Below are 288,358 nucleotides of genomic sequence, written 5' to 3'. Positions count from 1 at the left end.
TCTGGGACAGAAGTTCAATAAGCAGATTTAACCTAAATCAGTTAAGTCTGATACTACATCCATCCAGGTTTATCTTAAATTGGTTTTGGCCATTTTGAAAGTGTTTTATGTGCACTGAACTTCTGTTGTGTCACAGATTTGAACCCGTTTCTGATCACTTATACCGGTTTATGTGCAATTTCTGCCTAGCCAACACATCTAAGCAGATCACTCAGCACTTTCATCCACTGTTCTCTTGAGACTAGTCGCTGATTGGCAACAGACTATTAGCAATGTTCCCTTTCCTTGAATACTAGTTGAATATCCAGTTTCTCTGTAAGCAAGAGGGCTACTAATGTGTACTCAGTATTATTATAAAAAGTACACCAGACCTGGCTCTTTAGCCTGGCTCCTGGCCCTTTAACCAGACCTAGCTCTTTAGCCAGCAAGGGAGTTTGTAAGCTGATCTTTTAATCCTTAGCGTCTCCTTGAGGATTGTTGCCATAATGCAACAAGGATATACAAAAATGCATGATCAGTAATGGAAAAGTACCAAGAAATTATTTCTAAATGATCAAACATGCCCTGATGCAACAGTCAAAGTGACAGAGCAACACTGATGATGAAACAGAATAGATGGCCTGATCCTCAGTAGCATAACTAAGAGGGGGTAACATGAGCAACAGGCCTGGGTGCTACCTTTATGGGGGGTGCACAAAAACAGATGTTGCTGTAGTGGTGGCTTATCGTGCTCCGGCAGTTATCACAGCAGGAGCCAGTGCTGCTGCAGGTGCAGAGCTGTGCCAATTCTAATTTCATCAGCACTCAAACTATTAGGAAATAGGATTTTGTGAGAGTATCTTAGGCTCCCTTTGGTAACATAATATTCAGCTATAGCTCAAGTGGCAGACTACATCTTCTGAAAGCAGAATAGACAGTTAAAGCACAATTTAAATGCAATGCTAAATAATGTCTCTTCCTGTTCAAACACTTAAGCAATCTAGTCTAAGAATCTACTTCCAATATCACACAGAATATTATTAGTCAGTCCTCAACTTACTGCATCTCGACTTACAGTGATTTGCACTTGCGGCGCTCCATTTACACCCATGTTATTACTTATGGTGCTGGATCCTTGTACTTACAACGTGATGGCAACTCAGGCAGTGTACAAACATACATATGTCACCCAGTCAGTCTGCTTCCTGATGTGCTCCAGCACGTAAGTTTCTTGGATTCTTTGGATTCTTCCGATTCTTAGTGCATGTTAAACTTTTTTATATATTCAGTCCTTAAAAATGCCTGATAAAAGGAAAAGACAGTGCTCTAGTGATGGTGACAGGTGCTGCACCCAGCCACTCAGCACAGGCTCAAAGGGCTAGAACTGCTGCCTGGGGGCACAGGGCTCCTGGTTTTGACTCCAGGCGGGGCAGGACAGGTCATGGGAATCACTCCCAGGGTGGGCGGGTCCCACCTGCACCCTGGTGGCTCCAGTGTTTAGGGTTATTTCGATAAAAAGTTGGGCATCAGGCCCTTGGTCAGGAATGTAACCCCCTATTATAACATTGCTTCTATGGGAAAATCAGATTCGACTTACATCTTTTTGACTTACAGTGCCTTTTTCAGGAAAGTAACCCGCCATAAGTGCAAGGACTGCCTATATAGTATTTAGTTGAAGATCTCAATAAGGCATATTTAGACATTTTCTTGACTGCTCTGGTTTTCAAGTTTACACCGTAGTAAGATTTATTTCAATAGGAAGCATATTTTAATACTCATTCTTTGCATCACAACTCATGAATGCAGATAACTGTCTCAGGAACAGAGAAAACATCTGCCAGTGGTGTGACAAGTGTGGGTGAGAGAGAAATGTACACCTAAAATTCATCAGTGCCAAACAACCAGGAGAAAGATTGTGATATAGGAATCCTCCCAAATCAAACCAAAAACAAGCCAGTCTATTCCCTAAGGAATGAGCCGGTGTCAGAGAAAGAACCCTTAAAAAAGGAAAAAGTCTTTTGAAAAATTAACCTTAGAGTAACGTTGTATGATATCCTTGTGTGTGCTCTATATTTTATATGCCAACCTCCCCAAAAAGGCTCAGACCGGCTTACAATAACAGACCCATAAAAACAAATAAAATAATAAAACAAGAATAAAGTGATTCCCCAAAGAATACCCCAGAGCTTAACCTCACACACTAAAATCCTTCCCCACATAAAAAAGGTCTTACATTGACTCCAAAAGATGATCAGGCTTGGGCTCTGGCAGACCTCAAGGGGGAGGAAGTTCCAGAACTAATGAATAATAACTAGAACGACCTCCCACGTATTTTGACTAGGTGAACTTGGCGCACAGATGGTACTTGCAGGAGATTTTTGTTGGCTGACCCTAGGGTTTGTAATGAAGTATTAAGAAAGGAGGCAGTCTCTTAGGTATGTAGGACCCAGGACATGAGCAGTGAAGTAAAAGCAAGAGCCACAGGGACAAGACATTTACAAGTTTATTTCATTGCAATTAAGCAGAAGAGTCTCTGCCACAAAAAAAACTCTCGTGCTGGGCTCTGCAAGGGGGATTTTTGGAAAACTGTTATAGCTTCCTTATTCTGTGCTCCAGTTGGTACTTGAGAAGAGAGAAACTGAGAAAGTGTGCATTGTACATAGTGCTTCAGCCTTTTCTGTACTCAGTCCAGCACATCTCAGGTTCCCATGTTGTAGAGAAACAGGCAAAGATGCAGCAGAAAGGGAATGGAAGAGGACTGAAAATCAGCCCCAGAAACTAGATAAGCTCCCTAGTGAGAAGTGGTTAACAAACCCTTGTGAATGGGTAAGTACTGAAAGATAAACTTTTAAAAGCTTGAGGTAGCTATTTCCCTTACTATTGAATTTATAACATTCTATCTCCAGACCAGCCTAATTCTTATATGTATACATATATATCATACCCTTATTTGGCAAACATACTTAATTATCTACATTTATATGCCTATCATTTGTCAGGTAAGGTTACTCTAATAAGGACATGACAACATGACAGTAGTCTGGACTTTCAATGTATAGGTTCTTCAAATGGATACCAACGACTTCATTTCAGCTATGTAGCAATAGGGCACATGCTAATCATAGCTATGCAAAAAGAGACATCCCGGTTTATGAAGGATTTTGAAAGTTGGTCTCATTCCAAATGAACAAAAAACATTGTTTCAAGTTGATCAAAATGTTTTCTATTTAAACTTATTTTTATATGTATGTCCCACTATAACAAGGCATTTGAAAATACAAAGTTGTTTTAAAATGAAATGCAGTAATGTTTCATTTTCAGATGTTGGCAATCTGGTTTTTTCCAGTTCTTTTACGGAACAAAATTTTGTACCTGATTTCACAATGTGTTTTGATTTCAACAGAGCTGCTTATTTCAGTGCTATTCCAGTGATGTTTTCCTGAATCTTGATGGCGCTAATGTATTAGCCAAAAATAAAAACTGAGCCAAAACCTTAACAGCATATCAATTAAAGTTTCTTCAGGCAAATTTGCTGGAATATCTCTGCTTTTTAAATTTGGGAATATAATTAAAGGGAAGCAGTGCACAAAGAAAACAAGGTCTCTTTGTGTTGTCAGAAACTGTATGGTTAGAATATTTTTAGATTTTTCTATAAATACTGATGATTTGTAAAATGGCACTAATTTGAAAAGTCCTTTCACTTCCAGAAAAAGAATAACTGTCTGTAAGTACCATAAAAGAGCATTTAAAAAATCATCTTTCATACCAGCCTTTTTTAACAGCAGCTAAAATCCCCTTCTTTCAGGCCTAAAGTCTAATATGAGCATCCAAACAACAGTTTAGATTTCCTATTAATATCCCTTGATTGAAAGTTGGATTCCACAGCATTCTGAAGTGAGAGCTATTTACTTCCTAATATCCATGGCTTCAGTCCTGTTACTCAGATAGAGTCAAGCCCCTGTAGTCCCATATTCACTTCAGTATGGCTCACCATGGCCCTAGAGCCATGTATATATGGATCTAAGCACATGATTAACTACTGCTTCCTGGCATTTTAAGGAAGTCGTAAATAACAATAGGTATAAGGCAATTCAAGTGGTCTTTATTCTATTTTGTGATGCTCCTTTTATTTTACGTGGTCGGGTCTGATTGCCACTTCCAGTGCTACAGGGCTGAATTTTGATAGAAGTGCAAAGATGGGTCCTAATTAAAAGGTTTCTATGTTTCCAAAAAGTATGTCTCGTAATGCTAAACTAACACTTCTATAAAAGATGATACAGGAGTCTAGCTTTGAGGCATTTCTCTTTCGTGCACAGTAAGGCCAGATACAGCCATTACACTTTTACTGGTATAAGCAATCAGAACCCAGCCTATAACCAATTAGAGAAAAGAAGCTTGGCACATATAGACTGGTTTTAAAATGACAGAAACTGGCCTAAGATTTCCTCACCTCACCAAAAGGTGAATGTGTGCCTGTTTGCTACCAATCTAAAGTACTCTGTATACAGAAAACCATGTAATTTAGATCAATTCTGCCTTAGACTTTTAGAAAGTCCATACCTAGCCTAGAATTACACAGTAGAAATATTTGTCTATCAAGTTTACATTAATGGAAAAACCACTGTATTGCACCCAGGAAGGGGATGTGCTGTTGCTTCACCATTGGGATTTAATATACTAACTATCATGATTCACAACCTAAATAAAAAAATATGCTGAAGAAGCAGCTAGAGGTCCCTTCTCTGAATTAACTTAGGTGCAAAGTTCCATTAAGCCTTGTAGTTTAGTATAATTTTATCTGTAATAATTCTACAAGAGAAGAAAAATATGTTTTAAAAATATATTGTGGCAAACGCCTGAAAAAAGTCCTTTTATCAAGAAATAACAATTCAGAAGAATAAGATTAGAAGTCTTGGGGCTTTTGTATTTCTTCTTTTCTTTCTGTTTTATTTGCCAAGCTATGCCGTTTAAAGATGCTTACAACTATATACTTCATTAATAGGAAGACACTTATTAATCTTAATCATACTGAATATACTGAAAGCATGTTTCCTCAGACTAACAAATGACATAACAGCAAAGGACACATTGAAAAATAACAATGCATGCATATAAAAATTTGCTTGCACTGAAAAGCAATAAAGAAGGGATTTTCATGACCAGTATGTGCATTTTAATAAAATAAGAGAAAAGCAAACAGAAAAAGGGACATGTCACTTGAAATTGGAGTCTACAATTTGCACGATTCAGAAGTAGCATTCTTTACTGAACCTTTTCAGGATTGGTCTTAGAAAATACCCAAATATTTCTAGAAAGAAAAAGGAAACTCATATTTAGTCCTTTTTCAGACTAAGTTATATTCACATACACATACCAGATAAACATACAAACAGACAAACACACATACACGCACGCACACATGCATGCACGCATGCACACACACACCTCACTTCATGAAAAAACATACACAGTTCATTATATGAGACAGCAAAGAAGTGAAACATTACTTTAAACTAAAATCAAATTTAACTTGATATCTGTTTTCAGACTCACAATTCTATACTAGAAAGGGATTGTTCTTCTACCCTACAAGTACCATCACAGAATACTCCATCTTAATCAGAATAATGTCTCTCTTACCTGCAGCAGTTATAGAAACTATACCTAACAATGCTGGATTACATTGTCATTAGACAGACAATCTCACAAACCTGCCAAAGCATTGAAATCATTATTATATACCAAAATTGTGTAATTACATCATATATTATTTCTAACATAAACTATTATTTAGCTAGCATTCTGTCTAATAAGTAGGGCTGTGTGAAGTTTCAGGTGCGGATTCAATTCGGAGGAGATTTGGCCTGATTTGGTGGCTGAATCTCTGAATCTGAATCGAATCAGGAGACCAATTAAAAGGTCCAAATCGGTTTAAAGCTCTCTGAATTGATTTGGAAAAGATTCAGAGAGCTTTAGCGATTCAGAAACTCCCTGCTCACTGCACTGGGGAGGGGACCATGGGGGGGACTCCTGCCAGGCTCCATCCCCTGCCTGCTCCCTCACCCCCCTCCGGCACTCCCCCAACACCCACCCACTCTCCCAGCCCTGCCCCATGACTGCCCCGCCTGCCCCAGCTCTTGACTCTTTAACAAATAAGGGAAAAAGAAGCCTGAACTCACTGCCTGCTATAGTTGCCTCAGAGTGTGCCATTGCTACTTGTCCCCAGGGAACCAAACATCCACGCTCATCTGGATATTACCATTGTGTATAAAACTAAGCACACATGGATCTAAATAAATCTCAGTCCAAGTCAGGAGCCAATTTGGCATAAGACTGATAACTAAGTTCATAAAACTGATATCTAAGCAAAATACAGATATTAGGACTAGGTATAAACATTATACTTATAGTGTGTGGTGGAGCACCTTTGGGGGTGCTCACCACTCAAGGGCTTTCACAGGGTCTTAGGGGAGCCTGCTTTGACAGAGCAGCAAGGGGAACATCCCCCAGAAACTATTCTAAGGTGGGGAGCACCTCTGGTTTCTGCCACTTTAAGAGCCTGAAGAGTCAACTGGCATATGTGGCTCAGCTCTCATGAGCAGCCATTTTAACATCCAGTACAGCACAGCTGGAGGCAGCACTTTGCTGCCTGGCACCAGGGAAACTACATCTCCCGGTGGAGCTACTGCTCTGATAACACTAGGAGGTAAAGGCAAGGGCATACAGGGATGGTTAGGATGCTCTTGGTCCTGGGCATGACCTAAAACTGCATCCTGCCGGGGATGGGTGGCCTGGTGGGGCTGTTTATGTAATTCAGAGCAGCTGGGTGAGCTACCCAGTGAGGACTAGAGGCGGAGTCACTCCAGTGTTCTGCTAACCACCCAGCACTCACTTGGATGAGGGTCGCAGGAGAGGCCCAAGAGGCCAAGCACTTGCTGGCTGGAGAGTACAGGGAAACAAGTCCCTGGACCCTCCAGGTGAGGGCAGGCTAACTGTGGCCCCAGGAAAAGGAAGGGTGGTATGAGAGTGGTCCTGGAAAGGAGCTGTATGAGAAAGGTGGGCAGCATGCCCAGAGGCAGGTGAGAGACTAGCACTGTGGCTAGTCAGGGAGTCCCCACTATTACCACATACCATAGGTGCAGTAGAACTCAGCTTATGCTTGGCTGCCAAAGAAATGAGGCTCAGGCTAGAAGCCAGGGGGCACTGGAGCAGCCCTCTCTTACCTTTGATAGTGCTGAACTGAGGGAGGCATGTTCAGACCCTGGCAGGATGCTCTGGTTAGGGAAGGGTTCCCCGCACTCCTGACCAGCCCAGCAGAGAATTGATAACACGGTATTTATCACCCCTAACTCAGTGTTTATCACCCCATTAAGGAAACAACAGAGGGACATTACTGACTACCTGTTGATTCAGCCTTTGTCCCATCTGCCACAGCACCAACTGTAGCCAGCATGTTGTCTGCTAGCTAATGCTGTGTGTCTGTGTAAGGCAAAGGGTATGGTAGAATCAATTCTTAGAGGGAAGGAGATGGAGCAGAAGCCAGGCAGATGCCTGCAGTCTCTGCTGGAGCTGCAGCCAGGGAGCAGAGAGGAGAAGCCAGCCCTGCTGTGGAGCAGAGAGCCCTGCCCAACCCAGAGGGCATGCTGGAATCCTGGGGGAGTCTGATTTAACTTAAACCAGCAAGAGGTCTAGGAAAGACATTGTATAAACTGGTTTGACCCAAATTAGTTAAATCTGATACTACATTCAACCAGGTTTATCTCAAACCAGTTTCAAACATTTTCAAACTGGTTTATGTGCACTGAACATCTGTTCTGTTACAGATTTAAACCAGATTCTGATCATTTAAACCGGTTTATGTCCCTACCCCTTGTGAGGTCCCTTCCAGCCCCTAACTCTTATGAATCTATGAATCATTTCTGTTAAGCGGGCAGCAATATCTGGCCCATTTTCTACAACACTTCCCCTAATCAAAAGCATCCTTCAGCACACTGTCCACCAGATCAAACTGAAGACAGAGATATGACATTCATCAAGGAACTGGATTTCCTGAAGGGGCCAGGGTAAGGGGAAGATCTAGGGAAGAGAAATACAGAATCTGTTTTAAAAAGAACCTGGTCAGGGATAGGGTGGGATGGTGAATACATATTCACTCACTTTGCATGCCAAAAGCATTGGGTAACACTTTATTTCCTTCAAGAAGAAGCCAAAGTTTCATAGAATCATAGAATCATAGAAGTAGGGTTGGAAGGGACCCTGTAGATATTCAAGTCCGACCCCCCGCCTGGGCAGGAGAAAAAACTGGGCTCAAATGATCCCAGCTAGGTAGGCATCAAGCCTCCTCTTAAAGACCCCCAGGGTAGGAGCCAGCACCACTTCCCTTGGAAGGTGGTTCCAGATCCTAGCCGCCCTAACTGTGAAGTAGTTCTTACGGATGTCTAATCTAAACCTACTCTCCAATAACTTGTGACCATTATTTCTTGTTATGCCAGGGGGCACTAGGAGAAACAAGGTCTCTCCCAAACCCTTCTGGTCCCCCCTAGTGAGTTTATAGACAGTCACCAGGTCTCCCCTCAGCCTTCTCTTGTGAGAAGTTTCTGAGTTTCTGTGTATGAGACTGCTCCCAAATAACTATTCCACTTACTGAAGATATTAAAATGTTCTATTTGACACAAAAATGTTCTATTTACATAAGGGTAACTTCATTTGCAAGACAAGATAGAGAGAGAGATCTTGCAAAGAAGGGAACCCTGATTTAACTATTTAGAGTTTATTCAGTTTGAAAATGGATACATTTGGTGTCCACAAAATGGCAGGAGTTTGGGACAGTTCTAATATAGTCTGCACAGGTGCCATATAAGCTTTTCCACTTTTCTCTACCAACATAACTTAATCCTGTCCTAGTTCCTCTGGACTGAAATTGTAAGTCATGCCACATGAAAAAAAATAAGCCAGGATGCTGCTACATTATTTTACTCTAGTATCCAATTAAACCAAAATCTGATGGAGCTCCCCAGAGATGAAAGGCTCTTCAATTAACTTACTGTACCAATGAGCTCCATTTTTTATTTCCTGTAATTCAAATAATGAAAATTAGAAATCTGGTGACAACTGTTACATTGTAAATATTCTAACCAAAAAATAGATGCACTATATTAATTGTGGGACTGTTACATTGCAATGGGCAGGATGGGGATGTGCCAGGTGAGACTGGTCCACCCGATCCAGTGCATGGGACTGGTTCCAGTGCGTTATCTCAGCCCTACATGCTAGATTGGGCCCCAGTGCTGGACCCAACCCCAGCCCCATTTGCTGGATTGGGCCCTGTGCCAGTTTGAACCTGTTGCCCCAGATCTGTGCATAGGAACATGTCATCTGGACTGCAGGGCTTGGAAATTTGGCAGCAGGGGAATGATGGCAGTGTTAATTGCCAGTGCTCCCCCACCACCAAATGTCTGAACCTGTGAGGAGCTCCACAATCCAAAGACACTGCTCTGTAGGCCAGATCTGGCCTGCAAGCCAGAATTGTGCACCACTGATCTAGTTGCAATATGTCCTATTAAAGTGTTTTGAGCCACAAAATAAAACATCCATCCTATTTATAACAGGATTCACATCCCCACAATTAATTATTTTCAAAAGAAATCAAGATAAGGAAATAGGGACATTTTCATCACGTCATGTTACAATTTCCTTGAACATGAAAAGAAAACCATGATTTGCATGTTATAAAATTATTTTAATAACCCCATTGCCCTTGATGGGGATGTTATACTGAATCATCAAGCACTATTAAAAATAGTAAGGAATCCAGTGATACTGAGACTTGGAATGCCATTCAGAAAACTGTAGGTATACTTCCATGTTCTTCTCTGCACTGATAATACACTTGAAGAAAATATACTTCAACAAAATGGAGGTAGTGTTAAGATTGTTTTTTTCCTCTGAGGTAGTTTGCTGGGGGGGCAGTTTTAATTTACAGAATGAATCCCACTGAAGGTTCCCCCAAAGAGGTTGAAAAATGCATGTCCTGATTCACTGACTATTGGGGATGGTAGTTATGTGCTATCTTGCTTCTTTTGCAGGTGTGCAGTTTCCACTACTTTTGCAGATAATTCACCTTCCACTACATAATAGGCCACAATTAAAGCAATTCCTTCAAGTCAGTTTCTGTTAGAAGAGCTCTTCTGGCTAAAATAAAAATGGTGAAAGCCATACATGACTCACCCAACCTAACAGAAAGATGTTGCTGATTGTGAACAGCCTAGTTGTTATCAATTCACAATTTTACTTGTATGTTACCTGTAATAATGAAGGATACTATAGATGCTTCAAGTCGTGACATTTTAATTCCCAAGGTGTGAGGCGACATGTTCTACAGACCAGTAGAGCAATGACAGTGATAACAATCCAAGGAAGCCCCATGCAGTCCTTCTACACCGGGTATTTTTCAGCTGCTATGTGCTACCTTGATACCTGGAAATGAATTAAAGCCAGATTAGAACTAAATGAAATTTTTTAAAAATAATTTATTTACTGAAAAAATACAATTTTGAGATTGCCAAAACTATTTGTAAATTTGCCAAATAATTCCAGATAACCAAAAATAACAAAACGTTTTGAAAATGTTGAAACTGTTCTGACATTTTCCAAGTGTTTATATTACAGGTATGGTATGTAAAATAAGGAAAGGAAAGGAAAGGAAAGGAAAGGAAAGGAAAGAGGAATTAGTTTCATAGATTAATCTGAATAACTCAGTGCTTAGATGACTTGCCCAGGACTTGGAAGGTAGTGGTTCAGATCCACCCATATCCTGATTCAGAGCAGGGATATGAGCTAAAATCTCCCACCTCTTTGGATAGGCTGCTGAGTGGGCTGAGGAGGGTCTCACCCTGTCCCAGCCTCTACTTGGCCCATCCCCCCAAGGACAGTGTAGTGAAGGGGAGAGGGTACTTACCAGACCCTCTCCAGTGGGGCAGGGTCCCTTAAATCCCAGGTAGGTTCCCCCCTAGCCCAGGAACAGCAAAACCCTGATGGCAGGCCCACTGTGCATGCGCACAGTTTAAAAGGGCCCACCAACAGCAAAAAAAACCAGTCAGGCTCCGGGAGTGGTGAGAGACATGGGTGAAAGCCTGCTGCATCCCTGCTGTCCTGAAGCCCCCCAGCAACCCCCAGCAGCCACGGAGCACCCTGCCAACCCCCAGTACAGCCAGAGATAGGCAGGGCCCATGGTGGGAGGGGGCACAGACAGTGGGAGGAGGCAGCTGAGTGGGCCGAGGAGGGTCTCGCCCTGCCCTGCCCCGCCCTCGCCCCTACTTGGCCCAGCCCCCTATTCAACCAGAGCCTCACAAACAGGCCATGCAAACAGGCACACTTGTCTGCTCAGCACATCAGTTAGCACATAGTTTGTGCAGGACAGTGAGTGAGAGGGCCCAAGGCCCTGCCTGTGAGCCCCCTTGGGTAGGCATACCCAAATGTAGCCAGCCTACTAGCAGCATGCCACAGATGGGCACATGCCACACCCCGAGGGTCCCCTCAGGGTCTGCGCCCCCTCCCCGGCTCCTCAGAGGCCTCTGCCCAGATGGAGACCATGGTTCCAGGCTCCACATAGATGGAGCCCCTGGCTCTCAACTGCGGAGGCTGCCTGTCACTTTTTCAGGCTCTGGGACCCGGGAGCATGGCCACCTCCCCTTGTGAGGTCTGCTCCCTTTTGGGGTCTCTGGTGCGCCAGCTGGAGGAGCTCCAGGCTGCAGTCCAGAGACTGCGTGCCATCAGGGACTGTGAGCAGCAAATTGACTCCTACTGCAAGGCCCTTCTCCCCAGGAGATGGAGGGTAGACCACGGTCTCCCTCCAGGACAAGGGAGGACTCAGGGACCTCCCATTCTGGCCAGCTAATGGGTTGGACCAAGATGGTCAAGGTCCCCAAGGCCCACCGCACCAAGGTCCCTGCCCCACTGGAGCTTTGCACCAAGTATGAACCTCTTGCAGCCCCAACAGAGCCTGCTAAGGTGCCAGCTCCTGCAGGCAACACAGGCTGTACTGTAGCTACCGCCCCCACTCTCTCCAAGACCAAACACAAAGTGTTTTTGCATGGGAGACTCCATCCTGAGGGGGGCTGAAGGGATAATCTGCTGCCCCAAACCTTTAGCTCAGGAAGTTTTCTGCTTCCCAGAAGCCCATATCTGAGACATTGTGGAGAAGATCCTAAGCTCTTCAAGCCCACTGACCACTACCCTATGCTCCTTATCCATGTGGGTACCAATGACACAGCTCAGAGCACTCCCAGCCAGGTCATGAAGTGCTACAGGGTCTTGGGAGCAGGGCTAAAGGTGTTGGGGGTGCAGGCGGTGTTTTCTTTGATCCTCCCAGTCTTGGGCTACAGGATGAAGAGGGAGAGGAGGATCCAGGTAGTAAACCAAAGACTACTGTACTGGTGTCATCAGGAAGGCTTTGGCTTCCATGATCACAGTCCGTTCTTTGGTGAGAGAGGCAGCAAGGCTGCTGGGAAGGGACGGCCTCCACCTCTCTCTGCTTGGGAGGAGGCTCTTCTCAGCCAGACTGGCTGACCTGCTCCACGGGGCTTCAAACAAAGCCCACCGGGGGATGGGAGGACTACCACCACTGCTGGCCCACTGATCAACCCTTGCAAACCCAGCAAGCCAAGGCACTTAAGGGAGCCCACCCCTGCCCCAGCCCTGAAATAATCTGTAGGTAAGGCAAGGGCCCCCAAAAGGACACTGGTTTGTCTGTACACAAACACCAGGAGCTTGGGGAACAAACAGGAGAAACTTGTTCTCCTGCTTAACACAAATAATTATGATGTCATAGAGATAATCGAGACCTGGTGGGACTCCACCCATGACTGGACCATGGGTATAGACTACTATACCCTGTACAGGAGAGATCAAGTGGACAAAAGGGGTAGGGGTGTAGCTCTCTATGTCAAGGAGAGCTATGCATCCCTGCAAGCCGATATTGGTGACCAGGGTGGATGACTGGAGACCCTCTGGGTTAAAATCCATGGGGAACACAGCTCAGGGGACACAATTGTGGGAGTCTATTACAGACCTCCCACCCAAAGTCAAGAGCTTGACCAGGAGTTTGCCAGGGAATTGGCTGAGGCCACATGCTCCCAGTCCATGGTTGTGATGGGAGACTTCAGCTACCCAGACATCTCATGGGAAGAGCGCTCAGCTAAATTTGAGTGGTCACAAAGCTTCCTCTTGTGCATGGATAACCTCTATATGGCACAAGAAGTCTATGGGCCAAAGACAGGTAAACCACTGCTCATCCTGGTGCTGGCAACTGGGGATATCCTAATCAGCAACCTAACAATTGATGGGAAGCTGGGTGACAGCGACCACAAGCTAATCACCTTCACCATCTGCTATAAAGCTGGCAAGTCAGTCAGCAATACTGAAGTCCTCAACTTCAGGAAAGCTGACTTTGACAAGCTCAGGAGGCTTGTTAGTGAAGCCCTAAGGGACCATGACCCCAGGGGGAGGGGAGTTCAGGAAGAGTGATTGCTCCTTAGGGGAGTGTAACAGCAGTAACGCGCTGGAGCCTTTCTGTTGGTGGCTCTGCCTTCTTGTCTTGGGCTAACCGCCTGCTTACTCACCTGCCACACTTTGATCTTAATTGATTGAGTGATGTAATTAGTGGGAGGCTGCCCACTTTATATGCCCGGTGTCAGGGGGCGCTATCTGTGGCTCCTTTTTCCTCCCCTACGCTGCAGCCCAAGCCTTGCAGATGGTACTTGACATGGTTTTCCCTGTGCCTTGGCCCTCTTCTTTACTTCTGGGGCCCCCCCACTGCTCCCTCTCGCTCCGGGGCTCCTCTCTGCCCGCTCTCGCTCCTGGGTTCCTCTCTGCACCCTAGTTCCGGGGATCCTCACTGCCCCCTCGCTCCGGGGATCCTCACTGCCCCTCTTGCTCCGGGGCTTCTTACTGCTCCCTCTTGCTCTGGGGCTTCTCACTGCCCTCTAGCTCCAGGGCTAGGGTCAATGCACCCCCAAACAATGCTGCACCCTCTCCGGCACCAGGAAACTCCACGCTACCATGGCGTCCCTATGAGGCCTCCTCCACCCCTAATAGCCTCACCCGGTCCTCCGGTCAAAACCATAAACACAAAACATGAAGCCCCTAGGCTATAACATAAAAATTAACCACCTGGTCAAAACCAACATTCCAGCCCTAGTGGAAAAAATACTCCCACTTATGGCAGCAACCCAGGGAGACTCATGCAGTTGATCTCCTTTCTCACTGCCCTGACCGAGCTCCACCATCCTTGGCTGCCAGAGGGGAACTGCCCTCCTGGCCTCATGCCTGGGTTTAAGAAGGGCCGAGCCCTGCCCCTTCCTGTCAGCTGTCTCCCTTGGTTGCCCTAGCAACCAGCACCTGTGCTGCCCTAGTGAATGACAGCTGAGCCTCCCCCTTCTGACCACTAGGGGTCTCCCCTGAGCCATTTCTGCTTTTAGGCACAGGGCACCCGAGTGCTCTGTGACAGGGAGCAATCATTGATGCACAAGCTAATGCTATTCCATCTCAGAGGAAAGGCAGCAAAAGGGCACAGCAGCCCCCTTGACTCTCTAGGGAACTAGCGAACCTCCTGCGGCTAAAAAGAAAGACCTACAAAGGATGAAGGATAGGATTCACCCCCAAGGAGGAATATTCTGCACTGCTCCATACCTACAGGGAGCAAACCAGGAAAGCCAAGGCTGCAACTGAACTCCAACTAGCTTTGAGCATTAAGAACAATAAAAAGTCCTTTTTCAGATATGTGGGGAGCTGGAGAAAAAACTAGGGCAACTTTGGACCCCTGCTAAACCAGATGGGACAACTGACAACCAACACCCAGGAAAAAGCCAAGCTACTAAATGGGTACTTTGTGTCAGTCTTTCATCAGCCCAGTGGAACCCGCCTGCCCATTATGGGACAGGGAGGCCCAGGTGAGGGAGATTCCTTGCCTTCCATCAATACTGACCTTGTGAAGGAACACCTTGAGAGGCTGGACACCTTCAAGTCAGTCAGCCCTGGCAATCTACACCCAGGGTACTCATGGAGCTGGCTAGCATCATAGCCCAGCCCCTGGCATGGATCTTTGAGAACTCCTAACGCTCTGGTGAAGTGCCCAAAGATAGGAAGAAGGCCAATGTGGTGCCTGTCTTCAAGAAAGGGAGGAAAGTGGATATGGAAAACTACAGGCCCATCAGCCTGACCCCTATCCCAGGGAAGGTCTCAGAAAAGATTATCAAAGAGGCATTCTTAACAGGCTGGCCAATGGCAACATCCTGAGGGATAATCAGCATAGGTTTGTTGCGGGTAGGTCTTGCTTGTCCAATCTCATTTCCTTCTATGACCAGGTGACCTATCACCTGGACAAGGGAGAGGAGATTGATGTCATATATCTTGACTTCAAAAAAGCCTTCAATCTGGTATCCCATGATCACCTTTTGGTGAAACTGGTCAACTGCGGCTTCGGGTCCACCATGATCCACTGGCTGGGGAACTGGCTCCGTGGTCAGACCCAGAAGGTGGTGGTTGATGGAAGTCAATCATCATGTTGCTCTGTGATCAGTTGGGTCCCCCAGGGCTCTGTCCGATGACACCAAACTCTGCGGTAAAGTGTCCACACCTGAGGACAGGAGGGCAATCCAGGCTGACCTAGACAGGCTCAGCAAATGAACGGATGAGAACCTGATGGTGTTTAACACCGAAAAATGCAAGGTACTCCACCTTGGGAAGAAAAGCCTGCAGCATCCTTATCGGCTCAGCAGTGCTACGCTGGCTAGTACTACAGATGAAAGGGACTTTGGGGTCATCATTGACCATAAGATGAACATGAGCCTTCAATGTGACACTGCGGCTAGTAAAGTGAGCAAAATACTGGCTTGCTTCCATAGATACTTCTCAAGCAAATCCTGGGACATCATTCTCCCATTGTACTCAGCCTTGGTGAGGCCGCAGCTGGAGTACTGCGTCCAGTTCTGGGCTCCACAATTCAAAAAGTCTGTGGAGAAGCTTGAGAGAGTCCAGAGAAGAGCCACATGCATGATCAGAGGTCAGGAAAACAGACCTTACGACGACAGGCTGAGAGCTGTGGGACTCTTCAGTCTGGAAAAGTGCAAGCTCGGGCAATGTGATGGCCACCTATAAGTTTATCAGGGGTGTTCACCAGGATCTGGGGGAACGTTTGTTCACCAGAGCACCTCAAGGGATGACAAGTTCGAATGGTTATAAACTCCTGCAAGACCATTTCAGGCTGGACATAAGGAAAAATTTCTTTACTGTCCAAGCCCCCAAGGTCTGGAATAGTCTGCTATTGGAGGTGGTTCAAGCACCTACTTTGAATGCCTTCAACATTTGGATGTTTATCTTGCTGGGATCCTGTGCACCCAGCTGACTTCTTGTCCCTGGGGCAGGGGGCTGGACTCGATGATCTTCCGAAGTCCCTTCCAGCCCTAATGTCTATGAAATCTGTAGAGTCTTAACTTGTAGGCTATGCAGTCAATAAGGCCTGCCAGCCTTCCCCATTTCTCAATAAATAATTACATAATCCTTTCAGAGGGGAAAAGTAGAGAAGTGAAAGTCAACAACACCCACCCTAAAAAATTCTCTAGTTTGTGGTTACAGAATTCTCCCGAGACATAGGATATCTTGGTTCAAATCCCTGATCTGAGTTAGTGTGGATTTGACCCAATATCTTAACGCACTTTCAAGTACCCTCAGACAGAGAAAGGAATTCTCACCTTTCTCAATGATAATCAGAGCCACTAGGGAAAATACAATTTTCTCTGATTTTGTAAAAAACAGCCCTGTGGTATCCTTGAGCCCCTCTCCCTCCCACCCCCCTTTTATTTCCAGTGCACAAAAAGACAATGCTTTGCTTCATGTCAAATAAAAAATTATGGCTCATTTTAATGAAAAAATGTTTTTTAATTATTTCAGAGTAGAGTCAACCATGTATGTATGTTTCAGCTGAGCTGCCAGAGCAAAAGAATCTGGATTTGGGGGGTGAAAATAATTATCATATTTCACGGTGTATCAGCCGGGTTTTGAAGCCCAATTTTTGTGTCTTAAAAATCAAACCCAACTTATACACCATGCCATGTCAAAAACAATTGGAGACAGGGCTGGGCTTGGCACTCAGCTGCTGCAGCCCCATTCGCTGTCAGTAGCACTGCCTGGGCCTCAGCAGCACCACTCACAGGAGATAGGGCTGTACCAGCCGAGCACTGAGCCCGGCTCTGCTTGCAGGGGATGAGGCCATGCCAGCCAAGTGCAAAGCCCAGCCCCGTCCCCTGTGAGTGGTGCCAGGCTTGGCATTCAGCAATACCACTCAGAGCAGACAGGGACAGGCTTGGCAGTCAGCTGGAATGGCCCTATCCACTACAAACCTGGCACCACTCAGAGGGGACAGGGATGGGGATGGGGATGGGGATGGGCTCAGCTGGACTCGACACTCAGCTGATATGGCTTTATCCCCTGCAAGCAGTGCCAGCAACACCGCTCACAGGGGATGAAGCCAAGCCCCGCTCCATCCCTGTCCCCATCCCCATTCCCATCCCCTGCAAGCAGCGCTGGGTTTGCCACCACTCACAGGGGATGGGAACAGGGCCCAGGCTGGGCTCAGTGCTCAGCTGGGGACACACAATTCTCAGGGGATGGGGATGGGCTCAGCACTTTGTTGGTGTGGGCCCATCCCCCGTGAGCAGTGCTGGCAGCACCGCTCACAGCTGGTGGGTCCACGCCAGCTGAGCACCAAGCCTTGCCCCAACTTATACACCATGCATATGAAAATCCCTACCTTTCAAAATCAGAAAGCCAGGGGATGACCTATACACTGTGTCAACTTATACATGATAAAACATGGTATAGAACAAGATAGTTTCAGCAAGATGTGGTGTCATATTAAAGTCAACTGGATTATTTACTTACTAAAAATTGACATATACTTAAGAATCCTGCTAAATCATGCCTACCTAAGTGGGAAAAATAAGTTCATTTTCAGACCACTGTAAGAAGCCATTTGTAAAAAAAATCTGGATAGGAAGGGAACTCATACTTTGTCCTTTTCTTAAGAAAGAAAACCATTTACAATTAATAGCTACAATAGCTTTTTTTTAATGACTTGCTATGAAAAGGCAGATATGCTAATTGCACATTTTCTCAAGATAGAAAATATATAATACAGTCAGTCATTCACAGACAAAAAACTGATTTACATGAGAAATAATTTCTTTAAATAGAACTTGTCAAGAAATTGTAAATTCGACTTGGATATTTCGTAAAATTAAGCCTTTACAAATGCTACACCTTACAATATATAGTGTTCTTGAAGTTGTGAGGAACCTCCAAAAGCAATGCCTCCCAAACAATAGCTGCTATTTCAGGCAAATACCAAGACTTTTTCATTCAGAATCCACTTCAGAAAGTATAGAATAAAAATGATGTATTCCAAGGAAAGCATAAGGCTCTTACTGCACACATTAGTAAACTAAACCTAACACTAAACTAAATCTAAAAGCCTTGGGACAACAGATATTTGCATTAAGCAAAGAAACAATACACAGCTAATATGGCTGTTTAGAAGCTGCTGGAAGCTCAGGCTGGACTAGAAGCTGGCGATCCATAGAACTGCAGTTAGAGACAGAAGAGTTTCCTCAAGCTATCTGGACACTTACTTGTCAATGCATGCCAGCTGCTTAATGAACAATTGCCCATTTTAACGGTGGGATGAGGAGGAGAGGGTCGAGTTCAATCTAATATTAAACAACTTAAAGGAAGTAAATTCTACCGTCTTAAATAAAAATGACAGTCTATCACTTAACTATGCAGTACATATATGTCTTGTTCCTGTTTGTTCCAATAAATCAACCTTATCAATTTCAGAATCACTTGTTTCCATAGTCCAAACTTTGTAAAAACCTCATTCTTTTATAACCTTTCTGGTTTTAAATCTATATTCTTAGTATTGATTAGTGTAGTTCCCTGGAATTGGCTCCACTGCACTGGAATTTTATACAGCATCGAATTTTGTTTACACTGGAGCCAACACAAACTACTGTTTCCCTGACTTCATCCTGTACAAATGACACCTGCAGCCCAACATCCCATTGGGCCACATATTGCCATATGGCAATTGTTGGGTATGATCACTCATAAGTCTTTAACCATTACTGTTTCCTTTCTTCTCATTCAGTAGAAAGTTCTTATAATTTTGTTGACATTAAATGTTAGCTCACAATTTCCAAGTTGACAGTTATTATATTTTACTCATAAAAGACTATGTCCTATTTTAATTATTCCTCTGCCCTCAGGGGTATTTGCCCATCTTCATAATTTGATTTTATCTTCGTATTTCATTATATGCTGCTCACTCCCTCTTGCAGATTATTAGCAAAGGTATTAAATAAGAATGGACCTTATATTCAAACCTACGTTGACACCTCCAAACTTGGAGCACTGCCATTTGTAAACAGCCTTCGCTTATAGTTCTTCAGCACATTTTGAACCCACCCAGTTCAGATTCAAACCAATTTCACAAATCTTAAAACCAGAAAGAACCATTCAGATTTGATGATCTGATTACTTGCATATCAAAGGTCACTAAATTTCATTATTTCTGCACTGCACAATAACATGTGCTTGGCTTAAATATATTTTCCAGAAAAACATAAAAAACCAGTCATTTCCACTGATTGACTTGCTCCAAATGTGTAATTACCCTGATTATTAAAAATTGATGCCTAATTTCTAATTTGAATTTGTTTGGGTTCTACTTCTGGAAAGAGCTTATTTATGCCAAATTAGAAAGCGCTGAGCACTTCAGTATCAGGAATTCTTCTAATTAAGGTATATAGTAGTATGCTGCTTTAAGGTCACCTATCCATCTTTTCCTGGATGAGCTAAATAGATTGAACTCTGCAAGCCTTTCACAGTAAGACATTTTCTCCAGCCTTTTTTGTTTATTTATTTGTAGCCTGGGTGTACAAGGGTTTGTACTCCTCTCTCCAACTGAGGGAATTATTGGCAAGGCATTGTGCTGTGGAAGGACACAGCAGCCCATGGCTGCCTCCGTCCCCTATAGAGTCAGGCCCAGTCAATCAATTACCTAACTATATACAAATGTATTATTACAACAAAACCATTAAAGGGTAAGGACATAGATTATATATATGTACAAATTTACAAAACAATAAACCCTATACCAGATAGATAGATAGATATACCCAATTATTATTAAAAAATACAAGTGAATGATAAAACAACCCAGAACAAAGGATATTGATCAGGCAACCTTTTACTCCATAAATATGCAAACTATTACTTCAACTTTTTCACATAAACTATAAGGCACAGTCTACAAATATAACAAGCAATCCTTAAACTACCTGGGTGCCCTCCAGGGCAGGGGCCCCACTCCCAAGGTATCGCTACAGGAAAGGAGGTGGGGGAAAAGAAAAAAAGAGGGAGACTCCAAAGGCTCTACCAATCAGAACAACAAAATCTCAAGTCTGGGACTCAGCCCAAACTCCAAAAGGTAAGCCTGCTACATATTTATTTATGGTCTCTTTCATGCCCCTCTCTCTATGATTTCAAACTCTCTTTAAAATGGATACATGAGCTGTCCAGGCCAGGTCCTGGTCTCTAATGCTGTAATGAGTGAAAATCACCTCCCACTGCTACTGACTAGTTAATACAACCAAGTAGTGCATTATACCCCTATGCTTCCAGTTGCATTGTGGAGGTCTATTTCATGGCAATGGAAAATTAATAAACTCATGAGGACACAATTTTAATTTCCACAGCCAGAATCAGTGGGTCTGCAAATCAAAAGTCTACCATCTTGATTAGCAAGGAGGGTCCAGAGAAAAGGAACTTTGCAACCAGGGAACTGGGGATACCTCCTGACACTATGTTGGAGAAATAGCCAGTGTCCAGGAGACAACTCATGTGGCATTTGTTTCAGATGGTTCTGACCAAACACTTTTCTGTGACAGCAATGAGGTTACCCATCCTGAGAAAATAGTGAACTTCAACAAAGGGACTTGATATGTGAGTTAAATGAGAGAGGGACTTTTTCCTTGACTGTTAAAGGAGGCTGTCAGAATAATACGATGGTCAAAGATGAGTCTGATTTCAGATGTAATATTCTCCTTTTCTCTGCAGCTAAGCTAAAGGATCCTATCTTTCTGGGATTTGCAAAGCATGAAGGTCAGGTATATTGCATTTCTCTTACTTTACTGCCATTTCCTCTATTTTTTTAAGTGTTTTTCATTAGTCTACTGTTGAATTAGTTATTTCATACAGACTGAGAACATCTACACAAGATGCTTAACTGTGCAGTAGCATAGTTTTCTGTGTAGTGAGAATGCACATTTACACATACACACGCTTACTAAGCAGTAAAACCCCCTAATTGCAGTAAAAACCCCTCAGCCTGCCTGTACCCTTGCGCCACTACCTAGCACTGCAGTGTCATGCCCCTGCCAGGTCCGCACCATTCAGACCTTCAGGCTGCTGCAAGCCACTGGAGGCTCCAGCCACACCTGCCAGCCCCCAATCCCAGCTTCAGGCAGCTTCTGACTGCCAGGACCAGCTCCATCTGCCTACAGCCTACCCCCAGCAGCCTGCCCAGAGCCTGCAAGTGTTGTGGGGCATTGCTTCTTGTGGTTGTCAGTCCCACACCAGGCTCTTCCACTAGGGCCTGCAGGCAGCTGCCCAGGCATGGCAGCACAGGGAAAGCCACATGGAGGCCCAGAGAGCAAGCGTGGGACTCCTGATGGTGACATGCTCACTCACACCCATGACCATGACCATGCCCACCACCTGGGGCCCCAGCTGGTTGCAGGAGGAGACTGGTGACCTTGAGGCACTGCGGGATGAGGTGGAGGTGCAGCACCAGTTCAAGCAGGGTGGATGCTCCAATGCCCACGTCTATGAGGTGCTATCAGCCCAGATGCAGAAGTGTGGGCACAACCAGTTAACTCACAGTTAGGTGGGCACAGGTCTCTCATGCTGAGGAATGCATCAAAGCTGGCAGTGATGTCCTCCTTGGCAATGGGGGGCAGGGATGTGTAATACAGCCACAGGTAGTCTTCTGGGTAGCAGTGAAGGTCATGGTACAGCTTGGGCTTGGCACCTGTGCTGTCATAGCTCAGGGTCCCATGCCTGGTATGCAGGTGCACCCAGGGCACCATGGCCATCAGCACCAACAGGGCATGGTGGGCTTGGCACCCCTCGGTCCACACAAACAGCTCCTAATACACTGCCCAGGGAACATGGAGCAGGGGCATGCTTGGGACACAGTGGCAAAGTTGAGGGGAAGGGAGTGAGTAAATACAGGGGGATTGGCCAGTGGCCACCTGGGCCTAGGCCTGCCTGCCCACTTTACCATGGTTGCTGGGCACTCATGCATGCCTGACCCCAGGGTCTGCAGCTGCATGCGAGAGAAAAGCTGCAGTTGGCATCTAGGATGCAGCCTCAGGGTTGCCACTGCCCACAGCCGGGGCCCTGCAGATGTGCTGCCTCTGCCAGAGGAGGACCCTGGACAGTACCCTCCTCCTGGACCTCCTGGTCATGGTATCAGAGGACCAGCTGGCAGACTCTTAGGCCTGGTGGGTGGAGGACATGGCCCGCCAGGACAGGTGGCAGGTGGAGGACATCATCCATGAGGACGTGTGGGACTGGTGCAATGAGGTGCAGGACTGGGAGGACAGGGAGTTCAAGGTGCAGCTCCCGGCCCTGGAGTGCAAGCAGTTAGAGGCCCTTTGAGAGCAGAACACCATCCTTGCCCAGGCAGTGCAGGTCATGAACAATGACTGCCTGGTTCTGCATACCAAGAGGGATGCCGGTAGCTGCAGCCAGATCCTGGAGCTCCCCCTTGTGGTGGCAGGGGCACATGACAGGGCCCCAGGAAGCAGATTGGCAGCAAATCTGCACCCACTTCCCTGCATGTGTAGATGCCTGCCTGGCACCATTTACTAGTGAATTATTTACTCACAAGCAAACTGGTACCTCAGCAAATACACATGTAAAGGTGACCTCATTTTTCAGAGATACCAAGGAGTAAAGGTGTTCTCAGTTACCATGCTGTCAAATAGGCAGAGGTGCTCACTTCTGAAAAAAAAGTATAATGCAAAAAAGCATCGTAAACAAGCAAGAGGGAGAAACTGGAAGACCAAGAAAGAGATGGGCATAATCAGAACTGCATAGTTAATAACCATACTATATATTATTATAGTATATTATGTAGTGAGAATAATTTTATATCTTTCTTGTGCCCTTCTAGTTCACGGTACTTAGAGAATATATTAAAAAATTCTCAAAGGACTGATACAGAAAACAAAGAACAAGAAAAAATGGATGTAAAAAGACAATAAAAATTCTGTGAGGTACAAAAAGAATTTAGAGGAGACGGAACATGGAAAATAAACTGCAAATTATGAAAACAGTAATATATACTGGTTCTGTCCTCAAATACCAGTTTATTTTAGAACAGTTTGTCTACCATGTTTCCTTTTTGTTTTGAACTGCATTTCTGCCATTTTAAGTGTACTAGATACAAGATTAATTTGATTCAGTGACCTGCATTCCCAATGGCACAAAGACTCTGTCAGGGACAGAGACAATGCTAGGAGCAAAAATTCAATTTGCGATAGGACAACTTGGACTGCATGAAAAGAAATATCTATTTCTTTGTCCTTTTCTCAGCATAGGGCACATGTATCATGCTGACTTCATAAACAAGAGACTGGAGACTCCTTTGTACTCAGTTTTGGCCAACTGTTTCCAGGTGTGCTCCACAGGACAATGTGCATGGCTTTGACATTAAAACCAGCAGACGTCTACATAAAGCATACTGTACAAACACTTTCATTCTCTCTTTTGCCACCATGACTTGCCTTTTCTGCTGCAGGTCCAAATCAGGTTGTTGCCAGGAAGAGAATCAGTTGTGCCTGGAGTTGCTAACTTAAGTCCAGCTCACTGAGTCTCAAATTCAGCTGTAAACAGTGAAATCTTCTACACTAACCATACTAGACGTTATGGAAAATAAGACTACATATTCTCACCAGAATTCTCTAGAATCAGCTTTTTAACCAATTAAATCACAATGACTAAAAGATACTTACAGGATCAGAACATCAGTCCCAGTCTGGCAACTTAAAACACGGTAGATTTGGTTCCCTAGAGTTCATTACACATACCTTTCTATCCCATCATTCTGGGGTAGATTGAATACCACTGTTGATATAGATATAGGGCAGTCACATCTCCACCCTAATCAGAGCTTGGTGTGGTCAGTAAGAACAAAGGAAAGAAAGGTGGGCCAAAACATTGCTCTGAAGTAGTGACTGTTGGCTACCACAAGGGTCTATGAGGACTTGTAGCAATCCGGCCGCATTTTAGAGCAGCCCTAATTTGTTTCAGGCAGAACTAAAGAAGAATGTAGTCAATGGTGAAACAATTAAGACTTTTACTTTTTTCAAGCCAGTCAGTGCAGCACTGTTAATGAGAATTCAGTCAGTTATGGCATAAGATATCCCTTAGTATTGTGAGGTTAAGAAAAGGGGCCAGATTGGTTCAAAGACCCTGGCACACTTCTGGGGAAGCAGTGGATGACATAATAGATCACATATGTATTTTCAGTCCTCAGTACATTGATAAAGTAACAGCTATTCTGGACAAGATGCCAGGGATCTCTCTGCTAGGTGTTGTTTTATTCTTATAACATTTCCAAATCAAATAAAATAGAAACTGTAGTTATCCCATGTAGAACTAGATACAATTTCCACCTCTTTCTGCACATATATTTTTGAGGACAGTTCAGGAAACAAGTTTGCTTTGTGACCAATGTAAATCAAACAAAGGATCTATGGTGTACTACATGCAATCATATTTGTCAGGGATTCAAAATGTAGCCTACTAAAACAATGTCATTTCTCACTTTCTGTATCAGTAGACTATGCCTTAGGTTGTTTGTTCATGTGCAGAGACTATCAGCTACTGAGTGCTTATTGGGCTTCTACAACATTGGGTAGATCAATTTTCATCTCATCAGGGACCAGAAAGAGAAACAAGCTTAAACTACATAAAATCTGCATCCTTCAGGGGAAAAGCCAGGCAATAATTGTTTAAGTTCAGCAAACCTATTCTTCTATGCACATGACCTTTGTACTCTGCAGCTTCACAGCCAAAGGAATTTCCTGCAAAATATATCCCTTGGCACAGAGATACTCCAGAATCTAAACGTTTACAGCTTTCATATTTATTTTTCTAGTTCTCAGAATTCTGAAGGTTACCTGCAAAATGTAAATATAAACTGATGTTTATATTTCTGAGACCATAAAGAGGCTGGAATATGGAATAATCTGCCCCATTTATCTCAGGAAGACATTATCTTTAGGTTTAACTATCAGCAATATTAAACTGCTTCTCTGTTGATGCTTGTGATAGGCTCACACCTGACACAGGTATAGTACTGCTTCATGGTGGCCACCACCATGCCTAAGCAAGGCTTGCTGTTCCACTGGCCTCCTGCTGGTGCACTCCAAGCCTGCAGGCATGCCAGCTCAGCACACAATGTCTGGAGGCCCCCAAGCTAGGGTTCTTCCTTAGTTGGCCCCCACAGGCCCCACCTAAGCTAAGTGCTTCTGCATGACCCTCTGCACCTGTGGTGGGATCCCAATGCATCCAGACTAAGCTGCTCACTGGCCACATCAGGAGGGCTGCATCCAAATAAGCCACACACTGGCCACACCAGATGGGCTGGTTTCCAGCTGGGTCCCTGGTGCTCTGGCAGTGGGTGAAGCATCCAGTGCTTTCTTGGGTGTTTCAGACACAAGGAAAGCAACTGAGTTTTGTCCAGCAGCAAGGTGAGCATTCAGGCTTTTCCCGGATACCTTGGCACTGGGACATGCACGCACTGCTTCCTCGAGCATGCTGGCTTCAGAGGAAGGTGTTGAGTTCCTTCTGGCAGTGGGGAGAGCATCCAGATCTGCTTCCAGTGCTCTAGTGTGCTCCCCTACCACCTCTGTCTCCAGGCCCGCTTTTAGCCCCTTGCCTCTGGGCCCTGGACCAATTGGCTGAGCTCCCTAAGTCGCTGCAGCATCAGCTGGCTTAATTGAAGGCCAACCACCTGGGCTGTGATGCGGAGGTGAGTCAGGCAGGGGCCTGTTACAATGCTTTCAGTAAAAACATCCATCTAAAGTTCTTGACCACAATCCCAAAGTGCTTCCCCAATTCCCAAGGCACCAAAGGTTCAACTATGCATTTCATATGGGCACAAAATCTAGTTTCTGTCCTGCCCTCTATCTTGTCAGTACAAAAATCTGGGCCATGTTGAGAAATACCTGCAAATACATTATAAAATAAATGAAGGCCAGATATGCAATAGTGAGACACATTCATCTCTGGAATTAATTTTAAAATGAAAAATGAGGGCTTGTTAAATGAAATTGCTGTAGCATTTCCTGTACATATGAGTCAGCTCAAATACCTAGATGGAGAGATACAGATAGATAAATCTAGCAATAGAACTTAAGTCCATCTTGCTAAATATGTTGGATATGATTTATGAGCAGACCATTACATAGCTACCCATGCTGGGATTCCTTCTACCTTTCTCTAATGTATTTGGTGTTGGCAATTCTTAGGGACCAGTTACCATAGAGAGACTCTGGAATCAGATTCAGAATGGCAATTCCCACCACCATGATACTTCCAGGGGTGAGAGATTTTGACAAAGTGCTTCATTCATTATCCCTATTTTAGATATAAAAGAAGTGGACTTTTTCAAGGTCACTGAGAGGATCTGAGCAGTGCCATGCAGAGATACCCTGAGCAGGATCTGCACATGCTGGCTAAAGAAGCAGCAGCAGCAGCACAGGTATGTTAGTGTAGCCCTGAGTCTGGGCCAACTAGATCTACTGAGAAGCAGGGTTTATTACCGTGGGTGAAGTGTTAAGTTTGCATGAGTATACTGCTTTCAGGACTTCAGCTAATACTGGGTGTCTCTGTATGTTATGGCGTCCTTTGACAATATGCGACATGGCATATATTTTGCCCCCGCTACAGTCTGAATTGTTGCAAAGACTCCAATGGTGGAGGTTGGGTATGCACAGACCTTGCCGTGTCCAGAACCTATTCAGGAAGGCCCACTGATGGTGTGGTTGAAGACAGGTGGGAAGACTGTAGGATCTGTGATAAGGAACTTGTTTGGTGGTAATGCTGACTTCCATTCCTCGCACCAGAGGGTCTCTGACATGCAGTCCTGTTGTGGCAGTTTGGACCACAGTGGGTAGCATGATAGTAGATGTGCAGCGGGTTGATTTAAGAGATCATCGTACAGCAGTGGGCTTGGATTAGCATAGATTTCCATTAACTTGCTAGCTGTAACTTCCCATTGCATATGAGGGGAACAATGTTGCTCAGAACTGGGAGTCATGGTAGAGGGGTTGGTCAAAGAGTTCCCAAGATGATGCATATTGTTGAACCTATCTGCACATCAGTGAGTTTGGTATGTGATGACTGGTACCAGACTGGTGCACACATCTTGTATTCTGCCACAGAATACAAGATGGCAAGAGCTGACATCCCTAGGGTTGAGGTTCTTTTGCCCCACAATGACCCAACCAGCTTGCTAAGGAGGTTGTTGCATGTCTTAACTTTCATTGCTGTCTTTTTCAAGTATACATGGTAGCTCAATGTCTGGTCTCGCATCACACTCAGGTAGATGGGCTGTGCTCCATGCCTCAGCCTCTGATCATTCATGTAGATGTTCAGCTTCTGGGCAGCGTTGGCATTGTGTAAGTGGAAAATGCTGGAAATTGTCTTTCCACAGGAAGAAAGAACCACAGACACTGCACATGGCCACTGAGGAGGCTGTTGCATGACTTGTCAGTTACATATGCACACATGCTGACTGATTAATTGCCTCCTTATACAATATGGGCAAGACATCAGCTATCCAGTAGCAGAAATGGGAATGCAACCCAAGACATCTGTTTCCCAGTCCAATGCCTCATTTATTAGTACATGTTGCCTCCCAGAATTTAAGCCAAGTTACTTAAGAAACATAAGGGTAGATCAGAGCACAAAATGTCTTGCTTTCTGGCATCTTTGCCCAGGGTGCAAAAACTTGGTAGAAAAATAAGATCTGTCTTGCTCCAAAAGGACTATTTATGTTAAGAAGTTAACACCCTGATGCAGAAACTACTATAATAGCCCTCATTCTTTCCCTAAAGACTTACCATTTTAAAAAGCACATCTGCCTCCCCAGCAATTTTGCAAATTTAAAGCAGTGAAATACATACAAAGATCAAAATAAAAACCTACTGGGAGATTCCTTGAATAGAAAATAGAATTTCACAAGCTTCTACTAAGGCTCAGATTTCTCTTTCTTTTCCCTCAAGACTCCTCTTTCTGTATCACAGAGAGAAACTTCTTTTTAGACAACTTACATGGCCCTCTCATGGTACCTCCTCTTCTGTCTCCTTTCTTGTGGTATATCACAAACTGTTTAATTTTTCTATGTTTCTAATCCCTTTGAAATTCCCTAAATGACTCCCCTTAAAACATAAAACACATTTCTCATCAGCAAGACTTACATATAGGTGGAATTTTTATGCCAGCCAATTTTCTAAATTGTTCCAAGCATTTTAGAGAAACTCTGCCTTGGACAGAAGTACAACATAGGAGGAAATTCATGGAGACTATTTCATTCAAAAATAGATTTATGGGAAGTCAAACTTACAGAGAAAGCTGTGATGCACTGTTCTTTGATTTATGATCATAATCTGACTGCTGGAAGTTACACAAATTGTTCTTGAGGAGACTGCATAAGATGATTCAAGAAATTGCCCTAATTCAAAAAACTGATGAACAAAAAAAGAAAAATTCTTCTTGTTGAGAGAGAGTTCAACCCAGTTCCTCCTCCTAGATTTGGACTGTTTCCCAGTATACCAAGTTGTTTCACCTCAGGGATATAGTTTTAGGTTGAGTCAGTGGCTTCAACAGAAGTTGGATGAGGCCCTAGAACAGTATAATAAATGTAGGGGCAGAGTTAAGGCTACTTAGACGTGGATCACTTTTCATCCTAACACCTCATTAATGGAGATGTAGGAAGTTTTGTTCCTAAATATGTTAATGCTAAAACACTGAAGAAGGCCAAGCTGATACAAATTAGCAGAACTGATTATCTCTTTTTTTGGGAAGTGGATCATTAGGAAAGAAGGGTGATTTGCCTTTCCCCCTCTCACCTCCCCCATCCTTTTCTTTTTAATACCAACATCTGCTGGGAGGGCTTTTGAGAAGTATTGTGCATAGTAAGCAACAGACATTGAAAGGATCTGTGACCAGTTTAACCTTTGTATTTCTAATGACTTTGAAGTTGTACTACTATAGCATCTTCCTAAAGCTTGTCTGTCTCTTCATTTAAATGAAAACACCTTGCCACTGCCTGCTGTCACTACAAATGAACCACTGGCAATGCCTGGAAGCACTTCAGTGCTTTATAAACTTCCATATAATTGGTGCCCATGTAAAAACTGGATTCTGTCCAACACAAACGTTTTCTCTTTCTCATTCCTTAAATTTCCGCATAGAATTTTCCGCGGGTCACATTTTCTTCAGCAGTCCAGGAATGTCACTTTGCTTATTAAATCATAGGATTAAAATTTGCCCTACATGCACCTCTTACTAAAAATGACAAGAGCTGTGCCCACTACTGCATGCCAATCATTACAATAGTTGGTGCAACTTGAGTAATTTGGCAGCTCAAATACAGATTGTGTTTAGCGTACATAGGCTATTTATTCCAATAGGTGATGTGTAGGGGCTGGGGGCATGTCTAGAGTTTATACTGGTAGCATTGATAATAACCAACTTATACATCAAGAGAAAAAAATTTTGAAATTTTCTGCCCACAATATAAATCATTGTTTTCCATTAGGTAATAGTAGCTAATTAGCATTCAGTCTGTTAAAGCCACCTTTTTAAATCATACTTAGTGACTCATTGCATCTGATGGATGTAGCTTATTGCATTTAATTGTGTTTTGAATGTTGAGTTACATTTTACAACCATTTTATCATACAAAATCTGAACTGATATTTTGAAAAAAAAGAGAAATGTCCTTGTGCTGTTTTTCTAGCAATAAAATCTCTATTCATAAAATTAAAGAAAAACATCAAAACTAATACTTTTGTGCTCACTAAGTTCGGGGTGAAAGAGAAGAAGTGAATTAATGTGGCATAAAATGGTTACTGAGAATCTTCAGACCAGAGGCACATAGATTTTTAAAGTACTGTCCGGTGCTTTGATGCAAGACAATACTTTGTTTGATGTTAAAACTAAACTGGTGTAGAGTGTAAAACAGAGCTTAAAGGGGAATGTATTGGGAAGATATTGCCTGTCTCTTGAAAGTCTGATGGTTTAGAAAATATTAAGCTTCAATGAGAGTGCTGAAAGCTTTTTTACATTCTTCTGAATCTAACATGAATATTGGTCTCTGTTGGAATTTTCTACAGAGTCCATCTTTGCAGTATTCAATTGCTTCCTAGCCTGTCTGGTTATTTTCCTAAAAGGACTTCCTGGAGCTTTCTGCTCTTCTCCCTTCCATAGGTGTAAGAGGCACTGCATATTGGTGGCTGCCACTTTTGAAGAGTGCAGCTTTGTTGGTTGATTATAACCATGATCAAATCTATGGACCTAATCCTCAACTGGTAAAAAGTTTAATAACTTTATTAACAGCTAATCTTGGGCCACTGATTTTTCTTAAATCCATTTTAAAATGTCAAGCTCTTGCTCCCACATGAAAACAGAGTTTTAAAATTATTCTGTATAATATTGTGAAATGTGGTATTATCCTAAGTGGAGCTTTCCTCCATTGTTCATTCTGCACTGTCCCATTGAAACAAAACTTGCAGTTTAAGTGGTAAAGTTGCACCCATGCTTATTCAAAACTCCTCACACCAACATTCAGTGCAGATTGTTCTGAATGCATTAGTACTTAAAGTGTATTATTTTAACTTCTACCTTTTTCGTGGTTTAAAACAAAGCTGCATTTGAATAGGATTATTCTAGTCCTGAAATAATCTTTCCCCAATTAACTTATCAACTGCAAGCCACAAGCCACTTTGGTCCAGCAGGTATTCTGCTAACCTGTAATACTTCCCTTCTCAAAGTATAAACCCTCCATCTCCTTTCACACGTGTTCTTACAATGACCTTGTGCTGTGTCCCTTTTGTTACCTTCTCTCTTTCCTGCGTCTGCACTCTCTTCATACCTACTGTATCATGGCTTAAGAGACATCTCATTTGATTGATTTTTGACACAACGCTGTTTCACTCTTCTCACTACGGGAAAAACTGACTTGCTATTCCCCTGAATTTGCTATACGATTTACAACAGATGACAAAAAGTAGGTCAATTTATTATCAGCTTCAGGCACCAGGGATCATTCCAGTTTTTGCAAAGGACTTGTTTTTGTTTATTTTTATATTCCCACACCCATTCCTCTCCTGATGACCTACAAAACACCTCCAGGCAGCAAGGAGAAGGACAAAATAATTTTCCAAGCCTATTTATGTCCAAAGAAAGTTTTCTAGGATGATGAACATTAAAAATAAGGAAAATGAGGGGAAATTCTTCAATGGTTATGAAATGTAAAAGAATAAACTGAGTGCAAGCTGGAAAGTTTTCGGGCGCAAGATATCTTATCTTAAGGTGTCCAAACTTTGTAATGGTTTTAGTAAGTGTTTATGTGAAATTTAAGCATATTTCAAGTGCACTGTAAGTCACATGAAGATTAAACAATTCTAACAGTTCAAATTATCTTCTGTTATAAATTAAAACCAGTGGAAGACGAACTGTTATTTGAAATACTAATTCCACCAATTCCCTTAAACTCTTTATTTTGAGAACTGCCTAAAAATGAGACTTACAGTCCCTGATATTTTTAAAACCATGCAAGAAAGATCCACATCAGCCCATCCATTAAGGTGGTCTCCAGTGTGAGAAGTAGAACCAAGAACTTTTGTGGCTAGGATCAGCCCAGAGGATAGACCCAGAGCTCCCTATAAGGCTCTTCAGGTAGAGGCACAACTGCTGACACAAAATTCAGAATTTGAAGTGCAGCCATGATCAGAAGTAGGAAAACCCCTGCTGACAAGCAGAAGAACTGAAAAGTAATTCAAGTGATCAGATTTTAGCTCAGTAATGAGGAGTACATAGCTGTAATACCACTTACTGAAGTGAACTCATTATCATGATGATATATTGTTATCCATATACATGTTTATTAAAAGCAACCTTTTAACTCTGAGAAAACAAATCTCATTCAAAGACAAGGAGGAGATTTAACGCTGCCTACATATGCTTCGCTATAAACACTCCAAATGAGAACTGCTCTCTTCAATTTCTATAAACCCCAATTTTGAAACTTACTTACGGGCAAAGGAGCATGTCTATGAAATCAGAACACAGCAAGAACCTGCGGCAGGTGGTATTTCACACACAACCCAGATCAGCCAATTCCGAAAATTATTTCAATGGAGAAATCTAAAAAGTCCAAGGGGCATCCTAGCACTCATTCATCAGGCAGACAGATACTCAGCTGGAGAAACCCAGCTGAAGGAAAGGGAAGGGAACCTACTAAAAATAAAAGAAAAAAACAAGTCTCTTGTAAGTAGCACTATAAAAAAGACAGTGCAGCTTGAAATTTGAACGGAGATATGCTTATCAATGCTTATCATGAACATAACCAACAAGAAATGCATGGACCACATTGCACAATAGTCATGTTTTCTACTTCTGCATGATACTCCTGCCTTCTGCCTCTGACCACCTTGATTACCTTCTTTTATTTTGCCCTTGCTTCTGTCAGCATTGTTTCTATTAGCCTCGAATACTTTTAATTTAAATCTGCAGAGTTCAATCTCTAAACACCAAGCACCGTGTATATTATTTACATTATGCAATTTTCCAGTAACAAAACTTAAAATTTTCCTTTCTTATAAATTTTTATTGACTTTGAAAGTCAGCAGGTCGGGGAATGCCACCAGAAAAAAAATCAATGAAAAATAATGTTTGATGTCTAGAAGTGACTAAAATGCTCATACGAGTGTGAAAGCAAAATGATTTAGAATGTTTCACAGAAAGACATAGTACAACTCTTAGAAAAACTGAAGAAACGTTAGACAAATTTAAATAAACAGTTGAAAATAAGCAACCAAAGTCTAAAAACATACTAAGAAAAAATGATATCTGCGTGTGTAGAGAAATGGGGACCCTAAACTGAAGCGGTGGGTTTTAAAAATGATTAAACCCCCATGTCATGCACACACCCCACTGGCTTACCTGCCTCTCTGGCAGGGAGGGGAGGGAGAGCTGCCAGTGAATGTAGTGGTCCCTGGGCTGCAGGGAGGTTGGGGGGGTGCTTTCCTCTGTGGCAGCACCCACCCACAGGCACCCGGCTCGGGTGGTCCCGGGGGGCACTGCAGCCACAGAAGGAAGCACCAGGCCCCTGCACAGCTCAGGCAGGCAGGCAGGCTCCAGGGGAGAGAAAAAGAGAAAAAAAAAAAGATCAGGCTCAAAGCTTTTCTTTGGTGGAGCTGCTTTTCCGGGCTGCTGTCAGGCTGCATGGAGGGCTTCCTTCAGAGCTGTGGAGCTGCATGAAGTCCAGTGCTTCACACCGCAGCTGTACGGACAGCAAACTAAAATTCCTCAAAGGAGTTTTAATTTGCTGCACACTGAGTCATTTAAGGCACATTACACCGCTGAATTTCCTACAACAGCTGGAATTAATGTGCAACATGCCACCAACGCATGCAAACACTGACATCATTAAAGTGGTGTAAAAGCATTTAGCCCTCTTTCAAGTGTTGTGCACACATGCCACTCATTTCGTGTACACAGACCAAGATTACCATATCACTGATAATAGCTAGGCAGAAAGGTAGTTGTGATTAGTCTTAGAATTGCTATTACTACAGTGTGGACATGGATGTCTGTCCTTCTTTTTGGCTTTAAGGAAAAATGTTTTTTGCGTGCACTCATTTGTACAGAGCAATCTAGGTCATTTTACATCAGCAATCTGTCCTTTTCATTATTTACCATTTCCCTTATCCTTGGGTACACGTGTGTAATTAATTTATGTTTTGTTTTGGGTCACTTGAATAAAATTATTAAATAGCATAGGTGAAACAACTAATCCTTATAGGATCCCACTGGAAATACATATACCGCATAATGATTTCCTGTTTACAATGATATCCGTCACCCAATATTTAATCTGTTTAATGTTTGCCATTCTAATTTTGTATCATTCTAATTTCTTAATCAAATGTTGTGCATCAAGTCAAATATTGTACAGCTGTCTAACATACACATTATTACCTTTATCAGCTCAATGTATGTCATCAAAAGGTACTTTGAAAGGATTTATTTTCCATAAACCAATGCTTATTAGCATTAACCATATTACTCACTAATTCTCTGTTAATCTAGTCACAGTTTGCCTGCGATTGATGTCAGGTTGATAAGCCTATAATTATTCTTGTCGACCCAATTGCCATTTGGAAATATTAGTACATTACCTATTTTTCTACTCCCTGGGAATTTCTCTGTTGTCCAAAGACTTAAGAAAAATCATCACTAATAGTGCTGAGTACTCTGCATAAGTTCTAAAACTTCTTGGATACAAGTTATCCAGACTTCCTGAGTCAGGAACAACTAATTTTAGTAGCCACTTCTTAACATCCCTCTGAGTTGCCTTTGGAACTGAAAATATTCCATCGTCATTGCTATGTGATGTAAATATACCATCAATCCCCAGCCACTCACACCAAATCCTGAAAATAAGTTAGTAGAGCCACTTGGCTCCTAAGCATGAATCCCAGGCTGTCCATCTTTGGTGTGCTTATGGGCATACATTCAGCACAGCTCCACGGCAACTACCTTGCAGGCAGAGTGGGAGTCAATAGACAGACTGTCCTTTATGGGGACACTCCTAGACACAGCACAAAAGTGATATGGACATGCTCTAACATACTCTTATAATTCCTGGACTCTTTTGGTCACAGAGATCTCCTGGTGTCTCTTTGCCACTTTAAAATTGATTACAAGTCTTAGTTTCTTAGCAACAACTTCCCTTGCATTATATTTGTCTATCCCTTCCACTCTAAACAAGTTGTGTTAGCCAGCATGGCCTTCTTTATCAAATGTAAGGTTCTAGTAAAATTATCTAAAATGGCTCCAGTTATCAATGACATTTTTTCTGTTTAAGTGCTTTTTCCCAGGTGATGTGGTTCACAGTTCTTTCATCTATATATGAACTTGTCCCTTTAGGCTAGGGACAGAAGTTACACATAAACTGGTTTAAGTGATCAGGAACTAGTTCAAACTTGTAATACAACAGAAGTTTGGTGCACTTAAGCTGCTTTCAAAATGGCCAAAACTGGTTTAAGATAAACCAAGTTGGATGTAGTATCAGACTGAACTGATTTAAGTCAAACTGGTTTATGGAACATTTGTCCCAGACCCCTCCTGGTTCAAGTTAGCTTACAGTCCCCTCACATCCCCCAGGACGCTTTGTAGCCCGGGGCTGTTGTGTTTGCTGTAGTGGAGCAGGGTTAGCCCCACTCCTCTGCTCCCTAACCAGAGCACTATCACTGCTTTGACTGGCTAAGAAAGAGCTGGAGGGTTTAGCCAGTCAGAGCAGTGATAGTGCTCTGACTAGGGAGCAGAGGAGTGGGACTAACCCTGCTCCACTCCCTGCTCCCCCTCCCTCTGCCTCAGTGTTCTGGCTCAGGACAGGGCCTGGCCATGGCCCCCACTCTCCACTGGAGCAGGGAGCAAGGAAAAGTCTGGCAGGGGCTACTCCCACCCCCCTTCCCCCCTGGCAGATTCTGGCTGTGGTCAGTGTGGGCCTGTGTGGATGTTTACATCTCCTCCCTCCCCTCCCCATCATACTCAGTGGGCTGGCTGGGGCTTGGCCAGGCCCTCTCTCTTTGCCAGAGCTGAGGGGTGGGGGGAAGCCTTAGAGGGATTCTCTGCCAGCTTCCTTCCGTTCTCTTCTCTCAGCATGCTCTAGCACCCCCCAGCTTCTGGTCTGGGCCACTGCAGGTGTGTGGCTGCATTTCCAGAATCAAAAGTGAATGGCTGTTCATTTGCTTCTTGGTTCAATCTATGCAATTTAAACTAACCTGCAAAGATTGAATCAATTTAGCCTCGGGCTTTTTGACTGTCTGCACTTAGCCTTAAAGCATCAATTGTATGTATTACAGGTTAATGTTTTGTTACATTTGCACATAAATACTGTGAAAGCTGGCTAGAATTATTTAGTGTTGGATAGAAAATGAAATCCCTTTCTCTGAAGAAAATCAGATTTCCATAATTTTTCTTCATCCCATGTGACCACCAAAGTCAGAATCTTGACGATTTTCATGGGAAAAGATTGAGAAAGTCACATTTGGGGAGCTAAAGTAGAATTGTTTCAGTTTGCAAGTATCCCTTTCAAAGACTTTTCAGAACCTTTGAACTTGGGAGGCATCATTTTGATTTCCCAGGTAGGAAAACAAAATTTTTCAGAAAAAAAAAAAAAATTAGGAAAAGGTATTTCCATTAAAATTTTTCCAGTCTGTTTTTTTGGTAACCAAAGCAGCGATCGGTTGCTCTTTGTCTGTTAAAATAAGCTTTCATATAAAATGTGCCCCAAAAAAGGGCACAGCAGCCCCCTTTGCTCTCCAGAGTACTGGTGGATTCCTGCATTTTAAAAGGAAGACATACAAAGGATGGAAGCCTGCAACCACCACCAAGAAGGAATACTCTGCTCTGGTCCTGACCTGCAGAGAGCAAACCAGGAAAGCCAAGGCTGTGATGGAACTCCAGCTAGCTACAAATATCAAGAAAAATAAAAAGTCCTTTTTTGGATATGTGGGGAGCCGGAGGAAAAGCAAGGGCAACATTGGACCCCTGCTGAAACCAGATGGGGCAACTGACAACCAACGCCCAGGAAAAAGCGAACTTGCTAAATGGGTACTTTCCATGAGTTTTTCACCAGTCCAATGGGAGGACCCTGCCCACTAGGGATCAAGGATGCCCAGGTGAGGAAGATTCCTTGCCCTCCATCGAAGCTCACCTTGTGACAGGCTGGATACTTTCAAGTCAGCCAGCCCTGATGGGTTACACCCAAGAGTACTCAGGGAGCTGGCAAGCATCATAGGTCAGCCCTGGCATGGATCTTTGAGAGCTCTTGGTGCTCTGGTGAAGTGCCCAATGATTGGAAGAGGGCCAATGTCATGTCTATCTTCAAGAAAGGGAGGAAAGTAGATCCAGCAAACTACAGGCCCATCAGCCTGACCTGTATCCTGGGGAAGGTCTTGGACAAGATTATCAAAAAGGCCATCCTTAACAGACCAGCTGATGGCAATATCCTGAGGGATAACTAGCATGGGTTTGTTGTGGGTAGGTCTTGCTTGACCAATCTCATTTCCTTTTATGACCAGGTGACTTATCACCTGGACAAGGGGGAAAAGATGTCACAGCCCAGCTGGGCACTTTGAGTATATCAATTTAGTCACTTGGTTGTTTGGTTCGGGATCGAGGAGGCAGAATTGGGAGTAAAACAATGGCAAATTTATTATAGCTTACACACACACAACAGTTAACAGAAAGATAAATGCAATAAGCAGATAATGCAGTATTAAAGAGCTAATAGTAAATAATAATAGATAATAACAACAGATAAATAGATTAATCTGTCGCAGGCCAGCTGGGCACTGCGAGGGTATCAGCCCCTGGGCTGTTTAAAACAACAAATAGACAGACATGGGTTGGCAACTTATCAATAGTCCCTCAATGCCTGGTGTGCGCCAGGTGATTCTAGTGAAGTCAGGTGTCCCCAATCGACGCTGTCCGAAGGATGACCGGGGAAGGTACCTTAATCAGGATCCAATCCTCACTCACACCAGGAGTCCGGAGTCCAGGATTAGAACAGCAATTTCCATCCTGTTCCCTCCTTCCTGTTAGTCACCTGATGCACACACTTTTTATACTTAGTCTTATGCTAATTTGCTGGCCTCAGGGCCATTTACAATTTTGTTTTATAGCTATTACCCTATGGAATTAAAAGGTGTTAAAATTATTATAAAAGGTTACTACCCAGACTTGGGTTTATCCAATGAGCAAATTGCAACACAGCATCTTCAGGTTTAAAATTAACATTACTCTGCCTAAATCCAGCCCTTTTAGAAGTCTCTGACTACTAAATTCTGAGTAAGAAAAGACAGTTAGGTCAGCTAATTTTACAGCTATAGCTTTGTCTTTGAGGCCTAGTCAGTTTTACAGAGAGTTACAGGTTACATTTGCAGGTTACAAAAATACAAGCTTTATATTAGACAAAAGTTCCAAATGCCTCCAAGAAGCATATATTTATTGCTTATTAATTTCTTTGGTGCTGGCTGTCACAAAGAGATTGCCGTTGTATATCTTGACTTTAAAAAAGCCTTCGATCTGGTATCCCATGATCACCTCTTGGCTAAACTTGCTAACTGTGGCCTTGACCTCACCATGATCCACTGGCTGGGGAATTGTCTCCATTGTAGGACCCAGAGGGTGGTGGTCAACAGGAGCCAATTGTCTCGGTGCACTGTGACCAGTGGGTCCCTCAAGGGTCTCTCCTAGGGCTTATAGTATTTAACATCTTCATCAATGATGTGGACACTGGTGTCAGAAGTGGACTGGCCAAGTTCACCGATGATACCAAATTTTGGGGTAGAGCATCCATGCCTTAGGACAGGAGGACGACCCAGGCTGACCTTGACAAGCTCATGAAATGGCTGGATGGGAACCTGATGGTGTTTAACACTGAAAAATGCAAGGTTCTCCACCTTGAGAGGAAAAATCTGCAGCATCTTATAGGCTCAGCAGTGCTATGTTCGTTAGCAGTACAGATAAAAGGGACTTGGGGAGTCACGGTTGACCACAAGATGAACATGAACCTTCAGTGTGATGCTGTGGCTAGTTAAACAAGCAAAACACTGGCTTGCATCCATAGATGCTTCTCAAGCAGATCCCAGGACGTCATTTTCCCCTTATACTCGGCCTTGGTGAGGCCGCAGCTGGAGTACTGCGTCCAGTTTTGCGCTCCACAATTCAAAAAGGATGTGGAGAAGCTTGAGAGGGTGCAGAGGAGAGCCACACACATGATCAGAGGTCAGGAAAACAGATCTTATGAGGATAGGCTGATAGTCATGGGACTCTTAAGCCTGGAAAAGCATAGGCTCAGGGGTAAACTGGTGGCCACCTGTCAGGGGCTCTCATCAGGATCTGGGGGAACGTCTCTTCACCAGAGCGCCCCAAGGGATGACAAGATCGAATGGTCACAAACTCCACCACAACCGATTCAGGCTGGATATAAGAAAGAACTTCTTCACTGTCTGAGCCCCAAAAGGTTGGAATAAACTGCCACTGGAGGCGGTTCAAGCAACCACTTTAAATGCCTTTAAGACACATTTAGATGCTTATCTTGCCTGGGGCTGGGGGCTGGACTTAATGATCCTCCGGGGTCCCTTCCAGCCCAAATGTCTATGAAATCTATGAAAGATTCCTCTATGACAAATACAATACCTTGAGTCAAGATTTCCATGATAATGGACTTGCCTTACACTCTAACTTCATCCTGTTTTCCACAGTGATTTGGAAGTCTACTTCACATTGTAGTTCATCTGATAGAGCTCTGATTCATAGAATATTTCCCTTCTGCTCATAGCACTGGAGTTGTACAGAAACTGGAAGTTCTATTTTGCAAAGGACTTTACTTTGTTGTTGTTCTGGTTCAGAAAATAAAAGTAAAAATCTAGTTAAGAAAATCTCCCCAAAATTATTTTGGATCAGTCAAAATATTTTGCTTATTTTGCGCACTGAAACTGAATTTATGTTTCTTGGGGCATATCCATTTGATTTCAAGTTTAAAAATTATAAATACAGTACATAAACATATTAACATGCAAAGTACTGGATTTACTTGAATGTAAGAAAACCCTGAATATAAGACAACTCTCCCAGTAATTATATTACATGAAAATTTTATAGATTTGCTGTAACTTTCTACATATAGAACCTAATTATTTGAAGGTTTGCCTTGAATTAGTCCCACTCCCACTACTACAACAGGAAAAATAAATCTTGGTGGTCAGGTAATGTCCTTGCCCTCTGCACCCCCAACTTCTTCCCTAGGTAGCCCCTTCCCTTCCTACTTATAGTTTCATAGTTTCATAGTAGCTAGAGTCGGAAGGGACCTAGGAAGATCATCTAGTCCGACCCCCTGCCTTGGCAGGAAAAAGCACCGGGGTCAGATGACCCCGGCAAGGTGCTGATCTAACTTCCTTTTAAAAATCCCTAGGCTAGGAGCCTGCACCACTTCCCCTGGAAGCCGGTTCCAGGCCCTAGCCGCCCTGACTGTGAAGTAGCGCCTCCTAATATCTAATCTAAACCTACCCTCCGCCAGCTTGTGACCGTTATTCCTGGTCACTCCTGGCAGCGCACAGGGGAACAGGGACTCCCCCAATACCTGCTGATCCCCCCTGACCAGTTTGTAGCAGGCCACAAGGTCCCCCCTTAACCTTCTCTTGTGGAGGCTAAACAGGTTCAGGTCCCGTAGCCTCTCCTCATAAGGCCTGCCCTGCTGACCCCTGATCATACGAGTGGCCCTCCTCTGGACTCTTTCCATATCGTCCACGTCCCTCTTGAAGTGTGGCGCCCAGAACTGGACGCAGTACTCCAGCTGCAGCCTGACCAGTGCCGCATAGAGGGGGAGGATCACCTCCCTGGACCTGCTCGAGATGCATCTGTGGATGCATGACAGGGTACGGTTGGCCTTCTTGACTGCCTCCCCACACTGCCAGCCCATGTTCATTGTGGAGTCAATGACGACTCCAAGATCCTTTTCCGTCTCTGTGCTGGCAAGAGGGGAGTTCCCCAACCTGTAAGTGTGGTGCCGGTTCTTCCTCCCCATGTGCAACACTTTGCACTTATCAGTGTTAAACCCCATCCTATTCTCATCCGCCCACCGTTGCAACCTGTCAAGGTCAGCTTGTAGCCTATTGCACCCTTCTAGTGCACCCACATCCCCCCACATCTTAGTGTCATCAGCAAACTTGAACAGGGTGCTTTCTACCCCCTCATCCGAGTCACTGATGAAGATGTTGAACAGTGCGGGCCCGAGGACCGAGCCCTGCGGAACCCCACTGCCCACGTCCTTCCAGGTCGAGAAGAACCCATCCACTACCACCCTCTGGGTGCGGCCCTCCAACCAGTTGGCGACCCATTTGACCGTGTGGGCATCGACACCACAGTCTCCCAGCTTTTTGATGAGGACAGGGTGAGAGACAGTGTTGAAAGCCTTCCGGAAGTCCAGAAAGACTACATCCACAGCAACCCCTGCGTCTAATGATTTGGTGACCTGATCGTAAAAGGCCACCAGGTTGGTCTGACAAGACCTGCCACTGATGAACCCATGTTGGTTGCCCCTGAGCATGCATTGCCCCGCAAGGCCCTCCTGGATGTGTGCCAGGATAATTCTTTCAAAGAGCTTACCCGGGATTGAGGTAAGACTAATTGGCCTGTAATTTCCCGGGTCCTCTTTTTTTCCCTTTTTGAAGATAGGGACCACATTGGCCCTCTTCCAGTCCTCCAGCACCACACCAGGGCACCACGAGTGCTCATAGAGCCACGCCAGGGGTCCCGCAATGACCTCGGCCAGTTCCTGTAGAACCCTAGGGTGAAGATCGTCCAGACCAGAGGACTTGAACATGTCCAGCCTCTCCAGAAGTACCCTAACTAACTCCTCGCTAACCCCTGGCCCAGGCATGTCTCTCCCGGGGCCCGAGGGGGGCCCAGCAGGGAGGTGGCTGAACTGGTCCCTACTTAGGAAGACAGAGGCAAAGAAATCGTTAAATATGTTAGCTTTGTCATCTGGCATGACGACTAAGTTGCCCATCGTGTCCTGCAGGGGCCCCACATTACCCGGGACCCTCTTTTTACCCCCTATGTATTTGAAGAAGGACTTCTTATTGTCCTTAATCCGGGAAGCTAGTCCTATCTCCATCTCTGCCTTGGCCTTCCTGACTGCCCCCCTACATCCTCGGGCGACTGTAACATAGTCCTTCTTGGTGATGACCCCATCCCTCCATTGGGTGTATGCCTCCCTTTTAGCAAGGAGACATTCCCGGATGCTCCTAGTGAGCCATGGGGGTTTATGTGCCCTCCTGCTCCCTTTGACCCTTGTTGGGATTACCTCCCTTTGGGCATGGAGGATCGTCTCCTTAAGGAGCAACCACTCCCCTTCGACATCTGGCTCACTTCCCCTCTGGGTCCTCAGCGCTTCCCCAACGATCCTCCTTAGCTTGTTGAAGTCAGCCCTCCTAAAGTCTAGGCCTGTTGCCTTGCTGCAGCCCTTTGCCACCTTACACTGGATGGTGAATTCCAGCAAGTGATGATCACTGTCTCCCAGGTGGCCCATCACCCGCAGCCCCCTCACCAGGTCATCACCCGTGGCCAGCACCAGGTCCAACAAGGCGTCTCCCCTGGTGGGACTGTGCACCTCCTGGGTTAGATGCAGGTCCTGCACTCTGGCTAAGAACCGACATGAGCGATCAGACTTAGCTGACTGCTCTTCCCAGCAGATGACTGGGAAGTTCAGGTCCCCCATGATGACCACATCCTTAGCCCTCACTGCCTCTGTGAGCTGACCTAAGAATTCCTGGTCGAGCTCTTCTCCCTGGTTGGGAGGTCTATAGTAGACTCCCACCGTTAAGTCTCTATCCCCTGGACTGCCTTTTACTCTAACCCAGAGCACCTCAGAGTGCCCCCGCTCTACCCCCTTGCTAATTGACGAGGAAGTATATTCCTCCTTGATGTAGAGTGCTACTCCTCCACCTTTCCTTCCTATCCTGTCCCTCCTGTATAGCCTATAGCCCTTGAAACTCACCGCCCAGTCATGAGATGAGTCCCACCACGTTTCTGTGATCCCTACTATGTCAGGGCTGGTGACAGCTAGGAGGAGGGCGAGTTCCTCCTGCTTCTTCCCCATACTTCGAGCATTCGTGTAGAGGCATTTGAGGCCTCCAACGGTTGTGCCCACTGACCCCCTAGTCTCAGCAATGCCCCGTCCCCCATCACTTACCTGTTTCTCCCTTTTGACCATTGGTCTGGGCTCGCTGGCTGTTGCTGGGCCTGGTAGTTCATCGTCTCCTCCGCCCTCATCTTCCCCCTCCCCCAACGAGCTAGTTTAAAGCCCGCTGAAGGAGGTTCACCAACCTGGAAGAGAACACACACTTACCTTTAGGGGAAAGGTGGAGCCCATCCCATCCCAGCATGTCTCTCATCACGATGTGCCGGTCATGGCTGAGGAAGCCAAAGCCCGCCTCGAAGCACCATTCCTGTAGCCTCCAGTTGGTCTCCGCTATGCACATCTCGTGGCATCTGCCTCGACCGCTCACTGGCAGGATGGAAGAGAAGACCGCCTGTGTGCCCATCTCCCTCAGCACACCTCCCAGAGCATGGTAGTCCTCCATCAGGCGATCAGGGGCTCTCCTGGCCGCATCGTTAGTACCCACATGGACAAGGACTTACTGTCAGACTTTTCTCTCCCTGAGAACATGGAAGTAAGGGCCAAATTTGAAAACACTGGGTACATCTACATGCTCATTAATGCACCATAATTACAATGCATTGAGTTGGTACCTATGATAACAGGTACTGACTTAATGCGCCATAAGTGCAAGGTGTTGCACATGGGGAGGAAGAACCGGCACCACACTTACAGGTTGGGGAACTCCCCTCTTGCCAGCACGGAGACGGAAAAGGATCTTGGAGTCGTCATTGACTCCACGATGAACATGGGCCGGCAGTGTGGGGAGGCAGTCAAGAAGGCCAACCGTATCCTGTCATGCATCCACAGATGCATCTCGAGCAGGTCCAGGGAGGTGATCCTCCCCCTCTATGCGGCACTGGTCAGGCCGCAGCTGGAGTACTGCGTCCAGTTCTGGGCGCCACACTTCAAGAGGGACGTGGACGATATGGAAAGACTCCAGAAGAGGGCCACTCGTACGATCAGGGGTCAGCACGGCAGGCCTTATGAGGAGAGGCTACGGGACCTGAACCTGTTTAGCCTCCACAAGAGAAGGTTAAGGGGGGACCTTGTGGCCTGCTACAAACTGGTCAGGGGGGATCAGCAGGTATTGGGGGAGTCCCTGTTCCCCCGTGCGCTGCCAGGAGTGACCAGGAATAACGGTCACAAGCTGGCGGAGGGTAGGTTTAGATTAGATATTAGGAGGCGCTACTTCACAGTCAGGGCGGCTAGGGCCTGGAACCGGCTTCCAGGGGAAGTGGTGCAGGCTCCTAGCCTAGGGATTTTTAAAAGGAAGTTAGATCAGCACCTTGCCGGGGTCATCTGACCCCAGTGCTTTTTCCTGCCAAGGCAGGGGGTCGGACTAGATGATCTACCTAGGTCCCTTCCGACTCTAGCTACTATGAAACTATGAAACTATAATTGGTGTTACTGCCATTAGCGCAGATTAATGCTTTTTGTGTGATACTTAGTGTCCATTGGACTAATCTACTGTGCATTAGCATTGTTTTTGCCAGCCACACTAAAGCACAATAAAATTATTCCAGTGGGTATTAAGTGTCTTGCATAGACATGCCCACTGATCTTGAAATTCTAAGTTACCCATAGGCTTAATTCATCCAGAATTGATTCATTTTACCTTTTTTTGAAACTGCTACAAGTTTTAGCACAGGTACTTTAGCATAGGCAGTGGGGGCTGTGCCATGGGGGTGAGCAGAGGACCCACAACTCCCACACAGTCTCCAGTTCCCCATACTCAACCCCCTGACAATCCAGCCACAAACCCCCCACCCCCCACCCATGAACACCTCTATAATCCACCCACAAAACACCCCCCAACCACATACCCACCTACAAACCCTACACCCCTAAAAACCCCTGCACAAGCCCCCCAAGCCCCTAAACTCACCCCTACACTCACCCACAAACCCACAACCCTCACCCACAAACCCCATAGAAACCCCACACTCACCCCCATACTCCTTCCCCCCAAACCCTCCCCCAACAAATCTCACACCCTTGCATGCCCAGCAGCCAGATGGGACCTGATGGCAGGAGCTGCAGCTGCAGGGACAACTGCTGTATTGCAGTCCTGCCCCATGCCCACACCAGTGCTGTGGCCCAAGCCTGGAGGGGGGTCACTCCTGGTCCCAGGAACCACGTGCAGGGTGTGATGGACTGGGGGGAGGGGTGAAGGTGTGCAGGGGAGCAGGGGTGTGTGTGAGAGAAAGAGATGGGAGTCAGGGATGGGGGAGCACTCTAGGCATGAGAGTCCACCAGAGCCAGGCTTAGGGTCCCCCTGCCCTCCTAGAGCAACCTGTGCAGGCAGAGGCTGGCCTGGAAGGGAAGGGGCTTGTCCAGCCCAGTCTCTGAGCCCCGGTCAAGGGCTTCCCAGGAATTACATGGGGATCGCTGAGGCCTGGGCACAGGCACAGAGGGCAGAACAGAAAGGACTGGCACTGCTCAGAGACACAGTGGGTGGGACAGCTGCAGATGGACCCATGTCCCGGTGCTGGGATGGAGCTGCTGCTCTGAGGAGCTAGTGGGAGACAGGCAGAAGTTGTGGGTCAAAAGTGAGGATCCCTGGTGGGGTTGTGGATTGAGAGGGAGGATCAGAACACTGACATCCCAGTGATGCTCAGTGCCCCACATCCTGGTGAGTGAAGGGGGCAGGGGCAGCTCTTTTTTTCCTATGATAAAAAACTAAAAGTAAATGCCAAAGTGTATAGATATTTAGAATTATTTTATTATGATGATAGAGGCACTGGTAGGCTTCCAAATTGCTTTAAAATTATAACTATATAAATAAAGCAGTGTCCAACTGATCTTTCTATACATAGTACCATTTCATTTTAATTACAGAAGAATGAGGATTTGGGGTATTTTAAAGACAGATTTTTTTTTTAAATCAGAGAATCTGCAATTTTTAAACAGGGGACACCAGGCTCCCTGCTGGTGAGGCAAGGGGCAGGACCCTGGCAGAGGAGGCTGCCCACGGCCAGCACTGGGGACCTAGCTGGAGGGCAGATGAGGTGACTGACCTCCTGGTCATTTGGGGACAGGAGGATGTATTTTGACAGGTCAATGTGGCCCACCACAATAAGCACATATTCCGGGCCATAGCTGCTCAGATGGCAGAGCACAGGCACCAGAAGTCATGACAGCAATACCTCATGAAGGCCAACTGCACAGCCACAGCCCACTGGAAGCTGACCTAGAGGTGCAGGAGGCTCTGCTACAGTGCCCATACCAAAGCCCAGGTGGCCATATGGTCCCCATCCACATCTGGCAAATGCACAGCCATGAGGCCACAGGTCCAAGGGGGCGGATGCTGTCACAAGTGACAGTAGTTCACAGCCAGACAACACCCCCTCACTGCCACACCTCTGCAGTAGGTAGAAGATGCAGGGGCCACTCTAAGTTAGGGCTGTTTCAGCAGTCCAGCTGGCACAAGGGGCTAGCGTCATCAGATACCAACTGGCTGGGCCTCAGAAACTCCTGTCTATTTGTAACACTCATACCATGGGCCCTAAGGCCCACCTGGCAAACTGGTAACCCCATGTGGGGCTAATGAATGAGTGATACAACTAAATTCTTGGAACAACTAATGAAAAAACAGTATAGAAGTGTTGTGTGGGTCAAAGGGTCAACATGTGAAAATAAGTGCACCTGGGGAGACATGAAGCAGAGCACCCTGGGCTGCACCCACCAGTCCTCCAAGAAGCTGGTGGACACCACCTAGTGGTACTCTGCTCAGAAACATGCATGGATGAATGACAGGAAAACAGTCCTGCAGTCCCCAAACACCTTTCCAGCCAGAGTCTCCTTTCCAGTCATATACAGTGCCCACTTGGCCAGGGCCAGGAGAAGGTTGACCAAGAGGTCCTGGGATTTGGTGGGGCCATGGATCGGGTGCCCCAAAATAAAAAGGTTGGGAGTGAAGTTCAACCAGAACCTCAGGAGTCAGTTCTGGAGGCGGAGGTGGAGGTGGAGGTGGAGGGGCTGCAGCCTGGCGCACTCGAGGGTCATCATCATCATAGAATCATCATAGAAGTAGGGTCAGAAGGGACCTTATAGATCTTCAAGTCTGACCCCCATCCAGGGCAGGAGAAAAAACTGGGATCAAATGATGCCAGCTAGGTAGGCCTCAAGCCTCCTCTTAAAGACCCCCAGGGTAGAAGCCAGCACCACTTCCCTTGGAAGTTGGTTCCAGATCCTAGCCGCCCTAACTGTGAAGTAGTTCTTACGGATGTCTAATCTAAACCTACTCTCCAACGACTTGTGGCCGTTATTCCTTATTATGCCAGGGGGCACTAGGGGAAACAGTGTCTCCCCCAAACCCTTCTGGTCCCCCCTAGTGAGTTATAGACTGTCACCAGGTCCCCCCTCAGCCTTCTCATGTGAAGGCTGAACAGGTTCAGGTCCTGCAGTCTCTCGTTGTAGGGTTTGCCCTGTAGTCCCCGGATCATGTGTGTGGCCCTCCTGTGGACCCTTTCAATGTTGTCCACATCCCTCCTAAAGTGGGGTGCACAGAACTGGACACAGTACTCCAGCTGTGGCCTGACCAGTGTTGCATAGAGAGGGAGGATCACCTCCTTGGCCCTGCTTGAGATGTACCTGTGGATGCACGGCAAGATCAACCGTGACCTCGCATTGTCAGCCCATGTTCATCTTGAAGTCAATAATGACTCCAAGATCCCTCTCTGCCTCTGTGCTCTCAAGAAGGGAGTCTCCTATCTTGTAAGTGTGCTGCTGGTTACTACTGCCCAAGTGCAGCACCCTGCACTTGTCAGTGTTGAAGTGCATCCTGTTTTTGCTAGCCCACCCCTATAACCTATCCAAGTCTTGCTGCAGTCTTTCCCTACTAGTGTGCTCACCTCACCCCAAATTTTGGTATCATCAGTGAATTTAAACATGGTGCTTTTCACCCTGTCATCCAAATCACTGATAAAGAGATTGAACAGTGCAGGCCCAAGGACCAAGCCCTGGGGGACTCTGCTGCCCACTTCTCCCCAGGTCAAATATGACCCATCCACCACCACCCTCTAAGTATGACCCTTCAGCCAATCTGCAATCCATCTGACTGTGTAGGCATCAATGCCACAGTCACCCAATTTCTTAATGAGGATGGGGTAGGAGACAGTGTCAAAGGCCTTGCTGAAGTCCAGAAAGTCTACATCCACAGCAACACCTGCATCCAAGGCTTTTGTGACCTGATCATAAAAGGCAATCAGGTTGGGGTAACATGACCTGCCCCTAATGAAACCATGCTGGTTGCCCTTAAGCATCATCTCTGAGGCCAGCCCATCACAGATGTGCTCCATGATGATCTTCTCAAAGAGTTTCCCTAGGATTGAGTTAAGACTGATAGGCCTATAGTTGCCTGGGTCCTCCCTCCTCCCTTTTTTAAAGATGGGGACCACGTTAGCTACCTTCCAATCATCCAGCACCTGGTCTGAGCACCACGAGCACTCGTAAAGCCATGCCAAGCGCCCTGCAATAACCCCTGTTAGCTCCCTCAACACCATGGGGTGGAGAGCATCTGGACCCACTGATTTGAACACATCCAGCCCCTCCAGAAGCTCTCTAACCCGGTCTTCCCCAACCTGAGGTCTGGAGACATTCCCCTCAAGTCCGTCTTGCGTCATGGTGGGGAAGTCCCGGTCCCTGCCCAAGAAAACAGGGACCGGGATGTCATGTGCGGCAGGGTCTCCCTCTGCCTGCAGGTGTCTGTGAAGCTTGCCGCATATACACCCATGGCGATGGCTCCATGAAGGAGCCACCAGCTGAGGTTCACAGTGGCTCATAGTTTGAGGGTACAGACTCAGCCACTGGGGTGCCTCTGCCACGCCCTCACCAAGCAGGTCCCGCCACTTTGTGTCTGGGTGGGACATTAGGGCAGCATGATGGATCATGCAGCATACAAGTGAGTAGAGGTGCTGGCGATGGAGGATGGAAAAGTGGACCGGTCTGGTGTCCTCCAGCTGGTTCAGGTAGTGCAGTGGGAAGCGAGGTATTGGCCTCATGACAAACTCCAGTGGGCTGGAAGACACGGGGAGGTAGGGACTGCCACCACGCAAGACCTGATTTTTAAAGGCAAGGGTGTTGGGAGGTAGACCAGATTTCATCTCCTGGATCAGAAGGCCAGTGCAGTGGGGTCCACCCACTCCTGTCTATCATAGTCCAGGAGGTCTCCAATATGGGTGACACCAACCAGGACCAACCTCTGTCACAACTGGGGCTCCTCTGTTGTCAGCACCTCCAGATGGGGGTTCCAGGGGAGGGGCTCGATGAGCAGGTCAGTGCCCTGGGAAAGTGTCACAGGGGACCTGGAGGCAGAGATCAGCCTCCAGGCTTGGAGGAGGTCCTGGTAGAACTCTGGCAGCCCTCACAGGTCCTGCAGGGAGAAGCCTCAAAAGCCAAGGAGCTGCCAGTCATATAAGAGCCCCCAGAAGTGGCAGAGGAAGGCATGCCCCAGGTGGCCCCATAATGCGTGGCTACTGACATCGTATAGCAGTTGCTGCAGGGCCTGAAGGTAGAATGTCAGGACCTGACTGCGCAGGCAAACTAAGCCCTGGCCACTCTCCCTCAAGCAGAGGCTCAGGACCTCTTCAGTGACCCAGTGCAGCCCTGGCCAGAAAAACTCCAGTGCCCGTCATAGTTTCATAGTTGGTAGGGTCGGAAGGGACCTGAGAAGATCATCAAGTCTGACCCCCTGCCATGGCAGGAAAGAGTATTGCGGTCAAATGACCCCAGCAAGGTGTTCATCTAGTCTCTTCTTAAAAGACCTCCAGGGTAGGAGCCAGCACCACTTCTCTTGGAAGTTGGTTCCAGATCCTAGCCGCCCTGACCTTGAAGTAGCGTCTCCTGATGTCTAGTCTGAATCTACCCTCTGCCAGCTTGTGACCATTATTTCTAGTCACTCCTGGTAATCCTTGGGGGAACAGGGACTCCCCCAGTGCCTGCTGGTCCCCTCTGACTAGTTTGTAACAGGCCACTAGATTCCCCTCAACCTTCTCTTGTGGAGATCATGCGAATGGCCCTCCTCTGGACCCTCTCCTTGTTGTCCACATCCTTTTTGAAGTGCGGCACCCAGAACTGGACGCAGTACTCCAGCTGTGGCCTGAACAGTGTCAAATAGAGCAGGAGGATTACCTCCTTGGACCTGCTCAAGATGCATCTGTGGATGCATGACAAGGTATGGTTGGCCTTCCTGACTGCTTCCCCACACTGCCAGCCCATGTTCATCTTGGCATCAATAGTGACTCCAAGATCCTTTTCTGCCTCTTCACTGATGAGAAGGGAGTTCCCCAGCCTATAGTTATGCTGCTGGTTTTTCTTCCCCAAGTGCATCACCTTGCACTTGTCAGTGTTGAAACCCATCCTGTTCTCACCCACCCACCCCTATAACCTGTCTAGGTCTGATTGCAGCCTATTCTTCCCTTCTAGCAGCCAGGGTGCAAGGAGCCTCTAGCTGGTCGCAGTTGCCCATGCTGACCTGCTGGAGTCCCTCCCACAGGGTCCAACAGGCTTTGTTGTCAGTCAGATCCAGGGAGAAGAGCTCTTCGTAGAAGGCTCATGCACGGCAGTGCATCTCACCTGGATCCATCACCCACCAGAAGGCAGCTGCTGTCACCCACCAGAAGGCAGGTGATGTACTTCTTGGCCCCCCACCTCCTCTCCAGGGAAAAGGAGCTGGGTGCATGAGTGGACAAATGCACTGCAGGTGCTGTGGTCGTCTAGAGCACAAAGCTCTTCCCGTTTCTCCCAACACTCTCTGCACAGGGACAGGTTGGTTGGGTCAGTGGCCAGGCACCTCTCCAGGTTCAGCACTTCCTGCTCAAGCTGCTCCTGGACTGCCTCCCTCTGTCAAGTGTGCCCCCAAGTGTAGCTGCAGCAAAAAAGCTGGATGCACACCTTCCCCACATCCCACCATCTCAGAGTTGAGGGGAAAGCTGCCCAGTGCTCTCACCAGGCCAGCCAGCACTCCTGGAAGGCCTGCCTGAAGTCCACATCCTCCAGAAGACTGGCACTGAAATGGCAGTAGGCCGACCCCAGACACCCAGGCCCCAGCATGGCCTGGGCCCAGACAAAGTGGTAATCACTGAAAGGGGTCAGATGGATGCTAGGGGAGTGGGCCCAGGCAAAGTGTGGCAAAGAGATATAAACCCAGTCCAACTGGGAGTGACATGCCTGCTCCTCCCTCACCCTCACATATGTGAGAGCAGGGGGGTCGGTAGGGTGACAGGCACACCAGATGTCCACCAAGGAGTAGTCCATCAGGATCTCCCCAAGGATGCCCACAGTGGCCTGGTTCCACTCCCTGCCCGTCCGATCTTGTGAATCTAGGGTGATGTTAAAGTTCCCGCCGAGGACCAGGCACTCACAAGGGTTGAGGGTGCCTGGTAGAAGAAATCCACCAACTCTGGGTTCCTTGTAGGAGCAGCATACACATTAAGAAGGCTCAGGACCAGCCCCTGCACCTGGACCTAGAGGTGCAGGGAGCCTGACACCACCTCAACATCCTGGAGAACCTATGGCTGCAGGCCTGGGTAGAACAGGGTGGTCACCCCACAAGAGGTAGCCAAGAGTTGACTAAAAAAGATCCTGCCTCCCCAGTCCAGCCACCAATTTGTAGCAAAACCCCTAGTTTTTCTTTTGTAATACGTGTGTGTGTGTGTGTGTGTGTGTGTGTATATATATATATATATATATATATATATATATATATATGACAGGTATGCATACCCTTCCCTTCCCCTATTATTTCTGGCTTTTCTTTCTCTCCCTCTCTATTCCCTATAGACAAGCATAAGCAAGCTCGGACTTAGGACAAGCTTTAACATTTTTATTTTGGTAGCAAGTTTTTGCTTTTGGATATCCACTGTCTTATATTGTATTATTATTAGGTTTGTATTAATTCTTACTGTTGTATATTGTATTATTATCATTTTTGTATTGATTTTTATTGTTTCATATGGATATTGTATGGTTTAGGCCTGTGTTTGTAAGTGAACCAAAGTAATGTCAAATTTCCATTTTGTATGTCAAGTCTCCATCTTGTGTCCTCTGCCCAGGCATCCCCTGTGTCACAACTGTATGAGTTACGTACCCCTCCCATGTAAATTGGTTCCCAGATGAATGAGAGTGACTGGGAATGATTGAAATACAATGGTAGCAGGCTTCTATTGAATGGCCTGTAATGACTGAGCCATCACCTCGCATTGATTCATCCAGGAACTATGGACCTCACCCGGGAACAGACAAGAACCCAGTATTTGAAAAACAAAAGAACCAGCAACTCTACCATTGTACCCCACCATTACAGACACCTGAAATTGCACATCCCTGCATGGAGCACACATGCTCAGTACACCAGGGGCTGACCCTTGTCTGGACATGCCTCCTGTCACTAGGGTCACACAAGGTCTGCCGCCCTCTCCATCTGAACCAGCACCATGCCACACCACCTATCGACCCAGAGGCCCTGCCGGCGACCCCCCTCTGGACAACCCCTACTGGACAAGGACCCGGTGTGTGTGTGTGTGTGTGTGTGAACCGATAACTTCATGGAGCTGTGTAGTGTGCTGTCTGTGTAATAAAACTGTTATTTGGACCCCTAAATTGGGTTTTGCTTTACTGTGGTTTGGCTCTGCTCCAATCTGTGCTCCTCGGCCCTCTAACTTCTGTCTCATTTCTCCCTCTCCTGTTTCTGGCTCACTGCCACCTGCAACACCTGTCCTGACCTCCTCTCTGCCTCCAAACCCCGTTTCTTTGCTATTGTTGTCTCCACTGCTTTTTCCTTTTCCCCTGAGCAACCAGGTTTCTGCTTCAGTTTCTTTCCTAGCTGTCTCCTCCCTACCACCACTTATCTGCTGCCCCCCCAATATCTTAGCTGTCTGCCTCAGTGTCCAGCCCCAGCCTATCTTAAGTAAACGCAAGCCTCAGTTCCTCAGCCAGCTTCTCTGTAATCGACTGGTTCTAATCCTGGTTCTGGTAGCTTTCATTCCCTACACTTTAACTCTCTTTCTCTCACCTGAACCTTCCCCCAAGTATCCCAGGTACCCCAAGAACACATATACACACTGTACCATCCAAGTTAGGAACTTACCTGTGTGTGTGTATGGCATTGTGTGCATGATATATGAATTAGTGATCTGTGTCTAACTTTGGGGTGTATAGTGTATGTGCTTCAATTGGTGATAGGTATGCATGTGCCTAGGCTGGTTTGGATGTGTATGTGCCTGAGCTGGTTGTGTGTGTGTGTGTGTGTGTGTATGCACCTCATTTATTTGTGTGTTTGTATACGTGCAATTGTGTCACACCCTCCTGTCTAACAGTGCAATATTGAGATCCTAAGAGTTGGCCTGACCCCATAGGGCAACATATTAGGCTCATCAGCTGAAGTCGTCAGGGTCTCCTGAAAGAATACCACAGGGTACCCCCCACTCCTGAAGGAAGGAGAACACCCAGCATCTCCAGAGACACTTCCTGCAGCAATGGATGTTGAGGGTCACAATTGTCAACAACCTCATGGCTGGGGGGTGGACTAGATGGTTCATCAAGGGCCTTGCACATCTCAGTGCCCAGTGTGGGGCCTGCTGGCTCACACAATGCCCTGCCATGAGCACAGAGGCCATCTACAAAGCTACAGGCTTGCCTATAAATCCAGGCACTGCAGCTCCTGTGCCCCTTGCCTTCCCCCACCAGTGCCCTCGCAGTGGTGAGGATGCTGCAAAGTCTCCCCACTGGTCCAAGGCGAGCTGCACTTTGCTAGCTCATGGTCAAGAAAAGCAAGTAGCTTGCCCCTGGGGACCACTGGAACCAAGAGGTCCACAGGCTCCACAGAGTCTGCCAGTTCTCAGGCATTCTTCTCCTGGCCCTAGGGTTTAGTGGGCTCTTTAGTTTTTGCCCCCCCCTCCCCTTCCACCAATACCCTGGATTCTGGCTGGGATTAGAAGACATCTGCAACACCTTGGGATGGGGGTGGAGGTTAAGGTGGGAGTGGGGCTGCCTCAAAAGTTGACAGGGTAGGGCTGGAACCAGGGTAGGAACTGTGTGCATGGGGTTCCCAATAGAATCAGCCTGTTGATATGGGGACCCTACGTCAACCCCCTCTAGTGTAGGACCATTGGGCAGGCTAGTAGTGGGGTTTGACTGGGAGGGGGGAGGAAGAGACCCATCAGGCATCAGGATGACATTGCTGTTTGCCTTGGGGTCCCTGGAGATGGGATCTCCCTCTTCAAGGCTCACTGGGATAAGCTCCAGGACCCCTGTCTGCCCCAGATCATTTGTGGGGGTGGGGAGCTCCACTGCTGGGCCTTCCATTGGGTCAGCCTTTGCCTCAGCCCCAGTGCCCGTGGTCTCAGGGGATAGGCCTTGGCTAGTGGATTGAGGGGATTGTTCCATGGGCTCCTTCTCAGTGCTGTCCAGCAGCCACAGAACCTCCTCCATGGGGATCACCTGTTTGATCTTTCCCAGGGTTGGGGTGTCAGGCACAGCTGTGGAGGCTCCCAGAAGCTGGGTCGCTCCCTCCCTCCATGTGGTGGTCTTTGAAGGGTGGGGGGAATCCTCCATGTCAAAGTACTGCAGCTGTGCCTTGGCCTTCCCTTTGGCTTTGCACCCAGAGGGGACCTGCACCCACTCAGCCATGGGGTGGTCCTCAGGTGAACAGGCTATGAAAAGGCCCTAGGGGGCCCTGCTTCCTCTCTCCCCTTGGCTGCTGCTGCCCTCCCTGAGCTCACAGGGGGACCCAATGATGTGGCTGGGGTGCCAAGGGAGCCTGAGGGAGGATGGGCACCCCTTTTACCAGTGGGACCTGTGGATGCATATACACACACACACACACACACACACACACACACACACAGCATATAGAAAATCCTCACTGGGGCCCCCTGAAAAGGAATCATAAGGTAGCCCTTGACCTCCAGCCACATTCCTGCTGCTAGCTGGATCATGATCTGATGATGAGAAGAGCACACATGGTGGAGGCCAGGGTCTCAGCACCCCAGCGAGAGAGCCACCACTGGGGAGATAACTCTCTCCAGGGTTTGGAGATGGGGGAGCAGGGCCCAACTGGTGATATAAAGCGGGACAGAGCTCCTTTCCTCCCCTTACACCGCAGCCCAAGCCTCGCAGATGTACCTGATGTTGTTTGGGTCTATTCCACTCTCGCAACCTGCACCCCATCGACACTTGACTTGCCTCACAGCCTGCGCCTCACCAGTGCCCTGGCTCATCTTTTGTAACCTGTGCCACAAAGATGCTCTGGCTTCTCTCTCACAACTGTGCCCCTCTGGCACTCGTCAATCACTGTCCCTTTGCCTTGGGGCTTCCCACACTGCCCCCTCTCTGGGGCTCAGGTGGCCATAGCCGTACCTGGCCCCAAATCTCCTCCTTGGGGTCTCGAACCCCCTTCAAGGCTCAGGCAGCCTCAGCCTTACCTAGCCTCCAATTCTTTGCTCACTTTTTCAGGACTGGGGTCAGTGTACCCCCAAATGCTGCGCCCTCTCTGGCACTGGGATCCCCATGCTACCATGGAGCCCCTATGAGGCCTCCTCCAACACCTAATAGCCTCACCCAGTCCTCCAGTCAAAACAACAAACACAAAGCCCCTGGGCTATAACGTAAAAAGCTAATCCGTCCAGCCAAACAACATTCAATCCCTACTGGGAAATACTCTAACTGCAGCAGCGCCCAGGGGATGCTCACGCAGTCAAGGTTGTCCCCTCTGTCTGCACTAGCCAAGCTCCTCCTTCCTTGGTCACCAGAGGTGAACTGCCCTCCTAGCCTCCTGCCTGGGTTTATATGGGCCAGGCCCTGCCACTTCCTGTCAGCTGGCTCCCCAGAGGTTGTCCTGGCAACCAGCACCTGTTACTCTGGCTGCCCTGGCAACTGGCAGCTGGGCCTCCCCCATCTTGCCACTAGGAGTCTCTCCCAAGCTGTTTTCTGCTCTCAGGTGCAAGGCACCTGAGTGCTCTGTGATACCCTTTTATAGTCACATACAAGGACACCTAATTAAATATATCCTTTGGAGAGTTGCATTCACTGAGAGAACTGTTTTTCTGACCAGCTTTACAAAGCATGCCAACCAAAATGGGACACAAGTGGGCTTATAATACATGTCGTAGTCTAGAATACATATGTCTACCTCCCACACTGTGCAAACCATTAAGTCACAAACCAATTAGTATTTTGGCAATGACTGCAATACAGGCAATTTTTTCCTCTTTATTGGTATCATCTATTACATTAACAAGCAGAAGGCATCCTGTAAATGAAATTGAGCTCTAGGGTTTGTCTTTACTTGAAAGCTTATCGTGAGTGTGTGGAAGCTGAATTTGCCATTTCATTTTCTATTAGCCATCTGTTTCATTTAATTTGTGGCTAAGTTTATGGGACCTAAAGCATGCCTATATAGAAAACTGAGCCAGGCAACACCATCTTCAAACATGCTGTAATACTCCTTAAATGCTGCCTCCTGAGTTAGAAGCAAGGTAGCTGCATCTGCATGGTGCCATAGAACTGCTGAGTTACAGCACCCTTGAGCTTGCTGTCATGCTAAATAGCATGGCTGTAGCATGACATGGCTATAGTTACACTGCTTCCAGTTTAGGAGACACTTCATGTGGAACTGTACAGCATGTGTGAGGACACCACTGCAGTACAGTATATAGCCTTAGCCTGCTAAAGTTAGAAGGCTTGCTTTTAATGTTCATCCAGTGCAAAGATCCCACAACTCAAGCACTATATGCAACATTCTAGAATGCCCAGAGACATTTCTCTCCAGACCTCAGTCGTAGAAAAAATGTACTTATCTCAGTTGTAGCTGTGCCTGAACATAACATCTATGCATTAATCTCTTTGCATAGTCAAGACATTCTGTAGTTAATATATCCAAGACAATTGTCGTTTTGCAAGGCTGGACCTAGAGCTATTATCTGCCTTTAATGAAAGACAATATAAATTAGGACATTTTGTATGGTGAGCCTTTAGTTTAGCACCATGCCCTTATAAATAAAATGTAGCTATTATTTCATCTTTGTTCCAGAAGTGTTTTTCAAAATGGCTTAACAAAGAGTAGTAAAGATTTTTCAAATAATAAGTTAGAGCTAGTGTAGTCCCCAGGTTTTGATCTGTACAATTGAGTTAAACTAAGAAGGACCTAGAAATCCTAAACTTTTGACCTCTCAGCCTACTTAAGACTTAACAGCACATGCAGTTGCTGCTCCAGCTTCGGCACAAAAAGTGGAATGATTGACAGACGAATGTTTCTAACAGGATCAAAGATGACTGATGACAAGCAAGGTAAATGTTGCACCTGGAGTGAGTGACAGGTCCTGTTGGCAGGAGAGAACGATTGGACAAGAGTTGTTACCACCTTGGTGCAATTGGAGTGTGTCAATGAGTTGATGACACATGTCTTTCAAAAAGCTGGATGCACACCTTCCCCACATCCCGCCATCTCAGAGTTCAGGGGAAAGCTGCCCAGTGCTCTCACCAGGCCAGTCAGAACTCCCGGAAGGCCTGCCTGAAGAAAACAATGCAGATGGCTGTGTCTGCCTATCTGTGTTCATGTGCCTGTCCCACAGCATATGTTTGGAATCCGTGTGGTATTGGTAAAGGATCTGTGTGGTGTGCTGTCTGTATCTCTCTATGTCTATGGATGCCTATTAGGCTAGGAACAGACATTCAAAAAGCCTGAGCCTGAATTGATTCGATCTTTGCACATTAGTCTAACCTGGCTAGGCTGAATCAGTTTGTAACTGTACTGACATCCCAGAAATGCAGGCAAATGCCTGCAGTGGATCAGACTAGAAGCCAGTGGGCACTAGAGCAGCCCTCCATTCCTTTCCACAATACTGAACTGAGTGGGGTGTGGCCAGGACCCAGCAGGATGCTCTGTTTAGGGAGAGATCCTCCCCCCACACACAGTTTTGACTAGCCCAGCAAGGAATTAATAGCACAATGTTTATCACCCCATTAAGAAAACAACAGAGGGACATTACCAGCTACCTGTTGATTCTGCCTTTGTGCTCTCTCCCACAGCACGGACCATAGCCAGCATGTGGCCTGCTATCTAATATTGAGAGGTGTCTGTGTAAGGCAGAGAGGACTGCTTAGTCTGAAGTGGGGAGAAGAGGTGTGGGGAGCAGGGGGAAGTTGGGCAAATGCCTGCAGTCTCTGCTGAGCTCCAGCCAGGGAGCAGAGGGAAAGAGCTAGCTCTGCTGAGGAAAAGAACTCTGCCCAGCCCAGAGAGCATGCCAGGATGCTGGGGGGGAGTTTGGTTTAACTTAAACCAGCAAGTTTAATGGGACAGACATTGCATAAACCAGTCTGATGCAAATCAGTTAAGTCTGATTCTACATTCAACTAGGCTTATCTCAAACTGGTTTCAGCCATTTTGAAACTGGTTTATGTGCACTGAGCATCTGTTCTGTTACAGGTTTAAACCAGCTTCTGATCACTGAAACCAGTTTACGTATAATGTCTGTCCCTAGCCTCAGAGTCTGTCTGCCTCTGTGGTTGGATCTGTGAGTGAGAGTTTCTGTGTACCCTGTTTGTATCTTGTCTCTGTCACTTGTGACAGTCCGGGTGGGTGAGAGAGAAAACTATCAGTGTATGTGGTGCTGAGTCTGGACTGATCTAGTTCTCACTCACCTGCACCTTTGGATTGCACACCCTGGTAACTCTGGACTTTGAGTGTTGGCTAAGAAAGATTGATCTTGTAAATATGTTGTTTGTTTGCCTTATTGTACCCTATTTGTTCTTCCCTGTATTTTTCCACTATTCTACCCATCCCTAATTCAATAAACCCTGCTCAATTTTAACCAGCCATTATGCCTTTCTTCTATACTTGCACTGTCCAGACTTTTTAACAATGACATCATCAGTTTTAACCCTTCCTGCCCCTCTCTTTGTTCCTAATAAGGGTACTAATTAGCACTTGTTAGGTCAGCTTGAACACTAGCTGCTGATTCTAGGTTTTAGCATTTGTGTTATGTGTTTGAATGCAAATGATCTACACATCAGTGGTGACATGTAGGGGTGCACAGGTTGCATGTGCACCCTCTGAGAGCACTGTTGCACCCCCTGTCAGGCCACATTCCCTGTTTAACCAGCAGGCAGAGGGGCAAACCACACATCAATCTTTATTGCCCCAGCCTCATGAAGATTCATCCTTCTCAAGCAAAGATGGCCGCATCCAGTGGGGGGCAGGAGGGGAGAAGAGAGAAAAGAAGTGGGAAAGAAAGAGGGAGAGGGTAAAAGAGAAAAGGAGAAAAGAGAGAAAGGAGTGGGGTGGAGGCTAGGCCATGTGGGTACGTAGGTGACTTATAAGCCTGATCTGCCTTGAACAATCTGCTGCAGCAAGGGTAGGAAAGCTATGAGAACTGCGTACAAGAGGTTTTCACTTTCTTACTCATGCATTACTTCATTGCTTCTGCCATGCATTACTGGTCGAAGGCCAGTGGTCTGTTCTGGATTGATGACCTGCAGGGTGAATGATTGTGAGCAATTTGCTCCCATGACTTCGGGTCATTGCTGAAACTCTTTAGGGACACCTTTACAAGGACACCTTAAAAGCTTCTTTGGTGTGCTGTGAGAATATACTCCATTTGACAGTTCGCTGTAGAAGATTTCCCTCAGAAAGTTAGTGTCAGGCATTCTTGAAAGGTGGCTGGCCCATCTTAACTGTACCAGTTTCAGTAGAGTGTGAATACTGGGGAGAGCTGATCTTCCAAGCACCTTGGTGTCTGTAATCTTGGCCTGCCACTTGATGTTTACTATCTTTCACAGACAGCACAGGCAGAAGTGGTTTAGTTCTGACATGAAGCTGGTAGACAGTCCAGGTTTTGCAGGCATGAAGGAGAGTCGAGAGAATGATGGCTTTTCCCCAGCCTCATAATTACACATGGAATCACTAAAACCAAACTCAGCCTGTAGAATATCAGAAGTTGCTTCTGTTCAACTGGAGCTCACTTAGCTGTCTTGGAAAGGGTACCTAAGCTCTGAGTGACCTAAATTTTATGAACAGAAAGGATGTCTGAACAGATCATTGGGAATTAGATTCTCAATCATGATCCAGCAGTCAGGAAAAAGGCTTGAACTTTTTAAAGGGAGGAAGGGAAAGAGAAGACCAAAGATCTGCTAGAACATTTTGCGGTGCTTCTGCTGTTTCTACCTTCTCCCCCACCCCAACAAGTTATTTAACACAGTCTACCTCCAGTTTTCTCTTTCATGTTGCTTTGCTGCATTTGTCTCTTTATGCCACTTCCTTTTTCCCTGACTGCTAGTGCTACTTTTTCAACCTGCCTCTGAGAGCAGTAGCAATGTTCATTGCACTCCTGCCAGGTGGCAGGACTTCTTACACTACACTTCAAATATGCAGGATCATAAAGATGGTTCCACACAGCAGGTGCCTCCTGGAATTGATTCCTGCACACCTCAATATTGAGCCACCAGAAAAGCTTGATACAATCACACTAAGAATGTTTCTAAGCAAAAGACGCTTCTACTGGTGGAGCTTCTTGCCCAGTTTGGTTTGTAGTGAAGGCACAAGTTTGATCATTCATTCCTATTTTCAAGCCCTGAGCACAAGGACAAAGACAGTTTGTAGTCAATCAAAAACCCATAAATTCTCTTTAATAAGAGATGGCCATCAGATCCCTTAAAAAACAAAAACAACCCACAAAACCAAAAACAGATAAACAAAAACTCTTGCCCTTCTACTTGTGAAGAAAATCTTGAAAATGTGAATGTGGGTGAGGGGGCTTTAAGCCCTACCAATATGCACTACAGCCTGGGGATCGATTCGGAGCTTTCAGTCTTATGGGTAAATCCCAGGACTGCTGAAGCTAACCAGAAAACTCCAATGATTAAAACAGGGCCAAGATTTGAGCCATATTTTCCACATGTACAAAGCCTGTGGCACATGATCTCTCAAAGGCAAGGCACTGGTGACTGTGTCACTTTGTGTCTTGCATACCTTATATCTATCTATATAACTACTGTATTTGTATATGTATCTGTGGTCTCCAACCTCCCTTACCTCACTTGCCTTGCAAGTTTCATAGTTCTCTTTTGTTTCATAGACATTAGGGCTGGAAGGGACCTCGGGAGATCATCGAGTCCAGCCCCCTGCCCAAAGGGCAGGAAGTCAGCTGGGGTCACAGGATCCCAGCAAGATAAGCATCCAATTTGCTCTTGAAGGTGTTCAATGTAGGTGCTTGAACAACCTCCGCTGGCAGACTGTTCCAGACCTTGGGGGCTCGGACAGTAAAGAAATTCTTCCTTATGTCCAGTGTGTGTGTGGGGGGGAGGGTCGGCAGCGTTGACCGCTGTGTGTCGCTGTTCCTCCTCCCCCCACTCGGGGACCGTCTCCTGCTCGCAGCAGTCGTTCCCTGACTCTCACGCGCCATTGACTCGCCTGCCACAACTTTGATGGTTCTGGTTCAGTTCCAACTGTACGGCGCGTGTTTGTCCAGAACTGGGACTTGCTGCGTGTGCGGGGTCCCGCGTCGCTGAGGGCTTCTCCTCCCCTACACCCTCACCCAGGCCTCCAATAGCGTGACCACCTGCCTAGGCTGGCCACGTCACAATGCCAGTCCGAGCTTCTGCTTAGTAGAAGCAAATTATCTTGACCGTCACCTTCAGGGATTCCCCCATGAGGGTGAGTCCGCCTCCTCCCCGCCGGCGTGCCAACGTCACCCTGGGTAATCCGGGGTTAAGACCCCCGCTTTGTTCCCTTCCGGGCACTCCTCTGCCCTGATTAGGAATTCTCGGGGCACTGCCACCCCACGCTGCTGGAGCACTGGCAGTGCTCCCCTCCTACAGTTTATACGGTAGCCGGCCATCTGCCGGCGCCAGCCGCTCCCAGCGGCCTCAAGCAGTCCGGAGCCACGTCCAGCCGACTCTCTCGACTCACCAACCCTGCTGGGGCTTGCCCTTGCCCCAGAAGGTCCTACAGCCTCTGCGGGCGGCTCGCCTCCGCCTCCACCTCCGCCTCCGGGGGCTCTCTCCGGCGGCAGCTTCTCCGTCCCATCTTTCCGGTCCTGCTGCCCCCTCGTCTGGCTCTGGTGCCTCTTTTATGCGGCTGCCGTCCATTCCGGGCCTTCTCTCTTCCGGGGCCCTGAAAGAGGTCAGTTTCCGCCCGGCGTGTTGAGTCTGCGTCCGGTGGGCATGCCCGATGACACCGGGACTGGACAACTCCGAGCCCCCGTGCTCCTTACCTCCCTCACATCCAGCCTGAAACGGTCTTGCAGGAGTTTGTGACCATTCGACCTCGTCATCCCTTGGGGCGCTCTGGTGAACAAACGTTCCCCCAGATCCTGGTGGTCACCCTTGATAAACTTATAGGTGGCCATCAGATCACCCCTGAGCCTGCGCTTTTCCAGGCTAAAGAGTCCCATGGCTCTCAGCCTGTCATCGTAAGATCTGTTTTCCTGACCTCTGATCATGCACGTGGCTCTCCTCTGGACTCTCTCAAGCTTCTCCATATCCTTTTTGAATTGTGGAGCCCAAAACTGGACGCAGTACTCCAGCTGCGGCCTCACCAAGGCCGAGTACAAGGGGAGAAAGACGTCCTGGGATTTGCTCGAGAAGCATCTATGGATGCAAGCCAGCGTTTTGGTCGTTTTACTAGCCGCAGCATCGCATTGCAGGCTCATGTTCATCTTGTGGTCAATGATGACCCCCAAGTCTCTTTCTTCTGTAGTGCTATCCAACGTAGCACTGCCGAGCCTATAAGGAAGCTGCAGGTTTTTCCTCCCAAGGTGGAGAACCTTGCATTTATTGGTGTTAAACACCATGAGGTTCTCGTCCACCCATTTGCTGAGCTTGTCCAGGTCAGCCTGTATCACCCGCCTATCTTCTGGCATGGATGCTTTGCCCCAAAGTTTGGTGTCATCGGCGAACTTGGCCAGTCCACTCCTGACTCCAATGTCTACATCGTTAATGAAGATGTTGAACAGGATGAGTCCCAGGACAGAGCCTTGAGGGACCCCACTGGTCACAGGGCAACACGATGAGTGACTGCCATCAATTACAACCCTCTGGGTCCAACCACGGAGCCAGTTTCCCAGCCAGCGGATCGTGGTGGAGCCAAGGCCACAACTGGCCAGTTCAGTGTCACTGTTCAGTCACTCCCACCTGCTGGGGCCTCAGCTATCTCAACCACAACCACTTTTCTCTTGTTTGGCCTTTAGACTAGGCCTACTTTGCCTAGCCCCAGTCTTGTCTACTTTGATTCTGGCCCCCTGGCCCTGTTCCCATCTTGCTCTGGCACTGGGACCCCTGGCCCTGTCTCTACCCTGCTTAGGATCTCCTCCACCCTTGATATTTCCAATTCAAACCACCAGCTTAAACTAGAAAAAAAAGAGCAAGCCTTCTGGCTCTAATGAAAATTTAGTCCCCATACTAGGCCCCCAACATAAACCCTAGCTCACTGGCTGTGTCACAAGACTTCCTTCTGCCCTGGGTTTTATTCTTCTGTGGGCCATCAGCCACTTACAGGCAGTCCCCAGGGTAGATCAGCTGTCTACCAGGAACTCCTCTACACTCTCCTTTCCTGACCAAAAGCTCTTCCCTCTGCCATCAGCAAGGCCAGAATGCCCACCTTGCCCAGGCCCTAGGCTTATATGCCTCCCAACCAGCATATGGTCTCCATGGCAACTTACAGCTGCTGCTCTAGCAGTGCCCATGCTGCACAGGCCTGGCTCTGCCCTATTGTCTTATTGTAGAACAACTAATTCTTCAATAGGCACTTATAGCCTTTGGCTCCTAGCTGTCTATTCTCTTACAGCCAGCTGATTCTGGGCAGTGTTCCCTTGACTGGTTGCAGGTGTGCCCCTTTGCCTTAATGGACAGCTCTTGGATTAGGCGGCAGGGTTTCCTTGCCACCTTCCTCTTGCAGCTAGCCTCTGTCCAGCTGGCTGGGCTCTATCTGCTACAGTTTCTCTCTCTCAAAGTAACAGAAGCCTTAGGCTTCCTGTTACAGTTTTTATATTTCATTTTAAAAATATCAAATATGACATCGCCAAAGATAAATTAACTATAATTCTGCAGAACCGCTTGTCTGACCTCAAAAAGCTTCTTTTGTACTAGACGTGACATAGTAGCAAGGGAGGGTATCAGAACTAAGCAGAGGCCACTAATCTATCATTCCATTCCTAAAATGGAAAGAAAGCTACATTGAAAATACATTTTGTGCCAATGTCCCTCTAAATCTTCTTGTCTCAAGAATTCAAAACATAAACTGCAGTAATGGAGCAATTAATTTATTGTGTACTTAATGTCATTAAGAACTTTCAATGGCTTTGTCAGATGCCCTGTAAATCACTGCTCTTAAAATATCAGTCTATAACACTGAAAAGTTAGTGGCGCTAACAAAGTTTCAATTATAACTTATATATGTAAGTGGCTTGTTTTCCCTGCAATGTTCTCTTCTACAATATGAAAGAACATGCTCACAAAAGTCAAATTTATGATCAATCAAATATTGCATCTGACATTTTTAAACTATTAGTCTGGTGGCAAGGCTATTGTAAAAAAATTACTGCTACATTTTTATTTACAGTAAAAGTCAACAAGTTGGCTGTTCTCATAAGAGAATGGCTACTTTTAAAATAGTTTTTAGATGATGTAATGAAATGTGTATTATGAGAAGCCTGATGTTGTTGAAAACTGCAGTTATGTCTGTCAGGACAAATCACACGTCCTCATCATCATCATCCCAAAAATGCACTTTTGCCTCTAATGCCACAAAGTCAACATCTCTGAGTTGAGCTTGGAACTGCCTCTAAAGAAGACTACTTGACAATAGCCCACACTTGTAAAACCAGATTAGGCAAGCCAATGCAGAAACTGAACTAAAACTAGCTATAAGAATCAAGGACCATAAGAAGTCCTTCTTTAGCTACATAGGGAGTAAAAGGAAAACAAATGGGAGTGTGGGGCCACTGCTCAATACCTCAGGATACCTGGTCACTACCACTCAGGAAAAAACAGAACTCCTAAATGACTGCTTTGCCTCGGTCTTTCACAAGATGAAGGGGAACAACATGCTAGGTAGGGTACAGAACAAGCACGGTGGGATTGACACCATTCCCACCACTGCCATAGAACTGGTGTACAATCAATTAATTAGATGTATATAAATCAGTAAAATCAGGTGAACTCCACCCAAGAGTGCTCCAAGAGTTGGCCTAAGTAATAGCAGAGCCCCTGGCAAAGATCTTTCAAAAATCACGGGCCTCTGGAGAAATCCCAGAGGACTGGAAGAGGGCCAATGTTGTGCCCATCTTAAAGAAGAGGAAGTGTGAAGACCCAGAAAACTACAAGCCAATTAGCTTAACTTCTATTCCAGGGAAAATCCTAGAAACATTCATCAAAGAGGCTATATGTGACAAACTTGCAGAAGGCATGATACTGAATGACAGCCAGCATGGCTTCATCACAGGCAGATCTTGTCTGACCAAACTCATTTCTTTCTATGCTCAGGTGACTCATCACCTGGACAAGAGAAAAGCGGTTGACATCATATATGACTTCCAAAAAACCTTTGACCTGGTATCCCATGAGGTACTGATCAGAAAACTGGAAGATATAAAGATCACCTGTGGACCCATCAAGTGGGTGCAAAACTGGTTTCAGAGTCCAAATGAATGGATTGGTGTCGTCCTGGCAAGATGTGGGCAGTGGTGTACCCCAGGGGTCAGTACTTGGCCAAATGCTGTTCAATATCTTTCAGTGACCTAGATGAGGGGGTAAAAAGTCCATTGGCCAAGTTTGCAGATGACACTAAGATATGGGGTTGTGCGGACACACCCGTAGATTAGGTCTGCTTGTATCGGCAGCCTGACAAGCTGGCATGTTGGGCAGAATGGAACCAGATGAGGTTCAACATAGAAAAATGCAATGTGCTGCATCTGGGAAGAACCCCCAGCACACCTACAGGCTGGGCATCGCTAACTTGACCAGCACTGCAAATGAAAGGGATCTGGGGGTTATATAGACCCCAGCATGAATATGAGCTGGCAGTGCAATGCAGTAACTGTTACGGCCTATAAATCTCTGGCATACATCAACTGATGCATCTCCAGTAAATCCAAAGAAGTGATTCTCCTGCTTTACTCAACATCGGTGTGGCTGCAGCTGGAGTATTGTGTCCAGTTCTGGGTACCGCACTTCAACAAAGACGTGCTAAAGCTCAAGAGGGTCCAGAGAAGGGCCACCTGTATGATCAGGGACTTGAATGGCAAGCCGTATGAGGAGGCTGAGGGATCTCGGACTCTTCACACTAAAGAAAAGAAGGCTGAGAGGGGACCTGATTGTGGCTTACCACTATATCAGAGGCGTACATCAGGGGCTCGGTGAACAACTGTTCACCAGGGCGCCCTGGGGTAAAACTAGAAACAGCGGCCACAAACTCCTGGAAGATAGTTTCAAGCTGAACATTAGGAAAAACTTCTTCACAACCAGGGTGTTCAGACTGTGGAACAAGCTCCCCCCAGAGGTGGTGCAATCATCTACCCTAGAGGTCTTCAGGAGAAGACTGGACGGTCACCTGGCTGGGGACATCTGACCCCAGATGTCTTTCTTGCTTATGCAGGGGGCTGGACCCGATGATCCTTTGGAGTTCCTTCCAGCCCTATGATTCTATGAGTCTTCTGGCTGGAAATGCTTTGTTCAAAGTGTAGTTCTTCAAGGTTAGCTTCAGACTTCAAGATTCTGAACAATTGGCCATTTGATCATAAAGGGTTCTGTTTTCAACCTCCTGCATGCATCTTACTCCCATTGCCATTGGAAGGTTGAAATGGTCTTCATTAAATCAGATTTTAATTTTTATTTTATTTGTATTTCATTCTTAAAAATCATATCCCTTTTCTTGCCAGCAATGGACCCAGAACTATGTGATGTGAGGTCCTGGACATCTGGAAAAGGGCAAATATAGTGCCCAATTTAAAAAAAAAAAAAGGAAAAGAGCGTCCAGAGAACCAGAGAATTACAAACCAATCAGTGTAATCTCAATATCAAGAAAGATTGTGGAGTAAATCATCAAGAAGTCTAAGTACCCAGGGGATTTCTAAGTACCTAGAAAAAAACCAAATGATGTGAAATAGCTAATATTGACTTGCCAAGAAGAAGTCAGGCATGAACAACCTGATTTCCTCCTAAAATGAGGCAATGAGCTCTGTGAATGGGAGAAGAGCGGATGTGACATACCTCAAATTTAGCAAGGCTTTTGATACTATTTCCCATGACATTCTTATCACTAAGCTAAAGAAAGAGTCTAAATGAAACTACAGTAAGATGGATACAAAACTCATCAAGGTTGAAGAGGTTACAAAACTCAAGGTTATCAATAAGTTCACTGTCTAATTATGGGGAGGAGGGGAGTATCAAGTGGGTTTTCCTGGGGTATGTCTTGGGTCCAATACTGTTCAGCAGGAATCCTGTTTTTTTTAATTTAAAAAAATCCCCAATTTTTGGTTTAAAAAAGTAACCCCAAATCCAAAAATTGGAGATTTTTTTAAATGGGAGAAAACCAGAATCCCAGCTTTTCAGTATCTTTATTAATGACTTTGAGGTTGGAATTGAATGCACAACAAACATATTTGCAGATGATACCCAGGTGGGTGGAGCTGCAATTATGAAGAATAGGATTAGGATTCAGAATGATCTTGGGAAATGGGAAAAATGGCCTGAAATGAATTGGATAAAATTCAGTAAGGACAAGTATAAAGTCATATGGTTATGATGAAACAACACAATGCACAAATTTAAGTTTGGGACTAACTAACTTGGCTTCAGTAAAAGATCTGGAGAGTATAGTTAACTGCATCCTGAACAGGAATCAACAGTATGCTGGAAAAAAAATCTTGTTAGAAAAAAATAGCATACTTATATATTGATCTGTATTAGCAGGAGTATTGTCTGTGAATCAAAGGAAGTGACTGTTCCACTTTGTGCAAATCTCTGACTTGAGGCCTTACCAGGTGTACAGTATCCAATTTCAGGCTGCAGACTAGAAGAAAGACATTTGGAGAGAGTGGTGCAAAAAGCAGTAAAAATCATTAGAGGCCTAGGATATGTGACTTGCTAAGAAAGGTAGGAAAAACTGGGATTACTTAGTCTGGAGAAGGAGGGAGAACTTGCCAACAGTTTTCAAATATGTGATGTGGTTATAAAGAGGATGATGATAGATTATGTTCTGTAACCAGAGGGGACACAGGTGTTGAATTACAACTAAAGGAATTTAGGTTGTGTATTAGGAAGAACTTTCTAACTATGAAGGTAGTTGAGCACTAAAACAGAGTACCTAGAGAGGTTTAAAATATAGACTTTATAAACTTGCAAGTACAGTGGAGTCATATCTTATGCAGGGGTTATGTGCTGAAGTCAGCACGTAAGGCGAAAATTGCGTATAGTTGAAATCGCCCTTCCTGCCACACTCCTCGTCCCTCTTGTCCTCCATTGTGTCGTCCCGCCAGGGCAGCCAGCTGAGTGTGAGTGAGCTGCCACCCCCCCAGCCATGCCGGCGCATGCAGGCGTGTGCAGGCAGTACCACGCGGTGCCGCACTACGTGCCGTGCCCCGACCGGCACCTGGTGGCCAGTCCCAGCAACCAAGCGCGTATACCTGAATTCGCATAAATTAAATATGCGTAAAATGTGCCTCAACATTACATCTTTTTTTGACATTTTACCCTTGCACCTGCCTGCACTGGCAATGTATAAGGGCTGCACACAGGTGCACATGCACCCTCTGAGCTTGGCTGTATACCCCCTGCAAAAAGGCACTGCTGACACTGCTGGCAGCACCTGTAGGCAGTCGCTGCTTGCCCTCCCTCCTTGCCACCAACACCGCCAGCAGTGTCTGCGGGCAGTCCCCAGTTGCTGCTGGCCACCACCGACGCTGCTGGTGGCATTTGTAGGTAGTTACCAACAGCTGGTCAGTGCTCGTCACACACCCCCACCACCACCACCACCGACAGCACTGTAGCCACCTGCAGGAGCTCACCACTTGCTCCCACGACACTCCCACTGCTGAGAGTGCTGTTGCCACCTGCGGGAGCTCACTGTGCCCCCTCAGCCTCCCAGGGCACATGGCGTTCATGCCCCCCTGGCTTCATGAAGTCATTACTGAGTGCCCGGCTTGGGTTTCCCTCTGACACCCTCGCTAGTTGCTCATCACCTCTCCAGGGAATCCTCCAATATTCTCCCACCACGTCTAGGTGTAATGTTAACAAGTAGGAGTTTCCCTCTAGGATGGGACTTGCTGGGAGATGTCACTTGCTCCACCTCCCCTACAACCCTTCCATATGCCAACCAGTTGGATTCAGTTGGGTGTTAGCTAGTCTGACCTCTTCAGGTGCCAGGCCTCAGGGCATGACCCTGATCTTGTTTCCCAATGTTGTATACTCAAGCAAAGTGTCTAGCTTGCCAGTTGCTTGCTACATGTGAGGCCTTTGTTTTCAACCCCATTACTGAGGGCTGAGTTATGCCTGTCTGTCCTGTCCCTGACTGGGGCCCTGGAGTCTATATGACACCAGCCCAGTCCATCAGACCACCAGGATTCCTGATAAGGTCAGTGGCAAGATCCTGCCTGCTCAGAGGTGACACCCTGGACCCAGCTGGAGGTGGCTGACCTCCTGGCCAATTGGGACCAAGGGGACATGCTTTCACAGTTCAAAGAAGGCCACCATGCTGGGAAGTTTATTTGGTCGACAGCTGCCCAGATGGCCAGGCAGGGGCACACATGGCAGTAGTGCCGCACAAAGGCCAACCCTGCAGCCACAGCCCACTGGCAGCTGGCCCAGAGGGGCAGATGCCTCTACTGGCTGTGTAGTCCCCATCCGGGTCTGGCAGGTGTGCAGCAGGTCACAGCCAGGCAGCAGTCCTCACTGCCAGACTGCTGCAGTGGGTAAAGGATGCAGGGAACTCTCAGGGCTGCTTCAGCAGTCCAGCTGGCACAAGGAGTAGTGTCCCCAGGCACAAATTGGCTCGGCGCAGAAGCTCCTGATAGCGAGTAGCCCTGAGCTACTTGACAAGGCAGCTTTTTGTACTGATGGGGCCAGGACAGGGCAGCTTTTTATACTGCTGAGGACAGCACAGGTGCTGGGCCCAGGCTCTAGCTTCCCCTGGCTACAGATCCAGGAGGAGCTGGGCAGGGTTATTTCACCCTAAGTGGCACAATTTGCCCCACATCAAAGTGCATGTCCAGGCACATGCACTAAAGCAAAAAGCCCCGGCTCAAATTTGCACCACTTCTATGTGAGCTGCTGCGCCCTCTGTGTCTAAGTAACCACTGTTAGCATTTTCTGTCCATAATTCCTAGATCCTTTTAGGAACCACTTGTGTTTCTGTGCACATCATTGCAACAGTGCTGGCAATAAGTCTGGAAGAACAATTAAAAAAACCCGATATAATACATTAAAGTGATGCTCATTCATTTATACAGAACCTCCAGAGGACTAGCAAATGGCAGCACAAGTCTGAGTCTTTCAGTTAAAATTTGTCATTGTTTGTTTACTAGTAATAGATTCAGATGTCCTATTTTAGTGGTATTCTCTCTGTATCTTTGGTGCCTACACAGACAAAATATATTGCCAATAACAGATGTCAAAACAGGTAGGGTGCGTGCACATATGCAGGCACTTGCACTTGCAGCAGCTCAGAAAGAAGTGGCACAAATCTGAGCTGGGGCTTTTTGCTTCAGCACATGTACCCAGACGTGCATTTTGGTGTGGGGCAAATTGTGCCACTTGGGGCAAAATAATCCTGCCTGGTTCCTCCCAGATCTGCAGGCAGGAGTGATCAGGGGAGCTGGGGAGCAATTGGGTGCTGGGGAGCAAGTGAGGGCTGGGGCTGGGCAGGGGAGTGATTGTGGGGCTGGGGGAGTGAGTGGGGGGGTTGGGGAGCAATCAGGGGCTGGGGGAGTGAGCAGGGGCTGGGCATGGGAGTGACCAGAGGAGTGATTGGGAGCTGGGGCTGGGTGGGGGAGCGATTGTGGGGCTGGGGGAGTGAGTGGAAGGGTTGGGATGGCATGTTCCCCCCTCTCCTCTAGCCCCCCTACCCTCTACTTACCTGTCATGGAGCCTGGGTCCAGGTCCCTGCAGCCTGCACCGCTGTTTCCCCTGCACGGGCAGGCAGCATGCTTCAGCATCGGGGCAAGGGCCAGCCATAGAGATGTTCTGGCTAGTTACCAGAGCGGCTCTGTGGAAGACCGGAGTCTACAGTTGCCACGGACCATGTGCTGCCCTGCTTCCCCCTCCCCTGGGTATTTTTGTTACCTGGATCTCCAGAAATAAAATTTTGCCCTCCCACTGTATATTTGTGTTCTTTGTGTTTTTACATTTTTGTGTTCCCGGCATGTGTCTTGCAGCATCTCAAAGGAGTTTGAGATGCTGCAAGAGGCCCATGCACACTCATTTGTACACATCCGTAGACCTGAACCAATATGAATACCATTTAGGTGGAAATATGGACAGGAATCCATGGTTCATCACCAAATGGTAAACCTTGGTTGTAATCTGATTAGAGATTCACCCAACCCTTCACACAAGGTTACCTATTTGAACTCAACATAAGAGTTAGGCCAAAAACACCTAATCTCTGAAAGGTAAAACAGTTGGATAAGTAACACTTCTCCTCACACTGACCCATATGAGCATTACAGAAAGAATATACTCAAATTCTTAAATAATTCATACACAGCAAGCGGGTTCAAGTTCCTCTTCAGTGTCACAACCATCTTTTAGACCCTCTTTTCTTCAAAGCATATGTTGTGGCCAAAATGACAATCTATTTATCCACTGTGTTCTCTTTTCAAGTATCAAGAATAAATATCATTACATTGCATCTTTACATTATTAGACAAATACATACATTTTTATCATTAAATGAGGTTAAAAGAATGTGTTGCGACAATTATTCAATGTATACTCTAAACTGTATAAGTCTTGGAGTTGCATTCATTTCGTCTCCAGTATTGACATCTGTGTAAATTATGAAAAAAAACATAAACAATGCTGATTTAGTTAGTCTGTGAGGTACAAATATATAGTAAATGTCAGTATGGATGAACTCATTGATTATATGCACTGATTTCTATTTAATGTCTTCTGTCATAGCCCTGAATATTTGTAATAGCCTTAAGTTTTCACTTAAATTTATCTCAAGTTATTTATAGCTAATCACTTCTTAACAAATCCTGCTTGATTATGATGCATAAACATGGGAACACAGAGAAGGGCACCTAATCCTATAAATGATATCATGGTATGAATTTATAGTAAGCAAACAAACAAACAAAACCTGGAATAAATAGCAAGCTGGTACAGTCTCTTGCAATATTTTTGTTACAGACTTTCTTTTGGTATTGTGTAGACTCACTCTATGTAAACTGTGGAAGGAAAAAGGCTTCAATATCTTGTGTCTATTAAGCAACATACCTGCTGGTGACTCCTCCTGAAAATATACAAACACTACAACCTTTCAGAATAAGTATTTTGCACACACGTTGTAGAGTTTTATGGCAAAACAGATGCTCTTCCCACAAACTCATGGCTGTCACACAGCTTAAGTCTGTGTGTGCTGTATCATAGGACTCACAAGGGCATATGGTCTCAAGGGCTTATCCTGATGGATAAATATTGTCTAAAACTCATAGACTGTCTTAAGGCAGACAAGGTTCTTTGGGTGAATCTGATATCTTTTATTAGACAAAATGTTAAAGCTAAACAAAATGTAAATAACATACCTAGGATAGAGGAAAACAAGGAAAGTACACAGATCAGAATAAAGTTGAGGCTTTTTCTAATAGACAAGGAAAGGGTGCAAAGATTGCTTAGAATAAAGACCAAATGTTGGTCTAATAAAAGACCAAATGTTGGTCTAATAAAAGATATCACCCAAAGAACCTTGTCTGTCTATGTCCTTAGACCAACACGGCTACAACCTACACTCCTGTAGACTCTCTTAATGCTATCACCTGGGTGGCCAAGACAGTTTGTCACCTTGAAACTTGGGACTGGGAAACCTTTCAGTCTAAGGCAGAATTTTTGAAGCAGTGTTATTTGCTTAACTCTGATTTTACTGAAGTCAGTGGCAAATTGCTTCTTGATTTGGTGGGGACAGATTTCAGCCAAAATCAAATCTGCTTCTGAAATTCATCACTGTGGGGAGAATGTACCTTGAACCCATTTGCTACATTGTACAGAGGCTCATATTACACAAAACTGAGCAATTAAAACTCAGATTTTGCATGAAGCAAAACTGTCAGGGTCCTTGACTTTTAGCAATTGCTGAACACCACTTGAAAAAAAAGTAAAATAAACAAAGAAGATACCCAGGGTGGAATAACAAAAAGGTTAAAGCTGCAGGAGAGTTGAAACTCTCCAGGAATGTGGAAGATAAATGGAGATGGTTTAAACAGCACTTCTCTTTCTAGCTGCAAGCAAAGGGTGCCAGCAAAAAGTAAGATGACCAGAAAGTAGTTTTATGTCTGACAACAGCTAGTTTTGAATCACTTGATGTTTTAATAGTTTTCAGTTAAGTCAGACGGAGAAGGCTTATCATGGAACTAACTTACAGAAATTTGAGGATTATTGCAATCCACTTAAAAATGGAACATTAATGATACTGTTTTTAAACACAGTTTAACAAAGCAAAAACATAAAAGACACTATGAATTTCTAAAGCTGCAGAGGAAAATTGTTATTTAGGGGAACTAACTGAATATCTAATAAGAGATCAGATTGTGACCGAGGTCTGGAAGCAAACACTCAGAAAAAGGCTACTGGAAGACTCAGAATTAAGCCTTGATAAAACCATTAGCATTTAAAAGATAAAAGAAAATAGTCCAGGCTAAAGCTTACGAAGGGTGAGAAGTGTTTGTATGGTTTGGACGTTACGAAAATCCAAACTACTATAAAAAGAGGCCTAAGGCACAGAGGAAAGGAAAGCTCAAAATCACAGTCCACAACAACAATGCATGAAATTGGACGTGCTGTGACAAGAACAAGACAAGACAATTCCCGGCATTTGGAAAAAGATGCAAGAACTGCAATTGATTATATCAGTTTGCCAGCACAAGTCAGCCCTTTCAGGGTGCACAGCCCAGGCAGAGAAGATAGAAACAGCACCATTATCTCAGAGGAATTCTTCATAGAAGCAGTAGGCAATGTGATAGCAAAAATGAAATTCTGATCAACCTAAAGCAACACTCCAACCCCACAAAAGCAAATAGGACATTTATTAGGTTTTTTGTTGGACACGTGCACAAGCCAACATGACTTCAGAAACAGTGGGTTCATCTACACGTGCATTTACTCCAGCCTAGATTTACTGTGGTATAAACTAAGCTGGGGTAAGGGATTTTAGGGTAGGTATCTAAATATGTGGGGATTAAGGAGCAGATTTGCTCCCAGTTCCCTGCAACCTTGCAATGGGTCCCTGCTGCCACTGGTACTATCCCAGGAGCTGGCAGGAAGCACCAGGCCAGGAGACAGTTGTCTCCTGAACCCCAAGGATGCTGCCTGCTGCTGGGACAGGGACAAGTATGGGGCCAAGGCCAGTAGGGTCCACATGCAGTGCTGGTCCCACTGCAGACAGATTATGGTCAGGGGCCACATGGTGCCTGGGTGAGTGGGGTGGGGGGCAGGCAGGAGGTCTGGCTGCCAGGGGACCCATCGCAAATACAGAGGCAGGGGGCCTTGGACACAGCAGGCTGAAGCCCATGCTCACTGGGAGTTTGCCACTGGGTGGCGGGCAGTCACTGACGTAGGCTTCTGGAGCTGTTGGATGAGGTCAAGGACAGGAAACACACCAGGACCTGCACCTGGTGCTTCAGGGCCCCCCACCCTCCCACAGAAGAGTTGTTGTTGCCAGGCCACAGTGGAGGCTCTGGCAGGCCACCTGTCCCAGAGAACATGGTGCAGCTTTGTCCAGGCTCCCAGGGAGCAAGGATGCAGTTCAGCTGCTGTATAAAGGGCATGGTCCTGAGGGCAGCACCAGAGCAGCAGTTGTGGTCAGTAATGTGGGTCCATTGTGCCTGCAGGGCCTTGACCTTTATCTGGCACTGCCATGCTGACTGCTGGTGCCCATGCTAATGCATGCAGCCTGCCAGGGCCTCATAGATATGGAGACTAATCCCAGGCAAACTGGCTCTGCACCTTGGCATTGTTCCACAGTGCAATCAAGTCTGCGGTCTCTCCCTGGGACCAGGTGGAGCACGAGAATGCTGTGTGTGGTGTCAGGGAGGATGCCATCATGGCTCCTTCAACAGCCCTCGGGCGCTCTGCCTAAGACGCTGGGTGCTGCTGGGCCTGGGCACATGCCTGCAGCACAGAAGCACAGCGCATAACAGGCAGCCAGGGTCCATGAACCTGCTGCAGCCAGCACGCAGACACTGCTGCAAGATCTGATGGCCAGAGACAAACACAGGCCCTGGGGTCTTTAAAGGCCAGGCTGGGGCAAGCAAAGAGCCATCCCAGTCCTGGGGCTGGAGAAACTGAGCCCTGTACCTTTGGGACAAGCCTGAGGGTGGCCACCTGGTGGTGGGGCTGACTGGAAGCAAACCACATAGTAAACGAATTTACTGCACAGTAACTGCCTGTGCCTGTAGATGATGATGCTTTACTGCACAGAAAAGCATCTCATGTATTTGTGCCCATGGTGGACAACAATTTTCAGCTTATGGAAGATGGCCCATAGCAGGAAGACAGTGGATGGTGGAGTGTAATAGACAATAGTTTTAAGGTAATTACTTACAAATATAATAAAATACAAATTCTATTAAAAAGGAGAGACAATAAAGCTATTTGTAATCTAGTTGCATCCTTTACTAAAGCTGATAGATCAGCTAAGTCTCCTAATATACCAAAGAGAAAATATGAGACAACAATGAAGACACTTCTGCACCGTCCCTTGTCACAGCTGGGTGAGATACTTGCTGAAATGTCACAGCTACAAAGTCCTTAAATGAGGCATCCTACACATCTAGTACAAAGATGCAATTTTCTTAAGGCTAAAAAGAATGAAACTAAGATTTACCAAGACATCAAGTATTATTAGAAATCAGCAAAAGTAATCTCTTTGGATGTAATGTAGACACTTCTGCAGAAGACGTGGTATTTTATATCCAACATCTCAGTTCCAGAGTGCTTTAGAGAAGTGGAGCCAGCAGAGTGATATATAATCTAGGTAAAATCCAGGTAAAGTAGGGCCTTACTTTAGAAACAAGGATAGGGGAATAGCAGAAAAATGCTGCCAGAAGATGCTATTAGGTGGGATTCTGGGCTAGTCTCAGATCATTCCCACAAAGGTAGAGGCAGGATGGGATCTAGTGATTATTTGGAAGCGAGAAACAATTTCACTCCTGATCTCTTGCAGAAATGTAAAACGTTAATGGAAGCCTAACACCAAACTTGTTCCACCCACATTGAACATGGAGAAGAACTGGATAATAAGCAGCAGACCTTTATTTCTCCGCAACAAAAGGGTTTTATTTTCAAACTGCATTCTCAGAGTCTGCCATAAAGGGAAGCTTGCAGCATGTGGGGTTGCTAGGCAACTTACTGTTTCTCTAAACAGGTGAAAACTCACTAGCAAGTCTTTTATTTTGTAACATCTCTGAGGCAAGGAATAAACCAAGAATTAGTTTAAGCATAATAGCCATATAAATGGATTTGTTTTGTATATTTGGCTACCAATGTTTGTATATTTCATTTGTTTTCATACAGACACAAACATTGTGTGTGTGTAAATATATTTAAGTAAAATAAAAATAAGTGTTTTAAAGATCTAGTGCAGCATATTCATTTTTGCATTGGAAGCTGTTCGTGCTTTTTCTTAAAGAATATCTTTATCAAGTCTGTAAATTTAGTACTGACATATAATATTTTTGATAAAATTTGGCAAGAAAAATTCTACAAATAATTCAAAATATTTTGTTTCAAAATCATAGGGGGAAATTCATTCTCTCGTGCTTATTTTCTCCCTTTCCCCTTTTTTCTTCTCTATAGGGAAAAATATTTTAAAAAGAGAAATTTTTTCTTTTTCTTTCAACCAAAGCATAATGGGCACATTTTAAACATTCAGATTTACAAATTTATAATTATAAAACCATAACTTCCTTGACAATTTCAAACAAATCTCAGCATGGATTTGCAGCATCTCTGCCCTAGTTCTTTGACTTCCTAGAGCCACATTAAAGTCACCTCTGACCTAGCTGAACATAGAAGGGGCTGGCTTTCTTCACCACTAGATCTGGTAATATTAGTCTGGGATATCCATCCTGTAGCAGCAATGAAATTGTGGCAGGGAGAATTGCCTCTCCATTTAACAAGAGTGTATCTCCTTGGGTGAATTGGGCAGGCTCCTAAACCCTCCCACATATACTTTTTTCTTCCAGATATAACACCTCTTTTTGTTTTGGCCCCTCACTGCAGTGGGTCTGAGAGTTAACATCCCATTGCAGTTCTTAATATAGTTTATACTTCTCAGAGCTATTTTTTCAAGCTGTCTGCAGACTCAGACTCATTTATCTGCCACAGTTTTGTAGGTCAAAGTTTTGTTTTTCATGGTAATCACAAGGGCTCAGAACTATTTTAAATTAAGGATGTGACTTTTATGTAATCACAAGTCTTTAAGCCTAGCAGCCTTAGACATTGTCAGAAATACTGCTCTTATCCTGCTGTATCACCACCAGCCGTTAACCCTCTACTTCTAACACTAAAAAGCTACCTTCAAAACAACTAGAATGGACCAACATGATCAACTGCTTCTTAATTGATATACCAGGCTCCTTGTCACTTGGGGTGTAATCTCAGCATATACTTACCTAGACAAATTGAACCAAACAAGCCCAGGACATTCACAGACCCAGCTTTTAGTTTCATGTTCCTTAATGATTAATGTAATACATGAAACAAGGCTTAATGTAATATATGAAATAAATCTGAGTTCTGCACTGCTAGCAATTTGATTATAAAGTATACACCCATGCAAGATGGCAAGATAAAGAGGGTACAGTCCATTTTTACCTTGCCATCATCCACACTGCTGGATAAGATAGAGCATTTTCTTTATCTCTGTAGCTCTCCACTAACCCATTTCCTTGTTCTTCCATCAGGATGAATTGCTGGAATTGAAATACCCTGTTATTTTCATTCTTGTCCATAAAGTAGCATTTTCCCATTGCTTTCAAAGAATTTGTAGCATGGGACAGCCTGGTGATTTATTTGCAACTTTTTGCATGCTTTAGTGCAGGGGTAGGCAATGTTTTTTGACCAGAGTGCCAAAAAAAACCACAATGTCTACCTTGGAAGGTACCGAGTGCTGGCATGCCAGAAAAACAAAATGGGGGGGAGAACCATGTGCACAAAAACAGAGAACCAGAACACACACATGCACATAAACATCCACAACCAGACATGTGTGAACCAGACAGAGGCAGACAAATACACAGAACCAGATGCTGGGCTTGAAGTGAATGGGAGTCAGGTGGGCTCAGCTGCTGTCAGCCACAAAGACTGGGCTGCTCCCAGCAGGGGGCTGGGTGGCTGAAAGCCATGCTGCAACCAGACTGGGCTCTGTGGTTGGCAGCAGCTACCCAGAGCCTGGGCCAAGTGCAGCCAGGAGGCTGCAAACATCTGCTCCGAGTTCCAGCATCAGCTCCATACCAATGAGTGCACGCATGCCTTGGAGTGGACAGTGGAGATAGGGCCAGAGGCAGCGCAGACCTCCCGCTATCTACTCTGAGGTGCAGGTGCAGTCACTGCCAGCATAGAGCTGATGCCGGGGCTGTGAAGCATGGCACAGCTATTTGCACTGCTGCAGCTGTCCAGAGCCCAGGCTGGCTACAAACAACTGTGCCAGGCTCCAGAGCCCAGTCATCAGCTTTGTGCCAGCAGCGGGGAAAAGGTTGGGGTTGCACTGCTTCAGCCCCCTCCCCCCCACTGTCCGCTCCGAGCTCACGTGTACCCACCAGTATGGAGCTGATGCTGGAGCTGGGAGCAGATGTTTGCAGCCTCCTGGATGCAGCCCAGGCTCTGGGTAGCTGCTGCCAACCACGGAGCCTGGTCTGCTTGCTGCAGGGCTTGCAGCTGCCCAGCCACCTGCTGGGAGCAGCCCGGGCTTCATCGCTGGCCACACATTGCTGACCCCTGCTTTAGTGGCTTTCTCTGCATCACTTTTGAAAGCCCATTCATCATTATGTACATTCCACCATTATGTTATTTCTGTTTAGACAATAACAGAAACATCCCTGTTACAAATTAATGTATCTAAGTCATGATTTTATTTGCTAGTGTAGCAAAAGGAAGACTCAGAGTAAGTATGCCAACCCCATTATATTCTCTGATGCAAGGCAGGAACACTTCTTTATATTAACCTCCACTATGCTAACATCTGTGAATCAGTAGTGACAATTTCCCCAGCCATGATGGATCCAGAGAAATATAAGTTATTGCATACAGATCTTAATTTCTCCAGGTAAAGGAGAATAGAAGTTAAAAATATCCTGGTTACCATTATGCTATATATACTGTACTTCATTATGGCAATTGTAATTGTACAGTAGGATAAAAGGTTATATATAAGTTTTACATCACACCTAATTAACACAGAAATTAACACTTCCAAAAATGAATTATTTGATCATGGTCAACAGCTGGTTGTTATTTTCTGAGCCTAGACAGCCAGATGTTGAACAAGTATTTGTGTGGCTACTGAGTATGGTTCTTGCAAAAGCAAAGACTGGTGCTAGGACTCAGGATTAGGGTACTAGGACTCAGACTCAGAGATCAAACAAGATGGTGAATTCCTGCACCTCTACAGCTACCCCTTCTCGGAGACTGCACTGATGACTAAGTCCACATGAATGATTACCAGAAAAAACACAGTATTTGATACTGCCACAAAATATTGAACAAAATTGATTCACTTAAGCAATAAATGTAGGATTTTAAACACATGTACAGATTAGGAGTGTGGAATAGTAATAAAGCTGTCCTGGAAGCTGACTTGATGAGACCCCATGGCTCACCAAAAGCATCCAGGAATGTCTCCTAGCAAAAAGGGAGTCATATATCCAATGGAAGGGAGGAGCCATCACCAGGGAGGACTATACTGCAGTTGCTCGGGGATGCAGGGAGGCAGTCAGGAAGGCCAAGGCAGAGAGGGAACTGGGACTAGCTTCCCAGATTAAGGACAACAAGAAGTGCTTTTTTAAATACATAGGGGGCAAAAAGAAGGTTCCGAGTAATGTGGGCCCCTGCAGGACATGTTAGAAAATTTGGTCATCACACCAGACAACAAAGCCAACATATTTAACGATTTCTTTGCCTCCATTTTCCTAAGCAGGGACCGGAACAGTCACCCCCCCGCTGGGCCCCCCTCAGGCCCCAGAGGAGGCGCACCTGGACCAAGGGTTAGTGAGGAACTAGTTAGGGAACTTCTGGAGGGACTGGATGTATTCAAGTCAGCTGGTCTGGACGATCTCCACCCCAGAGTACTGAGGGAATTAGCTGAGGTCATTGCAGGACCCCGGCACAGTTTTATGAGTGCTTGTGGTGCTCTGGTGTGGTGCCAGAGGACTGGAAGAGGGCCAATGTGGTTCCCATCTTTAAAAAGGGGAAGAAGGAGGACCCAGGAAACTATAGGCCAGTTAGTCTTACCTCGATCCTGGGCAAGCTTTTTGAGAAAATTATTCTGGCACATATACATGAGGGGCCAGCAGGGGAGATTATGCTTAGGGGCAACCAACACAGCGCTACTTCACTGGCAGGGTGGCTAGGATCTGGAACCAACTTCCAAGAGAAGTGATGCTGGCTTCTACCCTGGGAGGGGTCTTTAAGAGGAGGCTAGATGTACACCTTGATGGGGTCGTTTGACCTCAGTACTCTTTCCTGCCATGGTAGGGGGTTGGACTAGATGATCTACTCAGGTCCCTTCCGACCTTAGAAACTGTGAAACTATGACTCTAAACAGGTCTGCACTGGTGACTAGACAGTAAATTGTCATTTCTTCCAACCAAAGAAACCATTTCTCCCATCCCTTCCCCCACTGAACAATTTATTTGTCAATTATTTTGATTAACATCTGCCACTTTCTCCTCATTCCAAAAGAGCACCAGTTAGTCTTTTTTAAATGATGAGATTTCATATTAAAAAGGAAAAGAGTATCAATGCTCTTGATCAATCAGTAGTTTAATAAAAACATAAAATGGCTCATGACAGTACTATCACTTTCCATATATTTGAATCAACAAAGAAATCAAGCATGGAACAATCAAGTAATTCAGCATTCTTCTAATGGTACATTTACCTTGCAAATGTTTTTGAGCTAAACAAGAGCCATAAACCCCTTTGATGATATAATGATAAGCAATCAAACTGTCATTCATGGCAGCGTGATGGCATATGAAATTCAGTGTAGACATGTTCAAGGTTATGCACAATGGAAAGAACAATTTCAACTATGTTTCCACACTGATGGGTTCCAAAATTAATCAAAACTACTCAGCAAAAACATAGTAGTCAAAATAAATAGCTGAATGAAAACATTGGCTAAAAAAAGCAAACAGGATGTTAGGCAGTATTAAGAAATAAAGAATAATACTGATAGCACTATGTTCATTATTTAAATGTGTCACCTTGCACTCTAGCTCTGATCTTCAGTTATGTATGACTATTTGCTTCATGTAAGCCCATGGCAGATGCTACATTAATCAAATGATTAATGCATTAGTTGTGTCAGAAATTATAACATGACATGCATACAAAAATTCATCACATGATAACATGGCAAACCAGTCACAAAGATATCACACCTTTAATGTGAAATATTCGGTGTCTGGTTTGTACTGTTAGTTAATCTGAATGCGTGGCATGTACATTATTTTAAAAGGTGTGTAGAGAGCCACTTCCCAGTGCTAGGCTGCCCTCAGAGCCTTGAAAAATGCTGGTGTGCAGGGAGCCCAAGATCAAGAAGCAGCTTGCAATCTCAGGCTCCTTGTGCACTGGCAAGATGAAAGGGCATGGTGGGAAGCATGTCACTGGGGACTGAGATCCTTGATGCCACTTTTCACACCACCTTTTGAATACCCCAGGTTACAGGCAGCCAAGTATCTGTGTCTCTGATCCTGGACTCCTCCCTGCACCAGCAGACAACAAGGATCTGATTAATTTTATCCCAGATGCCAAAATTGTATATCCTGCAATGCATGTCTGGCCTGTCAGGATGCATGAAATTTGGGATCCAGGAAAATATTTGACAGATCCCAGTACAATTAAATTAATATCTGCCAGGGGCCATACACTGCTTTGTTCACTTGTGGACCTTCCAGCTTCAAAAAAACATTGCAGGACTAGAAAAGGTCTATAAAAAAAAGAAGTTCTTTAGAAGCACAGGCAGATTGAGAGAGGCACTTGATTTTGATAATTTAATTTGGAAAGATGACAAGACGGTCATAAACTATATGTATAAAAGAAGGTAGGAAACCAAGGATGAGTTCTTCTATGTTTGCTTTCTTTTACTAACAGAGAAAAGAGATATCCGATCTGAGTCAAAGTTTTGCAGCTAATTAAAAGGAAAGCAGCACTCCATTGTCACCCTTAATGTACACACACATACTTCAGTGCTCCATAACAAAAGAAAACTGAAGAATCCCATATCTGGTTGAACTTTTATTCTGAGTCACAGCCCCAGGATACAGGCTCCAATACGGTTCATATTTTACATTGTGCTATTAAAATAACATGGTAAAAACTACTCCAAAATATTAATAGGTGCAAAATAAAGTATAAAACTAGTTAAAACTCTTAGGAGCTTTGCCTAATGTTTGAAATGTTATCTCCTCCTCCACTATGTCTTTGCATTAGTTTTCTGAACAAAACCATGACATTGACATTGAAAAAAATCACAGTTTAATTAGAATCTCTTACCTCACTAATGGATTGCTATAATGCCGCAGCAGTAGTAATGGATAAATGAATGAACTGCCTTCACTCAGGTCATAGCCATTCTGAAGGGTTTTTGTGTCCCTGAATCTGAGTGAATGAATATCACTCAGATATCAGAGAGCTGCAGAAAGACACAAGGACATGTCCAGGAAAACCCAGACATATGGTAACCCTAAGTTTGAACAGGAAATTAAAGAAAAAGAAATCATCCATAGATTAGACTGTGTTAAACAGGGACTACAGATTCTTATCCCATTGCCTGGATTAGCTTTTGTGACCCCGGCATTCCAAAGGGTTTTGCCTGTATGCCTCTCACAGCACTCCCCCTTGCTTCCTTCCCATCACTCCTGCTTCCCCACCTATTGTACTTTAATCACTCTTCATACTCTGCTCTGTGCTGTCCTTTCACAGTATATGATGAAGTGAACTTGGGTTCACAAAAGTTTGTGTTATATTTATCTTATTTAGTTAGATACAAAAATACATATCTACCCTGCCTACTCAGTGTCTATAGTATCAGCAAGGTAAGACATATGCTACTCCTTTGTTATGGCTTCCATCTGTCTGATACCTGTCTACAGCTGCCATCATGGTAGTTTCTGAGCACTTCACCTTTTCCTCCCGGCACCCCTGGGGGTACAGATGTGGAACAGAAAGGATAACTGATCTTGCTTATGATCACACAGGAAGTCTGTGGAAGAGAGAAAGGAAGAGAACTGAATCTAGGCTACTCAAACTCCAGGCTAAAGTAGTTCGTGTGGGTCAGTTTGTTGAAGACAGAAAGGGATAGTAGAGGTTAACTAGGTGGGGAGCCAGAGAAAAAGCCAGGGCAACGTTGGACCCCAGCTGAACCAGATGGGGCAACTGACAACTGACACCCAGGAAAAAGCCAACCTATTAAATGGGTACTTTGCGTCCATTTTTCATCAGTCCCACGGACACCCATGCCCACCACGGGACAGGGAGGTCTGGGTGAGGGAGATCCCCTGCCCTCCATTAATGCTGACCTCGTGAAGGAACACCTTGAGAGGCTGGATACCTTCAAGTCAGCCGGCTCTGACAAGGTGTTACTGTGGGAGGCTGCCCTTAGAGTTATTGAGTGAGCCTAATGGGTCTGCACTCAGCCTTGCTCAACCTACTTGAGCCCAATCCTACTTGTCCCAAAGGACCCAAGTCCACCAACCAACATTCTGTGCACTGATTGTGGACCTACTGGCCCTAATTACAGTCTCCTGTCCCTAATTATGAGCTATAGTCACCCCTTTAGCCACACCCAAGCCTTATGGGTCTTACTCCCACTCCATTCACTGGGCTCTAGACTAGCCCCTAATCATATAGGTGGCCCTTCTCTATACCCTTTCGAGCTTATCCACATCCTGCATAGATTTCATAGACATTAGGGGTGGAAGGAACCTTGGAAGATCATTGAGTCCAGCCCCCTGCCCCAGGGGCAGGAAGTCAGCTGGGGTCTAAGGATCCCAGCAAGATAAACACCCAAAAGTTTCTTAAAGGAGTCGAGAGTAGGTGCTTGCACCACCTCTGGAGGCAGTCTATTCCAGGCCTTAGGGGCTTGGACAGTAAAGAAGTTTTTCCCTATGTCCAGCCTGAAATGGTATTGGAGGATGTAATGTAATCCCTTGGGGCACTCTGGTGAACAGGTGTTCCTTCAGATTCTGATGTACACCCCCTTATATACTTATAGGCAGCCACCAGGTCCCTCCTGAGCCTGCGCTTTTCCAGGCTGAAGAGTCCCATGGCTCTCAGCCTCTCATCATAAGGCCTGTTCTCCTGCCCTCTGATGATGTGCGTGACTCTCTTCCGGGCTCTGTCAAGCTTTTCCACATTTTTTTGAAATTGTGGAGCCCAGAACTGGATGCAGTACTCTAGCTGCGGCCTCACCAAGGCCAAGTACAGCAGGAGGATAACATCCTGGGATTTGCTTGAGAAGCATCAATGGGTGCAAGCCAGTTTTGCTCTCTTAACTAGCTGTGATATCACATCGGTGGCTTATATTCATCTTGTGGTCAGTCGTGAACCCCAAGTCCCTTTTGGCTGTGGTGCTAGCAAGCGTAGCACTGCTGAGCCTACAAGCATGCTGCAGAGGAAGGGGGTTTCCCAAGGTGGAGTACCATGCATTTTTCAGTGTTGAATGCCATCAGGTTTTCATCCGTCCATTTTCTGTGCCTGTGTAGGTCGGCCTAGATCACCAGTCTATTCTCAGGCGTGGATGCTTTATCCCAAAATTTGGTATCATCAGCAAACTTGGCCAGTCTGCTTCTCACACCAATGTCCACAGCATTAATAAAGATGTTAAAAAGTATAGGCCAAAAGACAGAGCCTTGGGGGACCCCACTCGTTACAGTGTACCATGTTGATTGACTTCTATCTATTACCACTCTCTGGGTCCAATCTCAGAGCCAATTCCCTAGCTGACTGTTATGGAGCTGAAGCCACAGTTGTTCCATGATCTCCTCATGCAAAAATTGGACACCAGATTGAAGACTTCTTTTAAAGTCAAGATATATGACGTCAATCTCTTCTCCCTTGTCCAGGTGATATGTCACCTGGTCATAGAAGGAGATGAGATTAGTCAGGCAAGACTTACCCACAACAAACCTGTGCTGGCTAACACTCAGGATGTTGCCATCAGCCAGTTTGTCAAGAATGGTCTCTTTGATCATTTTTTCCAAGATCTTTCCCGGGATAGAGATCAGGCTGATAGGCCTGTAGTTACCTGGATCTACTTTCCTCCCTTTCTTGAAGATAGGCACCACATGGGCCTTCTTCCAACCTTTGGGCACTTTGCCTGAGTACCACGAGTTCTCAAAGATCCGTGCCAGTGGCTGAGTTATGAGGCCTGCCAGCTCCTTAAGTACCCTGGGATGTAAACTGTCTGGGCCTGCTGACTTGAATGTGTCCAGCCTCTCAAGGTGTTCCTTCACATGGTTTACGTTGATGTAGGGTAACAATTCCCCCTCACCCTGGCCATCCCTCAGGGCTGGTGAAAAACCAACACAAAATACCCATTAAGCAGGTTGGCTTTTTCCTGGGTATTGGTAGTCAGTTGTCTCATTTGATTTAGCAGGGGTCCAATGTTACCCTTGCTTTTCTTCCAACTCCGCACATATCTAAAAAAGGACTTTTTATTGTCTTTGATATGTGTAGCTAGCTGGAATTCAGTTGCAGCCTTGGCTTTCTTGGCTCACTCCCTACAGGTCCAGACGAGTGCAGAATACTGGTCCTTTGAGGTGGTTCCAGTCTTCCATCCTTTATAGGTCTTTCTTTTTAGATGCAGGAGGTCCACACGTTCCCTGCAGCGCCAAGGGGACTGCTGTGCCCTTTTGTTACCTTTCCTCTGAGATGGGATAGACATTGCTTGTGCTTTCAGGATCGCTCCCTTGAGGAGCAACCACTCTTCCTGAACTCCCCTCCCCTTCAAGTTATGGTTCCTTAGGGCCTTGCCAACAAGCCTGCTGAGCTTGTCAAAGTCAGCTTTCCAGAAGTCGAGGGCTTCTGCATTGCTGACTGACTTGCCAGCTTTACGGTTGATAGTGAAAGTGATCAGCTAATGATCACTTGTCTCCCAACTTCCCTTCGATCCTTAGGTCACTGACTAAATCATCCCCCTTTGCCAGTACCAGGTCGAGCAGTGCTTTGCCTCTTGTTGGTCCATAGACTTCTTGAGTCAGATAGAGCTTGTCCATGCACATGCAGAAGCTTTGCGACTGTTTGGATTTGGCCAAGTGCTCTTCCCATGAGATGTCTGGATAGTTGAAGTGCAGTGCCTAGAACTGGACACAGTTGGTGAGCTGTGGCCTCACTAATACTGAATAGAGGGAGAGGAGCACCTCCTTGGATCTGTTCACAACACATTGGAGGTTACACACCAGAGTTCTATTTGCCCTGCTGGTGACTTCATCACACTGATGGCACATATTCTGCTTCTGGTCAATTGTCAGCCCCAGGTCCCTTTCAGATGCAGTGCCAGTCAGTGGACCACAACTCATTGTATGGTTGTGGTGAAGGTTCTTCCTATCCAGATGAGGGACCCAGCACTTACCCCTATGGAACCTCATCTGATTGCATTCAGCCCATAGGACCAGTCTGTTGAGGTCATCCTGGATCCTTACCTGATCCTCAGATGTGCCTGCATTTCCCCAGAGCTTGGTGCTATCCGCAAACTTAATCATTGCACTTTCCACCCCCTCATCCAAGTCATTAATAAAGAGCACAGGCCCAAGCACTGATCCCTGGGGGACACTGCTGGAGACAGCCCTCCAGGATGAGGCCATCCCATCGATTACAAGTCTCTGGGATCAGCCTCTAAGCCAATTGCCAACCCACCTCACTGTAGACTGGTGTAGGCCAGTACCCTCCAGCTTAATTGAAAGGATCTCATGGGAGAGAGTATTAAAGGCCTTGCTGAAGTTAAGGTAAATGATGTCAACCTCAACCTTAGCTTGCTTGAGAGAATGCTGTGGGTGACCGTATTAAAAGCCTTGCTAAAATCAAAGTATATCACATCCACTGCTCCTCCTGCATCCACAGAGCCAGTCCTCTCGTCATAGAAGGCAATCAGGTTGGTCAGGCATGACTTGCCCTTGGTGACTCCATGCTGACTCTTCCTAATCACCTTCTTCTTCTCCTCTAAGTACTTAGAAATGGATTTCTTGAGGACCTGATCCATGAGTTTTCCAGGGAGTAACATTATGCCACAGTTAAAAAGATTACACTTAATAATTTCCTGCTAGCTCTCTGTGTCCCTCCTTTCTCTGAGCTGAAAATAGATATTTCTTTTAAAGCTTGACAGTTTATACACCTGAAACAATTTTAGTATACAGAGAACAAGATGCATTTTCCATAGTTAAATCTAATAAGAACATTTAACTCAAGATGCTGTCTCTGAATGTCAAACATGGCAGGAATACTTCCTTTAAACCATGTCTGAGAAGCAACTTTATTGCAAAGTATGGTGGCAAACTGTTTTGCCTAGTTTCACGGGGGCAGAGACCCTCTGCACTTTTCCTTTGGAAAGAGTTCAGAGAATTGTGGTGAAAAACTGCTCCTGTTTCTCAAGGTCTCACCAGCAAGTTTGATCCTGTCATCTGTTATTTACAAAGCCATTGGAAAAGGTTTTAGCCACATGAATATATGAAGGATACAAATCCATTTATCTTTGTCAACAAGCAACAGTATTTCTACAAAAACTGAGTGAGTGGTAACCCAGTGGGAATGTAACTACTTCAAGCGTATGCCATGCAAGACAGAGGGGGTCACTTTGGAGAGATGGCTGAGTATATAAACTTCCACTACCTATGGCATTTATTCCTTAACAGCCCAGATTGGACAGTCTGAGTTTGCTTGGATTCATCACTGTTCCTGGGCATCCAAATACAAAAATACCTTTTTTTAGGCAGGCAGACATAATCTACCCATTAAAACAGCTATTCTTAATCTGGGTGCTGTGAGATCCTTTTGAGCAATGTTAGCGGTTATGTGTAGGTGCTGACACACCTAGCTGACTCAGAAAATAAACTCAGAAATGTGAAATAGGAAGCCATAGTGGCAAAAGCATTCTGATCTGTTGTAGTTTGAGTTACTTCAGCTTCTCCTGGCTGCTTACTCTCCTGCACTTATCCCTGGCTCTAGCTGCCTGCATCTGATTGCAGGTCTTACCTGCAGCACTTTTTCTCTTATGCTAGGGCCAGAAATTCAAAGAGCTGGAGCCTGAATTGATTCAACCTTTGCAAGTTAGTCTAACCTGCCTAGGTGGAACAGGTTTGTAGCAAGACAAACATTCTCTCTGGACTGAGGCAATGCAGGCACATGCCTGCAATTGCTCAGGCCAGGCACCAGGGGGTGCTAGAGCACATCCTTGGGGGCAGAGAAGCTCTGCTGGGGAGACGTGGCCAGTCCAGGCTGAACTGGCCAGAGAGGGGTTTATTTTCTCCCTCTCTATCCCACCAGCAGGGACCCGAACCAGGTCAGCTGTAGGGCACCATGGCCCCTGAGGCAGAGGGAGGCAGGGAGTAGAGTTTGTCTCCCCTCTACTCCCACTGGCAGCCGGGTCTGCCTGCTGTTGCTGCCATGGGGGGAGCACCTGGCTGACCTGGCTCAGGTCCTTGCTGGTGGGATAGAGAGGGAATTAAAACTCTCCCTGGCCAGACCCCTGCATCAGTCTGCCCCTGCTCTGTTTGGGGATCAGAGGGGCAGGGCCAGCCTGGTTAGGCTGGAGCGGAGAGCATGCTGGGATGCTGGGGGAGTCCAATTCAACTTAAACCAGCAAGGGGTCTAGACCAGGTATTGTATAACTGATTTGGCTCAAACCAGCTTAAGTCTGATACTACAGTCAACCAGGTTTATCTCAAACGAGTTTCAGCCATTTTCAAACTGGTTTATGTGCACTGAATGTCTGTTCTGTTACAGGCTTGAACCACTTTCTGATCACTGAAACCAATCTGTGTGTAATGTCTGTTTCTAGCATTAAAGTACCAGGGTTCTAATGTCCCCTAATACACAGAGACTCAGAAAAATATGTTCCAGAGGGTAAAATTATATATTCAAGCAACCATTAAGTAACTCTAATACTGTTTTCTCTATTTAAACTGCATTCTCAGTGTGTATATTTTTCAATTAAATTTAGTAACTCATTTAGAAAGTTACATTTTAAAGATCACCTATTTTAATCTCTTCTTTAATGTTTATATTAAAATATAAATCCTCTTGGATGCCAGGCTTGTTTTGTCCTATACTTGTAAAACAGGCAGGATAAAATAGTAGTAAAGAAAAAAGAATTATTACTGTTACATGCATTAAAGTAGTCAAATCATATTTTGAAATCACAATAGAGAGCATAAACATGCAAAAAAATTTTCTGATTGAAAGGCCTGACTTTTGCTCTGTTCACATCCTTGTCACTGTTGCTAACATGCTAGTAGCTCTCCAAATGACAATTCTTTTCGTCACAATAACACTGAGCAAAAAAGCAATATTTTAGAAGCTACCCTTGATGGTTCAGGCTAAAAACAAGACATGGTAACAATGTGCTAGTCAGGTTACTCTTAGCTTTTAGAAGAGCAATTCTACTGGGATTTGCTACCACATGATGTTGGCCTTGTACTTCTTAGGCTCAAGGAGCTTATGTCCTGCACACAAAAACTTTTTGTTGCTACATTACTGTGGGTGGGGATGTAAACTATGCTCTGTCCCTCTGTCACTGTAGATCACTGACAGAAAGTTTCCAGCAATTCAAAGGGCTGGAGAGAGTTCCACAGGAGTGGAACACCCTTGCAAATATCAAAGAGTTAGTATCTGGGTATAGACTAGTGTAAAAATTACATCAGTAAAAAAAAAAAAATACTAATGTAGGCTTCTATGACATATCTCAGAGCTGTACAACTGGCAGTCCACAGCCTGTGTGTGTGGCACTTGAGCAGTCATCTCAGCCTGTGGGCTACTACCTAGCTGCCACTCCCTCCATTGTTCTTGCTGTTGCTGCATCCAGGATCTCTGGGCACCTGCTTTTCTCTCCAGCTTCTGTTTCTGGCCCCTACCCCTGGGAATGGGACAGCAAAGCCCACAGGGCCCACAAAGCCAGTGCAGTGGGGTAGATTGGAGGGTCCACAGCTCATGTGACATATGGCCTATGCAGCTCCTGGTTGCTCTTTAGTTGGACCGTCCTAATGTAGCTGTTATGTCTGCATGATTTAGTAGATGTAAGCACAGCATTTAGAGCCAAAGTTATAGCAATATAAATAACTTGTGTCACTACAGGATCATTCAGACTTAAAATTAGAATGCAATAGCAGATGCACACTCCTGTGGTAAAAAGGTTTGTTCAGCCATACTGCTGACTGCGTCCGAGACCCTACATCTATATGTAACAACCAATGAAGTCACCTGACTTGAGACAAGGTCCCAGGGTGAGCTGAGCCAGGCAACAGCATGGGCCAGTAGGGCTCCTCAGAGACTAGGCAATACAGGCCAATGAAACTCTTTCTGGAGGCAGCCATCTTGGAAAAGGGCGAATGGCTCCGCAAAGGGCAGATGAAGCCCACTGTGGAGGCAGTCATCTTGGGGAAAGGGAGAGCTGTGAGAGAAGTGCAGAGGCTGAGGGAGAGCTGGAGCCCAGCGTCCTGTCCTTACAGCTGCCAGAGCCTGAGGAAAGTGTGGGCTGTCCTGCGGGCTGGGGGGGTTGGGAAGCCCAGCACAGTGTCTCACTTGCTCCCTTTCCCCTGGGAGCCCTGCCTGGACAAGCACCCAACCCTTCTGGAGACCCCCAGCAAGGAGGACTCTCCTCCAGGCCCCCCCGTGTGGCATGAGGTGCACTAGGGGGAGGGGGACCGAGGAGGTTGGTCCAGCTCCCCGTGAGTTCAGGGCAGGAGGCAGAGCTGGGGGACGTAGCTCCCTTCACACAGGGCAGGGTCCCTGTGAGGAAGAGCTAAGACCCAAGAGAGGGGGGCAAACTTCAACTGCCTGGTGAGTGGGGGTGTGCCATGTGGGCAGGGGATTGCCAGTCTCCAGCCCCGACCCTGCCCCGTGTGTCAGGGGACGAGGGTCTGGGCAGGGTAAGCCATCTTACAGGGATTTCAGAGGAGCACCCACCTGCAGCACAGCCCTGCCCCGGGCACATCTTGTGAGACCCTTAGAGCAAGGACCCGCCCACAGTTCCTGCAGGAGAGGCATGGAAGCGGCTCCACCTTCCCGGGCATCCAGTCCAGGCTACACCATGTACACAGATCATCCGAGGCTATCATTGTGTACATTACTGACTGAGGGGATGAATAAGTTTCTGACAATTTATCAGTTGTGTATTAGTTTCTTTTTCTTTAGCCCTTTGTAAATAAAGCGCACATAGTTGTGAATTGTGTAGTGTCTAATTGGAGGCCCAGAGACACGAGGTGCCTTCTTGTGAAGGGAACCTCCCTCACTCCAGGAGAGCAGGAGGTTCCAGGCTGTGGGCACCTCCAGGGATCCAGAGTTGGGTTGCAGGTAGCCCTGTAGCCAGGCTTACATACAGAAGCAGCAATACTGATTCATGTTTAGAAGTCAAAATTACTACACCCTGCTACATAGAATTTAGTCACAGCTCCCATTGTTGACCTTTACTAATTCTAGTCAACTACTGACAGAGTAATACAAAAGACAGAACATCTTTAAACTCAGCCTTATTTTATTTTCCTTTTTCTCCTTCAGCTCCATTTCTTCCTGATCAAATAGATTTTTGCAAAAGTTTTTCCTTACAGTTAAAAATTTCTGTGCAAACTTCATAAGTTTATTTTTCAATTTTACTTTCCTTTAATCCTGCTCAATAAATCTGATTTTGTGATCTAATGTAATCATTTTAGGCAGCAAAAAAATAATTAAAAGTATGTAATAGCAACTAGCTAATGATTCCTGCAAATCCCATCTCACCAGATGCTACTCAAACTTGCCGGGTGATGGAGTTGGTTATTCTAGAATGTTCCTGCATTACCCAAGAGATTCCTTTAATTGAGTTCTGAGCTCAGAGGAAAGATTAGCCCTTTCAAAAATGGGATATTGGAATCATAATCTGAAATTATTCCTACAACTTCAGGTATGTGATAAAAATGCAAGGAAAAGAATAGGAGCAAAATATTGACATACTGTTTCAGTATTTGAAGTAGGATGCATGTAATACATTTGTCATTGTGACTACTGAACACAGAAAGTTGAACTTTAAAAAAATGCCAAAATGACTTGCCAAGACAGATGCAAGCACCAAGACTGAGGGAGCATCCAGACATATGCCATGTTAACATAGTTGTTACTCAAATTGCTTTTGCACACAGACATATCTTACACAAGTATCTTGAGCGGGCAGATGATCAATTCTCCTGGGACAGTTGCTGTAGTAAGTCCTATTACAGCACTTCATAACAAAAGTAGTTGGGGAGCTAGTCATAGCCTGTGTGCATACTCCAGGAAAGGAGCTGATGTGCAACAGCACTGTCATAATTTACACAATCATTATTTTACCCCGATTTTTCCCAGTGTTCAACATAGGATTCTCATTAGTTAAACCAGTCATATATGTTGTGTTATACTGGTGCAAGGATAGGATATACCAGTATACACATATTACACTTAAATACTACTTATTATTTATTTGTTTTCAGCACAGCACCCAGGAACACTAGTCATGGTTCAGAATTTTGACTTGCTATGTGCTGTCTAAACAAGAAACAAAGTTCCTCCTGCTATAAAGAGCTTATCATAAAAAGTACAGGGAAGGTACAGTAGGGAAACGCAGGTAACAGTATCAAGTTGGCACAATAGTAGTTTCAGTATGCTAACAGTTGTCAAATTTTTAGTAACCATGTCAAAGGAAAGTTGTAAAGAGAGCTCTGATGGAGAACAAAGAAATGGCATCACAAGTATTTATGGGAAGCTCTTCCACACATGGGAAAAAGCACAAAACTACTTATTTGAAAATTGAACAAGGTGACAATGAAGGAGCCCAGGTCCTGCTGACTGTCCACAAGACTTAGGCTCCTAAGTCATTTAAGTATTTTTGAAAATTGTAACCAAGATGACTACTTCAAATCCACTCAGATGGAACTCTCAGCTGCAGTTAATAGACTTACTTGTACACACACCCATTGTAGAAATAGCCAATATTGGTCATAATAACTTTGTTGCTTATTATGCACTATAGAGTCTTCAACCTCAAGGACCAAAACATATGTAAGGTTAATAAAATTATAAAATCCTTTAATAGCTGAACAAGTATAGAAGTGTAGGGTATTTGAATGACACAGTAGATTTATACTGCCTGTTTTCCATTCAACTCCAGAGATGTTATTAAATTGTCTGTAAAGTGCTCCAATATAAAGAGGAGTGACAAGGAAAAGATTAAGTAGTGGATAATGTGACCACAATTTAAAGCAACTATTGTAGTGCTTTAACTCCCTAAGCAAAATTCAATTAATATTGTCCAGGATTAGCCAAAATGGATACAGCTGTGTTACAGGATTTGCAGAATGGATACCAGAATTACTACTGCCTATATATCATCTCAGGAAGAAAGCAGAGCACCTAGTCATCTTGAAATGATCATACAAAGTACAACAGTTACCCCAGAAGGATAAAGAATATGAACATTTGTTTCAGAAAAGACAGTCAACCAACAGGAAAGCTGTGTAGACGGGAGGCCAAAACACGCATCAGGATTGCTAGGCTACAGACTCACATTAACCACTGACTTTCTGGGGAAAATTATTTCAGTTCTCTCTGTAAAATGAGGATGCTTACACTTCTCTATTTCACAAGGTGTGACAAGACACAACTCATTGTTATCACACACAATTATTTTGCTGTTGTGAGCTAGTTAAATGGTATAGCGATGAAAACCAGAGGGATGCCTACTCAGCAGTACAATTATTTCTGTGAATTGTCTTTGGTAAAAAGCAAGCTTTGTTGTAAGCAAAATGTTCCATCTGAGCAGAAAAGTCCTAGAGTAATAGATGCTGCTGCCAAGTGACTAGCTCAAAGCCAGTGATTCAAGAGTGGAAGTATTAGGCTTCTTGAAGCAAAAATGTCAGGCTTTATAAATAGTCTATTTTCAGAAGACTGAATAGAAGCTAAGGACAACGATGATAAAAGATGAAGGAAACCCATCTCTGTTTCCTCCATTTCATTCAGCTGATCTTTGATAACTTTCTAAGCATGTTTTCAAACCTCTGAAAATAATTTAAGGCAAAAGGTTTCTTTTTTTGCTCAGTTACTAAGTACCTGAACTTATGCTAAGATAAAAACTAAAGCAATTCTCTTGAAATACACACAAGTCATTCTCACCAGCTGAGAGACATTTATGAACATTTAAAATGCCAAGAAACTTCAAGAGGTTGTAGACACAATCTTTCTTGAATTACATTTAATCTTTGTAGGCTTAAAATTTTGAACCTATTAAAGTCCTAATTACTTCAGCATATACTACATTTAAAAAAAAAAAAAAAAAAAAGAGATCTGCATGCAGTCATTGGAATAGTTATGCTATACAGTAACATCAGAGTAGATATATACTCTGATGAGAAATCATATGAACATGTTTCTATAAGACTATTTTGCAGTTTTTGTTCGCAGTCGTCGCTTCATGATTACGTGATCACTTTCCTTTTCCTTCTGATCCAGAACAATCTGAAAAGAGGACATTTTGCAAGATATTTTAGCTTTTCCTCTGAATAAGCTGCTTAATACAAACAATTCTATGTCAGCATCACTCTACAGATAATTCCGTATCCAAAACAAGGTTCATGATATAACCACTTCTAATGTTCCTACATGCTATTTTCACAATGTGTTGTAAAATAAAACCTCTGAATGATAGATTCATAATATTCAGAGGTCAGCATTTATACATCTTTACATAAAGGTAGGTCATGACCAAAGTGAGAGGAAGTGTTAGGATGTCTTAAATTCAGTTTGCATCAAAGTTAAGTGGAAAACAAGTTATAAAAGCAAAGAAACAATTCTGATGTGGAAGTTATTTTCTATTCTAACCTTCTATTACTAATTCCATGAAACACAATGCAGTAAAATCTGTTATCCGGCATCCCTGGGGTAAGGGGATTGTCAGTTATGTAAAAATTCCAGTTATACGAAAGCCCCCAGCAAGCCACACACGGAGCAGGGTAAGGGACATGTGGTGGCAGTTGCCTGTGGAGCGACAGCAACGTAGGGTGGCGGCAGCGACAGTGCAGGGTGGTGGCAACCGCTGCCGCATGCAACTTATCCCTCGCCCTCCCTGCCCAAAATTTCATTTAATGGAATTTCCAGTTAGTTAAATGTCAGATAGCAGAGATTTTACTTTATTTAAAACATACAAAAAAAACCAAAACCAAAACCAAAAAACTCAAACACCACGTTTAATCTTCCCTTGGTTGTCTCATTCTGCTCTCCTCTCCTCTTCCTTTGCAAGTTCCTTTGGCATTTGTTCCCTAATTTTTTCAATTTCCTCTTCTCTAACTCTTGTCAGGGATCCAGTGCTGTCTGCCTTCCGTCCCCTCCATTCAGACTGCTCTGAATGTGACAATTTACTTGCCTAAGCACTTGTGGGATTGAGGCATAAGGATGAGTTTCTCATGCTCACTCTGCACAATTTACCACATTTACCTGAATACAAGATGCTTCCCCTCATAATTAGATTATATGCATGGAAATTTATAAATGTATTATAATTTTCCCCATATGGAATCTAATCATTGGAGGATCATCTTAAATTCATCTCCCCCCCCCAGAGACACTACTGCAGGTGGTGGGGAGGAGAAGTGATGAGGGAGGTAGTAATGGGTAGGGACCTACTGATATTGTGGTGAAAGTGCACTGTAGCTCCTTCAATCTTGCAGTTTCCCTTGAGCGCCCTTCCACCACTGACTGGTGGAGAAGCCCTACCACTCACTCCTGATAGGCTGTGAGGTGAAAACCACGGTCTCAAATACGGTGCAGTTTTTCTTCCCAACCAGTCAGCAGCAAGTGGTGGGATTGCTGGGACCCCTTGGCCAATCAGCGGCAGGAGGCAAAAACTGTGCCAAATTTAATATAGTGGTCTTTGCCTCCCCACCAATCAGGAGTGAGCAGCGAGTGATGAGGCCCTTCCGCCAATCAGCAGTGGGGGAGTGTGCAAGGGAAATTGCAAGATTAAAGGAGCTGCCAAGCAATAGAAGGGGTATACAGTAGGGGGCAAGCAGCATGGAGGCAGCTGGACAGGCAGTGAGAGAAGCAGGCAGCTTGCCCCCTACCACCTGCCCTCCCTACATTTAACCCCTATTGTGCCTGCCTCCTCCCTCCCCCCACCCAACAGCCTCAGACTGCCCCAATCCCTGCTTCCCCAATTCCCCCCTATCCACAGCTTCAGGTCTCCACCCCCCTTTCTCCCACCTCTCCCCCGCTGAATTGTCTCCTCCCTGTCTGCCCCTCCACACCCCTCTCCTGTTACCCGTCCCTGTTGCAGGCTGGGGCACAAACCATGGCTCCAGCCTGGCTGTGTAGCAGCAACGCACAGCTGGCATTATGGTTACAAGCTGGGCTGGAGCATGTGCTCCATGCTCCAAGATGTAGCAAAGACAAAGCCTGCCAGTACAGAGCAAAAGTAAGGAAGTTGTGGCAGAGGGGGAGAAAGAGGGAGAAGCAACATGGGGGGAAGACTTGGGGCTGCAGGGGAGGAGTGGCAGAGCGTGTCAGATGGGGACAGGTTTGTCCAGCTGGGTGTTAAAAACCTCCAAGGATGGAGATTCCACAACCTCTCTGGGTTACCTGTTCTAGTGCTTTACTACCCTCCTAGCTAGGGGTGCACCGATAGAGATTTTTCAGTTTCATAGCAGCTAGGGTCAGGAGGGACCTGAGCAGATCATCTAGCCTGACTCTCTACCACAGGCAGCAATGAATGCTGGGTTCACAAGACCCCAGATAGGTGATCATCTTGAATTTGCCCAAGGTAGGGGCAAGGACCACTTCCCTGGGAAGTTGGTTCCAGATTTTGGCCACCCTAACTGTAAAAAATTGCCTTCTGATCTCTAACCTAAACCTGTTCTCCATCAGCTTATTACCATTGTTTCTTGTCACTCCAGGGGGAAGGGATCTACCTATTTGCTGTTGATCTCCCCTGATGAGTTTGTAGGCAGCCACCAGGTCCCTCCTCAGGGGGCTGATACCAATAGATGATTGGTTAAGGAGGCATATTGACTGATATCGATCCAATTTCCGATACCAGCCTGGCAGCTTGAAGAGCAGTGCCCAGCTGGTAAGTCTGTTGTGGTGGAAGGGGAGGGAGGAGGGAAGGGGCAGATCAAGGCCCCCATGATGAGGGAGTGGGTTGGGACAGCAGCTGCCCAGCCAGGGTGGAGTGGGTGCGAGCCAGAGCCACAGCTTGGTGGGGGAGAGAGGGGGGCCGTTCCCACCACAGCGGAGGGGACAGTTCCCACCGCTTTGTGGTGCTTATCTGCTGGCTCATCCAGTGGCTCACGCCACTCATCCAGGAGTACATGGGGGGGCTGCCCCCAGATCACAGTGAGGGCTGCACTCGGGGTGGGTAGCCGCAGCAGTGGCGCTGCAAGTGGGTCCTATGGGGGGTGGCTTCAGCCACCCCAAAATTTTCCATAGCCCCCCATAGTCCTCGCTCCTATCTCCAATACTGCCCACTCCAAGCACAGCCCCTGCTCCACCCTGATTGGGGGACCCCCCCCGCCATGCCCTCCCAGACAAGCAGTGCTCAGAGGCAGGAGTCCCCATCCCCCGCCCCAGACAAGCTGTGGCTACATTTCACAACTGCCCCGCCCTGGCTGGGCAGCACTTGCTCCAACCCCACTCCCTCCCCTCACCATGGGGGCCTTGATCTGCTCCCCACTTCCCTCCCTTCTCCCTTTCAACCACAACAGACTTATCAGCTAGACATGGGGGTGTGCTCCTCACTGCCTACGTGCTGCACTGCGGCTGCACATGCACAGGCCATTTATCAGCCAAATTATTGGCCGTATCAGGCTGATTTCCAATACAGAATTTATTTTTTTTATATATATATGTTCGATATCAGATTGGCACTGATGTATCAGTGCACCTCTACTCCTAGTGAGAAAGTTTTTCCTGATATCTTACCTAAGCTTCCCTTGCTGCCAGTTGAGACCATTGCTGCTTGTTCTGTTGCAAAACTAAAAGGACTAGTAAGGTAGATTAATCAGAAACTGGCTAACCATCACTTAGTTTAACTCTTTAAAAGAAAAAGAAAAAAAAAAGAATAAATTCATGGTGACTAGATGTCCTGCCTACTCTGTGAACTACTGCAGAACATAACTTACCACATGACCAGGAATATATAAAGGAGAGGAAATGGCAGCTGAGTAGAGCCTTCGTTTGGTTCGTTTTGGCTTGGGCTGATTTTCTTTGTGATTTTCCATTTGTGCAGATTTGGGAGAGCTTATCGTTTCAATCAACTTCTTTGCTGAAAGAGCCATTATATTTTAATAGTTTATAGATTTTGTAAGTCAAGACAGAATGAATTAGAAAAAAAAAAAAGAATAAATATGATGCAACATTTAAAATCTATAAACACATGCTTTATTTTTTAACAAGATTTAGGAAAAATTAAAGTAGATCTAGATGTGGAATTCAGAAAGGGCAGTTAACTGAAATTACATTGCTAAGAAGCCAAAACTGTTATGAAACTTTTCTGCATTAGGTGAGTTGCAAGAGTTCAAGAACATGCAGGAGACATCACAGAGGTGCACCTTATAGACTAAATCAGGGATGCATAAGCTTTTATAAGTAATAGTTGCTTTGTTCAGCAATTAGACTAACTGCTGTGTGAAGATAATACAGATGGCAATAATTAACATGCACACCTTCTGTCAAAATTTAAAATGTGTACACATGAAACAAATCCTCCTTGCAGTTTAATTCCATATCTAGCTGAATTTAAAAATGGCAAAATTCTTGATTGGCCTTTGTAGACTTCTTTTATTAACACTTTCAGAATATTTTCACAAGAGGATAGCTTCCATATTCAGCAGTATTAGTTAATAATACTCCCTACCCCACCAATAAATTGCATTGTAACCCACTGCTGTTTCTCTCTTAACAGCTGTTGAACAGAATGATTGGAGAAGTCTTCTCTGGCATCTCTTAAACCAATAATGGTGGATAACAGGAAGGATAATAAATAGGGGACAGATCACTGCTGTCCCAGCATCCACTTCTGCCAGTAGGAAACAGGACACTGAGCTAAATGGATCATTGATATGAGCCAGTATGGCATTTCTTATGTAGATATGTTTAAATATCATATCTGTGGAAAAGGCAGTTAATACCATTCCCAAAGGAATAAAACAAATCAGACTTTTCCCCATACAGAAAATTATATATTTTGGATATGATTCTTGTGTCAATTTTACACTAACCCCAAGCTGTCTGCCCTCCTGTAGCTTGCCTGACTCCTGTCACTGCTTTCCCCGAAATGCAGGACGGGAGGCAAACTTTAGACAATGGTACAATAATTAGATTCTGTATTTGGAAAGTTATAACAAATTTATAATTTTCCATATATAGAATCTAATTATTGGGGAAGGGGGGTAATCTTAAAGTCTAAATCATCTTGGATTTGGGTAAATACAGTAATTTGCAAAACACTTACTATACCATCTTTGTAAGCCAGTATGTTACTTGAATATCTTGCCACTACACTTTCTAATAAGTAGGGCCTGGTTAAAATTATGATTTCTTATTTTTCACAAAATTGATTTCCACAAAAAAAGAAATTTGCAATGAAATGGAGTTCCCCAGCAAGCAGCCATCATGGGATTACGTTGCAACAAGATGGATTCTGCAGGCTGGGGAAACCATTCTCCTGCCAGCAGCAAAAGCTGTGCAGCCGGGGGGTGGGGTGCAGCTGTTTGCTCCTCCAGGTGGGAAAACTGGGGTGCTGGGGGAGAGAACACACATGGAAGAGCAAACAGCCTCTCCTCTACCCAGTGCCAGGGCCACCTGTCCAGGTAGCCCCCAGGCAGCTCCAACCCTGTCGTGCCCGTTTTCCTACATGGAGAAGCAAACAGCCCCTCCTCTACCCAGTGCCAGGACCATCTGCCAAGGCAGACCCAAAGTGCCCCAACCCCCTGCACTCCAGTTTTCCCATCCAGAGGAGCAAACAGCCCCTCCCCTATCTATCTACAAGCTCTCTCCTCCACATCCCTTTTGTGAACCCTTCCCCCCTGCCCTGGACTGCTAGGCTTTTGCTGCTGGCTAGGGAATGCTTTCTCCCTGCCTGGCAGAAACAACTTGGGGCAGATAGCTGCTACTGCTGTTCCTGCCTCTTCCAGCAAGGCAGGGGTGAGGCCATAGGATTTTCAGGGGAGATCAGAGGCCTTGGGAGCTGCTGCAATTAAACCTGGCCCTAACCCTGCTCCCTCAGCCAAACTGGAAGATGTGGAGGGGAGGGGCACCATGATTTAGGTGCGAAATGGCAGGCCCCCACTATGATTAGGCCATAATATTAGTGAGCTAGGCCCATGATTTAAACTAGGCCCTACTAACAGGCATGACAAAGAAGTGGTCTTAGACTTGAGCTCAGTACAGACCTTTTGAATGAATAATTGTAGGAGAACTTTGAAGGAAATCTCCAAGCTTTTGTAAGGTTCCATCTTTTTTCTTAGTAGATTTCATACTTGCAGTAGATTGTTGGTTTCTTAAAGGGTACTCCTTTCTAAATGATTGTGAATTAGATACCTAAACAAAAACATTGATTAATAATTTAGATAGACAATCACCGATTCACTTATTTTAGTCTATGAATTAAATTTGATCATTAGACTAATGATTTGCAGTTTTAAAACTTAGTTCTAACTGCCCACTTCTCTTGGGGGTATAAATACATTAATAGACGCTCTTATTTGCAGAAGCAAAGTAATTCCAAATATTCTGACTGAGGAGGAAGTATATCAAAACAAGAAGATCCAGGAAGATATATTATAACGAGGCATGGGCAAAATCTTGGCATCACTAAAAACCAAGGACAAAATTTCTATTGATTTTAATAGGACCAGAATTATACTCTTTGTATTGTACAGGCGTAGACACGTATTATGATAAATTTAACATCACATGCTTTGTAGAGGATTTTAGAGTACTTTGCAAATAATTGTTTAGATATACAGGGATTGCTTCACTATGAAGCATGGTGAGATAGGCAGCAGTTTAATAGAGGACTGCAACATTAAGCAGTTTGAAGAGGCAACTTGAAATAAATATACCTGTTTGTAATTTTGACACATTGTAATAGCTGCTAAATTACTAAAACCAACAAATTTGACAAATTACTACACACTTCTGTTCTTTTTCATTACTATGTTTACTTGGCAGTAGTTTCTACTCAGTTTCAGTTTTATCCTTTATAGAGCAGGCCCCTTTCTCCTTTGTTTCTTGACTTCTATTATACCTTGATTCTTCTACTTAGACCTTTGTGCCTGCATCAAGCCCTTTTTGAGAGTGACAGGGCAGTAACTATAACCCTCCTTGTACAACAGCTGAAATGCTCCTACATTAACTTGATGCTACAGCATGTCAAATACTAGTACTGATAGCTAGCCAATTGTTTCTTCTTTGAGGGCAGGAGTTTCATAGTGCTTAGGGTAAGAAGAGACGTAAACGGATCATCAGGTCTGACCCCCTGCCCTGGGCAGGAATGAGTACCGGGGTCATAACACCTCAGCCAAATATCTGTCCAGCCTCCTCTTGAAGACCCCCAAGGTAGGAGAGAGCACCACCTCCCTTGGGAGTCCATTCCAAATGGTCCTTCTGCTATGCAGAAATGACTACCATCTCATAGGGATCACGGAGACCTGGTGGAACTCCTCCTATGACTGAACTAGTAGTATAAATGGCTTTACCTTGTACAGGAGAGAGATGCCAAAAAAAGGGGCGCAGGTGTAGCTCTCTATGTGAAGGAGAGCTACACACCCCTACAAGCTGAGATTGGCACCCAAGCAGGACGACTGGAGACAAGGGGAATGTAGTGAAGGGGATACAATGGTAGGAGTCTACCACAGACCTCCAAACCAGGAACAAGTACTTGACCAAGAATTTGCCAGGGAACTGGCCAAGGCTGCATGCTCTCGGTGCACGAACGTCATGGGAGACTTCAACTACCCAGACATCTCATGGGGTGAGCTCTGGGCCAAATCTGATCAGTCATGAAGCTTGCTCGATCTGTCCCAAGAAATTTATGGATAGACAAGAAATTTATGGGCAGACGAGAGGCAAGATGCTGCTGGACCTGCTATTGGCCACAGGGGATAATCTAATCAAAGGGAAGCTGGGTGACAGTGACCATGAGTTGATCACTTTCACTATCTATCGCAAAGCTGGCAAGTCAGCAGTAGTCCTTGACTTCAGGAAAACTGACTTTCATAAGCGCAGGAGGCTTGTTCTTGAAGCCCTGAGGGGCCATGATTTCACAGGGAGGGGAGTTCATGATAAGTGGTTGTTGCTTAAGGAAGCAATCCTAGAAGCACAAGGGAAGTCCATCCCACCTGTAGGAAAGGTGGTAAAAGGGCTCAACAATCCCCCTTGGCTCATCAGGGAACTCATAGACCTCCTATGTCTAAAAAGAGAGGTGTATAATGGATGGAGGACAGGAAACACTACTAAGGAGGAGTATGCTGCACGGGTCTACACCTGCAGTGAGCGAACAAGAAAAGCCAAGGCTGCAACTGAACTCTAACTGGATAAACGAATCAAGGACAATGAAAAGTCCTTCTTCAGACATGTGGGGAGTTGAAAGAAAAAGAAAAGGCGATATTGGACTCCTGCTAAACCAGCTGGGGCAGCCAACTACTGACACGCAGGAAAAAGCCAATCTGCTTGATGATTACTTTGCATCCGTTTTTCATCAGCCCAAAGGGACCACCCTGCCTAACATGATGTGGGATGACTGGGGTGAAGATAAATATATGCCCATCATTGGCATGGATCTTGTGAGGGAGCATCTTGAGAGGCTGGATCCCCACAAATCAGCTGGTCCAGACAGATTGTACCCAAGAGTGCTAAAGGAACTGGCAAGGATATTCGAGAGCATATGGCGCTCAGATGAAGTCCATGAAGACTGGAAGACAGCCAGTGTGGTGCCCATTTTCCAGAAAGGGAAGAAAGACGACTCAGGAAACTACAGGCCAATCAGTCTGACCTCAATCCCTGGGAAGATTTTGGAAAAAATCATCAAATGGCACTGTTCTTGACAGGCTAACAAAAGGCAGCATTCTGAGGGAGTCAGCACAGGTTTGTTTTGGGTAGGTCTTGCTTGACCAATCTCATTTCCTTTTATGACCAGGAGACGTATTACCTGGACAAAAGGGAAGAGGTTGATGTCACATATTTGGACTTTAAAAAAGCCTTTGACCTGGTGTCACATGATATCTTCATGGAAAAATTGGGCAACTTGGCCTCAACCACTTTACAGTCCGAAGCCTGTGGGGAACTGGCCCTGAGGTCGGACCCAGAGAGTGATAGTTGATGGAACCGAATCAACGTGGCACTCAGTGACTAGTGGTGCCCCACCAAAGGCTCCATTCTCAGACCTGTACTCCTTAATGTCTTCAAAAATGATCTGGACACTGGTGTCAAAAGCATACTGGCCAGCTTCGTTGATGACACCAAACTTTGGGAAAGAGCCTTCACACTTGAGGATGATCCAGACCAACCTCAATGGACTTGCAAGGTGGGCAGATGAAAACCTGATGGCATTCAATACGGAGAAATGCAAGGTGCTCCACCTCAGGAATAAAAATCTGCATCACACTTATAAGGCTCAAAAATATTACACTTGCTAGCACCATGACTGAAAAAGATTTTGGGGTCCACAAAATTAATATGAGCCACGAACGCGATACCACAGCTGGCAAAGAGAACAAAACTCTGGTTTGTATCTACCGATGCATCTTGAGCAAAACCCAAGATGCCACCCTCCTGGTGTACTTGGCCTTGATGAGGCCTCAGCTGGAGTACTACATCCAATTCTGGGCTCCACAAATTAGGAAGGATGTGGAGAAGCTTGAAAGAGTGCAGAAAAGATCCACGTGCATGATCAGAGGGCAAGAGAACAGGCCTCATGAAGAAAGCCTGCGAGCTATGAGACTCTTCAGTCTGGAGAACTGCAGGCACGGGGGTGACTTGGTGGCAGCCTATAAGTACATAATGCATCAGGATCTGAGGGAATCACCAAAGCACCCCAGGGGATAAGGTCCAATGATCCTAAAGCAGTCTTGCAGGAGTTTGTGCTGGGCATGAGGAAAAACTTCTTTACTATCTAAGCCCCCAAGGCCTGGAACAAACTCCCCCCAAAGGTGGTGCAAGCATCTACTCTGGACACTTTCAAGAAACATTTGGATAATGTTTATCTTCCCAGGATCCTTTGACTCTAGCTGATTTCCTGCCCCTTGGGCAGGAGGGTGGACCCGATGATCTTACGAAGTCCCTTTGAATCCTAATATCTATGAAATCTATTAAAAAGTGGCAGATGATACCATATGTAATACCTAAATCTGCTTGTATATATTCTAACATTAACTAGATTTCAGAGTATCCCTTTAAAACAAACAACATTTAATAAAATCTCCAACTGCAACTGCAAGAGATTGTTTGTGGGAAGACTAATTTCAATGTAATTTGTCCAGATACCATAGGATAATAGCTTTAATTCCACTGTGATCTATTTCATGTATATGGGGCAATCTATACCTTTGACTTGAAAAAATCATGTATAACACCACAAAATTAAGAGGCTTCATGTTGTATTATTCATAAACTGTTTCAATATGTTATATTCTTCCCTTTGAATCACTTTTGCTACTTCCAATGGCACTCAAATATCCCTCAAGTATATCCTTGACAAATATGGATTGAATTACCTTTTAGAATCTAAATGCAAGCACATGTATAAAGCTTAAATATTAAATTTCAAAATCATTGTTACTTGCATATATCAAACCCCACAGAATATGTTCAGACCAACTTCAAGAATAAAATAAAACAAACCATTTTCATCTTGTTGATTGTAGCAGAATTGGAACTTATAGGAAAACAATTATTAGTCATAGATGTGGTATTTTTCTTGTTTACCTGTTTCACAGAGTCCTGAAGGGAAAAAAAGAACATACTAAATTCAACCACAGTTAGCACTGCAGCTATAAAATTTCTTCTGAGACAAGCAGTAATATTTTGTATAGTCATACAGATAGATCTAAGTGGGCAGACACAGACCATCATAACAACATATATAGTCACTACTGGCCAGTATTTCCTAAGATAAACAAGAACCTCTAGTACATTCTTGAATCAAAGACTACATAACCATCTAAATAAAAGAACACTGGAAATAGAAATCATTAACTCAGTCTAAAATGGATTTTACCTTTCATCATTTCCTATATATTAGTGTTAGCTTGTCAAGTATCTTAAAACTAATATAGAAAGTCACTTCATGAATTAATATAAATGTAATGTTGCAATGACAAGTATAAATTCAGGTTGATATTCTATCATTGCTGAGCTGTCAGTTCAAGACATTGATGTCATCTTTTTAGTTTTAAAAAAACCCCTTCAAAATCCATGTGAAGCAGGACTATCTGTTGACAGTTCCAAAAGAAACAGCAAAATACATTAATTGGAAATAACAGTCTTGGGCATGGGACTTTGGCAAAATTTCACGGATGCAATCTCTTAGAAAAGGTAGAACAGATTTCAGATACAGTGGCTGCCTATTAAACTCAACAATTCAGGGAATGGAGGCGAAAAAGAAAAGAAAAACAGGCTCTGATAAATTAATCTGAAGCATTAAAGGCCTACTTCATAAATCTGAACTAAAGCCAGTTTTCATGCATGGCTCTTTTAGGTTTGATGTGGGCTCACTCCCAGACCATACCTATCCTTAATACAAGCCTGTTACTGTCTTTAAAAGTATATTTGGAAGTTTCCGAAAAATAAAAGCAAACTAATTCAGTACTCCTAACTCAGTCATTTAAGTCCACAGATGATGGATTTTTCCATTTTCCTGTCTGGTCTGTGTGAGAGACACACAAACAGCAAAATCAGAATATGAAGACAAATAGTTTAAAGTAAAAATCAGATAAGAAATCAGTCAGTCACAGAAAATACCTTATAATTTTAGTTCAATGATGTTGAAAAGTTATTGTGACTTAACTGAACGCTGTATCAAATGGGATAAAAGAATGGACTACTGAACTACAAAAAAGACTATAAATGGATCTTTACCAGTTTCATCAACAGCAGAAAACTATTACTAGATGAAATATGCTCATCTCCAAGACAGGGGAGGTTCAGTACCTGATGAAGGCCTTCAGAAGTATGTTTATTTCTACATCTGTTTTTCCAGCCACTTGAGAGTATATTACTCTCAGAGAAAATTAGTTAAAAAAATACATTATTTTTTATTCACTAATGGTAGAATAATCTTTTCCAAAGTACAGCAAAATCTCTGTTATCCAGCATAAGTGGGGAATGCCAGGTGTCAGTAATGTAAAAATGCCAGTTATCTAAAAATACCGGAGCTGGAGGGAAGGGCTTGCAATGTGGCAGCAGCAGTAAGGGGGAATGCACACAGCTTGCACATGGCTGCGGCACAGGGTGGTGGATGGTGGTGGTACAGCAGCAGCGTTAGGTGGTTGCATGTGGCGGTGGCACAGAGTGGTGGATGGCGGCGGCGCAGTGCCAGTTAATAGAATATGCCGGCTAGTAGAATGCCAGAAAACAGGGATTTTACTGTATTTGATAGTTTACAAGTCTGACATCCAGTTCGGTGTTCTCATATTGCGCTCGCTCTCTCTCAATAGATACTTTTTGTAGTTGGATTTTGAGAACAACAAAATATAAAAACACTGCCATGTGCTTATATGTAATACTGATGACTGAACTGAAGCTTGTTTTCTTTACCTACACCTCCTGAATATAAGCATTTCTGAGCCTCTTGCATGAAAGGTGCTAACGAAGCACAAAGGAAGAAGCCCACTTTCCTCCAAAGTCACGTGGTACAGGTGGATGTTCTTCTTTTAGAAGTTAAAGATTTACCTTAAGGCCTCCTTAAGGGAGCATGCCATATTGGCTGATAGATATTGCCGATATTGCCATGGAGTTGTGGACTACATTTTCTCTTAGATCTGGCATTAGCTTTAACTGATAATACCACTTATTTTGATATTATTTTATAACTGCTACTGACAAGAGTAGGGAAGGCAAAATCTGAGTGGTTGCAGAATATGAAAACATGGCCAAAGCCACTACTTCTAGGGCCCGAGGTAAATGAAGGCAGTCAAAGTCAAATGTGTGCATAGATAGATACAAAGTAAAGGATAATTTTAAATTGCTGAACAATTACCTTCCAGGTAAGCATTTTTTTATTCCACCCTAAAAGACAAGCTACACCAAAAAAGTACCCAATTCAGAGCTCTGCACATTCCTGGGAGATATGCAAGCCACAATATAGGAAATACAAAAAATAAAACCATCTAAAGCAGCAACACTTCTTCCTCCCAAATATCATTTAAATCAATAGTCATCTATCTTGTGCTAATTTGGAGAACTTGCATAGAAAATTCAGGAAATATGGTTTATTTTAGGATTTTCATTAAACTGTTGTGACTGGGAGCTTCAGTTTGTAGTATCTACCATCTGTTAGTAGGGTTTCCCAAGGCACTGGTAATGGCAAAAAGTTGACCTAAAAAACAGGTGTCAAACTGATCAGACCCAACAAGGTGCCTGATAAGAGGAGTAGGGCTGCTTTACAGGTAAGAGGACTGGCATGAGTCTGGTCTGCAGGTTGGATTGGGCCCACAGACTGCAGGACGGATCCTCTGTGGGAGCTGTGTATGCCCTGGACTAGCCCCATGTACTGCCTGCCATATGTATGCCAAAACCAGCCCCATGTGCCACAAAGTTGCATGCTAGATACAGCCCCGAGTTATGCGCAGCGCAGGCCAGATCCAGCTTCATGTGCTGAGTGTAGCATGTGGAGCCAGTCCAGTGTGCACCACATACAGCATGCAGATGGAGTCTAAGACCCATGGGTGGCACAGCAGGCCAGATAATAGGGTTCTGACACACATATCTGGCCCACAAACCATATCTCTGGCACCTCCAGCCTAAAAGATTCCCACGCAAATATGAGTACCTCAGGATAACACAACAGCTGAAACCTAGAAGAATCAATCTGACCCAGCTTGACTGCAGACAGTGAGGGAAGGGGCAAGGGCACTGAAACTAAAAAGATGAAGGCGTTGCCTCAGCCCTTCCAAACAAAAAAAAAGAACTGCAGAGATCAGAGAGAGCCCAGGAGCTAGAGAAGTACAGCACAATATGGGAGACAGATCCAAATCTCAGAGAAAGCTAGAGATTGGAAAGGGAACTGCAGCAGCAAGCAGAATGTATGCATTTGTGCTTTTATCGGGAGCCAAATCTCATGCTGTTGAAAGTATAGTGACCATTTTTAGAAATTCTTCTGCAATGATGTTCAATTATATCATGTCTCTAAGCAGAGGTAGGCAAAGTCTGCCTCTCAGTGGACTCTGTTTCCCAGCAGCTCCTGCCTGCCTCGCTGCAGCCGGTTTCCATGGGTACCTCAGAAGCAGAGGGGCCACGACAGCGCAGGGATGGGGTTTCCATGGACACTGGTCCAAGTGGTGCTGGCAGGGTGCGCAGCTGGGTGAGGAGCTGCTCTTCCCCAGCTCTGGCCTGCACTGTCACTGCTGCAAGATCCTAGCCTTGGCCCCAGAGTGCTGCTCAGGCCATTGCCCATGGAAACCCTGACCCCACACTGTCATGGCCCCAATGCTTCTGAGTTTCCTTGGAAACTGGCCTCCTGGGAAATGGAGTCTGGCCACTGGTTTTTTGCCTACCCCTGCTTCAAAGGTTAACCTGTAAACCAAAGGGACCATATACCAGAGCTCTGGAAAAGGGTGCACTTAAGTCACTGGGTTGTCACTGCTTGTCCTTGGTTTGGCCTAGGACAGCAGGGTCCCAAAGAAGGATAAAAAAAATACAGATGGAGTCTAGGTGAAGGAAGCATGCCCCTGAGGCCAGATCCTTGGCGACCAAAGAGAACCAAAGTCCAAAAGCAGTAGCCTGGTAAGGGTCCAGGAGACTACTTTTGAGCAGGGGTATCACATGCATCTCTCACACCTTGGAATTCCAACCATAGTTTTCTACCAGAAAATTTCTGCACTCCACTGCTAGAGTATAGCTAATATATAGCACTAAAAATCTTTTTTTAACTTTATTACATGCATTTAAGGTCATGTTGAGAGCTAAGTAAACCAGAAGACACACCTAAGGATATTTTGGTGGTCCTAATATGAATCAGATAACAAAATACAATGTATTGCCTTTTGATGATGAGAATCCAACAGAACTAAACACAGTAGTAATCAAAACAATACACAGTAGATTTAGAAGCGTGAGAGATCAGTTTCAGTTTCAACATACCTCATCCATCTCATCACTCTTCCTTTTCCTTCTTGTTTTGGACATTTTAACAGTCACTGGTAAAGCACTGCCCTGGTGTTTCACTTCCATCTTATTAGGCTGTAGAGGTGTGAACTTGATTTCCATCTCAGGTTTAGGAAACCTGCTAGTTTGTCCATTTTCTGTAGACACTTCAGAAGAGTCCAGGACAGTGTCTGAGTGGTCCTGTAGTAAGGTAGTATGGTTTAAAAGAGTATTACAGAAGCATCTTTAAAATTATTTTACACAGTAACTAAAGACATGCAGCCTTTGAAAAAAACACCATTTAACAGCTAGTGGCACATGGAAAACTTTCTGTAACAAGAGAAAGAACCTACATTTTTTAATGCTTTTTTTAAATTTAGCTTCTAACTTTATGATTACAACTGAATGTGGACCAAATGTAGTACTTTCTTTCCAAGCCACCATCTCAGAAACAAACAACTCCAGCCTGCTCTCCACCGCTCATAGCTATTCCAGGAAGCAGTAGAGGGTAACAAGATTAGAATATTTGAATTCCTATTGTTTGGAACCCAATGAACAGCAGCAAAACTGACAAGAATGATATCTGCTTCACTCTAACACTACATGGCAATTAAGCTGGATCAGATGCTATATGTAGGGATGGGACAAGCTTTAAACATAAACAAGAGAAGGTATCCTCTACTTTGCCCTCTATGTCAGCAGTTCCCAAACTCTGACAGACTGTGCACCACCAATTTAAAAAGATACAAACGTAAATACCACCAGCAAATTTTGTCATAAAGTAATTACAGTAGATCTGTTAACATGTACGCAGATAGCCTGTTAGCGGTACCGCTGGTGGTACCCACTCCATAGATTGGGAACCGCTGCTCTACATTATAAGTATTAAGCAAGGCACCTTGCTTCCTACCATAGGGGGAAACAACAAAACAAAACAAAACAACCTCCTCTATACCCCCCTTACCCCCGAGCTCACAGTTTAGAGAGTTAAAGTACCGTCTTTTTTCTGGCAGCCCCAGCTAGAATTATGAGTGGGTTTCTCACAGCACCCTGCCATTTCAAGAGCTAATGATCTAGGCTTTTTCTATAAAGAACTTTAAGAAGATGTTACTTAGAAAAGAGTTTGAAATTTAAAAAAAGGTGAAGTATAAAAAGAAACAGGGTTACACTTGGCCAGTTTATGAACCCAAATAGATGCCCTGCACTGAAGGAGGTGTATGAAACGTTTAAAATGTTTAAAATGCTCTTTATAAAATAGTCTCATGTTAGAAGCAAGGCTTTACAAGGCTCAGGCTTAATTAGATTCCAGCATTAAGTACATATTATAAACTCTTTAGTGAATTGTTAAATTGATGCAGAGGTAACAGGATTCAGCAAGTCGCTGCCAGAGCCAGGAAACTGCCTATCACAAGAAGTTACTCTCTCCATTTAGTGGCGCTCTTTTTATAGCTCTCTTCCTAATATAGCAACATTGATAACCATGAGATAACTGTGAAACAGCAAAAAAAGCAGAGTTGTCAGCTTTTTGCAGGCTCCCACCAGGAAATCTGGGGCCCACTATCTTACAACATGATGCAATTTCCTTAGGTCCAGCATCCATAACAGCGATTCTCAGTCAGGATGCCATGGCACCCTGCGGTGCCTTGAGATCCTTTCATGGGTGTCACAGGGAGCCATGCAATGTTAGCACAGCTAGGCACACAACTGTAATTCACAAGATAAACCTAGAGGTTTCTAACACGAATCCAGAGTATTAAAAGCATTCTGACCTGCTGTGGGCTTTTTGAATACTCTGAAACAGAAAGATTGGTCTTTTATTTTTCTGTAGTCTAAGAATGAATGAAAATAAGACCTGGCATTTTCCAAGGGGCACCCTGAGTTTAACAAGGGCTGCTTTGTGTTGAGAACACTTCTCTATAACAAAAGCTGTAGCATCACATATAACTTTAAGATTTAAACTTGCATACCAACCTCAATTTCATTTAATGAAGAGGCGTTGCTAGTACAGTGTAATAAACTCTTTTCTTTAACTTCATTCTCCTTCACTGGAACACACTGCCCAGTTACCCAGTTATTCTCTTCTTTTTTGTTTACCAGTAAAAATTCAGAATGAGTCATGAGAATGCTAAAGTGTAAGCTTCAAAAATACTTTTAAGTTCTCTACAAACTCCAGTATAAAAGCTCAGTCTACTTAACTCATGAGTATTTGTGCCAGAGGACAACATTAAATATTGCAAAGATCCATATTGTTAATATCCACCAGTTATTTTTTTAGAAAATATTTCACTAGTACCATACCAAAATTACCTTCTTTCTTTATAGCTGTCTGTTAGCAACTTGCACATGGAAGTTGCATAACAAATGGGCAATACCTCCCACCTATGGAGTTCAGAGGCAGTTAAATAATATTGTTGCCAGGAGCTCCAGGATTAAGATGTCACCCTTCAGAAAAGTTCTTCCGAAGCCAGAGAAACACTCCAGGAAGTGATTCACAGGAATAAGATAACTTGAAAGTATTTTAACTAACCTTGAGGCAACTGTATGTTTTAAATCTCCTTTGACACAAAAATTTCATTTGGTTACCAATTGCATTCTCTTCATTTACCAGACTACCCAGGTCGGTCCAATGATGTGAGAAGCCACTAACAGAAACAAAATTACCAGGTAGGAAATTTCTCATTCAACTGCACAGCTTCCCCCCTTATTCATAGCAAGTGGGCAGCAGTGGGCAGTGATTCATAGAAATGGGAGGAAAGGATAAAGCAGAATTCTTATTATTCTTACGGCAGGCAGACACAAGTTGTTTTCCCCACATAAAACACATCTGCCCTTTTCATAGCCAAATCGCTTTAGTGGCCTCTAGTGATCTTTGATAGATTAGTATACCTATTATATTATTAAATTTAATCCCTTCTCTAGAACTCCAAGATCTCATGGTCATATAATTCTCTCTATGGTATTTTGATTTTCCCCTGCATTGAAGTCTCCCAACTTGGGCAGGAAATAAGGGGCACCTGAGCTGGTACAGATATACCTGCTGGAGAAGTAAATTGTCCTTGGGAATTTCTTCAGCTCCAGAATTTGGCTCCTTTCCTAATCCTCCAGACCATGAATGTAGAAAAAATTACTTAATTATCTTCTCTCATACAGACAAATTAAGATGTGATAGGGAAGGAAATATTTTACTCACTACAATGTATTTGAATATATGAACTAGAAGAATTTATCATTAGAAATTTGATTTATAAAATGTAATATATAATATTTTGATATTTTATCCCATATTTTTAAGTTTTGAGAGATCCCTTCAGCCTCTGGGATGAATATAAATGAAAATATTGTTAACTTGCATCATTTCTAGAAAGTACTTGCTAAATAAAAGATTACCTGTTGACTGTGGGAGGATTCATCTATTTTACTTAAACTTTGTTTAGGTAATAATGGTACCCTTGCAGATTTACGATTTTCATGACAAGTAGGTTGCTTTAGCTTATTTATCAAATCATCTCTCTCAGCCAATTCTCTTCTTAATTGCTCTATTGCAATTTCATACTCCTGTTAAACACATAGTAAGTTTAATTATATAAACTGATGCAGGATTGGCCAACTAATATAAGTACACACAGGCACGTTTACAAACAGGAACACACAGCATAAGCTTTCCTGTACAATTCCTAGTATGTTTTTCAGTCGTCATAGAGATCTTTCTTTTGAGATGCACTCCCTATTCACCCATTCCGAAACTCCTTGCTACACCTACCAGGAAGGTAACCATTGATGATTTGTGACATGCATACCTGTCCTCAAGAAACCGAGTTAATCAAACAGTAACTAATTCAATCCTTTAGCTTTTTGGCTTTACAGAGTTATATATTTACATTTCTGATCTTTGATGAAACCAAAAAAATGAAGAAATAAAAGAAAGCAAATTTTTTTCCTTACTGCTTTGTTTCTCAGGCTACTAAACCTCATCTACTGTTAACCTCAATCAGAACTATAAGTAAAGAAAAAAAAAAAATCAGCCCCAAGAAAGAATATTTTTTTCATTTTTTTTTTGGCTGACAAGGACACAGAAGAACCACAAATCTCAGAAGAAAGCCTGGACTGGAACCTTGAACAGTTTTTTAAATCATAAACATTAAATAACCTTGAAATATTTTTTGAACTACTAAAATGCTCAGTAGTTCACGGACTGCCAATATAAATTCAATTTCAGAATAAGATATCAGAATGATTTTATTTTTTACATTAACCTAAAGTATTTTCAACATTTCAAGTTTTCAGAGCAAACAAACGTAGTTTTTAAATAATTTTCTGCAAAACTAATAGATAACAATTCATGCATAAAAAAAGGATTAAACTGACCTTCCCTGAACCTTTTAACGTAATCTGCTTCAGTTCCTCTCTTTCTTTATCTTTCTGTATATTGTTAAAAGGCAGAGTTTTAAGCTGCACTTCCAAAGCTTTTACTACCTGATCTCTCTCTTCACGCCACTTTTGAAGGTTGTTATCCTTTTCTGCCAGCTGTGCAGTAAGCCTTTCCTAGATAGAAAATAGGAAAGTGATTAGAAAACCACCTAAAGTTCCTTCCTTGAACTTCCACAACTACAAGGTTTCAAATAATTAACTATTGTATTTATGCTCCAAAAGAAAGCCCTTAGTGTAAGCTAGGAAATCAATGCCGGTACTCTATTTAGAAAAGGAAAAATTGTAATCTAGTTGAATTCAAAATAACTGATAGTGTGTAAAAGCAAAACATGTCTCAAGTAATGGGGTTGCTCCTGTACTTATTCTCTTTCAAAGAGGAGGATTTCAGCCAAGAAAGAAAAAGTCCTCCAAAGGCATACAGTATTTACATAACCCATCTATTCCTCATAAAATTAGGCAAGCCTGTCAATATAAAGTTACCTAAAATAGAACGTGTTAGCATGGCAGATCTAATATCCTCTTTCATTTTGATTTTGTGTCTGTTGATAAAAATCAGAATTAGGACCATTAGAAATTCACAGCGAAGACTTTTTTTCTAGATTCTTTTGTAGCTTTGGATCAACATCGTATCTTTCCTTACATTAGGTTTAATATCAGTCTTATTACTAGATCTTATTTACACAACAGGAACCATGCACCTATCATGAAATTAAGAGGGATAAAGAAAAAACTAAGGAATTGTGTTCCTACTAATATGAACTGCATTTAATGCATATACTAAGTTATTATTGTAAGTATGACCAGAAAAAATAGCTTTTCCTCTCAGATTTTTTCTTCCCTAGAGCCTTTTATAATCAATTTGCTTTTACAAAAGTTGGATCAAGATTTACCATATTTACTCGAATACAAGACGAGCCCACCCCCACTGAATTGGCATGCGGAAAAAAGCCCCTCATTTTATAATTGCATACAATGAAATCTCACTAAATACACTGTCTACCATTAAACTACTGCCAAAAGTAGCATGTGCTTAGCCATGGAAACCAACTATGAAGTTGATTACATGCAGCCAACACATATGGCCCACACTGAGCAAACGTGCTGATGGAAACCTACTACAAAAATAGAATAGTATAGCCCACCTGTCTAAGACATATGGTAGTACCCGTAGAGTGCAGTCCCCCTCACCATTCAAGTCATGGTGAGCAACAACATTGCATACAGTTCACCCACCATCCCTGTCTGCCCCTTGCTCAACCTGGTGCATATGATTAATGTGGTCCTACCTTCCATGAACTGAAGCTGGACAGGATTGCCCTGTGCCTCATCTACATATACATGTCCGGAGTATCTGAAGACTTGTGACAAGAACACCTGGCTCCAGTCACGAGTGGAGGCTAATTAGCACATAGATCCTTTGTGGGGGGTAACTGGAGTACACAAACACACATGCTGAGCAGCGCGGAGCTATGGGGTCACCATAGCTTGAAATACCATTGACTCTGGCGGAACCCAGCCTAATTACAAGCTTTTAGTTTTGGACTAATAACATGCATAGTTTGTACTACTATAAGTAGATGCTAAAGTACTGCTCAAAAGTGTGTTTATGGAATGCCTGTGCTAAAACCTATAGCAGTTTCAAAAAAAAAAAAAGTAATGTGCATCAATACAAGCAGTCCTTGACTTACGATTTTTGAGTTATGACAAACAACATTTATGACCTTTATAAATTGACACCGTTTTGAGGTTCCAGGGCAAGTTTCAACTTTACAATGTTCGATACAGCCATGTCCAGCTGGAAAGTCTGTTGTGGTGGAAAAGGAGAGGAGGAAAGGGGTGTTGTGGGGGGAGAAATCAGGGTCCCCAGAGCGAAGGAGGAATTGAAGCAGAGGCTGGGGCAAGTGCTGCCCAGCCAGGACAGAAGAGCGCAAGACAAAGGTGCAGTTCATCCAAGGGGCGCAGGAAGGGGGGCAGAGTGGCTCCTGCTCCTGCGTGCCACTGGTCCGAGAGCTATTCTTCTGGCAGGGGGGGCATGTGCCCTTGGATCTGCCTGAGGCGGGCGAGGCAGCACCACGCTGCGCTCGCCTGGCAGGCACGGTGGCACTGGGAGTGGGCCTCTGCCCTGCTGCCATTAGCCCTGCCAAGGCAGGGCAAATGCAGGACAGAGCCACTGCCCTCCCCCCTGGACAAGCTGTGCCCTGGCTGAGCAAGCAGTGGAAGGCATGGGGGGGCAGGATCAGGGTGGGGTGGGCAGCAGAGCAGAGGCTATGGGAGGACTGCAGCCACCCGAAAATTTGCCATACCCCCCCACTGCCCACCTGGAACGCAATGCAGGGCAGCCCCAGCTCCGCCCACCCCGTGCAGATCTGGGGGCACAAGCCCCCTCACCTCCCTGTGCCCTCCCAAATAAGTGGCAGGGGCAGTGGCAGGAGCTACCAGACAAGCAGCTCCCAGACCAGCAGCACACAACAGTGGGAGCCGCCAGACCCCCTGGACAAGCCGTGCCTTTGTTCCACACTTGTCCCAGTCCCTGCCCCAATCCCTCCGTCACTGTGGGGCCCTGATCTGCTCCCCCATACACCTTCCCTCCCCCATCCCCATCTACCACAACAGACTTACCAGCTGGACGCAGCTGTATCAAGTGTCGTAAAGGAACCAAATCACCAAGTTATAACATTGTTCCTATGGGAAAATTGGTTTCAAGTTATAACGTTTCGACTTAAAACACAGTTTTCAGGAACCAATTGTGTCGTAAGTGTGAGGACTGCCTGTACTAGATAAACTAAGTGCCTGGGTGCTTTATGCAAATTGCTACAGCATGTTTAATTTCAAGGCTACTGTTTTCAAATTTGCTCCTCACTTCCATGTGCTCAGGGAGAGCAAGGTCTATAGTAAAGAGAGATGGATGGGGCTACCAGGGGAAAAAGTTGGGGGAATGATGAAAGCCAGTGGCTATCTGATCTCCAAGATTTATTTGCTGTGCTGTAGCAGTGAGAGGAGGACAAGGCAATAGTGATGCGTAGGGGGTGCACATGCACCCCCGAAAGCCCCTGTGCACCCCCTGACTGGTCACACTCACCGCTTAAGCAGCGGGCAGGCTGGGCCACTGGGAGTGCCATTGCCCCCCCTGCAAGAGCTGGCCAATTGCTGCAGCTGCTCCAGAAACAGCTGCAGGACGCTCTCGGAAGCGGCTGCAGCGATCGGCCATTGTGGGATCGACTGTGGGGGGGATCCCCCCTCCCCCGGCAGCGAGATCAGCTGTGGGCCCCCACTTTCCCCGGTCAGCAGGGTTGGTCACAGGTGGGGCATGTGCCCCCCCCGACTAAGGCAGCACCAGTTGCCCACGGGACAAGGTCAAAGCAAAGCTCCAATAATTAAATTCTTTAACTGGAAAATTATAATAAAATTTATAACTTTTCAATATATAGAATCTAATTATTGGGACGTCATCTTATAACCACGGTCACTTCCTATTCAAGCAAATATGATAATTAGACTGTTTAGATCTGCTGGTGAATCATTTCATATTCTTAGTAATGGCACCTTTCTGGGACTTTACATACAGTTCTCGTCTTGGCTTTCTTAGCAATTGAGAAAAAGTGAAAACCTGGTCCTATGAAGCTCCCAATACTTTCTACTGTAATTAACAATAAGAGTTGAGCATCCTTGACACCTTTAAGTACGCACTTTACACTTTGCAGATTCAACTCATCACTTTCTTTGAAGACCAGGGTAAGGGTGCCATAAAAATGAGGGCTAATGGTTCATGACCCACCATTTCTGTTTGTTGCTTTACATAACGTTCTCGGTCTTCAGCAAATCTTCTCATCTCCTTGTTACGGAGATTCTCAGCTTCTTTTACTTGAGTTATGAGTCCCATTTTTTCTTCTAACCATTTCTTTCTATCAGCTTTATATTTTTCTTCGGATTCCTGTTTTAACGAAAGATAAAAGTCATAAGACATGAATCTTTTCTTTTATTAGGATGAAAGCTCTCAATGGTTAGGCTGATGTTAAGTTGATAATTTTCACACATTTTAAGGATGCCAATATTCTGTGCCCTGGTGCAGGAAGCCGGCGTCAGCTGCTCCCAGGGCCGCTCCAGCATGGGAAGGGGTGAGAGGGGACCAGCAGAGCCTCGGGGGCATTTGAGGCATGGTGCAGCCTAGCTGCTACAGGCAGCTGGAGTCAGACACTCTTGGGGCCATTGCAGTCAAGGCTGGGGTGAGTGCCGCTCTGTTCCCTCTGGTTTTCTGCCTTATGAAGCTCTAGGAATGGCACCCCTCCCCCTTCCCCTAGTCCCAGCTTCACTCCCTTCCTCACCACCATGGGAAACTATCCCTATCTGCTACACTGTAAAGTGCATTTGCTTTATGAGATTTCAATTTATGCGCTGTTCTCTGGGAACGCATGTACTGCATAAATCAAGGGAAACCTCTATTTTTATCTTTCCCTCAAAACAAAGGTACTCGCAGCACCAGGGGTGCAAGCTGAATGGGGAAAGGTAATGGCTGCCATCCTGAAAATGCAATGTTTTACACAATCAGCATAGTCAGTCATGAGCCCTTTCCAGGAAAGGGAACAAGCGCCTTTCCCAAGTTGTCTGGAGATTAACCACCTCCTCACTCCAAGAAGTCAACTGTAGTTCCTCACAGTGAGAAGGTAGGCTTAAACACCAAAGGACAAGCATATTATTTTGAGACAGTCAAATCTGATGGACTAAGCAGGGAACAGGGTGTTAAATACAGATTCAGCAAGTGCATCCGGTTTGACATGAAGCTTTTTGGATTTGGTGTCTCCTCCTCTTAGTGCTACAGATAGTCAGAAGGACTTAATAGATGATGTGTTTATTCCAAAACTTTCCTTTTAATTAATGGATGGCACTTGCTAAATGACTATGATTATTAAAAATACTGCATGAAGTGTGCAACAGAGGAAAAATGCAGAAAGGAGAAGTAAATTGAAAAGAAGTGTTCAAATGATTTAGTGCAGAGGCGCTCACCACCTGCCTGGCAAGCTTGATCCAGCAGGGGAGCCATGTTATCCGTCCTGCAGAGCTCCCCAAAGGCCCCCAAAATTTGGTAGTGTGGCAGCAGTAACAGCATTAATTGCCGCACCCCTACTGTCAAATTTCTTGACCACAGGGAGCAATGTGTATGGACAGCTTGGCCCTGTGTGCTAGATAGGCCAGGGTTTAGGAAGCAAAGAGTCAGGTTCAGGAACAAGCTGAGTCAGGAAGCCAGGGGATCAAATAGAGCCAGAGAACAAGTCAGTACAAGAATCCAGGGTCAGCTACTCTGGTGCAAGCATGGGTGACTGGTGCCACCTTAGTCGAGGGGGGGCACATGCCCCCCCCAACCAGTCAGCAACTGGGGGGTGGGGCAAAACTCACCAACCGGAAAGCGGCCACAATGCTACATCTGGCGCTCCCACTCCCAGGCCAGTGCTTGCAGAAGGGACACCAGCACTCCCGCCTGCCCCTGCTGCCCATCACCTAACCGGGGAGCACAGCTGGTCAGAGGGTGCATGTGCATCCCCGTGCACCCTCTACGTGTCGCCACCGAATACCAGTAATTGGAAGGAGCCTTGTTCGAAGCTTCAAGACAGCTTTGGCTACTTCAGGTAACTATACGGTGGCAGGCCAGAATAAGCAGCTGTGCTGGTCAGGCCAAGGCCCAAGGTTCAAAGTCATAGCTTGACAACACGTCTTTTTAACATGCCCAATCTTTAGGGTGCAGCAAGAAAAGAAGTGATGCAGACTATGGTTTACTTTAAACTGAATATTCTACATTTAAAGTATGAATTCAGGGATTAAACTTTACCTTCAGTCTTTCTTGCAGCTTTATTTGTTCTCCTCTAACATCTATACTTTCCTCTTCACATTTGCTTATTATTTGTTGCTCGTTACCACTGTGCTGCTTCTCCAGCTCTTTATATTTTTGCTTCCATTCTTCCAATTCTAGGCACAACATGAGAACAAAATAATATAAGATAAATTCTTTTAAAACTCTTACCATGTTCACCTCTTTCTCTTGTTGGTATCTTTTACGATGATTAATTATCACTACTGTTGGAGTGATGAGATGGCAGAGAGACAGAAAGTGCACCACATGCCACTATGCTCAAACAGAACTGTAACAATATTTTAGATTCGGGCCAATATAACAGTAATAAAGTCAAGGATAAAAAGGGAGAAATGCAATAGAGCAATTAGTATAATAAAGTATATTTTTGCCCCTCCCTTCTTGGATTTTATACAGGTATTTACCAGAAACTAATCTCTCATTCTCTTCTAATTTGGCCTCAAGCACTTGGTCTTGCTCCATTTGAGTCTCTTCCTGCTCCTTTAATGTCAATCTCATGTCTTCAATTATTTTCTTTTTTGCACACAAATCTGAAAATTTAAAAATAAGTTTACAATGGAGGTCTCCGTTTCTCTCAAACTGTATAATATTCTCCCAAGTTGGTACGTCCATTAAACTAGTTCTGAATCCAAAGCTCTTTTGGTGCAATAATGCTTTTCTAGTGTCCATGGTCAAGGTGGTCAAGTTAGTGGCTATCCTTTTTTACATTATCCGACTGTCCCCAACTCAGCATCTGGAGACTCCTCTAGTTTCTTCTAATACAATATGAAATTTGAACCATCACTTCACTGATGCATCTCAAACTTGCATTAAACCTGCCAGTGCTTTTATTTTCACAATGTTGTTAAAAAGGTATCCCTAACCCCTCCTCTGATTTTTTTGAAAACTACTAAGTGAAGGGAATGGAAAACTCACAACCTATTTTATTTTTAGATAGAGTTTGGAATCCCTATCCTGTGTCTCAATTTCCTTGACAGGAGCTTAAAAAATACAGCTCCTCACCTCAAAATTTTAAAATGTCAGGTTAGGAATTTGTTGATGCCAAGCAACATTTTAAAACATGAACATTAAATCCTTCAAGCCAAATTACACAAGAACTCCTTCTACTATCATTTCATTCTACAATACAAAAACATGGCTATTGCTGACCTTTACATGCATTATCATATTGCTTCAAAATTTCTTCCATCTTCTCATTATTCAACTGCTCCTAAATAGCACATGGAAAGCAAATTAGTAGGAAAACATCTGAAAACATACACATACTGGTATTTGTTGAAAGGCTTTTTAGTCTGCTAATTGGAATCTTATTAGGTGATTATTTACGTATGATGAAGAATAAGGATCTTTTTAATATACTATAAAAGGCATTTTAACGTTTTACTTTATTAATTCAAATTCGGATACTTCAACACAGAGTAAAAGCATTTGCTGATTGGATTATTAATGAATATATTAAATAATACATTTCCTGAACACTTAGCTCTATCAAAGCAAATTTGATAAGTTAGTATCAGTAGACATTCTTTAAACTTTTTATTTGATCATTAAGTTAAAATTAACTTGATTTTATTTTACCCTATTTCTGTAGACTGTCTTGCTGCTTAGACATCTTACAGCATTAGACAAAATTCAGAGTAAACAATGTTCATTTCCACAATAGTAAAAAAAATACCTTAAGTTGCTGGATTGTTCGCTGTTTGATGTCTAATTCATCAACCAACCGGTTTTTAGTTTTCTCGAGTTCATTAACTTTGTTCCTCAGAGAGTTTTCCTCCGAGCGCATTGTGCACACCTGTGAAAGGACAAGTGAAGCACATAGCTCATCATCCTCTGCTTGTTACTTTCATTTAATTTAGATGGCAAAAGTTAGGAGTGCTCAACCCCTGGCTCTTGGGTCAGATTTGGCCCAAGGAGCCCTACAGGCCTGATAACGTGGCTCTGCACACTACTGGAGGCAGTGTAGGACTCAATCCCTGTGTGCTGAGCTAGGTGGAAGTGGCTCAACCTGATCCCAGAGCAGTAGAGAGAGCGTGAGGCCAGGCAGAGACACTTAAGGGCCTGATCCTGCCCCCCAATCTGGCACATGGGGTCAATGGGTAAAGCAGCAGTAGTATAAGCAGACTGTACTTACAGTACAGTTAGATGTAAATATGTCTGAGATTCAAAGACTCACATGAAGAGTTCAAACTACACAATTCTCACTTGTTTTCCAAGAACACACTACTACATTTCCATCTTCCTATGGAAGATTTACAGTATTCAACAGGTACCGACAATTTGTGAAGTATGCATTTCAGCCATACCTATAAAACTAATAAAGTTTTCTGTTGGCATATGATCTCACTTCTTTACTGCTCCTTCACAAGTGGCTGACCATAAATATTTAGAAGGCAAGTTGGAAGCAGAACAAGAAGTGCTAGTGGGCTTTTTAGGGAGACAGTAATTCAACTAAGGCTGAACTGTACAATTCAGCCTCCATCTAAAATGCAAACTATTGCAGTAAGCAACCCTACAGATTTTTAATTATACCTGTTGCTTGGTAGTTAGATATTAGTCACTAATACAATTAAAAGTTACTGTTTAAAATTTCTTTCACATATTTTAATGGAACATGTAACTTTTATTTGACCCACTGAGAGAAATATCAGAGAAATAGCACATTCCCATTCTAGCAAATCTTCTCTAATCTCACCCCAGGCCATATCTAAACTGCTTCTTCCCGATGGCAAATCAGTCACCAAGGAAATAAGCTTCACCCACTCACTGCTGCTCCAGCATATCCAAAACCCACAATTAATCAGTGTAAATAGTTCAAAAATGGCTTCCAGTGCCAGGTACAACCCAGGGGAACACTCAGAGGCTCTGGAGTCCACTTCTGAGACATCTGCACTGTCTAATTTCAGGTCTTGAGTCATTTGCCTCAAAAACAAGCAGACAGGGTTTACATCTTCTGTGGCAGACCTACAGTCAGAAAAAAGTGGCAGAGTGATGCCCCAAAAGACCAAAGTATTATCTTTATATAGTCCAGCCTCCAACATGCTAAGAAAATATAGCCCCCAAAGTCAGACATGCATGTTCCATAGTGCCACTTAACTAATCAAGTCCGCAACATTCTTGTCAGTTTCACAGTTTCTAGGGTCGGAAGGGACCTGAGTAGATCATCTAGTCCGACCCCCTGCCATGGCAGGAAAGATTATTGGGGCCAAACGACCCCAGCAATCAGTAATCAAACTGGCCAAAATGGCATCTTAAGTCATTATATAGACCACACACAATAACAGTGATGGTTACTGGAGGATGGTGGGGCAACTCGGGAGCTGCCTTTTAGGGGAAAAGGGTGCAAAAATAGCAGGTGTGCACTACCCCGTGCACAACCACTGCCCAGGGTATGGAACTACCTTATTACGCCTTTGCACAATAAGTGTTTTCCCATTACTAGGTGTCTACTGAATTCAAGGTGGCTGCCGGCCCATTTTGTGGGCAGATGCCCAGGCTGGCAGCCATTTTTGCAGGCTGAGCACAGCCCTTTTGCAGCCCTCTCCCCACCCCAGCCTCTAATAGGTCAAGGGGCCCCAGTGGCCCTGCCCCTTGTTGCTGTTTGGCTGAGAGGGCTGTTTGTCAGAGCCCTGCCCCTTGCTGCTAACTGGCTTCAAGGGCTGTCCACCAATCAGGTTTCAACAGGTGTCAGTGGCAGCCATGTTACGATGCAAGCAGCCCCTCTCTCTCCCCACACCCCACCCTTCCCCAAGGAAGGCTGCATGGCCGGGTTGCAAAAAAAATTATTTTCACTAAGTCCCCCCCACCCTGGGAGCCCACCAAAAGTGGGGGGAGAGAGAGAGAGAGAGAGTGTGAGGGTGAGTGTAGCTCATCCAAAATCCCAGTTTCCGCAAAAAATCGTGAACTCACAATTTTGGTAGGTCCCTACCAATTACAGTATCTGCGTATTGAAACATGAATGAGTAATAATTATATCTCATTAGCTTATTGTTTTACCAACGCTCTCTTTCAGGTTCACCTTTAGTTCAGTATTAATATGAATTCATCTGAAAATTTATACTAGTCAGGTGTTTGAGAACTACATTTACTCGAATCAACACAACTTAGAATTTAAGGTAACCCAACAATTAGATTCTATATATATGGAAAAATTATATAAATTTTATATAATTTTTCATGTATAGTATCTAATTGTTGAAGGGCGATTTTAAATTAATCACCCCCACCACTGGTAGGGGTCAGGAGGCAAAGGGATACCAGTCACGCAGGGGGGAGGGGGTGGAGCCAAATGACTTGAACCCTACACCTTGCTCTCCCACAACTTGCCCCTGCTTCCTGTCCCACCCCCTTGCCTGCCTGCTCCCCAGTGCCTATGTATCCCAGCACCTGCCCCTCCATCATTTGCTACACCGTGCCTGTGTCCCCTAGTCCCTAACTGCCCCATGGTACCTGTTTTCCCTGGCACTTGCCTCCTTCCCACCTAGCCTTCCCTGCTGCCTACCTACGCCCCACCCCAAAGCCTGCCACCCAACCCCTCAGGCTTAGTGCACAAACCAGCTCCATCCCTGGTTTCAGGCTGGGTGGAGGCCTCAGACCACAGCAAGGCCAGAGCTAGAGGGCTGCTGGTGGTGCAGATGGCAATGGCAGCTGTGGCTCTAACTCCAACCCAAACCCAAGCTGTTGCTAGAGTTGGAACAACAGCAACAGCTTGACTTCTCCCCCACAACCTTGTACTGCAACCGAAGATGTGGTGCTTTTTTCCTTATGTTAAAATGGAGGGGAGAGCAACTCTTATCTTGGATCTGAGTAAATACTGTAATGTTTGATAAGCAAGGATTTAGTTTAGATTTAATCTGTACAAAGAATGTGTCCTGTTATTGTTCCAAACCTCTTTTTGCACTTGCTGAATTTGTTTCTTGGCATCTGCTAACTTCTCTTTCAGGTCTGCATATTCCTCATCTTTCCTTTGGAGATCTACATTTAGATGCTGTATGACAGAAGAACTCTCAGAGAGGTCTTTACTCAACCTTGGAATTAAGAAAAGAGATGTAAGTACTGAAAAAATGAAAATATTACTGTACAAGAGATACATTTGTTAGAACAGATTACTGGAATATGGATCACTGGGGTTAGTTTCCCCAATGGCATTAACTTGCTGTAGGACAATGAGCAAGTCAACTGCTGTACCAGCTTCCCTAATCTGCCAAATGGATTTCAGACTGTTGAATGAGACCTTGCATAAAAATGAAACGGTCCATTTCACTTTTTGGATTCTTAATGCACTCAGGTAACACTGCACTTTAGCATGCAAGTAATACAAGGTACTAGAAAATTATAACAACCAAACTCCATCAAGGGCACATGCCTGTTTTATAATTTTTCTTAGAACAAAAAAAAGCCCTGAACTTTGAACCAAAACTTCTCTAATCTTCCTTAAATTCAAATGCAAACAGAACAAACAGAATTTCTAACCTAAGATTTAATCAAGGAAAAAGCCTTTCAACATCATATAGAAGTGGGAGCTGACCCTGACATCTTTATAAAATAGTACTTTATAATCCATGAGCCCTTTGTGCCTTGTAAGGGCACAGTTGTGTTTCTGGACTGGCTCCATCTTCCTACCCCATTATTTAAGTTATCACCCTATCTATCATGGTAGCGAAATGGTCACCAATAATGGCTGTCGCCATATGAATTGCTCTTAACATTCCACCATACAAAAACTAGAACTCTTGGTTCCAAACTGATACCTTTTATTAGACCAACTGGAAAATGGCAAGAAAACTGTCCTTTTCTGCAAGATTTCAAAATCAAAGTCCCTTCGTCAGGCTCTGGGAAAAGTGTAGATGGTACCAGATGGTAGAGTCCCCGTAGGTAAGAAATAAAACTTCATTTCTGCACAGAGGGAGCTGAAGCTGGAAGGCTGTCCCTCTGGGTCCATGAGAGTGTCTTTGTGAGCTGTGTCGAGTAGCTGTTTGATGTCTTGATCAGGTAGAATTTTTTTTACCTCCCTGCCTGCCATCTGACACCTCCAGGGCTGAAAGGGACCTCAGGAAGTCTAGTCCAACCCCCTCCTCAAAGTAGGACCATCCCCAACTAGATCGTCCCAGCTAAGGCTTCATCTAGCCAGGTCTTAAAAACCTCCAAGGATAGAGAGTCCACAACCTCTCTAGGTAACCTGTTCCAGTGTTATACTACCCTCCAAATGAGTTTTTCCTAATATCTAACCTTAACTTCCCTTCCTGCAACTTGAGACCACTGCTCCTTGTTCTCTTATCTACCACCACCGAGAACAGACTATCTACCTCATCTTTTGAACCACCCTTCAGGTAGCTGACAGATGCTACTAAATCCCTGCTCAAGTCTTTTCTTCTCCAGACTAAATAAGCCCAGTTACCTCAGCCTCTCCTCAGAAGCCACATGCCCCAGTCCCCTAACAACTTTCACTGCCCTCAGCTGGACTCTCTCCAATTTGTCCACATCCTTTCTGTAGTGGGAGGCCCAAAACCAGACACAAAACTCTAGATGTGGCTTCACTTGTGCTGAATAGAGGGGAATAATCATTTCCTTTGACCTGCTGACAAATGATCCTGCTAATACAGCCCACTATGCCATTAGCCTGCTTGACAACAAGGACATACTGTTGATTCATATTCAGCTTACTGTCCACTGTAACCCCCAGGTCCTTTTCTGCAGAGCTGCCACTTAGTCAGTCCCCAGCCTGTACTGGCGCATGGGACTGTTCTGTCCCAGGTGCAGGACTTAGCACTTGTCTTTACTGAACCTCATGAGACTTCTTTTGGTCCAATACTCAAATTTGTCAAGGTCTCTCTAAATCCTAGCCTTACCCACCAGCATATCTACTACTCCCCTCAGCTTGGTGTCACCTTGAAATTTGCTGAGGGTGCATTCTCTCATCTTCCAGATCATTGATGAAAATATTGAACAAAACGGGCCCCAGGACTGACCCCTGGGGTACTCCACTTGATACCAGCTAACAATTAGACATTGAGCCATAGATTACCATCCTTTCAACCCAATGATCCGGCCAGTTTTCTATCCACCTTACAGTCCATTTATTTGATTTGTACTTCCTAAGCTTGCTAGAGGGTGTTGTACACCATATCAAAAGCTTTGCTAAAGTCAAAATATATCCTGACTAGTGCTTTCCCCACATCCACAGAGCCAGTCAGCACATCATAAAAAAGCAATCAGGTTGGCCAGACATGACTTGTCCTTGGTGGATTCCTTAAGGACCTGCTCCATGATTTTTCCAGGGACTGGCCTCCCAGGGAATACTTAAAAGGATCTCATGGAACCCTGCTTGAGAATCACTAATGCATACAGATGCTTTCAGAAAGAAACTTTAATATCAAAATCCCTTTTTTGGCATTTACAGTTGGTAAGTACGAGTACATTCTCTGAAGTGAAGTCAATGCACATACATCCTAGATTTACTCTCAGGTGCCTATTCAGTATTATCAGTACTTACTGTTCTGTGGCTTCTTTTTTTCTTTCATCTTCTCTCTCCTTTTCTTGAAGTGACTGTTCAGTTGTTTTCAAGTTATCCTTCAACTGCAAGACTTCCTCCTTCAGTTTTATTTCCTGATCGTTTAATTCTTTGATCTTTTTATCTGAATTTTTACATTTCTCTTCCAGATCTCTCACATTACTTTCTATCTTTAAAATAACAGAATCCTTTTTTTTAAGCATATTTTTTAAAGTGGCTGCATTATCATCCTTTGCCCTATAAACTTCTAAGAGACTTTCAAGCTCTTTTATTTTTGTTTTGTAGTCGGAAATTTGTTTTTCAAGACACATAGTTGTTCTGCAGTGTTCAACTATATGTTTTTCAGAATCAAGGGTATTTTCCTGCAATTGTTTCCGTAATTGATCAACAAGGATGTCTTTTTCCTTTAAGAACAGATTACCTTGATTTGTAATCTCATTCAATTTCAGTTTTAGTTGACTGTTCTCATTCCCAGCATCACTGACTTGCTTTTGTAAATATTCAACCTGCTGAAGCAGTTCTTGGATCTTATGACTCTTTCGGGAAGAAATCTCAATAATCTTCTTGCACTCTTCCCAAATGTCTTCAACACTGCAATAGAAAGAGCTTTCTTGCCCTAGATCTGGAGTATTAGAAACATGCAAATCCAAGCATAAGGAATGCATTTGAGTTTTCTCAGGTGTATTTTTGGGGGAATATTCCAAAAAGTCCCTTAGATTGACCAGATCAACATCCACAGTGTGGGATTCTAAATCAAGCTTACATACCTTCTCTATTTTTGACTGCATTGTTTTAATTTGTGATGCTTTCTCTCTGATATTTTGGCTAGTGGTTTCTATCTCTATAGTCATTTGCTTAATTTTTTTTTCTTGTTCTTTATTTATACCTTTTTGTGCTTCTAATTCAAAAACTATTTTCTCATAATTAGCCTGACACTGTTGGAGTTCTTCACTCAAGCTGAAAACCTTTTCTTCTTTTCTAGATAGCTGGAGGTGCAAGCCTGCTATTTGTTCACTGATGCCTTCCTTCTCTGTTTTTTCATTTTTAAGCTCTTCTTTAAGTGCAGTTAACTGGCATTCCAGGTTCTCATATCTTTCCTTTAATGCTAGCACTTCTGCATGTTTTTCAGAAATGTTTTGTTTCAGTTCTTTAAGCATAGTTTGTTCTAGTGCATCATCTTTACACTTATTTTGAATGCATCCTAAAAAAATTAAAAAAGTAATCAATGTATAGTTCCAGCAAAATAAATTGGTAGTAATAAACCATGGTATATACCAAATGGCAATTTTTACCTCTTTGGAAGGCTTTGGGAGGTTTAAAACTTGAATGCTTATGTCTTGTAATGCTTTTAAAGCAATGATGCTCACCTTCTAATCTGTAGGCCAGATTCAGCCCACAGAGCCATGTTATTTGGCCCGGGGGGTTCTCCACAAGTCTCGAAACAGAAGTAGTAATGGAGATGTAGCAATTAATGCTGCCAGTGCTTCCCCACCACCAAATTGTCAAGCCCCATGGCCAGATAAGGCCCCATGGACTGGATAGAGCCAGTGCACATAGTGGGGGTGGCAGGCCTAATCTAGCATGTACAGGGCAATGAGTATTATATTGTTTAGAAACATTGGGAGATATGCTTCACACAAAGTAATTTGGGGTAAAGTATACATTTTACATGGGGGGTCCTGTGGTTTGTTAACGACATAAATCAGTATTTTAGGGGGCTGTAATTTTATGAGTACACATTCAAGCAAAAAATTTTAGCATCACAGGGTTTATAAGTACATGTATGTGTAAGGTGTTTGCATGCAATACTGATGATTAAGCAATTTGCATATTTATACTTGCTAATCCAGAATTTGTTAAAAAGCCTTCTACTTTTTAAAAATGCTTTACAGGGAAATAGTTTCCTCTTCGCTCACAGTTTGAAATCTCTGGCAAGATCTAATTTGTCATATCTTAGATGAGCACTAGGTTAAGCAAGTGACAGCTTTGTGACAGAAGTGTCACAGACAGCATTAAAAGTCAGACCTCAATCATATAGGATTAGGATCAGGTGTGAGAAATACCATATCCCCTTCCTTTTTTTTTTTTTTGGATTAAAAGAAACAGCATTTATTTCAAGGACTCAAGAAATGAGACTTTGAAAGTGTCATGGATTTTCTATATTAACAATACATAAAAAAAAATATCCCAAAGAAAGAGGCAAATGAAATGGCCAAGAGATACAGAGCAAGAGCAAAACCTGGTCTGATGACCATATTACTAATGCATTGTAGTTTTATGTTAAGTGAAACTCAGAAAGCAATTCCAAATGTTTTAGCTATTTTACAATTGATAGCCGAGATCAGTCAGGGAGCCATTTTGTATATTAGTGACAAAAAAGTTTGACATGCAGCTTAGATGGCTTGACTAAGCAGAAACTCAAGACTGCTCACAGTCTTAAAGAAAGCAGGCTAATGGAGCCTGGAGTCTTAAAACCAAAAAAAGAGGACAAGGCCCAAGTATCAGCTCAAGTCACAAAGGTTTCCCCACGCCCCGCTCCCACATGCAAGCTTTTTTGAAAATATGTCACATCTCCTTACCCAGGGGTAAGCTACCACTTTGTCTTCATTCATTTCTCTCCACTGTTCCTCATCACTGTTGTATTTTTAAGCAGACATTTTTAAATCTCCTTTCAGGCATGAATGGGTATGAGGCGTTATAAACCATTTGCTGCATCACAGGAGGTATTAGTTCAATATTCCCCCCTTCAACCATCTCACTTGCAAACCAAATTCTTTCCCCTCTCTTTCATATAAGCAAGCTAAGCATAGAGTTCAAGCAAGGTGAGCAGACAAGATATCAAAGCTGCATGCACCTGGCATAACCAGGATGCTTGTTTACATTGTTTTTATTAAACACGAAAGTAGAAGAATTTCCATTATCAGGTTTGTTTGGGTTGATTTTTTTAACATATTGTCTTGAATAGGGATGCTAATGTACCATGTGTATTCCTCTACACATTTACTATAGTATCTTGCACTAGAAAGTTGTACAGCACATACTGTCTAACAAAACATTATGTACTAAACAAATGTTTTTCAGCTTTTTTTTTTGTAAATAAAGCATACGCAGGAAAATGCTAGATGATTAAACAGCAACAAGCACGGCAGAAGGTAAAGTAGAATAGTTATTATGCCTATATACCCAAAGCGCAATCAAACAGGAAAAAAGGGAACTACTACAGAATTATTAGCAGACAAAGTAGCAGTTGGAAAAAGTAGAATATCTAAAATTATTTTATTTAAGAATTTAGTAGTAAACAGATGAGACATTCTATCTATAAGCCAAACAATGAAGAAACAATTAATGAAGAACAGTTACAGTTTCCATTTAGTATTTGACACGATAGATTTTCTCTTCCTCAGCCGATAAAACCTGCGAGCTACAATTTTCTGCTTTTGTTCTGGTTTAGAAGCCATATTTTTTTGGAGGGCTCCCTGCTCAACGGTGGTAGAAATAGTACCTCTCTTTGTAGGTGGCTCTTCCTCCTGAGTAAGCTTATTTTCAGAACGGCGTTTTCTTCCTACTTCCAATACGTTCTCCACAAGTTCACTTAACTCAATGCCTTGTATTCTCTTGTTGATGTGCTCTTTTGCAATTTCTTTTTTAATAGTTGTTACGTCGCTGTCCTATGTTGAAGTAGAACTAGTTATTGTTTTATGAAATAAGCAAACACGTTACAAGCAAGTATTCTAAAAAAGAAAGTGTTTTGACAAGTATTATGAGAACAAAAATAATCTTTTTGCAGGTTTGTTGGGTTTTTTGTAAACAAAAAATAAAAGAGTTAGTTGTAAACTGTTTGGGATTTCTCCAGTAAGTATACATCATCTGATATTTATTACCACAATAGTACTTTGTAGAACAGGGAACAGAGTTTAAGGAAGGAAAGAGAAAGACACTTAGAGCACTTACAGACACATAGAAAAAAAACACATCCAGCCCAGGATTAAAATTTACAGCCCCTGGGTTCCCAGTCCAGGTACTGTCCTCTTGCTGCTGCCACCAGTCTTGCAACACCTCCACCCCTCCCCACGACTGGAGTCTCAGCTCTTCCTCCCCCCGCCCCGAACTTCTGCCATCTGGCCCCACCCTTAGGAATGGGGTGCTGTAGCACAGCCCACACAGCCAAGAAAACCCATGGTCAGGAGGCTTAGGGGGAAAGCCAGATATTTTGTATGGTGAGGTGGCACCTATATGGCACAGAAAGGTGGGGATGTCTCATGCAGCATGGCAGAGCAGCAGTGGGGTGCATGGTGCAGTGCAGTACAAAGGAGGACATGTGGTGCTGTCCAGGAGGAGGACCACAGTAAGTGGCGTGCAGCCCCATTTCAAGTCACTGAAACTTTCCATTTATGATTAGATTCATTCCACCACAGCATATTTCAAATGCTTAAAATAGCTTCATTCTAACCTTAGTTTGTAACCCATGTTCAACTTCAGACTTTTAGCCTATACAAAGTTCTGGTTCATCCTGATACCCCAGCCCCACATTTTTGTTATTTGTAATTGTTGATGCTACAACTTCATACACATTGAAAAGCTGTAATTTGATTCCTATTAGAGCTATGATAATTAAAAGAGACACTAAAATCATCAGAATTCACTTAACAAGGGAAAACTAAACACCACAACAAAAAACTTACATAGTTTTTCAAGGTAGCTTCTAAATGGGATATCAAGTCTTGTAGTTTTGCTATAACATCATCTTTTTGCTCTGTGATGTGAAGAAGCTCTTGAATTTGTTTATTCTTTGTAGTCATTTTCTTTAAAAAGATTAAAGGTTATATTAACAAGATCTTTGTAACAAAACACATTCCAACAGGAGTGATCTGTTGCATTCAAACTTGCAACAAGAAGTATGCTATATTACTGGAAGATGTAGTCAGGTAAGAATGCAATAGAAGAATACAATAGGATATTTTATGTGACTATAGTTGTATTAAAATATTTAAAAAAAGGCAGGTGGTTAATTTTAGTGCATTTACTTTTAAGAAAAAATTACCTCAGTGGTTTCATTAAGTTGTTGAGTATATTCACTCAGTTTGGCCACTTGGATGTTCAGTTCTGCAATGAGACAGGAATATTATGCATTAAAGAAGTTATAAGATAACAGTTTACTTAAAATTGGTCTGGATAAAAGTCCTCCTATAGTAATGCTTTATGAATTTGCTCAGGTTAAAATTTAAAATCCTCACTGTCTTTTCTAGTATACGTTTTAAATGACTAAAAATTATCTCAGGTTCTTAAAAGCAGCTGACCTAAATTTAAACTAAACAATTTGGAAAAAATGACATTTTATACAGAAGACCGAAAAGATATTCAAACATGCTGCTCTGAAAGTAGGACACAGAAATAGAGTCCTCCATTCATCTTTATAAGCCTATGGAAGATAACATGTCCTGAGATCCTGATTCAGGTGGCTTCATTTGTTTTTCCAGCCTTTGGCATTTTACAGAAGTGTCTACACCACACTAATCCAAATGTACTGAAGATGCCCATAAGGGATGCTGGTACTGGTTTGAGAAGAGTGCAGGTCTTAAACTGGACAAATTCTGAACTCATTTCAATTTTCCTCTTTTTCATTCAACAAGTAGGAGCACAAGTCCCTTCAGAAGTAGGCTTTGCATCAATGGTTTTAAATGTTACAGAAGTGGTGTTCAACCTATGCCCTGCAGACTGGATGCAGCTTGTGCAAGTGACCCATCACCAGCACATTAGCCTGGTTCTTGCCAGACCAGCGAGCTCTCCAAGGTCACCAGCAGGTCAGCACAGGATCTAGTCAGAACTACTGTTTTCATGCAGCTCCAGAATCCAGGGAGTGAATACTGCTGCTGTTCAAATTCAGCAGTAGGGGGAAAAAGAGGAGAAGAACAGCATCAACGTTTATCCAGAGCTCCACAGCACAGAGAAATCAGTGGCTCTGACCAGAGCCCATGCTGATATGCCAGCAAGTTGAGAACATGTGCAGCTGCAGAAATGGTTTTGTATGCAGCCCTTGGCCCCATTTCTGATTTTAATGTTTGGTCTACTTGTAAAAACAGCTGAACACCACTGAAGGAACAAATGTACCCCCTCCTCTCGTCCCCCCTGCAAAAAAACCCAAACAAAACAAAACAAATAAAATACACAGCCTCTCTTCCACACAATTAAGCTCTGCATCTGAATTAGTCACATAGGCTAAATAATAGAAAGTTTTTTTATAAAAACCTTCTCCAGGTATTCCATCTGTCCCCAGCTCTCACCATGATATGCTTCCATTAAGTTAAATAAAGATAACCTGCTACTTAGGTTAGATAGTAGTATCAGCCTAAGATTTGCAAAGCTTGTCTATACACTCAGTGTAATTTTCAGCATTTTTGGTAGTTAGATGCAAATACAAGTCATCTGAAAATTTCTGACTGTTGTATAAGGATTCTCTCCAACAAGTCTTTCTTCAGTCCAAAAAAACCAAAAACCAAATGAAGAGACTGATTTGTTTAAAATTAAAATTCTACATAATGCTTGAGGACTGCATTAAGCTTTACTTCTTAATGCTTCTATGGTGCTAAACATGAACCTATTGAAATCAAGATTAAAATAAGAACAGATGCCATAGTCTTAGCTGTCTGAAAAAAAGATATATTTCATAGTAGTCAACACAGCATCTTCAGCTATTTTAATATAGTATTTGGATCTTTCCCCCGTTGGGAAGTACCATTTTATTTCTCATGTTCAATCAATATTTTTAGTTCTTCTAATTTTATTTATGTTACTATTCAGCACAACTATTTGGCAGTTCAAATCCTTCTACACAGAGTAGGAAAAAAAATTCTACTCTAATTCTTCAGTGACTTCTAAATTACTAAATTCTGAAGGTATTCACATAATCTAATTTTCTTATTGAAAAGCTGTATTCTTTTTGCCAAAAACTATTGAAAAACAATCTTTGATTGCTCTGGCCACATGGAGTGGACAGACAGATGGTACACTGTAGTGGAAAGCCCAGAAGAGGGACTGTAGCAACACTTCTTTGACAAGTTATGGTAATGGGACAGTCTCTTTCACATCAATAGGTGAACTTTTATTCAAAGAGGCACATTTCTCTGAGTTTAAGATAAATCTGTTTATGCTTTTTGACAGAAGTAGAAATACTGTCAGTCTTGCTTGGTAGCAACTGTGAATAATGTCTATACCAGTAATTCTTAATGGGGGTACCACTGGTGTACACACTAACAAATATTGTTCTCATTATGCCAAGCTCCTTAATCACTCATTACCTAATGTTCGACTTTCTACATGTAGAATCACATTGATTTTTGTCAATCAGCTGTTTCCAAATATGTCAGCTACTTCCATATTACTAGTTTGAATGAAAACTAGATCTAGACACATAACAGTACCATATGACAAAGTAGTCAGTGTTATCATATGCCATGTATACCTACCAGAATCTTTTAGAGTCTAGCAAGCCAACTGCCTCAACAATAGTTTCATAGTGCTTAGGGTGGGAAGGGACCTAAACAGATCATCATGTCTGACCCCCTGCCTGGGCAGGAACAAGTGCGGGGTCATAACACCACAGCCAAGTATCTGTCCAGCCTCCTCTTGAAAACCCCCCAAGGTAGGAGAGAGCACTACCTCCCTTGGGAGTCAATTCCAGACCCTGGCAGCCCTAACTGTAAAGTAGTGTCTCTTGATGTCCAGCCTGAATGTATAGCTCCACACACCTGTAGCACTCACCTGTAGCATACACTAGCCAGCCATCCACTTTAAAAAAACAAAAACAAAAAAACAAACACTCCACTCATTCTTTTCTTGTTTTTAAAGTGTTTGCTTTTTAAAAGGAGAGAGTCAGACAGGTAAGTATGATAATTGCATCCCTTTTGTATTTTTAAAACTTTTTTATTCAGACTAAAAGTAGATCCCATAAACAAATTGTTTGTTTTTTAATATTGCAACCATATAATTACTTCAGCTATATAAAGTAAAATGCAAAAGCCTAAAAAGGATAATCTTAAAAAAAAAAAAAAATCCACCAGGTTTTCCAGAATACATGTATAAGGGTAGTATTTCACAATATGGATTAAGAGATAATATTGGAGATCTGCAGTATAATCACAGACTAATACCAGTTATCTTGTGAGAACACTGTTAGAAGAAAGCTAGGTTAGTTTATTGTATTCTCCAAAGGTAGGCAGAAGCACAGTGGCAGAGTAATTAAAGATATCTTACTATGGCTATAGGGAGGTGAAAAGCTAAAGCCTCAGCCTTGACCTCATACCAAAGTCTACCCCTGCTGAACCCAGCTGCAACGGGGCTGGATCTATTAGTTGGGAGTGGTGAGCTGCATCAGCTAGACAGTATTTTATACATGTCATCTTCCCATTTACCATTGGCTACAGAAAATTAGAGTGCCTTACTCAAACTAGTTTGATGGGTTGCTAGGCTCAGGGGAATCTTGAACCTTAACAAATATTTAAGTCATCATGCATGATTTCAAACTTACAAAAGGGGGGGAACAAACAATCAACTTAATGAAGTTTAAAAAAAGTTATAAGTTGCATCATTTGATTTGAAAAAAAAAAAAAAGCATACTTTTACAAATTACTGAAGGAAATGCATTATTTAAAGCAGTTTGCTTTCTTAAAATTATATGGTTCTGTTAAGCTTCAAAACGACACAATAACCAAACTACAAATTGCACAATATTCATGAATGACAGCTAATCACCAACAGAAATTAACTATCAAATTCAAAGTAGTTGATTAGATATGCAAGTCACTTAAGAATGCATTCCCAACTGCTTTCTATCTTAATTCAGAATCATCCCTACTCACCTTTAGTTCTTTGTGTCAGCTCTTCTTTGGTTTTAGTTAGCTCAGTAGTAACTTCCTTAAATTGTTTTTCAAGCCATGCAATGGCTTCTTGTGGGTCTTGTAAGGATACAATATAGCTGTGGACTACTTCTGCTTGCTTCTTAATATCAGTAACATCATTTTCCAAAGAATCAATAATGCCCTCAAGATAAATACAACTTTTTGGAACTACATTATTGTCCTCCTCCTAGGAAGTGAAAAACATTTAGTCTTGGTTAGCAAGTGGCCTCTACCAGGCAGAATAGCTATACTCTCTATGGAAAACCAAAAACTCATCTGTGAATGCCCACATGAAAAAGGAACAAAGGGCAAGAACTATGAAATTTTAGACCCAAATGATCTTGCTGATTTGGGCCCTATGACTTTATTGTCAAATTCTGTGTTTCAATTATCCATGTTTAAAAAATAAATAAATACATGATTAAATTTACCCCACCTTATAGCATCTAATATACTATGATCAAAAATAGGAAGACAGCAGAATTATTCCTATAATATTGTATTTTTGTTTGGAAGTAGAAGGGGCACTGTCTAAGACGTATGTGTACTTCAAAATTTAATCGCTAGATACTTCAGATATCAGAATCATCTGATATTTGGAATATTTGTGTGGAAAAAAACCCTAGAAAATGTGAACAACACTTTTTTTTTTTAAATTTAAAGCACAAAGAAGAGGAAGTAGAGCCATAACCAGGACGCTGACAAAGCTGAAATATCCTGGTTCAGGGTCCAATTATACTTTCAGATTCATATTTGGGTCCCCATTCCCAGAAAATGCCCACAAGTCCTGTTTGAGGAAGTACTGAAATACAACTAAAACTGAATACGTAGGGCCTAGAAATGCAGTCACCTGGAATAGGCACACATTATTGAAACTATACTCTTGAATGCATATTAGCTTTACTATAAAAGATGTGAATTCATTCACTCCCTTTCTGTATGCCATAGAAGTTTCATTCTGTTTTCCTTAGATGTGCAAGTATACACTGTCATTCCTTGAAAAAAAGTCTCGTGGACAGGCTACCAAAAGTTCAATTCTAAAGCTACATGTACTGACCTTTAACTTAAGAACAATTATGATCTCTCAATTTGGAACATAGATGCTTGAAGTGATCACTAAACCAAAAGGTATCGAGAGACAGTTAAAATACCTGAAAAAAGGGAGGTCCTGAACACCTTAAGCAGTAGATTTAACATAGATATTAAATCTGTCAAAAGATGATGACTCTAAAAGAGTGAGAAAGAAGAAAGAGTGAGCGAGAGAGAGAAGAGAAAGAAATACCAGAGTTGCAGCTTGCTCATTAGAAGTAGCATCCTTTATTTTTTCTCCTTCATCAGGTATTTTGACGTATTCAGTTACAAGATCCTTGTAGATTTCTAAGCGTTTTTCAGAAGTTTCCTCTAGTAACTCTCGTTCACGATTAAGGGCCACCCTGAATTAAAGAAAATTAAGTGATCTTAGAAAGAAAGTAATTTCCACCCTATTGAGTCACTGACATTTTGACTCAACAGGCAAGAAGGAATGCTCATTTCTTTCAGGTTTCTTTAACTTAGAGTTTAAAAAAACAAAAACAAACACACAATACCCCAAAAACCAACCCCCCCCATTCCACATTAACCCCTGCCCCCCATGCAACAAAAACAAACATGTACTACACAATTATTGTCTTGTTTAGAAAGACTTTTATAATTAAGAAGCTATGAACAAGACTTTAAGCAGTTCATGGCTTGGTTGTAAACTAGGCATCTCACTGGACATGAGCTATGCAACACATGTTGGTACATGTATTTTCCATTCTTGGAAATGAGGAGCTTCAACCTTCAAGCACTTACAGTACACTACTCGATGTTTATCTCCTGCATATAACTTGTTTACAGTGGGTATAAGGATTGCCATTTTAAAAATGCCTGAAGTTTCGCTCAAAACACAAGGCTTTATATCACTATTTCAGGACATAAGCAACATTTTTTAGTGCTTATCTGGAAAGTATTGATAATATTAGTTCATGAATCAAATACTCTTTGCAACTTGCTTTCCTTTTGCAATTTTAATAGGACTGTGCTATTGATGATGATTTGCCTTGGTAATCTGAAAATTTAGACTTGTTAGATTTGTAACAAGTGTTCTTTCATTTCAGTGGATTTAGCTGGTCAGTACAGAGTTTTAGATTTTTATTTCTTTGTACATTTTTTATTGTACAAGTTGCATGCATTCTACGTTTTTTGACATCACAGTTTGGGCGGCAGATTTTAACCATTTAAAAAACAAATCATTGCTTTCTGATGGAAATAGCTGTCTGCATTTAACTAGAGCCTTGTTTATATTGGAATGATGTTATTATCATCATCATCCTCCTCCAAGTTAAGACTTAGAGCATCTGTCTACACTATAACCCTAGTGGGAGCATCCCAACAAGTACGCATGTGCAGGGGTGCGTGTTTCCCTTGGAGCAAATAGCGACATATTTGTGCCGCTGCCATTGGTCCCCGAGCATGCACCTGCATACACACTCTGGCACACAACCAAGTGACCTGGGTGGGGAAGGAGAGGCCGAGGCCAGAAGCCTTACCTACAGGTCCTGGAGGCCTCCTGAGGCAGCAGTGGCAGCACCGAGCCTGCTGTTCAGAACATAGCTCTGACTAGCCAGGCTCCCTTTCTGGCATTGTATGCTGCTGCAGTGTGTACCACACCCTTTTTTCAGGTTTTTGGTTGTTTGTTTGTGGTTTTGTTGGGGTTTTTGGGGGAAGCAGGGGGGAGGAGGAGGCGATCATCTCCTGGTGCCAAAACCCCCCCCCAAAAAGCTCTGCACTGATTAGCAGCGTGGTGAATGGATGCATGTGCTTCACATGCATTCTGCAGCACCACAAACTGCTTCAGAGTGCCACAAGCCACACTTGTTAGGATGTGTGCGATGTGTCCTGGCATAGACTTTCCTCACCTGAGATTAGGGGCAACAAACACAAGTTCATTAGAGGCAGGTCCTGTCAGGCCAACCTGGTGGCCTTCTATGACCAGGTCTCAAAAGCCTTAGACCCAGGGGTAGCAGTGGACGTAGTCTTTCTGGACTTTAGGAAGGCCTTCGACACTCTCACCCCATTCCCATTAAAAAACTAGGGGACTGTGGCGTCACCACGTACACAGTCAAATGGGTTGCTAACTGGCTGGAGGGCTGCATCCAGAGAGTGATGGTGGACAGGCCTTGTTCAACCTGGAGGGATGTGGGCAGTGGGGTTCCTCAGGGCTCGGTCCTCAGGCCAACACTGTTCAATATCTTCATCAGAGACTTGGAAGAGGGATAAAAAGCACCCTGTTCAAATTCACAGATTACATTAAGATGTGCGGGGAAGTGGGCATGCTAGAAGGGAGGAATTGGTAGCTATCAGACCTAGACAGGTTATAGGGGTGGGTGGATAATAGGATGGGATTCAACACCGACAAGTTCAAGGTACTGCACCTGGGGAGGAGGAACCAGTAGCAGGTCTACAGGCTGGGGAACTCCCTTCTTGTCAATGCAGAGGTAGAAAAGGATCCTGGAGTCATTATTGATACCAAAATGAACATAGGCTGACAGTGTGGAGACGCAGTCAGGAAGGCCAACCGTACCTTGTCATGCATCCACAGATGCATCTCAAGCAAGTCCAAGGAAATGATCCTCCCCCTCTATGCGACACTGGTCAGGCTGCAGCTGGAGTACTGCATCCAGTTCTGGGCACCACACTTCAGGAGGGATGTGGACAACATGGAGAGGGTCCAGAGGAGGGCCACCCACATGATCAGAGGGCAGCAGGGCAGGCCCTATGAAGACAGGCTAAGGGACCTGAACCTGTTCAGCCTCCACAAGAAAAGGCTGAGGGGGGATCGAATGACAAACTAGTCAGGGGGGACCAGCAGGCACTGGGCAAGTCCCTGTTGCCCCAAGTGCTACTAGAAGTGACTAGAAATAACAGTCACAAGCTGGTAGAGGGTAGATTCAGGCTAGACATCAGGAGGCACTACTTCACTGTCAGGGTGGCTAGGATCTGGAACCAACTTCCAAGAGAAGTGGTGCTGGCTCCTGCCCTGGGGGTGTTTAAGAGGAGGCTAGATGAACACCTTGCCGGGGTCGTTTGACACCTGTACTCTTTCCTGCCCATGGCAGGGGGTCGGACTTGATGATCTGCTCAAGTCCCTTCCGACCCTACCAACTATGAAACTATGACCTTGCTCACTCTAACACCTGGAAGTGCAACTCTCAGTCCATTCCAGGGACATTTCACACAGCTGCTCCCAAATGTTTCAAACTTAGCTCCTGAGATTACTGCTCTGGAGGCATCCTCCTCCAGTTATCACAGGTACATTTGCTGCTTTACACTCGAAGTGCTTTATAAGTCATGAAATACATAAGCAGGAACAGGTGTGCAGGGTGTTACTGCTGAGATGCACTGGGCAAGTAATGTAGATATACCATCTTATGCTGGCATAATACACCATGCATACTTGTTGTTTCTTGTATTGTGTCCTTTATAGGCTGTCAGGTGTTTTTACAAGAGCAAAGATAAATAAAAATTACTTATGGTGAGGAATAAGAATACCCAGACACAGCGTAAGATTCACTTCCTCATGCTGGTCATCAGCAGAAAGGCATGCTGATGCATGTGGTTAGTTATATTTTCCTCTTTATAAAAGGAGGGTGTATTAGATGTGTAGCAGGACACCTTTGGTATCTGTCACTTTAAGGGCCAGAACAGACAGCAGAGCAGCCTGCAGGAGACCGCACTCCCAACCAGGCAAGTAACAGAGCTAGCAGGAGGCTGCCTGATTGGGAAAAGGGCCCAGCCGCTAGAGGTAAGAACAGGCACTGAGCAGTAGAGCCAGCAGTTGCTGCAAGCACCTGGAGGGAGAACATTGCCCAACTGGAGCTGCTGCTGCTCACAACATCTGGGAGGCACAGGGCAGGAATTATGGGGATGGAGATTCCTGGTTCTGGGGAATAACCTAAAACTACACCCTGCTGAGGTTGGATGGTGTGGTGGAGCTGCTTGTGGCAGGACAGCTTTCAGGAAATGCCACACCTGTGCCTCCCCAGTAAAGAAAGAGTATGGGACAGCATCTTCTGACATGCCTGGGCCTCCTGCCCCCTCACCAGGACCTCCAATTTATGCCCTTTCACTAGGGCCTCCACTCTGGTCAGCCCATGTACAGTCCTTCAGGCCTCAAAAGACCCTACCCTACACTGCCACTGGACACTACTCTGTCCCTTAACTGGGGCTATGGGGCCTTAGACCCCATGGGCCTCGGGTGTCCGCAGACATGCCTGGGCCCACTTGGGCCTTGGGTGTCTGCCGACAAACCTGGACCCTTGTTCAGGCTCCACACAATGGGCCTGGGGCCTGCTTCAGGCCCCACTCAAAGCACAGGCGCCCAGACCCTCTTTCTCTTGGAGTATGCTCCCCTAGCCTTCCCCTCCATGGGGTCACCCACAAGGCAGCAAAGGCTGAGGCAGAGTACTTTGGATGCTATCTGTGAGGCATGGTATAATTGGAGGTTCAGAGCACTATATATTGCCCTAGGCATCAGGGCATAAAATGGGCAGTCTCCCACATTAGTACATCCTCTTTTATACATCAAAGCATGGCAGATAAGACAGGGAAGACTGCCCTAGACAGGTGATCAGGCCAACACTGTGGGCAGCCTAGAGACTTCCCCCTATCACAGGATGCATATTTGTGTGTCTTGTTCATGCAAAGGTTCAATCACAGAGATTGTTTACAATCAAACAAGCACTGCGCCATTAAGCTTTTTTCTCCTCTTTTCGAGATTTGAATAATTTTAAGACTTTTCTGCTCCTATTTTATATAAAAGTGTAAGTATGCAAATATTGAACATCTGAAATTAAAATTAGACTGACTTAGACGAAAAAGAAATTTACAATTAGAAATGAACCTAAGAAAATTTACTTACCGGAAATCATTTCCCTGTTGAGCAAAATATTGAGTGAATTCCTGAGTAACTTCTTCACGAATTTTTAATTCCAAGAGCAATTTGTCTTTTCTCTCAGAAATCAGTTTATTTTTTAAGTCTTCTATTATGTTTAGTAGTCTCTAGAATGGCAATAGGTAGCATTTTATATTTACAAAGGAATATTTTCAAAGGTTTCTGTAAGCATTGCTCTAAGAATAGTTCTTTTGTTCACTGCCCCCTCCACAATCAGAGATAAAAATCTCTCTCAGTTTTCAACAGAGTTGGACACAATCTGTTTGTTTGTTTTTGTTTAAGTCTTTGAAAAGTACTCCATCTGTGCCATGCATGGTTAGCGTATACAAAGTTTGCATATAGAAGTATGTGTTCAGGGATCCAAAGAATATCAACTGTACTGGAAAAATTGGAGTGGAGTGGTTTCTTTTCAAAACAAAAGCTAGACACTGACCCCACTCCCACCCATAAAATGCTTTACAAGTCTTGCACAGCTCAAAGACCTATGAGCATGCTACCAAAACTCTGCTTTCAGAGCCTTCATGCATGGAATTAAAGATGGGAAGATTTTCTACCTACCCATGCAGACAGCACATTGCCAAGAGATGCATTTTATTTCACCCATTGCTAAGTATAAATGCATTACTCCCATTAATGAATCAGGTTTTAAAAGCTGTTTACACAGTCTTTATAGGGGGGCTCAGTCCCTTCTCCAATACGCTGAAGTAAGAATTCTACCCCAAAACAAGAATAGGCTGTGTACCAATTCTGAATAGATTCCTGGTACATACCAGATACTCTTCTTTTCCAATAACTATTTCACTTCCTTCATGGTCTTCCATCTTCTCCTTTGGCATCTCTATTGACTTATCACGCTCTTCCTCTGCCTTTGACATCTCTTTTACCATTTCTTGTTCTGCCTGTGTCTCATTATCATGCATAATGCAATCATCATCCTCCATCACATCTTCCAGGCTTCTGTCCCAGAATATAGTGGCTCTTTTTCTTGCTACTTGCATTTTAGTGTTGGTATCACTTACAAATGGCACTTCTCTGACAGACTTCTGGCCAAATGACTGCTCTTGGGGAGGATTATAAGAGTCTAGAACTAAAATCTATTAAGGAAAAAAAGTGATCAGTCATTTCTAAGATATAACCAGGCATCCTAGTTTTCTGCAATTAAACCCCCCCACCAAATTCTCCAATTAAAAATCCAAAACTCCATGTTTTCTAGTGGGAGCCCAACCCCTTGCTGCTGATTGGTGGAGGGGGCAGCCACAAAAGAGCCCTCTCAGAGGATCAGTGGCAGAGGGAGGAGGGGACAGCTGCCATCTTGGCTGCTTCTCTATGCACCAGTGGCTTCTCCTCTCCCCTGGCTGGCTGCCACAGTGGCCATGAAAACAGCTGGCTCCCACTAGAGAGCCAGCATCTTATTTTCAGTAAGTTGTTTTTCTTTTCTTTCCCCTGGGGATTCTAGAACATTTTCTGTAAAAAAACAAAATTCCATGTTTTTCCATGGCAAACATTTCCAGGATCCCTGGAGATAACTAAGTAATTATGGAGAAAGTCAGTAGCACTCAACTATCACTCTACATTCAGGACACACACACACACTCTCATTGGGACATGTTGTCCAATGAATTTCACAGCTCCTCATCGCCATTACCATATCAGTGAAATTAAGTGATATACTATGAAGTTACCTTCAGGATAAATGAAGTGGTATAGTTTAAGAGGCCCTGCTCCAAGAGATCTAGAACACAGTAGCTTTGCTAAAGGTACAAAGCCACCCCTAAGTGAAATTGCTAGTTTCATAGATATCAGGGCTGGAAGGGACCTCAAAGATCATCAAGTCCAGCCCCCTGCCCCAGAGAAAGTCAGACAGCTAGGGTCAAAGGATAAGCATCCAAACATTTCTTGAATAAGCATTCAAACTTTTTTGAACAAGTCCAGAGTAGGTGCCTGCACCACCTTGGGAGGGAGTCTATTCCAGGTCTTGGGGGCCTGGACAGTAAAGAAATTTTCTCATGTCCAGCCTAAAACTGTGTTGTAGGAGTTTATGACCATTGGTCCTTGTTTTTCCGTGGGGTGCTCTGGTGAACAGACATTCTCCAAGATCCTGATGAACACCCCTTGTGTTTTTATAGGCAGCCAGCAGGTCCCCCCTGAGCCTGTACTTTTCCAGAATGAAGAGTCCCTTGGCTCTCAGCCTCTTCATAAGGCCTATTCTCTTGGCCTCCGATCACGCACATGGCTTTCCTCTGGACTCTCTCAAGCTTCTCAACATCTTTCTTGAATTGCGGAGCCCAGAATTGGATGCAGTATTCCAGCTGCAGCCTCACCAAGGCTGAGTATAGCAGGAGGATGACATCCTGAGATTTACCCGAGAAGCATCTATAGATGCAAGCCAGGGTTTAGTTTGCTTTATCAGCTGTGACATCGCATTGGTGGCTTATGCTCATCTTGTGGTCAGTCGTGACCCCCAAGTCTCTTTCAGCACTGGTGCTAGCAAGTGTAACGCTGCTGAGCCTATAAGCATACTGCAGGTTCCCCCCCCCCCCCCCCCGAGGTAGAGTACCTTGAATGTCATCAGGCTTGTGTCTACCCACTTACTAAGCTTATCCAAGTCAGCCTGGATCACTAGCCTGTCCTCAGGTGTGGAGGCTATGTCCCAAAGTTTACTGCGAACTTAGCCAGTGCACTTCTGACACCAATGTCCACAACACTGATAAAGATGTTGAAGAGAACCGGTCCAAGGACAGAGCCTGGGGGAGCACCACTGGTTATAGAGCACCATAATGACTCGCTGCCATCAACCACTACTCTCTGGGTCTGACCTCGAAGCCAACTCCCCAGCCATCGGACTGTGATATAGCCCACAACCACCCACAGGCACTACTGACACTATTTTGTCTACTAAATTTGGGGGTTCCTCATTGCCATTACCATATCAGTTAATTTCACTGATATACTACAAAGTTACCTTAAGTTACTACTGCAAAGTTACTTGCCATGCCACGCCTAGGGGGTACACATGCACCTATGTTCAACTCCTACATGTTGCCAGTGATTTCAGTGCTTTTAGAAAAGCAGTTTCCCTGCCAAACCTATTAAGGCTTTCAACCAGGAAAGATTATAGAACATTTAATTGGAACATGAATGAATACTAAATTCAGAGATTACATTCAGATCATTAAAGTGTGAAATAAAGGATTTTAGTAGTCCTCTTAAGTACAAATCTGAATGATGCAGATGTGGAACAACTAGGCATCTCCATAATACAATTCTGAATTATAAATAGAACTACACAATTAAAATGCACTTACTTTTTGTGCAACTGTTGAGAACTTCAGTACATTGAGGGTTTCATCATAGGCAGAAGCATGCTGGCTTATGTTGACAATCATATGTACCTTCCCTCTTCCATTGAAGAAGCCTTGAAGGAAGTGAGTTAGTTTACTTTCCCGGAATGGTATGTGCTGCTGCAGCCTGAAGGACAAAAACAAAACACCACATACAACATTAGCTAAACATAGGGTCCCACTGAAAACTCTTAATGAGTTTTTTTATCTAAAAGTTCCCAAAATTATTTGAACTACAAGGGGGGAAAAAAAAAAAAGACACCCAACAATGCCTTAATTACTAAACTTTTAAATTTTAAGTAAGATGCTGTTCAATAAATGTGTGTTGGCTAAGGATCATCACTACCTTAGATTCTTATTTTCCCCTCATACAGTGATTTAGATCTAACAATTTGGAGATGCTAAACAAAATTATTTTGCTTCATACATTTCCCATGACTTTACATGTTTCTCCTACATAGGCTGGTTACGTGGATCTCTTATACAGCAAAAGGGCAGGGGGATGGAAGACAACACTAGCTAAAAAGGCTCGAGTTTGTCCAGAAGCAAGTATATGATGATTCAAGCTTAATTTGGCCACACACACACAACTGTTCGGACTTCAGATTGATGGCTTCCTCAATTCTGATGCATTAGAGCACTCATTTTCTAAAAGCAAAGCTTTGCTTTTTTACCAAAAGGCAGCACCAAGTCTGGCCACCACTTGCATCTTAGTTTTAGTATGCAAATGGTACTACATGATGTGCAGGCCTGTGGGAGCTCTCTGAAGAAAAAGCGAGGAAAACGGGATATAATCTCAAATCATAACTAGCAGTTACAGATGCTTTCTGATGTACGCACATGTGTGAGGGTAGCAGGGGTGGAAAATGACAAACACACAACTTTGCCTACAGCTAAAAGTTACTATTCACTGAAGAACTACAATAGCAAGTATAAAAGAAAAAAAAGTGTGGAAAAACAAGAGATTTGTTAGATAAGCTTTTGGGCACATCTCTCCTAGCTATATAGTTGGCCCAGTAAAAAGATATTACTTAAAAAAGCGAAAAACAAAAACCTTGCTTCTCACATTTCCTGAACCATAAACTATAGCAGTCCAACCCTACAATAAGCTTCCTGAGCATTCTGCTAAACTAAACTACATATTTTTAAAAACTTATTAAAAGTAATTTTATCAAAATGTAACACTTGTGCATGTAATTATGGTAGACATGATGCACTTATCACTATTTAGTTGTTTGATTTTATATATTTAATTATAGCCACAAAAATTAAGCATAGCTCTTGAAGTGCATACTTCGACTGTTGACTATTCCTGAGTGCATTAATGCATTTTCCTAGAATCAGCAGAGAAGTGTTAATGTTTCCACTCTCTTTCAATCGATCACCCTCATTACGTGTCTTGGTACATCTTTCTGAGCCAGCAAGATCACAGAGTACTAATCTGAAAAGAAAGATTAAAAAAGTTAATTTGCTTTTCAGGTGTTAGAAGTCAGCAGAACTAGTAAGCTTATTACAAATTAAGCCAAAACTTACTCACTGACTTGCGTTACAAGAGGTTTTTTAGAATCTTCAATCCTTAATATTTTAATAGTGAATATGCTGTGACTAAAAAAAAAGAAAGAAAAAAAGCATATAAAAAGTATGTTGCTCCAATATCATTTCTCATTCAGTTACTTAAAAACCAAAAGGAAAGTTGCATTTAACCTCTTCAAGACTTGTACACAAACTGGTAAAAATTTCAACATGCATTTATGCCTTCAACAAATTTAGTTCAGCCAAATGCCATTCTATCTGCTAAATATATTTAGTTTAAACATCCAGTGTACCTAAAAGGAAGGAAGCAAGCCATGCTCAACAGTTGGGCTTGCATTCTCATTGGGATTTATTTATTTATTTTAAACAATCATTTGTCAAATTAGTAGGCTATTCCTATGCTCCCAACATTCTATACTTAGAAGGCCACTGAGTCTTCAAAACCCATATGTGTGTTGAATAAAGGCAAACAGAAGTTAAGAGCTAACTGCCTTTACTTCAAGGAGAATGGTTTCAACAAATCTGTAAGCTTTTCTATAGAAGCTTCTTATTCCAAAGCTGTTCTAGTTTTGCTCAACTTTTTTCTGTTTACCAGTGTGGGTGAAATTGTGGCCCAATTGTCTGGGCTCTCACATCACCAAAAGATCCATGCCACCACCAGTATTCATAGGTCTCTCTCACCTTCTGCTGGAGCAAGTATTCAGTTTTGTGCAAGCAATGCTCTGGTGTTTCAATCCCAACTTCAGAAGTCTAAAAGCTTCTTTTGCATTAGAAATCTGGACCCACTGCAGATCTTGAAAGGGAACAACCAAAATTATTTTGCTAAATATTTATGAAGTAATCATTATGCATGTACATGTAATATGCATATAGATCTGTATTCAGGACACAAAAAAATTAGCCAGTTTATTGCTGTAACATTATGTTGAATCCCATTTGGGAGGCTGCCCATTTAATTGCCCCGATACCAAGAGAATATACATTGCTCTGAACCTCCCTTTATGCGCTGGGCGACAAGGCTCCCAGAGGTCCCAAGAGCAATTTTCCCCTACACTCCTGGCTGACAGGGCATAAGAGGCCCAGCTGACTGGCTGCTTACCGTATCTTAAGCAACTTGAGCCCGAGAAGCAGAGATGCACGCAGCATCTCCCCAATGCTTTAAAAAGCATGCTATCCCTGCGTGTGGAGATGCATGCTAATGGTGACATCATAAAAAGGTGTCAAGGTCCCAAACAAGTGCTGGAGGGCACTGCAGGAGCGGGGACAGCACAGGGTACCAGGAGTGCCCCTACAGACACTGCAAGACCTGGGAAGGATGCTAAAGGGGCTCCCATGAGCTGGGATGGAAGACACCCAAAGGGATCCCAAACCCTGGAGATTAGCAGCAGTGAGCCACAGTGGGACTGGGGGGACCCACCTCCAAAAAGAACCGTAGGACTGATGGCAAACAACGCGAGTCCAGTTCCCCGAGCAGTGCCACATTAGGTGCCTAGGGTGTTTCGAGTATGTTTTCTTTTGTTTGGAATTTATTTCTTACTAAAACAGGCCTGACCCAGGAACATCCTGGCATGGCCTAAGCAGCCCAGCAGAAGGAGCCTGTAATCTAACTAACCTTAAGGTGAATGGCCAGAGTTACGGTGGTTTTCCCCAAGGACAACTGAAGCAGGTGGGGAAGAAAGCCCACACCAATTTAGCAAAGGAATGGCAACCAAGTATCCTATCAGAGCCCCAAGTCGCTATAGCACCTAGCCAGCCTGAGGGTGATCTCCAAAAGGAACCTCCCATTCTTTTCTTAGACCACCAAGGCGTGGCAGGTGAGTAGGAGGTAGACCCACCTTGAGCATAGGGGCTTCAAGTGCCCAGCAGACCTTCTCCAGGCACTTCGTATCCCATGCCTCGCAGCTGGCATCCATGGCCTATCACCCAGCCCAGCCCATAATCCTGTGCCCTCACACTGGCCTCTCAATCACACCACGCCCACTGCCTATATTTCCTGGTAAACAATTGCAAAAAATTGAACTTTAAATCAGCCAACTGTCCCAACATGGATATTAGAAGGTAGGTGCATCTATATGTGCATTAAGGCATTTCTTCTAATGAGCATTAAAAATGTAGTATCTTCAACGTGAGGTACTAAAAAAAATGTGCATTAGGCTGCCTTAATGTGCAGTAACAAATGTACATGGTTTTTAAGTAGTTATTAGCTTAATAGCACTTTTTATTTTACACGACACTTTAATGTGTAGTAAACAGGCTACTGCACATAAAAGCGCATGTGTAGACACACCCAGCTAGACTCTGGTTTCTCCAATCTAAAGGCAAAACTGCTTTTGAAGTTTTATATTGAGAGAGAAAATTGTCTCCCTTTTGTTTCCAATACTCACTGCAAGAGTGGGCAAGTGATTTGTTTTCCCAAAAAGATATTAAAATGCATGATAAAGTATTTATTTTATAGTTACCTCTCACATATGAGCAGCCTTTGATATCTTGAGCAAGACGCAACAACTTTCTTTTCTTGTCATTTGTTATTGGGAACAGTAAGTCATAAATGCACTCATTGTAAATCTCACAAAAGGAAACCCAAAGAGAGAATTTCACATGGCTTCCTTCAGTTGTGATAGATTGTTCAGATTCTTGTATGATTTCTTCCAAGTCTGCCAAAAATATTTAGAGTTATACAAAATAACTAGAACTAAAAAACAAACAAACCAGAATTAGAGTCTAGAGTATAAAAAGAAAGATTAGTTACAAAATATGAGTTTGGAATGAGCTCAGACTTCTTAAAGTGAGACACTCGTCACAACACCAAACTTTTTGATCATCTGTACATGTCTACTATCTTTGTTAAAGAGTATCAATACATCTCACTTGCTTTTTCAAAAGAAGAATTTATTTTCAACCAAAATGAGCCAACTGTGCTCAAGAGATTCAAGTATGTTCTTTGGAAGACACTGCTCAATTCAATACATTCCAAAATGTATAGGATTATTTGTATACACATGCTTACTTTATCTGGAATATAATTAACTATTACAAGTTGTCAGGATGATAGTGCCAGAAGACCAGCAGTGAAAATTTACTCAGCCACAACTACACTCTAGTCTGACTAAACATGATCAGCAACCATTAGTATGAAGATTTTACTTCACCTCCAGACTGTCTGCCAAAACAACCATTTGCAGTTGTTTGTCTTGTAGGACCAAAGCACAAGAATTATATGATGACAAAATTATTTGATATGGGCCATTCAACAGACAAGAAATGGCAAAACGTTTCAGCTGCTAGTAACCCATGCTGGAACTGGAACTGAAAGTTACTGACCTGAAGTAGAATAGCCCTTATTCATTTAAGTAAAGAACAAACTTTTACATGAAACATACCTTCAGATTCGTCTGAAGTCTTGCTGTAATTGCTGTTCTGAGAATCTACCTATTAAGAAAAAAAGAAAATTGATAGCAGTAAATTTAAAAGTCAAATTAATTTTGGTTAGAACTAGGAATATTAAGAAGCCCAAAACTTCCGAAGCAGGTCTAGAGCACTAATCGATAGAACAGCAACGTTAAGTCAATATAAGATTATCAGAAGCTTTAAACCAGACAGGAATTATTTGTCTTCAACATTTCCAACAGCCTGAACTTTAACTTGGACCAGGAGCTCATTTAGAGCAGCATTCTTAACCTGTGGGTCATGACTCAAAACTGGGTCGCAAGAATATATATGAAAGGGTTGTAAACAACCTATAACAAAAAAAACAAAAAACAAACAAACCACCCAAACTTTAAAAATGGATTCTCCTTTAAAAGGAGAAAACATGGGAAACTACAAGTTTCCCGTTGGAGGCTAGCAGAGTTCTAGCCTGCATGGAGCTGCTTGAGGCTGGGGGGAGTAGGAAGAAGGTGATCAGGCAGGACACACACACGGTAGCCAGGCACCATAGAGCAGTTCCTATAGCTCCCTGCAGATAAATCTATGGGGCAGAAGGGATAGAGGGCACAAACAGTGTCAAAGGGACACAGACAGCACTGGCTGCCACCCCACCTCCTCTCCAAAGGAAGAGCCGTGGCCTAAGGGAAGCAGTGGCGGCAGCCAGGCCATGGCAGGGGGTTAGACCCACAGCTCAGTGAGCGAGTGAACGACTGGTGGCAGAAGAAGGTGAAGGCAGTGTGGCTGGAGCAAGGGTTCTCACAACAATGAGTCTCACTGCTCCACTCTGCCCTCCTGTGCCAAGTCTCATCTGCTGGGCTGCAGAGGCAGCTCCTGCTCAAGCCAGTCCAACTAGGCTGCAGCTATGTGCCCACTGTGGGTGCACACTGAGGGGCTGGGGACTGAGATTGGGGGGCAGTTTTTTACTTAAACTACTTACTAGGTTGGGACTGGCCATCAATGTTTACAAATAGGTTCTGGTACAAAAAAAAGGGCTGAGAACCACTGGTTTAGAGCACAGGAAAAAAAACAGATGTATCATCACACATTAGGGAAAGACTATACTAAAATGTATGTTTCAAGCTGAAAAGAAAAACATGCAAAGGAGTACAGGGTACCATTTTTGGCTCAGCCCATATTTATCAAATACATTTCTACTGTTAACTTTCATGAAGTTTTTGCATATTCTTAAAATATATCTGAAAGGGGGAAAAAAGGAATGTGTCTACCAAGAACTTAGAGTATGGTATACATCTAAAAAGAGGCCCATTATGTGAAAAAATATTTGCAAAGGTCACAAAAAGCTAGGATTCCATCAACTTACTCATGCAATCAGGACAAGGTATATGCATTTATATAGCAACAGAATTTCAAGGAAGGATTTCACTTCATGTACTTCAGTAGACCAGTCTTGTCTGCTATAGAACTCCATGTTTACATACTTCATTAGGGTCAGGCTGAACAAGAGTACAAAAGAATCCCTGCCTAGCCCTATGACCCACAGGTCAGATATGGCTGTTAAGCTGGGGGGCTTCAGCGGTATCACTGCTTTCCCCCTTTAGTGCCAGCTGCTGTAGAATTAGGTTGGAAATGGCCCACTCAGAAATGAACTCTATTAAAGCAAATTCCTGCTCCAAAAATGTTGCAGAGCCCTGGCCTATCAACCTTCTGCACAAGTTCATTGACCTGTACCTGGTATTCCAAACTCCTTCTCACTTTGTGTACCCCCCCCCATTAAACATTTTGCAGCCTTACAAGTAAAACAAGGAAATGCATATTTCTAAAGCCTCATAAAAACTGTTCAGTGATAACTGCAGACATGTGTGCTAATGCCTTCAACTCAATTACAGGCATATGTGTATGCATACATATGTGTGTAAAAAAAATTAAATACACAGACATTATCAGCTTGTAGTGCCTCAAGGGGGTCTCTTTAGATTCTAAAGCAGCAGAAGTTAGCTGCATGGATTTTTTTTTCTCTGGGTTTATTTGTGTATTTCCATAAACTGTGAGAGGTAGATTTCTACTAAAAAACTTAAAAAACCCCCTAAGATCACTAAAAATAAAATACTTTTTTAAAGGAAAGTAGCAACGTTTGATTTACACTATATGTTACAGACCAGAAGAGTATGGCAGTAGAGTTATATTTTGGCCAAACCACAGGAGGAAAGAAAAGGGATATCGACAAGGCAAACAGTCTGTACTACACTGACAATTCTTACTGTTCAATCAATCATTATTTTATTCTGAAAGATGAATTTTGGGTGAAAGATAACCAAATTGGCACTGATAAAGTTGTAAATCAAAACAAGCTTCTGATTATCTGCACATTAAAAAGAAATGTTAAAACCTAAATTCTTGATAATTGAACTATAAAACAACAATGACAACAACAAAAATAAACAAAAAATCCTTCAATTAATTAAGCGTTTAAACTTACAAGACAAAAAGATGTTTATGTTTTTTGCACTTTTCTACAAGTCTGCATAATTTTATTTAAAGGATTTTACTGCCACCTTCCTCCCAGAGAATTTTGATTGAAAATTCCCCCAAATAACTGTTATACAAGATTCATCTTGAATGTTTTACTGTTAGTCGGTTGGAACTATTGTGTTGACAATCTCCCTTTAGAGAAAGTTTTTCTTTTTTGGTCTAAATTTGTAGTCATTGCTCATTTCTATTTAGCTGGTGCTCTGTGTACTTCAGAACTTAGTTTGCCAATCAGGACAAACGCCATTACAGTCAGCCAATTATCTAATGTTTATTCTTAGAGTAGAAGACAAAAACCACTTTTGATTTTCAAAACTTTTTAGTCAACATAAGCCTTCAACTACAGTGCCACTCCAGTCTATTGTAATTTAAAAAAATCTGAAATAATTGGGTATCCTTCATCAAAAAAGCCATTTGGATCCAATTGTTTATAGTTTACTTCAGTTTTATTCAATTCTGCTCCTTCCCTATGAAGACAGCTTTTCTTTTCATTTCGAACAACTTTCCAGATTCATGAGTACCTGTTGATGCCTTATTTCCAGAGGAAATAAGATCAACCTGACAAGGCCAATAAATCTTTTTAGAAGGCTGCATGTTGTATAAAGAAATACTGCCATACCTCTTTTGTTAGACGAAGAATTGAATTTTTAAAAGCAATTTCTTCTTTCATTTGTTCTTTAGTCAGCTTTATATAATCTCTGCATCTGTGGGGCTTGAGATCCATTTCTGGATACATTTTACCACAAACCCTTTTAAACAGCATATCCATAGTTCTTGGCAGGATACCAACATCATCTTCTGTCCCTGTAAATAAGATATATCAGGTCAAAGACTTGTATTTTGTTGGAAACAAGAGGGAGAGATTGATAAATTGTTTCCTGAAAGAAGTAGGAATGCCCCAATTGTCTTCCTTTTTTTATGTTGTCATAGCTAAAAGGAAAACTGCACACAAGACTGCCTTTGCAGTTCTTCAAGCATATTTCTTAGGTGAAGGAAGCAAAAACTGTCACTGCTCTCTATGATCGAACTCAGTTCTCAGACATAGTAAGCTGCAGCCCCCACTGTTAAAAGACATAACCCAATGGGGTTCCAAACTATATTTGATGATGCCTAAAAGACATTTTCTCTGTTGGGCGTTATGACCAGCAGATGATTAGTGACCAGCTTAAAAAACAACTTCTTTAAAAAAGCCCATAGTTTATTCAGAGATGACTAGCAGTCACAGAAGTTGTTATTGTTATAGTTTTTGTGGTTTTTTTAAAAATAAAAATACAACGAGCACCCAAACTTTTCCCCTTTGAAAATTTAGGCAGGTTCAACTGACTCAGATTCCCATTTGCTGCTTCTCTGGGCTTGAAGGGCATTTTTACACATGCAAGAGCTGCAGTGCCAGGCGTTTTCAAAGCGCCTGGTGATGCAGCATGTGCAGTTGTATAAGTGGTGAAATGCATGTCAATGCAAAGAAAATGGTGTCAGTCGCTTTTCACAGATTTCATAAACATTCGGGCTGGAAGGGACCACGGAGGATCATCAAGTCCAGCCCCTGCCCCAGGGCCAGGAAGTCAGCAGGGATCATAGGATCCCAGCAAAATAAAACATCCAAATGTGTCTTGAAGGCATTCCAAGTGGGTGCTTGAACCACCTCCGGCAGCAGTCTACTCCAAACCGAGGCGGCTCGGACAGTAAAGAAGTTCTTCCTTACGTCCTGCTTGAAGATTCTGCCCGTTGTTTTAAGGCAGGAATTGGCAACCCCCGGCATGCATACCAATTAGTGGAACATAAAGCTATTTTCCCCAGCACGCCAGGAGGTATGCGAAGAAACTGTAAAAAACTAACTAAAGCATCTTAGAGGTTCTTTGGTTCAAAAAGCACACTGCCACCATTTTCTTTACATTGACACGCATTTCATCACTTATACAACTGCACACAGTGCAGCGCACATCAACTCACATGTGGCACAGACTAGATTACATCGAGTCTGCTCAAAAGCAGCAGATTTCTGGCACATTGCCGAATGAAAAGATGTGTGTACAAATGCCAAAAGAGACAGACTGCTCTCTTGCACTTTATCGCCATTTCCTCTAGCAGCAGCTAACAACTACCCCAGCCCTCATCCACCACACTAGTAGAGTACTAAATTCTCAATTAGATCTTCAGGTATGGACAAAGCAACTACGTAACTTTCAGCTGGAGTTCAGCTGGTGGAGAAATGTCTTCCCACTTTTTGGTCCTGCCATTGTTTCTTTGAATTTATTTACTCCAAAGGACTTCTCACTGTTTGTTTTCTGTTTGCTTTCCCTAGGAGTTCTTTTATGTGAACTCCATGTAGTCAGAACATACAGGAAAAGACTGTACATAAAAAGGATGCATCTCCCCCTTATTCAGCATTTAAACCTTTGAATAGAAAAAAAACTTAATTAGTGGCCAGAGGGAGTTGCGGCAATCCAATTCGTATTGCCTTCCACTCTTGGGCTAGGTATGTTGACCATTCAGAAGAAAAAGAGCTATTGAATTTACTTAAACAAACAAACAAAACACACACACACACACACACAAAAACAACCCCCAAAAAACAAACTTAGGAGGAGGTCAGAAGCACAACAGCTTTCCCCTTCTTACCTGCCCACTGTAATTTCTCTCCCAGTACATTTGCTAACCATTATATACAAAAAGGTAGACTATATTGGTCTCAAAGCATGAAAATACACAAATGTAAGTGTAAATAAGTGATCTCATTTGTCTCTCTGATGGCAATTTGCTTAATTGGAAAATTATCAGTATGCCAGGCTAACTGATAGGTAGGTGTTTGTTCAGAAAGCACCTGTAACTAAGCCAGGACGCCAGCAAGCCTGTTTCAAAGACATTTTATTCCACTTGCATGCATGATTTTTTTTCATCCTTCCATTTCACAAGTGCCTTACATTTTATAGGCACACTGTTATACTGGATCTTTTAGTCCATCATTTTTAATGCAGATTTTTAAAGCTCAGATGCAGCTACTCACCCTGCCAGTTGGGTCTTTTGGTTTGGCTGCCAAAGCAGGAAGGACACCAAGGGCACATCCAGACAAGTGCGTGCATGCGTTTCCGCAAGGACAAACAGCAGCAGCACATAGTTGTGCCACTGCTTCTTGTCCCCGGGGAACACCCAGGCACATGTGCTCTTGGGCATGGTAAGTTGCCCCAGGTGGGGTAGGGGAGGCTGGTGACAGCACCTGGGCTGGCCCTAGCAGCCTTACCTGAGGACCTCCTGTGGCTCCAGCAGCAATCTGGCAGAAGGAAGACAAACAGGCAGCTGAAGTATGGCTCTGGTCAGCTAGCCTCCAGTTTCAGGTGGTGCACACTGCCACCATTTGTGCCAACCTGCTTTTTTCTAGTGTGGGGTTTGTTTGTTTTTTTGACACTGGGCTCAAAAATGTAAGAGGCTATGTTGGAACTACTCCTGGGGGAGAGGAGGGGCTTTACAAATAGGTGTATCGTTAACTTGACATCCGATCTGGCCAATTCTGAAAATCAACCCTCACACAAGTGTTTTATCTGTACCTCCCTTCAAAATAACTGGGTCTACTTTGATGAGACCCTCACTAAATATCAATAAAAATTAAAGGAAGTTGTGAAGCTGCTATATGGGAAGCAGAGTCAAATGCAAAGTGCTTTGTAAAAAGATGTTTCTAACCTTTCTCTGAAAAAGGTTAGTAGGGAAAAAGTTGAAGACTTATTTTTAAAAAATGGTAGGGAAAGAGGCAGACTCAGTTCCACATACCCAACTGCTCCAAATCCAGAGCTTTAGTGTGATTTCACAGCTTTTCAGTTTCAACACAACAGATAAAATACACAAGATATAATCCCAAAGTAAAAAAAATCCTTTAAAACCCCCCAAACCAACAAAATTTAAAAGCTAACAGCAAATGAGAATTTCTAAATTAAGGTGTCAAACATCTAAATACAAGAAAGATTCTCAACATACAAACTCTCCTTCCACTCCAAGACTGAATGACCCTCTGAAAGAGTTATCAATGGTTTTTAATAACAGTCCATCATTAGTTCTTCAGGAAATAACCCAATATAACTCACTATGTGTAAGCTAATATATTAATTGTTTTTTCCTGTAAATAATTTAATATAGAACTATACCGGACTTTGTGCTGTATTTTGTAACATTTTTGGATAACAAACACTCTGAAAAAACATCCAAAATGATTGTTTTGCTAATGGTGAAGCATGATTGAGTTCACATATTCTTAAGATATCTTCCTTTTCTTTGTGGAAATAAAAAGGAGAGTTTGGAACCAAATAAAGGAAGGATGACATCTTCTGGTCTGCAGTGATATTGAGCATTACTAATACAAAAAATACAGCTTTAGGAGACATAAGACTGCCAGAGAATATTAAGCACAGTAGTGACAATACTGTTCAAGACTTAAATATTTGAAAGTGGGTACATTTTTAAAACTTGCCTGATTACTATTATGATTAAATCAATTCTGAAGCTAATATTTGCTTTCGGTGACTTCCAAGTTGGAGCTTCTCCATTTTCTTAGGAAGAAGCTAATATTATAAAAGTATTAGTTGTCACCTTTTTTCCATGTCGAGAATGGCATACACCATTCATTCTCTCTTTATTAAAGGTATACATAATTCCTATTTTGATATTGACACCCATATCAGTGGATTGTATTGAAGGTCTAAATTCTATTTTACTCCACCTCATCCAATCCTTGAAAAACCATTAGTGTAAAATGTAGGTGGAAACTCCCGGGGTTTTTTTTGCAACTTATTGTTAAGGCCAAGATGAAGGCACGTGAAAGAGTTGACACATTAATGTTTTGCTTTCAGGGACACTAGCACAATTGAATAGAATCACATTTCAGGAACAGAGGTAACAGGATTTCAGCCAAAGGTCCATGCAGATTAGCTAGAATTTACTAATGAATGCAGGCACACATTCCTCCCCCCGCCCCAGAGAAAAAGTTATTCCAAAACAATTAGATAATTGAAGGTTAAATAAGAATCTGATAAAATAGATATTTTTTAATTTTGCTCTTCAAGAAATTGCTCATACCGTGGAATGTGTAAGTTTTTCCAGCATTTGTTACACCATAAGTGAAAATAAGACGACTGTGTCCTTCCAAGAAGTCTTGTACTGGTTGTTTCATTGTGCCTTCAAAGAACTCTTCCTGGGTTGTTTCAGGCCCAAACACCTAAGCAGTAGCAAGAGGTCACTCAACATCTTCAAATTTGAACAATCATTGGGGGTAAGAGTACTGCTAAGAATTTTTAAATCAGATAAATAATGTATACTTCTTATTTTGAAAAGGACAACGTACTAATGAGCTTGAGATTAAGCAAATGTAACTGCTCGTTTAAAGAGGCTTTAACAGGGTGAACTAATTGTCTGCTTACATGCGAAAACATGAATTTCTGCAACATCTGCCCCATGTTTTTTTCACTCAGTCGACAGGCCATGGAGTTCTTCGGAGCTTTCAATATAACACTAGTTGAGTCTTGAATAGAAACACATTCCTATGAAAAGGAAAAGAAAATGATAGTGATGGTACATTTGCATTTTAAACGTAGTACTCTAAAGTTTAAATGCTTGCTTTTTAATATTAAAACAGAAGACATACCTGAAATTCTTGTTCTTTTTCTGAAGATGTGAAAGGCCTAATTCGAAGGTAAACTTGTACATGTTCCTTGCACTCAAAGCTGTTTGGCTTAAAAGAAAAGATATAACCATTATCTTGAAAGTTAGTCAACTTACTTAAATTCTTAGTTTAATAAGGCAACATTATTTTATTGTGCTGGTAAGTAAGGTCAATTATTTCAGGTTTTACTGTCCCTTATATTATCTATTATTGTTCACTCAACTAAGTTACATGTCTTTCAGTCTCAGCAGAAATTGATTTTAAAAAGTACTACAAGAAGCAAAAATAAGAACCATCAGTACACCTGAATGCTATCCTCTCAGCTAGGGAATCATTTTTAACTTAAGAGGGGCTGAGCAAGATGAAAACAGCAGATTTTTGCCAACATTTTCTACAGAATACTGGTTATACTTATCAGCTTCTGGTTGGTAATTAAACTATGGTGTAAGGAAGATGCTGTTAGCGTTGTCCTTCTATTACAACATACCAGCCAACTATCCGTCAAAAATGACCGGAGAGGGTGGCGGGGGGAGGAAGAGGTGATGGAGTGCCATCACCTAACACCCCATGCTGCCACTGTTCTGCCTCTTGCAGGGAGCAGGGTGGAGGAGCCAGGGCCAGTGCTGCTGGCCTCAGCTCGGCTTTGGAATTATGGCAGTGCTCTCCCACACTTGGAGCACTCTGATTGGCTGTTTTTGTCAGCTAATCAGAGTGTAAATAAAGTGTTACAGACAGACAGACAGACTTAGGCTTTTATAATATTAGAATGGTACAAGATATGTGTATGCAGATAGGATGCATGTGCATTTCTTATGGCTCAACACTTCTGTATTTCCCTGCCTGCACTGACATGTGGTAGTCCTTTCAAGTGTATATACTTGAAGCAATCGCAAAGTGTGACAGGCCTAGCAAGGCAGAGATGCAACAGCACCAACTTTAGTACTCCCATTCCATGTTTAAGCAGAACTATGTATACATTATTCTTTAAAATAATAGAAGTAATTAAAGTACCGCAGTGAGACATTGCAATGCAAGCTCATTTTAAAAGTTTGAGGTGAACAATGTACTATCTTATTCTCACCTGACTTATATTCAAGCTTGAAGCAGCCAAGGAAAATTCATCAGAGAGGTTTGTTTTGATATCTTCAACACTTACTGGGCCAGTTCTCAAAGGCAACTCAACGCTGGCAATATAGGATGGTCTAAAAATTGTTTCTGTATCCAGAACTGGTTCCATTCTGCAAAAACTAAAAAGCCAATTATTTAAGTATCACAGCATAACCAAAAATAACCAAACAACAAACATAGTGCAAATTAAAAAATTCACACAATGCATGTAAGTACAGAAGTGTCCAATACATAAAGCATGCTGGAACAAGAGTTACTATTATCCAAGAAGAGCTAGGAAGTTGTAGCAAATATTAATTAAAGCATCTCCAACCTGAAAGGCTGAAGCAAAAGGATGCCAACAATCATAGATCTTTATCAGACACATTCTGTGACCTTTAATATTACTGTATTTTCTCACGTAACACATGCCCCCAAATTAGGGATATACATATATGCAATTTAAGGGGGGGGGTGCATGCGTGCACCCTTTAACCTATTGTAATTATGGTTGTTAAATGGTAATTGCTACAACCTGAAGTGTGCAAACATGATTCACAAAATAAGCCCAAAGGGTGCAAATACAAATCCAGAGCCTTGGCCTGCTAGGTAGGGTCTTTCCGAGTGCTTTGCCACAGAATTACTCTAGTATTTTTCAGTAACTGAACAAGTGAAACCCAAGAGCCCGCAAGGCGCCTCGAGCCTAAGGAGGCGGAGAACCGCTGCCCGAAACATTTGCACGGAGACTTTCGGTCCACACGAAGCTCCGCTGCCTCCCCCTGCCCGCCGCGGAAGGGCAGCAGCCGCCGAAGCTTGGCCCATCGCTCTCCGGGCGGGACAGCCGCAGCCATGACGGGCCGGCAGCGCAGCGCGTCTATCTACCGCCGAGGACCCGGAGCTCCGCCAGGCAAGCCCAGAGCGGCACGTCACCACCACCACGCGAGTCGGATCTGACCCATCCACTCACCCGCGCGAGCCGCCACGGCCCGAGGGAACCGCTGCAGGCTAGGTCGCGGCACTTTTTCAAATACACCCAATGAGAACGCGCGGTGCTGCGCAGCATCATGGGAAACGAGAGCCCGCGGGGAATCGTCCCAGCGAGTGGGATTCTGGGTAGAGTCGGGCATGCTGGGAAGTGTAGTTTCAGCTATGAGGCGGGCTAGTCCCCGCACCGCCTGCTGCTGCTTGACTGCCCCGCAGGGGGGAGCCGGGGGGGGACCAGCTGGGGGCGCCCTGGCCTTGGCGGCTGCTCTCTGGGCCCGCTGGGAGCTGGCGGCGGGGGTGTCCTGCTGCAGGACCTGAATGAGCCCTCTGTGGGTGGCGGTGCCCAGCAGGACCCAGCCTCCGGGGGCCGCATCTTTACCCCCACCAGGTATGTCCACCCTCTTTGTCTGCTCGGTGCCTGCTCTGCAAGTGCTCCCTCAGGCGCACAGAGAAGGGCTGGAAGGCGCCTCCACAGGTCATGCAGTGCAGTCGCTTCCAGTTTTCTTTGTACCAGCATCCATTTGTAAACACTGCTGGCCAGTCCCGTCCCAGTGCCCGTCACCCCTGGCCCACTACCCCCAGCCCTCCCAGCGTGTGGCTGGGACTACCAGCCTGCAAGGCAAAAGCCACCGTCTCTCAGATTTTGCTCTTTTAAAGGAGAACCCATTTTTAAAGTTTGTTCACAACCCTTTCATATGTTCTTGCAACCCACTTTTGGGTCACAACCCACGGGCAGGGAAATGCTGATCTAGTCCAGCCCCCTCCTTGAAGCGGGAATTGGGATCAGCGCTATCCAAGCTATCCCAGACACATCCACGCTGCAGCTGATGCAGAGCTGCTGGGAAGCAGAGAGAGCAGCTGGCCTACTGCTACTGCGAAAGGCTCCAGAACTGCGTCTGCAGGATTACAGCACTGAGCTGTGCACAGACGTTCACAGGTCAATCGTAGGTGTGTGCAGGGCCCGATCCAGGGGGTGCCATGGTGCCGTCATGCCCCACTTTGATCCTGCTCCATGCAAATTTTAAAGCCAACTGGTGGTGGCAGCAGCATTTCTAGGCAGGCAGCAGTGAAGAAGTTGCATGATTTCATTACAATCTCCTGGATTCCTTTTGAACTCCTCATTTCACAGGCTGTTGTGACCTTTTCTCCTTTTTAACCGTCTTGATGTTCCAATAATCAAACCAGCTTTTCTGCCATTCTGCTGTGTGTTCACTGCTTCTGGTAATACGACTCTTATTTCACAGCACTACAGACTGTTTTTAACTAACTGAAAACAGTAACTTAGGTATGGAAATAACTATCAAGATGTTCAGAAATAACACCTTGTTTGTTTGTTTTTTTGCCTGGTTTGTTGAGTTTTATACATGATACAGTACAGCCTCATTGGTTCAAAATGCAAGGGACCAAAAAGTACAGACTTAAAAATAAATGGGTTCAAAATAACCATATTGATAGTAAATTGAGTGTTTGTAACTTACTATGGATGCATGCAGACTGAATTGACCGTGTACAAATAAGAACTAATAAGAACAAATTGAGGAGTTATCCTAGTGACTATTTAAGCAAATTTTATGACATGTTGGACAGAGTTCCTAAAGTAGACCAGCAGCGATGATGTAGGGCCCCTTTTTCTTCCACTTAGTGAAACAAGTCTACACCTAGGTGGACCTATCCCCCTGATGCCACTAACCACCACCATGGACCTGGCATCCCCAACCCCACAAAACCACCCCCAATCCTGCTACATGCACAATCAGGGGCTAGGGCTGCTGCCCCCACCTGCATCTGTGTGTCTACTACCCCTGCAGATGCCCCTGCATCCTGACACTTGCTGTCCTGAGCCCCAACTGTTCTTCATGCTCCCATGCTGAACTGCAGTTTTTCCAGGCTGAGCCCTGGCCATTCCTTGTGCTCCTGCCACCTTGGGCATTACTGGGCTAACACCCAATTGCACCAACCTGCAGTTTTTCCAGGCTGGGGGCTTCATGAGACAGGCCTGGAGACCTCCCTGCCACAGGAATCCCTGGAGGCTGGGAGTGCCAGAGGAGGGCAGTAAGTGCAAGGGTGCAGGGGAGTCTGCAGGGGCAAGATGTGGAGGGAGCATCCCCAGCTACCTGTACTATCGGGGTGGGATTAGAGGTGTGTAGCAGGGTGGCATCCTTGTTGGATCTCTGCTGGATGCCCTGTTCCTGGGGTAACCGCCCGCTTCACTCATCTACCACACCTTGATGAAAAAATGTGAAAGTTGTTACTAAGGCAGGAAGCTACCCATTACTGGCTGAAAAGGGGTTTAATACCCACTCTGACCTCCCCTCCATGGGTCCCATGCCTCACAGATGTTGCTCTGTGTGCATTACCTCTCCAGCCTAAGCGTAAACTGGGCACACAGTTCTAGCTCTACTCTACAGCCCTGAAGGGCCACTTGCACACCACCCCTCTCTCACTGGGGTCCCATTCACTCTGCCAACTCTCACCCAGCCTCTTTCATACTGACCTCTCTCTCAGGGAGACACTCATACCACCTGGCCGCACCTGGCTTCAGGCTTGTCTCTCCATGCTGTAGTCAGCCCCAGCACAGCCTGTTGGGTATCTCCCGCTACCCTCACCTGAGCATTGACTAAGCAATTCTACAACTGCTGGCCTACTTTGCTTCTGGCCCCTTGCCAGGCCACTATCCCCACACTGGACCTCCACGCTCGCATATTCATGGGGCCTCTACTCACTTGCCCACTCTAGTCATCACCCATCTCTCTCTCTGGGTTTCACTCACACCACCAGGTTTTATCCTGCTGGCTGGGCACAGCCCCAGGTCCCTCCTCCAGCCTGAGCTTTGCCTCAGGGCTCCTTAGCGAGCCCTGCTCATTAGAACACTACCAGGAATGTGGGGCTGGGGTTATAAGGCACCTCCCTGGTGAAAGGTGAGTCAGGGTAAGTGGCCTGGCATTTCCTGGGGGTTTCCCACACCACCAGGAGCCCCACCAGACCACCTTTCCCCAGCAGGGTGCAGTTTTACATCTTACCCAGCACAATGGGTTACCTCCAACCAATAGCCCCTGCCCTTATCTCCTGATATTCCCAGAGTAGGCTGTCAGCCTGATGTTACCTTCTTCCTTCCTGCAGCAAACTGCAGCCCAGCTTACAGCACTGGGCCAAAATGACTGCACTCATCAGGCACCTGGCTGCTACCTGTTTTCTGCCTTTAACGTGGCAAGGCATCAAAGGTGTCCTGCCACAGGGTGGAAGGACTGGGGGCAGTTTCACAGGAACAAGGGTCCACGGGTGTTTTGGTGGGATTGGTGGTGGGATAGTTCCACACTCAGGTGGATCTAAGTGTGGCATCTCTAGCAGGCATGGTGAGTACCACACCATCCCCCTTTACCAGAGTGCCCCTCAACAAGTCGTGGCAGGAGAGTTAACGGAAAAAAGGAGGGGTTCAGTGGAGTTCTTCTTTCGGGATGTCCCGGTGACGGGGGTACTCACATTTGTGATGCAATGTTCCTTGGGGTTCCACCTCCCCTACACCCCGTCCACCCGCTAACTGCTTGGAAGTCGGATTTTGTTGTTCTGCCATTCCCTGTAAGCGCCTTTTCCAAGGGGTCAGGCATCAGCTTCGGCACCAGTCAATTGCCTGTTATGGCAGCTGGAGCCCCAGTCCCTGGTGCCAAAGGGCTGGGCTCCCATTGTCTGGTGTCCTTCTCCCTTTGAGAGGGACACCCCTCTAAAAACTTTTGATTGCCAGTAGATGGGGACTGATTTTCCCCAGCCCAGTGCAGGACACTGCTCCCCTTTGCTCCTGGGGTGGATGCAGCGCCAGCTCCAGTGCTTCAGGTAGCCTCTCAAGTCACCGCCTGCTTGGCAGGCTCCCTGCTGGCTTGCTCCATCTCTTTCCCCCACTGCCAGCTTCCAGCAGGGTTTTTACAAATCCCACAGTGGCGTCCACAGCTGCCAATTATCCCACCACTCCCCCACCATGGTAGCAGCTGTTTAAGAGAGCCTGCATTGTGCCAGCTCACGCAGTGATAGCTCTGGCCGCGCTCCCAGAGGTAAGTTTCCTGGGGTGTGGGGGGCCTGCTTGTTCCCTGCGGGTGTTCTCAGGGTTTCCCCCAGCCCCCTTAGAGCCTGCACGGGCTTCTTGCTGCCACAGACCTCCCCCCTTAAGCTGCCTTGTGGCATCTTGACATCTTTTAAAGCCTTCTGTATAGCCTGATATTCCCTCATGTGCTAGACGTGCCTCCTCGGTTGGCTTCTCCGTCCTGATACCTCGAGAGGAAATCAGCCACGAGGTTATCCTTGCCAGGGCGGTGCATTATTGTGAATTTGAATGGTTGAAGAGCGAATGCCCTGTGGGTAATGCATGTATTTTCACTTTGTTTTTTGGTTAACCACTACAGTGGAGCATGGTTTGTCACCACCAGGATCTCCTGGCCCATCAAATAATATTTAAAATACTAATTGCCCAGTGTATAGCTAGGTACTTCCTCTCTATTGTGGCATACCTGGTCTTGGCTTGGCTGAGTTTACGGCTTGCGAAGGCAACCAGGCATTCTTCTCCCTCCCATCTCTGCAATAGGACAGCCCCCAGGGCACTGCTGGATGCATCCATCTGTAAAATAGAAGGAAGGAAGTCAGGAGTATGTACCACCACCTCGCGACACATGGCTTCCTTCAGATCTTTGAAGCTTCTTTTCATCTCGGACGTCCATTTTAGTGTCCCTGACGCCCATTCTCTGAGAGCATCCGTGAGGGGTGCTGCAAGTTCCACAAAGTGTAGTATGAACCTTCAATAATAGTTGATGAGCCCCAAAAAGGAACGGAGTTGCCGACGGTTGTGTGGTTCCTGAAACCAACGTATTGCCTCCACCTTGTCTGCCAGGGGTCAGATAGTCCCCCGTCCTACATGAAATCTAAGTACTTGGTTTCTGTGCATTTTGGGGATTGGTGGTCATCCCAGCCGCTTGAAGCGCTCCCAAGACCGCTGTCAGGGCATCAAGATGCCGGGGCCAATCTGTGGTGAAGATGATTATGTCATCAATGTTAACTGCTACGCATTCCACGTGTGGTGCCAGCAGGGCATCCGTAAGCTTTTGAAAGGTAGCTGCCTCTCCATTTAGCCAGAAGGGCATATGTACGAATTCGAACAGGCCCCAAGGAGTTCCAAAAGCGGTTTTGGCACAATCCGCAGCTCTCACTGGGATTTGCCAGTACCCTTTTGATGGTGGATATATACTTTGCCTCTCCAATTCTTTTGACGAGGTGGGCAATATGGGGCATAGGAAGTGCCTTGAAGGTCACTAGTGCATTTAACTTTCGAAAGTCAATGCAAAGGCAAAGTGACTCACCAGGTGTGACCACCAGTACGATTGGACTGCGCCATGGGCTTCAGGACGGCCTGATGATTCCCTGCTTCTGCATCTTTTCTGTCACCTGTCATACCACCTGCTGCAGATGCTGTGGTATAGGCCTCTATTTTTCCCTGACTAGTGCACCTGGCAGCATCCTGATCTCGTGCTCGATTCCCCGCACTAGTCCTAGGGTTTCTTGGAAGACATCCTGGAATGTCTCCATCATCTCCTTCAGTTCTCAGCGTTGATTGGCATCCAGATCTCTCCCTAGTTGTACTTACCTATCGGGTGTGGATCTTCCTAATTCTGGGCAGGGGGGAGGGTCCCAGTTCCTCTGCAGCCTCCTCCTTCTGCACAAGCCAGCCTTGTCGGGCCCTCCATTCCTTGAGGAGGCTCACACATGTGTGCCTCAAGTATCAAAAGTTTGGGAAATGCTGAACTAGATATTCTAGAAAAAGATCTGGTGTTAGGTTTTGCATTAAATATAATAAAACAAAAATTAGTCACTATGTATATGATTTTCTATGATTCTATACACAGACACACACAATTATAAAATGTACATACATATTTGTAAGTAGGTCGCAGCTCTCTAAGCATTAAAAGTGTACTATTGTACACTGCATGCCTCAAATTTTGATAAAAGGAAAAATAACTTGAAAATAGTCAATATCTATCAAAAACAAAGTGAGACTTCTGTATTTTATTTAAGAAAAGCGCACCACCTAAGGTAAGAAATTCCATAATTACCTTTGCTCCTTATATTTACTGGATCAGAGTAGTGCCTGCATTTGTGAAAAGGTGTGTCTATAAAATGTAGGTGTGTCTTTTCAATACAATAAAATAAAGGTTAAATTGCATTGCTAATATCTTCTAAGAGCTTTTAGGATCAGTATGGCTGAAGATCACTTTGTAAGACAAGCTAAGTTCTCTTATTTTACTTGTTATATGGGTTGGAAAAATCCCTCTTAACATGCATGAAAAATGTGTAAGCCTGCATCCTAATGAGAGTTCATTAGTTAAATCAATATGATTCAAGTCACATTTTTTTTTTGCCTGTCAAGACATGGTAGACAGAGCCATGGTAGAGGGTGGGAAGAATTCAGAACTCTTCCTCTAAAAGAGAAAAGCTATGGGAGGAGGATTTTTGAGAAAAGAAAACTCTTGCCAAGAATGATCTAGTTACCTCTTGAAGAAAATTACTGCTCATAATGTATTAGCTTAGCATGATTATGCCCCAAGCAAAATTTCATCGTTGTTTGAGCAACTTGTGAAATTATTATATATAATGGGAAATGCTGGCACAGCCTCTCACTTATGCCATAGGTCTTGAGATGTTGGTTTAAGACAACTGGAACATTAATAAATTAATAATAAAAACAAATATATTATAAAGTATTACTAATCATAATGAATTATAATTTATAATTAATATAAATTAATAATTTATCATAAACATAAATATAAATGGATTATAAAATTTAAATATATAGAGTAAAATATAAAAATCCAAATTAATTATAAATATAGAAAGATTAATTTTAATAAATTATAAGTTATTATAATAAATTATAAATAATAAATTAATGACCATAAGTTGGGAACTTTAATAATAGCACTGGAACATTAATAAGTTAATAATTAAGAAATAAGTTTGGTAACAAATATACTGGTGTCTCAGAGTACAAATATCTATACCCAAAGACAGCAAGTTAAAACAAGGCGTATTCATAGTCAGTGTTCCCATAACAACCCTGCTCTGGACTGGGAGGTGAGGAAATTCCATATATGTAAATAAACTTTATAGCTACCTTGATAGAAAACTTCCTTGGATGTCAAAAACACTTCAAATCGAATGCTCTGCTGCCAAAATCATAAAAATTTATTTGCTGTGAAAATCTTATTTTCTTCTTTTTCCGAATCACCAGAGCATGTGAGATTCCTTTCCCCCTTTTACGTAAGACTTTTTTGATTGAGAAATGCCTTTCAAAGCTTCCCAATCTCCTTGAAAATTATGTTCCTTATCTTTGAAGTAGTCCTGAAGACAGAATCCAAAAAGACTGTGGATATTCTCTCAGGAGAAACCCTGAGAGAAGAGAATGTACACAGTCCTCAGGAGTATTTTTCAAAGCTTGCTAATTTCTATTTTTAATCTTTCTTCTCCTTTTAATTTTATTTTTATATTTTTCTGTATGTCCTGGAAGAATTCAGATAAGAGCCCCGAGCTGCACCCTGGGGGCTCCAGGGACAGGGGACATGTAGAAAAACAAGAAAGAAAAAACTACTCACCTGCAATGGGACACCGACACTGCAGGAACGAAGAGTAGAGCCCACGTGGGTTACAAGCCCGTGCCTTTATCCAGCTGAAGCCGGCCGATGACATCACGGGCAATCACCAACCAGTGAAAATAAAAAGGATCACTGCAGGAGGAGCAGCAGGAGCAGGAGAGCTGATGGAGGCTCTACACACCGGCAGCGGCCAGTGCCTGTATGGTGAGGGAAGATCCAGGCAGGGAGCAGCAACAGAGACTGCAGGGTCTCTCTGCTCGGACGACAGTGAACTCAAGCCCTGAGAACTGAGAGACATCAGGGGCAGGACACTGCAGGCAATGCCAAGGGAGAGCGGCATTGCCGCTGCATTCAGTGGCGTGAAGGGAGCGACAGCCCAGAAGAAGTGGCCATAGCAGGCTCAAGGGAGACGACAGGTCATCTCCCTAAAAAACACGCCCAGGTACCAGATACAGAAGACAGGCTGGTGATGGTGGAGGTGATGAAACTCCCAAGGAAGGGTGACAAGGAGACCCCATCAAATCCTGACAGTATGGCCTGTGGAACAGCCCAATAGGGTACCCAGTCCCTTATTTTGTTTCATGCATTTTTTTTTCCTTTTCCCCCTTTTGAGGGAGAGGTGGTGATGAGGCATGCATGCCTCATGAATTGAGTCTCAACCTTGAAAGGACCCCAGCACGGGGAAGTGAGTGAGGCTGAGGAACGCTGGAATTGCAGCTTCCTCCCTTTTTTTGTTTAATGTTACTTTTTTTATGTTTCCCCCTTCTTTGGTTGTCCAAGAGGGGTAGAGACCTGGTCTAGGGAACTAATAGGCCTGTGGGCCACCGCAGGCATAAAATGCCCAGGACACAAAACCTGAGGGAAGCATTGAGATCAAGGGCACATCTACACCGAAGGAAAGGCAGCCTCAAGACCTGGTGTCCTGCTGGGAGGTTGGCATGAGGCTGGGGTGGAGGGGAGGTGGAGCCCCACAGACAACTGTCAAGTGGAGTATCCACCACTGAGGGACCTCCAGCGGCTCACCCCCCCTCCCCACAGGTAATACATTCGAAGTTGTGGCAGGCGAGTTTGACCTACCTCAGGGGCCACACAAAGCATCAGTACATCCGTCACCAGCCGCTTGGGCCAAGGCAGCACCCCAACGGCTGTTTGAGGCCAGGAGGGCACACTGTAGTATATGTAGTCTCCCTTGTCGTCAACCTTTACAACTGTTAAGAGCTTTTTTCAAATGTCTTGTTTCCTGATTGTGTTTTAATAGATCTGGGAGCAATTGTACTTCCCTAATTACATATGTATTAGGCCTGTGCAAAGCAGCTAATATTCGCTTTGGATTCAGCCAATACAGGGGACTGTGATTCATTTCGGTGATTTGAATTACTGTCCCAAATTGATTTGGCTGCTGCCAAATCTTCAAATCTCTTAATCACCGAAGCCCATCACCTGCCTGCTCTAGCAATGACTGCCCCACCCACCCCCGCTCCCAGGACTTTGGAAAAAAAACAAACAAACAAACAAAAAAAAAAAACACGTGTCTCACCAGCTCCTGCCACATTGGGGGCAACCCCTGCTGCCCCCCACTGCATGATCAGGGGGCTGAGCCCCCCCCCATGCGAGTGGCCCTCCTCTGGACCCTCTCCATTTTGTCCACATCCCTCTTGAAGTGTGGCGCCTAGAACTGGATGTAGTACTCTAGCTGCGGCCTGACCAGTGTCGCATAGAGGGGGAGGATCACCTCCTTGGACCTGCTAGAGATGCATCTGTGGATTCATGACAAGGTACAGTTGGCCTTCCTGACTGCATCCCCACACTGCCAGCCCATGTTCATCTTGGCATCAGTGTTGACTCCAAGATCCTTTTCTGCTTCTGCACTGACAAGAAGGGAGTTCCCCAACCTGTATGTAAGCTGCTGGTTCTTCCTCCCCAGGTGCACCACCTTGCACTTGTTGGTGTTGAATCCCATCTTATTCTCATCCACCCACCCCTGTAACCTGTCTAGGTTATATTTTCCTGGCATCCACTATCCAATTTGTTTCACTTTTTCCTTCTTACCTCCACGTTCTTACATTCCTCTCTATCCTCAGGCACATTAAGTTGCCTGAGCCATGGGTGCCAAAGATCAAGCTTGGAGCAACTTCCATCATGGCTTTTGTGGACAAATGAACAACCTGGGTTGATTGGCTACAAATGAGATCAAGCATATGCAGCAGAATTTACCACCAGCTGCCCAAGCTTGGCATGCTCTGAGAGGGTGACAGCAACAGTTTCAAACTGTAAGGGAGGCTGCGTGTATCCTATGTCAGCCTCCTTCATCTGCTGTAGTCTAACAATTCACATATCCTAATGCTATATCTTGTTGCCTACTACCAAGTATGTACGTCATTCCAAGTCCTCATCTGCACTGAAGAGTTATTGTTAATATTGCTATGTCAGGAGAAGCAGTTCCAATACACTGCTATCATGCAACAGTTAACAGACCTGTGTGACCTGCTTTTAAATGAAAACAGTGAGCTATGAAAAAACAAAGACATCCAGGTGACAGACAAGGATCACTGTTCTGGGACTGTACAGTTCATGAACTGCTGATATAAATTCTGGAGAACAAGTGTATACTGATGTGAGAGGACATCCTGTAGACGTGATGAAACCTGCAGTAGTAGAACTTGAGAACAGAAATCCTTGCAGAGTTTACTTCCAAGCTACAGAGTTATCCCCATAGGTGACATGTAGAGGGAGCACTGGTGTCCCCCCAAGAGCAAGTGCTTTGGCTAGTAGAGGGGCACAGAGAGTGCTTGTGCCCCCCTGAAATTGGCTCTGCTGGCAGGATATCAGCGGCTAAAGTGCCAGCAGTGGAAGTCCTGGCACTTCCAACACTGCTGTGCAGCATACAGAAGTGTTGGCACTTCTGCCACCACCATGCCACCGGCACACTTGACAACCGGCCACTGGTGCCCCCCCAATTGCTGCAAAAATCGGCCACTGGGGACTGTGAGAGGGGAAGTAGAACACCCCCCCCCCACGTCTTGGGACTCCGCCTGATGAGCGCCAATAATTATGGCAGGGACTGGGACAAGCGGCAGCTGCGGGGAAATGCCACAGGCTCGGCAGTTCCACAGCTGCCTGAGCCTCTGGATCAGCAAACCCCAGGGGCGAGGCCTCATGGAAGCGCAGGCTGCTCAAAAGGCAGCTGGGGAGAGAACCAGCTGCCCTGGGGAAGAGGAGCGGTACGCCAGCCAGGAGATGTGTGTGGCAACAGCAGAATGGAGCGTGGGGTGGGAAGCACCAGCATGAGCCGGGGAAGCCCAGCTGAGAGAACAGAGATTCCAGGCTCTGGGAGCCGAAGGTTGCCAGAGGGCCACAGCAGGGAGAAGCAGTTCTGCCCTGCAGCTCCAGACAAAGACATAGCTGCGCTGGAGAGTTCTGGTACTGCAGAGGGGAAGGGCAATGAGCAAAGGGAAAACCCTGCGGGCAGCTGGGCAAAGAGGGAGGAGCAGGCAGCGGCTGGCTCAGAGCCCTATAGGGAAGCGGCAAATACCACCAGGTAGTGGGATCAGAAGTGATCAACTCCTGGTCAGCAGGTCCCTGGGAAGAATACGCGAAGAGATGGATAAATTCCTTCTCCTGTCCCAGGGGGACAGAAGGGTCCAGGGAGCCAGAATCCCAGGCACCCGTCAGCAAACGCCAGACATCTCTTTTAGTTAAGAATTTCCTAAGTTATCATTACCCCAGGCCGGGGCAGGTTTTAGTTACCCAAAAGTCGGTGGGAAGACCAGGGATCAACTCGGGAGAGATTGGTGGCTAGAAAGACCCAACCAATTGAGGCGGGTCATGCAGATGAGACGAGATTATCCCAGGGAAGATTACAAGGAGCATGTTCTTCCCGGAACATGGACGTGGTAAGGGTGGGGTAAAAGGGAGGTTTGGAGCCCCACAAAGGAAGACCATCGTCACAACCCCTTTGGGACCTCCCCATCAAATCAACATCAGAGTCATGGCAGGTGATTAGGGGCAGCACTTGAAACCATCTAGGTGGCTCCAGACTGCAGTCTCACCCTGATATCACTAGGGGAAAAGGCACTGACCAAAAGGGGGCCAAAGCCTTACAACACTTACCAGTGACAAATTGGTGCATTGGCTGGAAAGGACGAACCAATCCCGGGGCTCGGTCAGACAATGGAAGCATAGGCAGGACCCATGGCAGGAATGGATACTATACAGCAGACCCTAAACCTCATGGTGCAGATCCTGCAATGACACCACCAGCAAGTGAACCGATGAATGGCCTTGAACGAACAAGTGCTGGAGCAGCAACAGCTGATAAGTTGGAACATGGTGGATTTAAGAATCCCGAAAGTGTCAGCGGAAGATGACCCCGAAGTGTCCTAGAAAGCTTCGAACGAGCCGCAACAGCCGCAGGCCTGGACAAATCCAGATGGGCAGTAAAGGTCAGAGTGCTGTTGGTGGGCCCTGCCCAGGCCACCAACAGGGCACTGTCCCAACTCACAGCTCAAGACTAGGACCGTGTAAAGGAACAGATCCTGTATCACCTAGATATCACCCCAGAATGTTATCAGATGTTGCATGCATGGAAGAAGAAAGAGGATAAGGTTCCCCAGGTCCTTCTCCAGAAGTTAAGAAATCTTCGGGAACGGTGGATCGAACTGGCCTGGGCATCCCAAGAGGAGTTCATGGATGCCTTCCTGGTGGAACAGTTCCTTGTGGATATGGAAGAGAATACTCAGGAGGTGGGTGCGGCGGCATCATCCCAAGACATTACAGGAGGCATTATAATTGGTGGAGGATTTTGACTGTGTCCAAAGTGAGATATCCTGAGAGAAGAGGGACAAGATCGGGCCATTAGTGAACACTAGGCCTAGCGAGAAGCGGGGGGGGGCCCGGGAAAGCAGAATACCCGCTCAAGCTCTGCTGGTGGGACCTACTTGTTTCCAACGCAGAAAGAGGGGACACTTCACCTGGGAATGCCCGGTGAACCCACGACTCTTTGCCACCGAAGCAGATGGATGAAGGGACAGCCAGGGCAACCGCCCCACACCACCAGATTCTTTCCCAGTAGAGATGATGGGCTGCAGCCTGGGAACTACTGCAAAAACAGTCTGCTGAGACAAGCCCACAGTGATGGCCGTGGTGGCAGGGTGAGCAGTCCGCACCATTTTGGATACAGAGTGTGAGGAAGAGGTGAGGGCCAACCCCATCAAAATGCTATGCTTACATGGGCAGGCTTCTGTATACCCCAGGCGGAAAATCTAAGCAAGTGTACAAGGGGTCACCAGGGTGATACCAGTGGGGATAGCAGCAGACCTACTGTACCCAATGATCCTCAGCTGGGACTGGCCAGAAATCTACATGATTCTGGAAAACAAAATGGATCCATGGAGAATGGAGCTCATGGGGGGAAAAGACTCCGAGAGATCAGAACGAGGAGGAAGAGACCCTCTTGGACCTAGAGTCACTCACCAGTGGAGTCCAGTTCTGGGAGGCCTAACAGGCCAAGCCAGCCTTTCAGGCCATCTGGGAGATGGAGATCACCAGGGACAGCCAGCAAGTGGTCCAGCTGGAACTTTATGATCAGATACCCCATTGCGAGGTGAGAAGAGGACTGCTATACCATATCGGGGGGGGGTGGGCAGAGAGGAGTGGAGCAGGTACTCAACTCCTGGTGCCCCAAACGTAGTACTGGGCGAATTTGTTACAACTGGCCCATGCTCACCCCCTTGGGGGGCACCTAGGCTGACAGAAAATGGTGGCCAGGTTGGCAGGAAGATTCTTTTGGCCACATCTCTACCAAGATATAGAACAGTTCTGCATTACCTGTCTGGAGTGCCAGCAGGTGAGCCCAAGGAAACCCCACAAGCTGCCATTGCAGTCCATTCCTGCTATTGGGGAACCATTTTTACAGGTGGCATTGGACATCATAGGTCCACTACCCAAGTCATCGGGAGGACACCGGTTTATGTTGGTGCTGATCGATTACACCACCTGTTACCCAGAGGCCATTCCACTTGGGGACCCATTACTGACCTAAGTGGCGAAAGAACTACTGAAGCGGGTCTCTTGGGTGGGCTTACCCCAGGAGATCATCACAGATCAGGGTACGAACTTTATGTCCTAAGTGATGAAAGGACTCTGGGACTCTGTGGGGCTTGTGGCGGGCCAGTAGGGGGTGCTTCTCCGTTGAGCCACCCACCTCACTGTGCCCGACCACTTTCCAGGCTCCAAGTGCCTCCCCGAGGGTGCCTCACATCTGGCCAGCCCCTTTCCTGGAGCACACCCGCTAGCCTGGAGGTAAAACTGCCACCACCCAGGGATGGGCTCGATTCTGGCTCTGCGCCCTCTGGGAAACAGGCCTAGTAGCCCTTGAGGGTACTTGATTCACTTCAAGAACTTGGGGTGCTTCTCTCAGTCAGAAGTACAAGTAGTGGTTTCCCTTAGTTAGCTGAACCAAGGGGACCCTAAAGGCATAATCTAGAGCCACTCCCAATAAGTCTCCCATGCTAGGTACAAGGGAGAACTTCATTGGTTACAAGGTATAGGGTTGGAATAGAGTACAGACAGGGTAGAGCAATATCAGAGAAATCCGATAAAGCAAACTGGCATGGCAGGTTAGCCTTTGAGCTACCCCGCCATGAGCACATATCTGAGTTACTGAAAGCTATACATCTAGTTAGATGTCAGGTAGCTTACTCAGAAGTATCATCCAGAGGCAGATGGAGATTCCCTCCGGAGGCAGGTAGTTCCTGGATCATGAGTTTTGAGAGAGAGAGAGAGCAAGCAAGTTTTAGATGGTCCAGCTCGCTCTGTCTCTCTCTCTCTCTCTGTCTCTCATGGCTGCCGCACCTCCTCCTGGGCAGGCCTTAACTTATATAGGCCTTATGACCTCATTTACCTGGTCCAGTGGAAGCCAGCACCTGTTGGCTGTCAGCCAACAATTTGAAATGCATCACTAGTTGCTGGACAGACTGGTAGTCTCTAGGTCACCAGGAAGCCCAAGCCCCTCACCCAGATATGTGACACCAGTCACAAAGGCAGAGGAAGCAGGTTCCCCCTGCCCCCCGCCTTGCTCAGGAATGTATCCAGCTCAGTTTATCTAAAGAGATAGGGTAAGGTGTGTACCCTCTGCAGGGCCCATCCTAACCAAATTCTCACAGAGCAGAGTTTTTGCAGAGAAACAGAGGTGGCCTTCTGCCATGAGGCCTGTATGAGTTTTGTAGGATGCCCTTTGGCCTCAGCAAGGTGGCAGCAACCTTTCAGAGGTTGATTGAATACTGGCGCCCCATCACCAACATGCAGTGGCATACATTGATGACATCAGGGTGTACATCAAAATGTGGGACCAGCACCTAAGGGCGGTCCAGGCAGGCCTAACAGCTCACCCTAAGAAGTGTATGCTGGGGCAAGCGGAGATGAAATAACTCGGATTCTTAGTAGGGCAAGGCCAAATCAAACCTTTGGCTGACAAGGTGACTGCTATATAGGAGGTACATGGTCCCACAAACGAAGAAGCAAATGCGGGCCTTTCTAGGCCTAGCCAGCTACTATAGGCAGTTCATTCCCCACTTCACAGAGCTCATAGCCCCTCTCACAAATACAATCAAGGGGAACAGAAACAGAATCAAACTGGAAGAGGAACAAAGGAGCGCCTTCAAGGAAGTTAAACGGGCTCTTTGCAAGGAGGTGGTGCTACACATGCCAGATTTCTCAATACATTTCGTCCTGCAGGTTGATGTGTCAGGCCGGGCATTGGGAGCAGTCATGTCCCAGAAAGTGGAAGAGGCAGAAAGACCAGTAGCCTACACTCAACGACCAGGAAAGGAGGTATGCCACCACTGAAAGGGAATGTTTGACAGGGACCTCCCCAGTCGTGCCCTGCTGGTGCTCCTCTCAGACTTGGGAGGCACCAGTCACCCATGATTAGTTCATTATCATGAGTCTTGCCTTGTCTATGACAGTAGCTACCTGAAAGCTGACAACCCTGACTGTTATCTGATGTTGCATACTTGTTAGGCACAGACAAACTCATTAACTGTTGAAATGCATAAAGTGACCACCATCATAGAAAATATATTGCCTCTCCATGGCATAAGGTTGCTAACTTTCAGGAGGTTATTGTAGCTTTACAAATGTGGGATTTTGCAAGTCCATTAGAATACCAGTTCTCAACAGGGGGACCTGTGGCCCCCTGGGTGGCTGCAAGCAGGTTTCATGGGGTTCACCTGCCTAGCTCAGTACAGGGAAGAGCTGCCTTAGCCCTCTGGAGCTAAAGTGAGACATGAGGAAGGGGTGGGGGCAGGGGCCGGCCCCACAGATTTCATCTTGTGGGCAGTTCTGCAGGCGGGCAGGCGAGCCTCTGCGCTCCTGGTGCTCAAATGAGTGAGGTCCTGGGGCTCCCAACCACTGAGCCCTGCCTGCTGCATCTGGGGCTGTGCAGGTAGGGCTGGGGAGCCAGGCACTTGTTGTGGCACAGGTGGGCCATGGAGCATGCTGCAGAGAAAAACCTCAAAAATGGTTGAGAACCCCTGCATTAGAACAATATATGGAATGCAAATTCCAGTTCTTTGCTCTCTCCCTGCTACCAGGTTTTAGGGTTTATATTAGGGTTCCCCCCCCCCCAAGTGTGCTACACAGCCTGGTTTCCTGGTATCTTAATTTCCCCACATATTGCAATCAGGGGGAAAGAATTACCATTCTCTCCAGGGATACATTTACCTTTGTTGTACAGAAGTACCTCACTCCAGGGGACTGCATCATGTTTTCAGAATTTTATAAAAATTAGTTTAAACTATTAAGTTTGATTTGGCTCCATCCTGGGGCGCAACGGACTTCACCTCTCAGCTAAAGGTAAAAGTCTTTTCTCCAACAGGTTGGCTGATCTCTTATGTCGAGCTTTAAAACTAGCTCAGACAGGGACAGGGAGGCAGAAGAAGGAGATCATCAGGGACCTGCATTCCATGGGATGTCAAGCAGTATAGCACAGGTAAGCAATAAGGGCATCAGAGCTGGGGGGCGACAAAGGCACCAGTCACAGGGCTCGAGTGCCTATACACTAATGCTAGGAGCATGGGGAGCAAGCAGGATGAACTGGCACTCCTGCTTGCAGAAAACATTTACGACTTAGTGGTATTAACAGAAATCTGGGGACTCTACCCATGACTGGGCAGTACACATTGAAGGCTATAAGCTGTACAGGAAGGATAGAGTGGGGAAGAAAGGGGGAGGAGTTGTGCTCTGTCAAAGAGTGTTATACGTTTAACCCTTATCAAAACAGAATCAGAGGAGGAAGAAGTAGAAGAATTGTGGGTTAGGATACAGGGAGGTCAAGGAGAAAAGGATTTGGTGGTAGGGGTCTGCTACAGACCCCCCACACCAAGGGAAAGAACTAGATTTGGAACTCCTGAGGCAGCTCTCAGAAACCATAAAGACTAGGGAGGCAGTAGTCATGGGGGACCTAAGTTACCCTGACATCTGCTGGGAGACGCAGACAGCAAATTCCCACCGTTCATGCAGGTTCCTATCCTGTGTGCAGGACCTCCACCTGACACAGGAAGTACAAGGTCCCACTAGGGGGGATGCCTTACTGGACCTGGTATTGGCAACGGGGGATGACATAGTAGGGGACCTACAGGTCAGTGGTCACCTGGGGGACAGTGACCACCAAATAATAGCATTCATCATAAGGCGTAGAGTGGGTAGGGTGAAAGTACTAGACTTTAGTCAACGATGCACTGCAGAGTAAGAGATTTGGTGAGATGGGAGCCCAAGAAGGGTGGCTGTGCCTTAAGGAAACGATCCTTCGGGTACAGAGGGAGATGATCCTGATGCAGGGGAAAAGGGGGAAAGGGCCCAAGAGGCTTCCTTGGCTGACCAGAGAAATCCAGAGCAGCCTAAGGACAAAAAGGGGGCATAAGCAGTAGAAACAGGGAGAGATTACTAAAGAGGAGTTACTCGCAGTTGTAGGGAGGCAGTTAGAAAGGCCAAAGCTACCATGGAGCTAAGGATGGCATCCCAAGTTAAGGATAACAAAAAAATATTTTTCAGATACATAGGGAGTAAAAGGAAGGCCTAGGATGGAATAGGACCATTACTGAATGGGCAAAAGCAATTGGTGACTATAGCAGGGCACTAAGGTGCCTGCTACTGATAACAGGAATATGGGCTCAGCTGCCACTCACCAGGGCAGCACAGGTGTGGGTTGCCAAGACAACCAGTCTGGTCAGCTGACCAGAAGGGGGCAGGGCCCGGCTTTTATAAACAAGCCAGGCTGAGGCCAGAGTCAGTTTCCCTCTGGCAGTAGAGGAAGAGGGAGCTCTGCTGGAGCAGAGCAGCGCAGCGCAGCCTGATGGTCTGAGCAGTGTCTGTCTGATGATACTGGGTGGAGGAAAACCGTAGTAGGGATATGAATGGAGTTATGGATAGCCAGTTGGTTTGGAATTTATGTTATAAACACAGGAGTGTGAGGGTTTTGTTTTGTGGTTGTTGTATAACACCGGAGGACCAGGCGAGGCTGTAGGGGTGGAGGAGGCCTCATAAGAGCTCCCCAGTAGTGGGGGGGATTCCTAGCGTCAGAGAGTGGCGCTGCATTTTGGGGTGTCCCGAACCCGGCCCCAGTGTGGGCAGCATCGGGAGGAGCTCAGTGTGGGCGCATGCAAGAAGCCCCAGTGGGGCATAAGACCCAAGAAGGTGGGTCTAGGGCCAGGTAAGGCTGAGGCTGCCGGAGCCCAGTGGGTGTAAGACCCAAGAAGGAGGTCTGGGGGCTAGGTAAGGCCAATGCCGCCTGAGCCCTGATTTGTGGGAAGCGCGAGGCGCAGGCCCTGGTTGGAGGCGAGAGCGCGAGGCGCCAGGCCCCGGTTGGGGCAGCAGTATAAGAGAGGCCCCGGCACAGGCAATTAATATAGAGGCAGGCCCGCAGGGAGACAGACCCCAGTGAGGGCTGTGAGGCCCACGGGGCGAGGTAGGCCCCGGTGCGGACAGCAAGAGCCGCGAGGCCCAGTGCAGGGCGACGGTACAGAGGCAAGGCCCCAGGGAGGACGAGAGCCGCGGGAGACAGGCCTCGATGCAGGCGAGAGCCGCAAGGTGAGACAGGCAGGCACAAAGACGAGTCCGGGGCAGCCTCCCTTGAACATATTAACATCAAAGATGTGGTGGGCTAGATAAAGAGGGTGCATTTAAACCAGATTTGGCACGGTAGGCAGGGGTGTTAGGGGAGGTCACGGCACCCCTAAGGTCACCCTGCTACAGTGACAGACAGGGAGGATAAGGCTGAACTCCTCGATGAGTTCTTTGCCTCAGTGTTCCTAAATGAGGGGCAAGACAAGTCCCACAATGGGATTGTAGAGAGGCAGCACTGGATGCCAGACTACCAAGCGCTGACCCCGAGATGGTGCAGAGTCACTTGGAAGGGCTGAATGCGTTTAGTCTGCAGGCCCAGATGAGCTCCATCCAAGGATACTGAAGGCACTGGCTGATATCATTGCACAGCCACTGGCAAGAATATTTGAGCACTCGTGGAGCATGGACCAGGTCCTGGAGGACTGGAAAAGGGCCAGTGTGGTCCCTATTTTCAAGAAGGGGAGGAAGGAGGATCCAGGCAACTATAGGCCAGTCAGTCTCACCTCCATCCTTGGCAAAGTCTTTGAAAAGATTAAGGCTCATATATGTGACAGCCTAGCAGGAAAAGTTATGCTGCAGGGAAACCAGCATGGGTTTGTAGCAGGTAGATCATGCCAGACTAATCTGGTCTTTTTTTATGATCAGGTTACAAAACACCTGGACGCAGGAGTAAGGGTTGACATTGTTTACTTACACTTCAGGAAGGCCTTTGATATGGTATCCCACCCCATTCTGGTGAACAAGTTAAGAGGCTGTGACTTGGATGAGTACACAGTCCATTGTGTGGCAAATTGGCTAGAGGGTCGTACCCAGAGTGGTGGTAGATGGGTCAGTATTGACCTGGAAGGGAGTGGGTAGTGGGGTCCCACAGGGATCAGTCCTTGAACCAATACTCTTCGATGTCTTCATTGGTGACTTGGAAGGGGGAGTGATGTGTGCTCTGTCCAAGTTTGCAGATGATACAAAACTGTGGGGAGAAGTGGACACACCGGAGGGCAGGGAACAACTACAGACAGACCTGGACAGGTTGGACAAATGGGCAGAAAACAGTAGAATGCAATTTAACAAGGAAATGCAAAGTGCTGCACCTAGGGAGGAAAAATGTCCAGCACACCTACTGCCTAGGAAATGACCTGCTCAGCAGCACAGAAGCAGAAAGGGATGTAGGAGTCCTAGTAGACTCTAAGATGAACATGAGTCATCAGTGAGACGAAATCATCAGCAAAGCTAACTGCACTTTATCATGCATCAGCAGATGCATGACAAACAGAGCCAAGGAGGTGATACTTCCCCCCTATCGGGCACTGGTCGGACCGCAGCTGGAATACTGCGTGCAGTTCTGGGTGCCACAAGTCAAGAGTGATGTGGATAACCTGGAGAGGGTCCAGAGAAGGGCTGCTTGTATGGTTAAGGGCTTACAAGCCAAGCCCTATGAGGAGAGACTACGGCACCTGGACCTCTTCAGCCTCCGCAAGAGAACGTTGAGAGGCGACCTTGTGGCGGCCTGTAAATTCATCATGGGGATGCAGAAGGGAATTGGTGAGGCCCTACTCACCAAGGCGCCCCTGGGAGTCACAAGAAATAATGGCCATAAGCTAGCAGAGAGCAGATTTAGACTGGATATTAGGAAGAACTTCACAGTTAGAGTGGCCAAAATTTGGAATGGGCTCCCAAGGGAGGTGGTGCTCTCCCCTACCGTGGGGGTCTTCAAGAGAAGATTGGATGGGCATCTGGCTAGGGTCATCTGAACCCAGCACTATGTCCTGCCTATGCAGGGGGTCAGACTCAATGATCTATAGAAGTCCTTTCTGACCCTAACATCTATGAATCTATTCGTGCTTCCATGGCCTTCCTTTTCCTTCACCCGGCATGACTATTGCAGACTGCAAAAGTTAAAAATCTGGAGGCATTCTGCCTGAGACTGTGTTTTAAAATCATTAGTTTTTTAAAAGTTAATTAGTTTAAATATCCCCTATGTGCTCCTAGGTTGGAGCTGCCACAAAATAGGGTGTTCTGAAATCATGTACATCTCATCCAAGCTGAAAGCTGTTTCCAGCCTGTAGCAGCTTCCATACCGAGCTTCCAAACAAAGATGCAAGATCACCGGGGCTTTTCTGCAGGGGAAAACTCTTCCAGGTCAGGCACCACAATAGTGAATGCTACATACCACTAGCACTTATAACTGTAGCCCAGGTCTACAGTTGAAGGAATTATTGGCAGGGCGGTATGCTACAGAGGGACACAACAGTCTGTGGCTGCCTCCATCCCCTATAGAGTCAGGCCCAGTCAATCAATTACTTATCTATATATAACTGTATTATTACAACAAAACCATTAAAAGGGTAAGAGCGCACGCGCACACACACATGTGTGCACACACGCGCACACCCAAAATACAGATGAACAATAGAACAACCCAGAACAAAGGGTATTGACTGGGTAACCATATAACTCTATAAATATACAAACTATTACTTCAACTTATTCGCATAAGCTGTAAGGCACAGTCTACAAATATAACAAGCAATCCTTAGACTACCTAGGTGCCCTCCAGGGCAGGGGCCCCACTCCCAAGGTACCACTACAGGAGAGGAGGTGGGGGGAAAGAAGAGGAGAGGGAGACCCCAAAGACTCCTAAGTGCCCCCCTCCCCCCAGCTATCACCCAAGAGCAGCCCATGTGGTGCCCCTGCACAACCCTGGGGGTCCATCCTCTGTGGGGACCCTCTCTCTAGGGTAACTTAGTACTCCACAGTCCCAGAGGGTTACCTCCCATCCTCCAGGTCGAAGTCTGTTCCCTGCTGGGTTTTTTGCCGCCTGACTCTGCTGCCGCAGTCTGGCTTAGGGCCACAGGCACAGCTGAATGTAGTGGGCACTTTGCCTTGTGCTAGGGGTTGGAGGCCCAGACAGCCTGTGCAGCACCGGGGCTTAGCCTGCTCTTGGACCCCCTGGGCAGTGTCATCTGCACTGAGCCGCTGCCCCGTATCAGCAGCTGTAGACCCCAGCCACCTCAAGTGGCTCCCAGGGTGTCTCACCTTCCATGCAGCGCTTCCTGCACTCAGCTCCTGGCCTCGTGCAAGGGTTGGGGACCTGAGCTACCCAAGCAGCTCCAAAGATCCTGATCTGTGCACCAGCCTGTGCACCTTGTCTGTGGCCACATGCCAAAGGTTGCAGACCCGCACCACCTCACACACCTCCCAAGACTGTACTTTCAGGGATCATTTCTATAGTTGGTAATTAGGTTCCAGACACGGTGCTGTGCTGCGCATTGAGAGCTGGAGCCATCCACAGCTCCCCGCTGATAGAAGTCTTCAGAGGCTCTTCTGGGCTATTGCTTCACTCTGCTGAGCAGCTCTCCCCAGGTCTTCTAAGCCCCACTCTGCTCTCTTCTCCATCCCTGATCCTGCATGCTGGGCACGCAGCTTCTTTTATACTCTCCAGTCTTTCTATACTGCCCAAACCTGACAGTGTTGCAGTCTCCAATCAAGTCCAGGGAAACTCTTCTCCCCCTCCCCACAGGAAAGGGGTGTGAGTTCATTTCTCTTGCTGCCTCCTGATTGGTGGATGGGCTCCACCAAGCAAAATAGCAGGATCTCAAGCCTGGGGCTCAACCTAAGGTCTGAAAGGGAAGTCTGCTACATAACTTACAGAGAAGCAGAGGGACCAAGTGTCTTGGTGTTGTCTGGGTGAAAGGTGGAGCTATGTAGCATCAAGGGGTGGGGGGCACTGCTGGGGAGGATTAGACCTAGAAAGCACTGGAGAACCGCTAGCAGGAGTGGTGGTTCTGGTACAGGGAGTGCATAGGAGGCTACAGCTGCAGGTCTGCACACACATTCTACCCTCATGAAAAGAGACAAGTGATTGCTACTGTAACAATTTGTGTGGCTCTCAGAGGCAAAACCAGCAGCAGGAGAAAAGGAGGAGTGCAAAAGAGGAACAGGAAGTGAGGGGAGGACACTGGAAAAATGAGGGTTAGAGAGGCAGGGGAAGAACAGTAGGCCCTGTAGTAGCTGTGTAGGAAACTGCTATAATAAAGACACTGTTTATATTAAGTAGGGAGCTGTTCCTTGATTACCTATACAGGATCACATGAAACGGCTACTTCTTAGAGCCTCAAGAGAACCAGCTCCTTAACTGCTCAGGCAGCATCCCTGGAACCTCGCTGTGCTGCAGATAGATGTTACTTGCAAGGCAGAGATATGAATGGCAATGGCAACAGCCATTTGGATGTGCTCATCAGCTCTGGGATGATGTTACTTCTAATGGTAGGGAAGAGATGAGTCTGCAGGAAACTTCAGCAGAGGGTCAAAGATCCACCTGCAGAAACATCAGCAGAGGCACTGCGACAGGGAGTTGGTGCAGTCTGTGTCTTGCATCTCACCCCTGTGGGATTAGCCTCAGGTTAGGAAACTTTGCTCCTGAAAGAAGCTGATTTTCAGGGCATTCTTGCAGAAGTCAGTAATGGTTCTTTCTAGCTTCTCTGTCCTGCATATTTAAATGTTCAGTTTGTATGCCCAATTCTGCACTGTCAGTGGGTTGGCTTTACATCCTATGGAGAAAAAGGAGAAATAGTTAATGAAAGGAAGTCCAGGGAGGAAAAATTTGTTACTGGCAGAAGCTTGATGATTATAAGGCCATTTTTGAGCCCCCCCCCAGTTGTGTCCAGTGGATTTTAATAAATGTGCCACCCACAAAATGCAGGATGGACAATGAAGCAAGCTGGCCAGGGAAGCTTGCCTCATTGGAGGTTTCCAAGAAAAGTCTCAACAGGCACCTGTCTGGGAGGACCTGGGAACAACAAATTCTGGATCGGTGCAAGGAGGAAACTAGATGATCTCTGAGGTCCTTCCCAACTCTGTGATGCTGTGGACTTAAGACAGAGGCAGGCAATAATTTTGGCTGGAGGGCCACTTAGGGAGTTCTGATGAGCTGTTGTGGGTTGGGTCAGCACCTCTTCCCCCATAGCCTACAACACCTCACCAAAACTCCCAGGATAGGCGGGTGGGGGTTACTGCCCTGTGAGCCTAGCTCTGGCCCCAGCCCTGCCCACCTACTACATTCCCGGATGCCCACCATTTCCTTTGTTGCATTTTCCTACATCAGTGATTCTCAGTCAGGGTGCCATGGAATGTGGTGCTTTGAGATCCTTTCAAGGGTCCCATAGGGAGCCATGCTATGTTAGCACTGTTAGATGTACAAAGATGATTCACAAGATAAACCCAAAGAGATTTCAAATAGGAATCCATAGTGTCAAAAACATGCTGACCTATTGTGGGCTTTCTGAGTTCTCTGCAACAAAAGAATTTCTCCATTATTTTTCTAGAGTCAAAAAGCTAGCAATTTCTAAGGGGTGCTGTAACAGGAAGCCTGGGGCTCCTGTTAGTTTACAGGAAAGACTGCAGCAGAAAGAGCCCCAGACAGTTGAAGTGCAGTTAACTGCAGTACAGAAGGCAGCAAGGGAACAACTTCAGCCTAGGTAGTAAGCTGTCCATTAAGGTGAGGGGACACACCTGCCACTCGTCAAGAGAACACCTGACTGGAACAGGGAGGAGCCCAGGGGAATTAACCTGGGTTTCTGAGACACAGCCATAGTGTTGCCTGGAGCTCTGCTGAGAGAGGAGCTCTTGCCATTTTAGACTGGGGGAAAAGGAGCAACAGAAAATGCAAGGTACTCCTAAGGCAGAGGGAGCCAGAGAATGGGAAGTGGTATGATGCCCCAGCGGTGGAGATTTTGAGTTTGAAGCAGCTGCTTGTGGGTTTTATTTTGTTCTAGTTTTAGAATAGGCAACTGGATATGGCTGTAAGTGGTAGATTGGAGGCCATAGGGGTGCTTCAGGGACCCCCAACACAGAGCCCTTCCAGGGTTCAGGACCTGGTGGCTACATGGGTTAGAAGACCGAACACTCTAGAAGGAGGGAGAACTGTGAGCAGCCTTGACCTGGGTCAGAGATGCCATGGAGGGCTAGGCTGAACCAAGAGCAGCTTTGTCCTGGTCAGAGATGCTGGGGAAGGGGCTGGGCTGAGAGCAGCCTTGCTTTTGGTCAGAGATTGCAGGGTGGCTGAGAGAAGGCATAAGACAGGGCCTAGAGAGCAGATACCCGGAGAGGGCTGAGGCTGAAAGAGCTGGACTGAAATCAGTGGGTCAGGGCTGAAAGCCTACAGCTAGACAGGCAAAAGCAGGGCCAAAGCAAGAGGATTGACTGAGGCCTCTACAAAATAACTAAATTGTGGCCAGAGTAACATCTGCAAGACATGGGCATGACTGTAGGGGTACAGGAGGCCATGATCAAAAGTCCCAAGGCTTAAATAAGAACCATTTGGGCCATAGGTGGTGATCACTGGCACACAGTGCCAGCTAGGCACCAGTAGGTCCACCAGGGTGAAAACGGACACCTATGGAGAACAGAGCAGCATGGAGCCAGTGAACCAAGGATCCAGAGATTCTGAGGGGTCTGTTAGATTGGTAAAGGCCAGTGAGAGCATTCAAGGACTCAGGGGCAGCTCCCCAATTAATAACAAAGGGTCATTGAGGCATAGCAGGAGAGAGGAACAAGTAGGGTTTATATAGAGGACCAGGGGTATGGACAGGATTAGGATGACTCTGGGGGGTGCCATGGCTGTCCCAGGGCCTGTCCTGCTACAGGTCCCTTGAATCTGGAAAGGTTGAGAACCTTTGCCCTACATGTATAGTGCACTGTGGGTGGCAAAGATCCAGGAGACATGAAGTGGGAAAAGCATCTTGTAGAATTAGGCATATTAAAAATAACAACTACTGAAACTAGAAGGGGAAATATAGGTGAGACTGAAAATAAAGATTAACTAAGGAACTCTACTATGTATCTATTTTTTCATCTTCCTGTAATTGTAGCATTCTCTCTGGCTGTTTGGTCCTGTCATTCAGAAGTAATATTTTAAAAATATTTTATTATTGTTATTATTAATCAGGGTAGGTTGACTTAATCCATTTAAGTGCCAGGTAAATACAGAATCTGTTTCACTGCAAAACACAATAAAACTCCCAATGTTTAGAGACAGACAGCCACGTTATCTAAAATCAGGCAGAAGACGGGACTGATTTTTTTGCATCATATAATTATAGACTAATTAAAACAGATGTGTAAACTGTCAGAAACATCAGTTTATTTCATAAGATGCAAAGAAGGGACAGGATCTTCATATCTGGTGAAGTAAGCTTCTGCTTAGGAAAGCTTATGCATCTCTGTTTTTATTAGTCTGTAAGATGCAAATCTTTCCTGGCTTCTGGAGTCCCAATGTTTGCCTATTATTTACATAATCCATATTTGTTATTTGCATAGAATCGCTCAGTCTCACTCCCTACTTTGTAATGTAACTTGTATTCCAGTTAAAAGTACAGAAATTGATAAATGGAAACAGCTGTTAAAGGGCTGCTACTAGACTAGTTGTCATTTTAAAGGTTTCTTTCTCATAGCTGGTATTGCGATGGCTGTTCTTCTAATAGCATGGCTTGCAGTGCTCTCTCTCTCCTCAGTTTCAAAACTTCCAATAGCAACTCCAGAACTGACTAGCTCTTGTCATTTTTAGCAGCCCAGAAACTGACTATTAAAATCCTTGAAAATAATGGGAGCACATCTATTTCAGGGTGCTAACACCACAATACTGGTATCCCATGCACTTGCTGAACATTGCTTATGGTTTGCTTTCTGTTCTAAGGGTATATTGTTAAACAGCATAATCAATATGATTTATATTAATGAAACAAAAAACCTTAAATGTTTTTAGATGTATAAATTTCTATATAAACTTGAGAACATAGTCAAATCGGGACTCAAGGCCGGATCCAAACATGCAGGCAAGTGTGGTTTGTAGCACCACAAATTAATCGCACATCTTGCACGTTAAACTGTGTACAGCATTGCTAATTTGCAGCACTGGGGCAAAATCTCCTACTGAGATTTCCCAGTAGCAAAAAAGAACCTGGAAGAAAAAAGTAGCAGAAAGCATGCCAAAGTGGAGGCCACAGCCACAGGGCTTTTTGCTCCACTGTATGGGGGCACAGGGTGCCTCAGCACAGGGGTTCTGCAGTGCCTCTCCCGCGTTCTTCTCCCTGGCTAACTGGGGTGCAGGGTGCCATCTGAGACAGGGCCACCAGTGACCAGTCAGCAACCAAATCTCACTGACTGGAAGGGGGTCTCCCCATGCCCAGTCTCGCCAACTGGGGAACCCCCGCGGCTGATCGCAGTCACCTGAAAGCGGCCGCAGAGTTCCCAGAAGTGGCTGCAGCCACTTCGTCCACTGCTTCATTCCAGCCGGCGCTCGCAGGGGGGGCACGCCTAAGTGGGGAGCGTGGCCTTACAGAGGGTGCACATGTACCCCCGTGCACCCCCTACACATTGCCACTGTGCACTGTGGTGCTAAGTAGCAACACAAATTTGTGCCGTTACTACTTGTGCTGCTGCAAATGCTCACCTCTGCTCATGTGGACACAGACAGGGAGGGAGAAACTATAAAATAGGACTTCTGGGTCCACAGTGAGTTGAGACAACACAGTAACATCTCATGAGGATTATCAAGTCAGAAACCAGGTGCTAACTCCTGATGACTCTGCCAGTCTCTTGAGCCCTGTAGCACAGCCCATAGGTCCCTCTCAGAATTAAGCTCTTAATACAGTAATGGCTTGATCTCAAAAGTTAGATACCTTTTACCTCCCTTTTTTCCCCTCTTTTCTTTTCTTTTCTTTTTTCCTTATAGAAAAGCACATGGGCTGTAATTTTTGGTAGACATTTCTGGATTCACCATATTTACACCATTGTAATAAATATAAAATTATAATTTAATAATTGTAATTTTAAGTAATGAAATAACAAGTTTATTCCCTGATATACTTTGTATTGACCTCGTATTTCATTAAAAATAAAACCCCTTTTTATAATGTATTTAATACACTTATTTAAATAACAAAATTAAAATCCAATTTAAAACTTAACTCTAACCTTTTTAGATAAATAATCATTCACTTCTATTAGTCTGGTAACTCATCCTGTTGGTTTCTTGAGTTTTCTTGAGTTGCAGTGTTAAATCTTGTAGATTTCCCTATGTTTATTAATTGTTCTTCCAAGTGCCATAAGCATTTATTGTGCTGTTAAAACACTAACGAAATAAATTGCATTTCAATGGCAAATCTCAAAACTGACCTTTCTAAAAAGTAACATGGCATAAAGCTTTTAGTAAAGCTCCAAGTTCCTACTGACACATTTTCAAATAACTTGATGCTAGTGTGAAATTGTGATGAAGAACTTTTAATAGTCAAAGTAATTCTTCTGAGTGAAAGATCCAATAAACAGAGGGATATGGCATTTCCCCAAGAAGTCTTTGATATCCTTTGGTTAGCCAATAGGGAGCACAAATATCTTTTATACTTGGGCCTGATCCTGCTTTTTTATGCTGTCAATACTTGCAAGTACTACAGGCTGTGATCCACTGGGGTGACTGTGTATGTACTTTTTGTATTTTAACTGATTAAAATAACAGCAAATTGTTTTGAAATGTAAAAAGGGGAGCATAAACTCTCACTGAATCCGAAGTCAGTGAGATAAAAAGGTGTTAATTTAAAATACTGTTACAGTCTCAGTTTAATCCCATTCTTTAATCTTGTCCCATCAATAGAAACTCAGTTGGAACAAATCTCAAAATAAATTGGAGCATGACATAGTCTGTGTCCCCAAAACTAACAGAAATGGCCACCATATTTTAGTGGTTTCTTTATCTCTGGTCTGTGAAAGAAAAACCATAATGCTGTACACTTGGACTTAAAGGTAAGGTTAGGGTTGAGAAGCCTTATTATGATCATATAGTATTCATGAAAAGGAAGGCTGAATCAAAGGAACAAAATTAACTCTATGCTAGTTTATTACAATATGTCGTGGTCACCAGTCTATTGTGAGAAGATTGTTATGTTTTTTCAAGCTAGCTTGGTCTGGGTTTAGTCAAGTTACTGTTTCTAGCTCTGAATTCCAAGGTGCGCACAGATTTAAGATCTAACCTAGCATTCTTTGGGATATGAGTACTTCAATTCAGCAATCCTGAAAACCAAAATCAGTTCCCCCATCCACTCCTTTATCCTCACATGCTACATCCAGATGGGTCTGGGACACCACACACTGCATATTTAGGTGTTCTCTGTGCTGCAAGGTAGCAGAGTTGGGGAGAGAGGGGAGATCCCAGGGTCAAAAAAAATCCATGCAAAAAAAAGAACAGTGTGGTGCACACAGGGGTATACGCCACCCAAAACTGGAGCCTGGCTGGCTGGAGCCACACTCCAGCTGCCAACCAGGCTCTGAATCACAGGATCACCACAGCTGCAGCTCCTCGAGGTCCCCAGGACCCCAGGTAAGGCTGCTAGGGCCAGCACAGTTTCTGGCCCCAGCCTCCCCTGCCCCACCTGGGGTAACCTGCTGTGTGCCAACCCAGAGGGTACATGGCATGGGTGTTTCCTGAGGACAAATACCAGCGGCACAATATGAGCCACTCCTCCTTGCCCCTAGGAAAACAAACATCCATGGTAGTGTGGACTCAGCCACAGCTATCAGCTTTTTGGGGGAGTTTAACTTAATTGTGGAGATAATTTAATAAATCAGGGGAAGAAGCTTGGCAAAGGAATGCCTTTGTTATGCTCAGTTTTACTCCTAACGCATTCTGGAGCTCCAAATCTTGATAAAACTCCAGGAAATACGTTCCAAACTCCAGTCCAAGTTCTCCCTTTTTATTAATCTATGGCTCACCAGTGTCAGGCATTCTCCTTGAGACTTTCTTACATTTAGCAATGGCTCCATTTCATGTGCTTGGATTGTGAATCTCCTGTTCTTTCAGTCATACGTCTCCCTACCTTTTGTAGGCCTTATATAGGTCAGAGATGGTGTCTCCAAACTGAAGTTTTTATGGCTTCTCAGGTTCTTTCTGTAAAGTATCACACCTATTCTGGGCAGGGCAGTTCTCAGGCATGTGGCATAATAGGCTTGCCTCTTAGACAAATCCAGGCTTGTATAAGGTAAATAGTTCCACACAGTACAATGTGGAATTTATAATTAATACCATCCTGTCCTGACATCCTCCAGTCATCCTTTTTTCTCCAGCAGAATGCCAGATTGAAACACACTTGACTTTCTTGTGAGAATTTGCTTATGTCTATAATACATGAATATTAATGAAAGACATAATAGAAAGTATATAAAACACTGAGACCTGGCCACCTGTGGTTATTAAAGAGCCCCATGTCCTTTTTGATGAGGCAGAAAAAAAAGGCATTCACTCTGTCCAAGCCAAATTCCATTTGGAGTAATTGCATTTTGTTCATCTAAACTTTCCCTTGTTTCAAGGGGATGGTAATCTTTATTTCTAGTGGGGGGGTTTTCAAACTTTGTGACAGGAAAAACAATACGCAGAAATAAATAAATGAAGGGGAAAAACTCTTACTTTATGTATAATGTTAGAGTAAAATTAGAATGACTCATTTTTGGCACTGACTCATGCTCTCAGGCAATGAATTATCTAAGATAAGCAACTCTAAAATAGACACCATAGTAATTTTTTAGTCATGTGGCTATTGCTGGCAGTCTGGATATAAATAAACACAAACTGTGTTTTCACCGTTAACCAGCTGATTGTATACAGTTCATAAGAATAGATGTCCTAGGAACTTATCACAGTTCCCTCACTGACTTGCTGTCTATCCCAACACAAATAAACATGGGCCAGTAAAGTTAAAACCTTCAGAATTTAGAAGGAATTTAAATGGCAAACAGTAGGATTAGTATGTCCTTTTCCTAAAATCATTTATTATATCATGATTTTGATGGTTTTAAAGTGAGAAAAAACTCTTATGGTCAATTTCTAGAAAATGTGTTTGTACTTCTGCATAATAGAGGCCTAAGAATTTAAATCCATGTTTTTTGTGTAGCTCAGGTAACTCGGGTATGTACTCCCCTTCTCCAGCTGAAGGGAATTGTTAGCTGGCAGTTGTGCTGTGGGGGAACTGCAGACTGCTCAGTTTCCCTCTGTCTCTAGAACCAGGCCAGGACAAAAAAACAGGAATATAAACATATGTACGCTATAGAGATCTCTTAACATAAAAAATACCTTCTGGGTAAATGCTATAAAACCTTACACCAGTGCTCCAGATACAGGTAAGTATACGATCTGAAACAGATAAACTCCAAAATAAACATAGATCGCTAACAGATAAACTATAAGTATTTTGTGTTTAACAAAAGATTAATAATATACAATTGTGCTATAGTTCACCACCAAACAAGATTTAAACAGCACTTTAAAGAGCTGTTGATTTTAACTTTTTGTTTTTATGCTATTCATTTGAAAGGTGATACTACAGTATAAGAGTGGTCTGCCAGTGATGAAGGGAGAATTCAGTCTGCAAAACTAGGAACGCTGGCTCTGTTTTGGGAATGCTTCCTGTAGAACTTCCACTTTAAGTCCATTCCCTCTTTTTCCTGTTACCAACTTATGCCAGAGTTCAGGAACGTCCTCCCACAAATGCAGACACACATGCTTTCCCAAAGTACGTAAGTGCCAATGGCATTTTAGATATTTACCATACAAAGTAAACATCTTTTTTCGTAGTGGTTTTGATTTATTTTTTCACTTGATATCAAAAAGAGGAGGGCTTGGAAAGTTTCAGTGAGATGTGCATTTTTCAAATATAACACTTAACACCTATGCTGAGAGCGACATTACAGCTTATTTATCTTCATTACAGACATATCCACAAAAAATCAAGCTGATATTGCTGTAATGAAAAGGGAATGACAAAAAATTATCTACTTTCTAATGTAACAGTTCTGATCCCTGAACTCTGTCCAGCAGCTGGACACACACTAGAAAAAATATTAAACCATTAGTGACGCAAAGGAAAATCACACAAACCAAACCAAACAGTGACACCAAGGGGCACACCAAACTGTATTTTGAGGTCAACAACTGAACTACTCAGAACTTTGATCATGCTGCTAAGAGCCAAATTGCATCATGTTTAAGCATATACATTTAAAGATAAAACACAGGATGATAAAATGTTGTTGAGAAATGTTGTGCTTTTCAAAATAGTAGGTGGAGAGAGCTGGTAATAATTGTATTAGCATAAACTCCTCAACCAGTAGAAACAAAAAGGCCTTCTAATTTGGTTTCACCGGGCGAGAAGATTTTTCTGAAAACTGTGCTACGGATTACCTAGAAATCTAATCTCTGGTAAATTCTCCTGAGCCCTTGTTCTCAGGGGCTACTGATGTCTTTAACTGTGCTGCTGCCTTCCCATGGCACATTAAGAGGGAGGTTTTTTTGCCCCCCCTGTTTTTTGAAAACTGCAGTGTGAGAGGGGCTAGACTGGATGGAGTAGATGTTCTTGTGGACCCTTATGGACAGATGTTCATTCAAGATTGCAGAGGACTGAACTCAATGACCCTTCTAGTTCTATGTCCCTGTTTAGGTTACTTGCAGACGATTTTTTGTTTTTTAAACACTCTGGTGCTTTACTTTAAATTTGGTGTCCTCCCACACTGAGCCCAGCGCATGCCCAGAATAGGCAGCGCCTTAGTTGGACCCAGTTCACCTGATGTCTGTATAGATCAGGTGCTTTAGTAGGGCTTTTTTGGTGCTTTTCTCTAGTAACTGATTGATATAGTTTTAGCTAAATTTGATTGTTCTCAGGAAGGTAAAGTATAAGCCAAGTAAAAAAGTATCACTAAACACACGATGTTCAAAAGAACTCTTTGTTCACAAGAGATTCGGTGATATCTATTGTGCATATAGGACGACTTACACTATGATTCCTGGAATAAAATGTGTGACTGAAACTCTCTTAATTTCTCAGAATAAAGTGTTAGTTGCCCTAAATGCAGGAAAGGTCCTGGAAGTTATTTTTAACAGAGTGCTTTTAGCACAGTGGGCCTAATTATAAGAGAAAAGTCTCCATTGGTATTTCTTTTTTCCACATTCTTTTGTGTTCCCGACACACATTGACTTTGTAAACAACTGAGGATTATAAATGAGCTTTTTTATTTTTTTTTTAAAGAGAAACTTGTTCATTGTAGACACGGTGCTGTCTATGCTGTTCTAACAGGTCAGCAACCTTCAAAATATCACGGAACAGAACTGTGGCAAACCAACATGACACTGCCATAATGAGATGTATTTGATTTGTTTCTAAAATCATGTTTCTCTTTCTGCCTCCTGGTAACCAGGTAGCTAGAGCCTTTACGGAAAAAAAAATTGTCCTTACAGTTCAACCCTTTCCTTTACAAAACTCTTAAATACTGTTAATCAGTATTTTTAAAATGTTGTTTATTAATTTATCAAGAATGTATTAAATTTTGTAATTTCTAGTTTTAGCTTGGCATCATAAGTACAGCTTTTCAACATCAAAAGTCTAAATAAACCTTGGCTTATTTGTCTGAGAGTAAACTCTTGGGCCACATCCACACACGCAGGCACATACAGTTTGTGGTGCTACAAACCTGTTTGTGGTACCACAAACCACATGCCTTGCATGTTAAACCATGGTCCCTGTTGCTAATTTGCAATGTAGCAAGCAGCAGAATTTGCTACCAGGACTAACTGGTAGCAAAAGAAAATAAAGCCACGGTTTTTAAAAAGCAGGGCAAAGAACAGGAAAATAGCAAGCGTCCAGGCAAATAGAGAGCCAGGGGAGCAGGCAGCCCAGCTGAGGGGGTTTCTCAGCACACTGATGGGGGAGTAGGTAAGGTTACCATTACCATAAAGCTTGCCCTAGTGGCATGCATGTTAGGGATCCGGGTTTTTTGTCTGCTGAGGAAAACCAGGTTTTCCTCTTCAAAGGAGGAAACTGCGGGTTTCCCTTCACAGGCTGCCAGTTTTCCAGTCTGCAAAGAGCGGCAGGGGGCACAATGTACACCTGTGTGCGCACACTCACATGACCTGCACAGTCAGGGTGGTGGGAGCAGCCCCAGCAGCTGGACGTAGGTAAGAGTATGGGGAGCAGGGGTTAGAGGGCCAGGGCTTGGGGACTGTCTAGGATGGTATGGGTGTTTGTGGCAGGGGTGTGTGGAAGGATGGGTATGTGAGGGTGTGGGGTGCCTGCCAGCACTGGGGGAATGTGGCTGGGTGCTGGGGCTGAAGGAGGGGCAAGGGGGAGGCACCTGGGGGAATGGCATTGGTGGGGGACAGGAAGCCACATGGTTGGGCCGCCATCACCAGGCCTGGTGCCCTTACTCACAGGAGTGGGGCCAGTGGGAGACATTGCCCAGGGTGGCAGCCATGGCCAAACTGCCTGGTGAGGCGCAGGAGCCCCAGCTCAGGGAGGGGGGTACTACAGACCTCCCCTCCTCATTCTAGCCTACCCCAGGGCTGGACTCACTCCACCACCACCTGCATGAGCTGGTCCCAGTCAGGACAGGGGCAGCTGCTGGGGGCCACCTCCAACAAGGCTGGGGGGAGCAGAGGGCTATGGGTTGGGAGTGGGGGCACAGGGCTGGGGAGGCTGTGACTTGAGAGTGAGGGGCACCAGCAGAGATGTGGGGCTCAAGGTGGCAGTGAGGAGAACCAGCATGGCCCAGGGGGGGAGGGGTGCTGCAGGTTCAGTATGAGGGACACTGTCCCCCCCACATCATATACACTTCTTCCTCACCCTGCGCCCCCGATAGGTGTCCATTTTTTTGGAACTGGAAATATAGTAAACCTAGGAGCAGGCAGCCCTGGGCAGCAAGCCAGACACCCTGTGCCCTGATCAGGGCCAGTGACTTTAACACCCCTGCTCTAGGCCAGGATGTGGCTGAACCAGAGAAGGAGAGGTCCCTATACGTTCCAAAGTATAATTGATCCTGGCTGTTAAGCAGACCATCAAAGTGGAAGGGAGCCTCTCTTTCTTTCACCCCACGCTTGCTCACTGCACAAACTGTTTGTAGTCAATTCTTAATCGGGAAAATCCTTTAAAGACAGATTATTTTATTAAGCATTGAGTAAGGACTATAGTTGCTGGCCTCTTTGGAAGCAGTGGACATTGAAGTCTCAATACAGCTGTACTACTGAGAAGCAAAAAAAGAAAGAAAGAAAAAATTCTCCCTCCTGAAATCTGCCACATATAAATGAGTGGATGGGAAATGTTTTTTTTCGCTTGGCCAATTCAGCTTGCCAGTTCTTTTAAAAATGTTTGCTTTGAAATTTCCACTTCCTCACTGCTGTTTTTGATGAACCAAAGCATGCTGAGTTTTAAAATGGCTAAAGTTATCCGTATAACCACACTTAGAAGTTTACCTTTTCACAGTGATGAGTGTAAGCTTGCTTAAAAGAGCTACAAGCAAGGAGCACAGACAATTAGTTAATTTGCTAAAACAAAATGTGAAAGTGCCTAGTACTTCACCAAATGTTCTGCCAGCAGTCACCCTGATCTTTCTGATGACGGTGTAGAATTTCTCAACTAGTGGGTTGTGACATATATACTGCCTGTTGCTTTTCACATGTTTCATTTGATTGAGAATGGCAGCAGTGCACCGCCACTTGTGCTTAAGTACCAGAACTAAAGCAGTGGTAAAAACTGGATTTGTACAAAGATTCCAGGCTTTTTGCAAACAGCTGTTTTGAACACGTTGCCCAAGGCTCTAACCGTCGCAAACTGTTATTTTATACAGCTACTACAATGCGGAGAAAGATGGTTTATGTGTTCTGCTATTTTTGCATCTCCACCAATTTGTATTCAAGGCCTCACCATTTGAAAGTCTTCACTGATTTGGGGTCTATAGATCAGGCCTTTAAGGGCATGATCCAAATCAATCCTGTAGGAACCTTCACTTAAACACTGCAAGGCCTAAAATGTAGGTTTACTGTCCCAGGAAGATGATTGAAATCAATATGGTTACGTACCTAGGATCTATCCACAACAAATAGGAAGCCCTAGTCTTTTCTCAAATATAGTGCAGAATGGCTAGGTGCTGACTATGGGGGCACCTAAAGTTCACCAAAAGGGAATATTGAGCAGTGTGCCTGAACTACTGCTTTCTCCAGGGCTTAGGTAACTGAGGATGCCTGTGCATGAGGCTGCTCCAACGCTTTGTAATTACAGCAGTGGGAGCAGACTGTTAATCAAGTCTGCTGAAGCATGGTAATTACTGCGCTCCAGCAGCCTTCCACATCGTGTGCATCAGGGTCCCTGCACTTCAAAATGGTTGCAGGGGTGTTTGAACTAAAGCTTGTTCAAAGAGCTTTAGTTCAAGTGTTCCTGTTGTCATTTTGAAACATGGGGACACTGATACACTAGACACTGCAGCACTTTAAAGTGGAGCAGCTCTAATTAAAGTGCCACTCTCCCCCGCAAGCATGCACAACAGTGCCTGTTGCATGGTGGGGAGGGAGGATATGTCAGGCCTGCAGCCTTGAACCCAGGGCTCTTGATGTCAGAATGTCTCTGGTAATTCTGCCTGCTTTCTGACCTCCTACTTTTCTGATGTAGCCAGTTCCTGGACTTGCTCATCTGTCAATCTCCTAGTTTCCAGATCCAGTTTGTCCCTGAACTCTGCTTGTCTTCTCTGACTCTGGTTTGTAACTCCATCCACTACCCTTGATTCCTGATTGTCCACCAGGCCTAGCCACCCATCCCATGCACACCCACTAAGTGGGACTTCATACTCGGATAAGTACAAGTTTTGGCATTTATGCACAATTTGAATACTGTTAGCAATGATGCTCACCCTGTGCTGCTACTCTTCTCCCTTAGCTGATATTATCCAGTATGTCGTAAGTAAAAGCAAAATACCAATTGATTTGTTTCTCCCTATATATCCCACTGCATCTCTGCAATTATCAAGGTTTTGTAAGCTAATGTTTAGGCTACAGTTATGTGAGAGTTGGTTTCAGCTATTTGTTTTTTAAAAGCTACTGGGAATTTGCCCAAGAACAAGATGCCTAAAAACTGAATAAGATCCCATGAACTATATTTTAAAGGGATAAAATTGAGTTAGCTGGATTTGAACTATATTCTATATGTTAAGGGACAGAAATAGCAGGATCATTTCTTGGTGGCAATTTCATAGATTTCATAGACATTAGGGCTGGAAGGGACCTCGGGAGATCATCGAGTCCAGCCCCCTGCCCAAAGGGCAGGAAGTCAGCTGGGGTCATAGGATCCCAGCAAGATAAGCATCCAATTTACTCTTGAAGGTGTTCAATGTAGGTGCTTGAACCACCTCCGCTGGCAGACTGTTCCAGACCTTGGGGGCTCGGACAGTAAAGAAATTCTTCCTTATGTCCAGCCTGAAACGGTCTTTCAGGAGTTTGTGACCGTTCGACCTCGTCATCCCTTGGGGCGCTCTGGTGAACAGACGTTCCCCCAGATCCTGGTGGTCACCCCTGATAAACTTATAGGTGGCCATCAGATCACCCCTGAGCCTACGCTTTTACAGGCTAAAGAGTCCCATGGCTCTCAGCCTGTCATCGTAAGATCTGTTTTCCTGACCTCTGATCATGCGCGTGGCTCTCCTCTGGACTCTCTCAAGCTTCTCCACATCCTTTTTGAATTGTGGAGCCCAAAACTGGACGCAGTACTCCAGCTGCGGCCTCACCAAGGCCGAGTACAAGGGGAGAATGACGTCCCGGGATTTGCTTGAGAAGCATCTATGGATGCACGCCAGCATTTTGGTCGCTTTACTAGCCGCAGCATCGCATTGCAGGCTCATGTTCATCTTGTGGTCAATGATGACCCCCAAGTCTCTTTCTTCTGTAGTGCTAACCAACGTAGCACTGCCGAGCCTATACGGGTGCTGCAGGTTTTTCCTCCCAAGGTGGAGAACCTTGCATTTATTGGTGTTAAACACCATGAGGTTCTCGTCTGCCCATTTGCTGAGCTTGTCCAGGTCAGCCTGGATCACCCGCCTATCTTCTGGCGTGGATGCTTTGCCCCAAAGTTTGGTGTCATCGGCGAACTTGGCCAGTCCACTCCTGACTCCAATGTCTACATCGTTAATGAAGATGTTGAACAGTATGGGTCCCAGGACAGAGCCTTGAGGGACCCCACTGGTCACAGGGCACCACGATGAGTGACTGCCATCAATCACAACCCTCTGGGTCCGACCACGAAGCCAATTTCCCAGCCAGCGGATCATGGTGGAGCCAAGGCCACAACTGGGCAGTTTGGCCAAGTGGTGATCATGGGATACCAGATCAAAAGCTTTTTTGAAGTCAAGATATATGACATCAATCTCTTCTCCCTTGTCCAGGTGATAGGTCACCTGGTCATAGAAGGAAGTAAGATTGGTCAAACAAGACCTACCCGCAACAAACCCGTGCTGGCTGTCCCTTAGAATGTTAGCCTGGGCCAGTCCCTCAAGGATGGCCTCCTTAATAAACTTTTCTAAGATCTTCCCCAGGATAGAAGTCAAGCTAATGGGCCTGTAGTTAGCCGGATCCACTCTCCTCCCTTTTTTGAAGATCGGCACCACATTGGCCTTCTTCCAGTCTTCGGGCACTACACCGGAGCGCCAGGAGTTTTCAAAGATCCGTGCCAGGGGCTGGGCTATGACGCTCGCCAGCTCCTTGAGTACCCTGGGGTGCAGATTGTCAGGGCCGGCTGACTTGAAGGTATCCAGCTTCTCAAGGTGTTCCTTCACGAGGTCAGCATTGATGGAGGGTAGGGGATTCCCCTCACCCAGATTTCCCTGTCCCATAGCAGGCATGGGTATCCTGTGTGACTGATGAAAGACTGACGCAAAGTACCTATTTAATAGGTTGGCTTTTTCCTGGGTGTCAGTTGTCAGTTGCCCCATCTGGTTTAGCAGGGGTCCAACATTGCCCTTGCTTTTCCTCCGGCTCCCCACATATCTGAAAAAGGACTTTTTGTTGTCCTTGATGCCTGAAGCTAGTTGGAGTTCAGTTGCAGCCTTGGCTTTCCTGGCTTGCTCCCTGCAGGACCGGACCAGTGCAGAGTAATCCTCCTTGGAGGTGAATCCCATCCTCCATCCTTTTTAGGCTTTCCTTTTTAGCCACAGTAGGTCCGCTAGGTCTCTGGAGAGCCAGGGGGGCTGCTGTGCCTTCTTGCTGCCTTTCCTCCGTGTTGGAATAGATTTAGCTTGTGCACTGAGGATTGCTTCCTTGAGAAGCAACCACTCTTCTTGAACTCCCATCTCCCTGGAGTCATGGCCCCTGAGGGCCTGACCGACTAGCCTCCTGAGCTTATCAAAGTCGGCTTTTCTGAAGTCAAGGACTTCTGTGTTGCTGACTGACTTGCCAGCTTTACGGCGGATGGTGAAGGTGATCAGCTCGTGGTTGCTGTCACCCAACTTCCCATCAATCACTAGGTCGCCGATTAGGTCGTCCCCCGTAGCCAGTACCAGGTCAAGCAGCGCTTTGCCTCTCGTTGGCCCATAGACTTCTTGAGTCAGGTAGAGGTCATCCACGCACAAGAGAAAGCTTTGCGCCCGCTCAGATTTAGCTGAGTGATCTTCCCATGAGATGTCCGGGTAATTGAAGTCACCCATGACAACCAAGGTCCTGGAGCAAGCGGCCTCAGTCAGTTCCCGGGCGAACTCCTGGTCAAGCTCAGGACTTTGAGTGGGAGGTCTGTAGTAGACTCCTACCGTTGTGTCCCCTGTGCCGTATTCCCCAAGAATTTTTTCCCAGAGGGTCTCTAGCTGTCCATGCCGGTCGCCAACATCAGCTTGCAGGGACATGTAGCTTTCCTTCACATAGAGAGCTACACCCCCCGCCCCTTTTGGCAACACGATCCCTCCTGTATAGAGTATAGCCCTCTATCCCCGTGGTCCAGTCATGGGTGGAGTCCCACCAGGTCTCCGTTATCCCAATGTTGTCATATTTCTTTGCACTGAGCAGGAGGACGAGCTCTCTTTCCATGTCAGAATTACTACAAAATTCCATGATTGGAATTACTACACACACACATATAGAGCAGGATAGGCCTTTGATATTAAGTTTGGCACATTTTATTTAAAAGGCAGAGGAGAAGCAGCTAAAAATTAAGAGCTGACCTTAATGCCACAGTGCTGATGACAGTGCCTTTGCCACATATTTCATGACTTTTCTAGTGCAGAACTGGCAATTTATGGAGACATCAGACTGATGTTAGAGTACTGCCTAAAATGGCACCTGAAACCAAATACCTTAAAGACTTGTCTCGAAGTGTTTTTCAGCTGCATAATGCCAGTGCTAATCATGAAGTTGTTGCACAAGATTGTGGTCCGTTTCTTGGAGGCCACCAAAATCATAGACACACACTCATTAGCAGCACAAAAGGTGTATTTGCAAATAGGGTCAGAGCAGAGTCAAAGACTCAGATTACTCTGAACCCCTAAGGAATTTTTGCAGGCTATATTTATCCTTCTTCCTCCTGGGCACGTGTGCAGAAACAGGAACTCTTACAGCTCATTTCCGTTTCATACAAACATATATGTGGCTACATCACTACATCCATCGCATGTACATTATAATTAACTACTTAAGCATGCAGGGCGGAGAAGTAAATATGCATCAGCTAATTGCGCATGCTCAGAAAGTTCTTTAGGTCACCAAGAGTTTAAACCCTCCCCCACTTTCAAGGACACAGTCAGTTGAATTCCAGCTTCTGTAATCTGCATGAGAAAAGCTAGGGGGAGGCTTGGGGAGAGTCTGTGATTTAGTATAAGAAGAACTGTGGCAAGGCTGGCCAAGAAAAAAAAAGTCCTTGACAGTGTTTTTTTTCTTATCAGGTGCAAGATGCAAACTGTGCATTTCTAACAATACTCCATTTCTAACAATATTCCCCCCTCAAGATGCTTTCTGCTCCCCATTGTCATTTAGGCAGATCAAGATAATTACGAGGAATTTTTCTGAGTATCATGACTTTTGCTGCAGTCTGCGCTTTGAGGGGGACTGCTGCAACTTGCATCCCTTCAACTGTGGTGGTTATCAATCTTTTTAAAGCAGGTGTCTTCATCATGTGGGGATGATTGTGGAGTGGATGGGTTACATTTCATCCATGTGGAGTTTGGGAGCTTAACAGCAGTAGAATTCCATTGACCTGCATACTTGCTGCTATTAAGGGCATAACAGGTAGTGCATGTTCGGACCCATTTCAATGTCCATGTACACTGGCTATGTCCCAAACTCCTCCCTGTACCATTATTGCTAATACAGTACTCTCCTAATGCCACTTGGGAAAGATCCCAGCTGCGGTTCTCATCCCATTCTTGACCAGTACTCTTAACATCTGCCTTATCACTTGCCAACCATTTTGGGGCCAAAGGAAAAGCCCTCCAAAGCCACTGCTCTCCGGCCTCTCGGAGTCCCCCACAGGCCCAGCAGTTGGTAAGATTGAAGGTACCTGCAATTCTTTCCATCATGTCAACATACAAATTTGTCCCTGGGGGAGCAATTGGGGGAAGCGGGGATATAGGCTGGCGGCTAGGGCTGCTCAATCCTGCTTCTCTTACTACATAGATAACAACAAGGCATATTAAGATTCCCACCATATTCTCCCTTTCTTGAGATCAAATACAGCCTAAACTTTTCCCTTTTTACTTTCTTGTCTAATTTTCTGAACTTTGATTAAGCCGTCTCAGGCGCACTTGGAGATCACCAGTAGGTTCACAGCTCCACTTGCTCGCTTGTTCCGAGGACGACTCAGCTTCCGGAGTGAGTTCGTCCTGGGAGTTGATGTCCTCTGACGCTCGTGGATGTCTTTTCACATGGGTATGGTGTATCCAGCGGTCATGGCCAGCAATCTTTACAGCGGTGTGGGTTGTTAGAAGTACCTGGAAAGGGCCACTCCACCTCTCAGTCAAAGGTTCCTTTTTCCACCGCTGCACCAAGACCCGGTCTCCCGGGCAGAAGTCATGTACTGGTACGTCTAAAGGCAGACGCTGAAAGGAGGCTGCATACCTGTGAAGAGAAGACGAGACAGACTGCAAAGCAATAACGTACATATGAAGCTCGCTATTACCTAATTCAAAAGTTACATTTTCTCGCATCCCAGGGGGTAAGACTCGAGGGGGTTTGCCAAACATAATTTCATATGAGGTTAATTTAAGGCCCCGTCGGGGAGTGTTTCGAATGCAAGTAAGAGCTAGCAGCAATGCTTGAGGCCACTTAAGGCGTGCTTCAATACAGATTTTGGTGAGTAGAGTCTTTAAGGTCCTATTCATGCGTTCCACTTGTCCTGAACTTTGTGGTCTCCATGGTGTGTGTAGTTTCCAAGTGATCTTGAGAGCTTGTGCGACTTCTTGAACTACCTTTCCCACAAAGTGTTGTCCTTGATCCAACTCGATGGATTCAGGCAGAGAATACCGGGGAATGATCTCCTGCAAAAAATACTTCACTACTGTAGCCGCAGTAGCAGTCCTGGTGGGCCATGCCTCGACCCAACCAGAGAGCTGGTCTACCACGACAAGTAAAAACCCATGATGTCCGGACCGTGGGAGCTCGGCAAAATCAATCTGCCATGCTTGTCCAGGGTATGCTGCCCAGGGTCTACCTCCCATTGGCACAGGGGGTTTCCTTCGAGGGTTTACTTTCTGGCATGTGATGCACCTGGTAGCAATACGCTGAGCTTCTACATATAGCCCTGGGGCTACTGCTTGGTGGATCACTAGATCACCCATAGCCAAGCCTCCCATATGGGTTTTTGCATGGAGCTGTTGCAGCACCTCCCGAAGCAATGGCCTGGGTATCATGACCTTTCCTCCCGGTACTATCCACCACCCCTGGGAGTTCTTTTTTGCACAAGCTTTCTGTGTAAATTTATCTTCTTCAGGGGAATACTGCGGGACTAAATCCTGGACATATGGCCGTATGGCATGGGACAAGGCCTGCCTGGATACTTCCTCCGCTTCTCCACCAATAAATGCGGCTTCCTTTGCTGCCGCATCAGCCTTTGCATTTCCAAGCTTATGCTTTTCCTCAGCAGCCTTCCCATGGGCCCGCACATGAATGACTGCTACCTCTTTAGGCTGGTGGAGTGCCTCTAGTAGCTTGATAATCTGGGGACCGTTAGCAATTTTATTCCCAGAAGCCATAATGAAACCCCTTTCCTTCCACAATAGTCCGTGCGCACGGACCGTAGAAAAAGCATAGCAAGAATCAGTGTATACATTAACCCGCTGGCCTGTCCCCAGCTGTAATGCTCGGGTGAGCACAGTGAGTTCCGCGGCCTGTGCCGACCATGAGCTCGGCAATGACTCCCTCCATACTACCTTATCCAAGGTTCCCACTGCACATCCTGTTCGTCTTTTTCCATCGATGACAGAGCTGGAGCCATCTACGAAGTATTCAGCATCTGGGTCTTCAACTGGGTCCTCAGCAAGATCAGGCCGCACCTGTGTGGTTTGATTCAGGACCTCAAGACAGTCATGCGTCGGTTTCCCTGGCTCCGGCAGCAAGGTTGCAGGGTTCAAGGCTGTAGTATGTTTGAAAGTAAGTCCTGGATTAGAGAGCAAAAATATTTCATACCGTGATTGTCTGGAGGGGTTGAGAAACTTTCCTTCCTCAGTCCCTAGAATCTGGGGAACTCCATGTGGGGTGTGTATTTCCATATCCGCACCCATGACTATCTTCTGGGCTTCTTCAACAACCACTGCTGTGGCTGCCACAGCCCGAAGACAGGCTGGCCACCGGAGTGCAACTGGATCTAGAACCTTTGAGTAATATCCCATGGGTCTCCAGGTTAGGCCTGAAGGCTGTGTCGGCACCCCTTATGCGACCCCTCGAGTCTCATGAACATACAGTCGATATGGCTTTTTACTATTTGGGATGGCCAGGGCAGGGGGCTGGATTAATGCTGCCTTAAGTAGATCAAAGGCATGCTGCATTTCTTTATTCCATTTCCATTTAGTGAGACTCTCCTTAGTCAGTGAGTCATACAGTGGTCTAGCCTTCCCACCATAATCTGGTATCCATAGTCGACAGAACCCAGTTAGCCCTAGGAATGCCCGCAACTCCTTGGGTGACTTAGGTGAGGTTAGACCTTGGATTGCCTGTATGCGATCTGCACTCAGGGCTCTGACTCCTTTTGAGAGCTTATATCCCAAAAATGTAACTTGAGGCTGACATATTTGGGCTTTCTCTCTAGAGACTTTATATCCTTTTTCCCCTAGAGTGTTTAGCAGTGACCTGGTGGCTTTCTCGCAGAGTTACAAGTTTGGGCTTGCAACTAGCAGGTCATCCACATACTGGAGGAGAGTCACTGCGGGGTGTGATCCCTTCCACTCCTCCAAGTCCTTCTGAAGGGCAAGTCCGAAAATATGGGGGGCTGCTATGAATCCTTGTGGAAGAACTGTCCACGTGAGTTGGGCTTTATGGAAAGTATCTGGATCCTCCCATTCAAAAGCAAACAATTTTTGACTCTCTCGGTGAAGGGGAATGGAGAAGAAAGCATCTTTCAAATCTAGCACTGAAAATATTTCAGCTTCCCCTGGTACTTGTGTCAAAATCGTGTGTGGGTTCGGGACTACAGGATGGTCTGAAAGGACCTTCTTATTTACTGCTCGCAGGTCTTGGACCAGTCTGTATGAGACCCCATCTGCCTTCGGCACTCCAAGAATGGGGGTATTATATGGTGAGGACCCTTCCACTAGCCATCCGCACCTCTTGTATTTCTCTATTAACGGCTTGAGTCCAGTTCTGGCCGCTCGGCTGAGTGGATACTGCTTTACCCGAATGGGCCCCTCCCCATCCTTGAGTATGATCCTTACCGGGGAGACCGACTTAGCTCGTGCAGGGGTTCCATCAGCCCATACCGAAGGGTCTACTCCAGTCATGTGATCTTCAGAACTTACTACAGGGCGCCGGTCCTCCAGGAGAGCCATCTGATAGTTCGAGCTCTGCTTGACAGGTAGCTGGACCACCATCTGGTCATCTCTGAAAAATATCTCAGCTTGCAATTTTGTGAGTAGGTCCTGCCCAAGTAGTGCAACCAGGCAACTTGGAGAATATACAAAGGAGTGCCCAAGCAAATGGTCCCCCACTTTGGTGAGGAGTGGTTTACAAACAGGGAGTTGGGATTGCGTTCCCTCAATCCCTTCCACAAGAACATGCTGTTCACTAGTTCCTGCACAGGGGGGGTTTTCTGGAATCATTGAAAATGTAGCCCCAGTATCCACCAAGGCTTCAAAGTTTTTGCCACCAACCCTAATGGTTACCATGGGATCTTCTCGGGCTCCAACCCGAAGGGTAGTGGTCTTAGATCCCCGTCCCCTTCATTCTGTGTCCTCACCCTTTTCCTCTGCCCGCATGAGGTGACCTTTTGGTTCACCCTCTCTCTTCTCCTTTAACTTTGGGCATTCCCTCTTCCAGTGTCCTTTCTCTTTGCAATAAGCACAAACGTCTGCTCCCACTCTTTCTCCTTTCCCTTTCTGCATCCCAGCCTTTCCAGGGTTACCTCCAGTTATAGCAGCTGCCAGCGCTGCCATCTGTCACTGAGCCTTTTTATCCTCCTTGCGCTCCTGCATATGCTTACGATTCCCATATACCTTATATGCAATTTCCACCAGCTCTGAAATCGGTTTCCCAGCACCTCCCTCAGTTTTCTTTAACTTCTTACGAATATCAGCAGCGGTTTGACCAATAAACATAACATTTACCATGCGTTGATTATCTGGGGCTTCTGGATCTAGGTCCGAAAACCTGCGGAACGCCTCATACAGCCTCCCGAGGAAAGCTGAGGGATCCTCTTCTCTTCCCTGTCTCACTTCATACAATTTAGACAGATTAGTAACCCGAGACACTGCCTTCCCCATTGCTTCCGCTATAATCCCCAGATACCGTGCACTCAGCTCTCTTCTTTCTGCACTATGATTATCCCATCTCGGTTCCTCAACAGGGCAGGTATCACGCAAGGTACGACCAGCAGCTCCCTCCGCTTCTACCCTGGCTGCTGCAATGCGCTCTGCCGTCCCCAACACTAATCTCCTCTCCTCCGGGGTCAGGAGGGTTTGGAGCACCATCTGGACATCAGCCCAAGTGGGTCGATGGGTTTGCCCAATAGATCGAAACAGGTCCCTCATCTTTTCAGGGTCTTCACGAAAAGAGGGGCTCTGATTCTTCCAGTTAAATAAATCTGAAGTACTGAATGGGGTGTAGACAAAAGTTGCGCTGCCCCCCTCTCCGATAACCTCTCGTATCGGGCAATTCAGCACCGGCTGTGATTCTACAGTCTTGCGCAAATAATAGCCCTTATTCCCTGATTCAGATGGGGCGCTTGGCTGAGGCTCACGCTCTGAATCATTAGGTATGCTTTGATACGCCGGTGGTGGTTTCCCTGAGGGAGGGAGCGGTGGTGCAGAGGGACTGGATCCCGAAGAGGTGTCTGATTCATCCGCGCTACCTGACAGGGTTATGACTGGAGACCGGGTCCAATACTCAGTCAATTCAGAATTCCCCCCCTCATTAGACTCAGGGAGTACAGGCGGTCCTCCTCGAGTCTTTCCTTTAACAACCATCACATGAGACTTTACTAAGCATTTCTTAATCCAAGGTGGCTGACTTTGAACCACCCACAACCAACAATCGATATAAGGAAATTGATTCCAATATCCGTTCTGCATAACTATTTCATGGATAGCTATCACTTCTTTTACTACAAAGGATCCTTTTGGGGTCCAGTGGACCCCAAATGTTGGCCACTCGAGTTGACAAAACTTAATTAAATCACCCTTTTTCATCTTCACTCCATAATCTGCCTGCTTTCCAAATTTACTGAAGTTCCATAAAATACATCCTAAAGGCATATCTGGGCTCTCTACACGGGAGCAACCCGTACCCATATGCCCACAAGAGTGCGCTCAACGCACACCAAATACGAAAAGGTCCTCACAACAGGTGGTTTATAACGAAAACCCGGCCAAAATTTTCCTGGTAATTGTACACGTCTTTGTTCCTGGACCGAGACCAAATTGGGCAAGGGAATTCGTATACTCAGTCAGATACCCCAGAGATCTCGATCAGAATGCCGGAATGTGTGTCTGGCATCCTCAGAAAGCAAAAATTTGCACAGGAGCCTTTAACTTCCTGAATATCCTGACTCACGTCTCAAACCCCTGGGCGAGCCGGAAAAGGTGGCTCAGTGCGCACTCCCCATGGTGGCAGAGACGATCTTGTCGCTGAATTTCGGGGTAGTCCAAGAGAATCTCCTGCCTGGCTCGCCAGATTCTGTTGCAAAAGATTGCGGTCCGTTTCTTGGAAGCCACCAAAATCATAGACACACACTCATTAGCAGCACAAAAGGTGTATTTGCAAATAGGGTCAGAGCAGAGTCAAAGACTCAGATTACTCCGAACCCCTAAGGAATTTTTGCAGGCTGTATTCATTCTTCTTCCTCCTGGGCACGTGTGCAGAAACAGTAACTCTTACAGCTCATTTCCGTTTCATACAAACATATATGTGGTTACATCACTACATCCATCGCATGTACATTATAATTAACTACTTAAGTATGCAGGGCGGAGAAATAAATATGCATCAGCTAATTGCGCATGCTCAGAAAGTTCTTTAGGTCACCAAGAGTTTAAACCTCCCCCCCTTTCAAGGACACAGTCAGTTGAATTCCAGCTTCTGTAATCTGCATGAGAAAAGCTAGGGGGAGGCTTGGGGAGAGTCTGTGATTTAGTATAAGAAGAACTGTGGCAAGGCTGGCCAAGAAAAAAAAAGTCCTTGACAGTGTTTTTTTTCTTATCAGGTGCGAGATGCAAACTGTGCATTTCTACCAATACTCCATTTCTAACAAACTCACTATCACTTTAAACAGTTGGCCTCTTAAATTCAAAACCCACCCAGTTTATCTTGGAATCACCGTAGACCAGATTTTAACTTATAAATCGCATCTCTAGAAAACTGCTTTGAAAATCCGAACAAGGAATAACCTACTTGCCAAACTTGCAGGGTCCATTTGTGGTGTCATTGCCTCCGTGTTGCATTAATCTGCTGCTCTTGCTCTGTGTTGTTCAGTTGCAGAATACAGGGCCCCTGTATGGGCTTGTTCATCACACAGCAAAATAGTGGAAACCCAACTGCATGCTATAATGTGCCTTGTGTCAGACACATTGCACCCCACTCCGCTCCCATGGTTACCAGTGTAACAGGCAGTTTAAAGGGCACTTACCTTCAGAGTGTCCTGCATCAGGGTCTGCCTAAATGCTTGAAGAACACTGTATGAGGAACTACCATCAATTTTCGTAGTGTATTATCCTCAGCAGGAGGATTAAAAATTCAAAACTCAGTTTGGGAGCCCAGGAAAATTCCAGACCAGCGATTGGCTGGGCAGTTCCCCTTAAACCCAGGGTGGAGTAGGAGAGAACAGCCCCAACAGCAAACCCTCAGAGTCCGTGAGCCGGCTTAACAAATTCCTTTGGGTGGGGACATAGACCTGGGGAGCCCATAACCCTGGGATGCCGATTCTCTGCTGGGTTTGGAAATTTAGGGGTCAGTAAAAGAGTGATTAAACTCCATATGAGCGGCCAGGGAAAGGACTGGGGCAGAACTGTGTCAGTTTGGTGTAAAGTGATGCCAGCAAGGGAAAGTTCCCAGGACACCTGTAAGAGCTAAGACCCAGGGAGGCAGGAGGCACTACCTGAGGAGAAGCCTTGGTGTGCCTAAGAGCATTTTTACAAGCGCAAGAGCCACAAAGCCGGGCACTTTGAAAAGTGCACAGTGCTGTTATGCTTGCAGTTGTATAAGCAACAAAATGTGCATCAGCACTTAAAAAATGGCAGTGGTGGACTTGTGAACTAAACACCTCGGAGGTGCTTTAGCTCAAAAGTGCACCGCTGCTGTTTTCTGCGTTCTGATGTGTATTTTGCCGCTTATACAACTGCATACAGCACAGTGCATTGCACCTCAGCTCATGTGCAGAGCAGGCCTGATTTAACTGAATCTGCTCAGAAGCAGCGGATCCCTGGCACATTGCCAAACAAAAAATATGTATATAAATGCCCTATGTGTCTAAAGGGGAAGTGAGACCAGAGGTGCTGCCTGGCCTGCCTGTGGGTGAGTGCTTTGAAATGGGGGAAGAAAACTAAGGGAAAGAGAAATTCTGGCCCAGGTGTGAGGTTACAAGACAGGAAAAGGGACTGAAGCTGTGCAGTCAGAGTGCACAGTGAAAGTTTCAAGGCATATAACTACTAGAGGTTTCCAGACTGTGTGGTTGGTAGTGTCCATGTCATACAGCTTGAGTGTTCAAGGGTCACAGCATGCTCTTTCTGTCTGTGCTTAATTGCATAAATAGCTCTGTAGGCTTGGGGAGGCAGCACACAGGCAGAGAAGCATGCACGGAGGTGTGTGGGGAAGAATCTGTGTTTTGCAGGGGTCTGGGGAGAGAACAGCTTCTGCAGCCTGCAAGACTCGTAGGCCTACATGGTCTAGCTCAAGACAGCTGGAGCCCTTAAAGCAAGTAATGAGAGGAGTGAGGGCATAAGTTGGGGAAAAGGTTTATTAGTTGTGAATAATTAATTAGGGGATTATATATGGAGTATTTAGCATAGTGTATAAGTTATTAGCTTTGCATTCATCAACTTGATCATCTCTTAAGTGTAAATAGTTATTAACTGCTATTTTTGTATAAACTCACCCTTGTATTATAAATAAAGTATTTCAAACTTTTTATATCATTTAATATTCACTTGCATATTATAATTATTTCTTGTATATAATTAAATTCTGTAAATAGCTACTTCTAAGTCTGCAATGGTCTCTCTCTCCTTTGTCAAAGGGAACCCTACCCTCAGGGAGCCTCTGGCCACTCCTAAGTGAGCTGAGCAGGGGTAAAGCTTCGTGTCCCAAACATCTGGACACGGCTGCAGGTAGCACTGCATGCTAAGGGTTATACCAGTATTCAGGAACATTTCCCCCCCCATCTCCACCACACAAATGCTGTAGTAGACTTACTAGCCAGACTCCAGGATAATCCTACACTGGCAGAGTACTGGGACATATTCCACCTATCAATAAGTTGGCTCCCCTCAAAACTCCCAATATGGTCCACCCTTTCAAAAACCCTTTGACTTTTTCTTACTTAAAGGCATGAAGAACGGTCAGCACAAGCACCAATCAGTGAGCACATCATCTCTGACCCTGCAGTGCGTCAACCAGGATTTAACTGGCCACACTGTTATTGGGCACTTCTCAACATTTTTCAAACTGGACAGGGTCATGTTCCTCAAGCCTATACCAATGGGATATTCTCAATAACAACAAATGCCCTTGTGGACAAGTTCAAACCATGTCTCACATTGTTGAATTGTGTCCATTTACAATATTACCTGATGGTCTTCAATCTCTTCACAGTAGTGAGAACATCACCTTAAAATGGCTGAAACAATATGCCAAAACTGCATACACTAAATAAGTAAAATGTCACAAGGGGGTAGAATTTGGGGACAGTAAATTCAGATATGTTCCTGAAGGAGGGACAGAATTGATTAAATGCCTACAACTATTTGATATAGCAGCCTTTGAAGGTATGCTTTATTTTTATGCACTTAGCTATTATCATTAGCTCCCACAGGACTATAGGTTTTGCATGACCTGGACAGTAGATATCTTTTGTAATAATTAGGCCTAGTGTTCCTGTGGATGAGATTTGATTTTTTTTTCCCATGGAGTTCTTTGGACTTCTTAAAAGAAGGCACTATAAATATGTTTTCATATTTTATATCATTGCTTTCTTCAGTATATATTCATGTAGTTCCAAAATTGATGTACATACCAGTTTACCAGTTTCCAATGATAAGATTGCTTATAACTCCTGGTCTTCTGGCTTTGCTATTTTTAGGGATAAAAAGAGCATTGCTTATATTTTGATGCAGGGATGATGCGTAGGGGGTGCATGTGCATCCCCTGAGCATGGCGGTGCACCCCCTGCAAAAAGGTGCTGCAGACTCTGTTGGCAGTGCCTGTGAGTGGTCACCAGTCGCCACCCCACTGCCAACACTGCTGGCAGTGTCTGTGGCCAGTCCACAATCACTGCTGGCCACCACCAACATTGCCAGTGGTGCCTGTGGGTGGTCACCGACCCCTGGTTGATGCTTGGCAGCGCAGCCATGCCCCCCAGCCACTGGGGACACACGTCGTTCATGTTTAACACATGCAGTCACAGAACTATACACTCATGCAAGAGTTACTAAATATTTTTAATCCAGCATAAAAGCAGTTTGTAAGGACTGACCAGAAGTTCAGTCTCCTAACTTTGGACTATACCAATTCAGAGTACGTATGTACATTTAACTAAAACACATGCTACTACGAAGTTGCAATTAATTTTGTTTGGCATATTTGGAAATTCGTTCATTAAATTGTTGTATACTTGCTACTGTTTTATAAAGGGAAAAATAATTTATATGAAAAATACAATGAATTCTCTGTAATATAAAAACAGGATAAAAACAGAAGTCATCCAAAAGGAACTAAAAACAGAAATGGAGGGAATTCAGCAATCCTTGGAACATGAATCAACAAGCAACTATAACAAAAGTTCATCTCATTACACTTTTTGCACTGCATAATGCAGACTGTAAACTTAGAAGGTGAATACATACGTCCCATTAAAATTCCTCTCTGAAATATGGTTGTCATTCTGTAGCTGACTGACACTGCATTAAAATAGGCAACATGAATGTAGTATAGAATATTTTTGGTTCTTGTGTAATGGCTTTATATGCTGCACCTGTTTGGTGTTTATTTTAGCTTAGCCTTAAACCAGGGATATAAGTCCCCCACAAAATAGAAGGAAAAGTGTATTTTTCTGAGCTTGGGGATAGATTCTGATATCCTTACATAGATTTTCTTTCTGTTTCAATCTTTATACATTCCAAGGGCAAGGTTGTGACACCATTAATTTGACTGGATGATACCGTCAACAAAATCCAGTCTCAGTTACTTCACTGAGATGGTTCATGGTGTAGGGTTATCACAATCTGGCTCTTAAAATAAAAAAAAATGGTAGTGACAACCAAAACCAAACAGGTGCCTAAGAAGCAGAACTATATGCAATGCCACATGAAAAGTATACGATCTGAATGCAGAATAACTGATGACTTGCTGTTGGACTGAACATGAGAATCTCATAGAATCAATGAGTGGGAAGGGACCTAGACAGATCATCTAGTCTGACCCCCTGCCATGGGCAGGAAGGAGCACTGGGGGTGGCAGGTCATAAGACCCCAGCCAGGTGCCCATCCAGTCTCCTCTTGAAGATTTCCAGGGAAGGTGAGAGCACCACCTCTCTGGGAAGCCTATTCCAGGCTCTGGCCACCCTTACAGTGAAGTAGTTCTTCCTAATATCTAACCTAAACCTATCCTCCCTCAGCTTGTGGCCATTGTTCCTGGTGACTCCAAGGGGGGCCCTGGTGAACAGACTTTCCCCAAGTCCCTGCTGCTGGCCCCTGATAAGGTTGTAGGCAGCCACAAGATCCCCCCGCAGTCTCCTCTTGCGGAGACTGAAGAGATTCAGGTCCCTCAGCCTCTCCTCATAGGGCTGGCCACGGAGGCCCCCGACCATACAAGTGGCCTCCTCTGGACCCTCTCCAGGGTCCCCACGTCCCTCTTGAAGTGCGGCGCCCAGAACTGGACACAGGACTCCAGCTGCGGCCTGACCAGCGCCGCATAGAGGGGGAGCAAGACCTCTCTGGACCTGTTAGTGATGCCCCTGTTGATGCATGACAGCGTGCGGTTGGCTCTGCCTATTGCTTCGTCGCATTGGCAACTCGTATTCATCCTGGAGTCAATCCTGACTCCAAGATCCCTCTCTGCCTCTGTGCTGCCGAGAGGGGCAGCCCCTAACCTATACCCATAATGCTGGTTCCCTCTCCCCAGGTGCAGCACCCTGCACTTGTCCTTGTTGCACCACATCCTGTTCAGATCCGCCCACTTCTCTAACCTATCCGGGTCTGCCTGGATGCGGTCCCTGCCTGCCGGTGTCTTCACTTTACCCCACAGCTTGGTGTCATCAGCGAACTTGAACAGGGTGCTCTCCACACCCTCGTCCAGGTCGCTAATGAAGATATTGAACAGCACCAGCCCCAGGACCGAGCCCTGGGGGACTCCGCTGCCCACACCCTCCCAGGTCAACATCGACCCGTCCACCACCACCCTCTGGGTGCGCCCCTGGAGCCAGTTTGCCACTCATGTGACTGTGCATTTGTCAGTGCTGCAGTCCCTCAGCTTGCCCACCAGAACTGGGTGGGACACTGTGTCGAAGGCCTTCTGCAAGTCCAAGAAGATGACATCGACTTCCTCCTTCCCATCTAAGCTCTTTGTTACCTGGGCATAGAAAGAGACCAGGTTAGTCAGGCAGGATTGGCCTGGCACGAACCCATGCTGGTTACCCCTCAACATCACTTCCCCTGCAGGGCTCTCACAAATGTGGCCCCTGATAATTTTTTCAAAGACCTTCCCAGGATAGAAGTGAGGCTGACTGGCCTGTAGTTGCCAGGCTCTTCCTTCCTCCCCTTCTTGAAAATAGGGACCACATTGGCCCTTTTCCAGTCCTCAGGGACTTGGCCTGAGCACCAGGAGTCCTCAAACAGCCGTGCCAATGGCTCTGCAATGACACCAGCCAGTTCCCTCAGCACCCGCGGATGAAGGTCATCTGGGCCTGCTGATTTGGATACATCTAAGCCCTCCAGGTAATCCTTAACTAGGTCTGAACTAACAGTCGGGGGACTCGCATCCTTCCTGGGCCTCTCTATATTATCACCCAAGAGCACCCCATTGTCAGCAGACAGCAACACGGAGGCAAAGAACTTGTTGAAGAGTTCTGCCTTCTCTTGTGCGTCCATCACCAACTGCCCTGCCCTGCCTCACAGGGGTCCAATGTTACCCCGAGACTTCTTCTTGCTACCTATATACTTGAAGAAGGACTTTTTGTTATCCTTAATCCCAGAAGCTAATCTAAGCTCCAGTGCTGCTTTAGCCTCCCTTACCAATCCCTACAAGCTTGGGTCAGGGAGGTGTACTCCTCCTTTGTTCCTGCCCCCTGCTTCCACTGCCAGTACACCTTTTTGCTTTGCCCTCAGGCCAGCCTGGATATCCGCACTCAGCCATGAAGGTTTCTTGGACCCTTTTCCTGCCTTCCTGCACAGTGGAATTGCATCCTGCTGAGCCCTAAGGATAGCCTCCTTGAGGAAGGACCACATTTCCTGGACCCCCATACTAGCTACCCCCTGGGCTCCGAATGCCTCCCTGACTACTGCCCTGAGCACAAAGTTGGCTTTCCTAAAGTCAAGTATTTGCACTGTGCTAGTTATCCTCCCCACCCTTCTCTGAATAGCAAACTGATCACTGTCCCCTAGCCTCCCTTGTACTAGCACATCCCCCACCAGGACATCCCCTGAGGCTAACACCAGATCCAGTATGGCGTTTCCCTAGTGGGAACATGTACCTCCTGCATGAGGTGTAGGTCCTGGATGCATGTCAGGAACCTTCGTGAGTGGCTAGATCTGGCTGACTGCTACTCCCAGTTGATGTCAGAGTAATTCATATCACCCATGACCGCAACATCCTTTGCACGCACGGCCTCCCCCAGCTGCCTGGAAAATTCCAGATCCAGGTCTTCCTCCTGATGTGGTGGCCTGTAGTAAACCCCTACCACCAGATCCCTCTCCTCCCACCCTCCTTGAAGTTTGACCCACAGGGTCTCACTTAAGCCTTCCTCTGGTCCCATTTGGAAGGTAGAACTGGTATACTGTTCCCTAACATAGAGTGCAACCCCCCCACCTTTTTTCCCCTTCCTATGTCTTCTAAACAACCTATAGCCCTCTATGTCTACTGCCCAGTCAAAAGTTTCATCCCACCATGTCCATTAGGTGTCCTGGTGTCCATTAGGCCAACCAGGTCGATTTTACTACTTCCAAGCAGGAGAGCAAGCTCCTCCTGCTTGTTCCCCATGCTTCTTGCATTAGTGAAGAGACACCTTAATCCCCCCGTGGGAGCCCTGGGCACCCCCTGTTCCTGAGAGACAACTGGTCCCTTTGTATATACCTGAGCTCTTACCTGTGAAGGTCTTACACCTGGTTGAGTTACCTCTTGCTCCTGTGGGTCCCCATCCCCCCGACGAGCTTAGTTTAAAGCCTGCCGGAGGAGGTCAATTAGCCTGTAAGAAAACAAACTCTTACCTTTGGGGAAGAAATGGAGACCATCACACCCCAGAACGCCCTCTGCTCTAAAGTGCGGGTCGTGGTCCAGGGAGCCAAATCCGGTGTGATGACACCAACTCTGGAGGCACCAGTTCACCTCACGGATGCAGGCACTCTGCCACTGACAGCCTCCACTAACCAGGAGGAGGGATGAAAAGACGACCTGGGCCCCCAACTCTCTAAGCTTGGCCCTCAGAACCACGTAGTCATCCATGATCTGGTCCGGACTACTCTGGGCCACATCATTGGTTCCCACGTGGATGAGGACCATAGGATAGTAGTCAGAAGGCCGGATGAGGTCAGAGATCTTCCTTGTGATATCCCCAATCTTGGCTCCTGGGAGACAGTACATCTCACATTGGGGTCCCTGTGGTGGATGGGTCCCTCCGTTCCTCTGAGGAGGGAGTCCCCTATGACAATGACCCGCTGTCTCTTCCTCTGGGTCACTGGATGATACTCAGAAGGTACGGATGCCAGCTTGTTGGTTGAGAGCGTGGCTTTCTCCCTTCCTCCTTCCTCACGTCTGCTCCAGCGCTGCCAGGGCCACATACCTGTTCCCCAGTTGTACCGGAGTGTCAGTTGATGCAGCTGCACGCCGCCTGTGACGCTGCTTGGTCCTGGAGGTGACCATCCTCCATTCGCCTCCTGCAGACTCCTGGGTGGTGACAGCCTGAGGGGATGGGCCCTGCAGAGAGACAAAGTAGCCATCAATCTCACCTTCCATGGCCCTGACCCGCCACAGCCTGCTCACCTCCGCCTGGAGCTCTCTCACCTGCCCCTCCAGCGCCACAATCCTGTCACAGGTGGGACAGGTGAGAGAAGCCCCCACTCCCATGCCCCCCCCCAGCCCCAGGGACTATGCCAGGCAGCCCCCACAGGCAGTGGTCCCACCTGCATGGAAGTCTCACTGGTCCCCGGGCCAGGAGGCAGCCATGGGGCACGAGCCCTGGCTGCACTCCGCATGACAACTCCCATGCTGTCACCCACACTCACTCACCTGAGACGACTGCTGCTGCTGCTGCCACCGCTGTTGGTTCTTCCGCTGCCTGCGGCCTCCTTTCACGCCTCCCTGCGCAAACCCTGGCACAAACTCCAGCACACCTGTTTGCACTTCCTGTTCGCGCAGCTCCCGCCCAGCGTGGCTAAATGGGGTCAGGCGGGGAAAGAATCCCCTGCCCAATTGCCCGCACCTGGTCTCACTCGCTCCCTTCCCCTTCCCTTTCCTCGCCTTACCTCCTTATTGCCACAGCTGTCCCTCAGCTGTGGATCGTTGCTGCTGTTGGTGCTGGTGCTGCTGCTGCCGTCGCCGCCTCAATGGTCGGGGGGCACCGGGGGCATGTGCACTCCCTCCGGCATCCTCAGCACAACTGAATGGCAAAACGAAACAAATGAGCAAAGAGGATGTCATAGAAGAGATGCAATGGAAAAGCAAAGGATTCACAGAGACAATAGAAGACAGGCTGAAAGAGTAGGCAACAACAGATTCAGTGAAGATGAGACTGAGGAACATAGTTGTGGATTGATGAATGTGGTGTGCCAATTTTGTAACTCTTTAAAACATTTCCAGGCTGAAAGACTGTCAGATGACTAGTTCTGGGGTTGTTGTCATACGTGTAAACTGATTCTGCTTCCAGTAAGACCACTTCCAGAGTATTTGCAGGATTTGATAATGAATTGGAACAACAAGCATTACCAGAACTTTAAAACAAACATGAAATTGTACAACAGTGCATTGTCTGTTGAGCAAAGATCACTGTGATGCTTTACGGACTGTGTGGAAGATTGAATCCAAATGCATCATGTGTGGAAAATCATCAATATCTGAAGAAATATCCAAAGGAGTTTACAGAGGAGACGCTTGGAAATGTTGATGGATACCTGTTGTACAGAAGAAGACTAGGCAGAACAGCTCAAGTTAGTAATGACACAGTGGATAACAGAAACATGGTACCCTATAACAAGTAGCCTATTTTGCCCATCCTTTTTTATGGGCTTTTACATTAGTATGGTAAGAAATTAGGAGGCTTCTGTCTGTTGCTGATGAAGACTGTACCAATGCCTGTACCAATGCCTGAATTTGTTGATATTTAGGCTATATTGAAAGATTACCTGACCCCTGGAGGAGGGCACACAGAATGGAAAACTTAGTTTCTCCAGTTCTATGTAACTTATTTCACATGTGCATGCATAGTTTTGGAATGGAACATTTTAAAAAAAAAACAGAAGTACAGAAAATCAAAAATTAAGGCACATGAAGTGAAAGGTGATATTAGCAAAGTGGATGCTTCATGGGAAATGTAAGGCAGAAAGTACTGTACCTTTTCACAAGTTCACAGCTATTCTTAGTGACAGTATTCCTTCATAAGTGGCCAGGCTGAAAGCACTGCAGGGCTTTTCTCAGCCACAATGAGAAAGCCAAGACAACTTGCCTTGGGAGGTCATGTTTATGTTCAAACACTTTGTTCTTCATTAAGGCAACATCACAATCCTTCTCTCTTTTTTTGAAGGGAGATTTCATATTTTCAAAATACTGCTCATGTAATTCAGTATATATTAAATCTATAGATCGCTAGTAAATTTCCTTACATGGTATTATGGAAGTGCATAACTTCACTTCTAACAGCTATATGTCCTGAAAATGCTGTTCTAGCTTTAAAAAACTGAAACTAAAATTTACATAAATTTATTATTTATAGGCTGCCTATAAATTAATCAGGGGAGGGCAGCAAGGAATAGGAGACTCTATTTACTAGGACACCCCCTGGAGTAACTAGGAACAATGGCCACAAATTGACGGAGAGCAGATTTAGGTTGGACATTAGAACTTCTTCACAGTAAGGGTTGCCAGAATTTGGAATGGGAGGTGGTGCTCTCCCCTACCATGGGGGTGATCAAGAGGAGACTGGACAAGCATCTAGCTGGGGTTGTCTTTCCTGCCCAGGGCAGGGAGTCAGACTCGGTGACCTACTGGGGTCTCTTCCGACCCTAACATCTATGAATCTATAATTTGAAAAAAATGCACAGTATTTACTCAAATCCAAGTCGCCCCTTCCCCCCACCATTCAACATGGAGGAAAACCAGCCTTTGATTTGAATATCAGTGCTGGGGGCCTCTGGAGGTGCTGTGGTGTGGCTGTCTGGAGTTGGCAGTCATGGAGTCAGTGGGAGCTACTGTGAGCCTGGATCAGGGGTCAGCAGCTACGGTTAGGCATTGGGCAGCAGACTGGAGATGGCACAGCAGCACCCAGGGATTGGCCAGGGAATGAGGCATCAGTGCATTGGAGGTCAGGTGGAAATGGGGCAGCAGTGAGTGCCAGATTGGGTGGGGGATGGGCAGGAATCCAGGTGGAGATTAGGTGAGGGATGAGGCAGCAACATGCATCAGGGATTGAGTGGAGAATGAGACAGCAGGATGCGTCAGGGGATGGACAGGGGATTGGGAGGCAGAGTTGGGTCTGTGGGCAGTTGTGGACAAATTTAAAATAAGCCTCCAATAGTGAGCTTCTATAAATGAAAGATGTTAACAAATTTATAATATTCCATTTATAGAATCAAATTATTGAGAGGACCTTAAATTCAAAGTTGCTTTGGATTTGGGTAAATGCAGTATTTTGAAAAGCAGGTTTTGATAAAGTAACATTCTCATTTGAAACAATTTTTTTTTATATAGAGATATGATAGTTGGAGACAGTTGTAAGCATGAATTAGGAAATTGGTTCATTTATGGCAAAGTGGACCTGTCCTTCCTCCCCTCTAGTGTCAAATATTGTCAGAAAAGTGGGTCTTTGAGTGAACTGCACTGCATCTCCCACTGGGTATTCAAAACCCCCTAATTAAAGTTTTGGACGTATATTCTGTATATTGGTGCATTCATTCTTGCTATGTTTGACATGTTTCACAAAGACCAAGAACTAAGTCTTTCACTTGACTTAGTTTTTTATGTACATAGAATAGCATCTTTGTTTCTAACATTGCTAGTCTAGACCTGTCTAAATCTCTTGATCTCTTTGGGCCATGTTCTAAAAGAATTTTTCCATGTTCCATCTCTCCTGTTCAAGATAATCCAGAACACTTATTTTCATTGAGCAATTGTATGCACCTGTGGTAACTGCAGTAATTGTTTGCTTGGGAAAATATTAGGAAAAGATTAGTAACTTAGTAGTTGTAACTTAGTTCTCTTTAATATGGTTTAACAGCTGGAACTGAGGAGGAAAGTTAGTACACTAACTTTCTGTACGTACCTAACGCTACTGTGCAGTAGCGTGTCACATCAGAAACACTGCTAATATGCTACTGTACAATAGTTTTAGGCTACTGTGCAGTAGTGTCACTAAAAAGTGTGTGCCAACACTTCTGCACAGTAGCACTGGTTACTGCTCATTGATTTAGTATTTGATTATACAAGTCCTAACCTTAATGTGCAGTAACTATGGTGCATTAATGAACATGTAGATATGTCTTATGAGTAGCCAGCTCTTCATAGACTGCAAGAAAATGGTCTGATAGTCCTCAAACCTCTAGTCTAGTTTATAAAAATTGAAATGTGATACAGCAAATCAGGGATGCTCAGCTGTTTTAACAGTGTTTACTATATCTTAATTCATTAGTTGTTTTACAGCCCACTTCTTTCAGCTTCTTACTAGTAACATTGTTTGTGACTCCAGTCAAAGCAACTGCTAATGCAATAAAAGTAGACTTGATTTAGGTATTTTCCATGTCTTTGAAACAGTTAATATTTAGTACTTATGAGGGAAAAAAAATGCTTTCTCCTTTTGATCTTATTCACAAAATCCTAAATATCTTTCTAGCATAGTTTTTATGAAGCCTGGTTTCTTTTCCACCTGAATATAATTTCCTAGATGTTCATTCCTTTAGGAAAAGAAAGGACGGAGCTGTCTGGCATTTTGGATCCTCTTCCCATAGCACAGTAACCTTTTCTGGGAGCAGCTAGTCTTATTCCATGTTGTTACCAGCTATTGTTATTCAGCTGGTCTTATAAAAGATATCACATTTACCCAAATAACCTTGTTTGCCTTTGTTACCAGTGGTTTTTCAAAGGGCCCAGGTAGCACCAGTACAAGCTGGTATAAGGAAGTGCCTGAACTCTTGTGGACAATCAAAAAGGTGTCGGTAGTTTGAGACTAGGGTGACCACCATTTCAAAATGGAAAGGCGGGTCACTCGCTTGCCTCTTCTCCCCGCTGCCTCCACCAGGGGCACAGCCAGAGTGCAGCTGAGTGGAGGCAGATGTGGGCTACCTGCTCAGGGCTCCCCACCATACTGTCTTTCCCCTAGGATCCCCTTGCCAGCTGCATGCCCCATCCATCCAGCAGCAGTGAGGGGCACAACTCCATGCTGCCACCACCCATGCTGCTGCTGGGCGGGCAAGGGGCACCTCACCATGGTGGTGTAGCCAGTGCAGGACTCCTGGGGGAGCCTGCATCTGTCCCTGCCCTGCATACAAATCTGGTGGGCATGTGCTCCCAACCATTCCCTGCTGGTAGTGCATGTGGCAGTGGGGAGGCCCCACTACCCCACAAGTCACCTCTGGCTTCAGACCGCTCCCCACCTTAGGCCCCAAGCACCCTCAGCCCTTGCCACACTCCCTCCCTCACTGTGGGGGCCTCAATCTGCTCCCTCCCCCACAGATTTACCCACAGGGAGCTGCCCTCCATGCTGACTGGCTATTCCTGGCCATGTGCCTGTGTGCAGGCATGCATATACACATGGCACACGTCCTGCTGTCCCCAGTAGCCTGCAAGCAGAAACCTGCCCCTTCCCAAACCTACATCCCTGCAGGATACTGCAAATCCCAGACAAATACTGTCCTGGAGTCACGCAGTCAGGGATGGGGACTTGATGTTCCCATTCCAGGACTGTCCTGCTGCCCAATGACAGACAGTGGCCACCTGACTTGAGAACTGCCGTAGGATGGGACACAGCAAAGTACAGAACACGCTTGCCAAGTTTCTTCTCGTTTTCTTTTCCTTCCTTCCATACAGCACCCTGTGGGTACCCTGCGGTTCACTCCATTGCATTTCACATGCTTTAATGATGTTAATAACGCACTTGGCTAAATAACACTTTTGCTGGGTTTCCCCCGACTAACTCCAGGCCTCCTTAGCGCCACATGACAAATCCCAGGAGCAAGTGGATCATTAAGGGCTCGTCGGGACAGGCTAGGTGCGGAAAAGGCACGAGGGCACGCAAGGTCATCCAGGCCGCTTGAAGCCCGTGACCGACACTTGAGAACCAGGGCGGGACTCCGCTCGCGCGCACCGAGTAGGGGGCTCCAGCGGCCCCAGGCAGAGACGCGCGCCCGCCGACACGGGCAGCGTGAGAAGCGCCCTCTCCCCCCCGTGACAGGTGCGCGCATGCGCGGAAGGCCCGGCCCGGGCACGCCAAGGACGCGGCTCGGCGCCAGCGTGCGCACGCAGGGGTTGGGCCGGACCATTACGCGGTAGGAGGGGGCCGCGCACGTGCCGGCCGCGCGGGGTGGGGCTGCGTCAGAGGCGCTCGGAATGCGCGCGTGAACGGTGGCGGCGCAGAGGCGTTGTGTCCCGGCTCAGGCGGCGGTGGCCGCCCCCCGCTGCGGGCAGGACGCCTGCGCCGGGCCGGGGGCTCCGGCGCTGCACGCGGAGCAGGGAGCTGCTGGCGGGCGGCGCACAAAGGCGAGAGAGCCGCAGCCGCCATGGGAGAGCCGCTGCGCGCGCCGCCCGCCGCCGGCCGCCCGCTGCTCAACGGGCTGCACCACAGCTGCCGCCCCACCGCGGCGCCGCTCGGCCACGGCCCCTGCGCGGAGGCGCCTCCCGCGCTGCTGCTGCGCCCCGACCTGGCGCTGCCCGGCCACGGCTCCCCGGCCAAGCGCTCCCGGCTGCGGCGGACGAGGGACTCGGGCAGGAGGCACAGGCCGCGTAAGTGGGGCCGGGGCGGGGACCATGTGACTGCCTGCAGGCTTCGTTCAATGCCCCCCGGCTACCACCAATGCCGGGTCCGGGCGGCGGGCGCACCCCTAAGCCCATGTGGGCCGGGCCGCCCCGCGCCAATGGGCGGCCGGGGGCGGGGCGGCGCCGGGGCTCGCGGGATAAATGAGGAGTCGCCGCAGCCATGGGGCGCGGGACGTGGCGGGGGGCGTGGGCAGGGGCGCTTCAGGGGTCGCGGCTGTGGCCGGCTTGAGCGGGTGGGTCTTTGCACGTTCCTCTCTAGTTGGGTCCTACCATGAAGCTCATCATAGCCAAGGAGCGGTGTAAGTAAAGAGCTGCGCTTCCTCCGGTGGCCCCTCCGCACCTGCTGGTCTCTTGTTCTCCCCTGGTTTTGTCCCACTGAGTGGCTGGGGGATGCAGAACACTTGTACACATGCCTGCATGTGCAGGTTGTGAAGCGCAGGGAGGAATTCACACTTGTGTGTGCATGCACAAGTCTGGATGTGGATACACTCTGAAGTGCAGGGAGGAACACAGCAGCACACTTTTCTGAATGTGGCCTGTGAAGTGCAGGGAGGAACTGAGGTGCAAGCAAGGCACAAATTCTTCTAACTGACAGGAAGTATTATTTAAATGGCAAATTTCAGACCCTATTTAAAATGTATTCCATGGGATTAGGCCTCTGCGTTGTGGAGGGCTGGTAAACTAACTGCTAAATTTACTCTTCTGGGGTTGTTTTTTTTTTGGGAGGGGGGAAGGAGGGTTTAAACTTGTATGTTTCAAGTGCACATTCTGAATGTAACCCTTATCGCACTTTTTAATAGCTTTTAATTGTTTTTATGAGTGTTATTTTAATATCTATGCTCCAACATGAAAAGGAGCTATTTGATAATTCCAGTGTTTTTCTTTTCATGTGTAGTAATCCAATTGTGAAATGTTATTATGAAGCAAACAGCTTTTTTTTTTTTTTTTTTTTTTTTTTTTTTAACTCCATACTTTCTGTAGTGGTTACAGTGGAGATTTGTTAGCATCATTCAGTTTCTGCTTTACATGGCATATTTGAAATTTGGCATATTCTTAGAGGTTACTTGGAAATACTCATAAAAAGCTAGTGCCAAATTATAATGACTAAAATAAGCACATAGTGGCTCTTGGATTTTGTCTGTCTAGTCCAGAAAATCTTTTCCAATATTGGAAATTTTACTGGGTTTTTTTTGCTTTTTTGGGGGGGGGGAGGGGAGAGAGAGGGAAGAACCCTCCCTTTACTCTGGAAGAAAAGGACTTTCAAGGATGACCTTGGAGACTATTGGTTTTGTAAGTAGAGACACCTTGTACCTAACAAGGTATAATAAAGCAGTGTTTCTCAACATGTGGGTCATGACCCAAAAGTGGGTCACAAGAATATGTGAAAGGGTCGCAGAAATTTTTAAAAAATGGATCAATAAACTTTAAAAATGGTTTCTCCTTTAAACGTGAGAGGAGTGCACTAGGGAAAACATGTTAAACTGTGATATTTTTTTTTATTTTTTTTTTTTCCCCCTTCCAGGCTGGTAGAATTCCAACCTGTGAGGGGCTGCTTGGGGGCCACATGCCCCTCACACCCTTCCCCACCCCACACACACTGGGGGCAAGGTGCAGCAGGTCAGAAGTAAGGGTCACTGAGTTGGGACTGGCCATTGAAGTTAACAAATGGGTCCTGGCATATACAAGGGCAAGAACCAGCAATCTCTTGTTCTTTGGTGAGGTCATAGCGATGATCTCCCTGAGTAAATTCATAATCATTTCTTACCCAAAGCACAATCAAGATCTTAACAAAAAACAACGCAACCCCCTTAGCACCCCCCCCGACTAAACAACAACAAAGACCAAAAAATCTAGCTGTAAGAACAGAACAATCTTGTAGCAGAAAAACCTTTGAACTACAGTTTAAAAGATTTACTAGTCAGGAGCCCTGTCCTCCCCCCTTCCCATTTCCCTGAATAGTTTATTTTAATGTTAGGCTCTAAATATTGCATCTGATCTTTAGTGTAAATAGTTATTTAATGCATATAACACCTGTAGGCATTTATTCAAAGTTGGTACAGTAAAGTACAGTTGAATAATTGCCAAATAATGGTCCTCGTTTTTGTCCAATTTAAAAATTATATTTAAGAATACCAAATCTAGTGTTATATTTGATGTACAGGAAAACAAAAACCCAGGCACGCACACTTTCCATGCTATTTTGATTTGTATGTGATTAAGCAGAGTCAGCAATGAAGTATCAGAAATCTTAAAAATATCTCTTAGTTTTATGAAAAACAGATGGATAAGACTTTGAAGATGAGAGACTACACACAAAAATAGAGTAAGGAAAAATAATTTCTTTACCCTTTTTTGCTAAAGTAGAGCACTAACTTGTAGAAAGAATCCTACAGTAAAGATCATATATATAAAAGCATTATAAAAAAAAAAAATACATAACAATGTTGAATCAGTCCAGCGTTGCTAGATCCTACTGCGAACATCAGTAAAAGTGGAAACAAAATTCATTCTACTGAGACCTTTGGGAACTCCTATGCTGAATAGGTAAACAAATGAGTAGTTGAGTTTCTTTAACAATTGTAGAGATCTGGGGATTTTAGAATTATTTATACCTCAGTGTGAGAGAATTTTATATTTAATTTTATTCTCCTGCGAGTTTAATATATTATTGTTCATCTTAAAATGTTTGTAATATTTGCTAGATATCAAAGCTGGAGAAAATAATTAAGCACTGATAGGATTTGAGCACGGTAGTGAAAAACCATCCTGTTTTTCTGGTTTTGTATGGTGTTAAACACTGCCCCTTGGGAAATACTGTGTTATCTGTTAAGGCCTTATTGCAAAATGTAGGTGCCATGTGGCAACTGCGTGAGATCTTTAGCATTGCTTACTGGTTTTCCTTTGTATGATGTGACATTTAGTAATAACCTGGCAAGGAAAACCTGTTAAACTGCAGATATAATTGTGTGTTAAATTAGAAGCATTCTTAGTTGGTATGCTGTTATAAGAGTGTGATAATGAAGATAGTCTGGGAATACAGAATTTTTAAAGGGGAGCTAAAAGACTACTGTTAAAGTTGGTTGCAGATACTTCTGCATAACTTTAGCTCTGGGTTTGATTCTGTTCCTATAGATTCTTTCTTTCTTCACTAAAAGTAATTTTAGCTTGTATGCAATGAAGTGTAGTTTTACTACAAATATCAAGCCACTTGTCTGGTTCAGATCATTTGTGCAGATAGCTGGCTAACTTAGGCCTTAGTTCTGTTACTCTCTGGTTTTCCAAAAGGTTTCAGATTTTTAAACCAGATAACCATGTTGGTGGCTTTTGCAGATCTTTTATAGCATCTATATTGTTCCTTGAGAAACTTATTCAGGTATATTTTGAAGGCATGAATGTGATGAACAGAAAGATAAAATTTCACTCTTTGGATGATAAATTCCTGTTTGGATGAGAAAATTAACCTCCTTCAGTCCATTTCAAAATAGAGCTGGACTACCGCTTAGCTAATAAAAACAAGTTTCATAGTATTAGTTTGCATCAACGCTAGGGAAGAATCAAGCTTAGCAGGACCTAAACTAGGCCACATAGCCTAGCTTAGACAATTTTGGGGGTCTTTAAATGAAAAGAGTTTTAAATTTTACCCCTAAATTAAATGCCGATTTATTACAGAACATATATAACTCTAGGAGAACAACATTGATTAATAGGAGGGCAGTTGCAGTGTATACAAGCTATATATTTACTAAATATTCCAAGGTATAGCTTCATAATTACAGCAGTATATGTTAGATTGGCATGGTCACTTATACCCATGGTGTTTATGTCTACATCATGCATCTTCTAATGTACTTCTGATCCCAAATGTGTTTTTTCTGCCTGAAATGCAAGATTTATGCTTCTGCAAAGATGTACCATCATCTTTTAGTGTGGAACATCAGCAGCGTTAATTCTGTTTGTTGGATGAAATCAATAATATATGGTCCCTGTAGCTTCAGATGAAGAAACTAAGTAAATGGAGCATGATTACATACGAAGGCTTAAGAATACTTGCCTAAAAATGCTGCTGAAATTTCTTGTGGTCTCAGACTAAAGAAAACACCTCTAGTACCAACTGTTCCCTCCCACTACGCTAGAAAAATGTTTAAAAAAATTATGAAAGAGTGCTGTTCAATAAGTGAGGAGGGACACGAGCATTCCTAGCATCCTGAGAGTTGAGATTAAATAACTTTCTTTCTAGCAGTAAGATTTGGACATCTGCAATAATAACTGAATATTAGATGCCTCATGACTTGAATTGTCCCTTACTCCCAACAGCTTGGGTAGATCCAGAGAATAGAACTCCCTGTTAAATCATCACTACTTCTTGCAGCACCTGGACGTTCATTGGAAGTACTTTACCCAAGTAAGCCACTATGGCTCTGCTTATCTTCAGAAATCACAGTTTGAGGAAATGTGGTTGCAGCATGTTTGATTATTGCACCCAAACAAACACCTGGTTTCATGTTAAAGTAAACAAAACAAACTTTTGTATGTGCTTTTCTAGATAGGAAGCAGGTGCTTAATATAAGCCCTTACCAAGTTAGTGTTCTGCTATGTGTTTTAGGATTACTTGAGAGGACTGACATTATATGGTTTTGCAACAAGTTTTGCATACATTCAAACTAAGCATTGTTTGAGGCTATCCAGTATCCGCCCCGTTAGATGTTTTTTTTAGAGAGAAGTTGCTAGGACGCACAGTGAAATACTTACATTTAAAACTTATTTTTGGAGCGCTTTTATTATAGATTCAAAAGTTGAAATAAGAGTGGCAATGCAGGCATTATTGCACCTAGATTCTACTCTTTTTATAGGAAGCATTTTCCAAAAACAAGGGAAATGTCACCCTACCATACTTATTTACTCTTCCTTTTCCCAGTTGATGAGAAATAGCAGTGCTAGCTTACAGTAAAACAGGAAGTTCTTTGCCTGTCAGAGGATCGGGACTAAGCATCTTCAACACAGAAAGCCAGTTATGTAACGGTTTGATTGGGAGTTGTGTTGCACGCAATCTGGTGGTGTTGTGGAAAAGGTAAATGCAGTTCTAAGATATACCAGGCAAGATATTTCCAGTGGAGATAGGAAAGAGTGTGGGTTTTTTTGGTTTTCTTTTTTTTAACATTGCATTTTACAAGGCATTGATGTGAGCTCATCTGGAATGCTCTGTACAATTCTGGTTACTCATTCTCAAGAAAAATGAACTTAAGATGAAACAAGTGCAGCGAGGGACTACCAAGATGACCAAGAGAATGGAGAGCCTGTTCATTTAAAAGAGGCTAAAAGTTTGGAGTGTTTAATATAGCAAAACAAAGACTGAAAGGATAGGATTGCTTTCTATAAATATACCAGAGCTGATAAATACTAGGAGAAGAGAAGAGTTACTAAAGTTCATTGTTGACATGAGAACAAATGGGTCTAAAGTTGAAATTAGGAAATCAGTGAGGTTCTGGAACAGTGTTTCACAGAAGTAATGGGGGAAAAACTAAAATAGTTTCAAATTTGATCAGTTTATAAGAATAATAATATGATCTGGTTGCTAGTGATAACAGGGGACTTGGCTTGGTGACCCATGAGTCATCAATTCCTTATGTTTCCATGAGTTATGGTTCTGGTGGGACAGGGTATGTGTCCACATTCCCTTTTGAGCTCTTGATAGCTTTCTTCATAATTCTGTTATAACACTGTGCAGTAATGTTTTCTTTGCTTCATGCTGTGTAAAGCATATGTGGAAACTGGGTGAGATGTACTGTGAACTTTCCCCCAGATAACACAGCTGTTAGCATGCATCGTATTACCTAATTATGTAATCTTTTAGATACCTTTTATTTGCTAAGTAACATGCTTCTACTTTGCAGTGTTGATTACCTGCAGGGATTTTTATCTTTTATTAACAGAATCATATCAGTAATTGGCACAGTGTGTAGAGTAATGTGGAGAGTTACATTTTCACAAAGAAAAAAGTATGGTTAGGTATGTACACTTTGGGTTGCTATTCACTGACTCTTTCATATATTTTGTTCCACTCATTCTAAGTGTATCCAGTTCATTGTGGGGCTTTCTGTCTTAATTGTATGATTCTGAAAAGTATATAAAATTGACAGTAATACCCTGGCATCTAAACTACTGCAGTGCAGTGCCATAGTAGGGTTGCCTTCCTCCTCCTTTCTCTAAGCCAGCACATCTGGTAATGCTAATAGTTAAACTGCTTATTGGCTCTGCTGAGCAGAGAGAGAGCCACTCCTAAAAAAAAAAAAAAAAACTTACCATGTGGTTTTGCTTGCTGAAGGAGAGTTGCACTTTCTAAGGTAGTTTAAAGCGTATAATGTCTGTAGGGATTCAGTGGCTTCTTTATTTCTCCTTTAGTAAATCACACCTATTGAGAATACAAGAAGTACTGAAATCAACAAAAAGGAAGATTTGTCCGCGTTTTAACTGTCGTGTTAATCTTTGATAGCTCAAGTAACTTGATTTGAATTCGGATCATTCTTGATTGATTGTCAGAAAAGATGCTAGATCTAAATTGATCCAGCCATATTTCCTTTAAAGAGTAGCAGAACAGAAACCTACTGGCTGTTGTGTACATTAATTCTTTGTATACTGTCCACCAGTGGTTGCAACAGTGGTTGTATTAATATAGGATATTCAGAATCATGGCATTCATTAACCCTGCACATCAAGAAGACAATAGAAAGATTGCCAGCAACTGGTCTATGTGAGTACTTGTATCAAATATACAACTGGATGTAATGCTGATGTAGGAGTTTGAAGAGACATTGCAAACTTAATTTCAGATTTAACTTTTATCAATACACTCTTCTAAATTCCTAATGTCTTAAAGTTAGCACTTTTTTTATTGCTAAAATCCTTACTTGGAACTCCATACATTCCTTACAGATTTTTCTTCATGTTCCTAATACAACTTTCATCCATTTCAGGAGACATCTTGAAACGTTAGATCATAGGAAAGTAGGGCTGGAAGAGATCTCGGGAGGTAATTTAGTCCAGCCCCTTGCTTAAGGCAGGATCATCCCTGACTAAACCATCTCAGCTGTCTGTCTAGCTTCTCTTTAAAATTTCCAGAAATAGAGATTCCACCACTTCTCTGGGTAACCTATTCCAGTGCTTGGCCACCCTCATAGTTGGAAAGCTCCTCCTAATTTCCAGCCTAAATTTCTTCTGCTGCAGCTTGAGGCCATTGTTTCTAGTTAGGGGTGCACTGATAGCCAATTTTTAAGGAGGCATAATGGCTGATACTGATCTGATTTCCGATGCAGCTGTGTGCAGCTGGTAAGTCTGGTGTGGTGGAAGGAGTGAGAGGGCAGATTGAGGCCTCTGCAGTGGGGCTGGGGCGGGGCAGGGCGTGGGATGGAGCTGTGGCTCCTCGTGGGGGCTCTTGCTACTGTCTGCAACCCAGGGGGGTAGGACACACATACACACATGTGCCCCAAATCTGCATGGGTGTGGCAGGCAGCTACTATGCTCTGATTAGTCCTTGGTACTAGATTCAGTGTTAAGATACCTGCTAATAACAGTCATGCGTAAAAATCTAGACAGGTGTTCTATGATCCAACTTTTGCTGCATAATACTGAATTTGAAATTTAGGAAATTGTCGTGGTAATTATGTAAGAGTGACAGAATTATTTGCTTCTTTATGAACATGTACTGTGACATTGTAACAAATTTGAAAGAATTATTTAAATACAAAAAACAACTATTTTACTGTGACTTTTTTTTAAAACTAGAATATGGCTTCATACAATACTGTTCAGACTTGGCTTGTGATGGCATATTTAGAGTTTGTTTTTCTCCTAATATGCTCCCCCCCTTGTCATGCTCACTGGGAGCTGGTATATGAGAGATTTTTCTTCTGAGACTTAGGACATGGATGGGTGAGTCATCAGTAAAGCAGAAACCTTCATTTGAATGCGTGTGCTTTTGCCTCTGCAGGGGGGTCTCATAATTTATACTGTGTGTGTATACTTGTATATGATGTGTTGCACTTGGTAGCACAGATGAAAATGTGTAACTAAAGAAGTTTCAGTATTGGTTTTAGTAGTATTTAGAATTCATTAATTTAACTGAGTTTACCTGCATGGGTATCTGTGCTAGTTAGTGCATAGTGTATGTTGTGCTAGTTAAGTGTATATTTATGTGTATTCTATATTGCATAGGTTGATCATTGCGCTTTTTATGTTGTTCACCTAATCAGTTAAATTCACACCAAGTGATTTGGTTTTCTTGATGTGCTATGTCATTAAAGTTCTCCGCAATTTAAACAAAAATTAATGAGGTGAAAGTCCTGAGCTTTATTGTGTTGTAGCACAGTGTAGCGAGGGCTATTCTATTTACACTGACTTTCATAAAAATGTTAAATGTATGTGCTCAGGACCCTATGCTCAGGGATTTTTTATTTTATTTTTTAAATAAACCAAATTTCTAGATTTTTTGGTATACAGCATCTTATATGGGAAGCTTTCATATACATCCACAGGACACAGCTTCCAGGAGAATCAGGCTCCACCGAAGAGTTTCCAGAGCTTTGCATGTGGATTGAAGGGCAGCATCCAATTAGGCATATTTAATGGAACTACTGTATCATATTCCATGAAGAAGATGAATTATTACTGTATAAAAATGCTTCCAGAAGTGGCTTTGTCGATTTCAAGCTGTTAAGATTGTTGAAATTGGAAGTACAGACATTTGGGGAGGTTAAGTTGAGTTGAAAATGGCCACCCGATTTGACTTTACCTCGTCCCGGTACTGATTACACTTACAGACCTGGTCTCAGTGATTGGCAGTCGGTCTAAACCTGTAACTGTACAGAAGTTCCATGCATACAAACCAGTCTAAAAATTGCAGAACCCAGTTTAAGATGAACCTGGATCTGTGTAATATCAAATTTATTTGATTTGAGACAAACCAGTGCATGGAACTTCTGTACATGTTCCCTGTGCAGCCTCAGAGCTGTGAGAACCCAGCCACTGGCCCCAGCTCCAGGGCTGCTCTTCTTGCACCTGGCTCCCTGTCCCAGTCAGGGGTTGAGAGGACTAGCTATCTGACAAGATGCTCGGGGTACAGCTGCTTTTCCCAGCATTAGCTACAGCTGGAGATGAACAAGTAAGTCCTGCCTGGTGGTGGGAGGGATGGAGTGTAGGTTTGCTAGGAGGGGATCTCCTCCACCCCACCTATAGGTTTTGTCAACACCCCCGCCCCCCCCCCCCCCCCCCCCCATTGCCTGGCAGACACCCAATTCCCTCTAGCCTGCTAACCCCCTATCTTGACTTACCTGATATTGTGCAGCCATTTTGAACCAATTGAACCTCCCCCTAACATATCCCAAATGTCTGTACTTGGCCATTAGGTCATCTAGTGGGACAAAATGAAGTTCAGGCTGAGGTAGGCCATGACCCCTTGATGAAAGTCTTGGGTTTTTGTGTTTTACTAAAATCTGGATGCATAACATTTATTGTTTCTGTATTTGCCCAAATGTCAGCAGTCCGTCATCTCTCTCCAAGCTTATCCTTGGTGTCTTGTCTGTCTAACATGTGATTCTTGGTGAGACTCTAAGGTAAGGCTGATGTTGCTCATTAGATCATTTTGTTAGCTTAGGTCACTTCAGAGTTTGTCCTCGTAGGTGTAGGACATTCACCAAGAAAAAAAATCTGTTTTGACCGTTTCTGCCCTCAGTGTGGGTCACCAGTGTTCTGGTTTAAGTCTAGAGATAACATCCCATGGTTGTCATGGTGGCTCTGGTTGATGCAAGCAAAAATTTATAGAAATGCCTTGAGTAAGGAATGTCACAGTTACCTCATTTGGTAGAAATGGGACTTGAAGGATTTAAAAACAGGAAGGGCATTGATGCATGAAAGGGAGCTGATAGGAGTTTATTTGAAAGTTGATTAGATCTTATGGACCAAACTTTATGGAATAAATGCCTTGGTTTCTGCATCTGCCTGAGGTGTGGGGTGGTCTTGATAGGGATGTTAGTTTGTAAGAAAAGGTATAGAGATGTCAGGTGACTTGGGCTTGGAAGTAGAAACTTAACAGGCAACGTATGCCCTCACTTGTCACCAGTATGTATAGAGAGAGATGGCAGTTCTCCCAAAGCACAAAAATAACCATATTAAATGCTTAATACTTACAAATGTGTTTTAGAGCAGTAACATGAAAATTCCTATCCATAAATAAATAGGCATCTCTGCCAAATAACTTCTTTTTTGCTGTTGAAAAACCAAAGCTTTTATCATAATTGAGTATGCTGGAGGAGAAAGGCAAGATGAGCTACTATGGAAATAGTGTACCTATCAGCCCTCGTGTACACAATCTGTGCCCAGGAAGTTGGTGTGGAATAAATTTTTTAAAACACTGAAATAGTGTCTCCAGTTGTTTCTTCCTTTAATGTCTTTAAATCTTCCATATTTGGTGAAGATATTGGAGGGGAGGGGTGTTGTTTTTTTTTCTTTTTTTGTGTTGAGGGTGAAAAAAGTGCTATATCTGTATGTATACTGGGAGCAGTTTGCAAAACTAGGCATCTTAATTTCTGTTAAAGGTAAATAGGTGCGTAGACACTATTTTTGGGACGTGATTTTTCTGAATAAAGAGCAAAATAAGACAAGGAGTAGAGGAAAGGGTGACTTGGGAAACTTATTTTTTTTCTTGTTCCTTTTCAAAATTGGTTGAAGGCAAAATGGAAAAGGATAAGACTCAAATTCAGTGTAACTGAATAAATACTCTTTGTGAAGAGTTGATATCTGTAGTGCCAAGAAAGAGATGTTTTCTTGCAAAAACACTTTAATGATATATTCCTTATGTTGGATTATATTCCTGTAAAAACCAAAACAACTTGTTTTTCTGTTTGCATGAAGGGTTGCTCAGTTTGCCTGGATTTTTGTTTGTAACCTAGAAACTTTATAAGGCCATATTCTTAGGTGTCAGTACCTGCAAATAGGTGGGCAGGTCACCAATTTATCCTTGTGCTCAAAACCTTAGTCATGTAAATTTTGTTACTTTGAATTTCAGTTCCGCTCTTGATTAACATAGTAAACCCATATATATTTATAGCAGCTTTCTCTCTCTCTCTCTCCCTCCTTTCTCTTCCTCCCCTCAGCATTTCCGTGGTTTGGAATGGATATTGGTGGAACATTGGTTAAACTGGTCTACTTCGAACCAAAAGACATTACAGCAGAAGAAGAACAGGAAGAGGTGGAAAATCTGAAAAGCATTAGGAAGTACTTGACTTCCAATACAGCCTATGGTAAAACTGGCATTCGTGATGTCCATCTTGAACTGAAAAATTTGACTATGTGTGGACGCAAAGGAAATCTGCACTTCATCCGTTTTCCCAGTTGTGCCATGCACAGATTCATACAGATGGGTAGTGAAAAGAACTTCTCCAGTTTGCACACCACACTTTGTGCCACAGGCGGTGGGGCTTACAAGTTTGAAGAGGACTTCAGAATGGTATGTGAAAGATTCAGTTTTTTTCAGTGAGGATAATGTATATGAAAGAAAATTTGCATTTATAAAAATTTACAATAAACCAGTTCAAAACTGAAGATACTGATTTCAGAATTGCTACCTGGGGAGAGCACTTTTTAGGATAAGAAAAGAGGGAGGAGGCATTTCTCCTGATAATAGCTTCACTATGTTGAATATATTTTAGTTTTGATATTCAGAAAATTGTTATGGTCATTGCATGCAACTCATAACCAGTTAATATGTTGTGTCAGACTCCTAAAATGGTGCTCAGAGTGCACAAGCTTCTGTAAGAACTTCTTGAACTAAACTTGTAAAGAAGCAAAGGACTTATTCACAAATATGTCCATTTCAGTGTAGCTCCTCTTTCTGAGATTTACCCAGGATAGGAGGAAAATGGGATGTGTTGGCCTTCCTGGAAGTGGAACAAACCCCGGCTCTGCTTGACTAAGTGGGAGAAGTTAGTAAATAAATAACCCTTTCAAGGAGCCCTCTCTCTGAGGTTGAGAGAACTCAAACTCCAGTGCTCCTGCTCACCAGTCTGACACACAAAGAGAAGAAATTTCCTAGGAAACTAGGTCCCAAACCTTCACTTGGAATTCCACCCAGAAGCCAGTGAGATCCTGAGACACCAGTCTAGAGATATGCAGATCACTGCATATTCTCATCCTCCCAATTTTATTATGTTTAAATTTTAGGGTCTTATCTTTTAGGCTTAGTTGGATGATACTTTCTGATATTTTGCCACATGTCAAAGTTAAGCTGACCATTCTGTAATCTTTGTATCTTCAGTCTTCCTTTTTTAAAGTATGCATACCTGTGTTTTTCATTTGTCATTGGGAAAGATCCCATAGTTCTCAAAGATGATAACCAGTGGCTCTGTGATAACTGTACATCAGCCAGTTCCTTGAGTACTTTAATCTCTAACTTGTTGTTTCCATACTGTAGGCTGCTTATCTTTTCCCCTGCCCCTGCTGCTAACTGCCTTTTATCTGAAAATTGACCTTTTTGTGAGCAGTGAAGTGAAAAAGGCATTAAACAGACCTCTGTACCATCCTTTCAATTTAATGTTCACATTTAGTAAGGGACCTTGCACTTTTTGGTCTTCCTGTTATTTCCAATATACAGGGTTTCTTTCTTCTTTTATATTCCTTGGTATCCCTCTCCTAATTTGTACATTAATAATTTGTTTATACTTGTATTCAAGTACTCATCCTTAAGCAGTATGTCTATATTTCCAATTTATGTAAGATTCATAATGTATGTTGTGGTGGTAGCTACCTAGTCCTGCTATTTCAGTCATTCTGGATGACTGATATTCACTTCTTTTGAAGAGAGTTAGCACTTGATCATGTGGTTCACTTCATTGGTCTTTTACAAGTGAGAGCTGCTTTGTAAGGGTGGGGGAATTGTACTGCTTTGTGATGAGCACTGGGCTTAAGTAGGCAAAGACTGGGGAAATATACCTTTTAGTGTTGATGCAGTGAATGTTTTTGTATTGGGAAACTACATATACAACAAACTGTGATTCTATTTAGTAATTTAAAATTAAGTTAGTATACCATTACAACTGTGATTTTGTTGTTGTTTTTCTGGGACCAGAAAAGGAATGCTTCTGTGAAGCTATCTGTCGTATTTGTCAAACCTTAGCTTCTTAACGGAATATCAGACCAGTCTGCAGTGAAGTGAAACACCACATTTTTGTAGTGTACTAGTGCCTAAAGGTCATTGGCCTATTGTGCTATTACTGGACAAGAACTCAGTAGTTAGATGGCCCTTTGGTTTAAGTGGGTGAGACAGAGAAGTGGGAGGGAAACAATCATGTAGAGAAATGGAGAGCAATTTACCCCAAGATCACATAAGTTGTTAGCAAAGTTGGGAATAATTTGAATTGCATCCTCTACCCTACCCTGGATTGCAGAATGGTTAAGAGCAACACTTGCCCTTTTTAATTTTTCTAATGTGCAATTAAAATAGGTAAAATACTTATTTCAGCAGAGCATGATTGTTTTAGGTTGACTTATTACTCCTTGCAGTGTAGCCATCAACTGGCATTGCTAGTAGTATCAGTCTAGTTGCAACAGCACGAGGTTTGGGGGTGCTAACAGCCTGAGTACTTATCCAGCTTTTCAACTGAATTTTACAGTTAGCATTGATCATCAGGCTGTTTGCAGCTGTGGTGCTGGTTGTATGCAAGTTAACTAAAGCCTGGCATGGGTATGTCTGCATTACAGCTGTGATCTACAGTGTAGGTGTTCCCAAAGTAGATCCTTTTAGATACCTAATCTACCACCTTTCTAGATCCATATTTTCTTCTCCAAGCAAAACATTACTGTTTCATAACCAAGCAGTAGTCATTCAGTACTAAGAAGATAAAAAAATGTTTCATTAACCTAAGTTAACTTACTTCATGTCTGCCATTTACTATACTTCCTGGCTGCCAGTTTCGTTTATCAGTATAAAGTCTTTCTTTGTTGCTTTCCAGTTCTTCTTCTGTTCTGACTTCCCCAGACACTTTTGCTCTTTGGCTCTGTCACTGTTTGTTGCCTTTCCAGTTCTGGTGGACTCTGCGCTTTGGCTTTGGCAACTGCTGGATACCTAGATGTGTTTGGCTGACCACTAGTGATCCTTGGACTGTAATTTGTCTATCTTCTATTTCTTGCACATACCTTATGATGTTTTAATGCACATGTAGGCATATAGGATAGGAAGGTATCTCCTGGCTCATGAAGTCCAGTCCAGCTGTTAACAGGCTCCAGGTTCCTTTCCCTACACTTAACCAAACTCCAAATTACTTACTATTTATTACTTTAAAAGAAAAAATCTGTATATAATCATGCTGGGACAGACTTAGCAACCCATAGCCCATGAACTGGATTGGAACCATTGATCTATGGGGCTTTGTCCATGTGGTGGTCAGGCAGTGGAAAGAAGCAAAAGGTGTGTAACTTACTTGGTTACAAAATATGGCTTTGAGTCGTTTCTTACTATTTTCTGTGGATGTGATCTTCCAATTTTTCTCTTTCCGTTCTCTCTTCTCAGACATCAGTGTGTGAGTTTTCCAAGTCTCTTTGGTTCTTCTCTTATTCTGCCTTTTCTTTCAGCACTTGAAATGTTCTTGTCAGGTTCTCATCAAGTTGCTTTCTTGCCAGTAATGAGTTCAAGCACTTTTCTTTCCCTTTATTCAAAGGGACAAAGTATGAGATTCGGTGAAGGTAACGCAGAACCAAGGTCTTGCAAAAACTGTGTGTTTGTACTTTTTTCTGCAACACTTAGTGCACTTGTCAACTGACTCTACACTGAAATGGATAGGAAAACACAGTTTATCTGAAAGCAGTTTAGTTGCACCACACTTCATGCATGGCAGAGATCTTTCCTGTTTCAGGGTTGCAGCAGTAAGCTTTCAGAATTGCTAAGAATCTTCAATTCCAAATAAAGTCAGTGGAAACTGCATGCTCATCTTCATCTCTCAAAATGTGGAACTCCCCTGGTGTGACTAACAGTTTGTGACAACTGACTGGATTTGGCTGTCTAGGTTGCCTCTCTCTTGTGGCCTGGGACACAGTGAAAGAAAGGGATACAAAATGGGGACCATTCTGTGATTACAGGCAATAATGATTGGTAGTCCAAGACTGCCAGACTTGGACATAGACCTCTTAGCAGTTCAACAATTTTCCCTCACTGTTCTAAGATGTGACTGCACTGATTAGTCTCTTAAACCTGTTTCTGTCGTCTAGCAGTTCTGATGTTCAATGATGACCATAAATAATAATAATAATAAGACTCTTCCTAACCTGGCCTCCTTTTCATAGATTTCATAGACATCAGGGCTGGAAGGCACCTCGGAAGATCATCGAGTCCAGCCCCCCACCCAAAGGGCAGGAAGTCAGCTGGGGTCATAGGATCCCAGCAAGATAAGCATCCAGTTTACTCTTGAAGGTGTTCAATGTAGGTGCTTGAACCACCTCCCATGGCAGGCTGTTCCAGACCTTGGGGACTTGGACGGTAAAGAAATTCTTCCTTATGTCCAGCCTGAAATGGTCTTGCAGGAGTTGATGACCATTCGACCTTGTCATCCCTTGGGGTGCTCTGGTGAACAAATGTTCCCCCAGATCCTGGTGGTCACCCTGATAAACATATAGGTGGCCATCAGATCACCCCTGAGCCTGCGCTTTTCCAGGCTAAAGAGCCCCATAGCTCGTAAGATCTGTTTTCCTGACTTCTGATAATGCGCGTGGCTCTTCTCTGGACTCTCTCAAGCTTCTCCACATCCTTTTTGAATTGTGGAGCCCAAAACTGGATGCAGTACTCCAGCTGCAGCCTCACCAAGGCTGAGTACAATGGGAGAATGATGTCCCGGGATTTGCTTGAGAAGCATCTATGGTTGCAAGCCAGCGTTTTGGTTGCTTTACTAGCCGCAGCATTGCATTGCAGGCTCAAGTTCATCTTGTGGTCAATGATGACCCCCAAGTCTCTTTCTTCCATAGGGCTAGCCAGCATAGCACTGCCGAGCCTATAAGGGTGCTGCAGATTTTTCTTCCCAAGGTAGAGAACCTTGCATTTTTTGGTGTTAAACACCATCTGCCCATTTGCTGAGCCTGTCCTGGTCAGCCTGGATCACCTGCCTGTCTTCTGGTGTGGATGCTTTGCCCCAAAGTTCGGTGTCATTGGTGAACTTGGCCAGTCTGCTTCTGACTCCAATGTCAACATCATTAATGAAGACGTTGAACAATATGGATCCAAGGACAGAGCCTTGGGGGACCCCACTGGTCACAGGACACCATGATGAGTGACTTCCATCAATTACAACCCTCTGGGTCCAACCCCGGAGCCAATTTCCCACCCAGCAGATCGTGGTCGACCCAAGGCCACAATTGGCCAGTTTCACCAAGAGGTGATCATGGGATACCAGATCAAAGGCTTTTTTGAAGTCAAGATATATGACATCAATCTATTCTACCTTGTCCAGGTGATAGGTCACCTGGTCATAGAAGGAAATGAGATTGGTCAAGCAAGACCTACCCACAACAGACCCATGCTGGCTATCCCTTAAGATGTTGGCATCGGCCAGTCCTTTAAGGATGGCCTCTTTAATAAACTTTTCTAAGACCTTCCCTGGGATATCACTCAGGCTGATGGGCCTATAGTTTTCCGTATCCACTTTCCTCCCTTTCTTGAAGATAGGCACCACATTGGCCTTCTTCCAGTCTTTGGGCACTACACCAGAGCGCCAGAAGTTTTCAAAGATCCATGCCAGGGGCTGGCCTATGATGCTCGCCAGCTCCTTGAGTACCCTGGGGTGTAGATTGTCAGAGCCGGCTGACTTGAAGGTATTCAGCCTCTCATAGTATCATAGTAGCTAGAGTCGGAAGGGACCTAGGTAGATCATCTAGTCCGACCCCCCTGCCTTGGCAGGAAAGAGCACCGGGGTCAGATGACCCCGGCAAGGTGCTTATCTAACTTCCTTTTAAAAATCCCCAGGCTAGGAGCCTGCACCACTTCCCCTGGAAGCTGGTTCCAGGCCCTAGCCGCCCTGACTGTGAAGTAGCGCCTCCTAATATCTAATCTAAACTTACCCTCCGACAGCTTGTGACCATTATTCCTGGTCACTCCTGGCAGCGCACGGGGGAACAGGGACTCCCCCAATACCCGCTGATCCCCCCTGACCAGTTTGTAGCAGGCCACAAGGTCCCCCCTTAACCTTCTCTTGTGGAGGCTAAACAGGTTCAGGTCCCGTAGCCTCTCCTCATAAGGCCTGCCGTGCTGACCCCTGATCATACGAGTGGCCCTCTTCTGGAGTCTTTCCATATCGTCCACGTCCCTCTTGAAGTGTGGCGCCCAGAACTGGACGCAGTACTCCAGCTGCGGCCTGACCAGTGCCGCATAGAGGGGGAGGATCACCTCCCTGGACCTGCTCGAGATGCATCTGTGGATGCATGACAGGGTACGGTTGGCCTTCTTGACTGCCTCCCCACACTGCCGGCCCATGTTCATCGTGGAGTCAATGACGACTCCAAGATCCTTTTCCATCTCCGTGCTGGCAAGAGGGGAGTTCCCCAACCTGTAAGTGTGGTGCCGGTTCTTCCTCCCCATGTGCAACACCTTGCACTTATCAGTGTTAAACCCCATCCTATTCTCATCCGCCCACCGTTGCAACCTGTCAAGGTCAGCTTGTAGCCTATTGCACCCTTCTAGTGCACCCACATCCCCCCACATCTTAGTGTCATCAGCAAACTTGAACAGGGTGCTTTCTACCCCCTCATCCAAGTCACTGCTGAAGATGTTGAACAGTGCGGGCCCGAGGACCGAGCCCTGCGGAACCCCACTGCCCACGTCCTTCCAGGTCGAGAAGAACCCATCCACTACCACCCTCTGGGTGCAGCCCTCCAACCAGTTGGCGACCCATTTGACCGTGTGGGCATCGACACCACAGTCTCCCAGCTTTTTGATGAGGACAGGGTGAGAGACAGTGTCGAAAGCCTTCCGGAAGTCCAGAAAGACTACATCCACAGCAACCCCTGCGTCTAATGATTTGGTGACCTGATCGTAAAAGGCCACCAGGTTGGTCTGACAAGACCTGCCACTGATGAACCCATGTTGGTTGCCCCTGAGCATGCATTCCCCCGCAAGGCCCTCCTGGATGTGTGCCAGGATAATTTTTTCAAAGAGCTTACCCGGGATTGAGGTAAGACTAACTGGCCTGTAATTTCCCGGGTCCTCTTTTTTTCCCTTTTTGAAGATAGGGACCACATTGGCCCTCTTCCAGTCCTCCGGCACCTCACCAGAGCACCACGAGTGCTCATAGAGCTGCGCCAGGGGTCCCGCAATGACCTCGGCCAGTTCCTGTAGAACCCTAGGGTGAAGATCGTCCGGACCAGCGGACTTGAACACATCCAGCCTCTCCAGAAGTACCCTAACTAACTCCTCGCTAACCCCTGGCCCAGGCGTGTCTCTCCCGGGGCCCGAGGGGGGCCCAGCAGGGAGGTGGCTGAACTGGTCCCTACTTAGGAAGACAGAGGCAAAGAAATTGTTAAATATGTTAGCTTTGTCATCTGGCGTGATGACTAAGTTGCCCATCGTGTCCTGCAGGGGCCCCACATTACCCGGGACCCTCTTTTTACCCCCTATGTATTTGAAGAAGGACTTCTTATTGTCCCCAATCCGGGAAGCTAGTCCTATCTCCATCTCTGCCTTGGCCCTCCTGACTGCCCCCCTACATCCTCGGGCGACTGTAACATAGTCCTTCTTGGTGATGACCCCATCTCTCCATTGGGTGTATGCCTCCCTTTTAGCAAGGAGACATTCCCGGATGCTCTTAGTGAGCCATGGGGGTTTATGTGCCCTCCTGCTCCCTTTGACCCTTGTTGGGATTACCTCCCTTTGGGCATGGAGGATCGTCTCCTTAAGGAGCAACCACTCCCCTTCGACATCTGATTCCCTTCCCCTCTGGGTCCTCAGCGCTTCCCCAACGATCCTCCTTAGCTTGTTGAAGTCAGCCCTCCTAAAGTCTAGGGCTGTTGCCTTGCTGCAGCCCTTTGCCACCTTACGCTGGATGGTGAATTCCAGCAAGCGATGATCACTGTCTCCCAGGTGGCCCATCCCCCGCAGCCCCCTCACCAGGTCATCACCCGTGGCCAGCACCAGGTCCAACAAGGCGTCTCCCCTGGTGGGACTGTGCACCTCCTGGGTTAGATGGAGGTTCTGCACTCTGGCTAAGAACTGACGTGAGCGATCAGACTTGGCTGACTGCTCCTCCCAGCAGATGTCTGGGAAGTTCAGGTCCCCCATGATGACCACATCCTTAGCCCTCACTGCCTCTGTGAGCTGACCTAAGAATTCCTGGTCGAGCTCTTCTCCGTGGTTGGGAGGTCTATAGTAGACTCCCACCGTTAAGTCTCTCTCCCCTGGACTGCCTTTTACTCTAACCCAGAGCACCTCAGAGTGCCCCCCCTCTACCCCCTTGCTGATTAACGAGGAAGTATATTCCTCCTTGATGTAGAGTGCTACTCCTCCACCTTTCCTTCCTATCCTGTCCCTCCTGTATAGCCTATAGCCCTTGACACTCACCGCCCAGTCATGCGATGAGTCCCACCACGTTTCTGTGATCCCTACTATGTCAGGGCTGGTGACAGCTAGGAGGAGGGCAAGTTCCTCCTGCTTCTTCCCCATACTTCGAGCATTCGTGTAGAGGCATTTGAGGCCTCCAACGGTTGTGCCCACTGACCCCCTAGTCTCAGCAATGCCCCGTCCCCCATCACTTACCTGTTTCTCCCTTTTGACCATTGGTCTGGGCTCGCTGGCTGTTGCTGGGCCTGGTAGTTCATTGTCTCCTCCGCCCTCATCTTCCCCCTCCCCCGACGAGCCTAGTTTAAAGCCCGCCGAAGGAGGTTCACCAACCTGGAAGAGAACACACGCTTACCTTTAGGGGAAAGGTGGAGCCCATCCCATCCCAGCATGTCTGTCATCACGATGTGCCGGTCATGGCTGAGGAAGCCAAAGCCCGCCTCGAAGCACCATTCCTGTAGCCTCCAGTTGGTCTCCGCTATGCACATCTCGTGGCGTCTGCCTCGACCGCTCACTGGCAGGATGGAAGAGAAGACCGCCTGTGCGCCCATCTCCCTCAGCATGCCTCCCAGAGCATGGTAGTCCTCCATCAGGCGATCAGGGGCTCTCCTGGCCGCATCGTTAGTACCCACATGGACAAGGACCATGGGGTAATAATCGGTGGGCTGGATGATGGACTGGAGCATCCCCTTCACATCCTGAATCTTCGCACCGGGCAGGCAGTAGACCTCACGTGCTGAGGGATCCTGGCGACAGATGGGGCCCTCCGTACCTCTCAGGATGGAGTCACCAATCACGATGACGCGACGCTTCCTCCTCTTAGGCCTCTTGACTCCCGCCGCCCGCACAGGACATTGTGTGCGCAAAGTCTCCTCCCTGGTATCTTCCACTGCTCCCTCCTCCTCCAGGGCTGCCAGGGCCTCATATCTGTTCTCCAGATGGACAGGAGGAACTGGTGCCGCAACATGGTTAATAGCTCTGGCGCGGGAGACCGTCTGCCACTCAGCAGTGGAGGGCTCATCCCGGGCTGCCCTCTCCTCTGTCGTACCACCCTGCAGAGAAAGAAAATACCTATCAATTTCCTCCTCTGCCTCACGGATTCCCCTCAGCCTGCTAACCTCCTCCAGGAGCTCCCGCACCCGTTCCTCCAGGGTCCTAAGGCGGATACCTACAGGACAGGTGCAGGAGTCCCCAGTCCCTGCCCCCCCAGACCTTGCCGGGCAGTTCCCGCAGGCCAGGGGGTTGGAGGACGGCAGCCCCCCCGAGGGCTCCGTCTGGGTAGAGGCCTCGGACAAGCCCCGGGAAGGCCGCGCCCCCCGGGCAGGGGCCCTGGCAGACCTCCATGTCGACACCATCGTAGGAGTTGCTGCCCTTACTAGCAGAGCAGGGGTTAGCCTCTGGGCCCCGCCTGCTCACCCGCCGGCGCGAACGCTGCCGCAAACGCCGGCGCGCTCTTCCAGACCGCACCTGTTTGCGCGCTCGGGAGCGCGGCTCGGGAGCGCGGCTCCCTACCGGCTTGGCTTCCCCTCCGGATCCGGCTCAGCTGCGCCGGCCCCTCAGTCCCTCAGCCCCACTTACCTTAGGGGGATCAGCTGCTGCTGCCCCCTCAGCTGCTCCGCTCGCCGCCGCCGCTGTTACTGCTGCGCTCTTCTCTGCTCCGGGTCCAGAAAGGAGCCACACGTGTGGGAAGGACACACGTGCGCCTGTGTCCCTCTTCTCCCCACTGCTCCTGACCTCTCGGTGTTCTTTCACGAGGTCAGCATTAATGGAGGGCAGGGGATCTCCCTCACCCAGACCTCCCTGTCACATAGTGGGCCTGGGCGTCCCATGGGACTGATGAAAGATGGACGCACAGTACCCATTTAATAGGTTGGCTTTTTCCTGGGCGTCAGTTGTCCCATCTGGTTCAGCAGGGGTGCAGTGTTGCCCTTGCTTTTCCTCCTACTCCCCACATATCTGAAAACGGACTTTTTATTGTCCTTAATGCTCGAAGCTAGTTGGAGTTCGGTTTTAGCCTTGGCTTCCGTGGTTTGCTCATGAGGTTTGTCTTTGAACCTCATGGGATTCCTTTTGGCCCAATGGAATATTGCTTTGTTTATTGTTTGTTGTGATGATTTTTATAAATATGTTCAGGAGGTGTGTGCTGTCTTGGCATTTGTATCTGTTAATATTATAGCAAATCTCATTTACTACTTGCGTTGAATCTATTCTTGCAGGACCAGACCAGTGCTGCATAATCCTCCTTGGAGGTGAATCCCTTCCTCCATCCTTTATAGGCCTTTCTTTTTAGCCTCAGGAGGTCTGCTAGGTCCCTGGAGAGCCAGGGAGGCTGCTGTGCCCTCTTCCTGCCTTTCCTCCGAGATGGAATAGAATTGGCTTGCGCAATGAGGATCACTCCCTTGAGGAGCAACCACTCTTCCTGAACTCCCCTTTCCCTGGGGCTGTGGTCCCTTAGGGCCTCACTGACAAGCCTCCTGAGCTTGTCAGAGTTGGCTTTCCTGAAGTCAAGGACTTCTGTGTTGCTGACTGACTTGCTAGCTTTATGGCGGATGATGAAGGTGATCAGCTCATGGTTGCTGTTACCCAGCTTTCCATCGATCACTAGGTCACCGATTAGGTCATCCCCAGTCGCCAGTACCAGGTCAAAAGTGCTTTGCCTCTTGTTGGCCCATAGACTTAAGTGAGGTAGAGGTTATCCACGCGCGAGTGGAAGCTTTGCGACCGCTGGGATTTTGCTGAGTGATCCTCCCACGAGATGTCATGGGTGACTTCAGTCACCCGGACAACCATGGTCCTAGAGCATGCGGTCTCAGCCAGTTCCCAGGCGAACTCCTGGTCAAGCTCAGGACTTTGGGTGGGAGCTCTGTAGTAGACTCCCACCATTGTGTCCCCTGTGCTGTGTTCCCGACGGCTTTTAACCGAGAGGGTCTCCAGTCGTCCACCCTGGTCACCAATATCAGCTTTCAGGGATGTGTAGCTTTCCTTAAAATAAAGAGCTACACCCCCGCCCCTTTTATCTACTCAATCTCTCCTGTACAGGGTATAGCCATCTATACCTGTGGTCCAGTCATGGGTAGAGTCCCACCAGGTCTCTGTTATCCCTATGACATCATAATTATTTGCATTGAGCAGGAGGAGAAGCTCCTCCTGCTTATTTCCTAAGCTCCTGGCATTTGTGTACAGGCAGGCAAGTGTCCCCTTGGGAGCTCATGCCTTGTCCACAGATTGTACCAGGGCTGGGGCAGGGGTGGGCTCCCTTAAGTGCCTTGGCCTGCTGGCTTTGCAAGTGTTTCCTCTGATTGAACGTTGTTATTGTACAGTTAGTTGCCTTTACTCATATGTTGCTCATTTGCTGGGTATCAGAATAGCAACTCTTCCATAGTTTGTCACAGATTTCTGACTCATCTAGTCTGTTAAGTTTCCCACTTCAGTAAATGGGGTAGTGAGTTCTGTAAAAGGCAAAGGAGGATGTGAGATTCTTTGCTTGCCCAACTGATATAAAAATGATCTTCAAAGTTTTTTGGTTTTTTTACTTTTTCCTGCTGATCTAAGATGCTTGCTACTTCCATTATAAAAATACTCTAATATAATGAAAAAGATCTCATAAGATGTCATTTAGCCTATGATACAGAGAATGTCCCAGTGAAATGTATGAAACAATGAATATGTATTTTCAAATATTAGTCTGCTCTGTGTGTGTTTTTTAACATGGGAAGCATTTTGTGTGTAGAAAAACATGGGAGGTATTGCATATAATACCTCCCATGTTTTCCTACCACATTTATTTGTATTACCAAAAAGTAGTTTTTAATCAAGCCCTATTCTGTTATAGTTGATTGTGAAATTCCTGATTATTTTGAAGGGTCCAGCATGAGGTTCTTAAGAGCTGAATAGAGAAGCAGTCTAATAATGAGTACCAAGATGCTTGTTAGGCACTTTTCCAAATGTGTCAGGGAAGGTATGTGAACATTCCTCACCTTCAGTTATTCTTAGAAGATTCAGAGTGTGGTTCACTTGGGACTCTGCTATAAGTACAGTGAACATATAATTAAGGGAACTGGGGAGCATGTACACCACTGCATACCCTACCCCCGCACAGCTCCCAGGAGCCCTGATGGTGAGACAGCACAGAGGCCAGTGGCCAGGCTCCATCCCCACACATAGGCTGGGAGCAGCCCCTCCCACCCACCCACTACCATGAAGCTGCCTGGGGCCACCAAGTGCAGCCTGAGCCCTGACAGTGGCTGCAGTGGCAAGACACAAGGCTGCCAGTGGCAGGTGGCCATCCCTGCTCATACTACGAAGGTGCCCAAGCACTGACCCCCTGCTGGGCTGTTCCTCTCCACCCTGGCCCATCGCTGTCCTAGGCAGAAGGAACAGACCTTGCTTTCAGCTGCTGCTCAGCAATAGCTAAGCCAGGCAGAGGCCGCTGGCAGTGCCTACAGAAGCTGAATCAAGGAGTTTTGTTTCAATTTACACCAGCCAGCTAGGACAGCCCACAGAATCCAAGATTCTCCCAGACAGTTCGGGATGTGTGATCATGCTAGTTATATGGCCTTGCAGTGGGAATCAATGGGATTCAGGCCATCTTACAGAATGTTCTATCCTATTTTATCCCATCTATCTCAAAAGGTGAAATACAAGTGTCATTTGGAAAGCAATGCCTTCTATACTTTTTCCTTAGTCAGGTATAACTGAAAAATATTAGACTTGTACTGAGCACTTCCAGTTTGTTCTTCTCAGTCAATGGTCTTTTGCCATCTGTGAACAAGGGCACGTATCCCTACATCATTAGTCCTTGTTCCTGTTATGCAGTGACTGTTACATGGCCTCTATCACTTGGTTGTCATCCCAAAAACATGCCTCTCATAGTCCATTCTTCATCTTCAGGGCTGTACCAAGGATGGCAGTACAGTACATCCAAACCATGAGATTGTCACTGGTGCACAAACTGGTATGTGGGCAAGTTGTCACGCAGAAACAGCAGTTCAGGCATGCCTTTGGGATAGGATATTTGCATACAGTGGTTCACGTTCTTTAGTGCTTTAACATAGACCTCAGAATTTAATATGGCTCCCTTAAGCAGGTAGTGAACTTCAAGAATACCCTCCAAATCCATGGCTTGCTTTTGGAGGTCAGAATTACGAGGCATTGCTTTCTGACAGACTTTCACATGCCCTTGTTAACCAGCTGAAAAAATAGTCTCCATCAATGACCTATGTTGAAAAATAGTCATGTGTTCAGCAACAATATGAAAACTTTCTGCACGGGTTTATTTTTTCGGTAATTTTGATCTGAGTGGAAAAATAGGCATTTCTTCCAAACTATCCACTGGAATTTCATTCTCAAACAAGTATAATGAAAGCGTATTTATGTGCTTTTGATTTAACTCTAGCTGGGTCTTAAAAGCCTCCAAGGATGGAGATTCCACAATCTCTCTGGGTAACGTGCTCCATGACTCATCAAAAGTATGCAAGTATGCTTTTATTACACTCTTGTTTGAGAATGGAATTCCAAAGGTCCTAATATGTAACTTAAATTTCCCTTGCTGCAACTTGAGACTGTTGCTCCTTGTTCTGTCACCACTGAGAACAGTCTAGCTCCATCCTCTTTGGAACCCCCCTTCAGGTAGTTCAAGGCTGCTATTGAATCCCCTCTGTCTTCTCTTCTCTAGACTAAATGAGCCCAGTTCCCTCGGCCTCTCCTCATGAGTCATGTACCCTCGCCATTTTTGTTGTCATCTACTGGACTCTCTCACCAACTTGTGCGCATCCTTTCTGTAGTGGGGAGCCCAAAACTGAACACAGTACCCCAGAAGTGGCCTCACCAGTCCTGAATAGAGTGGAATAATCATGTCCCTTGACCTGCTGGCAACAACACCTACCAGTGCAGCCTAGTGTGCTGTTAGCCTTCTTTGCGACAAGGGCACACTGCTGGCTCATATTCAACTTACTGTCCACTGTAACCCCCAAGTCCTTTTTCTGAAGATCTTCTGCTTAGCCAGTTGGTCCCAAGCCTGTAGTGATGTGTGGGATTGTTCTGTCCTAAGTGCAGGACTTTGCACTTGTCTTTAAACCTCATGAGATTCCTTTTGGCTCAATGGAATATTGCTTTGTTTATTGTTTGTTACGATGATTTTTATAAATATGTTCAGGAGGTGTGTGCTGTCTTGGCATTTGTATCTGTTAATATTATAGCAAATCTCATTTACTACTTGTGTTGAAAAGTGAAACAAAAACGCACAGATACAAGAAGTATGAGAATGAATAGGTAAAGTCCAGTAAATGTTTATCCTGTATCTGTTTTTATTTCCAAGCAGATGCATCTTGTTGTTTATACCATTTGAATCTATTCCTATATTCAGGACTTAATCATCTTTTCCAGTACACGTGTGTAGAGATGACCATAGCAGGCTGCAGAGTCAACCTGTGCAGGGTAAATCAACCTGTGCAGGGCCAGGTCACTAGTTGATTGCACGGATAATTCATCTATAGGAGGTTAACTATTTAGTGGAGGAGATGCAGACTGCAAGAAGAGTGGTAAAATAACTCTCCCTCTAAAGGAGAGAATGCGACCACTGGGTAGCTGTGACATTTATAGTGTTGTCAGGTTCACTTTTCTGCTACCTAGATTGTTGGACCTCTAGCTACATGCTGGGGCAGAGGAGTCAATTGTAGGATCTGTGAAATGGATAAAATAGCAGATATCCCTGTTGCTGTTGCCATCACCTTTGAACAGCCAGGTAACTCTAGAGGCAGAATGGTGAGAAACATTTTTCCTTCTAGTTGCCCAAGGATGTCGGGAATGAAAGGAGCTTCATATTTATCAGAGATAAATGGGGAGAAATTCCTGGAACAACACCACACTACAGAAATCTTTCTATTTTTTTTTTTTGTCAGAATTTTGGAGAGTGGTCCATTATTTTCCAGGTGTTGCTTCTGGATAATGGAGTCAGAGTCTGTTGCTTATAAGTCTTGTTCTCAGGCTTGCCAATGAATGGAAGATTTCCAAAGCACAATGTGAGCAGAGCAGGGGAGAGAGAAATTGATTTTAAACTTGAGAAGTCTGTTTAGAGCGAGTCTGGGGTAGAAGAAAGAAAATATATAAAGTAGGATAGTTGAGAGCTTAACAGTTAACTGATGGGGGAAAGAAGCTGGAAAGAAGAGAGAAACAATAAGCTATCACAGGAAAGAAAATTGGGAGCAATGCCCAGAAAAGTTGACCAAAGCCAGGGAGATAGAGTAGGGCTGTTGCAATTGCAATAAGCAATTGATACAGCTTATTAAAGAATTGCACTGTATTACATGTATTGCACTATTTCTCGAAAGTGTTTTCATATTTCTCAATGAAAGGCCAAATAAGGTAGATGATCAGCTAGCTGTAACATTACTAAATTTAGATGCATATTTTATATAGAACTCAAGTCATAACAGTTTTACAGATGGTTTGAAAATGCAAACATAACTAAATGTTTTCATCTGAAGAGTCTGATTATATATTTATTTTTTTATATATAAATAAATGTATATTGCTTTCTGCCATAACTGTTTCCGAGTAAGATCTTAGAAGCACTTCAGGGTTGTTCCAGAAGTATAGCTAAGGATAGAGTTTAACAGAATACTTCTTTTTCTTCATTGTAGTCTGAAAGATTTCATTCCCTCTTTTAAATGCAAAGTCAGTCACTAGATCAATCTATAATTGATTGTTTATACATCAGTAGATAATTTCTCTCATCTAACATCTGGGGCTTAAACCTTCCCAAAGCAATGAAAAATTCTTCCTTTTGCTGCGACCAGCACAAGCAGTCAGTGAACAGAGGCCCTATTAGCAGTGTCAGGGTGCTACCAGCTCCCCTCGTCCTCTTGTCATTTGCTTGTTTTTGGAGTCGAGTTGAATTGCAGCAGTTTGGCTCCATGAGTGTGACCAGAGCTGCCCTTATTAATTATACTTGCTGCAAATACTTCAGCATTTGAAAACTACTGTTTGCTAAGTATACCATGGAAGAATGGAATTGAGATGGCCTTTGTTCTTTCATATTTTAATATCTGTAGACCGCTGTTACTGACATTCATACTTTTTTGTGCATATGCATAGATATACACATTACCTGGTCTTAACCTGCTCAGTTTGGGATTGGAAGAGGGAGACCTGAAATGTCTTTTGGTAGTGTTATATCCATTTGTTTCAGATCCAGCAACAAACTCAGAGTAAACTCATATTTGCCTGTTGCACTTAAGCAGCAGTGGACATGGCTGCCAAGAGCCAGCCTCTGATTAGTCTCTTTCATCTTGCCCCTACAACCTCTTTTTCTGTGATAGACTCCTGGACTGATCCTGAGTTTCCAGAAACTAGGATTAACACATTCAGAATGTTTGCTTTTGACGTTTCATATTTTAAGTATCTCTTTCTCTCCTAGCTCTATATTACTAATGTTAATACTTCTCTTTGGGGAACACACTATATGGTTGGTTATATTTAGCTCTAAGAGTGAAGATTTAAGTCTATATCATTTTTGAAAGTCAAAGTAACAGTCACAAAACTACTGATTACTTACCCTTGTTGACACATTACAAATTTTCATTATGGGGTATGTTCATCCCATAGAAGAACATTTGATATTTTTTATTTGATATCAATATAGAGAAGTGAATTTCGCATTGCTTAATCTGCATAATGCCTCTGTTTTAAATCCATCTTAATAGATAGCATTTTGTCTTGTTGAATCTAGTGTTTGTGTTTAGCGGATGAATGTGCTGTATTGTAGACATGTGGGCAGGAGAGTTAAGGTTATTGGTTAAATATATTAATCGTTCCTTTTGAAACTCAGTCTCTGCATTGACCTCAAGAAATAGACCATCTCCTAGCAAGGGCTAGTTTTCATAGTAAAATTTTTCCAGAAAAGAATTAAAGAACCAAACTGTAAAATAACGGGATAGTAGTGCTAAACCTTTTGGCCCTGCAGGCCAGATGAATGGCATGGGGTTGAGCTGTGGCCTGAATCGGCCCCTGTGCTGGTTCCACCTGACCCTGTGCACCTGGCTTGGGCATTGGACAATCTCTGTACATTTCAAATCAGGCCCTACGCCACCCTTGTGTGACAGGATCAAGCCCCGTACCAGGATCGAGTCATGGTGTCCCATGTGTTGGGGTTTGGCCCTGGCATCCTGTCCTGCTCCTGCTTTGCATGCTGGGATTGGGCTATGTGTACCGGGATTGGGTCCTAAACTTCCATGCTGCCTGTGGCCAGACCTGTGTGCCAGGATTGGCCCTTGTCCTGCCCTGTACACCCAATTTAGTAGGCACAGATGTGCTGTTGGACATCAGGAGAGCAGTGCTACCCTTACAACCAAGTTTTTCAGACCCATGGGGAGTCCTGTGAGCCAGGTAACATAGCACTGGGGGCTGTATCAGGGGTTGAGCACCCCGATATCCAAAACTTTAGTGGAGGAAATGGTAGAGATATAAAACATGAAGGGCATAACCAAATACCCATGGTCACTGCCATACCATCTTGCCTCCTAATAGTCACCTAATGTAACCATGGGAGGAGAACAGGCTGAGAAAGGAGACGTTCCCTGAAAGACTGTCCTAAGAGGGTATTGCACAATATGGACATTTTTGAGAAATTGCTTCCCTGAATATCTTCCTCCTGCTCTTGAAATTCTGTTGATTCAATTGTGCTGAACATAGAAAAGGATATAAAGACAGCACTTCCCATGTGAGAGGAAATGTGTAATTAAAATATTGTTTATATGGATGATGTGTTAAGGTGCTGTGTATCCTGAATAGAACTGCTGGCTATTCCTATCAAATGCTGTAAATAGGCGTAGAGTAGGACTCTGAAACTACTGCAGCTTTGAACTCATACTTTGACCTGAAGTTTTCCTGGGATTTCTTCGAGGCAAAGGAAACCTGAAACCTGCGCTGTAGCACATGATTTTTCTGATTTGCCTGTTGTCAGGCAGACAGCAAACTCATTTCTTTTTGAGACTTCATGTTTATAAAGTAACCAAAATTTTATTTAATGTTGACACATTATGCAAGTCAGATAGTACTAAGTGCTTTAGCAGATCTATTGTCTTTCTCTGTGTTGTGTTTATACTCGCAAGTGTTCATTTATTAACTTGTTCTCTTCCAGATCGCTGATCTGCAGCTCCATAAACTGGATGAACTGGACTGCTTGATCCAAGGCTTGCTTTATGTTGATTCCGTTGGTTTCAATGGCCAGCCAGAGTGCTATTATTTTGAAAATCCTGCAGATCCTGAACAGTGTCAGAAAAAACCTTACTGCCTTGATAATCCATATCCTATGTTGCTGGTTAACATAGGCTCAGGGGTTAGCGTTCTAGCAGTGTATTCTAAGGACAACTATAAAAGAGTTACGGGGACCAGGTAAATATACTAATCCAAAGCATAACTTTGCTGGTGAAAATATATCTGAATTTTCGTTTTCCTTGAGGTTGTTCTGTGTAAGATATCGGTTTAACTCCCTGTGTTGCATGTGCTTCTTTCTCCACGCATCAGATTGTGGCCCTTCTCACCACATCTATAAGCGAGGTGGGCAAATTGGAGAGAGTCCAGTAGAGGGCAACAAAAATGGTTGGCAGGCTGGGGCACATGACTAAGGGAACTAGGCTTATTTAGTCTGAATACGAGAGGACTGAGAAGGGATTTAATAGCAGCCTTCAAGTACCTGAAGGGTGTTTCTGAAGAGGATGGAGCTAGACTCCTCTTAATGGTAGCAAATGACAAAGCAAAGAATAACCATCTCAAGTTGCAGCAGGCGGAGTTAAGGGTTAGATATTAGGCAAAACTCACTAGGAGGGTAGTAAAGCACTGGAACAGATTACCCAGATAGCTAGTGGATTTTCCATCCTTCGAGGTTTTTAAGGCCGGGCTAGACGGCTTTGGATGAGATGATATAGTTTAATGGTCCAGCTTTCAGCAGGGGATTGGACTAGAGGCCTCTTCCAACCTTAATTTTCTATGATTCTGTGACTTTTCTAAAAGTCTCACCTTAGGTCAGCAGCAGTTGTTTCCATTGGGCATCTGACAAGTAGCTTCCTGTGAAATCAGTCCATCTCTGGCTTGCTCCTTGCATGGCTGTGGTTGGTTGTTTATAAGGGCTGTTGCTAGCCTTGACTTAGACAGGGATCTAAGGGGGGATGAGAAAACTGTCCAGAAGACAGGAGAGATTACTAGTTGGGGACTTCAACTTCCCAGCTATCTGCTGGAAAAATAATATTGCCCAACACAATATGTTAAAGAAATTTCTGACTTGAATGGAAAACAAGATTCTGCTCCAAAAAGTTGAGGGTATGATTAGGGGATCTTCTAACTTAGATTTTCTTCTTACCAATAGGGAAGAAATGGCTGAGGCTGTGAAGGGTTGAGAAACTGGGAATAAAATGATGATTTATTATTTTAAGACAAGGCAAGAATGAAGTTAACAAAACTAAACCATTTGATTACAACAGGGAAGAATTCAACTAACTTAGGAAATAGGTAAGGTCCCATGGGAGGACAGACTGAAGGATAAAGTGGCCCAAGAGAGCTGGCAGTTCAAGGGCACATTGATAGTACAAGAAGCTATTCTGACATGAAACAAGGACAGCAGAAGACCAACATAGTTGCAGAAGGAGTTCTCTGATGCCTTGAAATCTAAAGATGACATAAAAGGCAAGCTGCCATACTAAGAAATAGTAAGAACTCACACAGACAGAATTGGAGTGGTACAGTTAAAATGAATTATGCCTGTTTAGGAAGACGAAAGCAAAAAGAAATAGTTCTATAAAGATGCTGGACAGCTGTGGATCTGCAGCTGAATAGCCAGGGTGAGCTATAACAGAAGATATGAGAGCATGGAGCTGGTCACCAGCTATTTTGCCTTTGCCTTTGCACATGCACACAAAAAAACCTGCAATAAGAAAGCTTGTGAAGTCATTGGACAAGGGGAAAAAGCAGAGGATCATGATAATGAGCAACCATCACAGAGCTTTTCGATTTGGTTTGAATGACTAGATCAGTAGGCCTGATGAACTTCATCCCACATTACTGAAAAAAAAACAATAGAAGGGACCTTGGACCTCTTGGTAATAATATTTAGGGAGTCATGGGAGATGGGTGAGGTTCCCAGAGGACTAAACAATGGCTAATGTAGTTATCTTCCCTCCCCCCTTGAAAAAAATAAGCCCCAAAGAAGGAAAGGCTGCCAGCATACGTTGATTGAAGAACACACCATGCCAAACCAATCTGATGTACTTGGACAAAGCACTGCATTTTCTTGAATCCAAGAGAGTGCCGGAGGACTGGAAGAGGGCCAACGTGGTTCCTATCTTCAAAAAAGGGAAGAAGGAGGACCTGGGAAACTAGGCCAGTTAGTCTTACCTTGATTCTAGGCAAACTGTTTGAGAAAATTATTCTGGCACACATCCATGAGGGGACTGCATGCTTAGGGGCAACCAACACAGGTTCATCAGTGGCAGCTCCTGTCAGACCAACCTGGTGGCCTTTTATGATCAGATGACCAGATCATTAGATGCGGGGGTAGCAGTGGACATAGTCTTCCTGGACTTCTGGAAAGCTTTCAACACTCTCACCCTGTTCTCATTAAGAAACTGGGGGACTGTGGTGTAGACACCCACACAGTCAAATGGGTCGCCAGCTGGCTGGAGGGCCGCACCCAGAGGGTGGTGGTGGACGGGTCCTTCTCAGCCTGGAAGGACGTGGGCAGCGGGGTTCCGCAGGGCTCGGTCCTTGGGCCTGCGCTATTCAACATCATCAGTGACTTGGACGAGGGGGTAAAAAGCACCCTGTTCAAATTTGCTGATGACACTAAGATGTGGGGGGACGTGGGCATACTAGAAGGAAGCAACAGACTACAATCAGACCTAGACAGGTTACAAGGGTGGGCGGATGAGAATAGGATGGGTTTCAACACAGACAAGTGCAAAGTGATGCACCTGGGGAGGAACAACCGGCACCATACCTACAGGTTGGGGAACTCCCCTCTTGTCAGCACAGGCGGAAGAGGATCTTGGAGTCGATGATGACTCCAAGATAAACATGGGCCGGCAGTGTGGGAAGGCAGTCAGGAAGGCCAACCGCACCTTGTCATGCATCCACAGATGCATCTCGAGCAGGTCCAAAGAGGTGATCCTCCCACCTCTATGCGGCGCTGGTCAGGCCGCAGTTGGAGTACTGCATCCAGTTCTGGGTGCCACGCTTCAAGAGGGACGTGGACAGCATGGAGAGGGTCCAGAGGAGGGCCACTCGCATGATCAGGGGGCAGCAGGGCAGGCCCTACGAGGAGAGGCTACGGGACCTGAACCTGTTCAGTCTCCAAAAGAGAAGGCTGAGGGGGGATCTAGTGGCCTGTTATAAATTAGTCAGGGGGAGATCAGCAGGCATTGGGGAAGTCCCTGTTCCCCTGACCACTGCCAGGGGCAACCAGGAATAATGGTCACAAGCTGGCTGAGGGTAGGTTTAGGTTAGATATCAGAAGGCGCTACTTCACGGTCAGGGCGGCTAGGATCTGGAACCAACTTCCAAGAGAAGTGGTGCTGGCTCCTACCCTGGGGGGTTTTAAGAGGAGGTTAGAGGAACATCTTGCTGGGGTCATTTGACCCCAGTACTCTTTCCTGTCATGGCAGGGGGTCGGACTAGATGATCTACTCGTGTCCCTTCCAACCCTAGAAACTATGAAACTACAAACAGTTGTGGCTTCAGCCAGTGGCACAAAACACATGCTGCCTGCAGTCCCCACCCAGATCAGCAGCAGCAGAGGCAATGGCTGGCACCTCTGTCTCCAGCTTCAGCTTCAACTGAGTCGTGAAGCCAGGGCTGGAGCCAAAGCTAATGCTGCTGCAACCACTTCTGCTTGGCTAGGCAAGGACCAGAGCCAGAGCATGTGCTCCATACTCCAGGCCAGAGCAGGGTTGGAGCCAGAGCCATGACTGAGGGTAAGCCCAACTTTGGTGGAGGGGAAGTATGAGGAGAGGTGGCAGGGGGGGACAAGTGAGTAGGGGTGTATAGGGGCAGGCCACTCCCTCCCTCTCCACCTGTGCCCCCCCCCGCTACTTTCTCTACTGCAGTTGTGGGGAAAATGTATTTAAGATGACCCTCCAATACTTTCCTGTGTATAAATTACAATGTTTATAAATTTTCTATGAATAGAATCTAATTATTGGAGGGTTGTCTTAAATGTAAAACTGACTTGCAATGGGTTGGAGTTGGGTGAATAAAGGCAATGTAGAGAACGTGGTGTACTTGAACTAAAGTAAGACTTTTAACAAAGTCCAACATGAACTTCTATAGGAAACGCGTTGGAGGAGAATTAAAAAGTATCCTGATAGTTTGGAAATCTAGGCTAGAAACAATAGTTTGAAGTTTGATGCAGACAAAATGCAGAAGAATAATCAAAAATGAAAATACAGAATGAGAGAACTGGCTGGCTTGCAGTATTGCAGAGAAGGATCTTGGATTTTAGTGCATCTGGTAACTTATGTGAGTCTCCAATGCCATGGCAAAGAAAGGAAATGCAATTTTGGGCTACGTCAACAAGTATTAGCTGTAAGACATGGGAGGTGACAGTGCCACTGCTTGGTGCTTATTAGGCCTCATCTGTAGTATTGTCTACAGTTCTGAGTTTCATATTTTAGGTGGAATGTGGAAAAGTTGGGGAAGGTTAAGAGGTAGGCAGTTAAGCTGCAAGAGGTTGGATGACAACCTGAATGAGGAAAGGTTAAGAACTAGATGGACATACAAGAACAGGTCGAGAAAACTAGGTGTTTAGCTTGTTTAAATGCTCGTAGAAAAGGCAGTATAAGGGGGAACACATGTCTGAAACTGGTAAAGTGTCTGAAAAGCTGCCATAAAGAAGGAAAACAACTTTTCTCTTTTGCTGCAAATGGCAGGATGCAAAACAGTGGCTTCAAATTAATAGCAAAGTAGGTTTCAGTTAGGTATCAGGAAAAACAACCATAGTGTTAGATCCCTGATTCTTAACCAGGGTTCCCTGGTACCTGGTGGTGCCTTGAGATTCTTTCAGAGGTGACGGGATGCTGTGCAGTGTTAGCAATGCTAGGTGTGCAGACATGTTTTAAAACGCAATGATTTCAAATAATGCGTAGTGTTTTGTTTTGTTTTGTTTTGAACGAAACAAAACATTGACCAGTTGGAGTCTGAGTTCTTTGCAACAGAAGAAATTGCTATGTTATTTTTCTATAATCAGAAAAATAAGTGAAAGCTAATAGCTAGCATTTTCTGAGGGTGCCCTAGCAAAAGGTGTCTTGACCCTAAAAAGGTTGAAAGAGACTGTTTAGAGTAATGAGGCAGTGGAATAGACTGCCTAGGAAATCTCATTCATTGGAGGTTTTAAAGGAGAGGTTGCAGAAGCATACTTCAGGAATGTTTTAAGAGTAGCGTTCCTGTGTTTGTGTTCAGGTACATAGGGAGATTAGCCTACTTAAGGTCTCTTCCAACTGTGAGAGTGTCTTCAGTGCTCTGTCTGAATTACGTGCCTTTACTCCAGTTCCTCTTTTCTTTCTGGGGATCACTAATGTCAGCCTGCTGCTTCTCTGGCCTAGAAGAGGACTTCAGTGTTGGCCTGTAGCTATCTGTTTTAGGTATGTGCGAAACGGGCCATATTCAATTTGGATTTGGCCCAAATTGGGGGACACCTGATTCCTTGATTCAGACCACTGTCCCTTTTTCTGATTCCACTGAATCCGAAACTGAAGATTCAATGCTGATTCGGAGAATCAGCGGTTCGGCCATAGACATAGCTTTAAATGTTTTTTCTACATACCTCGGTACCAGGCAGATGGAGTGTCTCACAGGAGTGAGGGGGAGCCCCCCACATGCCTGGTGGCAGACCTGGAAATGTACTTTTGGGTCCGCTGCTGAGCGCACTGGGCCCCTGCTCCCCCTCCCCGGCCCCTCTGACTCAGGGTGGGACCCTGGGTGCTCTCCCCAGACCCAGGAGGCACCAGTTGCTGAGGTGGGGGAGGGGGGCCCATCAGAAGTGCTTCTGATCCACTTCCGGGTTCAGCATCGAGCACGTTGGGGACTCCCCTGCACTCCTGTGGGATGCTCCGTCTGCCGCACCATCTCCTCATTCACGAGCCACCTGGTACCTTGAGGTATGTAGAAGAAACATGTAAAACTGTGTCTGTTGTAATCATTGAATTTCTCTGAATTCATTTGGAGGGTTCCGATTCGATTTGGAGAGATTACAGGGTCTCCTGATTCAATTCAGATTCGGCTGCCAAATTGGGCCGAATCTTCGCCAAATTTAATCAGCGACCAAAGCTTTACACAGCCTTACTGTGTTTCTGACAGAGATATTATGGCAGCAGCTAGGTCCTGGCACCAGCTCTCCTCAAACCTGGACTGAGTCATTTCAGTCCACTTCCAGAAAATGTTGCTAACCACTGTGCTAGGCCTTGTAACTCCATAGTTCCCTAGTTTTCCTCTTTCTAATTAAGAGGTCTGGGGGAACTACAGTTACAGACATTCCATGTGATCTGACTCCAGCCATAGTTGCAGCCACAAGTGTCTCTTCAGCTCTTCAAATTGTAGATGTAAATTCTTGGAGTAGAGCATAAAAATGGGAAATGAATAGGAACAATGTGGCTAGAACTCCTTAAATTAATTTAGTGTCTAAGAACTCTGCTTTCATTCTAGTCTTGGAGGTGGAACATTCCTGGGCCTGTGTTGTTTGCTGACGGGTTGCGAGACCTTTGAAGAAGCACTAGAAATGGCAGCTAAAGGAGACAGCACTAACGTTGACAAACTGGTGAAAGATATTTATGGAGGGGATTATGAACGATTTGGCCTTCAAGGATCTGCTGTGGCTTCGAGGTACATATTAACTTGGTTGGCTTCAAAGAATTCAGTAGAAACTTGCTGTGTGCCCTAAATTTAGTTTTCAACATGCAGAATTACTCATGTTTGAAATTCAACTGGCTGTATAGAGTAGGATCTCTTGCTCGTGGTTCTTGTTTATTAAAAAACTTAGAAGTATTCAGTGGAAAAGCTATAGTTCCCTTTCACTTAAAAAGCAGTTATTTTGGATAAAGAAACTCACTTTCTCATTGTAACTATTTTCACCCATTGTGTTTCTGTTCTTTGAGCATAACAAGAATAAGTGAAAAAGGACTTAAAGTCAAGGGTAGGGTTGGCCAACATGTGGCATGGGTGTTGCAAGTGGCCCGGGGAGCCTGTCTGCGTGATATGCAGCAGGTTGGGGAGGGACAGGCAGCATGATGGTATATAGGGCAGAAAGCAAAGCAGCAGATCAGGTTAGGAGTACAGAGCTGGGATCAGAATGCAGAGCAACAGATCAGACAAGGGAAGGAGGTTTGGAGTGAGGCATGGGGAGGGTCCATGGCTAATTTGTGGGGAAACTACTAAAAAAAGTTGGTTCCCCACTGGTCAAGGGCATCAAATCCAAGCAAAATTGTACATGTTTTCATGAATCTACTTGGCTAAACTTATCTTGCAACTTTTTCTAAATACTTTGAATGTGAAGGGTTGGTCTCTTCCCTACAGCTTTGGCCATATGATGAGTAAAGAAAAGAGAGACACCACCAGCAAGGAAGACTTGGCTAGAGCTACTTTGGTCACTATCACCAATAACATAGGCTCTATTGCTCGAATGTGTGCACTGAATGAGGTAAGACTGCAAATTCACTTTGGTTGAGACCTCTAGCAGCAATCTAATAAACAGGTGAAAACCATTAAGTGTATATTGCATGTATGACTCTTCCAGATGGATGCAAGTGCATTTAATTTTAGCTTCCAACTCTTGCTGTCCACTATTAACATCTTCTATAAAGGACACCTCACTTGCATGATGTTAGGATTCCATGAAAAGCAAGGGTTTTTATAATAAATGTGTACTTTAACTAACGATGCTTTCATCTGTTCATTTATTCTCACTGCTAGATCACAAAAACATTAATGATTTATTACATCAGTGCTTTTAATTATTTCTTGATGTAGCGGCTTTTGTTACTCCATAACCAAGCATGACTGCAGCATTTTATGTACGCTACCTTTTTTGGCTTCTGTGGTCTACCTATTGAGAATCTTTTACTAAATTAAAATTCTCTAATTTTCTGATCCAAAAATACTATGGAAGGATATCATCTCAAGTCATGCATATTTTCAGTATTCTCTTTGCTTTCAGCTTCTTTACAGTGTTGCCTTGTGGCATGGAGTTCAAGCAGCATTGTACAGGGCTATCAAAGCGGAGAGAGCTGCAGCAAAGTGACATGTGTTGCGTTAAAAGGGAAAAAAAACACTCTGTGATATTCTGCAACAGGTTTAGCCACTGGGAGAAAATTCTTAAATCTTTTTTAAAGGGATAGGTGCTTTCATTTTTAATCTACAGAATTAACTAGAGGTGTGTAGTCGGGTAGAATAAATAACTTGCATTTACCTCAGAATAGAGTTTCTATACCAGCACTTCGTGAATTTAATTAATCGTGTTTATGCTTATTTCAGAAGTGTGACATAAAAATGTATTTGTGATATGTGAAAGTATATGAGCATAGAGAGAAATCCTAGACTAGTCATGAGGAGTTAGTTCCTAATCTAAAAGTAGCAACCTTGCAGAAACAAACTTTCAGTGAGGTCCCTGTTAGTTAATCCACTGTTCAGTTTTGATTTTCTTTCCAAAAAATGCATGGTAGAATATAAGAGATTCCCCCTTCAGAAATCCAAAGTAGAGGCAAATTGAACAAATTTAGCTAGGTTATGTCAGTTAGGTAACCTAAAATAATTTGGCTAAAGGCAGGATAGATTTACACCTTCATAGACTAACCAAATCATATGTAATGGAGCTCGCTTCATCAAAAGCTTATGCTACACATATCTCTAATTTAGTCAGTCTAGAAAGTGCAAATCTACCTTGCTTTCTGCTTGACTTAAATCATTTGGCTACACATCACTGAAATTCTGTCCCATGCACCATAGACTTGCAAAAAGTAATCTCTTCCTTGGTGCATATCAGCAACAGCAGAGAAAATATGCAGGAGCTGTGGGGGGCAGCGGCTGTGGCACCAACTCTAATTCCAGGTCCGAGTCGGGGTCGGAGGTGGAGCCACAGTAGCCACCTGAGCCCCCACTTGTACTGGAATCCAAAATGAAAGGCTTTCACCACCCCCACCCATGTTGAATGGGGCAGGGGGGCTTAGTCTTGGATTTGAGTAATGACAGTAATTTGCATTGTATCTTTTCCTTATCTGGGCATTTCAACAATTTAACAAAAAGGTTGCATAATTTATAGATCATGCCAGCTGTTATGATTTGGTATGATTGAACCTGAATTTAGAGTGCCTTCATTATGAAGGCTTTCACTTTTCAACCTTTAAAAAAATACAGCCAAAGTATTTAAAGTAACAAGAATTTAATGCAAGAATACAGTGTTTTCATTCTTCTTATATGCTTATGATGAACAATATCTTATAAATACTTAATTTGGTTTGAGTTCCTCAGTAAAATGTGTATGTCCATTTTAGTTGCTACTTGCTTTGAGCTTTCTAATAATTTCATATCTGGTTTTAAAAAAATGAAATCTTAGTGAGGGGAAGTTTAAATTAAGGTACTCAGTTTGCCAGTGTTGCTTTAAACATTTTCCCCCCTGTTCCCTGTCTTTGTTTTGTCAGGTCATACGTCTTACAGGATAAAAAGTCCTGTACTCTTAAGGAAAATGGAGTTATTTTACAGTTTAACTGTAACCCTTTAAGATGCCAGCTTTTCCTAGATTCTCATCCACATATGTCCATTGAATAAATGTACATTGATACAGCCAGACTCAAAATGGTTAATTTGACTCTTCTTGCTTCTATAGTTGAAACAGTATTATATAAATGGTTTGGTTTGCCCATACAAATTCCCTCTAGTCCTCCCTCCCCCCTCAAACATTTTAGGCTTGCTAAATGGGCAATTATGCCTTGATGTACTTTGTCACTGCTTAGTGACAACCCTGAATGAGGGTGTCATAGTCCAAATAAACACATTATGCAATATTAACTATTTCAGTACTGCAAAGTATACAAAAGTAATCTGTGGTAGTCTTGGATATTAGTGCTTGTTTCAGCCAAATACAGCTGCAATAACTTGTCCTCTTCTTTTAGAGAAGTTTCTGGGGAGATGCTACAAATGAAATGTGGGCTCTTTTAACAAGACTTTTTCAAAGGACATGCAGGTGTTGGCATGTGGTTGATTTGGTCACACATACCAATTCAGTAATTTTAAAATTACAAATGCTAGAGTCTATTTTTCTTTTTGCATTATTAATAGAATTAGTTTGGATGAGGTATCTACAGGAACAATTGTCTGCAAGGACATTCGCAACAGGTTGCGATGTGTGAAAGGAGATTGTGTTATGTGAATGACTGTCCCTGTAACTTCACACAAGCTTTTCATGAAAACTGAACACAACATGCTGAGACCCAATAAACTTGGAAGCCACATTGCCCTACACTTTTCATGGTGAAATCACAGTTTGAGAATTGTGTTAAAGCTTCCTATTCCTGAATATCAAAAGTAATCCTTGTTAAATATTCCTCTCAAATTCCCCTCATGGATTTATTAACCATCTTGATTTTTTTCAGGGACCACTTGAGAAATTAAATATTAATAAAATAATTATACTGTGGAAAAAGCAGTGCTATCCATTTCTGTTGTATCATAGAAACTCTGTTACATTTTGCATGTACCACGTTGATTGTATATCAACCTTTTTAAACCTGTCCTTCAGATAAAATATTGTTTCCTGGTGCTACTTTTCTTCTTGGTAATAATCATTACTAAGTAGTCCTAGTCTCTTTGTTTAAACGTCAGAAAATGCTAATTTGTACAAAGCTAGAAGTTCCCAGGATGTGTGTGTGTTTTGTTGTTTTTTAACATGGTAAATTTTATGTTTGCATAAAATAACATATTCTAAATTCAGGTGTTTTCATCTCTGTTTTGATTTTACAGAACATTGACAGAGTGGTTTTTGTTGGAAATTTTCTCCGAATCAATATGATTGCTATGAAGGTGCTAGCGTATGCCATGGATTATTGGTCCAAGGGACAGCTAAAGGCTCTGTTTTTGGAACATGAGGTATTCATTACATTCCTTGTGAGTTATAAGAAAAAAATCTTTCTTTTGAGTGTATAGATTTGCCATGCAAACGACTTCTCAGAAAGAAAAAATCCATGGACAGTTCTTTGCAATAGCATTTAACACAAAGGTTGTTTAAAATGCTCCTGATAAATCCCTGAGTTTAAGCAGTTTAGCCACTAATCTTCCAGGAATCATTCCCCTCCCAGAACCCCACTTTTTTTTTAAATATAGGATCGTATGTAACCTTCAAGCTGTTCAAGATTTGGTAGACTAGTTGAGATTTTCTTTTTTTTTCTTTCTGCATGGTGGTACAATTTTGTTTAAAATATAAATTGTTTTACTTTAAGTGTAATGTCACTTAGGGTTCCTGGAGATGTTCAGGGCCCCACTCTAACTTTTTTATGGTGCTTTCCATAAAGCACCATGAGTTAAAGCTATTCCACTCCCCTCCCATAACCCATGATGTCAGAGGAGGTGGGATTGGAGCCTTTCTGCACTGGTCCTGGCCAGGAAGCAGGTGTGCTCTGGAAACCTTCAAGGAGGCTGTTGAATTGTCCCTCTCCTGAGCCCCTCCCCTACCCCTATCAGTGGGGGGGATAGCTGGTGGCTGGACCTGTGAAGTGAGGGGGCTCTATTCTACCCTCTTTCCCCTTCCCCCATCTCTGGCCATTCAAAAGCAGCCAGCAGCTCTGCCTGGCTGTTTCCTCTCTTTACCCCCTCTCTCCCTTGCTGACAGCCCTGGGGATGGGACTGGGCTGGTGCTGCTGGCATGAACACCAGCTTAGCCCTGTCCCAGTGCAAAGAAGTAACCCTGGAGAGAACACAAGTTCCCTAAGATGCTCTTCTTTAAAGCACCGTAATCTAATACATAATTTTACCAGGGTTAACATTTTTTTGTGATACTGGCCATTTTAAAAACACTTTGCAGCCATGTACTTGTACTTGTTATGTCATGGCTGCAGAGTGCTTTCAGGGGCCCAATCACATAAAAATGTTGCTTGTATAAGCACCCTTAGTATATCCAGTGTTCTTTCTCATTTTCCCTTTGATTACTTAAATGAGCTGTTTGATGCGTTTCTGAAACCGGTCCCTATTGTTTTGTCGCTGCAACTAGTGTCAATTTAATTAGCCTTATGTAGGTTGTCTGACTTCCTAGGATGCATAATTTTAACTGTCTTAGGCTACTAACAGATCTTATAAAAAGAGGCACAATGGTATCTGATGTGCGGTCTCAATAATTGCGCTTTCTGCCAAGTCGTAATTCCATTCCATGCCATGTGATCGAGTATCAGATCCTGTCGCACTGTATTTCCACTGTGAGGAAAGCTGGGATTATGATCCTGGGTTCCCCCTAAACTGACAGCCTTTACTCCTGTGGCTGGGAGCCCTGTCAGCTGATGGAGGTCCCAGCCACGAATGTGTGGTACACCTGTGTTTGGGAGCTTTGCTAACTGGTGGGAGTATATTCCAGATGCTGGGAGCACTGGCCATGTGTTCAGTTTAAAGGTGCGATAGGAACCAGCAACAGTTATGACACAAAATACGTGTAACAACTTTGTCACTTTTTCCTGGTTTTATCTTGCCATTAATAGAGTATGGCCAAGTCACTATTTAATCGCATCTTAAGTGCAACATGCATCGGGGGCCTAATAATGCATCCAGCCTTTACAATCGTACTCCTTTTTACATATTTCAAAATGTCTAATAGTTGTTATTCTTTTGCTTTTTAAGGGTTACTTTGGAGCTGTTGGAGCCCTTTTAGAATTGCTTAAAATGACAGATGATCAGTGACTAAGCCACCTGGACACAGATACCTATCAAAGATGCTGCTGGATAGAATGAAGCCACTACAAAGATGGAAACAAAGCCATTATGGCAGTTCTACCTGCTGGATTTGTAAATAATTTAGAGTCCTTTTAGCTGATCATTAACTCTGGGTTTTGAGTTTATACTTCAAAATTCATACTGGGAATAAAGAGGTTTTTCTGTATACTGTATTTTTTAGGGGGAAATGTGCACCATGGCCAAACGTACAGATTTTATGGATTATTTTAAAAAAGTGAATATTGTTTAAAGAACAACTTATAATGAAAGATGCCTGCTTTTCTTCTGGGGTTTACTTATTAGTGTGGTAATTTTAACTTCATTTAATAATCACTCTAGGAGATTTTTTATCTTATTTTTCATGACGTTTCATGATTTGCTCTCGGTTTCAAATGAAACTACAAAGCTAGCACACTTTACTGTTAACACTAATGTCTTTTTTTTTTATCTCTTCATTTTGTTAGTCAGCTAGGACGCTGTCCTATCATCACTTCCCCAAAAACATGACGACCTTTCTTAGACCTGTTTCTGTTGAAAACAGGTGCTAGTAAACCTGCAGGGGAAGGAATATGATCCAAAGTTTCTTGAAGTCCTCTACAGCTTTTTGAAATCACAAGTCATGCTGCTACCTGCGTATTGCAGTTAAAAAAAAAAACAAAAAAAAAAAACTTGTGTTTTGGTCTCTCTTCACTGAAGATTTTAAAAAGTATACATTGAAATTTTTAATTTAAGCCCTGAAACTAAAGTGAAATTGTCTCATGGTGAGATTTTTCTCATACATGGAAGGATATACTGTTGGGTAGGGATATTTATAGATTTGCAGATGCTTGGAGTAAGAAAATAATGGGAGACAGTTTTCAGTATTTCTTTCTATGTAGTTGTCTTGGAATTTTGAGCAAAAGGCAACTATTCCCTCCAGGATTTTTAAGGTCTGAGTATTTATTCATTATAGTTCTTTGTCTTGCAAGCCTGTATTTGAAAACAGCCTTTTTGATATGATGTCACATAATGTACAGGGTTGATGAGAGAAATAGGTTAGTTTTAGGGAGCATGTGTTTTGTTGTTTTTTTTGTTTTGAGGGGTATTTTTTGTGTGTTTCCTTCCTTTTTTTAAAATTAATTTCCCTATCTCAAACCTTGAAAAGGTTTATACTGACTAAAATGTTGACTTGTCTGGTAGAAATAAAGCCCATTACTAATGTGATGATTATATTAGGTCTGTGAAATTTATTCCTTAAACCTAGCTATGTGGAATAAATAGCAGAATGTTTTAGTGCCTTCCTGTTACTTTTATGATCGCTTTTTTGGTACTTTGCTTTTTTCACCTTCATTGCATTTTGGTTTTTGCTACCTTGATTCATTCACTTATTTCAGCTTTTATTAAATTGCATCTTTTATGACAGGATTGAAAGTTTTGCCTCCTTACATTCTATTGCTTACATAAGTTTTATACATTATGAGAACATATAAAGAACTTTTTGAGCATAATTAAGTTGGTCCATTCACATAACGTAACTGAAATCAAAAGAATTAAAATGGGAATGCATCTGGAATAATGTCTCTAGTCTTCCATAAACACAGTAAGCTTATATTAAGCTTTTATTTTTTTTTTTTTAGCCATTAAAGTGTTGTGTGATCTTGATAATTGTAGTGGCTGCTCCAAACATTGTGCACTTTACTGAATGGTGAAAAACGAGAGCATTTGTTGCATATGCACTGTTTGTTGACCATGCCATGGCATGCCTGCTCTGCTGGCACTATGTCCCTTTATTAATGTAGTGTAATTGTCCTGGACTGGAGCTAGGCATACACCAAAAAGCTTCTAGTCTTGGGCCATGTACCCAATAAGCGTGCCCAGCTCCATACTACAGCAGCCACCTTATGCTTGATGCATGCATGGTTTAGTGCCCATGGATCCAGTATGTCATGCTTCATTGTAGCGCTCTTGAACACAGTGTAGACATGCTGCAAAGGCTTGCTTTTTGAGTGGCTGTGCAGGGAGTGCTCAAAGAGGGGAAAAATGTGTAAGAGTAGCATCTTGCATAAAACCTCAGTATTTGCATAAAATTCAGGAAGTGTGTAGAGGAGTGAAACTGGATATGGGCTATGGTTGGGAATTGTTGACTTGAAAGAATGAGACAGACAATTTCTAATTTCTAGCAGCATAAAGACATCAGATATTCTAATCAGCTTCACCTGGAATGGATTTTGGGGGGAAAATAAGCCTTGTATCTAACCTTCCAAGCAAAAGACTTACTGATCACATTAACTTGGAGATATTCCAAAGCTAGAACACCAAGCTCTGCAAAAATTGCTAGCAACATGAAAATGTACAGTTCTATATGTTGCTGTGTGGAGAACAACTATTACTCATTTTCCCACTGATTCATTGGGCCTATTTGAGATGTGCAGCAGCTTTTGTCTTTAATCACTTGATTGTCAAGTATGGGGGCGAGGGGAGACAATGGAGTTTTCCATTCTCTTTGTCATCTTACTACTCCTTTTTGCACTATACCACTAAAAAGCCAGAGGCAAACAGATTCTAGTCACTTCTCCTGGCTTCTGTTCAACATGAATTATCCATGTATTTATTTATTTATTTGTTGCATAGGATATTGGTAATCCTTATTACTGCTTATGAAACTATGTTCATAATTTTGGCGTATTTGTTTGGTTTAGTTTTTCTTCTCAATGTTCATGTGTGGAAATATTACAAACTGTCCTAATGCTATTATTTTAACAAAGAAAGCAGTGCAGATGTTTTCAGTAGTTGCACTCACTGTTGTAAACGGTAGAGGGAACCATACAACTGTGCATGGTTCTAGCATTCTTGGACTACGTTTCACATACCAAAGGGATTATATTTCATTTACATTGTTATTAAAAAAAAAAAAAAATCCTTCCTGTCCTCCCTTTTTTTCTTTCTGAGCTTTGTCATTCCAAGAAAGGAAACAAATTCCTCAGGACGGAGCCTGTCTGAAAGTGTCCCAACTCCAGAAATTAGATATACGTATTCTACAAACTGTTATCTTGAGTGTACCAGCTGCTCTGAGCTACCTCAGTAAATTGTAAAATGAGAAGCTAGTCTTAATGTACTGTATCCAGGTCTCTTAGCAGTGTTGCTTTTAATACTCCATGTGCATCTCTGTTGTATGAGCTTCAGCCTAAAAGTTCTAAAAGAAATAATTACCAAAAATTTTTGGTAATCATAAGGTTGTGTGGTCACTACCTTTTAATTTTGCCTGTGAATTATTTGCTGAACTGGATTATGCTATGAAATAGGCAGAGGGAAAGAAGCAAAAACAAAAACTAGAAAAAAAGAAACCAATAAGGAAGGAAACATAAGTGAGTAAAAATATACTTTTAAAAGGTCCCCATTATGTCAAATAGTTTTGTTGCCTTATTCTCCCATTAATATGCTCTTATGTGCATTTTCATTCATTTCAACCAGTAAGATGCAACATAAATGATTGCGACTAGTCTTTTGAAGTACAAATTCCAGTACTTTTACAGTGGAACTACCCAGAATGCTTTATGTAAAAGCATATCCAACTTTACCATAAAGCCTATATTTACATGTTAATTCTTATTCAAGGTTGATATGGCAGCAGGGGGCCTAATGCGGTATACCGATACACCTTTCTGATATCAGATCGGTACCGATTATGAAGAAAAATGTCTATATTGGCCCTATAGGCCTGATAATGTGGCCATTTTAAATGTCCATCTGCGCGCAGCCACAGTGCAGCACGGAGCAGAGCCGGCAGTGTGGAGCACTACCTCCAGCAGGTAAGCTGGAAGGGGCAGGTCAACACCCTCCATGGTGAGGGAGGGGGCAGGAGCAAGCACTGCCCAGCAGGGGTGCAAGGTGGGGCATGGGATGAAGCCATGGGTTGGGCCTGGCTCCTGCCACTGCTTGCACCGCAGGGGGATGGGGGCATGTGCCCCAGATCTGCGCAGCATTGGGCAGGTGGCAGCTGGGGGGAGGAGCCGGCCAGGGGCTGGCCTCAGAGCAGGCTCTGACGGAGGTGGGAGGAGGCTGCAATCACCCCAAATTTCACTGCAGCTGTACTAGCAGCCACACAGGCGCAGTCCTAGGGGAGCGCCCTGCCTCCATCCAAGCACTGGAAAAAATTACAGCTACGGTGGTGCGGGGCTGGGAGCAGAGCTGTGGCAAAATCTTGGGTGGCTGCAGCCTCCTCCCAGCACTGCCAGAGCCTACTCTGAGCCCAGCCAAGGAAAGCCCTGCACAGTGCCAGCTCCGGCTCTGCCCTGGAGCTGCAGCCTGCCCCACACTCAGCAGATCTGGGGAGCACATGCTCCCCTGCCCCCACCCTCCTGGGGTGCAAGCAGCAGCCCCTACTGTATGAGCTGGGCCTCCTTATCCCGTTTCCCCCCACCCTGCCCACTGCTAGGGGGTGTTGATCTGCCCCGCCCCCCATGCTCCTTCCCTCCCTTCCCCTTCCCTTTCCACCACATGGGACTTACAACCTGGCGGCAGCTTTATTGGATCGGTACTGGCTGATATGTCTCCTTAAATATCAGCTAGCTGTGTCAGCCCCCAAATCTCTAGCAGTACACCCCTAGGCTTCATTGATGTATTTTACACTAGATGCTATATATCAGATAAAATCCATTTCTTGGACTATGTTTGGGCCCACTGGTAAAACAGGATCTTGAGTAACCTATGCTTGGTTTTGGCCCTAGAAAGATTTGCATTAGATGTCCAGAGAGATCTTATTTCTCACATTGGTTGGTTTGTTTGATTGTTTGATGGAATTAAGGTGGGTGGAAAGGGAAATCAGCCAGTTCAGTGCATTGACCAGTTTTGGCATAATCTGCAGTTTCAGTATAACCTTGTTGGACTGTGCAATCTCTGCAAAAGCAGGCTGTATTGATCATTGTTCTCTAAACTATGCCCTAAGGCCCCACCTCTGGACCACTTTGTCATTGCCACAAGATCCCAGGCCCAGCTTGGGAGCAGCTTCCTGTTCACCCTGCTAATGCTGCTGGGGCCGGTTTCCATGGAAACTGGCTGTAGGCTGTCACAGCCCTGGTGCTCTTGGGGTCTCCATGAAAACTCCACAGTGATGTAGACAAGGGCTTCTGGGAAATGGAGTCTGGCTGCCAGCCAGAGCTGCCATTTTGTCCACCCATGCCCTAAGGCATGTGATGGTAATGTATGGCCAGGGGGCTCAATCCAGCCTGTGAAAATTGGGTACAGCCTGTCATTGTGGGGCTTCAGTAGCATTCAGCAGCAGGTGCACTTCCTGTTCTGCCACAGGGAGAAGCCGTGGCAGTGGCTGCATCCTAGTGCTTACCTGCCTCTGACTCAGGGTGGGTCATTCCAGCCTGCAGCTGGAATTGGTTGCTTACCCTGGCCTTTTAAAGCAGGGGTGCTGAATCTGGCCTGTAGGCTGAATCAGCATCCCACGGGTTCAAAAATGTGGCAGCGGGGGAGCAGTGGCAGTACTGCTGCCCCTTGCTGTTGCCAGGATTTCAGGCCCGACGGGGCAAGTTGGTGTTGAGCCATGACACTCTTTCACACGGTGAGTTTGTAGACAGGCTACACCCCTTTCCCTCCATGCAGCCAGATTAGGGTCGGGCTGCACCCCTTTACCGTCCCCCCCTGCCCCAGGGGGGTCTGGCCACAAGCTCTCTCTCCCACAGGGTCAAGCCATGCCCCTTTTCCTCTTGCCAGGTTGGGGCTGGGCTATGCCCCTTTCCTCCTGCAGGGGCTGGATCAGGGCTGGGCCATGTCCCCCCATCCTGCAGAGCCAAGTTGGGGCTGACCCAAGCCCCTTCCACTATAGATGGATGGTGGCTGGGCTACCCCCCTACCCCTGGATCTGGCCCACAGAGGGACCAGGCACTGCAAATCCAGCCTGCCAGCCAGAAAAGGTTGAGCGCTGCTGCCATAAGGCAATAATTCATGTAAAACTGGAGCAGTGTGCATAGGAACCAGTTGTTTCAGTAATAATGGATTGTGGGATTTACAGTTTCTACTAATCATTGTCTGTGGTTATTTCCCCCCACCCCCTCCACCTTCCAGGTAACAGTATAAGTGGTGGGGTTTAATGTTAGTCTTATAAAGTGTGGGGGGGGAGGGAGCGGAGAAATGTTTTAAAGAAAATATCCTCTTGCTTCATGGAGAGATCAGAAATTAAATTTTAAAAAACGCAGAGTATAATAGTGAGTACTCAGGTGTCATCATCAACTCTTATTGAGAGGATTATCTTTTACCCATCATGTTTCCCATTTATGGGAAGAATAAAGGGATAAAGTTCATAGGGGGATCCATGGATATGATTTGTCGTAGCATACTAGTGCCTATTTGATGCTCCAGCTTTGGCAAACCTCTCAGCTGCTTTAGTCTTATCAGCATTCACATTACTATTTAGTATATCACAGTCTAAAGTATAATCTAAAGTATTTTTGGCAGCATACAGTGGAATTTTAGGGAAGGAATACTGTAAGGGTTTCAACTGGAGACAGAATAAATACACATAATCATTACTTTTTGAATTTGTCTCATTTTAGGGTCTGCCTTCTAAACGCAAACAGCTTCTTTGGATCCGGATTAGAAAGAAAAATATGATCCTTTCTACAGTTTGAAACATTATCTTTTGCCTTTACTTACCCCATGAATAAATGAGAGCTAACTGAGATGATGATCCTGTAGAACATTATGAAAAATACATCTTTGGATATTACTTGTTACATATTATAAGTAATTTCCTCGGAATTATTTATGATTTTCATAGACATTTGGGCTGAAAGGGACCTTGAAGATCTTTGAAGTCAGCCCCCTGCCCTGGGGGCAGGAAGTCAGCAGGGGTCATAGATGCCAGCAAGATAAACATCCAAACTTCTCTTGAAAGCATTCAAAGTAGGTGCTTGAACTACCTCTGATGGCAGGCTGTTCCAGACCTTGGAGGCTTGGACAGTAAAGAAGTTCTTCCTTATATCCAGCCTGAATCGGTCGTGGTGGAGTTTGTGACCACTCGATCTTGTCATCCCTTGGGGCGCTGTGGTGAACAGATGTTCCCCCAGAGCCTGGTGAGCACCCCTGATAAACTTATAGGTGGTCACCAAATCGTCCCTGAGCCTGTGCTTTTTCCAGACTGAACAGTCCCATAGCTCTCGGCCTCTCATCATAAGGTCTGTTATCTTGACCTCTGACCATGCATGTGACTCTCCTCTGGACCCTCTCAAGCTTCTCCGCATCCTTTTTGAATTGTGGAGCCCAGAACTGGACGCAGTACTCCAGCTGCAGCCTCACCAAGGCCGAGTACAGCGGGAGAATGATGTCCCAGGATTTGCTTGAGAAGTATCTATGGATGCAAACCAGTGTTTTGCTCCCTTTTACTAGCTGCAGCATCACATTGATGGGTCATGTTCATCTTGTCAATCCTGACCCCAAGTCCTCTTCCATAGTGCTAGCCAGTGTAGCACTGCCAAGCCTATAAGCATGCTGGGGGGGTTTCTTCCCAAGGTGGAGAACTTTGTATTTTTCAGTGTTAAACACCATCAGGTTCTTGTCCGCCCAGTTCCCAAGTCTGTCAAGGTCAGCCTGGATCACCCTCCTGTCCTCAGGTTTACCCCAAAATTTAGTGTTATCAGCGAACTTGGCCAGTCTGCTTCTGACTCCAATGTCCACATCATTAATGAAGATGCTGAACAATATGGGTCCAAGGACAGAGCCTTGAGGGACCCCACTGGTCATAGCGCACCACGATGATTGACTTCTGTCAACCACCGCCCTCTGGCCCCAACCACGGAGCCAATTTCCCAGCCAGCAGATCGTGGTGAAGCTGAGGTCACAGCTGGCCAGTTTTGCTAAGAGGTGATCATGGGTTACCAGATCAAAGACTTTTTTAAAGTCAAGATATATGACATCAATCTCCTCTCCCTTGTCCAAGTGATGGATCACTTGCTTGTAAAAGGAAATAAGATTAGTCAAGCAAGGCCTGCCTGCAACAAACCTGTGTTGGCTATCCCTCAGGATGTTGCCAACTCTAATACACTCAGCAAAAGATGTGCAAGTCCCCAAATGGTTTGACATCAGGATCAGTTGCATTGTTCTGGCTCAGATGCATATTTCTTTATCCTGGTCATTAATATTTTGTTCTTTTACATGCAGCTGTCCTCAGCAGCTGATTGCACAAAGGGTTAGCCTCCCATGGCTTTCACTTTGCTGATTCCAAAGAGTGGGCACATGGCATGTCTTTAATGGTGATACTGTGGAGCAGTCAGTCTAGAGGAACGTTTTTTTGTTTTACATGGTGTTTTCTCTCAAAATACTATATATAAAAATTGTATAATAGATCAAATTAAAGTTGTGATTTAAAGTAACAGCAAAGAGAAAACAAAGGCAGGTCTGGCAAACATCACTGTGAAAACAGAACCATGTCACTCACTCCATGTCCTTAAAGTTTATGCTGTTGTTTTTGCTTGTTTTTGTTTCCACAGCAGTGCAAGTAAAGGACACTTCCTGCCTTCTAGTCTGTCACTTCATAGTTTTCACTGTCTATCAAACTCCAGAGTTTGAAGCAAATACGGATTCTGGTAATACATGTTCTGCTAGACCATTTGCACAGCAAGAAATGGAGTAGTAGTGATATCCATTAGGGCTGTGTGAAGTTTTGGTCCCTGATTCAATTCGGGGGAGATTTGGCTCAATTTGGTGGCCGAATTTCTGAATCAAATCAGAGGACCCTTTAATTTTTCTGAATCAAATTGGAAGCCTCCAAATCGATTTGGCAAGATTAGGAAATTCAGACATTGAGACAGCTTTAAATGTTTTTTCTACATGCCTCTAGGTAGCAGGGGCTCATGATTGCTGCAGTGCTGGGGTGCATGGAATGTCTCACAGGCATGTGGGGGGCTCCCCAATGTGCTTAGCAGTAGACCCAGGAGTGAACCAGAGGCACTTCCAGTCCACTTCCGGGTCCACCAGGGAGCACGCCAGGGCCCCCTCCCTGCCTCAGCAACATGTGCCTCCTGGGTCTGGTGGGGGCACCTGTGGTCCCCTCCATGGCCAAATGCTGAGCCAAAGGGGGCATGGGGGGGGGCCCTGGGTGCGCTCCCCAGCAGACCCAGAAGTGGACCAGAAATACTTCCGGTCCACTTCCAGGTTTGCCACTGAACACATGGAGGCCCCCCCCCACACTCCTGTGGGACACTCCATGTACCCCACCATCACAGTGATCATAAGACGGGCTGGTACCTTGAGGTATATAGAAAAAACTTTTGAAGCTGTGTCTATGTCTGAATCACTGATTCTCTGAATCAGCATCAAATCTTCAGATTCAGATTTGGCCAAAACGAATCAGGGACCGTGATCAGAACCAACCAATCAAATCACTGTCCTTGGTTTGGGCCAAATCCAAATAGAATATGACCCACTTCATGCACCCCCTTAATATCCATGTTCTTAAACAGATGACACTGTACCAGGCAAATACTAGCCATGTGGGCTGAAGAGTAAAAGCAATGTCCAGTGGAGTCAATAACAGATTTCAGTGCATACTGGATGAGCCCTCCCTTGATTTGAAAGTCTAATCTGTAAAAGGCAGGAGGGAAGGAAGTTAAAAGAATTGTCAGGAGACATGACTTCAACTGACATTTTTGGCAGAGTGGAATTTTTCCCTGAAATAATGTTTGTTTATTCTATTCATTACTCTTCTGAGAGCAGCAAGAGGGATGCCTTGAACCAAAGAAGAGCAAAACTAGCCATTCAAAATGCAGGCTAGTTTGTGGGCATAATTTTTGTTAATATATCTTTGATGTTGTAACAATAGTGTAAATGCTATATTATGTCACTTAAGCAATAGGCCACAGCTTGTTGTGTGTTTAATATATTATTATTATATTGCTCTGTTGGGTTTTTTTTTAAAACATCAGGTGTAAGGCAGTACACAGAGACCAAATAAAAGACTTCCAGTCCTTGAGAACTCACAGTGTAAATACTAGACTGTATAAAAATTGGGTATGCAATCCAGTGGCAGAACCCACAGGCCCAAGCTCTTTCCTGCAATACAACTATTTCCCATCTCTTTAAGGAAGCTTATGCCTCTGAATTAATCTATAAGGTGCTACTCTGCCCTACCTTCTATGTCCCAGATGTTAACACATCCTCAAGCTGATCTCTTACAGGAGAATCTAAGTAAAACATTTTAAGTGTAAGTCTATCATGTGACACAACAGTCTAGTCTTAGTAGGACAACAGATACTTTTAGGAAAATAGTGTTTTCCATTGTATTCTTCTCTGGGACTGTGCTTGGAGAATAGAATCTCAGATAAAACGTTACTAGAGTCGATTGAAATTGAATTGGGGCAGTGTAAAAAAAAAAATCCATATTTTAAATGTAATAATAAGGGAGATGTATGTCAACTATCACTAAAATTACTTTCCAATTCTGTCAGCTCTTTGAATTAAGAGTGAGTGGGCACTCTGGTGTTGTTTCCAGCTGGTAAAATGGATTAATTCGTGTTTTTAAACTAAACATTTAATGAAGTGTAATTTTTAAGAATCTCTTAGGTTTTTTGAGAAGTCTCATCTCTAGTGTTATTTGACTAAGTAAACAAATACATATTGTTCTAAGAACACAGCTCTTTTCAAAAGGATCATGCTGTTGCTCAGCTAGTGTTCAGCATATTGCCTTTGGCTACAGCACACCCATTCGATATTTTATTAGGTTAAAGATTTAGTTGATGTATCCTGCATTAGTTTTTTTTTGTTGTTTTTTTTTTTTTTTTACTAAAAGAGACTACCCCAAAGAATAATCCAGAAATGCTTATCTAACAAACAAGAGACTATTTGCCTTGGTCTCTGTTTATATTATTTCTGTTTCCCTTTGTTACCTTCTTAGACATAAATGATGCTTTCATGTCACCAACTAGGAAATACTGAATATCTTCCCTTCAGGCTTTTCTGTTCATAATGCAGAAGAGGAACCCCTTTTTAATGTACAATTATCCTCCCAGGATGGTAGGACCTGCTAAATGGATCCACCCCTCTTCTTTTTGAAAGCCTCAGGACCTTGGCAATGGGTACCATCTTTATTTACAGATTGGCGCGCTCATTTTCAGGTAGGTGAAGTTGATGGTAATCCTGAATTCTATTGCTTTCCTTCCCAGTCAGACCTTGAACCATATTTTAAAAGTCTCATTCTTACTGGAGAAGAAAGCTGGATTTTTCCATGACTTGGAGATTGACTTGGATGAAGAAATGTAAATGCAAAGTGACTTCCCTTTCTTTTGTTCGGTGACTGTTTTATACTGCTTTTGCCAAGCTTTTTTGAATCTAACATTGAAATTTAACATTTCTTCTCTTACTAGGAGCTTGAGAAGCAATCTTCCAAATAAAATACATGTATACGGATGCATACACTTTATGTATCCAAAGAGGTCATGATATTCTGTGTCATATTTTAACAGCTATAACTTTTCATGTTGGGGTGGTTGTGGTTTTGAAATGTTTATTTGATGTACACTTTAACTGCATTTTACCCGTGGTGTACTTTGTAGTTTCTGAAATGGCCTTAACTACCAACGTCATATGTGGAGTTTTTGCATCCTTTACTAGGCAAGAAGTGTCCCTTGCTAGTATGAGAACATCATACCATAAATGTGCTTAGAAATTGCAGAGTTAGTGTTCTGCAGGCCAGAACACTGACATTTTATCTACAGAATGAGTAAAGCAAGGATAGCCTTACCCACAGCACATGATTCTCCTTGCCTCTCTTCAGGAGGAAAAAAAAGATCATTTAGTTTCTGCTTAGCCAATCAATGAAATTGCCATATGGTATGTTTAGCTTAGTGGCATGAACACCTGTCCACAAGGAAATGGACAGAAATCCCTACTTTCTTTTTATTCATGACAACATAAATAATACTAAAGAGGGGGGAAAATCTACATCCTACCCAGTTTTTAGAGCACCTAGAAGACATGGTTATCAGTAAAAGGAGACATAGTATAGTGTTGCATTATGCAGTCTTGGGCAGAGAAAATTTTAGGCTTCAAATATGTTGACAGTGATGCATTTCAAAGGGACACCTTACCATCCCCTAGCTCAAACAAGAGAGAAACTTCTTATTCAAGAAAAGTCTTCCTTAGGTTTTACAGTCTCACATTTTACATGTTTCCTTGGTGATTAAATAGTTTTAAACTATTAAGATACATGGAAACATTCGTACTGACCTGTTTGGCTTTATGTGGATAGAACATTGTGCCTCAAACCCTTCATATCTATAATACCACAGGGATAGGACTGATGCTCTGAATCCTATGTGCCACATTTACCAGTAGATGTCACCATACTCCTGGATTTTAGTTGTTACCAAGTCATCTCATGAAGTTCAATTAAAATGTGTAAGATAACAACACTGAAACTTGTATATATTTCCCAGGTGAAAGAAACCAGGGGAAAAGGGGAGGTTTTTTTGTTGTCAGCCTTACTTTCTCCATCTGTAAGTGAAGCGTTTAATTGTAGATATTGCAAGGGAATTGTGAAGCTTAGTTATATCTATGTTCCTAAAGTACTATTATGTCCTGTCTGTCAGTAATAGTTTGGAACAGCAGCAGAGCTGTGGACACCAATCACTACATGCTTTCCTTAAAGCTAACTAGTTGCTATAGGGACAGCACCATTACCTTCTTCAAACACTAATTTAGAAGTCCATTCACCACTACCTTAGTTCAGGTAGTCATTTTCAAAATTACTTATGTGGCAACAAATATTATCTTGAATAAATACCTTTTAAGAATATGCCCAGTTAAAACTTCATTTTCCAGAAGTTCATGCTGAATGTGAATCCTCTTAAAAACAATGAAAGAAGGTTTCTGGCCATGTCTTTAATCATTCACAATGCCCAAAAGAGTAAATACTAATACCATTTGAGCAGCAGTATTTTGTAGCCCTTTTACAATAGTGTAAGGACTACAAAATGTAAGTCAGCCTTGGAATACTTACTTGAAACACTCAGCACAAAAGCAGTTCTCCTTTGGAATATATTGTTGCCAAATTCTTTTAGGTCTCTGTCCATAAATGAATACCTAACAGCCTGTCAGGGTTTTGTGTTATATAAGCATCTCTGGAGCCAGATACCTCTCCAAACAAAACAGAAATTCTGATCTTTGAAATAGCCCACTGAGCGGAATAACAATATTTTCAAAGTTTGTCAACCCTGTAACTGTTTGCTGTAAATGTTATCAATGGGCAATGTGTATGTGTAAGAGAGTTTAATGTTACCACCCCTCCTGAAACTCAGATTATTTTTTAACCTTTAAACTTGAAAAGTAAAGCACAGAGAGGAGTTTGAACTAATAGTCCATACATTTCATGAGATAATTAAGGACAATCCAACTTCTCTGCCCCTGGGAGCTATGTGGGCCATGCCAGGTGTGCTGTGCACATCCCTGCCCACACCCCGTCCCCTTACTGCTGTGCTGCATTTGCACATAAGCACAATCCCCCCACCACGCTGTGGTGCATGCCTGCATGGGTACCCTTCTTCACTGCACTGCAGGATTATGATTCTACTCCCACCCCAATGTGTTCTCCCCTGAGCACAACCCTGGACTTGCCCTTACCTCCCCAGGCTGCTGCATTTACTGGCCTGCTGGGATGAAGGCAGGAAGCAGCTGCTGGAAGAGGGAGTTTGACTGGGAGTGATGGGGTTGCAGCAGCTAGAGTGTGGGGTGGGGAGGATGCAAATTAACCCCGGATTGCATGCAGCCAGTAGGCTGATATTCGGACTATTTGGGGCTAGACAATATCATTAACGTGGAGCTCTACACTGTGGACAATGGGAAAAGCCTGAACTCCTCAACAGTTAGGAGTATACTAATTCATAGATTCATACATGTAGGGTCAGAAGGGACCTTGTAGATCTTCTAGTCCCACCCCCTGCCTGGGCAGGAGAGAGAACTGGGCTCAAATGACCCCAACCAGGTGAACGTCAAGCCTCCTCTTAATGACCCCCAGGCTAGGAGCCATCGCTACTTCCCTTGGAAGTTGGTTCCAGATCCTAGCCACCCTGACTGTGAAGTAGTGCCTTCTAATGTCTAGTCTAAACCTACTCTAGTGGCTTATGGCTGTTATTCCTTGTTACTCCGGGAGGCGCTTGGGGCAAAAAGGTCTCTCCCAAACCCCTCTGGTCCCCCCCCTAGTAAGTTTATACACGGAAAATCAAATTAATGCATCTTTTCTGTGATGAAGCTGGTTGTCTCCAGGATAATGGAAAGAAGGGGCCTTGACACCCCAGTTGGTGCTGTGCATTGAGTAGGGAGCAAGAAGGGAGTAGATCTGTGCTGCACACAGCACCAGAGGGAATCCTGCCTCCTGTATCTGTAGGTCAGGCAGAGGGGCATAGATAGCTCCTTGTACTCTTCCCCATGTTCTGTAAGAGTTGGACGGAATCTGTTCTTGTAATGGTCATGTTGTGCTGTGCAGTGTAAACTGCTAATGCCATGCCTATGGGAGAACAAGCTAAGCCCAGTTACAGTTTGCCCAAGAATAAAAAAAACAGGCAGTCAGGAGCAATTGTAGAGTTGCAGAGGCTGCCAACCCTCCATATACAGCAGCACACAATCCCCTTATCTGTGGATAACAGGTTAGGGAACCTCAAACTGGAAAAGGTCTGCTGCTGAGGAACGTTGGCTGAAATTTGCAATGTTTATTCTGCGAGGAAAACGCAATATTAAAAAACATTGATGTATTGGATTCTTCTGTTGGAAAAATTTGCATTGGGATATTTCTGACCGGCTCTAGTGCTGTGCTGCCGAGTGTATTTGTAGGATGTGTTCAGCAAGTATCCAAGGCGGGTGGAACAGGTACGAAGGGTACACTGTACGTCTCTGAGGATGTACTCAAGGACCTTGGGGTTGAGTAAGACTAGATGTAAACAGGGGAAATGCACCAGATTAGAAACAGTGTTAGCTAACATGTTTGAAGTGGCTTTATGTTCAATGAAATTAGCAATGGTTACAGATGGGGACAAGTCGCATTTGAAAACATCATAGATGGTCATGGCAATTTATTCACTGTACTTCAAGGGGAGACAGAGTGAGGAATTTTTGATAACATAAAAGACCTAGTCCATAATAAGGGCAAAAATATTTTTTTTTACCAACAAGTTAAAACAAGTTCTAACATGGTGCCTTTACTGAGCGTACACAAGGCCTGATTTTGCTTTTTTCCAAAGGCTTTGTTATTGCGCTTGCATTGGGCAAAAGACAGAGACCATTTTTCTATTATTTCTAATTTTAGTGTGGAAGCTCATAAACTCTGAAAGGGAAAAGATCTTACTTTAGTTCATACAAAGTATTTATCTGCTTATATTTAGTTTTCTTAAACCAAGGAAAGGTCTTGGAATTAACTCCCTCTGAGGCTAGGAGTGTGTTGCTGAGATTTGTACAAAGAGAGAGAGAGTAATTTGTAATCTAAATGTGGAAACAGAAGTGTAAGGCTAGGTACAGATATTCAAAAAGCCCGAGGCAGAATCAGGCTCAGTTACGCAGTTTTCTGTAAGCAGTATAGTTTAGATTAGTAGTGAACAGAATACACATTCACCATTTGGTGGTGAGGGCAAATTTTAGACTGGGTTTCACCATTTTTAAACCAGTCTGTGCACCAAACTTCTCTTCTGGTGAGGTTATAGACCAGTTTCTGATCATTTATCCTGGTAAAAGTATAATGTCTGTATTTGGCCTAGATGTCCAGCCCGGTTAATTTTGTATTTCCTGGTTTGTTTGTTTGCTTTTCCCTCTAGGCAGACTTTTTGGTAGCATAAATACTTGTTTCCTGGTTAATTCTAGATGGTGTTTTTTTCTTCAGTCAGATTAATTTTTCTAAATTTTCCTTCTGTCTACCTATCAATTGCTGTGCATTCTGTCTTGATCTATTCAATGGGATTGATGTGACAAATACACTGATTCATATTTGAGCTTTAAGAATTCCATTTTAGATTTATGCTGAAATTTGATATCCCACTCAAGTCCCATGAATAAGGAAGGAAGAGAGGATGATTTGGTCTTAAATTTGATCCCAGGATCTCCTTACTGGTCTTAAACGTAAGGAGTTTTGAGCTCTGTTTTAAAAAGGTGTCTATATTAAGCTTTAAAATACAGATGGGGAGCCAGACCACAGGGGTTAAGGTTTGCCTTCTGTCCTGGGTGCCCAGGCTGTAAAAGCTTCTAGACTTCGAAGTCCTCTTGGTTTCAAAGCTCACGGTTTTTCAGGAAAGGTATTTGTGTTTAAAATTGTTTCAGAGTGCTTTAATGTACGAGATGGATACTGATATGAGATGTTGCGAGCACTCCATGTTCTTCCAAAATGAAAAAGCTCACCTCACCCATTTGGCAGTTCTTATTGTCTTGGCTTTTGTTTGTTCTAGGTTGCATCATACTGGTTTCAAATGGATGCTGAAAGGTTGGGAGATGTTATTTTTGTTCATGTATAGATAGAGCCCTAAGCAAGAGCTAAATGTAGAATATTTATGGAAATGACACTGCCAAGAATTCCAGATGGATGCATATACTCTTCTGACATTTTAATGTGAACAGAATATTGTATTAACAGTTCAGTAGGTCCTGCAGTAGTGAAGGGATTAGAGTAATTACTACTGAATGACATTCTCAGTATTGTTTGTCAAACTCCTACATAAAACATTTCAGTAGATTATTTTTCATCTGACTAGTAAAACTAGCATGATGAAAACCTGTCCTGAAGCAACAAGAGGGAAACCCATCAAAAAAAGTCTTGTGTAGTACAACAGCATGGAACACTGTTTTCATGGAGTATTGTTCCAGATCCAGAAAGGTGGACAGAAGCCATGTATATTACTTTTGTTAATGAAATGTTGGTCCCTTTTTGTTCAGAGCATTAAATAACAAAAATTAAGCATAACATTAAAAATATATGCTCTGTATTTAAAATTGCCATGAGTCCATTTAGCAGAGCATAGTTGAATTCCAGAAGGTATTTCATGTTTCTTATATGTGCAATATTATATCATTCTTTGGTTGTGGTTTTTTTATATTTTTGTATGCTGTCTACCACTATTGTATCTGAATTGATTCTTTTAACACCACAGAGAGATAGGAAGGTATTAGACAACTGTATCATGTTATTGTAATGGTTATAGATCAGCAACTGATCTATATCAGGAGGACTCAACCCCTGTGCTGCAGACCAAATCTAGCCCACAGAATCAAGGCATCTGGCTAGTGGGACAGAAAATTTGGCAGCAGGGAAATGATGGCAATTAATTCTGCCACCTCTCCCCTGCTGCCAAATTACCAATCTGCACCATGCCATTCAGGCTCAGCCCAGGCTATTGCTGTGCTGCTGGATTGGACCTGGGGTGCACCCACCCCCCGCACTGGATTGGGTCTGGGTCATCCTCTTGCCACCTGTGCAGCTAGACTGAGGCAACAGATTAGGCCCCAGCTGTGTCCACTTTGTGTGCTGGATTGGGGCTGGGTCCCTCCCCATCATGTAACTGGACACAGGCTGTGCTACATCCCTTCCCACCCCATACAGCCAAATTGGGGCTGCCCCCACCCCCTCAACCCATGTGCCTAGAACAGGGCCAAGCACCCAATTTGGCCTGTAGATGAATTTGGTGCCACCCATTGGGCTCACAGAGTGAAAAGCTTGGGCACTACTGGTCTATACCATTGCTGTTGCAAGTACCAGTGAAGAAGAATAATATAAGCATTGCCCAATGTCAGGAATAGTCTCAAAATTTGTAGACCAATGCATGGTGACCATTCATATTTGTAATCAAGTATTTTCCATAATACAGTATCAAAAAGCTGTAAAACCATAAGAAGCATTCTTAAACATTTTACTAGTTATGTAACATAGCAGTCAACATTTTTTACAAATGACTTGTAAAGTAAAGCGACCAAAACGCTGGCGTGCATCCATAGATGCTTCTCGAGCAAATCCCGGGACGTCATTCTCCCCTTGTACTCGGCCTTGGTGAGGCCGCAGCTGGAGTACTGCGTCCAGTTTTGGGCTCCACAATTCAAAAAGGATTTTGAGAAGCTTGAGAGAGTCCAGAGGAGAGCCACGTGCATGATCAGAGGTCAGGAAAACAGATCTTACGATGACAGGCTGAGAGCCATGGGACTCTTTAGCCTGGAAAAGCGCAGGCTCAGGGGTGATCTGATGGCCACCTATAAGTTTATCAAGGGTGACCACCAGGATCTGGGGGAACGTTTGTTCACCAGAGCGCCCCAAGGGATGACGAGGTCGAACGGTCACAAACTCCTGCAAGACCGTTTCAGGCTGGACATAAGGAAGAATTTCTTTACTGTCCGAGCCCCCAAGGTCTGGAACAGTCTGCCAGCGGAGGTGGTTCAAGCACCTACATTGAACACCTTCAAGAGTAAATTGGATGCTTATCTTGCTGGGATCCTATGACCCCAGGTGACTTCCTGCCCTTTGGGCAGGGGGCTGGACTCGATGATCTCCCGAGGTCCCTTCCAGCCCTAATGTCTATGAAATCTATAATTTGCCTTATGTTGAAAACTTGTAATACCAAGGTAAAATTACAGAATAATCTGAATTTCACAAAAAAAAAAATTAAAAAGAAGAAAAACTACAGTACTAATTAAAAAATGACTTCTCATCAGCTCTGCACAGGGGACAGAATATACCTTTTTTTTCCCAGTCAGCAGAAATATGCTTCCACAGTATTGGGGAAGATGGATGCACAGGGAATCTCTACAAAGCATGCCATATGTCTAATTGTAGAGTGCAGCTAGAGGTAGGGCATTTGCAGGTTGAGACTAAAGAAACTAGACATCAATATCTCTTGAGAATCATTCCTCTCTCCCCATGACCTAGGAAGAGCAGTTCTCCCTGCTGCAAGTTTACCTGTGATTGTTCAGGACACTTGACCTAAGTGTGAGTCTCAGGATTCTGTTGTTGTTCTGAAGCAGTGAAATTCATAACATGGTCTTGAGTCTGTAGAAGTCAGCTGGATTCCACTGAAGTCAGCTGGAGCTTTGTACTTGTTTTATACAAGCTGCACGTGGTGCCAGTAAATGGCAACAAAATCTGCGGTAGAAGACAGCAACCAAACAGTAATCACCACTCTGTGCCAAACACTTTCTCATGAAAAATGCTCCAGAGTTTTTAATGTTTATGCTGAGCAGAGAGGTCTTTTGTTTTTCTGATCTCATCCAGGATGTGCAGATTCCAAACCAGGATTATTTACAGGCACATGGAAATAGACCATATTCCGTTATTTCTTTTGTTCTTTTAACATTTCTATTAATATTAGAAAGTGCACCCGTTCATACTTGCTAGATTCCATTAGCCTAGAATGAAAACGTATTATAAAGCTGTCCATCTTCTATGCAGGTCTATGAAGAGAACACACTCAAATTAACATGAATTAAATTTCATTACTACTAAAAAAAAATAAACAGAAAACCAAGCATTTATTCATGGGGAAAATTAATCAATCCACAGAGATTCCTAGCCTTATCTATGTCAGTAATTTGTTTGCTTAGTAGCTTTTTGTTATGCTGCCCCTCCCCCAAAAAAGGCTCTAGTTTATCTTTTTGTTCTCAAGAGTAGAAGAGCGAGATAAGAGTTGGTATGTATACCCTGCACTGATGAACAAAATATATATTTTAATTGTGTTAGTTTAATACAGTAAAATGAATAAGCTCAATAGAGTTGAAAAGCTCTCTTGATGCCTAATAACATGCAAAAATTAGGAGGGCTTTTCAGTTTTGTTCAGGTAATCTGAATGAGCCAACACAATTGAGAAACTGACCTAATTTATCCATCAAGACTGAGACAGAAGAATGAAAATGTTATAGGAAAGTTACATTGGCTTCTCAGATGTCTTTTTTTTCATTAGGGTATAGCTGCTTGCATTTTGTTTTACTGTGCGTTGGTTAGCATGGTAAGATCCTACCATGGACAAAGTAGTTTGTAGGTTTTCACCCATGTTAGCAAGTTGTAGTAAACTAAGCATCTAGTCATGTTAACCTTCATCTGTTATCAAGTGTAAAAACTATAACTATCCACATTAGATTTTACTTGATATGACTTAAGGATGCCATGTTATCTAATAAAATATGGTGTCTAACAAGCTAAACAAAACAACACTTGTTTATGGGCACATGACCATCTTAAATGAAATGTATGCACATGGGCACGCTCTCAAGAAAAGCAACTCAGCCAAGCAAATCTGACTACAGTGATTTCTCTGTAATCTGGGCCTGTTGGTGATGAAAACAGGCCAATTTGGCCTTCTCTAGACTACATTCTATGTGCAATGTTAGTATATGTAATGTATTTTAGATGATATCTAGAATGGCAAAATACAAACCACCATATATAAGAAAACCATAGACCAACATACATATCTGCACAGAACCAGCAATCACCCTAAACCAGGGCTGGGCAATTACTTCAGATAGAGAGTCACTCAACCAGTTTTGGTGAGCTGTTGAGGGTCACAAGGGTGGCCCTGTCCCTTGACTCATGCTCCACCCCTAGTCACCTTATTGGAACTGGAAATCCCATGCTTCTAACCTCTGACCTTTGCCACCAGAAGTCCCTTCTTTTGGGAAGAGGCTTTGCCATCTTGGAGCCAGAAAAAAAAGTTATATACTAAAAATCAAACATCCTTAATAACATTTTAATTTGAAAAAAGAATCCTGATTTCTGCACTATGTATATAGAAGTGATTTCATAATGCTAAAAATGAAATCTTACTCGTATTGGGGGGGTGTGGAGGGATGTGGTGGGTATGGGGGGTGCAGAGAGGTATGGGTGGGGGTGAGTATGGGATTTCTGAAGGGCTGTAGGTGGATGTGGGGTTATGTGTGAATGTGGGTGGGTATGGGGTTTGTGCAGGGGGAGGGTGGCTGGGGGTGTGTGTGCATGGAGCAGTGAGCAGGGCTCCCCAAGGAGGCACATGGGTGTGAGTGGGGAGGAAGGGAGAGGTATGGATGGGTGCGGTGTTTGTGGGGTGTGTGATTGTGTATGGGGGAGGGTGTGGTTGTGGGGTATGGTGGGGTGTGCATGGAAGCCTCCCACATGCACCCCCTGAGCCGCTCAGCACCTGACCTTGCCCTGCAACAGCCCAAAGCCCATGTGCCCAACACAGCCAGCAGCATGCAGTCCCAGCCTGCCCTGTGTCCACTCTGCACCACCCTACTGTAGCACATCCTGCCACAGTGGGGCTAGGGTGCTCCTTCTGGCTGCCGCCAACAGTGGCCCCTCTGGGCTGCCCTGTGGCTGCTCTGCACTGTGGTAAGGGGGGAGGGACTGCTTTTCCCCATACACCAAGCAACAGTTTCTGCCTTGCACTGCTGCTGCTGCTGAGCCCAGACAGGTAAGCCCAGAGCAGGCACAGTACATTTGGGGGCGGGGTGCTGCATGTGTGGGTCCCCACCAGTGTCGTGGAGCTGGGGCCAGCAGCTGCCAGAAGGAGCCACTGTTGCCCTGTCTAGAAAGGCAGTACAACCGTGGAGTCACCCCAGCCCCGCTGTGTGCTCAGGGGCCAGTAGGACATGCCATGACCCGGTGGTGCCTCTGCTAGGCAGGACCAAAGGACCTGTTGTACGCTGGACAAAGCCCCTCTGTGGGCTGTATTTTGCCTACCCCTGCCCTACGCATCCAAAGAAATCTGTAACATAGTCAAGCTCTCTGGTACCACCAAATTTGCACTGAAGAGAATACCCAAGAGTGTCACCTTACAAATGTCAAAAGGTCTTTCACACAATAAGGACACTCCTCCAGAAAGAGAGAGAGTAGTTTTGAAAGAGCCACCCAGATACCACATGAGGAATTGCTGCAGCACAAAAAGGAAATACCCACTAATCACACACCACTAGTTACGACATACCAGCCTTCCCTGGAACCTATATGGAAAATCCTCAAACAATTGCAGCTGTACTAGAAGAAGACCCAATTCTTAAAGATATTTTTCTAGAATCCCCCATCCTAGCCTTTAAACAAGCACCAAACCTTGACAACCTCATCACCAGAAGCAAACTTCCTATGGCCCACAGCACATTGAATGGATCCAGACCAGGCTGGGACAAAAAATGCAAAACCTGCCAACACATCACCACCCCCACAATAACTATACCCCACAACAAAACCATCACTTTTCCTGGATCTCACACCTCCAGAAATGTAATATATCTCATCCAGTGCACTAAATGTCCTGATGAAAAATATGTAGAAGAAACCAAATAACAGTGTATCAGAATGATTGCACAGCAGAAATCCATCAAAGTGTGTACCTGTGGGTGCACATTTCTCGCAGCACAACCACTCTCTGTCTGATCTCTCAGTTCTACTTCTCAAAGGGAATTTACAAAACACATTTTATAGAAGAGCCTATGAACTTCACTTCATCAACCTCCTGGATTCAAAAAATCATGGTTTAAATATAGACATTGGATTTATGGCACATTATAATTTGCCTGCCATTAGATAACCCTTGGTAACCTGTCTGCCTTGTACCAGCTACGTTCTATCATCAGGTCAATATTTCCCCTTCCTTCCCCACACCTACCTATCTCACACCTATTGTCTCCCATCACCCCTGATCTTTACTGCCATGCATTTGAATTTTCACAGACCTGAATTTTGCATATTGGGGTATTTAATAGAGCAGGGGTTTTCAACTGGGGTGGACCTCCTCCCCGCTGCCCCCATCGCTGATCAGCCTGGGGGAATCCCCTTCCCAACTTGTTGACTGGCTGCTG

General features: G+C 44.6%; 2 protein-coding genes across 14 annotated transcripts; one reads left to right on the top strand and one right to left on the bottom strand.

Annotated features, from left to right (window-relative positions):
* Positions 1-92,209: 92,209 nt before the first annotated feature.
* Positions 92,210-161,362, bottom strand: KIF20B (kinesin family member 20B). Of its 9 annotated transcripts, XM_090056810.1 has the most exons (34): positions 160,814-161,146; positions 160,253-160,418; positions 159,154-159,240; positions 158,930-159,049; positions 158,589-158,727; positions 154,147-154,331; positions 150,995-151,043; positions 150,074-150,268; positions 148,296-148,407; positions 147,615-147,686; positions 147,376-147,522; positions 146,046-146,208; positions 143,511-143,834; positions 142,708-142,847; positions 138,049-138,199; positions 136,728-136,953; positions 132,914-132,975; positions 132,555-132,674; positions 131,375-131,540; positions 127,855-129,073; positions 125,251-125,389; positions 122,038-122,157; positions 121,512-121,572; positions 120,767-120,892; positions 120,321-120,457; positions 118,275-118,430; positions 114,437-114,613; positions 113,459-113,626; positions 112,043-112,159; positions 110,069-110,272; positions 105,611-105,709; positions 101,161-101,308; positions 98,890-99,032; positions 92,210-95,236 (listed from the first exon to the last, which is right to left on the bottom strand). In XM_090056810.1, the coding sequence occupies exons 1-34, from the start codon at positions 160,828-160,830 to the stop codon at positions 95,159-95,161; spliced, it is 5,733 nt and encodes a 1,910-aa protein (XP_089912936.1). In that variant the 5' UTR covers positions 160,831-161,146; the 3' UTR covers positions 92,210-95,158. The 9 variants fall into 9 exon arrangements, with proteins under 9 accessions (XP_089912936.1, XP_089912928.1, XP_089912930.1 ...); XM_090056802.1 differs by lacking the exons at positions 112,043-112,159; positions 160,814-161,146 and adding an exon at positions 161,246-161,362 and having other exon boundaries at positions 92,211-95,236; XM_090056804.1 differs by lacking the exons at positions 112,043-112,159; positions 160,814-161,146 and adding an exon at positions 161,161-161,180 and having other exon boundaries at positions 92,211-95,236.
* A 92-nt stretch (positions 161,363-161,454) lies between these two features.
* Positions 161,455-267,255, top strand: PANK1 (pantothenate kinase 1). Of its 5 annotated transcripts, XM_090056706.1 has the most exons (9): positions 161,455-161,650; positions 176,628-176,723; positions 177,769-177,882; positions 234,225-234,577; positions 252,795-253,048; positions 259,343-259,519; positions 260,210-260,333; positions 263,648-263,791; positions 265,508-267,255. In XM_090056706.1, the coding sequence occupies exons 4-9, from the start codon at positions 234,242-234,244 to the stop codon at positions 265,565-265,567; spliced, it is 1,095 nt and encodes a 364-aa protein (XP_089912832.1). In that variant the 5' UTR covers positions 161,455-161,650; positions 176,628-176,723; positions 177,769-177,882; positions 234,225-234,241; the 3' UTR covers positions 265,568-267,255. The 5 variants fall into 5 exon arrangements, with proteins under 5 accessions (XP_089912832.1, XP_089912833.1, XP_089912830.1 ...); XM_090056707.1 differs by lacking the exons at positions 161,455-161,650; positions 176,628-176,723; positions 177,769-177,882 and adding an exon at positions 222,464-222,593; XM_090056704.1 differs by lacking the exons at positions 161,455-161,650; positions 176,628-176,723; positions 177,769-177,882 and adding an exon at positions 222,604-223,047 and having other exon boundaries at positions 263,648-263,773.
* Positions 267,256-288,358: the final 21,103 nt, after the last annotated feature.

This window comes from Crocodylus siamensis, chromosome 7 (assembly GCF_052110815.1).
Source record: "Crocodylus siamensis isolate JL-2025a chromosome 7, ASM5211081v1, whole genome shotgun sequence".
Taxonomy (NCBI): domain Eukaryota; kingdom Metazoa; phylum Chordata; order Crocodylia; family Crocodylidae; genus Crocodylus; species Crocodylus siamensis.
Note: the sequence above shows the minus strand (reverse complement) of the source record. Positions and strands in the feature narration are given on the sequence as shown.

Bases quoted from the DNA above. Each gene is read 5' to 3' on its own strand.
- PANK1 (XM_090056703.1), top strand. From the start codon at position 222,825: ATGGGAGAGCCGCTGCGCGCGCCGCCCGCCGCCGGCCGCCCGCTGCTC. The intron at 223,048-234,224 runs GTAAGTGGGGCC...TCCTCCCCTCAG, and splicing joins GGGCAGGAGGCACAGGCCGC to CATTTCCGTGGTTTGGAATG. The intron at 259,520-260,209 runs GTACATATTAAC...TCTTCCCTACAG, and splicing joins GGATCTGCTGTGGCTTCGAG to CTTTGGCCATATGATGAGTA.
- KIF20B (XM_090056810.1), bottom strand. The intron at 158,728-158,929 runs GTAAGCAGACAA...GCTACTGCTTAG, and splicing joins AGAAATTCATGTTTTCGCAT to GTGTTTGGGCCTGAAACAAC. The intron at 132,675-132,913 runs GTAATTTTTTCT...ATCTTTTTAAAG, and splicing joins AACTTAATGAAACCACTGAG to AAAATGACTACAAAGAATAA.